General features: G+C 42.3%; 3 protein-coding genes across 8 annotated transcripts; 2 read left to right on the plus strand and 1 right to left on the minus strand.

The window, feature by feature from the left end:
• Positions 1-1517: 1517 nt before the first annotated feature.
• On the minus strand, positions 1518-72156 carry prpf4bb (pre-mRNA processing factor 4Bb). 5 transcript variants are annotated; one of them, XR_007956399.1, is made up of 18 exons: positions 72029-72153; positions 49853-51073; positions 43560-43730; positions 40028-40189; positions 38064-38145; positions 36663-36873; positions 33651-33724; positions 31997-32087; positions 22026-22173; positions 17024-17161; positions 11428-11581; positions 10256-10370; positions 9111-9262; positions 8015-8101; positions 4957-5682; positions 3174-4439; positions 2651-2860; positions 1518-1980 (listed from the first exon to the last, which is right to left on the minus strand). XR_007956399.1 is itself a non-coding variant. In XM_052016663.1 (15 exons), the coding sequence occupies exons 1-15, from the start codon at positions 72103-72105 to the stop codon at positions 5479-5481; spliced, it is 3087 nt and encodes a 1028-aa protein (XP_051872623.1). In that variant the 5' UTR covers positions 72106-72156; the 3' UTR covers positions 4447-5478. The 5 variants fall into 5 exon arrangements, 1 of the variants encoding a protein (XP_051872623.1); XR_007956400.1 differs by having other exon boundaries at positions 1519-1980; positions 2768-2860; XR_007956401.1 differs by having other exon boundaries at positions 1519-1980; positions 2807-2860; positions 71982-72118.
• An 8380-nt stretch (positions 72157-80536) lies between these two features.
• si:dkey-154p10.3 (zinc finger protein ZFP2) lies at positions 80537-111369 on the plus strand. Of its 2 annotated transcripts, none has more exons than XM_052016729.1 (7): positions 80537-80608; positions 84837-86015; positions 90098-90194; positions 92297-92539; positions 105701-105834; positions 106663-106786; positions 110281-111369. In XM_052016729.1, the coding sequence occupies exons 2-7, from the start codon at positions 84839-84841 to the stop codon at positions 110471-110473; spliced, it is 1968 nt and encodes a 655-aa protein (XP_051872689.1). In that variant the 5' UTR covers positions 80537-80608; positions 84837-84838; the 3' UTR covers positions 110474-111369. The 2 variants fall into 2 exon arrangements, with proteins under 2 accessions (XP_051872689.1, XP_051872688.1); XM_052016728.1 differs by lacking the exon at positions 80537-80608 and adding an exon at positions 81192-81240.
• Positions 111370-186113: 74744 nt separating this feature from the next.
• On the plus strand, positions 186114-224955 carry pxdc1b (PX domain containing 1b). Its single transcript, XM_052016388.1, has 5 exons — positions 186114-187064; positions 203361-203452; positions 204339-204456; positions 217077-217188; positions 223998-224955. The coding sequence occupies exons 1-5, from the start codon at positions 186818-186820 to the stop codon at positions 224110-224112; spliced, it is 684 nt and encodes a 227-aa protein (XP_051872348.1). The 5' UTR covers positions 186114-186817; the 3' UTR covers positions 224113-224955.
• The last annotated feature ends 13884 nt before the right edge of the window (positions 224956-238839 follow it).

Below are 238839 nucleotides of genomic sequence, written 5' to 3' on the forward strand. Positions count from 1 at the left end.
GCTTTTGTGGAATGGTCACCAGCTCTGATAAAAAGTTGTAAACCTGAACCTATAACTCTATTTCTCACTCCCCAGATGCTGCCTGACTTGCTGAGTGTTTCCAATATTTTGCTTTACTTCATACAAAGGCCATACTTGCTCTCACTGAGCAGGGAGAGGGTGGGAGTGAACAGGGTTGACTAGGCAGAGGCTTCCTGTGCAATTTAAGGTCAATGGTTTGGTTCAGTGAGAATTTGAAGGGATTTTGTCTAACTGCTAAATTAAGTTGTGAATATCCATTTACTGGTTTATCTGGTACAGTCTACTTCTGCAACTATTTAATGAGGAAACCGGTTTCCTAATTTAACTGCTAGGAAAACTATGCTGTGCAGATGATATTAAATACCCTGTGGTGTGTTAACAGGCAGGATTGTTAGACTTGCCTGTAGTCCACAAAATCTAACCAGACCGACCAACATTGGACCATTGCAGTTTGCAAGAACTTTGTTTCAATTCTAACCCCTGAGAAATGACAGCACCCAGAGTTTGATCCTTAGGGTGTTATTAACTAGATTTGCTGCTCTTCTTCATGGATCTATATCTGTGGATCACTTTGCTCCATTTTGATTACTGGCTTTTATTCCTGATAACAAAATAGCTCACACCTAGCAGATAAGGTGGTGAAGAAGGCATGTGGGATACTTGCCTTCGTTAGCTAGGGCATTGAATCCAAGGGCAGGCAGGTTATGGCACAACTACATAAAACATCAGTGAGACCACAGCTGCAGTAGTGTGTGGGGTTCTGGTCACCACACTTTAGGAAAGGTGTGATAGCAATGGAGAAGATGCAGAAGAGATTCAACTAGTTGGTCAGGATGGAGATGTTTCAGTTTTGAGAACAGAGCTTGTTGCCTTTGGGGGACCCAATAGAGGTGGACAATATTATGAGGAGCATAGATTGGGCAGGCAGCCAGAAACTTTTCCCCAGAGCAGAGGTTTCTAAAGCCAGAAGGCATAGAGAAACAGTTTAGAAGGCGTCTGAGTGACTCCACTGCAGCCATGTGACAAACTTAAAGCCAACCAGGTACAGCAGCCATATGTCACTGAACTCCAAGCTGCAGCCCTGATAAGAGACTTGCTCTCACTTCCAACTCAACCCCTCAACTCTGGTCAGTATTACATCACCTTCACTGGCTGTGGCTCCAAACTGCTGTAGACTGAGGCTGAAGCTATCTGAAAGGTAGGAGGCTTCATTTAATAATTAACATTTTTTGTTTAAGGTGCAGTGGTTTTAATTGCTTGGTGGAATTTTGACTGACATTTCTTTTCAAAAATATTGTCGTCATCTGATAGTTAATAATCAGAGTGGATACAGGAAAGGGGTGTCTAAATAGGAGGTGGGGTGCAGCAACAAAGCTCAGGCACCTCTGAGTTGAACGAAAGCCACAACTGGCTCATGAAGCCCTCTCAACATTCAGAACAATGGAAGAAAACCAAGGCAGTTTTGACAGTGTGATAATGGTTAGGTTTTTAATCAGCAACCAGGAGCTAAATTCGATCTTCATTCAGTTAAAACAGAATCTCCAAAGGAAACAATTAATAACAAATTATTTTAATGGAAGTGATTTAATGAAAGCATACTTTAAATGTTGCAAAGTATTATATTTACATGTTACAACATGATAAAATGCACCCATTAGTGGTTTCAAAACCTGTAAAGAGTAGTCTAGTCCATTGTCACTTTAGTGTTTTATGGGTTTCTTAAAATATTTAATGATTACCAAGGATTAATAATTGGCAAAATCTAGCATATCATTTACAATATTTCAATAAACTGCAATACAAATATACTTTCAGGTATAAATGTATTGAAAAATAATTGTGTGAAACCATCTTCACTTTCATTCAACATTGAAGAACTCTGATGTCAGTAACTTGTGTCGAAGCTAAGATAATGAATCATCACTCGTAGGTGGAGGCAATTTACAAAGTGGTCCCCACCTATGGAACAAAACACAGGATAAGAGCAGTTTAACTTGATTCAAACATGAAAAAAATCTTATGCATGAATTACCTCTCAATTTTTTTTTTACAAATTGTTTAACTAAATCCCCTCAAATAAAACCATAGTATAATACAATATTTAACCAGGGAAATGGGAGTCAGAGCTAGGTAATGACCATAAGATATGGACTATAAGATATAGGAGCAGAATTAGGCCATTTGGCCCATTACTGCCTGCTGTTATGGTACTTGTGACACCCACATGCAGAATAACTGAGTTACAGATTATCAGTCATAGTAATTTCACTGTATATTAAAGCTTTCACATTTAACCTCAATATAGTCTGCCAACTAGAATAAACCAAAATTTACCATTAAAACTGCATTGCAGAGTTTAATTTAGGCATAATTAAAGAGTTTAAAAACCTTACTGCACTTCAAGAAAGTAGCTTCTTTCACTATAAAGACATTATTCAACAAAAGGTGGGATTTTTAGTTTAGTCTAGGAATCACAAAGACTTCATAAAAAAATTAAAATGTTGTGTACTTCAATCTTACAAGGTCACAACGATAGTTGAATCCTACACTATTCAACATTAAATGAACTATCCAAAATTATGAATTAACACACACACAGTGCATTTGAAGCTGTAATCAAGTTATTAACCTTTCACTTAAGAGTAAAATCAAAAGATACTGGTCCCTGCCATGAGATTTAGTAGTGAAGGTTTTAAGGCCACCATTTAATTGAAAAATCCCAAGCAAACAGTGATATTCCAGTTACTTAAAGTCACTGCAAGTGATGTCTTTATGGGACAGAAACCTTAATTCAGTCTTCACGCTCTTGCAATATGCATCGTCTCCCTTCAGGTTGCACCTAAGAGACAGAGAACAAGTAAAGAAACACCTTGATCCCTTAAGTTTTGCTGTGCTTTCTTTAAAAATAAAAGCCTGTGAAAGAATTTGCCATAACAAGGAATTTAAATAATTTTCTTGAGAAAATGCCTCAAGCCTCAAATGCTCAAAACTTAACTTAAAATCTTTACGTACATCACAAATGGAGCAAAGCAAAGAATCCTTAGAAGTGTCAGCTATTCAAAGTGTTTTATTTTCTTAAAAGATAACAGTTGCAAGAAATGCACTTTTCATCTGGTTTGAAATGCTTATCTAGGCATGCTGTCAGGAATGACCTTGTGGAGAGATGAAGGAGAAGGTGTCTCATTCAGAGCAGGCCCATGGACCAGGTGACGTGGCCTGTTGCCCTCCAGCATAGCAACATAACGTGCTTTCCTTTCTCTCTCAGCACCATCGAAGGAAGTAAGAAAACAGTACAAATCATTAGTTATTTTGCAAAACAGAAGAACCGGATCAGACTTCCAAACAGCTTTGTGAATTGTGCTGACCTTTCACTGAAATTATTGAGACATTTCTAACAAGTTACATCACTTTTTAAAAAGGTATTTTTGCAGTTAGCTATATCATTAACTAAACTGATGCTGAGGAGAGACATTAGAAAACTGATCAACTAGTCCTTTGCGCAAATCATTTTTACCAGTTTTTATTTCTTTAGTGAAAGGCTTACAAGCAACTAAAGGCAATTTACGTTGAGTGCACTGATTTATGACTTGATAATCTTACTTTTTTTTGTTTTGCTTTGTACAAAAGATCGTTGGATAAAAATGCCACGCTTACATTAGAAAATGGTGCTCATTAAACATTCCATACCAAGATAACAGGGATAGCAAAATAAAATTTAAAAAAATTAGATCAGCTCAGCAAGTCACCGCTGTAGTTATGTATTTGTACAGAGGCTTGACTGCACGAAGGGCCTTTGTGAAGCAGCTGTATTAACATCTGCTCAAATTAATACTTTATTCACCAATATACATCTAGAGCATTTTCCCAAATTCTCCAGTATTCTGCACAATTAACTTTAGATGGAGGAAGAACTCGCAGCTACCTGACAAAATGCCCCAACTTACCTTCAAATATAAGCAAAGGCATTGTGCAATATAACTTAATTCCTTCTCCAACCAGTTGCGAGTCTGCAGGACATAGTTAAATGCTAAGTTCTGATCAGCTAGTCTTTGATGGTTTTCTTTGTTGATTATTTCAACAAGAGGATATTAAAAATATGCACATTTTATAAAGAGATTGCAACATTGGTGCAACAGTTTGGTAAACCAAAGGATACTTTGCAAATGGAAGCTGGGGGTGAGGGGAGTGGGAGGTGCTGGTGGTGGTTGGGGGCAATTGTTTAAGGATCCTTTCCCATTGTGAAATCAAATGGTAACTTACATTGGTGAAGGGACTTGGTACAGAACTATAATTCAAAATCATCAGAATTTATCTTAAATAAGAGAAAACTAAAATCCAAATGTACAAAAGAAAGGTAAAGAAGCAATTACCGCTTTAAAAAGCAGCTGCTTTGCTCAAGAGTGGAAGGTTATGTTTGCCTGTATTGAGAGACAACATGATCACAAATAATGAAACCAATGCACATAACGCAGCAAAGGATATTCTTACTGTAAAACAATTTCTTAATTTTAATTTTTTTAAAAATTCAAAAAGTGTCATATTTTAGACATCTACAAAGAAATATAAAACCCCAATCTTTTTCCATTTTAATGACTAAATGAAACTGCTTCTGTTTATTAATGGACTATAGGTACAGATTTACTAAGAAACAGAATTTTATGGCATTGACAAATTTCTACCACAATTCTATAACAACTTCAAATGGTAATAAACAGTACACTGAAGGTGCTAGACTCATCAAGCTTCCGCGCTCTGAACTCTATAAATTGGCATAGTTTCAGCAGTACATTAGCAAATTCACAACTACTTAATATCTTATCACAGTCACCAGCGTGCAGGGCATTCTGCCATGATGCTAAAACTTCTCATTCATGAGCTGTGCCTATCTGTGACAATGAATGCTAATATACCAGTAATGTTGATGGTTTAGCTTACCTTCAGTGTACTGAAAGTGGTACACAACCTGCTTTAAATGATGTGACCATCCCTGCGAGCAGGCACAGGTAGGGACAGACCCCTTCGGCACTGAGTACACCAAGGGCATGCTGGCCTGCGTACACACACCTAGGAAAATGTGAATATAAACATCATTTTACCTCGGCCATTGTCACAGAGACAAGGATGGGCTAAGCCTGCACAAAAACAAAAGTGTATCTTGCAGATTTGGAGCCAATAGTCTTCCACAAAATACCACTGTTTACAAGGTTTTAAAATAACTTTGATAAATGGTTTGTGTGCAGTCTTAGCAGTTAAACTACAGTGAAAGAATGGAGAAAACATTTGGAAAAAACAAATCAATATATTTACAGTGACTCATATTCCTGTGAGAAGTAACATTTTTCTTTTAATTTAACTTCATGCATATTTCACGGTAAACATCGTGTTTCACACATACTAAATACTTTCTCTGACTTTTCCAGTCTTTGTTTAATTGCTCAAACCCGTTAAATGCTCCGATTAAATCTTCTCCTGAATGAATGGATGCTGCAGTGCCTGGTTAATGCTGACACGTTTGGCTGGGTCTAGCATGAGAATCTGCTCGAGCAAGTCTTTCAGCTGGTGAACCTTTTTACGCTGATCTTCTGGTAAACGCTGACAACCAATCATATCAGCTAACAGGTCCTTAGTAGAATTAATAGTGCTCATAACAGTGACTTTCTCCTAAATAAAGAAAAAACAACAAAAAAAACTCAGCTTCTGTCCAGATATATCTCAATGTGAAACATTCAGAGCTCAGCCCTATACATCAAATCAGAGTTGCAATCAGAGTGAAGGCAATAACATTGCTGTGTATTCTAACAATCAAGTCTGTAGCTCTGTAAAACGTTTAAATAATTAGAGTTCCAAATTGAAAGTAACCATAAGTTTGTAGTTTTGCAAACCTTGCTGTGCAGTGTCACACAGCAGTCTGCTTAAGACACCATGCACTGGAGCAGAACACGATGAAATTACCAGTATGTCAGCTGCATCTCACTACATCCCTCTCCAGTTGTTGGCACATGCTTAAATTTCTGGGGGTGTGAAAATCAGATTTTAAATGATATTGCAGCTCAGATACCAATCCATGCTCATATACTCTATCGAGCTTGTTTAATAGAACTGTCAGGATGCTCCAATTAAATGGCTTCTGCTGCACTCCACATTCCTAAATCATCTTTTTAGATTATGAAAAAGATGGATCTTTTGCAGCTCCTATTGCTCCATTCTTTGAATCATCTGTACAAGACAGGTTTCCTGTCTGTACAATGTCGACCTGGACAAAAATAATTTCATAATCAGAATGATGTCAATAGGACATTACAGGATCTCCACTATTGGCACTCATTGTGTTTACACCACAAAGGAACAAGCATATTTATGAAGAAAATAGTAAGATATGTTTGTAGTTTATCTTTCATGACCCAGTGTTAATCATATGCTTCATAATTAGATACAATTTTGCAGCAAATCCTTAGGATAAGTTAAAAACCAAGTTTTTATTTATTCATGTTCCAGTATCTGGACATCACTGGCATTCCTAATTGCCTAATTGTAAATAAATTAAATTTCAAACAGTACTGAGGGTAAAATCCACAAGTATGATGGCACTGTTTTAGTATACCTCTGGGGAAAGTAGTATTTTTGGAAGTGCAATTTTTGATGAGATAATGAACGAGAAAAGGTACTTTTCAAAGAATACTTCTGGTAATGTTCACCGTCAACTAACAGCACTGGACAGACCAGACTAACTGGTCACATTACTGTTTTTTATGGGAACACAGTGTTATTGGCTGCTGTATGTGTGTGTAAACAGTGACTATATTTAATTCTAACTCATTATCTGCTATTATGCTGAAATATTGAGGACATAAATGATGTACAATTTGAAAAGCTTCTTTGTACATCCTCTAGGGTTTTGTTAGTGAAATAGTACTGGTGGAATACTAAAACTACATCGCCTTGTGTGCAATTTACAACTTAAGAGTTTGCTTTGTCTATTCATCACGTTCAGCATCTTAAATTGTATCATATTTGAGGGTCCACGTACAACTTAAAGCACACATTACCATAGATATCTAATGTTCACCATTTCAATTTCTGTAAAATACAGTTACTCAGGAAGCATCATGCGATAAAGGAGAATCATTAGTATTTTCATCTCTTTTTAAATCTATTCCTTTCAAGTTTCTGACAATCATGTATTATTTGAAGGCAGTACAAATTGTCATGCAGATCCCCTGGAGTCAACAGGATCTCATATTTATCAAGAGATTAGAATTACTACTCAGTGGCACTTTCAGTACAAGTTATTAGCTCAAGGTAGGAGCAGTGCTAATCCAAATGTGCAGATGATTGAACAAGGAATACAAGAAAACACTGATCTCAACTTCAGAGTTACTCATACCAGCTAGAATTCCAGAAGTTTTGCCTTTGGGTGAGACAACCTAAACTGTTGGCAGAAATGTTTAAGTGGCAGTCACCAATGGACCTTTCTAGAGATTTGGAATGAGTCATTCTCCTAACCCACATGACCAGAGCAAATGTTGGCAAAATATTTCAAAATACAAAGCACCGTCTTATCTTCTCTGGCAGCCACATACTTTGCAGACCTCCTACAGTTATGTAAAATGAAAGAGATACAAAATGGTGGCAAAGGTCAAGTCTCAAGGTTACTCTCCTTCCCTGCAAGAAGGCGTCTGTTGTTTGTCTAATACCTTCATGCATAGCTACTTATGCTGAATTTAGAAACAAAATTCAATCATTCTCTCATTTCAACTAACAAGGTTGCTTGGAGCTATCAACACAATGGGAACACTGATCTGAATGTAAACACTTGTTTTTAAAAAGCAGCAGCAAATAATTTTGTGCTTTTGTCTAAAGACAGGAATAAGAGGGGGTAATCCTAAAACTGATAAAGAAAAACTTAAATTCAAGGTATCTCAACTGTTTGCCAAAGATCAGCCTTTTTTAAAATATAGGAACCACAAAAATACAGAAGCTATAATTTACTGACCCTTTCTGTCACTTTATCCACTTCAATATACATGAAGTTCAGATTCTGATCAAAGTGCTGATCCTTGAAGACACCCTTTCTGATCATCTGAAAGGAAACAAATAAATTTCACACATCTGTAGAGAAACATGAAGCCAGACAGAGATGCCATTTTATCACTTGATGCACCCTTTACAAATCGGAGAAAAATGCAATGGTACTGAACAAGCCAACAGAACAAAGATTCCTGCCCTCTCGACTGTGTACAAACATAGCCATTTCGGCAAGCAAAAGAGAAAATAACAGCAAATAAACATCTTACAATATTTTATATAATACAAAAGATTAACTCATAGCGAAGAATACAAACACTGCACCAAAAAATAGACATGTGCAAAGATGCATTGACAATAAGTTTGTTTCTGTGATGACAAGAGAAGTTTCATTTTTTTGATAAGACTACCTGAACTGTTCAATGACATTACTGAAATGGCAAGGAGCTCAAGAAGCAGGAAGGATAAAACAATTGAGAAAGGCAACTTGAGTATGGAGCTCCCACTCTCAGTGGGTGCAATTACATCTCCAGAAACAGTCCCAAATTCAATGCATCTACACACTTTCCATGAGCATCCAAGTACCCATAACGTTTTTAATGTTAGCGAAAAGCTGGTAGGAACAGTTAGTTGGTTGTTTGACAACAGAAGAAGTTAAACAAAAAGACATAGATGATTCTAGTCTGTGATGTACAACTGTAGTCAATTTCAGTTTTTCAAAGTTCAGCCCGAATCCCTGGGGGCCACGTGGTTGATTCTGTATTGGCTTGACAAACATTGTTACATCCAGCTGACTCACTTAAATTTAGGCAGTTACAGAGAGCATCCATTAACTGAATTCCACAGCATGGCATAACAAAAAGTAAAACTGTTTTATGAAACTTATAACATTCTTTCCAAACATCAATACTCCAAATTTAAAAATTGGCTTTCTTTTGCAATTTGAGATGATAACAAATTAGAACTCATTACCACAGCACCATAGCCAAAGCTGAATGACTGCTGCAAGTAGAAGTTCTCATCATCTAATAAACATAAATCAAATTCCAAGATCATTTTCCTACCTTATTTGGCATTTTGCCCTTTAAGTCCATCATGAGTTTCAGCATGTGATTGTTAGTTTTGCCCGGAAATAGAATTTTTCCTGTGTACAGCTCATAAAGTGTGCAACCAACAGACCACAAGTCTATGGCATAATCATAAATCTTCCCAATAACTGCAAGAGAGAAACAAAACATTTATGCTTGGAATGACAAAGTGTTCATTTTTTTGATATGTGTATATATATGATATACACAAACACACATATATATATATATATAAAAAACCAAAGTCTTTGCTAAACTGAAAATATAAAATGCTGAAAGTTACAGAAATATATATAAACAAGCAGACACATTCAAGCCAGCAAATGAAATATGAACCAAGGTGCTCTATCAAATTATAATAATACATTAGAGATATGATTCTTAAAATGATTCTGATCTGCCTACCCCATTGGGTACATCAAAAAAAAGCACATTTCATAGAGGGAGAGAACAAAGATCCACTCAAACTGCATTGACACACTGGTTACTAACAGCAGAATAACCTGAATTTATGTAGCACTATTAATGTGGTTACATGCACCAAGGCCAAGACTTTAGAAGGAAAATTACTGAAAGCTAAAAAATAATTAGTTTGGTGGAGAGCACAATTCATTAAGAAAAAGAATCCCTGGCTTCTTTCTTATGCTGATCTGTGCAGGAGTTAAATGTCAGTGCTGACTTTTGCTAGACATGAGTGGGCTTAAGGGAGTGTTTGTTACTCCTCCATTGAGGTAGTGCAGCCTACAGTTTGCCTTCTGGTCCAAAGTCTAAGTGTTAAATGTGCACTAACACTAAAATGATCAATGGATGGTGTTAAAAAGCAAAATTACAGCAGCAGAATGGATCTCAACTTTCCCACACCAAACAAGCTTGATTCTACAATGTTGATACATGCCATGGCCATTTGGTGCTACAATAGCTGTTTAAACCGTGTGGACACCTCCTACTGACCAATTACAAAACAGCAAGGGTTTGGAAGTTGTGCACAGCTTAACCTCTTGGTCATACTAAACATAAGTAATCAAGAGACTCAAACGGATAAAAAAAAGGGGAGGAATTCCAATTAAATGATTCTTATTTCATACGTACAATTTTCCCCCCTATAAAGATTTAAAACTTACTGATTTCAGGTGCACGGTAAAATCTGCTGACGAGGTATGGAGTGATATCATTATCAGCCACATGTGAAGCTGAACCGAAGTCACAAAGTTTTAGGATTGTTTTGGATTCATTTACCTGTAATACAGAAAGCAATTGGAACTGGTGTGCACATTTGTAATTACTTGCTAATGCCCGCAGGGTGAATTAACTTACATTTGGTAATAGCAGAAATAATGACTTTGTTAAAAAAAAGTGGTATTTCTAACCCTAAAAAAATGACTGACATACTGATTCCAGTGATGCTAATTTCAAAGAAAACATAATTCTAAAGATCTTGCGTTATGGCATTTATACAATCACAAAGCTTGACACATTGGTCTGAATATAGCAGTCAACAGTGAAGGAGCAGTGTTTGCTAGCCTTGAAGAAAGCTCGTAGATCTGAGGGTTTTGTTACCATTCGTCAAAAATTTCAGGTCAATGAATTACTTTAGATATAAATATCTACACAGATCTCTTAGTGTGCTTTAACTACACAAAAACTAGACTAATCTTTGTCAGTTGTTTATTATTGTTTTAATAACATAAAAACATCTACTTAGCAACTTAAGCTAAAGGCCAGCTGTCTAAAAGACATCTGCTTCCTACATTAAATAAAAGATTTACAACTACCTAATGTTAGTAGTTTGGTGAAGTTTTGATGTTTGCAGCATTGTTATTATCAACCATGTGTCAATCTGAGGCAGCTTTATTTATGAAAATGTTTGCATTTTGGCCAGCACTCATACCTAGTTTAACAGTTTTCTCCAGAACCTTCAACTTTGAAAACAAATACTAGTGTCCAAAATCCCTTAAATTATACTTTTTTCCAAATTTTGCATTTAAGACATTATGCCACATTGAAAAAAAAACATTTAAACAGTCCTAATATCCTTTGTAGAGAATTTTATCTTCCCATAAAATACTGCCTGTACACCATAGGTCTCTTTGCCAGAATGCAAATGATCTAAAAATTCATTTAAAAAGGAATAGCTGTGTATCAAAAGAGAAAGTGCTGTTTTCAAATCTAAATTTACATTCCTTTACCTCTTAACTTGAATTTATCCTCTGACTGTAATAAAGCACCAGGATATCAACATCTATTTTTCCAAGCTATTATTCTATCCTTATTATATATGGAAGATGTAATTTACCAGAATATTGTCAGGTTTGATGTCAGCATGTAGGATGTTGCATCTCTTTAATAGCTTCAGAGCAAGGAACAGCTGCTGACTGTACGACCTTACAGCCTTTATATGAAGGCCAACATCTTTCCCATATTTTTTCAGTACCTCGCGCAAATTCATGCTGTAAGAAAAACCAGTTTTAGTACTCAAATGAGATAAAGGAATAAAGCAGATGGGCTACACATAAACATAGCTTTGGTAGTACACAATGCATTTTATATCAATTAATAAACTTTCTATTTGCTTCAACTTGTATTTGGAGCAAATAATTTTAAATATACCAAATGATACCAAACTAAAACTAAAAATGATACTAAACTAAAAGCTAAAAATAGCCACCTTTCATTTTCTTGGCATCTTTAATGCAGCAAAATATCCTGAGGCACTTCACAGGAGTAAAGCCACGAGACCATTATAGCATACAGTCCCTCAAACATGCTCTGCCATTCTATAGGATCATGGCCAATCCAATATTCCTCGTGACCTTTCCTCATAACCCTTGATTCACTTACCGATTAGGGATCTCTACCTTAAATATTCATAAGGTTTCTACCCCCACAGCTCTCTGTGGCAAGGAGCTCCAAAAACTCAAGCCTCAGGTAATAAATTCTTCCTTATCTCAATTTTTAATGGGCACCCCTCCTCCCCCACCATACTGAGAGATGCCCTCTGGTCCTGGACACTCTCATGAGAGGAAACGTCCTCTCAGCATTTATCCTGACAAGTTATCTAAGAATCGTATGCTTTTCAATTAGATCAGCTCATTCTTTTAAGCTCTAATGACAGACTCACAACTTGTTTAACATCTCCTCATAGGACAATCCCTCCCATACCCAGGATCATCCTAGTGAACCTTCTCTAATGAAGTAACATCTTTCCTTAAACAGGGGAATAAAGCTGTTTGCAGTATTCTAGATGTATTCATACCAGAGCCTTGTACAGTTGCAGTAATACTCCAACTCCCCTGAAATAAGGGCCTTGCATTAGCCTTCCCTGTTACTCGCTACACATGTGTAGCGGCTTACTGCTTTGTGCACAAGGAATCCCAAAGCCGTTTGTGCTGCAGCTTTCTGCAGTTTTTTCTGTCTTTCCATAATATTGTTCTTTTGTTCTTCCTTCCAAAATGAACAACTTCACATTTTCCATGTTATACTCCATTTGCCAACTTTCTGCCCACTCACCTTTCAGTATCTCTACAAACCTTTTGTATCCCCCACACAATGTGCCATCTCACCCAGTTTTGTATTCTCTGTAAATTGGCAACTTCCTTCCTTCAATCCATGAATACATATTGCTAACAGATGCAGTTCCAGCACATATCACAGTGGCACCTCATCAGACCTCCTTATCCTACTTGCCTGTTAGCCAATCCTCTATCCAGGTCAATGCGTCACCTCCAACACAGTGGGCACTTACCTTGTGACTTAAGCTTTTACGAGGCACTTTGCTGAATGGCTTCTGAAGTCCAAATAGATCTACTGGCTCCTGTCTATCCACTCTCGTAGAGACTTCCTCAATAAACCCTAATCAATTTGTCAGATACACAGATATGAAATGATATCTGATCCAGATGGGAACTTGGTTCCACAGATTGGATTATAAAGTAACGAATCCTATCTAGTCTTGCAATAATAGTTTCTTGGACAACGGACCACAAGAAACCACCACGGGTGGGTGAGCACTGATCCATCCAGACAATTGTGGTAGCTCCAGAGTCATGGAACCAGGTCTCAGGAATTCAAGATGTGTCTGGGCTCAGCAAAGGAGCCCAATCAATTCATAGTGCTTACACTGGATCTTTGAAAGAGCAGTTGTGCTTACTCCCATATCACTACCTTTTTTGTTCCTCACTCTGCAAGTTCCTCATTCTCAAGTTTTTGGTCTACTCATTTAAGAGGATTCCTTAAGTCTGTTGTTGACAGTTTAAGGCAGAGGGAAAATATTCTTCTTTTGGTGGGTTAGTTGAGGGAGGAAGTAATTAACCAAGACTTCTTTCTCTAAATGGTGTTAAGGAACTGATTGTGCCATCTAGTAAGAAAAACCCAAACATTTATTAACAATAAACTACAGAATGGTGGCTTGATTTCTGTGGAGAAAAAGTGATTTTAATTAAGCATAAACCCAACATGGATGTTAATCTTCCAACCATGTTACAGGAGTGCCATTTCCTCAATTCAGCTTCCTTAATTCACCCTGAGAATACATGCTGCAAAGGCAGTTGTATTATTATCTACAATCATTTACATTTGGAAGTTTCTATAAATGATAGGGCTTGAGTAATTTATTTGTCTAGGTTCTCGTAGACCACCTTTCTGAACACTGAACATCCACTTCAAAGACTATGTGCATGATAGCCACACAGAGATGAGACTCTTGGATCATTGGAACCTCTTCTGGAGCAGGGGCAACCTGTACAAGAGGGACGGGTTGCACCTTAACTGGAGTGGAACCAATATCCTGGTCAGGAAGTTCACCAGTGTCACTCGGGAGGGTTTAAACTAGTTTGGCAGGGGGATGGGAACCAGAGCTCCAGGTCAGAAAGTGGAGGGATTGAGAGGAAGGTAGATGTCATGACCAGCAAGTCTATAAGGAAGAACAGGCAGGAGCAAGATAATAGACACGATGGGACAGATGGGTTGAAGTTTGTTTATTTTAATGCTAGGAGTATTAGGAGTAAGGGTGACGAACTTAGAGCATGCATCAGTACATGGACCTAAGATGCTGTGGCCATTATAGAGGCTTGGTTGAGAAAGGGACAGGACTGGATGCTTCATGTTCCAGGGTTTCGATATTTTAGAAAAAAATAGAGAAGTAAAAGAGGGGGAGGGGGAGTTGCACTATTAATCAGGGACAATATCACAGCTGCACTCAGAGGGGACATAATGGAAGGCTCATCCACTAAGTCTACATGGGTATAACTAAGAAAGGTGCAATCACTCTGGTGGGATTATACTACAGAAACCTCCCCCTTCAACCCCCGACAGGGACATTGAGGAACAGATATGCAGGCAGATTAGAGAAAGGTGTAAAAACAACATAGCAACATGGTTGTTGTAATGGGTGACACCAACTTCCCTAATATAGACTGGGACCTTCTTAGTGCAAGAGGTTTAGATGGGCCAGAATTGATTGGGTGGATCCAGGAGGGTTTCCTATATCAGTATGTTGATAGTCCAACAAGAGGAGGGGTCATGTTGGGAAATGATCCTGGCTAGTTGACTGACCTTTCAGTGGGAGAACAACTAGAGAACAGTGATCACAACTCCTTAAGTTTTAAGATAGCTATAGGTAAGGATAAGCATGGACTTTGTGGGAGAGTATTAAACTGGGGCAGGTCAAATTACAAGAGTATTAGGAGGGAACTAGGGAGAGTTGATTGGGAGCAGCTGTTTTTGGGCAAGTGCACATCTGACATGTGGAGGGTGTTTAAAGACCAACTGCACAGACTACAGGACAGATATGTTCCAGTAAGGACGGACAAGGGTGGCAAGGTAAGGGAACCTTTTATGTCGAGAGAGATGATGAATTTTGTCAAGAAGAAAAAAGAAGTGCATGTAAGGTTTAGGAAGCTAAAGTCAAATGGAGCCCTTGAGGATTATAAAGAAGCCAGAAAAGAACTCAAGAAGGGAATTAGGAGAGCCAGGAGGGGCCATGAAAAGTCCTTGGCAAGTAGGATTAAAGAGAATCCCAAGGCATTCTATACATACATCAAGAGCAAGAGAATAACTAGAGAGAGAGTAGGACCACTCAAGGATAAAGGAGGGAATATGTGCTTGGAGGCAGAGGATATGGGAGAGGTCCTAAATAAGTACTTTGTATTGGTATTTATCAAGAATGATGTAGAGCGTGCTAATATGCTAGGGCACTTTGAGATAAAGAAGTGTTTGGTCTCTTAAATAACACTACGGTGGATAAGAACCCAGGGTTGGATGGGATATACCCCAGGTTGAGGGAGGCAAGAGATGAGATTTCTGGAGCCTTAACCAAGATCTTCATGTCCTTTTTAGCCACAGGTGAGATCCTGGAGGACTGACGAGTAGCTAATGTTATTTCGTTATTCAAGAAGGGAAACAGGGATAATCCTGGAAACTATAGACTGGTGTGTCTCACGTTATCAGTAGGGAATCTACCGGAGAGGATTCTTATGAGCATTTAGAAAACCATGGCCTAATTAGGGTCAGTCAGCATGGCTTTGTGCAGGGCAACTTGAGTCTTACTAACTTGACTGAGTTTTTCGAGGAGGTGAAGAAGGTGATTGATGAAAGTGGAGCTGTGGATGTTGGCTACATGGATTTTAGTAAGGCGCTTGACAAGGTCCTCCATGGAGGCTCATCCAGAAGATTAAGGTGCATGGTGAATTGGCTTGCCCATAGAAGACAGAGGGTAGTGGTTGATGGGACTTATTCTGGCTGGAAGTCTATGACTAGTGGTGTTCCACAGGGATCTATAATGGGTTGTTCGTGATATATATAAATGACCTGGATGAAAATGTAGATGGGTGGGTTAGTACGTTCGCAAACGAAACAAAGATCGGTGGTGTTGTGGACAGTGTAGAAGATTGCCAAAGGATACAGCGGGATATAGATCAGTTGTAGATATGGGTGAAGAAATGGCAGATGGAGTTTAATCCGGCCAAATGTGAGGTGTTGCACTTTGGGAGATCTAATGTGAAGGAATAGTACATTTATTAATGGCAAGACCCTTAACACTGTTGATGAGCAGAAGGATCTTGGGGTCCAAGTTCATAGCACCCTGAAAGTGGCTGCAGAGGTTGTTAGGATGGTAAAGAAGCGTATGGTATACTTGCCTTTATTAGTCGTGGCATTGAGTTCAAGAGTCAGGAAGTTGTGTTGTAGCTTTATAAAACTCTGGTTAGGCTGCATTTGGAGCATTGCATTCAATTCTGGTCGCCCCGTTATAGGAAGTATGCGGAGGCTTTGGAGAGGGTGCAGGAGAGGTTTACGAAGATGCTGCCTAGATTAGAGGGCACGTGCTATAAGAAGAGGTTAGACAAACTTGTGTCGTTTTCTATGCAGCAGCAAAGACTGAGGGAAGATCTGATTGAGGTTTATAATACCATATCATGAGGGGCATACAGTGTAGACAGTGGTATCTTCTTCCCAGGGTCAAAATGTCTAATACTAGAGGGCATTCATTTAAGGTGAGGTGGGTAGGTTCAAAGATGATGTATGGGGCAAATTTTGTTTTACACAGTGGTGGGTGCCTGGAATGCACTGACAGGGGTGGTGGTGGAGACAGCGCATTCCAGGAGGCATTCAAGATGCTCTTAGATAGATAGATGAATGTGTAGAGAATGGAGGGATATGGATATTGTGTAGGCAGAAAGGATTAGCTTAGTTACGCATTTAATTACTAGTTTGATTAGTTTGGTACAACATTGTAGGCCAAAGGGCCTGTTCCTGCTGTTCTATGTTCATCTTTACTACCAGGCAAACCAGTTTTTATTTTTCCCCTCCCTGTCTCCACTGCATATTAACCAAGTATTGGTCATCTGTGGGATTGGGCAAGAGATTTATGTTTACGGTATTCAACAGCCAGTTACCTGAGAGGTTCAAAGACTAAGCAGAGATGTTGCTTGTGGTAGAAATGCCTGAAGAGTCTCAGGCAGTGGAACTTGTCATCAGGATCTGCATCATTCAATTTCTTCAGGAACTCCAGCTCTTTCAAACCAGTCTTCTGCCTGCATAATCAAACATACCAAACTTATTTTTATTCAAGGGGAGAAAACTGAATGCCAATAAAGTAAAAAAAAATATTGTTTTGATGCTGCCTACTCAGGCAATGGAGTCAGGGATACATGTAGAAGAGCTTTTAGTGTGAGAGGGAGATTCAGACATGGGCAGAAATTGGCCAAGGCATCTACTAAAGGGCACACATGGATGCTGCGATGACCCCAGAACTGAAAGTCTAGTCAACAGAGGTGATTAAATAACCACTTGCACTACTTCTGCACTTTCAAAATCTGTTATCTCATGGTCTTTACTTAGAATTGGTTATTCACAGCAAGAAATATTCACAAAAGTAATTCAGAATCTAATTCATAAATTACCCCATAGAAGTGTTAATAACGCATTAGTCCACTAATAAAACTTTGGAGAAGCTTTAGCGAAACGGGTGAAATTCCATGGATGTAACATCTGCAAGCAGCATTTGACAAACTACATGTTAACTTACCTATAAGCTTGTGGGATAAAAGGGAATGTAAGTGACTTTAGGGATATGCAGAGTATAGCAGTGCTCAAGTGATCTTGTGAACTTCGGTACATGGTATACATGTTCATGTGCTAGCAAATTAACACTCAGCAACATGATAAATAGAGAGAGAGAAAAAAAAGAGGGAAACTGGGCACTTTGAGGCATTTAAGTTAATAATAAGGGAGGCATAATGTTTAAATTTTAAGAGGGGCCCACTCAAGAAGCTTTATTTGCAAAATTGAGACTTATGGAAGTATAGGATCAGTAGCAGCATAGATAGGAAATTGTCTTAAAGACAAAAGGCAGAGTTATGGCAAACTTGTGTTTTTCCATAAGAGAGAATGGTAGAGTAGTATTCTGCAGGGGTCAGTGCTTAGACTACCTTTTCCTTTAATATACATGTATATGATGTAGACATTGACCTGCAAGGCAAAATTTCCAAATCTGTAGATGGCACTAAGCTTGGAAATATGGTAAACAATAATAGGATAGTAAAAGACTGCAAGGCAACACAGAATGGGCAGACAAGCAGATGAAAATTAGTTGAGAAGTCGGATAAACAATTGAATGAAAATAAACTGCAGGCTATGGAGAAAAAGGAGGAATGGTTCTGATGGGATTTTACTATTAGCAGCCAGCACAGAGTCAATGAGTGGAAAGGCCTACTCTTGTCCCATAACAATTCTATTATTCCACTGATAACACCGTAGCCGACTTCAGGAGAATAGACAAGACTGGGGATATGGGATACTCTATAGCAGTTAGAGTTTCATATACGGATGTGCAAAATGATGCACTTTGGGGAAAATAACATGCAGAGTCATTATTAACTAAACAGTACCTTGAGAGACTAAAGGAGCTGGGGCTTTACTCATTGGAGAGAAGGAGGATGAGGGGAGACATGATAGAAGTATACAAGATATTGAGCGGAATAGATGGAGTGGACAGCCAGCGCCTCTTTCCCAGGGCACCAATGCTCAGAACAAGAGGACATGCTTTAAGGTAATGGGTGGGAAGTTCAAGGGAGATATCAGAGGGAGGTTTTTCACCCAGAGAGTGGTTGGTGCATGGAATGCGCTGCCTGGGGGGGGGGGGTGGAGGAGGCTGATACATTGGACAAGTTCAAGAGATTGCTAGATAAGCATATGGAGGAATTTAAGATAGAGGGATATGTGGGAGGAAGGGGTTAGATAGTCTTAGGTGTGGTTTGAAGGGCAGCACAACAATGGTGGGCCGAAGGGCCTGTATTGTTCTATGGTAATAATTTGATCACAATGCAAGAGCAGACAGACCCAAGGTCACATATCCACATTTCAGAAGAAAATTTAGACAATGCAAGGGATATTTCCTCTTGTAGTATGGTGAACACTTGATCACAAGTACAATGGCATCATGGTTATGTAACTGAAGAATCCAGGGGCCTGGATTAACATTCTGGTAGAACAACTTCCAATCCTACCACAGAAGCTGGGAAGTTTAAATACAGTTAACTGAATAAAAGGAGATCCCTCATTACTACCATCAGGGAAGAAGTACAGGAGCCTGAAGACCCACACTCAATGTTTTAGGAACAGCTTCTTCCCTTCTGCCATCAGATTTCTGAACAGTCCATGAACGTTACCTCATTATTCCTCTTTTGCACTATTTTGTTTTTTCTTTGGTAACTTATAGTAATTTTTATGTCTTGCACTGTACTGCTGCCGCAAAGCAACAAATTTCATGACATATATCAGTGATAATAAACCTGATTCTGATTCTGTCCTTCATAGAGGACTTGAAGTTCATAACGAAGTGAATGACTTTTATTTGGCTTCTAAAATGGGCCCAGAAAGGCACTCTGTTGAACAAAATTGCAACACACAAATAAAATGGACACAGAGGGGCACCCACCCAGTTGACCATGCAAAGTCCTTTTTACTACTATCATTTGGGGCAGCTGCTCTGTAGACAAGTAAGGCTAGGGATATAAATACCATTTTAGCCAACATTCCAAATATGTCCATTACTATGCTGTTCCACCAGCAGCCCAGACTTACTAGAGGTGGTGAACAATCCTCAGCGTGGACTCTGAACCCCATGTAGACCTTTGGCTTCAGGTCAAATACTAGCAACCAAGTTTGGCGATTATTACCTACACAGCTAATGAATCATTATTCTTTGAGGTTTAATGTTACTTAGCAGAAACACAAATAGCAAGGGTATTCAATGAGTAGACTTCAATAGTCATTATTAAGAACAGCTCACTAGCACCCTAAATTTCAGAGTTGGCCAAGGTGAAAAAGATACAGCTGCAGGTGGTGAGAGAACCAAGATGAGTGATAAATTTACAAGCTGTTGCAGATGCATTATCCATAAAAGTATTATTAGGATTGAATACCACATAGCCTTGATGAGACTAAGCCCCAAATGCACAACAAAGTCACCAGTGTGGTGTTACATGGCACTACTATTGTGCTAAATAGGACAGATGAGCTGGGTAATGTTATGAAACCCTTTTCATCAATGGGCCTGGTAGAAATAAAGTTAAGGGGAATCAAAGGGAAAACACTCTGCTGGGTGGAGCCAATAGCTGGCATAAAGGAACACAGCTGTGGTTGTTAGACAGTAACCCCTCAGCCTCTGAAGTGGAGTTCTTCAGTGCCCCATTATCTTCAAAAGCTTCATCAGTGACCTTTCCTCCAACATACAGTCAGAAGTGGGCATGTTCATTGATGGCTGCATTTCATACAGATCCATTTGCAACTCCTCAAACATTCCCCACATGGAACAAGACTTCAGTAACATTCAGGCATGTTCTAAATGGAAAGTAATATTCACTAACTGACAGTTATTATCATCTCCGAGACAGAATCCAACCATCCCTCCCTGATATTCAATGGCATTATCTTCACCTAATCCAATAGAGAACACATTGAACACAAACTGAACCAGGCCAGTCATAGAGTCAGACAGCCTGGAAATCAGGCCCTTTGACCTAACTAGTCAATGCTGACAAAGATGTATGTCCTAGCTAGTCCCATTTGCCTGTGTTTGTTTCAGAACTCTCTAAACCTTTTCTATCCACGTATCTGTCTAAATGTCATTTAAACATTGTAAATGTACCCACCTCTACAGCTTCCTCCATATATCCACCACCCTCTGTGTGGAAAAAGTTTCCCCTCAGTTCCCTTTTCAATCTTTCTCCTCTCACCTTAAACCCACGTCCTCTAGTTTTAGACTCCCCTGCACTGGGAAAAAGACTGTGACCATCCACCTTATCTATGTCTCTCACGTTTTTATAAACTTCTATAAGGTCACCCTTCAGCTTCCTACTCCCCAAGGAAAAAGGTCCCAGCCTATCCAGCCTTATTACTCAAGCCACAAAATTACTGTAGCTACGAGAGGTGGGAAACTGGTATCATGGAATAACTCATATCCTTACTCCCCAAAATATTTCCACTAGTTGCAAGGCTCAAGTCAATAGTGTACAGGAATGAAATTCAATTGCCTGTATCCAACATGACTAAAGAGCTCAGGACTCTCCAGAATAAGGCAGGCTATTTCACTACCAACCAATCTACTTTTTCTATCACTGTGGATCCAGTCAATACCATCAACAAGTTACACTGCAGCAATGCACCAAGATTTTTTTAATAACACCCCCAAAACCCAGAAAATCAACTAAAAAAAGACACGGGTAGCAGGTACAGAGAACAGACCCACCTGTAGGTCACACATGACACCCACCTGGAAACACATCCTGGAACTCTATCTAATAAATGGGGATACCTTCATCAAATGGAGTGCAACAGTTGAAAATAGTGGCTCACCATTAACTTCTCAACAAGAATTAGTAACGGGCATTAACTGTTTGTTTTGACAGCAATATTGATATCCTAGTAAATGAACCATTTATCTTCTTTGGCAGCACCAGTTTCTATGAGCCACATGCAAATAATGAATGTGTTTTTTTTTATAAATGAGATTATAGTCAAACTTTAAAAATAGCGATGGAAATAAAGTCTATTAATCCTAGCATAGGCTGTGTCCCAATATTACCCACCATTATAGTCTGCAGGTCTTAATCAGCAATCAGAAAGGTCAGGGTAGTCTCCTCTGGGTAACTGCCACTGGAAGATCCAAGGAACCACCCTGCTCTGCACAGCTGATTGCCACAGGGAGGCAGTGGGACATCGCTTCATAAAATTCCTACTGTCTGTAAAAGGAAGCTTAACACTTTCTACACTGCCTATGGTCCACTATTGATGCCTTTATATTAATTAAACAAGTCACACTTGGCATAGTAGAATGGTATCATTACTCTGATTAGGATCATGGAACAGCCCAGCTTTAGTCTGGAACTGACTTACATGAGCTCGTTGTTCCTGATGATTTTGACTGCCACCTCCTGGCTAGCTCTTGCCATGTCTCTGGCACGTACAACATTACTGAAAACTCCTTGACCAGTGTAACCATATACACTGTAACGCTTATCCAGAACTTCCCCAATATTTACTCCTGAAAAAAAAAGAACATTTACAAATGGTTATCGCTTAAACAGTGATATTGTATGAAAGCAAGGCAAGAGAATCTTTCCTCAGATGACCGAGGATTATTTATAGTTATCAAATTCAGGGATCTACAAATTTACCTATTATCTAACTGTGCAATATTAGAATTACTTGTCCTGTAATTAGTCTACCAATGCCCTCTCTCCCATATTAGGTCCACCAGTGTCATATTTGCCAAGTTATAAATTCCTACATTTTAAATTTTCCTCCTTTTTAGGAAGCAACTCATTAATTGATGTCAGTGTTAGATCCAGGCTGAATCATGTAGTATACCAAGGGAAATAAATACAAATTCCTGTTATTTGTTAGTGTATTCCCAACAAACATACAAAATGCAAACATTTTATCACATTCACATGATATTTCAACATAGGTTGATTAAACCAGATATAGCAGCCATCGATAACATGGCTTACTGAAGTGATTGGTGAGGTCTTAGTTTAATCCAAGACCTATAAATCTGTTCCACATCCTTGATATCATTTGCGGCAGAGACTTTAGAGCTTCAATGCTCATTACCATGCATGGTCAAATTTAGGTTTGTGCCACAGAGAAGTCACCATGGACTTTTATGTGCCTCCTGGAGGCCAGCCTAATAGCAGTTCTGGCAGGTGCCTGAAAGGTCTCTATTTGCCCCCTCAGTTGGAACTGGTGTTCGACTTGGAGAGCTGAATATGGGAAGAGAAAATAATAAGATCAACAACAGCTTGGAGCAATTCCTCTCACTATCCCCACCCTTCCCCCAAGAGAAAGAACATTACTACTGTCTCTTCTCTATTGCATCTATTAAGGCAAATAAATACAGGCAAATGTTCATTTGCTCACATTTCTGCTGCTAAGGATTGGTGCTGAAACACAAGGACAAACCGTATGGAGAATGCAGCAAATGCACATGCTGGTCAGTCAATCGTCCAGCGGATCGATGGCACAAATGTGGCAGTACACGTGTGCACTGGCCAGCCAATCGCTCGGCAGAGCAACAACGCCCTCTGACGTGCGCAACTCCACTTTTGGCATGGGACTTTGGGGAGTTGCACGCTTTTAAGTCTCCACAGACCTTCTCGTGGATCTACAATTGCAAGTTACTCAGTTTCTGTATTTTGATTAATATGAATCAGTAAAGATGTTTATTCTACCACACCTTTGTCATTCTTGTTCCGTGCACACGTAACAATTGGCGATGAGGATCAAAACATGAATGGCCTCTCTCCTTTAAGCACCCAATCCATTCTGGGCCACAACTATGGCAAAATCAACACCAGAAACCTGGCTACAATGGAAGAAAACCTTCCAGGACTACATCAAACCTCTACCACTTTTAACACCAACGGTGGAGCTGGAGGAAGCTACCAAACTCAAGCTGCTTCACATGCACTTGGGAGAACTTGGGCAAAAATACTTTGACGCTCTGCACTTATAGAACAAAGCTGAATTGGCCAGCGCGTTTGAGGCTTTAGACAACGTTTGGGGGACACAGGATAATGTCTTTATGATATGCTTCAGGTTCTCACAGCTGCGACAGACCCCCGATGAGAATGTAGATGATTTCATCACAAGATTAACTCTGGCTGTGCAGGAATGCAAATACAAGGACATTCAACTGAACAAATTTGAAGAAGCAATGCTTATCCAAACGTTGATTATCAGAGTCTATGATGAGATTACACGTGAGAATCTCCTGTCCGAAAAGCACAACTTGTCCTGGGACAAAGCATGCTCCACAGCTCATCACAAGGAGGCAGTCGAGAGAGACCTTACACAGATTCAACTGACCCCAGCACCACTTATTCAGGCAGTACTGGAGCAAGAGCCCCCTCCGGAAAACATCAATGTTTGCCAGCATTTGCAGACATGCAGCTTCCAGTCAAAATCACGTCAGCCTTCACAGCATCGCTGTGGTGAAAGTCATGTACAGGGGTCTTAAATCATCTGCCGGTTCTGTCAGAAGGTAGGGCACCTCGAGAAGGTGTGCTTTGCAAAGCAACGCACCATGGAAAAGCAACAGAATTCGACCATCAACTCCATGCAAGGAGACGGCCACTGTGAAGAAATGGACACCATCTTCCAAACCCATGAACTGGGCAATCAGAACCAGCCTCCGTACCTGGTTATGCTTAGAGTGGACATCCAGCCTGTGAAATTTGAGCCGTCACCTTGGTATGCGAATCACCTTTACACCGGATTCCAAAACTACAACCTCCAAGCTCGGTGTTTGGCAGCTACACAGGAGACAGCGTCAACGTATGTGGTGTATTCACAGCAGAAGTGATCCACCACGAAGACCTGTCCCACTTACCGGTGCATGTTGTCAGGGGAGGCCAGTGGCCTAATTTGCTGGGCAGAAACTGAATTAAAAACATTCCATCAGTGCTATCCTACATCAATCATATCGGGGGAAGCCCTGCATTGAGTACGCTACTACGAAAGCACCAGCGTGTATTCCAAGCTGAGGCTTTGGGTCAATACCACAGTCTGGTGGCCAAGTTCAAATTTAAGGAGAACTGCCAGCCAAAGTTTTACAAGGCCCACCCGATGCCATATGCTGTGGGCCCCAAAGGTAGAAAAAGAACTAGACCACCTACAGAAAGTGGATGTGACAGAGCCAATACAGTTCTCAGAGTGGGCAGCTCTGATTGTACCCATCCTCAAGTCCAATGGATCAGTGCACATCTGTGGCGACTACAAACTGACCGCAAACCCCGCGACGAGATTGAATGCATATCCACTGCCACGGATCGAGGACTTATTTGCATCCCTATCGGGAGGCCAACAGTTCTCAACGCCTACAATCAGGTCATCCTGGTCGAAGATTCTGGATGAAGATTCTAAGGATGTTACAACAATCAATACACAGAGGCCTGTTTCGGTACAAGTGGCTGCCATTTGGAGTTCTGCGCCATTATCTTATTGATAATTTAGTGAAGTATATTCCTCACATCTGTGCTTACCTTGATATTTTAGTAACTGGTACATCAGAGTCCCATCATCTTGAGACACTAGATAGAGTACTTTCTTGTTTAGAGGACGCCAGCTTTACTCTAAAGAAGGAGAAATGCACATTTTTGGCCAACTCAGTCGATTACCTGGGCTTCAAAGTCAACAAAACAGGTCTCCATCTGCAGGAGCACAAAATCAAAGCCTTAAAAGAGGCTCCATGTCATGAAATGTGATGCAGTTATGCTCATTCCTGGGACTAGTTGCGCATTACAACTATTTTTTTAAAATATCAGCTACAGTGTTAAAGCCCTCATATCGACTACTCCAGAAGGACCAACACCGGGAATGGTCAAGAATTGAGCAACAGGCATTTGAACAAATAAAAACTGCCCTCAGTTCTTCATCCGTTGGTGCATCATGATCCTGAAAAGCCAGTAGTCATGAAATGTGGGGTCGGGGCTGCCCTCCTACATCGAATGCCTTGTGGAACAGAGATCCCTATTGCTTTCGCTTCAAGGACAATGTCTCAGGCGGATACGAATTAGTCACTGCTCGGCTGAGAAGCTCCAGCTATTACGTTTGGCATCAAGCACTTCCATTTATACATATTTGGGTGGCCTCTCTAAATCCACACAGAATATAAGCCTCTTCTAGGCTTAATGGGAGAGACAGGAGGTATCCAACAAATGTCATCACTGAGAATGCAACGATGGGCATTGACCTTATCCATGTACTCCTACATAATGAAGTATACCCCCGGAAACAAAAATGCCATTGCTGACGGCTTAAGCAGATTACCAACTGTCGAGGGCACAGTATCCAGCACCTCTCCATTTGAGGTTGTTCACCTGTTACAAAGCCCAGATGAAACACCAATCAAAAGTCACCTCATTAGGCAGTGGACAGCCATGATCCACTCCTATCACAGGTAAAAAGAGCACTACAGGTTGGTTGGCCCACCAGCCCTTCACCTGAATTTCAACCATTTACAAATTGCCAATATGAACTGAGCCTACAGGATGGCTGCATATTATGGAGCAGTCAAGTAGTGCTTCCCCCTCAAGGCTCCAAGCACATACTCCCGTGATCTCCATGACACTCACCCTGGGGTGGTCAGAATGAAGGCACTTGTGGGAAGCTATGTGTGGTGGCTGAAAATTAACACTGATATTGAGAATATGATGCGCATCTGCCCTATTTGTCAGAAGACACAAAAAGCGTCACCAAAGACCCTCCTCAAACCATGGGCCTGGCCTGATTCTCTGTGGAAGCACAACTATTTAGAACCGTTCTGGGGACATGTTTCTGGTTATTGTGGATGCCCATTTGAAGTGGATAGAGGCGTTACCTACTTTTACACTGTGTTCATCAACAGCTATTATAAACTATGGTCTGTCTTTGCTACATTTGATATTCCGGAAATGCTTGTATCCGATAATGGTCTGGCTTTCATGAGTGCAGAATTTAAGGAGTTTGTAGAGAAGAATGGTATTAGGCACCTGACAACGGCTCCATATCATGCAGCATCAATGGCCTGGCTGCACAAGCAGTGCAAACAATGAAACAAACACAGGGTGACTTGATGATGAAATTAAGCCGTTTCCCTTTTCCATTACCAAATCACCCCAAATGAAATAATGGGCGCCTCCCCTGTTGAATTAATGTTCAAAAGCACCGGATTGGATCTCCTGCTGCCGGCCATCCAGGAATGAATTTGTAGCAAACAAGAGGCCATTAAACAAAAGCACGATACCACACTAGGCCACAAACGTTTGGTGCTGATGACAAGGTCTACATTTGACTCAGGCATGAAGAAAATTGGCAACCAGCCGTCGTCCGATATTGTAATAGTCAAATTGTAGAACTTGAACTGCCAGACGGATGAATTGTCAGGCGACATTTGGATCACCTACACCAGCGAGCCGACGGAGGACCTAGCGAAGCCACAGAAGTGCTCCCTGCCAATGAAGCTACCATTCAAGTAGATGAACCAACGGACACTTCATCAAGAGGGAAGGACCTTCACAGCCCACCAACCTCGGCATCAACTAGTCAGGAAGACATTGAGAGAGAAGCCGCCCCGCTGCGGCGGTCTTCAAGGGTGCTTCAACCAGTCGACCGATACCAGGCAGAATAGTAGCAGAAAAATCTTCTCAATGTTCCCCAACGTTCACCTAACCCATTTTCTTCCCCTGCAGTTGCCCCCTATGGGGGAGGGATGAACCATATGGAGAACGCGGCAAATATGGTGAATGTGCATGCCGGTCAGTCAATCGTCCAGCAGATTGATGGCACGAATGTGGCAGCATGCATGCTCGCGCCTAAATGCATGCACACACTGGCTGGCCAATCGCTTGGCGGAACAATGACGCCCTCTGACGCATGCAACTTCACTTCTGGCATGGGACTTCGGGGACTCGTGCACTTTTAGGTCTTCACAGACCTTCTCGTGGATCTACAATTTTAAGTTGCTCACTTTCTGTATTTTGATTAATAGGAATCAGTAAAGACATTTATTCTACCACACCATTGTTGTTCTTGCTCTGTACATACGTAACAGGTACACCCTTGAAATAGAAAGCGTCTTTGCAGATGAGCATTCCCATAAGCTACTGAATTGGACTCCATATCAATTTGCTGCAGAAACAAAACTAGAAAGGGCAAAAATATCTCGGATATAGAGATGTCAAATTCAGCCAGCTGTATATTAACCCTCTTAGTTTAGAAGGACAATTAGAACTTCAGAACCATTTCTGAAAATTCACTGGCAGTTGTAGGAAATGTACATTGAATAGATCTGTTCAGTTCTTGAAGATCAACAACGCCTCTGTGGCTCAAGTCATCAACAAGGACACTATGAGTAACAGAATCTGAGATAACTACAGAATTTAATGTTCTGCTTGGGTACAGAACAAAATAAGCTCATCTTTGCCAAAACAAAGTCCCAGAATGGAGAGATGTTCCTGCTTCACTCTCCTGCTAAATTGGGGGAAGGCTAATTACAATAGTATTAGGCAGGAAATGGCGAAAGTAGATTGGGAGCCCCACATCTGACTTGGGAGTCTTTTGAAGGCCAATTGATTAGAGTTCAGGACCACCATGTTCCTGTGAGGATGAAAGGTGAGGATGAAAGATAAGGATGGCAAGGTTCAGGAACCTTGTATGACAAGAGATATTGTAAGTTCAGTCAAAAAGAAAAAAGAAGCATGCAAGTTTTAGGAAACTGAAATCAGACAAGGCCCTTGAGGAATATAAAACAAGCAGGATAGAACTTAAACAAGGAATTAGGAGGGCTAAAGGGGGCCATGAAATGTTCTTGGCAAGTAGGATTAAGGAGAATCCCAAGATATTTTTTATGCATCTTAAGGGCAAAGGAGAGGCTAGGGAAAGAGTAGGTTCAATCAAGGATAAAGGAGGGGATTTATATGTTACGTCAGAGCAAGTGGGTGATATCCTTAATGAGTATTTTACATTGGTATTCACCAAGAAGGACATGGATGATGGTGAGATCATGGAGGAATATATTGATATTCTAGGTCTTGTTCATATTAAGGTGGTGTTGTGTGTCTTGAAAAGCATTAATGGGTTAAGTCCCCAGGGTCTGATGGGATCTAAGCTAGGATACTGAGAGAAGCAAGGGAGGAGATTGCTGGAGCCTTGACAAGATGCTAGAAGACTGGAGTACAGCCAAAGTTGTTCCTTTGCCCAAGAAGGACAACAGGAACAAATCAGAAAATTATAGGCCGATGAGCCTTACATCAGTGATAGAGAAATTACTGGAGAAGATTCTTAGGGACAGGATTTATTTACATTTGGAAAAGCATGGACTTATTAGGGATAGTCACCATAGCTTTGTGTGGTCAGTTTTTTTTGAGGAAGTGGCGAAGATGACTAATGAGGGTAGGGCAGTGGATGTTGTCTACATGAACTTTAGTAAAGCATCTTCAGTAAAGACCGGCCAAGATCAAGTTACATGGGGTCCACAGTGAGTTGATAAATTGGATCCAAACTGGCCTGGTCATACAACACAGAGGGTAGTGGGAGGGGTGATTTCCTAATTAGAGGTCTGTGACCAGTGGTGTTCCGCAAAGGTCAGTGCTGGAACCTCTGTTGTTTGTGATCTGGATGAAAATGTAAATGGTTCTGATTAGTAAGTTTGCAGATGATACAAAAATTGGTGGAATTGTGGATAGGGAGGAAGGTTGTCAAAGGATGCAGCAGGATATAGATCAGTTGGAAATTTGGGTGGAGAAATGGCAGATGGAATTTAATCCTGACAGGTGTGAAGTGATACATTGTGGGAGGTCAAATGCAAGAGGAAAGAATATAGTAAATGACAGGACCCTTAGGAGCACTGATGTACAGAGGGCTCTTGGAGTACAGTTCATAGCTCCATGAAAGCGGCAGCACAAGTGGATATGGTGATAAAGAAGGCATTCAGCATGCTTGCCTTCACTGGTCAGGGATTTGAGTACAAGAGTTGGCAAATCACGTAGCAGCTGTATGAAACTTTGGTTTGGCCATATTGAGTATTGTGGAACTGGTCACATTACAGGAAGGATGGGTGACTTTGGAGAGGGTGCAGAAGAGGTTCAAGAGGATATTGCCTGGATTGGAGAATATAGATAAAGAGAGATTGGACAAACTTGGATTGTTTTCTCCGGAGTGTCGGGGGCTGAGAGGCGACCTGACAGAAGTTTATAAATTTCTGAGGCATAGATAGGGTAGGTAGTCAGAGTCTTTTCCCCATGGTGGAAATGTCAAAAACTAGAGGGCAGACATTTAAGGTGGAAGGGAGAAAGTTTAAAAGAGATTTGTGAGGCAAAGTTTTTTTTGATTTACACAGAGTGGTAGGTGCCTGGAATGTGCTGCCAGGTGAGGTGGTAGAAGCAGCTACGACAGCAGAGAGGCATTTAGACAGACACACGAACAGGCAGGGAATAGAGACTTACAGACCACGTGCAGGTAGATGGGATTAGTTTAGATTGGCATCATGGTCGGTGCAGACGTGGCGTGCCGAAGGGTCTGTTCCTGTCCTATGTTCACAATTAAATTGGACGTGACACCGGAGGAACAGAGGAGATCAGAAATCGATGAAGAGAAGAAATGCATTGTGATTGGAATAAATATAAAAATAGTCAAGGATAATTTAATTCGAATAAACTCAGATTAGCATCTAATTATTAAAACGAACAGGAAAATAATGGACATGCATTTATCTTCCATGAAATTAGAAATATCAGAACACTAAAAAGGAGCAAACATAAAATCCATAGTCAAAAAAATGGGAATGGGCAAAGTAACTAAACCCTGCAGGTTTAATGTTGGAAGTAGGAAAATTACAATATAGTGCAAGGAACTGATTCAGTGCATCATTTTCATAGTAAAAATCTATTAAGGATAGTAGGAAGAGGGAAAGAACATGGCTTTAAGATAAACAGGTGATACTGAATTAACCCAGGGTTCTTTGAAGGTTACCCTAGATGACAGGACTTCTTAATTAACATCACATACATGGAACAGGTCTGCACGTGAAATTCATTTAAGTAACTTAAGGCAATTGAGCCAGAGGCAACTCATGGAATTGACTGACAGCTGTAGGCCAGCAAGGTCAGGACCCAAATACCATTGCTGAATTGACAGGAAGCAACATGTAGTTTTCTCCAATAATCAGTGCAAATGGCCCCCAGCTCCTCACTAGAATGACAGTGGATGGTTTAATTTAATCAGCATATCTCAATAAAAGAACACCGCATATGGCTGCAATGGTTAATTCCACAAACTTGCATTCCTAATGAGGTAGCCATGATCAAAAGCAGGCTAGAGTGTTAAACACTGACTACTAAGCATGGCAATCTGTTTGGAACATTAAATAAACGCTGTTGGCTGAATAAGGATAGTGAACAGAGAGATCCGTATTCCCACATACAGAAGTTATTAAAACAGATACTATTCCGAGTGAAGAAGGTAAAAGACAATGTTTGAAGAACCCCAATAATCAAGTAAAATTTACAGAAAGAACATAAGAAATAAGAGAAAGTACAACACAAGACCTTTCATGCCTGCCCTTGCATTCAATGATCATGGCTACTGGTCTTGGCATTTGCAAACCCAATCCTCAACCCTCAATTCACCTCTAGTCCAAAATCTCCTTTGCCCTCAAATACACTGTCCTTTGGAGCGGAAAACTCTGACGATTCACAACCCTCTTAGAAAAGAAACTCCTGAACTCATTCTTCAAGTGGCCCACAGCATTCCCAAGATTGGCTCTACCCTGTCAGATCCCATCACACTCTAATTCCTCAATAAGATCACCTCTTACTCTTCTAAATTCAAGAATATAACTCCCTCTGGGCAGAACCACACATAACTCCCTCTGGGCACAACACCCTCATGCCAGAAATCAAGCTATCAATGTTGCATTGCTTCCCAATATGCCTTTCCTTAAATAAGGAGTCCAAAACCGTGCAATATTTTAGGTGTGGTCTCAGCAGATCCCTGTGCAGTTGAAGCAAAACTTCCTGTAAGTCAATTACATGCCTTTGATTGTGACACAAGGAGACATCATTACAATGTGATATTACAGATGATACTTCATTATGTTGTTTACAAGATAAATACTGGTCGAAGCACAAGAATTCTCTTGCAGTTAAAAAGTATTTGAAGAGCTTGGGGACACTCCTCCAACAGTTGAGCAATTCTTCAGAAGAGCAATGGAGTAATATACTTGATTATGGAGCTTGAAGTAGAGGATACACCTTTTTATCAAACCCTCCCATGCCTCTTAGATATTTAAAGGAAATAAGTTTTTAAAAAAAAATTCAAATACTCACTATAATAGCCTTCTGCATCAGTCCAGTTATCCCTGAGATTGGGATTTTCTTTGAAATCTTTTCCAAATCCAGCAGCTCTCAGATGAGCACTCTGGAAACAAATGTACAGACCATAGTTCTAAATATTATTCATCGTGTCTGCTTACGGACAAACAATATTTGGTCATTCTGCAATACCTTTTCAAAAAAGGAAATTATCTTTGACCAACTGCTTAACTTTTTTTGGGAATTGGAGAGGATAAAGAAAATGCAGTAATTTTTTTCCAAAACTATTATAAAATCCCAAATAAAAGGAACAACAGGTAAAATTAAAAGTTATGGGGCTATTTGGGTCATTGCAACCAGAAAGGCTAGAGGTAAAGATAGAAAGATGTGGCTTGTGGGAGATCCGTTTTAGGACCGCTACAAAATCAGAATGATAGAACAGAGGACTCAGGCATTTAACTGAGCCAGTGCTATGTCACACAGCCTAATCTCACTACCCTGCTAGCATCCTCTTTTCAACAGCAGGTGGTTCATGGGTGGCCTGGACAGTAGGGCGAAGGGCCTGTTTCCGTGCTATATGATACTATGACTGTAAGAAGCTATTTTCTTTTCAGCATTTTTTTGAAAAAACAATAATCAACAGCAGATGGTAGAAACTGTGAAATAAATAACAGAAAATGCTGGGAACGGAGCAGGTAGGCAGCATTTGTGCAAAAACAAAGTTAACATTTCAGGTCAAAGACCCTTTGTCAGGTAAAGGGATGCAATCTAAAATGTTATCTATTTCTCTTTGCAAATACTATCTGTCCTACTGAGTGTTTCAAGCATTTTCTTTTTATATTAAAAACATCTGTGCTAGGGAATTTTAACCAGCTGCCAATGTGCAAAACCTTCTGTAATTTGTGATTAAATATATACCCAATTGCAGTCAATCCACCAGTAGTTTTCCTGGTATATATAATAAAGAAGGCTTAAAGCAGAGGAAAAAAAATTATTTGAGACTTGAAGCTGTCAATATTGTTCTGTTTCTTTAGCTGTGGGTGAATATAAAAAGATTTTGCAAGATCTATTGACATATAATCAAATGAATCCCCTTTTGCTATTGTTCAATGGAGTTTTGTTAATTACAAATTAATATTGCCACCCAACAGTTTAATTATTCTTCTGTTATGAAGCAACCATGTTGAACCTTGATGTTATTTACAATTGAACCCACGATCTACAGGCTATACCACCAACTTCAAGAGCAGTAAACATCTTGTCTAAATAGGATTTATAATATGTGCGTCAAAAGTCATAGAGTCAGAGTTGTACAGGACAGAAACAGGCCCTTCAGCTAACTACATCCATGTCGACCTTTTTGCCCATCTACCCACATTAGGACAGAACCTATTTAAGTGTCTGTCTAAATACCCTTAATGCAGCAAATACATCTGATCCCACCACCTTCGCTGGCAGGGTGTTCCAGATATCAATCACTGTAAAAAGTCTGTTGAACAAAATAGTTAATATATATTTGAAGCAATAGGTAGGAATTGATAAACAAATTAAACTAAACACAAAACCGCATTGCTATTTACCATACACATTTTAAGTAAAAACAAGGCAGAGTGAAATCATCCTGAATTGCCTTTAACATGGGACCTTTATAATAGTAGGACATACATACATCAAAATAGGCAGCAAACATGTCATCAGATTCTGTAAACATATCTGGAACAGTTGGCTTCTTCAAAGCAGCTCCTATATGAAAGAATTAACTCATTTCAGTCATCACTGTCCAGAACTTTAAATATAACAAACATTTCAGAAAGGTACAATTCATCACTAAACACAGGAAAAACAGGATTCCACACATTTACAATTAAACCTTCTCCCCACCCACTGATTCTTCCAGCTCCCCACGCCACCACATACATTTTGGAAGTACACATCAAGGAGAATAAAACAAGACACATACTTTCCTGGAAATGCTAAGCTAGTCAGGTAGCATCTGTGGAAAGGGAAACAGTTAACACTTCATGTCAAAGATCCTTTATCAGTAAGTACTTTGTTTTCCTTTCCACAGATGCTGCCTGACCTGCTGAGTGTTTCCAGTGTTTATTTTTATTTCAGATTTTCAGTATCTACAGTTTTTTGATTTTCATTTATTATCCTGTTTGCTGGACAACAAAAACAGTGTTATGTTGCAGACTGCAACTTCCAAATGATTTAAAAAAATGGATACATTTACACTATCACTGGTTTAAAACAATGTCTTTAAACAAAAAAAAAGTTGTCATAATTTTTACTGAAACTTCATTATTGTGCTCTCTTGAATAGTGATTACAGTGTTTAATTCCTAAAGTGCTAAATCAATTCAACTTAATTTCATTTTATGTTAATTTAGTTCAAGCAGTCTGTTTGATGTAAAGTGCAACTTGGACAGGGAGGGAAGACTATCAAAGGCTACATGGTTAGATTCACCCTAAATAACTGCTTTGCTTATGCTTCATGAAAATATCCAACACACAGCTCACCAAGCCACCCAAGAGGATGAACAATGTGGCAGAGGGCAATAGCCTGGACAATCATCTTGGCCCTTCAACAACATCCGTGACTGATGAATCAATGTTGCAGTTTGACTGCTGGTACCTGGTTAACACTTGGTAAACTAGACACTTTGGTGAATCATGTGGACAAACCTGAATGCTAGGTTTTAGAAGAAGTCACATATAGGTGTGCATCTTATTATTAAAGCCTCTTTATTTCCCACTTTATTTCTCAAATTAAACATTACTATTCATTGAATGGCAAACCTCCTGTAGGTAGGATAGGCCGAGAGTAGAGTTTCGTAAAACCATAATCTTTTCAGTGATGGCTTCCTCTTAAGCAGTCCCTTCAATTCAAGGATAACTTGTTTCCACACAGTGCAGGATGCCAATGTGCAATTTCTTTTAATGTGCGTTGGCCATTACAAACCAGCTACATGGTTTTGATCCAATGGCAAGGAAATACAAGATAGTTGGAAACCATGGGCTTAACGTACACATGGACACGGACATGTACGTGCTTATACCCTAACCAGATGTGCACTATCCAATCACGCAAGCAGACACAAATATGTCCTCTTCCCCCACCCCACTGCTCTAATCCCCTGCTTCCCTTAATCTTGTTTGCCCACCAGTCCCCACTATCTCACTACTGGCCCTCTCCTGCTGCCATTTGGTCTCTCCAGGGCTCCTCCCTAATCACCAGGGCAACCAGACTACTTTAACCCAAGGACCAGTGGCAGTGTGAAAGCTGCATTATCCCTAGATACTAGGTCAGAAAGGCCTGTGTTCCTACTGTGCACTTATCCACTGGTTCCTCTCTCAGACTTTATTTGGTGCACACCATCATGAAATCAAATGCAAGTCTCCAGTTCCAGATACTGCAGTCTACATTCCCTGTACAACTGCAGTACAATGTGCATATTAAGACACCTGTATTTAAGAGAACGTTGAAAGGACTGGAAAATATTTAACTGCAAGGGAAGACTGGATAAACCAGGATTTACTGTGGAACAGAAGTAGTTGAGGGGATACTTAAGTGAGGTGTATAAAACTATGAGGGACCCATGTAGAGTAAAGAAGTAGATCCCATTCCCTTTAACGGAGGGTCGATAACGTGAAGCCATTGTTTTAAAGTAACCAGTGGAAGGATTAGACTAGAGGAAGATCTGTTTCACCCAGAACTGGTCAAGGTCTGGAACTACCTGCCTGAAAGAGTGGTGTCTTCCCACAATACAGGGATGTTAACTTGAAGATCTCTAAGATGAGGTCATTGGACCCAATGTTGGAAAGTGGGATTAAGCCAGGTAGTTTTTTTCTCCCCACCAAACGAGGCACAGTGGGCTCCTTCTGTGCCATAAATTTATTTTGATTCTGCAAGATCTTTGCATTCCCTGGGAGATATCTCAGAGATAAGGAGGGATACCATGGAGAGACCTGAACATGAAGATGGGATTTTAAGTTCACCAGACTAAGAGCCAGAGCAAGTCAGAAAGCATGGGGATGATGGATAAATAGGACTCCGAGTTGGGAAAAGGCTTTGGATTGTGTTAAATGGAAGGCTACCAGGAGACCACTGGGATAGTCATCTTAAAGTGACAAGGGCATGGATGAGGGATAGGCAAAATAATATTAACAGATTCATAATGACCAAAAATGTTTATTTGGTACCATCTTTGATTCTAAGTCTGTACATAGTTATTGACCTCAGCTAGGGTTAGGTAATAGAAAAGAGGACTAGAACTTTTGTCTCAATACTCCTAGACTGGGGAGCAGAAAATTAGCTAAGGTTCCACTCTTGACAGCTCACTATCAACCTTTGTTTAAAGTGGTATACAAATTTAAATTCGAGGGGATTTGGGCTTGCAGATACCTCACACTTTAACATTCCCTCACTGTCTCAGCTCATACTTAATGTAATGTACACTTGGTCCCCTTGGAATCAGTGCAAATAGCCAGCATATTTTAGTAATGAAGACAGAGTTAGTTGGAAAAATATAATTCAACTAATAACTATTTAATTTTTGAGAGATAAAGTAAGCAACATAAATTTCAACTTGAAAATGGAGCTGGAAGATCAAACTAAAAGAGGAAACATTCAAATGCCCAAAAGTAATTAGCACTACAATAATTCAATTGCTGAATCACACCTTCTTTTTGCTCAAGTGCCATAAGGTTTCGTTTGGCATTGACAGAAGCCTCAAAAGTGTCAATGTTCTCCCTTTCGTACTCCTTGACATCAGCTGCAGCTCGCTCGAGAATATCATCAGGAGAGGGAGAACGGCTCCGTGTACTACTCTGAGGACTATTTGGTTCAGACAATCCAGACATGTTGCTGTCTTCATTTGGGTTTCTATATTTCTGCAATGCAGATGAAGAATTATTTTCAGATCAATGCACTAATTTTTTTATATAAATGTTATATTCATCCTTAATTCCTGTTCAAGATTAATCACAATCACTTCATTGCTAATGTGTAATGTAAAATTGCCCAGTCTCATCTATATACAAAACATGATTCAACTTACACATTTTACTGCTATACAAGAGAATCAAACTCCACATAAACTTAACATTCCAATAACTTAAAATTGCGAGCAAACTGAAGAGTTTTAAACTGAAGTAACAAATCAATAAGAAAGCAAACTAAGTATTCAGGCTCTTATACATTTTTACAAAGGAATGCAAAATCTGACAGGTAATTTAGGACCCTTTATTTCATGACTAGTATCCAGAGGGCTACACTATTGATCTGGAGACATGAGTACATAAAAGTTGAGCATATCATGTGGAATTCCAATCCATGTACTGCAAGAAGGATATTATAACATCGAGAAGGTGCAGGAAAATTTTTCAAGGATGTCAACCGTTTTGAGAAGATGGAACGAACCAAGAATGAGCAGGCTGGTGCTCTCAGCATAATGGATAATTGGGGACCTGATGCAGCTCTAACATGTTGAAAGGGTTTATGTGCAGATATTGTTTCCAGTGGTCTCCACAGCTACCAAAAGAGATTAATTTACACCAAAACCTATTGGAAGGCCCAAGGAACTCATGCTCGCTTTGTGTAGTTGAAGCAGACATAAACCCGCTAGATTGAATGGCCTGCTCCTGTGCTTGTAGTAACTTTGAAAAAAATGGTATTCAATGGAAAATTTTAGTAATTGCTTCCCCACATACCAATCTGTAGTTCATCCACACCTATAAAGCAAAAGAACAAGATGGAACATGCTGGCATTGAATAGCACCCCACTTTCTTGTGCCCTATGTTTAGAATTGCAGAGTAATTCAATGAATAAAATATCCCAAGGAAAGAGAGCAAAATCCACTGCATGTTGATTTTTCAGGAACTTATTTGAAGGGATTCAGAGGGGTGGACAGTGTGATTGCAAACTGGTGTAACTTGTACACCTGAAGATGCTATATTACTAAAACATGGGTGTTGTTTTAAATGGCTTGCTTTTATGAACTTCATGTACCATTTCTAGCCAAAACTCAGGTAACTGAAGTATTTTCTATTTTAAGTATGAATTTAAAGCCCGAAACCATACCTGAACAATTGCCTGTCTCTCTTTGCGCCTTTGTTCAATAACAGCTTCTTCATCTTCCTCTTCTACATCAAAATCCTCCAGACTAGAGTCAAAAATGTACAAAAATTTAATCAGACATCATAAAATGACTTGGGCTTAAAACTGGGTAAACACATTCTTCATAAATCCATTATTCAATTTATTGGTGATCACCTTTATGACCACTTCTCTAAAACTGGAAATATTTTCTCTGTGTACCATAACAATCCCATTTCACAATATTTCAAAGACACCCGGAGGCATTTTGCCTGAACTGCCCTTACAGGCAGTAAGTTACAGACTTATTATTCTCCGACTGAAAATAAATCTTCCCTAAATTCTTCTCTAATTCTTCAGCTAATTAACTTGGGATCTATAACTCCTAGATATTGACCTCGCTACTGGGCGATATATGTCCTGCTTGTTTACCGTGTCTATGCCTCTCAATTTTAAACATCTTTACTAAATCTTCTCTCGGTCTTTGTTCCAGAGAAAACCCAAACCCAACCAACCTTTCATCATAGTTAAAATTCTCCAGCTCTGGCAACAACCTCATAAATCTCCTTTGTATTCTCTCAAGTCCCATCATGTCCATCCTCTAATGTGGTGACCAGAGCTGTCTGTACATTGTATTTTAGCTGAAATCTCACAGCTGCATCAGAGAACACTCCTCAGTATTTTCTTTTCTAAAGAGCTCCTGATTTTTGAACCTTTCCTGATAAATATAACTTCTCAGTTCTGGTATAACTAACTAATTTTCCAGTGTTTCTCCATTCTCTTCAGAACATGAAGTTTTAAGGAACAACTTGAGGTTTAACTCCTAGTTCTACAAAGTTCAATGTCACATTTTAATTCTATCCATTTACTTGTGTGTTAATGATCTTTTTAAACCTGTGCTTCAACTTTTACTGGTTTGAGTATCAGTAACCACTCAAATGTTCCAAGGATGATGCAGCCTCCAAAGTCTTTCTATTGAAATGTATCACCTCATGCTTGCCTATATTGAAATACATTTGCCAATAAGTTTCCCATTCTTCAAGTTAATTAAGGCAATTTGTTGCAGTCTTCCTTGGAATTGCTGCATCGATTAAAAGTCATTCACAAATTTTGGAACTGTGCTTTTGATTCAGAACCCACAGAGTTTATGCAAATAGTTTATGAACTACAATGTCCCAATCACTGATCCTCATGCAACACCACCCTCCCACCTTCTGAAAAACTCAACAGCTACCCATTACCCTAGTCCATGTTCTATAGGCAGCTTGTAATTTATTCTGCTACTTGTCACTGACTTCAACATAGTCAACTTTAATCATAGTAGCTTTCCTGAAATCTTTTAAAAATCCAATTACATTACTCCTATCTATCTTTCATCCTTCAAAGAATTTGAAAGGATGCTCAAACATGACCCTTTTGATGTCTGCGTCGACTACACTTCATCATATAAACTAAAGAAAGCCATTCATAAAACCAGGCATACATTGCAAGAATAAAAAAGGATGAAATAGTAGACTATAAACAGAAAGAAAATTATCTACAGTGTTAGTTCCCACTGCTTTTAAAAATGCATCATTGCTAATACTAATTTAACAACCCAACAATTCTCACATTTTGCTCTTGCTTGACATGCATATTTGCTTCTTTTATTTAAAATTGGAGACAATATGGTTTACTATTGACCCCCTCTTCAAGTGATGAAATTAGGAGAAATCAAATCGAAAAAATTCATGGCAATACATTTAGTATTCCATAAGTATAAGCTTTGCATACAACTGGTGGTGACCTTTCCTAATGCACCTTTCAGCAATGACCATTGCTCTTAAGGAGCTCCCTGCTGACACGTCTGGTATTTCAACTTACTAATAGATTAAAATAATTCCGTTCTTTTCTTAAATACATGCAGTCCTTTATCTTATCACAGAATACTTTAAAACAAAGTTTCTTACTTTTCATCAGAAGATTCCTGTTCAACTTTCATGCCTTCAGAAAGGCTTCCTTTAAATTTATCTTCTTTGTCTCTACTTCCGCTTCTACGTCTACGCCGACCTCGTGACCTGGATCGCCTTCTACGAGATCTGCTTCTCCGATTCCAGTCTCTATCCAAAGACCTGGGAGAGAAGAGTGGATAAAAAACAAAGGTGTGAGCCAACTTTATCTCTGTGAGCCACTAAAAGAATGAATGAAGTATGGTGTTAACTTTCTCTCTGAGACACCAAATGAATTTAAGACCAATGTTAAGGCAGGCTTTCACTCAATGTGCCAAATGAAGAATGCTGTGTATTAAGTTCTGTGTGAGTCACTAAAAGAACAAAGATCTGTATGATTTAAACTCTTATGAGCCACTAAACATGTAGTATGAAATCTTCAGAGGCCATACATAGTAACAATCAGATCAAGAAAAACTCCATGCTAAACACTTTCTAAATAAACAAATGCAGCATTTCAAAAGATTTTCCGATAGAAATTAAAGTCTCAAGATAAGCAGTACATAGGCTATTAACTTTGTTAGCTTTCTGATCTTTTTGGCCATTATTAATTTACACTTTGTACCACTAAATGAAAATCAGATACTGGAAACACTCAAATCAGGCAGCGTCTATGGAAAGAGCGTTGACGTTTCAGGTCGACGAAATGTGTACCTGCCCTTCATTCCTGTGGAAAGACTTGATCTTGCCACCAATAGTTTTGTTTCTTGAACCTTCTCCTGATATGGTGAACTGGAAAGTATGCTACAATGGTGAAAAGGAGGTGCTGCATCAGTGACAGATTGGATCATACAAGTGAAGAATGCCTTCCATGAAACAGTGCATTAATGGAGGGTAACACGGAGATGAATTAGTGACAATGCTGCTGTGTTCCCTGCCCTCCCTGCTGTTGTGCTGGGAATGTAGTTGAGGGCTCGGACCTCTGCTGGCACTCCAAAAGCAATGAAAGGATTAAAAGAATCTCATCACCACGTGGGTCGGTGTGGAGTAAGCCACCAATGAAAAAGATATCTGGAAGATCTGGTGTTGAGCTGGCCCGGGCTGCATAGCACTGAGATGTGGGACCCAGGGCTATGCCATGGTTGGCAGTAAGTGGGGATCATTGCTGGGAGACCACCCAGATCTGACAGTCTTCCTCATCATCTCCTCTTGGATGGGATGGAAGCTGCTGTCTCCCCTCCCCATTTCTTTGTTTGGCTCTCCCCAGCCTGAAGATTTCTCCCCCTTTTGTTTTAAAAAGTACAGGGGCTTGCTTGCTTTGTGGAGTGCACCAGGGATTGCTTCTTCGAGCAGTATGTTACAGAACCTATGGAGGAACAGGCTATTTTATACTGGTCATGTGTACCAAGAGATCCTGTGGTTAAAAGATCCCTTAGGAGGAAGTGAACATAATATAATAGAATTCCAGATGCATTTTGAGGATGAACACCACAGGACTAAAACTAGTGTCTTCAACTGAAATAAGGGCATGAATTTAATGGTATGAAGGTGGAGTTGTCGTGGGTGGAGTGGGAAAGTAAGCTAAGAGACAGGTCAGTAGATGAACAGTGGCAGATATTCAAACTGCTGGTCCATAATACTCAGCAAGAATTTATCCCAATTGAAAAGAGGGATTCCATGAGAAAGAGGCACAATCTGTGGTTAACAAAGGATGTCAAGGATAATATTAAATTGAAATTCAAAATATATAAAGTGGCATGGACTGGTGGTAGGGCTGAGGACTGGGAAGCTTTTAGGATCCAGCAGTGAAAGTCTATAAAGGTCTTAAGAGAGAAAATTGATTTCAAGAGAAACTTGCATGTAAAATCAAAGTGAACAGTAAGAGAATATATGGTTATATAAACAGGGAGAAGGCAGCAGCTAGGTGTGGGACCTCTAGAGAACAAGGCTGGTGAATTAATAACATGAAACAAGGAAGTGGCAGATATGTTGAATCGATTTTTTGCATCCGTTTTCACCATGGAGGAAACTACAAATATTAAGATAAAAGATGGGCTAATTTGAGGTAACAGGGAAAAACTTGCAACAATCTTAAGTGCAAGGGATAAAGTATTAGAGAAACTCATGGAGCTATAGGTAGATAAATCACCAGGTCCCTTTGGCCTGCACCCAAGGACTGATGCAGGGTTTTGATCCAAAACGTTGGCAATTCCTTTCCTCCTACAGATGCTGCTTGACCTGCTGAGTTCTTCCAGCAGACTATTTGTTGTTCCACAAACAAGGAGACATCGTTACAAGGGGCCAGTCATTTAAAATGAGTGTAGAAATTTCTTGTGTCAGAGGATAGTGACCTCTGAAATTCACTGCCCTAAAGGCCAGATCATTAGATGTATTTAGGGTAGAGATAGATAAATATTTGAAAGGTCAAGGAACTGAAGGGCTATGTGGAACTGGCACAGAAGAAATGAGACCAACACATCAGCCATGATCATATTGAGTACAGGGCAGACTTGAGGGGCCAGGTGGCCTACTCCTGCCCCTATGTTCTTGTATGTTTGAACTACAGGACCAAGTGCATTATAATAAATTGATACCCTGCATGGTAGCAGTAGGCAAGGTACTGGTAGTTTTAAGTACACATAGAAGATATGATCAGGATCCACTGGCTGATTAACCAAGCTTGTGAGCTGTGTTCAATCCAAGGGTCCAAGACTGAATGTACCCCAGATATTGCAGTTGAGATGTAAATATCTCCCCTTGAAGCCTCACATGTAAAGATAGCAATAAGCTTTGTAAAAGAGGCGATCTCAGATTCACTTTCTGAACTATCCAAGATTGATGCTGTCAAATAGGAGACAGCTAAAATACTATAAGCTATCAGTGTGACAGGAGCTGCCAAGGATTTCCACACCCTCACCTTCTGGAATATATTTAGCTTTAGATTGGGACATGAAAGGAAGAAATCCTTTTGCTCACTGAGAAGGAATTTGTTCTTTCATTAGCCTTGCAAGTCTGGATATCACCCAGCAATAGCAACTAGTAAGCTTCCTGGTTGCACCGAGGGGAACATATGGATGTTGTGCATATGACTTTCCAGGAAGCACTTACTACACAGAAAGTGGTGGTCAAATTAAGGAGCAGGCCATTAAGGAGACAAAGTAAAATTAATAATGAAATCAAGGATAAAAAAAATATTGTTAAGGAATTAAAGAACAAAAGTAGTTGTGGTTTATGAAGGAGGATTGTGAAAATGTTTATCCACACCAAAATGACAAATGCAAAATAGAAAGTTATAACAGACTTCAAACAATTTAATATTCAGTTTTTCTGGTCAATGTTTTATTCTGCTTATCCCTCAAACAATTTCCTGATGAAGCATGTCACATTTTTTTTTACAAAATGAAAAAAAAATCAACCTCAAAGTAACCAAGTCAAAACCAATCAAATCAAAATTCTTGTTTTATTGAATATGCTCTCCCAAATTAAACTTTTCCTTAATTGCAATTTAATCTAAAACAGTTAATTATTTTCAGACAAGATGCAAAATATTTACCTCCTCCTAGATCGGCTTCTCCTCCTTGGAGAACGACTTCGCCTGAGGAGTGAACGTGATCGCCTTCGAATGGGGGACCTGCTGGCCCTTCGCCTTGCTGGAGACCGTCGAGATGTGCTGACGTCTCTGGATCGTTCTAGCCTGTTCATTGGATCATCTCGAGACCGTGTTCTAAAGTTCACAAACATACAATGCTTCAGTAACATATTTTGAATAAAAGCATTCAAACAATTTCAACAGTTAATCATGACATATACTTCCAAAATCAGTATTCCAGAAAACCATGGCAGAATTTATGCTAGCTTAACCAGGAGAGAATTGTACGAGGTCCAAGATGATTTGCAGAAATGGCCAGTTCTTATGCAGGCAGAAAGAGCGAGTTAATTAAAGTCGAGGAATTCAATTTGGAGTCCTGCAGGCTGCATCAGATGAGGTTACTTTCCTTCAAGTTTGCTTTGTGCCTCGGTATAACAGTGCAGGAGGCTACAGACAGATAGATTAGAGTGGGAGTGGGGGAGGATTAAAGTGGCTTTAAGGAAGCATGATTTGATTCAAACTGCCACATTAGCACAATTCGCCACCTCTTATCAGAGATATTCCTTTTGTTCAACCCATTCTTACCCCACCTTCACTGCTACTAAAAACTAACTTGTTTTCTCCATTTACCAGTTCTGATGAAGGGTTTTGGACCTGAAACACTAACCATTTTGCTTTCAAGAGATGTTGACTGACCAGCTGACTGTTGTGCGGGCAGATTAGTTAGATTGGCATGGTCGGCAAAGACACCGTGGGCTGAAGGGCTTGTTCCTGTGCTGTACTGTTCTGTTTCCAGCATCTGTAGCTTTCTTTATTTTTAACTTCAATAATGTTACTGTGCTGTTTGGCCCTAAAACAGAATCATTTGCAGAGAATCCAGAAAAAGGTTTGAAAAGAAAAAATACTCCAGGTGCCACTGCTGAAGGCTCATGATTAAAAGGACCAAGTACATTATAATGAAAACTCCCCAACATCAGAATACTCCTCCTCCTTCGTGGTTTAAATGTGTTTCCCTTGTTTTCTTGTTCATGAAATGAGGCGGTGGCTGGATCATAATACAGAATCAATCAATACAAATCAAAGGACATACATGCTGCTTGTCAGATTACATCTGGAGTACAGAGCCCAGTTTTGTTTCCTCTCTTTAGTGGCAAAGAGGCTTTGGAGAAGGTTTGGCAGAGAGCGACAAGAATGGTTCCCAGCTTAATCTTAGGTGCCCATAATTTTTTTTTAAGGCCATAGTCTATTTAATTTAGAGCAATAGGAATTCCTTGGTGATCTGATAAGATTTGTGAAATAATTAATGGCATGCCTATTAATAATTTATTTTAGTTCAACAGACAGGGAGAACAAGGGAAACAAATTTAAACCACAAAACAGTATTCTGATATTAGGGTGTTTCATTCCAGAGATCAGCAAGGCTTAGAATGGGTGCTCAGCTGGACCAGTTAGCACATCATATTGAACTCAGTTTGTTTATGCATAATAATTGTGATCTATTTATACTGGTGTACTACAGGCAGTCCTCAGGTTACAACAGGGGGTTTTGCTCCTGAGAACTGTTCATAACTCAAACTCTTCACAAGTCAGAAATGAACTAAAACAGTGTGTGGGAATGGATCAGAGAGACAGCAGTGACTGGAGAGCGAACAGGCTCGGGAAGAGCTTCATTGACTCAGTGATTCTGATTGGTATTCTCAGCTCTGCTTAGCTCAACTCAACCCAGCCCTCGATTGTTGTGGGTCAGGGGTGGTTTTGAGAAGGCATGTGGAAATGCCTCATTCCCACTCAGCAGAAGATGCCTGCAGCCCCACAGTAGCCAGCAAATCCATCCCCATCTATCCCACTGGTGTCTCAAATGCTCGCTCATATCTATGGGATGTTCATAAATCAGGCATTCATAATCTGAGGAGGACCAGTAATTGTGCGGGTCGTGTGGGAGGTTGCTGGCAGTGTGAAAGTAAAGAGCTCAAGAGCTTTCATGATAGTCCAGGAATTGTGGTGTGGGACAAACCTAGTGGATTGGGCTTTCCTCCTACCATGCAATTTTTTGTGTTTCTGGTGCTGCTTCCTTTGCTAACTGTAATCACCAATTTTACAACCATATATTAACTGAGAATTTTAACAACAAATTGCAACACTGCCCATCAAAACACCTCTGATGATTTTAGGGAACACATTTTGTAGACCAAAACCGTCTCAAGTAATTAACTTCATGTGTTTCATCTCAGCTGGTAGAGCTGCTACCTCACAGCTCTAGCAACCCAGGTTCAATTCTAACCTCTAATACTGTGTGGAGTTTACATGTCCTCCATCTGAGAGCATGGGTTTCCTCTGGATACTCTGATTTCATCCGAAATCTTATGAAAGTGTGGGTTGATTGGTTGATTGATCACTGCAAATAGCCTGTAGAATGTAGGTGGTGGTAGAATCTATTGGAAGGATTGTGGGGAAAATAAAATGGAATTAGTGTATAATGGAATAAAATGGGTGCTGGATGGTTCCAACTTGGTGTGCTGAAGGTACTGTATGATAAAGTCAACAGTATGCATAACAAACTGCTGGAGGAACTCTGCGGGGTAAGGGTATCATTGGTGTTTAGGGCTGAGATTCTGCATCAGGACTGGTAAGCTATGAATGTCAAATGTTCCAATTTTAGGTAACCCTTACTCGTGTTATCTCTCTCTCCTTCCAATCTGCTTCTGGTCCTCTCAGTTTTGTCCCCAATCCCATGCCGCGCTCACCGCCCCCCCCCCCCCCCCCCCCCCACCCAATTGCCCATTTGTGTTCTCCTCCTGGTTCTATCCACCTACCACCCACATATTTCACCAAGCAGATCCCCTCTCCCATCTGGTTCCATCTGCCCTTCATCTCTGCTGTAATGGTTTCCATTATCGTCTTCCTTATCAGATTCCAATACTGGTAGCCTTTGTGCTCCCGCTTATCATCCTCAGCAGCTGTCTCCACCTTCACCCTCCCCTCCCAGCAGTTTTTTTGCTTTAGATTTCAGCATCAGCAGTCTCTTGCACCTCCAGTATGCATGACAAACACTGGCTAGTCTTTAAAATAGAGCTACGCTTCAGAAAGCAGCCTAACAGCATTAGTTTGTTCTAATAATACAAGAACACAAAAAAATAGGAACAGGAGTACACCATTTGGCTGTTCAAGTTTCCCTACCGTTCAATATGATCAAATCTGCCCCAGGCCTCATTTCCTCTTCTGTGCCAGTTCTTCATAGCCCCTAATTTCCTGATCTTTCAGGAAAATGTATTTACCTTCTCTTTAAATACCCCAAATGATCTAGTTACACAAGCAGGGTAAAGAATTCCAGAGATTCCAGACAAAGAATTCCTAAGCACCTCAATTTTAAATGAGTACCTGCTATTCTCCTAACAATGGTCCATTGTTTGAGACACTCCCACTCAAAAACATCTTGACATCTACCTTATTATGCCTCTTCAGGGATCTTATGTTTCAATAAGGTCACCCATCATCCTTCAAAACTCTAAAAGAAAACGTTTTATTTCTTAGCTGCTTGTGATGGGGCAAGCTTCTCATTATAGGAATTAGTCCAGTGAATCTCTTTGATCCATCTCAATGCCAATCTATCCTTTCTTAAATAAGGGGACCAAAACAGTGCACAGTTGTCCAGGTGTGGCCTCACCTGTATCTTGTAACAACTATAACAATATTTCCCTATTTCTAAACTCCAACCCACTCAAAATAGTCCAACATGCATTTGTCTTCCTAACCATTTTCTAAACCTGCCAGCACTCTGCAACCCATGCACAAGATCACCTGGATCCCTCCATGCTTTGCTCATCTGCTATCTTTCTTCATTTAAATAACAGTCTGTTTTCAGATTCCTCTTATTTAAGTGCATGATCTTAAATTTTTTTTTAACACGAAACTCCATTTGCCAAGTTTTTGCCCACTCACTCAACCCACCTATATCCTGTTGCAGAGTCCAAATATCCTCATTGCAACATGCCCCCCCGCCATTTATTTTTGTCTCATCAGCAAATTTGCATACCTTATATTCTGCTCCACTCCTGAATCATTAATATAAATAGTAAATAAATGAGGAGCAAGCACTCCACCAGCTACATCCTTCCAGCCTGAAAAAGATCAATTTATTTCAACTCTCTGCTTTCTATGTGATAACCAATCTTCACTCCACATTAACACTCTTCCCTACTGCCATGGGCTCTTATTTTGTGCATCAACCTTTTATATGGCACCTTGTGAAAAGTATTCTGGAAATCCACACACACATCTACATTTCTAGATTTCTAGAAGACAGGATTAAAGTATACCCTTCCATTGACTTTGCTTGTTACATCCTCAAAGAACCCTTGCAAATTTGGCAAACATAATTTAGCTTTCATAAAATCATGTTGACTTGGTTTGATTACATTCAGCTTCTTAAATGGCGAGCTATTTCTTCCTTAATTACAGATTAAGGCAGTGTGGTAGCGTAGCGGTTAGCACGACGCTATTACAGCGCCAGCAATCGGGGTTTGATTCCTGTCGCTGTCTGTAAGGAGTTTGTACGTTCTCCCGTGTCTGCGTGGGTTTCCACCGGGTGCTCCGGTTTCCTCCCACATTCTAGAGACGTACAGGTAGGTTAAATTGGGGTTTAAAAATGGGCAGCGCGGACTCGTTGGGCCAGAAGGGCCGTTACCAGGCTGTAAATAAATTATAAAATTATAGATGCCAGCATCTCGCCAATAACGGCCGTTAAGCTAAAAGGCCTACAGTCACCCACTTTTTGTCTTCCTCCATTCTTGAACAACGGAGCCATATTTGTGGTTTCCAATCTATTGCAATTTTTCCCAAAATTCAGTGGTTTTGAAAAACTTCAACCCTTCGGTCCACTATCTGTGCAATGACTTCCTTTAAAACTTTTGGGTGCAGGCCATCAGTAAGCTGGCGACTTATCTGCTTTTGGTCCCATTTGTTTTCCCCCATATCTTGTTGCTTGTGATGGCAATTATTGTAAAATATAAAGTCATAGAGAATGATACAGCACGGAAACAGGCCATTCAGCCTAACACATCCATACCAGCCAGTGAGCACCCATCCTATCTTGGTCCATAGTTTTAATGCCTAAGCGATTCAAGTGCTCATTCGACATTTCTTAAATGCTGTCAGTGACTCTCTCAGCACATTCCAGGTACTCACCATTCTGGGTGAGTAAGGCACCCTCAGATCCCCTCAAAATCTCTTGGCCCCTTACCCTTAATCTATGTCCTCTAGTTTTATTCATCCAATAAGAGTAAAAGATTCCTGCAGTCTTCCCTATCTATAGCCCTCATAATTTTATATATCTCAGTCATGTCCTCTCGTAACCACCTCTGCTCCAGGGAAAAGATCTAGTGCTCCTGGGGACTGGGGACTGGGGGGGGGGGGCAGATTGTTGTCCCTGGGAAGAAGACCATTGTCCTAGAGAAGGAGGGAGGCGTTCTTCCATACTATTTTGAAACTAGCTCATCAGATACCTTTGGGATATTTGCAGTGCCCTCCATTATGAAGACTGATGTAAAATATTGATATAATATTTGCCATTTCCTTCTTTCTCATTATTAATTCCCCCACCTCACCCTCTAGAAGTCTCACATTTATCTTGGATACTGTCTTTTTATATATGCATAGAAATCTTTGTTGTTTGTTTTGATATTAATTGCCAGTTTTCTCTCATAATCAAATTTTTCTCTCTAACTTTTTAGTATCTCGCTACTGGTTCTTGTAAGTTTCCCAGTTCTCTTCTTAAAGAACACATTTCTAGAAAGTTGTCCTGTTAGATGTGTGTTAGGAACTCCTAAGGTGCTAATGATATCTCTCATTCTGAATATGCTGTCACATCTATACCTATAACCATGCCTCCTTCATTTGTGCTCAATAAACAAGCACTTAGCATCAATTGGAGGGTCAAAAGCACTAATGTTTGAATGCACTGGGCAAACTGGTTAAGGTTCAATTATTACTACCAAGTGGACTCATGCTGGCTGACCTGGATACAAGTGACTTCAAAATGTATCTGCAATATCAAAAAGTTTGACCACTATCATTTGATGAAATAATCCACCATTGTCTCATTTATTAAATGATGAGGTAATAAAAAAAAATGGCTAGAGCCAATATATTGTGGTGAAAAAAAGGACAAATTAAAAGGTTTGGCAGCTAAAATCATGATAAATTCTAGCACAAACATTAGTGTACTGCAAAATAAGTGTTATATAGGGAGGTCTCATTACCTTGGAGATAAAGCTCTTGCTCGTTCATTTTCTCTCCTCCTTCGTTCTACAGATCTGCTTTTAGCTCTTCTATGTGGGGACATATTCCGTGAGGGAGACTGACTTGGTTTAGGTGGGCGATCATTAATTATTGGTGATCGACTGTGCTTAGATGACTTTTCTCGATGTTTTGGGGTTAGGCTTCTCCTTTTAGGAGAAAGTGCAGGTCTCCTCAAAGGAGATCGATTCTCCTTTCCAGAAGGAGCATCTCTAGTGGGTGACTTTGCAGATTTTTTATCTTTTTCCATTTCAGATTTTCTCGATCTTTTCTCACGTTCTTTGGATTTGGATCTCTGACTTCTATCTCCCGACTTACTTGTTTTCATCACAGGAGACTTAGATTTTTTATTTCGCTCCCTTGTTTTGCTTTCAATTATAGTTTTTCGATCCTTTGACTTGAAGCTATCTTCTGTGGGAGTCGATTTTCTTTTCTTTTCTTGGGACCGTCTTTTAGTCAACGTTGGAGACTTGCTTTTCTCTCCAGTCTTACTGCTTTTGATGGGACTCTTTGAACGCTTCCGTTCATGTGATTTACTTCTTGCCTTCTCTTTCTCCTTTCGGTGTTCTGAGCTCACCCTACTTTTCTTTTTCTCAGATTTAGTATGTTTAGTCCTGTCTTTTGACCTGCTTTTACTTTTCCTCTTTGAAGCAGGCTTAGATTCTATGGGTTCCCTTTTCACTTTGTTGTCTCGAACAGGCAATATTTCAGAAACATCACGGCTGGATGTAACTCTTTCACCATTATGAGCTTTTTCATGAATCTCCCCCTCTTCCTCAGAGTCAGACACATAACCCTGCAAAATTAAGCCCATGCCAGATTGAACCTTTCCTTCCATGAGCTCACTGTCCAATTCAGCTTTTATCATTGCCCTCTGTTTCTCCAAGTCCTCCAGAAGAGCATAATCATCAAATTTAGGTCTTTTTATTAAGTGATCATCATCCTTCTCAAAGCCCTCACTCTCTTTCCTTTTATGCTTTTTATGCTTGTGTTTATGTTTGTGTTTCCGCTCCTTGTCATCTTCTGAAGAATGCTTGTGCTTCTTGTGTTTACTCCGATGCTTGTGCTTCTTTTTCTTGTGTTTAATGGATTTGACGGGTGCAGTGTTTGGGTCTCGATTTTCATCAGACACTTCCCCATTCTCTTCATTGCCACTTTTTCCAGATGACTCTGCGGCTTCTTGACTGCAAATAGTGAAGAGAGAGATAGCAATGAGAAAAATATTTGCGAAGGAAGAAAAAATGGAACTCACTTTCAAAGCAATGTACTTTCTGCAATTATATCATAGCATTTTATTGTTTCTTTTTTGCAAGATGAAAAGAAACTGCAGATATTGACAGCCTGAGGATCTTTGTCCTTTAAGTCACCCAATCGGGATTGAGGGGAAAAAAAGGTGAAAATTCAAAATATTCTGCTTACTGCACTTGCAATGCCTGGCCTAGAAATCCAGAAAGATGATCTTATAGATGCCCTGGGATTCTGGAACTTCAATTTGAAAATCTAAGCAATCAGGAATTTACTCAAAAACAATTTAACTAATACCCTTAACCACATTAGTCACCAGCTGAGAATGAACACCCTTTAATACAATCACGTCATGCTTTGCTCAGTGTGCGCATCAAAATGAAGGACAGCTGTTTAGGTCGAGTGAACATAGAGCTGTGATTATGAGAATCACCAGTACCACCTTTAAGAAAAATTACAGAAGTTAATCCAGATTCATTTGCACTAGAAGTCCAATAAAATAGCAACTATCCATAATGGGCAGCTTCCAAAATTCAGTTATATTGAAATTGCATTTAGTTCAACTGGGCAAAGAAGAATTTCTTCAGCAAAAACCAAGATGCTGGAAGAACTCAGCAGGTCAGGCAGCATCTGTGGAAGGAAATCGACAGTCAACAATTTGGGCCAAGAACCTTCACCTGGACTGAAAGATAGAGGGCAGATAACCATTATAAAAGGGTGAAAAGAAGGGGTGGAGCAAGAGCTAGCAAGTGATAGGTGTATCCAAGCAAGGAGTGGTGATAGACAGATGGAGGAGGGGAGAGAGGAAAATGTGACAACAGTTGATAAGTGATAGGTGGGGGTGACAAAGGGCTGAAGATGGAATCTGGTAGGAGAGTAAGATGGAACATGGATTAAGAAAGATAAATTGGGAGGGCAGATGGAAACAGTACAGGAACCAGTGGAAAGGATGTGTGGGTGAAAGGAGTGGGTGGAGGAGGGGAAAGAAACAGGGTGATGGGGGCTGGGGTGAGTGTAGGAAGAACTGGGTGGAACATTTCTATTGGAACATTCCACTGGAACATTGGAACATTCTATTGGAACATTCCATTCCACCCAATGGAACATTCCACTGGGTGGAACAATATTCTATTGTTTCAAATCTGGTGAACACTCCAGTTTAATTAAAAGGTGGAACCTCGAATTACAAAACTAATTTTTGACATGGAGTACATCACATGGGAAATCACCCTATCAGTAATTATACCTATACTACAGTACTAGGCAGTCTGGTGTATAGTTTAAAACTCTTTTAATCTGGCACGTGCAGGACTTTGCTAGTTCCAGACTAGGTTTTTTTTGACTATTGGATGCAATTAATATTTCAACATACTTTCAATTCACTTTTTAAGAAAATGTTATACAGTGACATTTCAAATAACCTGGCAAGTGGTTGGAGAGCATGGCAAAAATTTCCTGATGAGGTTTCCAAATGGTCAGTTAGTGAATTTTTGGAGTTTCACTGTTTATCAGCTGACCTGCTCTCTGGCACTGGACGTGTATAATAGGCAACAACCAAGAATAAATTCAAACTATATCTACATCACTTACCAGAATTTTGCCACTTTCACTCTAGCACCAACTAGATTATCCATCAAATATTCTTTTCAATGGATGTTTATAATGGGAGGTTGACTTGAGGTTGAGCCTTCAACCAAAAATACCAATTTCTCTTCTATATAGAATGTCAAATTTTACACATGAATTAGTGAGAAAGGTATTGCCAATATTTAGTGATGGGGAACAGGTTAAATAAGAATATAAACAGAAGTAGGCCATATGGCCCCTTGAGCCTGGTCTGCCATTCAATATCAATTTAATCCTGTAACTCATCCACATTCTTCCCAATCTCCACATCCTGATTCCCTGAATGACTAGAAATCTCAGTCTCAATTTAGAATATGCTGAGGAACTGAATCCACCGTTCTCCAAGATAAAGGGTTTTAAAGATCTAATTTATTACCTCAGTCATAAATTACTGACTCCCAATCTCAAAGCTATGCCACCTATTTGGAGACTGTTAAAGGCTGGAAATAATGATCAGGGAGGACTCTGGGCACAACACAGCCTAGCATTGGGTAAGACGTTATCGATGCTATAGCATTGTGTCAGTATTCCATCAGCAATCTACATTTTTACTGTAAATCACAACATCATAGCAAGACAAGTTCACCACTACAATAGCTCAATTTCAAGATGCTGACTCAGAGAATATTATTGTGACAAAATTACAAGGAAGATCACCAGCCACTAACCTCTTACCATACAACATTTTAAAATGAAAGACAGACCTTAAAAAACAAATACTCTTATATTTATAACTGCCATGCAACATGCTGCAATTCATCACCAGCTTGCATTTGTATAATGCACTTCATAGTAAAAATGGTCCAAGGTTGTTTTTTTTTTATTAAAACAGGCACAAAATTAGACACAAACACAAATTTAGAGTCATTAGGACAACTGATCTAAAGCTCAGACCAGGTATTCACTTTCCTTTCTACATACTCTCTTTTCAACTTCAAGGGTAAACTGGTTCCCAGATGAAGACCTTGGTGCCACTCAGATTAGTTGGTGGCCCATTCTTTGCAGCCTGATGTTCACATCTGTTTCTTTCATGCCTTCAGTACAGTTTTGTTGCTGCTTCTTTGACCAGCATGATATCTCTCTCTGCACATGAATTGGGAGCATAAAACTTTGAGGAATCAGAAGTAGTGCATCTCCATAATGTCCATTCCGAGAGTGTACATGACTGAGGATCATTGCCTCAGTGCTGATCAGATTTAATGTGGAGGTCATCCCATTTAATTTGGAAGATTTTCTGGTGCTTTGTTAGTGGTATCATTCCATGCAATTTGGGTGATATTAGTAAATTACCAAAGTTACACAGCCATAAATAAGGGTGGGGCTGTACGAATAGACTTTAGTGTCATTCAGTTGGTTTCCCAAAAGTGGACCTAATGCACTAATATCTGTGCTACTATATACATATAATAGTGAATCGTGCAGGGTCACTTGAAAAAGCTGGTAAAAGACCTTGCAGAGAAGACCAAGAATCCAGTCTACAACAAGCCTTCACAAAGAGATCGAGCACAGACTGGAGTTCATTCTTAATGTATGCAAGGATCATACAATCACTAGTGCACAGCAGATGAATGAGTGGATCCTTCAGAAATCTTGACGTCTCAACAGAGACACTGAAGAACCCTTCAGGTATTACATATTCAATGTCAATTCTTTCAGTTGTTGCTCAGGCTATTACTAGGAAGATGGAAAACAGGCAAAAAATTCAAACGTATGCACAAGGAGCAGGAATTGGGCCAGCTTGCACCCACATTTTATAAGCTCATGGCTCATCTGACTGTACCCTCAACACTCCCAATAACCAGCAATACCTTTTTAACCCCTGCTTGACACCAGATTGGATGATAATGGGTTTGGCTCTAGATCATTGTAAAAATTGCTTGCAGTCATGATGTCATATAGAAGCTGAAGGACATTGATGAATTTTGTAAGGCAACCATATGTGGCCACTACCTTCCACAATGTTGCAAGATTTCTCAAGTCGAAAAAATACATCAGATTGATAAAAGCTGTGTTGGTTCTGACATTTTCCTGTATTTGGTAGTCAAGTTAATAAAGTTCATATCAGTTACTTGCAAGATAGACAGGGTGCACAGTAAGATTCCAGCTTTTTTATCCCAGCAATAGGAAATGGTTTGAAAGATATTGGTGAGAATTTTCATATGGTAGATAGCCTTTGATTTTACCCAGCTCTCCTTTTGCAGCTCATTCCATATACCCACAACCCACTGTGTGAAAAACAACTTCTGGCCATTCCTTTGATATACAACAACCCTTTGTGTGGAAAAACTTGCCTCTCAGGTCATCTTTAAATATTACCACTCTTATCTTCAACCTATACCCTCATGTTTTAGACTCCCTTACCCTGGGAAAAAGACTGTGACCATCCATCTTATTTATGCCCCTTATGATTTTATAAATCTCTAAGGTTGTCCTTCAGCCTCCTTCGTTTCAGGGAAAACAGTCCCCGCCTGTCCAATCTCTCCTTATAACTCAAGCCCCCCCAAGTCCCAGCAACATCCTTGTGAATCTTTTCTGCACCCTCTCTATAGGAAGGATGTGATTAACCTAGTGTGGTGACCAGAACTGCACACAATATTTCAGGTGTGGTCTCACCAACATTCCATACAACTGTAACAGGATGTCCCAACTTTCATCCTCAATGCCCTGTCCAATTAAGACAAGCACCTTCACCACTTTGTCTACCTGTGGTACCACTTTCAGGGAACTATGTATGTGTATTCCTAGATCTCTTGGTTCTACAGCACACCCGAGTACCCTGTCACTTACTGTGCAAGTCTTGCCCTGGTTTAACTTCCCAAAATGAATACCTTGCACTTGTCCAAGTTACTACTACAAGGAGACAATACCAAAGTTTAGCAGGTAGGTGGCTGAAAACAATGCAACCAATGGTGGGGCAAATGAAGTTAGGGATGCACAAATGGGACAGAATTAGAGGAGCGAGTTCTGAGGGCTTCAAGGACAGCATGGTAGCGTAGCAGTTAGCTTAATGCTATTACAGCACCAGTGATTGGGGTTCAATTCCCACCGCTGTCTGTAAGAAGGTTGTATGTTGTCCCTGTGACTGCACGGGTTTCCTCTGGGTGCTCTGCTTTCCTCCCGCATTCCAAAGACGTATGGGTTAGTAGGTTAACATGGGTGTAATTGGGCAGCGCAGGCTCATTGGGCTGGAGAGCCTGTTACCGTGCTGTATAAATAAAGTTTAAAAAAAACTTAAGGCTAGAAAAGATTACAGAGACAGAAGGCGGGAAAAGCCATGGAGGAGAATTTTTGAATTGTGGCATAGGAACACATGCCACAAGCGAGTGAGCAAAGGAATGAGTCAATGAGACTAGATAAAAGGAGAATTTGGGCAGAGAACTTTGACTAGGTTTCACATTTATAAAGGGTGGAAAATAGGAGCCAAAGCAGAAGAAAAGTGAAAACAATGTAGAAAGTCTTTGAAGGTTGCAGGATAAGCTTATGAAGTTGTTAAAGCATATGGAATAAGGCACAGAGCACAAACACAAGGAAATTATGCATAACCTGTATAATCATTGGTTGGAGCCTTAACTATAGTACCAAGTTCATTTTGGAACAGCACATTTTAGGCAGAATGCCAAAGTTTGGAAGTTGCATTGGAAATTTAACAGAATTCTATGAATGCTACAACTAAGGTACCTTACTGCATGGAGAACAGAGAAGCTGGGCTTACTCACCCTAGAACGGAGGCAGTTTTGGGGAGTTTTAAGAGCAGCTCTCAAAGTTATGAGGAGCTCTGATAGGATAAATAGATAGAAACTGTTTCCACCAACAGGTTCCAAGATCATATTGATTTTGACTAATTGATGTAGTACCAGTTGGGAGCCAAGGAACATTATTTTCTGAAATTGCAGTGAATGCTAGAGCACACTGCGTCAAAAGATGGCAAAGGCATATTCAATTACACAACTTCAAAAGGCAACTCAATATGCTTATGAAAAAAAAGTGGAAGGACCCCTCCCATCCTGGTCATTCTTTCTCCTCCCCTATTCCATCAGGCAGAAGGTACAAAAGCTTGAGAGCATGAACCACCAGATTCAAGAACAGCTTCTATCCCACTATTATCAGATTCTCTTACACTAAATGATGTACTCCTCACATTCCAATCTACCTCATCTTGGCCCTTGCACTTTGTCTACCTGCACTGCTGTTTCTCCGTAACTGCAACACTATATTCTGTATTCTGTTACTTCTTGCTACCTTAATATAATTACGTATGGCAGGATGTGTCCAGATCGCACACAAACAAAAGCTTTTCACTGTGTTGTACATGTGAGAATATTAAACCAATACCAAAAAGATGGGGAGTGGGACTAACTGAATACCACTCAATAACTTTCACTTACTCAACACCTATTCAACACACTTAATGTAGCAAAAATCCCCAGATGGTTAAAAGCATTATCAATTGAAGTTTTTTTTTAAAGAGCCATAGAAGGCCCATAGGAGGTGGCAAAAAACTGGGGAAAAAAAAGCAATATGAAAACAGAAGAGAGATGAAGAGGTTTAGGGAGGAAATTCCAAATCTTAGGGCTTTGGCAGCTGAAGGAATGACCACCAGCATGTGTGTGATTAAAGTTGGTAATGCACAAGAGGTCAGAATTGGAAAAGTTTACAGATTGAAGGTTCTGTTTACGTAGCAGTGCTGATCAATAAATAGGAAAGATAAATGATCAAGATTTGGAGAAAATTAAGAAAGGGGCAGCATGGTTTGTGATAACCACGAGTTTATGTAGAGAAACTGATATGCTGGCAGAGGTCCAATAAAACATCTTTGTTTCTCTGATAAGTACTATTAAGTACTCAGTACGGTTGATCCTAATTTCCCTCACCTAATTCGAATATAAATATGCAAAGTCAGAGTTATGAGAAAACGATAATGTCAAGACCAGGATAGTTCTTGACTGCTGTACGACATCACTGGAAAAGGTCTGTTAGTATTTCAGCAATAGAATTTCCAATAATTCTTTCAAATATTGGCAATCCTGGACTTTGTTTCTTTCTTATGCCTGCTGGTAATGCTCAAAATCATTTTCTCTACCAACTCAACATAATGACTCAATGCATCATTTTGGAATACAAAGTAGATCTACAAGTCTATATCTCAGTCATACCTGCAATATGCAAAAGTCTGCTTCAACTGCATTGTTAACTCAAAATAGGTTAAGAAAAACAGAAATAACTTGTACATGAAGCCACCCACAAAAAGGTAGGCTTATCATGCAAAAAATAAACAATAGTTTAGGAATGGAGGGATATGAACCTTGTGCAGGTTGAAGGGATTTAGTTTAATTTGGCATCATGTTTAGCGCAGACATCATGGGCCAAAGCCCTGTTCCTGTGCTGTACTGTTCTATGTTCTATATACAGTGCCATGCAAAAGTTTGGGCACCCCGGTCAAAATTTCTGTTACTGTGAATAGTTAAGTGAGTAGAAGATGAACTGATCTCCAAAAGTCAGAAAGTTAAAGACGAAACATTCTTTTCAACATTTTAAGCAAGATTAGTGTATTATTTTTGTTTTGTACAATTTTAAGAGTGAAAAAAGGAAAGGAGCACCATGCAAAAGTTTGGGCACCCCAAGAGATTTGAGCTCTCAGATAACTTTTACCAAGGTCTCAGACCTTCATTAGCTTGTTAGGGCTATGGTTTGTTCACATTCATTGTTAGGAAAGGCCAGGTGATGCAAATTTCAAAGCTTTATAAATACCCTGACTCCTCAAACCTTGTCACAACAGTCAGCAGCCATGGGCTCCTCTAAGCAGCTGCCTAGCACACTGAAAATTAAAATAAATGATGCCCACAAAGCAGGAGAAGGCTATAAGAAGATAGCAAAGCGTTTTCAGGTAGCCGTTTCCTCAGTTCGTAATGTAATTAAGAAATGGCAGTTAACAGGAACAGTGGTCAAGTTGAGGTCTGGAAGACCAAGAAAACTTTCCAAAAGAACTGCTCATAGGATTGCTAGAAAGGCAAATCAAAACCCCCGTTTGACTGCAAAAGACCTTCAGGAAGACTTAGCAGACTCGGGAGTGCTGGTGCACTGTTCTACTGTGCAGCGACACCTGTACAAATATGACCTTCCTGAAAAAGTCATCAGAAGAAAACCTTTCCTGCATCCTCACCACAAAATTCAGCGTCAGAAGTTTGCAAAGGAACATCTAAACAAGCCTGATGCATTTTGGGAACAAGTCCTGTGGACTGATGAAGTTAAAATAGGACTTTTTGGCCACAATGAGCAAAAGTATGTTTGGACAAAAAAGGGTGCAGAATTTCATGAAAAGAACACCTCTCCAACTGTTAAGCACGGGGGTGGATCGATCATGCTTTGGGCTTGTGTTGCAGCCAGTGGCACAGAGAGCATTTCACTGGTAGAGGGAAGAATGAATTCTATTAAATACCAGCAAATTCTGGAAGCAAACACCACAACGTCTGTAAAAAAGTTGAAGATGAAAAAAGGATTGCTTCTACAACAGGATAACGATCCTAAACACACCTCAAAATCCACAATGGACTACCTCAAGAGGCACAAGCTGAAGGTTTTGCCATGGCCCTCACAGACCCCTGACCTAAACATCATTGAAAATCTGTGGATAGACCTCAAAAGAGCAGTACATGCAAAACAGCCCAAGAATCTCACAGAACTAGATGCCTTTTGCAAGGAAGAATGGGTGAAAATCCCCCAAACAAGAATTGAAAGACTCTTAGCTGGCTACAGAAAGCATTTACAAGCTGTGATACTTGCCAAAGGGGGTGTTACTAAGTACTGACCATGCAGGGTGCCTAAACTTTTGCTTTGGGCCCTTTTCCTTTTCTGTTATTTTGAAACTGTAAAAGATGGAAATAAAAAAGTAATCTTGCTTAAAATATTAAAGAAATGTGTCATCTTTAACTTTATGCCTTTTGGAAATCAGGTCATCTTTTACTCGCTTAGCTATTCACAGTAACAGAAATTTTGACCAGGAGTGCCCAAACTTTTGCATGCCACTGTATAATGTCAGGTTACTTAGCCTACTCTGATGCTTTCTACAAGTTATACTTGGAGAATTTAACTAGAGAAAGTAATTACATTTCATCAAGATTAAATCTGTAGTACTACCCAATTTAAAGTACCCATATTTAAATTGTAAAGTAACAGCAAGCACATTCCAATATCATTAGATTGCAAAATTATTGCTTTCAACATGTCAGCTATCTCTAGCACAAACTGATCAGCAAGCAGTTTGTATCTAAGGTATACTTGAAAATAATTAATGTGACAATGACCCAACTCAGGAATGCAGGCACAGCAAATCCAGCTTTTTTTTTCCCCCACTATTTTTACCTTTGGGAAATAGTCACTATGCACAGGTTCTCAGAGGCCAATGCATATCTTAATTCATGTCAAAACATTTTTTATTATATAAACCATTCCCTTTATGTAAACATCACTATCTCCAACAGGCCTGCTATAAATGGCAGAATTTGCATTTTTAACAGGAAATGGTTCTTCATAATGAATGAAATTACATTAATACAAACATAACTTAAACATAATTTTATTTTGGTATTGCAATTTCCCAGAGCAGAGCTCATAAAAACCCATAATCTCCCAGCATAACTCCTTTTTACTATAGAAAATGCTGTTAATATACTCAGTGGGTTTGGCAGCATCTGTAGAGAGAAGAACAGTTACAGTTTTAGGTAATTAACCTCTCATCATACACATTAACTCTCTCCACAGATTTTGCCTGACCTGATGAGTATTTGCTGCAGCATCTGGTTTTAATTAGATTCTCAGCACCCAAAGTAGTTTGCTTGTGAATGTTAGTTTCTCTTCTCATTTGAGCTCTGTGCTCTAATATCAAGCATCTTGAACACAGGACCAGTGCTCCCCTACTATTACAAACACAATCAATGTAAAAGTTCATAGACATTTGCAAGGCAATGCAACTACCAAGTAACTAGTAAACAAGTATTTTCAATGTCCAGATCATGTGGCAAAGGCACTGGGTGACACAGTGGCATAGCTGCTGCCTCACAGCTTCAGTGATCTGGATTCAATCCTGATCTCTGGGACTGACTGTGTGGAGCTTGCACATTCTCCCTGTGACCACATGGGTTTTCCCCCCACATCCCAAATTTGTGTGGGTTGGTAGGTGAATTGGCAGCTGTAAATTGCTCCTAGTGTGTAGGTGAGTGGTAGAATCTGGGAGGAATTGATGGGGATGTGGGGAAGAATAAAATAGTGTAGGATTAGTTTCAGTATTAGCTGTCCCCAGGTTACAAGTGCCCAACTTATGGGCACCTCTACATACAAATGAACTCCAATATTATTAAGTTCAAAAGTCTGATGTATGTACAAACATTCGTTCCTACGAATAGCAGAACTAATTTCCCCTCTCTCTCCACTTTTAATAATTGTTCTTTTCTTAAAAAAAATCAGTCTTTGACGCCATTCATTACAATACTGTGGAGACATGGTTACCATAATCGAATGATTTTTGTGTATTTTCTGATTTACAGGCATCTGCAAAAAAAAGAACTTGTTCGTTACCTGGGGGTGGCCTGTAGATGCTCAATGGTTGGTGTTTCCTCAGTGGGAGACTTTATTAAAGGAGTGAACAGAATGCACAAATATATATATCTGGAATAGCAAGGTTCAAGCCTATTGAATGCAATATGGGTATAATGATGGCACAGTGATTAAATTATCAAACTAGTAATCCACAGATTTAGATTCACAATTCAAATACTGAAGTTCAAATCCCAGCATTGGTAGTTGTAGAATTTAAATGTAGTTAATAATCAGGTTCATAATCGATAAAGTCATTAGTAATGGTTCACTAATGTCCTTAAGGAGGAAATCTGCCATCCCTACTTCATCTGCTCTACATGCAACTCAAGATCTACCAGGGTGATTGAAAACCAAAAAAAACTGCAGTTGCTGGAAATCTGCAATAAAAACAAGCTCAGGAAATGCACAGCTCCTCAGGTAACATCTGTGGAGGTAAATACAGAGGTTAGGAAACAGATCCATGACCCTTCATCATCAGAACTGGGAAAGTGAGAAAACAAGTGTGTTTTAGAATTAGAGTGACACAACATGGAAACAGGGCCTTCAGCCCACTGAGTTCATACTGGTAATCAACCATCCATCCTGCACTAATCCCATTTTATTCTCCTCATATTCTTACCAACTCCCCCAGATTCTACCACTTAACTACACACTAGGGTCAATTTACAGTAGCCAATTAACCTAACAATCAGCTCATCTTTAGGATGTGGGAGGAAATTGGCACACATGGAGGCAACCCACACAGTCATAGGGATATCGTGCAAGCTCCACATAGATAGTACCCAGGGTCAGGACTGAACACAGGTCACTAGGGCTGTGAGGCAGCAGTTCTAGCAGCTGTGCCACCCATTCTAAGTTGCAAAGGAAGAGGTGAAGGGAACAGAGGAAATGTCCATGGTAGGGTGGAGACCAAGGTTGTCTAACTGACAAAATGCTTTTGGTGCCTTCTAGTTAATGAAGGACAAAGGCAGTTACAGAGAAAAAAGAACCGTTAGGCACAGTACATAAGTTACTGGAAATAAGAGTAAACTGGAGCTTCCAGTTACCTGTCACTTTACTTCTCTGTCCTACTTGCACTCTAACCTCACAACCTATTCATCAAAGCCCAACACAAGCTTGAAGAATGGCACTTCATCTTCCATCTAGGCATACTGCAGCCCTCAGGTCTCAATACTGAATCTAGCAATTTCAGATAACCAGCCTTTCCTCTTGGTATCAGGACCGGCTAACTGAATTAAGTTGAAGGTCATTCAACTTAATTCAGTTTTCCTCTCTCCACAGATTCTGTTCGATTTACTGGGCATTTCCAACATTCTTGCTTCAGGTTTCCAGCAACTGCTGGGTTCGGCATCTCATAGTTGGAGAATGTTCTTTTATTTTTTCCCTCTTCTAACTGCCCTCATTTATTTATTAACTAGACAGCATTGAAAACAACACCAACAACTGTGGTTTCCACCCAATCACCCTTTGTTCTCTTCACCCATCCTCCTCCCCTGCATCTTGAAAACACCTTTTCTCACTTTTCCTGTTGCACCCTGAAACATTAACTCTGTTTCTCTGTCCACAGATGCTGCCTGGCCTGCTAAATGTTTCCAGCTTCTTTTTTTTTACCCAAGCAAGCTGGTCAAGAGAAACTAGCAATACTTAGTTCGATAAATATTCTGATCCTGAAAACTGAATAACTAAAATTAACCACACTGTCATACAAGTTGACTGGAATGTTCATATTAGAAGGAATATTGTGAAGAATGAACATGAAGTGGATAAGAGATGATTTTTTAGATCAGTGTTATAAAACCTATGATAGAACAGGCTACTTTAGAACTGGTATTACAAAATAAAAGGTTAATGACATGATGGTTTATGGGCTTTTAGGAACAGTGATCAGATTGGACTTATTTTTATATAAAACTCAACGGAAAGCTATGAAGACAAAAGCTGTCCATTAGCTACGGCAGATTGGGAAACTAAATTAAAAGCTGATACTAAACAGGCAATGTTTAAAGATCCAATCCCTTTAAGGCAATAAAACAGGAAAAGTGGTTCAGCTATGATTAGGATAGACGGTATCAGATCAAAGGAAAAGGCCTACCATAGTAGCAAAAACAGCAGTAAGCCTGAAGATTGGCGAAGTATCTAGACCATAGAATCTAGAATTCAGTAAAGTATCTAGAACATAGAACAGTACAGCACAGGACAGGCCATTCGGCCCACAATGTTGTGCCAAACTAATTAAACCAATGACTCCTAATTAATCTAATCCCTCTTCCCCACACACTGACTATACCCCTCCCTTCTCTGCATAATCATGTGCCGATCTAAGAGTCTCTTAAACACTCCTATGCTATCTGCTTCTACCACCTCCCCTGGCAGTACATTTTAGGCCCCCTTGCTCATCTCCTTTGTACTTTCCCGCTCTCACCTTAAATACATGGCCTCTAGTACTAGACACTTCAATCCTGGGAAATAGGTATTGGCTATCTATTCCATCCATGTCTCGCATAACTTTATAAATTCTAACAAATCTCCCCTCAGCCTCCACATCTAGGTATCGATATTTGCATTGGGGAATAAAGAAACGGAAAGAAATTAAATAGTTGGTCTTCATGGTTAACATAGAAAATCACCTGGAAGTAGTGGATGACTGCAGATCCAAGTGAATGAGAAGCTCAAAGAAATTACTAGTAAAACAATTAGTATTGGAGAAATTAATGAAACTGAAAGGTGATAAATCCCAACCCTGCATCCTAGGGTTTTTTTAAAAAAAATGGGCAGCTGCAGAAACAGTGGATGCACAGATATAAACAGATTAAGTGAATGGGCCAGGAAATGGCAGATGGAATAGAATGTGGAAAAATGTGGGGCTATCCACTTTGGTAGAAAAAAAGAAAGGTGGAGTTTTTTTTTAAATGGGGAGATTAAAAGGTATTGGTGTTAACAAACTGGTGTCCTTGCACACGAATCATTGAGTTAGCATCCAGGCAGGCAATTAGTAAGGCAAATGGCACATTGGTCTTTATTCCAAGAAGGTTTGAGTACAAAAGTAGATAAGCTTAGTCCAATTATATAGGGCCCTGGTGAGATCACATTTGGAATACTGCATTCAAGTTCTTTTCTCCCTAATGAAGAAAGGATATACTTCTGTTACAGGAAAGGAAGTGAAGTTGAAGGCGTTACCAGACTGATAGTGGGTTTGTCACAAGAGGAGAGGTTAAGTAGACTAGACCTATGCTCTTTTTGGTACAGCTGACTTCATTGAAACACAAAATTCTTACAGATCTTAACTGGGTAGGTGCAAGGTTGATTTTTCCCTGGCTGAGATGTCTTGAACCAGAGGTCTGTCCCAAAGTAAGAAGTCCCATTCAGGACTGAGAAGAGAAATTTTTTCACACAGAAAATAGTGAATCTTTGGAATTCTTCACCCAAGAGGACTGTGGAAGCCCAGTTGCTGAGTATATTCAAGACAGATCAATGGATCCTTAAATATTAAGGGAATCAAGGGATAGGAGTTTTTGTAGGAAAGTGATACTGAGATAAAAGGTTTTCATGATCTTATTGAATAACAGCAGATAGGAGGGGCCAATTCCTAAGACAGAAAATTCTGGAAATACCCAAAATATGAATACGTCTGACCTGTTAACTATTTCCAGCATTTTCTGTTTTTCCAGCACCTGCAGTTTTCTCACTTTTTCAATTTTATGTTTCAATTCTGAAAAAGAGGTTAAGAAGAGCAAGACAGAGGAAATTGTCTTGAGGAAATGACCTTATAAAGAAATACTAGAAGATCAAACCAGAAAGCCTAGAAAAATAATTTTCAATATCACTTAAGTACTAATGCAACAAAAGAACATCATTTCAAAGTAATCCCAGAAGTATGGCAAAGGACTAGTTGGAGAATTTCTTACACACAGAGTAATAAAACTTGCCAGAGTACACTGCTGAAACTTATATGGGAAGATATTTAAATAATTAATTGTTTATTCTTAGAAATTGTTTATGGAAATAAGTTAAAGAATAATTGCACAAAATATTTTTTGGCATTAAACCCTTATTGGATATGAATGTCTTTCTGAGGAAAGAAAAATCTTACTCCACCTTCTGTACCTCCTGAGAGCCTACACTGCTGTATCAATAAGCATAACCAAAAGGAAGGTCTGAGGAGAAAAACTCAAATTTTCCACTTCCAAATTTAACAGATTAATCTTCATGAAAATTGCCCAATGTACTAAGAACTTTTTCTGGCAACCAGCATACGTTTTTAAAATATTTCCATTATGGGAATGCCAAGTTACTTATTTTTCCAAGTGTACTACTAGGTGCTATAGTTAGAAACGAAGATGAGACGATGATTAATTTAATGCTCTTCTAGTTACAATTTTCTACAAGCTTCACAGCCAAATCATTTTTCTCAAATGATCTACAACTCAGCCTATTCCATGATGCAATAAAACTACTCTATTCATTTCTATGTAGAAAATATTGCACGTTTTACAAAATTTTTTCACACTACTGATTAATGAAGACCTATTTCTGTTCTCAACTCATCTCCTGAAAGTAATCTTACAGCAACAACCTCTAAAATGTAATACGTTTTGCCATTTATACAAATAATAACCATATCATGAACTGCAAAGACAAAGATTGCAATGTTATTCACTACCTGGTAATGCAAGTTTCAAGCCCATCACATCACTTTGCATTCACCTGGAGACACAAGAAATGCAGATGCTAGATATCTGCAGTGAAAAAGTAAATAAACTGTTTGAACTCAGTGGATTAAGCATCATTTGCAGAGGCAATGGGATGGTCGACAATTCAGGTCAGCCCATCACCTACATACCCATCTACCTGGGTTTCTTTCCTCTTAGTTCATCTTTCTTATCGAGTCCCCCACCTGGTTCCGTTTGCTCATCATCCCTCCTTTATTTGGTGCTAACTATCATCTTCCAGCCCGTGTCTCTACCCTTCCCCCACCCAGTTCCATCTGCCTAATTTATTTTTTCTTAAGTTTCCACCTACCAGCCTCTGTCTCTGCACTCCCCCCTCCTTCATCTACCCATCATCCCCACCTCATCTGGTCCCACCTATCACCTACCAGCCTGTCTCATCCCTCCCTCTCATTTGTCTATACTAGCTATCTTCCCTTTACATGCTCAGTCCTGATGCAGGGTCTTAATCCAAAATATTGATCATCCCTTTGCCTCCATAGATGCCAAGTTCTTCCAGCAATTTACTTTTTGCTCCACCTTCCATTCATTTTTGGTTCATTTCATCAAATAAGAAAAAGATACAAGTTTCTAAAGTTCCATGGTATAATTTTAGTTCAGCAATGCTGTATCCCTACTGCCAGTAGCATTTGGCTAAAGAAAAAAAAAATCACATTCAAAAACATTTGAAAAGATTGAATTTGACCACCCAATACTTCCAATTAGCTTGTGAAGATGGATAAAACACAAATGAAATAAATGCCTTTATTTGATACTTGTCAATTCATCAAAATTTATGCCATGAATTATAAAGTGCTGAAACCATAAACTGGACTTATAAATACTGATTAAAAATTGAAAAGAACAAACTGCTTTCTAAAACAATGCAAGTTCATTAGCATCTATTTCCACTTGGAAAATGAAGTAAATTGTTTAGAGGGATGAAAGACTCAGTCCGAGGATTACATTTTCAGTTTTTTTTCACAACTGAAACAGCCTCAACTTCATTGCAGTAAGATCAAAGAGCTTGCTAGAGAAGAAATTAGAGTTATAGACAATCCAACTGAATTCAAAAGAAGAAATTGCTTCAGATAAGATGGCAATTATGAGGGCCGAAAATTTTAGGAGCATTGTGAAATCCTGACAAAGTGACACCAGAAGACTGGAAACAGGCCAATGATTTGCCCATAATAAAGAGTGCCAAACAGGTAACTACAGATCCATGAATTCTTACAGACGAAGTAAAATAATAAAAATACCAAATATCGATTTGAGAATCTGTACATACAACCTCAAAAATCAGCAATAAGAATAGATTCAAAAAGAGAGTATTTTTCTGGTCAATGTTATGTGGAAATTTCCACCTTGAATTCCAAATGAATTTGAAGAGTTACACACAATATCCATTAGATAACATAAATCACAGGGATTCAAGGCTTATCCTGGTAATGGATAATGTGGTTCGGGATAGTAAGGTAAATCATTCTTAGAAATTATGCCAGGGTGATGAGAAAAGAAAGGAGGACAAGGCAAAGAGAGAAAATACTAATTTATCTACCTCAGAGCTCAGTCCCATTTAAAAACATCTGGATTTGTATGCATTATACAAAGTGATCATATTTGAGGACAATATTAAACAAGATGTAGGGGAATTGGGGAAGGCAGTTCAAACACAACAGAATTAAATTTTATAAAACATGAAAGTGGTCAGAGCAATGGCAGAAGAATCTCAATACAAATACATATACACCATTACATGTAGGAACAAGAAAAATAATATGCATACACTGTATTCGATGCTGAATTATATATACCAATGGATGCCAATTAGTCCTGGAGTTGTATTAGATGCAATTTCCTAAAATAGTTATTACACTTCAAAAGTACTTCAGCAGCTGCAAAACATTTAGGAACAACTGGAAGCAGCACAGGCAAAGACACTCAATTGCTTATTGTCAAATGCAGGACAGCGTACAGAAGCAATATGTTCCATTTCACTGCAAAAATTGTAAAAGTAGTGATCAAACTTTACAATGTGCCTGTTAGATTGCACCTTGAGAACTGCATTCAGTTCTAGTTGCCAAAAACAAGCATTCAAGTGGTGGATACAGTGCAAGGAAGATGACTGATCTCCAGTATTACGAAGAAATACTTGAATATCTCAGTTAGTCTGGAAAGGAGGTAACCCAACATATTCAATTGAGGGAATAGAACACGCTCAAACTCAGGAAGTACATTCCACAAAGGCCACCTGACAATTCCTTTTAGAGTGACCTACAAGAATAGAAGTCCAGTTAATAATGGAAACCCACCCCTTGACTAATTTAAGATACAAGTTAGGGGGCTGCTGGGATCAATTGGATGGATTATTTCAGATACTCAAGAAGCTCTTCACCATACAGGACACATCACCCTGCTTGATAGGCACCCCATCCACAACCATTCATTCACTCTACCACCGACGTACAGGAGCTGCAGTTTGTACCATTTACAGGATGCACTGCAGAAACTCACTAAGACTCCTCAGGCAGCAGCACCTTCCAAACCCACCATCTCTACCAGCTAGACGGACAAGAGCAGCAAAGGCATGGGAACACCACCACCAGGAAGTTGCCCTCCAAGGCACACACCATCCTGATTTGGAAATATAGCACCATTGCTTCACCATCACTGGGTCAAAAATCCCAGAACTTTCTCCATAACAACACTGTGGGCATACCCACACTTCAAGGACTGTGGTGATTCAAGAAGGCAGCTCACCACCACCTCTTCAAGGGCAATTAGGGATGGGCAATTAAATGTTGGCTCAGCCTGCAAAATTCACATTTCTTGAATGAATAAAAAAAGGATGAAGTTTAGCCCCTTAGTCATTATCTTCCAATTTTCATAAACGGTCTCAAACATGCATAATTGAGAAATATTAACACCAGAGAAATATATGGTCTCAATGGAAATGGCATAATTGCAAGTAAATTATGAAAGCTTCTCCTTGCCATTTCTCACAAATTTGATTTTTTTTTCGGAAGAGGTGACCAAGATGATTAATGATAGCAGGACGGTAGATGTTGGCTACCTGGACTTTAGCAAGGCCTTTGACAAGGTCCCACATGGTAGGCTGGTCCCGAAGGTTAGAACACATTGTTTTCAGGGTGAGCTAGCTAACTGGATTCAAAATTGGCTTGGTGGTTGGAGGCAGAGGGTGATGGAGGGTTATTTTTCAGACTAGAGACCTGTGACCAGTGGTGTGTCACAAGGATCGGCACTGGGTCCCCTGTTGCTTGTCATATATATTAATGATTTGAATGGGAACGTAGGTGGCATGATTAGTAAGTTTGCAGATGGCACCAAAAGTGGTGGTCTAATAAACAGTGAGGAAGGTTGTCCATGGTTACAACAGGATACTGATTAACTGGGGAAGTGGGCAAAGGAATGGCACATGGGATTTAACTCAGGCAAGTGCAGAGTGATGCATTTTCAGAAGTTAAGCCAGGCCATGACGTACACAGCGAATAGCAGGGCCCTGGGGAGTGTTGTTGAACAGGGAGACCATTGGGTAAGAGTAAACATTTCCCTGAAAGTGGCAACACAGCAGGCAGGATGGTGAATAAGGTATATGGATGGAATGACTGTATGACTCCTTCATCAGCCATGGCACTGAGTACAAGAGTTATCATGTTACAGTTGTACAAAACATTGGTTACACTGCATTTGGAGTATTCTGCACTGTTCTGGTTGCCACGCCATAGGAAGGATGTGATTAAGCTAGAGAGGGTACAGAAAAGATTCACAAGGATGTTGCTGGGACTGGAGGGCTTGAGTTTAAAGGAGAGATTGGATAGGCTGGTAATGTTTTCCCTGGAGCGAAGGAAGCTGAGGGGTGACCTGATAGAGATTTATAAAATTATGAGGAGCATTGATGGGGTAGATAGTCAGGATCTTCTTTCCCAGGGTAGGGAGTCTAAAACAAGAGGGCATAGGCTTAAGGTGAGAGGGGAAAAATTTAAAGACTATCTGAGGGGCAAGTGTTTCCACGCAGAGGGTGGTAGGTAAATGGAACAAGCTCCCAGAGGTGATGGTAGAGGCAAGTACAATTACAACACTTAAAAGACATTTGAACAGGTACATGGATTGGAAGGATTTAGAGGGATATGGGCCAAAGGCAGGCAAATAGGATTAGCTTAGATGGGCATCTTGGTCAGCATGGATGGGTTGTGCTGAAGGGCCCGTTTCCGTGCTGTATAAATCTACGAATCTAAAAATCAAATACTGGTGATGTACGACTCGAGCACTATAATATACACTGAATATTTGTGAAACTCACTCGCTCCCACCCCCTCCCCCAACAAATCTTATTCCAAGCATGAATTCTGTTATTTTTCATAAGATCACTCTCCCTCCCAAGAAACAATCATGCACATTCCTAAAACTATAGGTGTCTGGATAAATCATCAAGCTAAAAATTAAAATTTTAGACATGGCAAAACATATTTTACAACAACACATTGAATCTTCCATTTATTGCAATTGTTGCTTCTATCAATTTAGGGATTCAGAATCAGTTTTTAAAATGCAGGATAAAAACAAGAGCCCTCAATTTTGCAGGCTATTCCTGCACACACACTAAAATATCATTATATACTGATGTGGTCACACGAGGAAGAGATCTGAGATGCTTCTAAATTCAAAAATTCTAAAAGCTTTGAAAACTTTGAACTTAAAAATTCAACTTTAAAAATGACATTAAGCTGATTTTTTTTTAAAATAGTGGAATATGATAATTGTTACTTCTGCTTGAGTGAGTATAATACTCTCACTTAGTCAGTGGGTTATGAACTCTAAGAGGCATTCAAAGGGAACACCATACAAGAAGACAAATGTTATTGTGCCTCAAATGATATGTTCATACACAACATTAATTTGTTTGCCTGCTAGCAATAACCATCAATCCATTTTCAGGCTACCAGCCTGAAATATTAACTTTTTCTTTCTTACTACAAATGCTGTCTGACCTGCTGAAGAGTTCCAGAATTTGTTTTTCTACTATCACAAATACAGGTTATTTAATCATTCATTTGCTGCTTGTGCTGAAACTCTCAGATGTGTTTCTGTATCAACACCCTTAATTGCCTGACAATTCATTAGAATATCTTGAGGAAGTACAAAAATATCTAAATAAATACTGCTTTTGCTTACATATGCCCACAATGTCAATATTTCCTACATACTTGGAGAGAATTATGAACTATAATTAGTTCATAATCGACACTGGTCAAGTAGGGAAAAGAAACAGGTCACTTTAAACAAAGGCTTGATGAAGTGTTACTGACCTGAAACATTAACTGTTTTTCTCCACAGAAGCTGTGTGCCCTGCTGAGCATTTCCAGCATTTTGTTTTGTTTCAGATTTCCAACATCTGAGATATTTTATTTTAGAATTAAACAAAAAGTTAACTGTCAAATAGGAAACACACAAGAGGCAGTCACGACCTCAAAATAAAGGGTCATTGCAAAAAGAAATAAAAAAGAACGATAATAAAATAAAGCACAAAAACGCTGAAACCTTCAGCAGGTCAGGCAGCTTCTGTGCAAAGAGAAAGAATAACATCGAAATTGAAGTTAATGGGATAGAGTTGCCTGAGGATTGAGGACAGAGAATTAGCTTTGATCCTCTGTGCTCCAAACACTTATCAATACACGCCAAGCAAGGCCCAAAGGCGCCGGCAGCACAGCGACTGTCAGCGGCAGAGGGCACGTAGTCCGAGCCCGACAGCAGAGGGAGGGCGGTGAGGAGAGGGCTGGGCCGCCTGTTACACCAGGCCACACGTTTTTATTTAAACCACAAACAGCGCGGCGGTCAGGGCCCGGCTCGCTCCCACACGAGGTTTGGTGGCAGGATTTTTTTTTAAATTCTCTATAACGCTCACTCAGCGCTGACTCTCGTCATCAACGAAGAGATCTGGCTTTCTCTTACTCTTCCTGCGCGTCGGCCACCAAGCGCTCATTCCTACTCCAATCCGCCTCCTGTTCCTGGCTCTGAACATCCGCCATTTCACCGGGGCCGTCTCTAACCACCCGCTCTTCTCCTCCGCTATCCCACAAGGCAACGGAACAGTCCTCCTCTATCCCACAATCCCCTCAGCTAACACTGCGCATACCCCGGAGAGACAGTGCACTGTGGAACCTACAGAAAACTGTTTTTGTTGTTCTTTATGTCTCCAGCATTTCCTACCTTTGTGACTGAGGACATAGAGTTAGCTGAACGTTTGCATTAATCTAATTGTCTTACCGAGTTCAGAGAGTGAGCTGCTGAGCTCCAGATGATGAGGCTAAATCAAGCAGCTAAATACATTCTTGGTGCCTAAGAGGTTACAACGTTTGAAGATTCTCATTGGAAGCAGCAATGAGTGAACATGAGGCGAAGATAAACACGGGTTTAGCTACGAAATCTCTTGTTTTTGAATTATTTGTGAACATGCTTAAGTTAATATTTGACTGTTATGTCCTGTAGGAATAGGGAAAAGTTCAGACAGATTCACAAGAAACTGCAGCTGCTGGAATATGCTAGAGGGTTTCAGGTCAAAGCCCAGCACCAGGACTGAGAGGGGAGATAGCCAGTATAAAGAGGAGAGCAGGAAATAATGAGACCGGAGCCTGAGGTGATTGCTAGACTGAGGAAGGGTGAAAGATGAGGGGCAGGCTGTGCCAAGTAGGGGAGAGGAGAACGTATGGAGTTGGGAGACAGTGGCAGGTGGATGGTAGATTGTCGCAGATCAAAGAGGGAATAAAAGGAAAAAGTTAACTCTCTTAGTACAGCAAAATGGGAGAAAAGCTTACAAGAAAAAGATTAGTTGCTAATGGTGCAGATATTTAGGTTTTATTGACCACAGAATTGAGACTTATTTTAATTCATTTTTCAGGTGTGGGTTATGCCAGCAAGGCCAATATATATTTGTCATCCCTAAATGAATCTGGGTAGGTGGCAGTAAGCTACCTTCTTCAAGCTCTTCAGACCTTCTGTTGAGAAAGTACTGGCACAATGCGGTTGGGGAAGGAGATCCAGGGTTTAGACCCAGCAAAGATGAAGCAATGGTGATATATTTCAAGGTCAGGATTGTGTGGAACTTGTAGTAAAGGGTTTCTGTGCACCTGCTGCACTTATCATTCTTGGTAGTACAGGTTGTGGGTTTGGGAGGTGCTGTCAAAATAAACAGGGAAAGTAACTGCAGTGTATTTTGTGAATGACACAAGCTGCAGCAATAGTCCACCAATGATGGACAGTATGAAGTTTTAGGGTGGTGAATGGGGTGTCAGTGGGTTATGTCCTGGGATGTTGTTGGAGCTGCACTCATCTGAGCAAGTGGAGAACATTCAATTACACCCCTGACGTACCTTGCAGATGGTGGAAAGGCTTTAGAGTGTCAGGCAGTGAGGATAGGAAAGGACTATAGGTTACCCAGCCTCTAAGTTGTTATAGCCATGGTATTTATGTAGCTGGTCAAGTTGAGTTTTTAATGAATGGTAACCCCAAGTGTGTTGTTGATGGGTCACCCCTTGATGTTAAAACCATTGAATTAAGGGTGGGTAATTAGATTCTCCCTTGTTAGAGATGGTTGTTACCTGGCTTTTTAGTGATACAAGTGTTACTTGCCATTTATCTGCACGTGTCTGCATGTATCTCAGTGTTGCCTCTCACAGGCATGGACTGCTTCATTTGCTGAGGAATTGTGAATGAAATTGAATATTGTGCAATTTCACCAGATTGCCACCTCCCAGCATGCCCTCATGCATCCGTAAACTCACTACTTCAGACCTTATGATTGAAAAAATGCCATTGATGAAGCAGCAGAAATGGTTGACCTGAGGAATTCCCACAGTGATGTCCTGGGGCTGGGATGATTGGTCACCAACACCCACTACTGACCTCCTTTGTGCAAGGAATAATTTCAGACATCTAAATGTCTGTTGACTTAAGCTTTAACAAGGCTCCTTGATACCACACTTGGTCAAATCTGTCTTGACGTCAACAGTAGTCACTCACACCTCACTTCTAGGATTCAGCTCTTTGGTCTATGTTTGTAACAAGGCTGTGATGAGGTCTGGAACTGAGTGGTCCTGGCAAAATCCAAAATGTGTATCAGTGAGCAGTGCTACTTGATACTAGTAAGTAGTGGTGGTGCACCTTCAAGCACTCAAGTCCTCCTGTTGAGAAAGTACTGACACAATGCTGTTGTGGATGGAGATCCACGATTTAGACCCAGCAATGATGAAGGAACAATGATATATTTCAAGGTCAGGATCTTGAAATTATGGGCTAATTATGGGCAGGGCTAATTATGAAGGCATAAGGCAGGAACTAGGTAGAGTAAACTGGGAAAACCTTTTTACTGGCAAGTCCACGTCGAGCATGTGGAAAGTGTTGAAGGATCAAATACACAGAGTACAGGATAGGTATGTCCCACTTAGGAGGAAGGACATTGAATAGGAAAATAAGGGAACCTTGGATATCCAGAGAAGTAAAGAAGTCAAGAAGAAAAAGAACAAGTATGTTGCGCTTCGGAAGTTAGGATCAGACAGAGCACGTGAGGACTATGGAGAAGCTAGAAATGAACTCAAGAAAGGAATTAGGAAAGCCAGGAGAGGCCATGAAAAGTCCTGAGCAAGTAGGATTAAGGTGAATCCAAGGCATTCTATACCTACATCAGGAATAAGAGGATAATGAGGGAAAGGGAGGACCACTTAAGAATAAAGAATGGAATCTATGTTTGAATGCAGAGGATGTGGGTGAGGTTCTGAATGAATATTTCTCTTCAGTATTTACCCAGGAAAGAGACATGCAGGACACAGAAATTGGAACTGAGGGCAGAAACATGTTAGGGCATTTAGAGGTCAAGGAGGAGGTAGAGTTAGATCTCCTAAACAATATTAAGGTGGATAAGTCCCTGGGGCCCGATGGGATATACCCCAGGTTACTGAGGGAGGCGTGGAAGGAAATTGCTGGGGCCTTGACCAGTATCTTTGTGTCCTCTTTGGCCATGGGTGAGGTCCTGGATGACTGGCAAGTGGCTAATGTTGTTCCTCTATTTAAGAAAGGACCAAGGGAAAATCCAGGGAACTATAGACCAGTGATTCTCACGTCAGTTGTAGGGAAACTGCTGGAGAAAATTCTTAGAGATAGGATATACGAGCATCTGGAATCCAATGGCTTGATTAGGGAAAGCCAGCATGACTTTGTGCGGGGCAAGTCATGTCTTACTAACCTGGTTGAGTTTTTTTGACAGGGTGACGAGAGAGATTGATGAAGGTAGAGCTGTGGATGTCATCTGTATGGACTTCAGTAAGGCATTTGACAAGGTCCCACATAATTGGTTAATCGAGAAAGTTTGGATGCATGGGGTCAGTGGAGAATTGGCTGTGTGGATCCAGAACTGGCTTGCCTGTAGAAGACAAAGGGTGGTGGTTGAAGGGACTTATTCGGGCTGGAGGCCTGTGAGTAGTGGTGTTCTGTAGGGATCTGTGCTGGGACCTCTGCTGTTTGTGATGTACATAAATGACCTGGACCAGTATGTTGATGAATGGGTTAGTAAGTTTGCAGACGGTACCAAGATTGATGGAGTTGTGAATAGTGTAGAAGACTGGCAACAGATACAGCGTGATATAGATCAGCTGCAGATGTGGGCAGAGAAATGGCAGATGGAGTTTAGCCAGGGTAAATGTGAGGTGCTGCACCTTGGTATGACTAAGGTCAAGAGGCAGTACACTCTTAAGGGCAAGACCCTTAACAGTGTTGAAGAGCTTGGGTGCAAGTCCATGACTCATGGAAAGTGGCTACACAGGTAGACAGGGTGGTTAAGAAGGCTTATAGAATGCTTGCATTTATTAATCGGGGTATTTGGTATAGAAGTCAAGAAGTTATGATGCATCTCTATAGAACTCTGGTTAGGCTGCATTTAGAGTATTGTGTGCAATTCTGGTCACCTCACTATAGGTAGGATGTTGAAGCTTTAGGGAGGGTGCTTTAGAGGAGGTTTACCAGGATGCTGCCTGGATTAGAGGGCATGTGCTATCAGGAGAGGCTGGACAAACTTGGGCTCCTTTCTCTAGGGCGGCGGAGACTGAGAGGTGATCTGTTGGAAGTGTATAAAATTATGAGGGGCATAGATAGGGTGGACAAGCAACATCTTTTCCCCATTATTGAGAGATCACGTACCAGAGGGCATGTATTTAAGGTGAGGGGGGTAGGTTCAGAACAGACGCGAGGGGTACATTTTTTACTGAGAGAGTGGTGGATGCCTGGAATGCATTGCCTGATAGGGTGGCGGAGGCAAATTCATTGGAGGCTTTTAAGAGGGGCTTAGATGAGCACATGAACCTATCTGCTTTCTAGAGTGGATGTAAAAGATCCCGTGACGCTATTTTGTTGAGAAAGGCATGTGCACTACGGTTCCCTCAACCAAACTTACCAATTTGTATTATCTGATGGCAATCATGTTGCTGCTTGCTGTGTACAAATTGACTGAAGTTTCCTGCACCAGGTCATTGTCTACTCTTCAAATGGAAGACTGGTACAAAACGTTGGAGCTCTTGGAATTCAGGGCAAGTTGGCAAACTGGATCTAAAATTGGCGCTGTAATACGGGATAGGGTGGATGGTGGAGGGTTGGAAACGTATGACCAGTGGTGTCCAATACTGATCCCCATGTGGTACACTTGCAGTTTGTTTTATGCATTAATGACTTGGGTTTGCGTGTCTGGGGTATGACTAGTAAGTTCGTGGATGACACACAATTGGTGGTGTTGGTAAAGAGGGTAATCTTTGGCCATTGAACATTATTGAAGAATTGGTAAGATGGGTAGAGAAATGGCAGATGGAATTTATTCCTGTAAGTGTGGTGATACATTTTGGGGGAACAAATGAGGTCAAGCAATGAGGTGTGGTTGGAGAGGTTTGGTTTTCTTTGGAGAGGAGAAAGAGGCATAGATCGAGTGGACAGTCAGAGACTTTTCTCCCAGTGTAACAATGGCTAACACAGGGGACATAATTTTAAGATGATTGGAGGAAGGTATAAGGGGGATGTCAGGGGTAAGTTTTTTACATAGAGAGTGGTGGGTGCGTGGAACGCACTGCCTGCAGAGGTTGTAGGGACAGATACATTAGGGACATTTAAGAGACTCATAGAATAAGAAACTAAAGGCAGAAAAGTCAGAGTTTCTCTACTTTGGGAAAACCAAACCTAGATTGAGTGACAGCTTTGCAGAACACCTCCATTCAGTTCACAGTGCTGATCCTGAGCTTCTAGTTGCCTATTACTTTAATTCTCCATCCAACTCCAAATCTGACTCCTCTGTCTTTGCCCTCTACATCCATCAAAGTCCAATGTAACTTCAAGAAACAGCATCTCATCTTCCAACTAGGCACATTTACAGCCCTCTGAAGTCAACATTGATTTCAACAATTAATGATAACTACCCTTTCAGTCACTTTGGAAAAGTTGCTCTTCTTATTTCACATTAATTTTCTGGATTGAATAGGATGGGCCTATAAACTCTGGAGTTTAGTAGAATGGGAAGTAATCTCATGGAATATATGGTTCTGAAAGGGATTGATGGTATAGACAGTGGCTGGTCCTCTTGTTACTAGACTTGAACAAGGCACTCAGCTTTCATAGTAATCATTAGTGTGGAACCTCAGTAAAATCTGTTTTAACTGCATTCATTGGATTTCCCCCATTTACCGTGAAGTCCCTCATTTTTTTAAACAAATCTGAAAACATGATACAATGACCTGATTGTAATCATATATTAGCATTAAACAACTGCATAGTTGCATATGGTAATCAGAAGTGTTAGCTGGCTGATTTTCTTCTTCCAAACCCAGGCATACTGACCTCAACTGAGTCAGAAAATCACAAACCATGATCTGAGACCAACCATTTTCCCTTATTTATGACCCATCGCTGGAAAGATTAATTCAGCAATTAAAGAAATTTCTAAGAAATACAAGCAAAATTGTAATACTGGTTCTGTAATAAATTGCATAAGTGACATGTGTAATATACCTTCAAAGGAAAAGTGCTCCTAGGTAAAGTTAAAATTACTTCTGACTTTCATCCAAACTACATGTGGCTAAATTGCAGTAAAACTAAGAACAAGATGATATGTTGCCATGGATTGTTCCACTCTGTTGGATCGTGCTGTCCAAGTGTCCCTTGTAGAAATGTTTGTACAGAAGAGTGGTCCACAAGACAATCAGGCAGTGGTCCACACAGATATGTCCTGAGGCTCTGCAGGAAAAGATGGTGGATTCTGTTGGATGGTTCCCTGAGCAGACTGGCAGAATGCCTCATCATTTGGTGGAATGCTTCATCACCAAAACTTTCAAAAGAACTTTGTTATTTCAAAACTATACTTTATTCATGTTATAAATTGTAACCATAGTTGGGACATATTTTTATCTACATTCATTGTATCACCAATTCAAGACATTCTCTTACAAAGCATTGATGCCACTCATGTTTTGTCCTTAAACAATGCACCTGTGAAACATTTGAGAGGCTGTTACACAGGGCCTTGCCCCTCAGTGTCCAGTAGCAGCAGACCCTAGACAGTGGTCCTTCCCCCACAGGGCCTTTATGACGGCTGCACCAAGCTTCAATGTGTTCCTCAGCACGTACCCCTGCTTCATGGAAAGTGCCTGTTGGCAGCATTTGCTTATGAACATCTTACGCAGGGAGATCAGCAAGTTTCAGGCAGACTGAGTTGATGATCTTCCAGCAGCAGTTGATGTTTATCTCAGTGTGTGCCCCTGGGAACAGCCTATGGATCACAGCTCTGTTACACAGCAGCTTGACAAGGACCATTGAATCCTTTTCCAGAATTCCTTGGCAAATGCACAGTAACAAGGAGGCAGAAGACTGTCCAATCTCCAATCCGCACTGCAGCCCTCCCATGGGTAGCACATGGTTAGAATGAGACTCTAGCTGTGCAGGGAAAGATCTGACAGGGAGGGTCCCTCTCATTGCCAGCCAAGCAAGGTCTTGGTGCTTGTTTGTGGGTGCTGGTGATGAGGCATTCCATCAAATGACTTTGACAATCTGCTGGGGGAACCATCTGACAAGATCCACCATCTCCAACAGAAAATATCTAGAAGGGTACTGAGAAGGGCCACCCCCATCAGATCTTTCGTGCACAGTTAGAGCTTCAGCACCACTGCACATTGCCTCACAGAGGCTGCATCAGGCATAAAGCCATCATCCATATTCTGGAATGTACATTTGCCAAGAAGGTCAGGAAGGGGATCCAGTGGTCTTTGCTGAGGTTCATCTTGAACAATTGTGTAATACAGAACTGTGCTTAATGGGATGTTGCCAGGACATGCATTGATTCAAGCAGTAACTGCGACTGAAAGATAATTAACTCGGTGAAGGGTGCCTTATGGCCTGCCTGAAACTTGCTGATCTTCCAGGGCAAGGAGCTGCCTGTAATTAAATATTGCCAACTGACACTATCCAGGGTTGACTATGTGCTGAGGGATGTCTTGGAGCTTGGTGCCTCTATAGGGAAAGGCAATCCTAGCATTGCATACTTAAGTGCTGGAAGCAGTGTAAAATCCCCCTGACTGTTGGCTTAAAGAATGTACATAAACAAAAACTTGATGTCATGCTGATGTAAATCTTAAAAATAACTGAATTTATATTGTCTTATACTGTGATGTATACATGTATGTTTTATATATTTGCAAATTTTGTCAATAAAGTATATTTTTGTAAAAAATGTGTGGTGTGACGTCATGCTGTTATGATTCTTCAAAGTGGAACAGTCTTCTACTGTGTTTGGTGATAACCATGAACTATTATAGAGACACAAGAGATTCTGCAGATGCTGGAATCTGGAGCAACACACACATAAAATGCTGGAGGAACTCAGCAAGTCGGGCAGCATCTACGGAGGGAAATAAACAGTCGACGTTTCGGGTCGGGACCCTTCATCAGGTCTTGACCCAAAACGTCGACTATTTCCCTCCAGCATTTTGTGTGTGTTGCATGCACTTTTATGTTTTTGCAAATACTATGAATAACGTATGTATTAAAAAATAAAGATGACGTGATGTAGAAAGATATCTTCTGTAAAGTTACAACCTAGCTAAAAGTAAATTATTAATTTTGCAGTATAACCAACTGGAACACCAATAACCTTCCTGACGGACATGAACAATACAGTTCAGATCCAATGCCGTAAAAATTAAACCCTTAAAATTAATTCGAAAGGTTCAAACTAATTTTTAAATTTAACAACTGATTCCCCGCCGACGTATTGCGTGCAGGATCGTGTGTTCGCTATATTTTGCAAAACTCTCAATTCTTAAAGTAGCTTCTGCAAGCAGAACTTTCTACGTTGGTCTGTGGGACATGTAGTTCCAAGCGCTCCTCTGGTGACATCCGAAAAACTACAACTCCCAGGGTACTGAGCGGGAGGCCGAGCTGTTTCCTGGACTCGCATCGGTCACGTGAACATTGGCCTAGTGACGCAGCCGGATCCAAGGAAGGTTCACTCAGGTGGGTGAGGTAGTGTTGGTGGATGTGGATTGAATCGGGCAGTGGTCCAATAACCGAGGGATTTACCCCTCCTCCTTGGTTATAGAGAGCTTCACCCCGCCTTCCTTGGTCATGAGGGGGTTTTGTCCCCGTTCCTTGGTCAAGAGAGGTTTAACACCTAGTCCTGGATGTGGAGAGGCTTTTACCTCCCCCCCCCCCCCCCCCCGCCTTGGTAACAGAGGGGATTTATTCCTCAACTGCCAATAGAGGGGTTTTATCCACCCTTCCATTTGTGGAGGGGTTGCCACCTTCACCTCAGTTATGGAAGGGACTTACCCCTCTGCTTTCCCCCACAGCCTCCTTTTGGAGGGATTCCCTACCTTTGCCTTGATTGTGGAGAGGTCTCCCCTCCTCTCCTTGGTTAGGAAGGGGTTATATTTGCTTTGTGTGGTCTTGCCTTTGACTGCCTGTGTTAGATTGCTGTTGCAATTTGCACAGTAAACAGTTTTTGAGTGACAAAGGTACTGGTATATGAGGCAGGTTTTTACAGCAAAGGCCGTTGAACATCCAGGAAGCTACTAGAGCTGCTGCTTCAAGACAACTGTTTGGATTACAGCCCAGTCTCTGCAGAATTATTCTATCATGGTTAACAGGTGATAAATTAGGATTTTGGGGAGAAAGATGAAATATTTACTGTAACAAATTACTCAATGAGGAAGGTTTGGTGGCTAACTTTGTTTTCCACCTTTCATATGTTCACTGGAATAACTTGAAATCTGAAAAAGGATTGGGTGGTAAAAGAGATGTGAAGTTCTATAGACAAGTAGGAATCTTAACAATTAATGATGGCCTTTATTTGGTGTTGGTGATTATGGCCAGACTTCACTGCACTTGCTGGGGAGGAGAGACTGATCATGTATTGGCAGGGGAGGAACTACGAATTAGATTAGTGGCCAATGTTCTGTCATATAAGGGAACGGTTGGGTGGTTCTTGGGAAGGGTGCATGTTTACATGCATCCAAATTAGGAACAGGAGTAGGCCTCTTGCCCCTTGAAACTGCTCTAACATTCAACAAGATCATGGCTAATCTGACTGCAGCCTCAACTGTGCATTTTCATCTGACTTTTCATTGCCTTGCTTAATAAAAATCTGTCTTAAAAATACTCAAATACTCTGCTTTCACCACCCTTTTGAAGAAGAGAGTTCCAAAGACTAGTGACTGTCTGAGAGGGGAAAAAAAACTGTCTCCTCTGTCTTAAGTGAGTAGCCCTCTATTTTTAAATATTGACCATCTCGTTCTAGGTTCTCCCACAAGAGGGGATCTGACTGGTAAGTTCTTTTACACAGAGAATGGTTGATATCTGGAACTCACTGACAGAGGAGGGGATGGAATCAGATACAATTAGTGCATTTAAGAGGCAGCTGGGCACTTGAATAGGTAAAGCATAGAAGGATACAGACCTAATACAGGCAAATGGGGTAAGTGAGCAATTGCAATACCTGGTACTAGCCTTTTGTGAATCATGCACTGGGATAACCAGATCCCTCTGCATCTCAGAGCTTTGCAATCTCTTGTCACTTAGATAACATGCTCTTTTACTTTTCCTGCCAAAATAAATGGTGTCACATTTTCCCACATTACACTCCATTTGCCAGATCATTGCCCATTCTTTCCAACCTGCTTTTGTGTTGTCAACAAATTTAGCAATCATACCTTCACCGTCTTCATCCAAGTCATTTATATAAATTGTAAAAAGTTGAGATCCCACCACCAACCTTTGTTTGCGTACCTCTTGTTACAACTTCCAACCAGAACAAGACCCATTTATGCTTCTCCTTGTTTCTTGTTAGCTAGTCAATCTTCTCTCCAGGGCAATATGTTACCACCACACAATGTGTTTTTATTATCTGCAATGACCTTTGATGCACCTTATCAAATGCCTTCTGGAAATCTAACTATTAGTACATCCACCACTTTCCCTTTATCCACAGCACGTTACTTCTTCATATAAAAACAATAAATTGATCAAATGTGATTTACCCTTTGCAAAATCATGTTGACTTTGCCTCATACCTTGAGTTTGTCAAAGTGCTCTGGTATAACTTCTTTCATAATAGCTTCTAACATTCTCCCTTTAACAGATATTAAATTAACTGGCTTGTGGTTTCCTTCTCTCCTTTCTTGAATTAAGGAGTTAGATTCACTGTTTTTCAATCTAATGAAATCTTCATTGAATCCAGGGAATTTTCATAAATTAAAACTATCTTACTAACCATTTTTTTTAAAGTCCTTAAGATGAAATCCATCAGGGCCAGAGACCTGTCAGCTTGTAGCTCCAATAATTTGCTCAGTACTCTTCCCTGGTGACTGTAATTTTTCTGAGTTCTTCCCTCCTTTCTAATCCCTGATTTACAGCTATATCTGGACATTACTTGTGTCCTTTATGATAAAAACTGATGCAAAACTTCCTTGTTTTTCATTATTAATTCCCAGGCTCACTTTCCATTGGATCAACACTCAGTTCGTTAACTCTGTGTTTTTGTTTTAAATATCTATAGTAACCCTTGCTATCTGTTTTCACATTTCTGGCTAGCTCTATCTTGTACTCTAATTTTCCCTTCCTTGTCATTTGTTTATTCATTTTTTGTTTTTATCTGCTGTTTCATCTTCTGGCCCTGCCACCTGCTTTTCTACAGTTATGTGCCTTTTTATGTTTGATACCATCTTTAACTTCTTTAGTTAACTGCAGATTGTGGGTTCTCGCCTTGAAGTTTATCCTTCTTGATTGAATATATCTATTCTGTTTATCTGAAAGATCCCTTTTAGCATCTGCCACTGCATTGAATGATCCCTTAGCCTAAGTTACTAGTTTACTTTGCTTAGTGAATGTCCATATCATTTTCCTTATTTAAGTTCAAGATACTAGTTTTGGACCCATTCACCTTTTGCTGAAACTGAATGTAAAATTCGATCATTTTGTGATTGCAGCTTCTCAGGGGCACCTTCACAAAGAGGTCATTAACTAATCCGAAATCATTGTATCAGATCCAGTATAGCCTGCTCTTTGGTTGACTCCAGAACATGCTTTTCTAAGAAATTATCTCCAAAATAGTGTACATGTAGATAAGGGAAATTCCATTCTGTTTCCATGGGGGAAGCAGGGGAAATGGAATGGGCACAATCAAGCACCTTTTGACTATGACTGAGGAAAAACATTGAGAAACACTGGTATAGAAAGTGGCATTTCAGTCGTGGAACTTGTGGATTTCATGGATTCCTTCCCTCTACATTCTCTCTACTTTCTACTGTGGTTTTCAGAGGCCTTTGCTCATCGTTCTGCTTTATGACTCGCTGAACTGAACTTTGAGAACTGTTCCTAGACTTGGGGGTTTGGGAACTTGACACACACACACACACACACACACACACACACACACACACACACACACACACACACACACACACACACACACACTTCGAGTTTATTTTGGGGTCAATGTTTAATATCTAACATTTTTATTTCTGTTATTATTACAAGTAGTCAATAATAAATAGATTCTAACATTTAAACATGACTCATTGTGTTCCTATTGTTGCTGGTATGTAACATCAGAATAAATGCACTGGGGTGGGAGAAACTCAGAGAATGGAATGGGTGCTGATAAGAAAGCAGGTTGGAAGGAAGTACAGTCATGGTAGCTGTGGGGCTTGTAGTGGATATTGGTTGCTAGCTTATTCTCCGATATGGAAATAAGCAAAACCAAAGACAGCAAGAATTAGCAATGGATCGGGTAAAGGTGAGAGCAGAGTGGAAATTGGCAGTAAAGGTGATTTGGCAATGTGGTGGAAGAGCTAACCTGAGTGAGAACATCAATATATGATTCTACTCAATGGTGGAAAAGGCTGTGTCCTAATCCTGCTCCTACCTCTTCTGTTCATGTGTGTCTTTTTTCCCACAAAGTTATTAATGTCAGTCCTTGGTTTCCTTGTCGTTGTGTTTTATTTAATAGCCTCAAGTTTTGGCTTCCAACAGTGTCCAATGATCTATTTTGCAAAATGAAAATGCAGAGTTAATTCCTCCTCAATCTATGTTGTGGTGAGACTTTCCTCACAAGTATTTTGTACTCTTGTGGATTGGAGTTTGAGAGGTAAATTCTGCTGCTTTTTGCTACTTCAGCAAGGAATGGTGCATACCTTGCAGGGTAATGTAATGTGTTTGACCATTTTCCATTTCAAATTTCTTGCAGGTATGATTATTTTAAAGAAGATGAGTGATGCAGGGTTTGTCTTTCAGAACGTTCACCCAGTGCCATTACATTTGTCAGAAGAGACCACCACATCGAGTTTATGTGCAAGCAATATGGAAGGTATTGAGAGTGAGTTTAAAAACTTTGTGGAAGTATTCCTCGTCGAAGTTTATAGATGTAAGATTTGTGCATTCACCAGCAGCCTAAAACTCAAAATGAACTCTCATATAGAAGGTCTTCACAAACCTAAGGCCAATGATCAGACTTCCAAGAAGATGACTGATGCAAGTCACACAGAAGATGACACCTCATATAACGCTGAGCTGGACATGGACTCTGAGACTAAAGCGGGTGAGGACATTATTGTGGACAACTTAGAGAGGATGTCTTTTCTTCTTCCCATGTACGGGATGCTTCACAACATTAGTCCTGTGTCCTGTGAAATGGGACTAGGTGGGCGCAGTGACCACCTGCATGCTCCTGATACATGCGAAGTCAGCACATTGTTTGAAGGGGAGTCTGAATCTTTTCAATTAGATGGAACCCCCCCCGCTGCATCAGGGCAACAGTCATCCCCGGTTGTGCCCAGTGTATGTGAAGATGATGACGAAGCTCAGTCAGAGCATCTTATGTCATTGGGTCTCTGTCGTATTTCCAATAGCAACAAAGTTCACACAGTTAATTCAGGAAACCATTACCAAAATGTTGACAGTGATCGCGTGATTCGTAAGAAGCTCAAGAAGAAAAAGCGGAGTGAAAACCGACCCTTCAGTGAGGTTGGAAGCTCTCAAACCGAGTTGAAAAATGAACATTATTCTTGCAGGTTGTGCAAACTGGACTTGAAGTCAAAAGACGTTTATAACCTTCATGTGGCCTGTCATGATGGGGTCGCGTCCTTTAAATGCATCCACTGCAGTTCCTGCACAACAGAGTGGAAAATGATGCAGAAACACCTCAAGAGTCACAATGCTGAAAGGTGGAGCTACTGTTGCTCTTTTTGCAACAAAGTATTCACTAGGCAAAACTCTTGGAAATTGCATGAAGTCACCCACCAGCAGCAACCTGGCCTTTTCTACTGCTCCACGTGTCCATCTTTCTATACCTCAGAGACTGTGAGAGATTTGCATTCTGCCTGCCATACTGAGGGAGCTTTTAAGTGCACACAATGTGATTTTACTGGTAGGTGAATTCAATCCTTTCTCACTGCTGGAGAATCAGTAGGAATTCCTTGACCCAATACTTCATATAAAATTTATGATGAATGCTCATCGATCTGAGCCATAACAGCTGTTCTGTCTCCATGGACATTACCTGAACTGCCAAGTATTCCCAGTACTTTCTGGTTTGAATTTTCTGTCTTCCTCCATCTTGGGTTTATATGTTGACCAATGTGAGTAAATTTACCTTCTCCCTTATTTTGGATAAAGCTTGTAAGCATTCTAAAAGTACGAGCTGATAGTTTTGAAAGGGCTAATAACTGAAGGGGTTCCAGGGTGTTGCAAGAAAACCAATGAGATTTGGGTGCTGATTAACTAATCTGTCCCTTATGTGTTAACTGGTTTAACTAATTGGGGCCTGATTCCATTGACTGGATTAATTAACCAGCAATCGATTCATTAACTAGATTATGAGCTGGTTCAGTGGATCTTTAAAATGTGTTTCTGAGCTTAGGTTAGAAATTTGCTGGCTTGATCCCTTAGGCTGTGCCAAGTTCAGTAAGAGTACTGCTTGACTTTTTAACTTCAGCCCAGCAACCTGGGCTATAAAGAACAAAGATCAGTTGGCATTGCTCTCCCAGTGCTTTTCCAGTAGTAAATCACACAAAGATATATGAGCTCAACTTTTGCCTCCACTCCATTTCCATCTAGTCTATTGAATCTTGGGAATGGTATGTCCAAACTACCTCACCCCACTTTTATGATTTCCCTTTGGTTTGAATTTCTGTCTTCCCCCATCTTGGGTTTATATGTTGACATTAATGATCAGATTTCCAAGAAGATGACTGATGATTGTCACACAATGCTACACTATCCTCAATGGTGTGCAGAGGTCACATGACAGCCATTGCATGCACTGATGACATCAGAGTGAAACTATGTATCTGTGTCTGCTGAATCGTTCATGGTTTCCATTTCAATAACTGATTTCAAAGTATAGTTTTTATTTTATAATTAGGGAAGTGTGTACAGTCAAGCCCTTATCTGAGAGCTTTTATCTTGCAGTAGGATGTAACAAAACAATAGCAAAGGGCATTTGTTATTCATTATGGTGCAAACTAAGAAAAAGTGTACTGCTAAGTATCTATCCAAATGCTCGATGCCATTAAACCAGAATACAATCTTCCCAAAATATTTCAATAATATGAACAATTTCTCAAGCAGCAATGCCAGCTAGTTCAGCGCCGATTTAATAGCCTCAGACTGTCCAACTGGTCTAGATAATCCTGGCCAGCTCCACATTATAGTTATCTGGTCCTGTCCTGTCATTACCCATGGCATTACTTATTCCAGTGCTTCAATTGGTGGCTTTACATAGTGAAATTTGAAATTGCCTCTTGATGTTCAGTGCAATAGATGTGAGTAGGAAGAGAAGGTTGTATCCTATCAAAACAAAATGCCAGATATTATTGCCAGTCAGTTATCTTATAGTGAGAAATAAACTCTGCAAAGTGATGCTTGCAGATCAGACAGGGACTGGGTGAAAAGGAAAAACAATACATGAAAATAGGAGCAAGAGTAGGCCATCTGGCCCCTTAAGCCTGTCCTATCATTCCATACAATCATGGTTGATCAGCCTCAGGCCCTTGACTCTTCTTCTGTGCCAGCTGCACAAGGATGGTTGATCTTTGTTGACATGTCTTCTTTTCCTCCTGGATATTGCTTGTAGTTTGGACAGTCTCCAACCCACAGTAGACAAGTGGGACACTTGGAGAAGAGAGGGGAGGGGAGTGAAGCGCAGTGCTTTTACTTAACACTATTCTTACCTTCTTGCCCATCCCTGGTCCATGCAGTCTCCTGAGTAATGGATTTCTGAATCTTACTGATTTCTATTACAGGAACCTTAGAGTAAAATATTAAATTGTAAAGATGTTGCTGTGTCTCCTTGCCTCTGTTCCTCCTGGGACATCACTCAATCTGAGGCCTTATGCCATTCAGCAGTACAGATGCATAAAAATTCTCATGGGAGCCCAGATCACCACCGCCTGAGTCTGCCCCGATGCAGCGGCTGGGGAATTCCTCATTCCCTGCAAGATGAGCTGGCATGTGGGTAATTGGATGGTTACTAATTTGGCATGCGACTCCAGTGGTTCAGCCAGCTTAGCCTGAATGGAAGATGAGTGCTGAATGATGGGTTGGACAATCCATGATCCAGAATTTCACATGAATGGGAGCAGGGAAATAACTTCCAGATATTTGGACTTGGACTCATTCATGCTTGGGCTCACTTATACTTGTGCACGTTTTTGCCTTTCCCATTTAGTTTCAGGTCTAAATTGACCACCAGCAAAACAGTATATGTAAGCACCATACTATTCTGTAGTGTAGTAACACTGAGCGCTTTGTTCTGGGACAGTTGAGGTTAAATACTTTGCAAGTCATGTTCTCAGTATTATCTGTTGTTAAAATAGGCAACATTAAGTAAAGATAGTTGTCAGCTGTTGCTCAGTGACTTGCACTTTCATCTGAGTCCGTAGATAATGGGTGCAAGCTCATTCCAGAGATTTAAATCCAGTCTTAGACTTAAGTCTTCTTACAAATGAGACAATAAACAAAGACCGCCATCTGCTCCCTCACATGAGTGTAAAACCCCATGTCCCCATTTTAAGGAAGAGCAGGAGAATGGTTGTTGTTTGATAAAATATTGCTTAACAGAATTGTGTACAGGGCACAGTTTCCAAGTTTGCACTTAACATGAAACTCTGAGGTATAGTAAACTGTGAGCAGAATAGTAATAGACATTAAGGAGGTATAAACAGTAACCTGTGGTGGCTGGTGAAGTCAACATAGACTGGAGACTATGTACCTTACCCTCTCTTGCCTAACCATAGAGTCATACGTCATGGAAAACAGACCCTTCGGTCCAACTCCATGCCAACTAAGATGTCTATCCAAATTAGTCACATTTGTCTGCATTTGGCCCATATCCCTTTAAACCTTTTCTATCCATGTACCTGTCTAAATGTCTTTAAAACATTGTAATTGTACCCACCTCTACAGCTTCCTCTGCCAGCTTGTTCCATTTACCCACCATTTACCCTCTGTGCGGATCCCTTTTAAATTTTTCCCCTCTCTCTTTAAATCTATGGCCTCTAGTTTTAGACTCCTCTAGCCTGGAAAAAGACCGTGACCATCCACCTTATCTACACAGCTCATGATTTTATAGACCTCCATAATGTCAGCTCTTGGCCTCTTACACTCCAAGGAAAAAAGTCCCAGACTATCAAAACTTTCCTTATAACTAAAGCTCCCCAGTCTCAGTAACATCCTCATGAAGCTTTTCTGCACCTTTTCCAGTTTAATGACACCCTTCCTATAGCTGGGCGATCAGAACTGCACACAATACTTCAAGTGTGGTCTCACCAGTGGCTTGTACAGTTGCAACATGACGACCCAACTTCTATACTCAATGCCCTGACTGATGAAGGCAAGCATGCTAAATGCCGCCTTCTCCACCCTGTCTATCTGTATTGCCCCTTTCGAGGGACTATGTACCTGTACCCCTGGGTCTCTCTGTTCTACAGCACTCTCCAGGGCCCTATCATTTACTGTACAAGTCCTGCTCTGGTTTAACTAACCAAAATGCCATACCTCACAGAAGGGAAATCCAGATTGTCTGACACCCCCATGCTTTTACAGAATGTGTAGTCTTCACCATTAGTGAAATCTGTGAAGCATGCTGATAACACAAGAGGCAATGATGCCTCTGCTCAATTTGAAAATTCATAGTAGTCATCTTATTAGTCCATCAATTGCTTTTGTGCAGCCAGCAACTTCTTTCAAAGCCACTTGGTTTTGGTCACTTTGTTTCTGCCTTCCTCCAAGTCATTTGTGAGCAATGGTCAGGGAATGATGAGCGCTCTGTTCTAACCAAAATTCACAGGGGAAGACTACATTGTGACCAAAACAGAAACCCTAGATAAAGATCTCCCCTTTTGACAGGAACACCAACTGTAGCACCATAAAGTTGTGCTGTCTTCTTCAAGATTTTGATCAAATTTTCAAGCACTGTATTGCATTGAAAGATTGTTATGTTTTCAACAGATGAAGCCTGGAGCGAGGTTTATAAACATCTCTGCAACCACGAAAACAGTATAAAAACACACAAGTGCCTGGAGTGTGACCAGAGCTTCGTCAGAATGTAAGTATCTTATGGTATTCAGTGCCGTGCCTAAGACCAGAATCTACTGTGTAATGGTCATGGAAAAATGTACAGACTAGACTGGGATTGCATCCATGGGTCAGGAGCAGTGGGCACAGATTGTGGAAGAAAACAAGAACAGAAATGCTGGAGGAATTCAGCCAGTCAAGCAGCATCTATGGAAAGATAAACCAGCCAGTGTCTTAGGTCAAAATGTTAACGAGTTTCTTTTTTCATAGGTGCCGCTTGACTGGCTGAGTTCTTCTAGCATCTCTGTTTTTGTTTCAGATTCCAGCATTTGCAGTTTTATTTGTTTTCCACAGATGGTAGAAGAACAGATTTTTAAATTAATATACCCATTTAATAAAATATTAGCTAAGGCTTCCTATTTTCCCAATCATTTTGTATTCTCCAAAAATGTTTATGTAATAAAAATCTGACTTGATTCCTGCGAAAGCAAAATGCCACGTCTTTGGAGAGAGGATCAGATATAATGACTTGGGTTGGCGAGCTTCATCAGATGAAGTTTATTAACCTGAATTGTACATTCTGTTTCTTTCTCCACAGATGCTGCCTGACTAGTTGAATGTTTCCAGTGTGTTTTTTTAATATATTATGCATAGTTCTGTTTGTTTATTGGTACATAAAAACCTGCTTAAACCAAGTTAAGTTTGCAAGTAATCATTTAGAATTTTCTGTTTCCTATTGTTGCCTTCCAGGATTCTTATACGTGAAAGGTACATACTGCCAACTTTTTAATTAGCATTATAAAATATCAGATTCATTTACTGGGCACAGCAAGTAAAGTCACTCCCAGAACACTGAAGGCTTACTGTTGGGTGGACACAAAGTAACTCAGTGCCTATAAATCAGAAGTACACAACAGGAAGGCAACATTTTTCCTAAAGCACCCCCATTACTGATACTATAATGCTTTAGCAATACTAAGTAACTCCAAATACTGACACTAAAAGACCCCCAATACTAACCCAAAAGCATCCCGGTACTAAATCTAAAACACCCTGAAATATCGCTGTTACTGATGCTAAGACTCTCCCAATACTAACCCTAAGACAACGCATGCCAAGCATGACAACCCATTACCAACCCCAAGATATCTGCAAATTTGCACTAAAACAGTCCCTTTATTGACCATACAGTACCCCCAAAACTGACCCTGAACCCCAATACCAACCCTAAATGCACCCAATACAGTATGTTAAACACCTGGGCTCTTGCTGCCAGCCCTTGAATCCCCCAACACTGACCCTAGAACTCCACCCAGCGCTTAGCTTAATACCACCCAGTTCTGATGTGGAAGTACCTTGCCTGTGCAGGCTCTAAAATATCCCCAAATTCTGTCCTTGTTATTCAACCCCAATTCTGTTTTACAAAAATCACCTCTCTAGCTTCACAAGGAATGTGAAGAAAGAGTTCTTTTGATTAGTAACTTTTCATTTCTGGGTGCTGTTTCTGTAACAGCTTGGCTGCTCAGACCCATAGATAGAATGGCAGCCGGATCCTGAAGTTATTGTAGTGGAATCTTCCTGTTCAAAAAAGAGGTTATTAATTTATACTTGGTGACTTTTTGACCTTAGAAGGGGAATATGAACTGGAGGTGGTGTGTTGGGGGGTTATCCCCTGAGAGATTTGAACTGCTTGCTTGCCCAGTGTCTACTGGACTGGCAGTTTCAAAGTAAGCCCCCATAAAGATTGGGCCCAAGGGTGAAGATGGGAAGTTTGTCTCTGAGAAGTCACACCAATGATAAAAATAAACGGAAAAATACAATTTAAAAAAATCCAGTTTAATGAAACATCATTGGATTTTTGGAGACACAGGAAACTACAGGTGCTGGGATCTGGAGTGAAAAAAAACACACAGCTGGAGGAACTCAGCAGGTCAGCCAGCATCTGTGGAGGTAAAGGGATAGTTGATTTTTCAGGTCGTGACCCTGCATCAGGACTCAAGAGTGTAAAGGAGATATGGCCAATATAAAGAGGTGAGGGGAAGGGGTGAGGCAGAATTGGGGTTTTCTTTGATTAAGGCTGCATGAACTACTTTTGTTTGCTGTGTAAGAGGGAGCTATTATCTTCTTTGTCAGAGTTGAACTAAATGAACATCTGGCAAAGCACAAGGAGGCAAGGTCAATTCTCTGCCACCTTTGCGGACGGACATTCAAGTGCAGGCGGCAGAAGAATAAACACTATAGACAAGTCCATCGGAAGACTCAGGAAAAAAGGAGAGTGAATGAAAATGGTCCGTTGAGTAGAAGGCACAAGGAGAAAGAGCCTCGAATTCAGAAAAAGAAAGTAAGCAAAGAATTTGCCTGCAACATTTGTACCAGGTAATAATGCAGCAAATTAGGAAATACTAAATAATGTTGACCCTTTATTATATACATGAGGGTAACATTTATGAATTCCTAGAACTCTTACATGGAGTTTTGGCATTTTGAGACTATATTTCTCTTGTACCTTCTTTGCTGACCTCCCATCCTCTCTTTCCAAGGACTCCCAACTGGCCCAAATCTCAACTATCTATATATAAAACAAAATCTCACTATTTCCAACAATGAAACCTAATGAATTGTAAGATCCTTATTCCAACCCAGTCTGCTTTAACCTTACTCTTTGCAACCTTTTGCCATTGACCCTGCTTTCCTTCCCACAGCCAAAGCTACCATTTTTCCCTACCCCTTCTAAAAACTCGTCTTTCTAACACTGCCCAGATCGTACCAACTGTGGCGTGGCAACCATTCTTTTTGTTTCACTATCCATTGGTGGAATAACTATGGAAATGTTATTTGTTTTTATTCAGTCATGTGCTTTATATTGGGGTATATTTACATTATAGTATCTTAGTTAGATTTTATTGGAAACAAATGATAATCAAGTTTAAAAAAGAACAGAAATACATGTTGAATTGCACTCACAAAATAATAGTTTGTGGAACTATCATTTCAGTAGGTATTTTAAAATGCTCCAAATGCTTCACTTGGTGTTTATTAATGCATTGTCAAATAGGGAAGAGGAGAATATACCCTGCCTATTTCATGCTTCTACCCTTTATTGTTTTACTGTTTTTTATTAATATTTCCATTTAACTTAATTCCATACTAAAATATAGTTTGGTGTAAGGTGACAGTAGTGGGTGCTTTCATCTCACTTGCTTTGATTATCAGTATGTCTTTGAGGTTGTGGCTGAGAAGCTGTTTCAAGATTCTTACTTTTTGGTAAGAATTTGCAATAATTCATCAATGAGAAGCATATTTCAGAGACACAGCATTAATAAATACTGCAGGTTATGGGCAAAATGCTGGAAAGTGGAATTAATACAGCTGGATGCCCACTGGTCAGTGTGGATGTGGTGGGCCGAATGGCCTGTTTCATACTGTATGACTCTATTGCTACTGTGGTAATCCATTATCCAACCATTCAGAAATCCTTATGGTTTAGCATCTGGTTCACCGGATAATATTTGCTACGTTTTATTATCCAGTCACCAGGGGCTGATCAGAATTTCCTGGTTCCCACCCACTCCCCGCACCTACTTCCCACGTTCCCTGCCCGCTCACCAGGGCCCCGTTTCCCACACTCTCTGCCCACCCCCTGCACCTAGTTCCCACGTTCCCTGCCAGCTCACTGGGGCCCCAGTTCCCACATTCTCTTTAAACCCACCTGGCACTGTTGGCCACGCTTCCTTGAAAGTTAACCGGGTTCACAGAAACATTACTGTGTAACATCTTTTTTTAAAGAAGTGAATTGCATGTGTTTTGGAGGATTAATAGAATAACATTGGATAGTCCGGCAAATCTGCTAGTCTAGCATCAGGAAATTCTCGAGCATGCTCTGCTGATTTAGAAATCCTATGCACAAAGCTTGTAAAATATCATGGGCAATGTTTTCTGTTGCTTTACTTTTAAGTTTTTTGCTTTTTTAAAGAACTTGTTATATTTTCGTTGTTCTTAGCTGTTCCTCACAGTATTTATGTATCGTTTGCAGTGTAAAAAAAATGACATTGACCCATTGAGTCTGTTGGCCTTGTGGCAATGTTGGGAGGTACAACAGTTTGGATATATATAACGTATTTAATGCACTAAAACTTTCCAAGGTTTTTCAGAGGACCATTGTCAAGCAACATTTGACACTGAGCTGCAAAAGGCAGTATAAGGGCAGAAGAATGAGATGTTTTAAAGGGTGAGAATTTGGGGAGGCTTCATCATCAAGACCACAATTAAAGTAGTACTGGGATCTCAGATTTGGACCTGGTAGTGTTGAGTTGATCCAATGTTCTCGTATTGGGTTCTGTTTCCTCTTGCAATGTTATGCTATAATATTTTGAACTGTTCTCCTCTAGGCTTTGACAGCTTGCTATTTCTCCATACATGTCATATTCAAACTAAATTACTTACACATTGATATGCATCACATGGGCGTGCATCATTCACCTCACTAACAGTGAGAGGATGGACAGTTGATGCCTGGAGCACACAAGTTAAATCCCACATTCATATAAACTTTACAATGGCAATGTCTGTTGCTGTTATTTGGTTGTAAGGTAAATCCTATGTCCTGTGGAGCAGGGTAACCTAACTCTAGTCAAATTCATCTGAGTCCAGATTCCGACTTTTGGATATTTAATATTATTTTTACCATCAATCTCTTCTAAAATGGCTCTTTTAAAATGGATGGCACAGTGACATCTTCAGCTCACATCTTGCTTCACAGCTCCAGTGACCCAGGTTTCATCCTGACCTCTAGTGCCATAAATGTTTGGTTTGTACATTCTGCCTGTTACTACATGGGTTTCTCCCATGTGCAGTTTCCTCCCACACCACAAAGATGTGCTGGCTGGTAGATTAATTAGCTAGTGTGAATTACCCCTTGTGGGTGGGTGGTAGGAAAATTGGGGGTAGTTGGTGTGAGAGAAAATTGGTGCAGGGAAGTCAGTGAGGGAATGTGACTGATGGGATTGTTCTGAGAACTGGCATAGATTTGGAGACACAGGAAACTGCAGATGCTGGAATCTGGAGCAAAAAAATAAACTGCTGGAGGAACTCAGCTGGTCAAGCAACATCTGTGGATACAGAGGGATGGTCAACGTCTCCACCCAAAAAGTCAATGATCCCTTCAGCTTCACGGATGCTGCCTGACCTACTGAGTACCTCCAGGAGTTTGTTTTTTTGCTGGCTTAGACTTCATGGGCTGAATGGCCTCCTTCTGGCCTTGTAAGAAAAAAATGAAAAATATGAGATCAAAATCTAGAAGGGGACAATCTTGATATTGTACCCGTGTGTTAAAAAGACAGGGTACTTTTCACGAACATTAACAAAACAGGAGTTTGTTTTATACAATTAACAAAATGAGGTTGTTTAACAAAATCATTAATGAATTGGGAGTCTTATTAATGTCCCTTCTGATTCCTGCTTCCATTGAAGATGTAAAACAGGCTGATGATATGCTATTATTATTTTACCCACCCACACATAGATGGCATTCCCCCTGACACTTTTTCAAAATTGAAGTCCATTTTTCCCTCTCCAAAAATTGCTTCCTTTTGAAGGCAGTCACATAGGGAGCCATGCTTGTACATGCACTTGTGATAGAGTTGGATAGTAGGTACATCAAGATCTATAGAACCTTTTAGAGCTAACTTTCTTTTGTCAGAGGTGGGGTTCCTATGAATTTAATAAAGAACTCATTGTTTCAGCTTCCACTGGAACTTGACTAATAGCTTCCATATGCTATGTTTCAAATGAGAAACAGCCCAATCATAGGACTTCTTGCAAAACCTGAACACTTAAAGAGGTTGTTTTGGGGAAATATATGTTCTTGCTACTGTCATTCAATAAAAGACTCTATGCTAATATTAATTTTATGAGTTATGGGAGTGACTTGTTGTCGTGTAGTGGGATCCACCTCAGTCTTTCTGAATTGAACCACTCAGCATTGGAACAGGCTGAACATTGGGCAGATACTTTCCCGTGGTCTGGGCTTCTTAGAACTATCACCTCTGAGGTGCAGTATTCTGTGATGTGGGGTAGCTGTTTACCTTGTCATCTTCCAAATCTCTGTGTGCTTCTCAACCAGCTCTCTTTATATCATAGAAATATTTGTGGCATTACACACAAAAACCTAAAGAGTTGTAAATTGCCTTTATCTTTTTGGGAATGTGATCAAACCCAGCCTCTGTCCATTTCAATGCTAGGAATACAGGTTATGCATGCCTGACTTATGGACATCCTGTACATACGAACAAATGTTTGGGAGACTGGCAGGATGGATGGCAATGGATTTTTTGGCTGAGGCGGGGCTGCAGGCATCTTCTGCCAGGTGGAAACGGTATTTCTGCATGCCAGCTCTCCCCATCCCCGGTCTTCCCAAGCCACATCAACCAGGGACTGGGTTGAGCCGGCCCAAGCTGGGAGTGCTGAGCAGACTCCCTCACTCACACACTGAGTCAGAGAGGCCAGCTGGCAGCCACTCTTCCCAAGCCTGCTCCCTCTCCCATCACTGCTGTTTCTGTGATCCTTTCCCACACACTGTTGTTCATTTCCAACTTATGAACGGTTCAGATTTTCAGCAGTCCTCAGGAACAGAACCCCGAAGTGGCATGGGGACTGCCTGTGTATAGCTGGATCCATCCCGCTGATCTATTTTAAGGGTCTTCCTCATGTATATCCTTTCACTGAGTAACAATTATCTGCTCCTCTTCTGTTGATAGCTCCTGAATCCAGTAGATGAGAGAAAGAGCCTGAGAGACCAATAAAATCCTTGGCACTCATCCTCAAAACACAGTATTCCAATAATTAGAACCAGGTCAGGAGAAATTACATTGTACTTTATATACTCAAAGGGAACAATTCCATTATGATTTACCCATGTTAATTTTGGGTGATCATACCTGTGCAAGATGAATGTTCAGTTTGAAGTCGTGTTGATGGATGGCAGCTGCTTTCTACAGCCAGGCCAGCCTGCTTCTGCTGGGCTTGATCCCAATTCAGCTCTTCCTTCCTTATTTCAGCCACCATGCATAATAAATATAGTACCTTGTTTTCAAATGGAGTTGGTACGATCAGAAATATCATTCAGAACTTTTCTCGTTTTGTGTGCAAATTTGGAGCTGAGTTTAATAGTTTAATGAATGTATAGGAAAATGTGGCCTTCTGAAAATATTACTTCAAAAGTGCATTTATAAAGTATATCCCTGTGCAATTAATGTTAAGCTTTTTTTGCTGTTAGAATACTAGATGTGCTCTCAGATTCATGACCACCAGCTTTATTTATGCAATAAATTAAAAACTACTCATCTAGTCAAGCAGCATCTAATACAGAGAAAAGGTGGGGGGAGGGGGTTGAAATTTGATACAGTAGAGAGAGGAAAGATTGAACAACCCAGTTCGTCCAAAAGAGGATGGTAAAAGCTAGTAAATAATGTAACCTGTTTCTGGGGTGTAAAAGCAATGCGGTAAATCTGAGATGGAAGTCTAAAATCTCGAAATTATCTGAAATTGTTCAATTTGGTGTTGAGTCTGAAGGTATGACATGCCAAGTTGAAAGATGATGTGCTATTCCTTGAGCTGACTGAGCTTTGTTAAAACTGTGTAAGAAGCTAAAGGTAAGGAGATGATGAGCAGCTGGAAGCTCACAGTCACCCTTGTGGACTGAACAGAGGTGTTCTGCAGAGTGGTCACCCAATCTGCCTTTGGTTTCTCCAACATAAGTTAATGGTATAGAGCCCAATTGCGTGGACAGATAGTGTAGTCAGCTGGAGGAGCTTGACTCTCATTATGCCCAAATCACAAAGGATAATGGTTGATGAATAAGACTGTTACCAGTGCGGTTCCACAGGGCTCGTTGCTCAGTCTTTTGCTTTTTGTAATATAGATGAATGATTTAGACTTAAATGCAGAAGACATGAATGTAGAAATTTGTAGATGATACAGAAATTAGCCATGCAGTTGGCAATGAGGAGGAAAGGCTACAGAAGGTGTAATTGGAATGGAATTTAACCCAGAAAAGTATGAAATGATGCATGTGGGAAGGTGCCACAAGACAAGTATACATACAATAAATGAGACGATATTGAGTGGTGTGGAGGAACAGAGGAGCCTTGGAACGTCTGTCCACAAAACCTTAAAGGTAGCATGACAGGTTAATAAGTTGATTAAAGAAGGCAAATGATTTATTTTCCTTTATTAGGCAAGGTATAAAATAAAAGAGCAAGGAAGTTATGCTAGACACAAGAAACTGCAGATGCTGAAATCTGGAGCAACACACAAAGCACTGGAGGAACTCAGCAGGTCAGGCAGCATCTATGGAGGGAAATGGACAGTCAATGTATCAGGTCTAGACTCTTCATCTAGACCAAATGAAGGGTCTCAACCTCAAATGCTAGCTGTACATCTCCCTTCATAGATGCTGCCTGACCTGCTGAGTTCCTCCAGTGCTTTGTGAAGAACTTCATCAACACTTGTTAAGCTACAATTAGATGCAGAGAGGATTTACAGGGATGTTGCCAAGACTGGAAAATTGTAGTTATAACGAATGATGAAATGACTAGGATTGTTTCTTTGGAACTGAGGACAGAGAGTGGTTACAAAATAATGAGGGCCATAAGTAGATTAAATTAGAAGGACCTATTCCTCTTAGTAGAAGGGTCAAAAAGCAGGGCAAAATAGGTTTAAAATAATAGGATTAGAGCGGTGATGAGAGAGAATGTTTCAACCAGAATGTGGAATCTACTGACGGCAAGGGTGGTAGAGGCAGGTATCCTACACACATGTAATCAGTATTTGGATGTGTAATTAATGAGCCATGACCTGCAGGGATATGGACCTAAAGCTGGAAGGTTGTTTTAGACTTTTTTTTCTCAAATGGTACAGACATGATGGCTAAATGGGCTATTGTGCCATAAGTATTTAATGTTCTAATATGGTGAGGAGCATATCGTGAGCACTAAATGCAGTCTACTAAATTGGAGGAAATACAAGTAAACTGCTTCACCAAGAAGGGGTATTTGGGAAATAGGAAAGGGAGAGTGTGAAAAGGCAAGTTTTGCATCTCTTGCATTGGTATATGCCATGAGAAATGGAGTGGGTGTTGGTAGATGTGGAAGAGTGGTCCAGAGTGGAAGAACAGTCCCTTTGGGGAAAGAAGCGAAGTTCATTGACCGAAAATGTTTACTCTGTTTCTCTCTCCTTATATGCTGGCTAATTTCCTGAGTAATTCCATCATTTTCTGTTTTTATTGCAGATTTCCAGCCTCTGCAGTATTTTGCTTTTGTATTAGGGTATTTATGTTGAGGCTTTAATGTATAAAATATCCCACAGGAATGATAATTGAATGAATGATTAGGACTAAAGAAAAGGAATCAATGGAGGTGGATTTTAATGCAATATATTAACAGGTGAGAAATAGCTCACACACACCCAGAAATATTTAAAGATTTTGACAGCTGGCTAAGCCAGGGGTGTAGCTCAATTGACTTTTAGTCTTTGGGCAAGGAATATTCTCTACTCCACTCCTTTCCCCCTCAGCTTCCCCATTCCTTTTCCTTCCCCTTTACCCTCACTGTCCTCCACCCCCACAGTGGAATTTATGTGTCTAAAACGGTGGAGCCATGATGATGAAGGTGGGGGTTTTGCACAAAGTCAGTGGGTGTTGGTTTGCAAATTGATGGTGAGAGCAGAAGGCTCATCTCTAGAAAATCTGTGCCAATAATTTTCAAGGAGCATTTATGATATGTTTTCAAAATGGAGAAAATCACATTCTGATGCACTGTGGTAGTCAGTTGTTATTATGCAGGTACATAGGAAAGAAGCAGTTCTGGCTACCAGCAGGGCATTCCTCAGAACACTTTTCACCAGATAAAACAAGTCACATCCTTTACATGACTTTCCAAAGGGCAAAATGCTACTTGTGTTCTGTGGGTAAAGTTATAACAATGAAGTTATTGTCAAGTTTGAAGTCCTGCTATTGCTATCAAATTAGCAGCTGTGCTTCGTAGCATATCTGTGGGTCAGCATGCTTGCAGGGTTTACTGCAGCCTATAATGGCACGTATGCCACCATTAAAAGATCTATTTGCAACGTGAAGATATTGGTTGTTCAGTAAAAGTGTGAGATTGGGCAAAATTTCCAGAAGATAAATAAGAATCTAATTTTCTTCTGTGGAGGGGAATATAGATGGAAGGAGATACTTCAGTGGTAGCTTAAGGCATTGTTGTGCATACTGCTGTATTGACATTGCCAATATCTTCACCAAAGACATTTTGTCCTGCCTGGCCACTTGTCCTCTGAAGAGGCTGCCCCACTGAGCAAAGCCAGTAATCCTGCACTCTCTCACCTTTTTCTTGGGCACCATTGGGAAAGGGAATGGTACCTCCCATTTCAGACTCAGAATCAGATTTATTATCACTGACATATGACATGAAATTTGTTGCTATGTGGCAGCAGTACAGTACAAAGACTTAAAAATCTATAAATTACAAAAATAAATAATTAGTGCAAAAAAAAAGGAATTCTGGGAGGTTGCAGGTTTTTACCAAGATAAATCAATAACAGCAGGAAATATAGGGGGCTCTTAAAGCTGTTGCTGTTGTTCTCTAAATATTGCCCCTCCCCAGTCACCACACCTCCACAACGTGGCTCAGTCAGCAATGACCAGAGTGTACTGGATGTCCCTCCCTTGATCTGTTGTGTGAGTTACATGTCTCATCCCCATTGTGCCTCCAGTGCAACTGTAAAGGAAAATCCCTTGCATCTTTGAAGAGGTGCAAAGGGTTTGTCCCTTAGAAGTGACTTAATAATGTTGGCTGCAGTGATAGGTTGCTTGTTGCTTTTTCTTTGAATAATGTAACAGGAGGCAATAATCACTGGAACTGTGTTAACCTTTAAAAAGGACACTTGACATCACCAGCTCTTGCCAGTCGCTCCCTCAGTTGTTGTGTGCATTCCAATAGAGGGCAGCAAAGGACAGCTATTTTATCTCATCCCCATTTCTCGCCCTCAGCTTTGCACACACACACACTTTGCCCGAGGCTTTAGTTTACAGTAAAATTAAAAGCTGCTGAAGTGCTAAGCTTTGCCTTCAGATGGAAGATAGCATTAAAATGTGGGGGCACATCTGTAGTGCTCAGTGTCTCAGTGGAATCTCTTTGCCCTTGCTTCTGTTAGCAGCAATCTAGGCAGTGTTGATCTGAGTCAGTTTACCAGGAACGTTAAGACTGTTCAACAAGCATCCCTGCTAATGTATGGTCATCGAAGAAATATTTAAACTGAGTGTGCTTCAGGTAACAAAGTCTGGTATTTAAGCCATATGTAACTGCCTTCGTCCAGCCCACACTTCAAGCACTAAGCCTAAGTTGTATTATCGCTTTGGGAAGCTCTCATGTGGCTAATGTAGTAGCAGCAGAGGCGGATTACTGCAAGTAAATCACCCATGTGCTCTGACAAAACCTTCATATCAAAGACAGGAAGAAGTAATGTTAAACAAAGTTAAATATTTGAAATTTGTTGAAGTGCTTTATAAAATTAAAATCATGGAGGAATAAAACTGTGTTTGTTGATGTGTTACAGTGGATTCCAATAATGCTATTTGTGCATAATTGAATCAACATAGGGCTAGCAACTTATCTTTAAAGAGCTTGTGCAGATCAGTGATGTGCCAGAGCAATTGAGTCCCATTGAAGGCTTATTTGGAAATGATGAATCTTTCTCTTTTTTATGTTATAAGAAACATCAACTGTTGGAATGAGGTATAGTCCCTCTCCATAACTGTTTATGTATGTATCTATTCTATTAGGAATATTAATCTAGATCTAATTTGACTTAGTTTTGTAGCTCCTAAATATCTAACAACTATGTGATATCTGAGACGATAAAGATTTCTTATGATACTACAAAGATTTAATTGTAAATAAAACAAAAGATCTTGTAAGTACAATCCAAAGACAAAATGCAGGTTATTGTTTCAGTTCTACCAATGGGCAGATCTCCTTCCTAAGACTAGATGCAAAACTTCCATAAATGGTTTGTACACCTGACAGCTCTTAAGGAACTATGAGGAAGTATTTAATTCTCATAATCTAACAGAAGTTGACACTTTTCCCACATTGTCTTTCAGGTTCATATTTGCTTTTTACCTCTCAAGGAATTTTCGTCTAAAGAGTGGTTTCTCTCAAGTAGTAGTTACCAAAAGTCTGTAATTTGTTGAGTTAATATGTATGCAGTTTCTATACAGTTGAAAGTGGTTGGGAATGCATATTGGTAAGGAAGTGGCTCAGGCAATCAGTGCAAATGGCTTAAATCTGCTAGGTTAGCAATACAATTCTCTGGAGAGAGATATGGGAATGTGGGGAGAATAAAATGGGATTAGTTAAATGAATGCTTGATGGTTGGCATGGACTCAATGGGCTGAATGTCCTTTTTCTGTGCCATATGATTCTGACACTGCAGTGCAGGACCTCTATGGTCCCCTGTAACCCAGCCTGCAGCTGGAAGATTGCATCCTGGAATGCATTGGTATTAGCAGCAGACTGGTAAGAGCATGCGTCCGGCAAGCTCAGCAACAGTCCAGTCATCAGTCATCAGCCTGTTTCCTTGTGACAATAATTCAATGGTTACAGTCTATGTTTTGTGGAATATTGGTGAAAAAAATCAATGGAAATACACTTTTTTTAAGCCATGAGAAACTAATAAATGCAGGGAGGATCTGGATGTGTTGCTTCATCGGCCACAGAAAACATGCTGGTACAGCAATTGGGATTGCAAGTGCCAGGAGGCCAGAGTACAGTAATGAAGTCTTGCTGAGATGGTGTAGGGTTTGATGCTTTTTTTGCCGAGGAATAATTAATTCTCTAGACTGATTCCTGGAATGAATGGGCTGCTCTTCCAGAGGGGATTAAGTAAGATTGGTAACAGAGTTTAGAATAATGAGAGAAAATCTCATTGAAAGAGCCAAGATTCTGAGAGAGGTTGTTGGTGACTATGCTGAGAGGTTGTTACTTCTTGGAGGTCTGAAAGCAGTGGATGGTGTCTCAGGATAAAGAATCAGAATCAGATTTGTTATCACTGACTGGTATGACATGTTGTTTTGCAGCAGTAGTATAGTACAAAGACATAAAATTACTAAAAATCACAAAATAAATTAATAGTGCAAAAAAAGGAATAACAAGGTAAGTGTTCATGGATTGTTGAGCGTGGGTCTTCAGGCTCCTGTACTTCTTTCCCAAAGTTAGTAACAAGAAGGGGGCAGGTCCCGGATGGTGGGAGTCCTTAATGATGGATGCCGCCTTCTTGAAGTACTGCCTCTTGAAGATCCTCAATGGTGGGGAAGGGTGTGCCTGTGATGGAGCTGGCTGAATTGCCTCTTGCACAGCCTCTTGCAATCCTGTGCATTGGAGCCTCTACCAGGCTGTGATATAACCAGTCAGAATGCTCTTCACCGTATATCTGTAGAAATTTTTGAAGTCTTTGGTGATTTACTGAATCTCCTTAAACTCCTAAAGAATTAGAGCCACTGGCTTGCCTTCTTTGTGATTGCATCAATGTGCTAGGCCCAGGATAAACCCTGACACCCTAAGACCAACATGAACCCTGACTGATGCACTCTTCCCTACCCAGGGGTACTGTGGCCTATTTTTGAATGCAAGCTTAGAGAGCTGTGGACCAAACGTGGGAAGATGGGACTAGTTTGCTGGGCAACACAGTTGGCATGGACGAGTTGGGCCAAACGGCCTGTTTCCATGCTATATCTGTGACTCTAAGCATTGACTGGTGCATTTGCTTTGCACCGTTTTTCTTCACTGCCCTCTCCCCACATTACTCCTTGTACAAGTAGAAGGACAATTGACCATTTCCTAAATTTCTGCCAACAAGTGACAATTAAAGCCAGATCTGTTAGGTTTCAATGATGTATGTTGTTTAACAGCTAAAAGTAAACGTGCCCCCTTTGTGCTGTTCTGTTTATGGATTTATTTTGTGTTTAAAATGGAGGTGGGGACTATTTTAGTCCATACACTGGGTATTTCAAATATATGCCGTGTCAGAACAATATCTTTAACAGAATTAAATAAAACTTCTTCAAGCAGTGATCATTATGTTGATCTTTGAAAAGTCTGTATTTTTGCAATTCTTTATCCTTTCTGCTACTTTGCTTGTGTGTGATGTGTATGAGAAATATTTTCATAATTTTAAGAATATAATTATAACTTTTGATTGTAACTGAATTGCTTTACTCCCTTCTCACTGGTGGACTACTGAGCAATTGCAGGAAGTGATGATTGCACATAGGTCTTTGTCAGACTTCCATGGGTCTGTATTTTTACTCACTGATTTTTATAGAATTGTGGCAAGGCAGTTCAGCCTCTTGAGATTTCTCTCTGTATTGGTTTTGGATCAAACTTGTAGTTTACTCATACCCAGTACATCTGAGGGCTGAGGTCATTTATTTGGAAGTCAGTTTGCAGTTTAATATTAGAACAAAGAACATCAGCCTCGACTCATTTTTGTCTTTGAGTCAGATCTGAGTTTGTGCTGCTCCAGACTTGGGCACATAATGTAGACTTGCACGCAGTGCTCTGCTCATGGGGTGAGGGTGCTGTCTTTCAGGTGAGACGTTAAACTGAGGCTTTCCAGCTCTATCAGGTGAGTGTAATAGATCTCAGGGTACTGATTTGAGGAAGAGCAATAGAGTTCTTTGTGTGTCCTGGAAAATAATTATCCATCAAGTGGATTATCTGGAGATTATCATGTTGCTGTGTGTGAGATGTCAACAATCTCAGTATATGGAATTAGCTGCCAGCAGAAGCTGTAGAGGCAGGTACACATACAATGTTTAAATGACAGTTGGACAGGTACATGGATAGAAAAGGTTTAGAGAGATAAAGGCCAAATGCAGGCAAATGGGACCAGCTCAGATAGACATCTTGGTCAGCATGGATGAATTAGGCTGCCTGTTTCCATGCTGTATAACTTTATGACTTTATAACAAGTTGAATTTATATTGCAGCTTTAACACTAATGTGCTTTACAGGAGCATTGTCAAACAAAATTTGATAAGGATATATTTGGATAGGTCTTGTTAATAATCTAATTCAATCACCTGGAGCTGTGATAGATGGAGAAATTGCATATTCACCCCCATTCTGGCTAAGAATAGAGGTGACACCATGTGCACTCCTAAGAGTTTGGAATCAAGCAGCTTTGGTTGGAGAATTGACCCTCTTAAGATAAAAATTGATTGAAAATATGACTGTGGAAAGATTAGCATGACAAATTCTGCAATATCTGTTATAATGGTTTTTGAATCAACATTTTTCAGTATTAAGTTTCTTGTGATGTGTTGGTATAGAAACTGTGATTGCAAATTGTTGTTGTCGTATCCTATACAGTAAGGGTCTATTAAAAAGTTATTATTAGATAATTACTTATAAACTTGAAACATAAAGGAAACATGAATTGAGATATGTTGTAAAGGTGACAAGTTTGTTTCCTTGTGCACAGGAAATGCTCCTCCAAGTTGGCGCTCCAGAGACACATGGGAACACACACTGGCATCAAACCATTTCATTGTCAGCACTGTGATTACAAAACCAGATTAAAAGCTTCTCTGATCCAGCACATGAGAATTCATACAGGTGAGGATAATGTGGCCCTGATGAAGGGTCTCGAACCGAAATGTCGATTATCCATTTCCCTCCATAGATGCTGCCTGACTCACTGAGTTCCTCCAACTCCTTTGTGTGTTACTCCAGATTTCCAGCATCTACAGTCTCTTGTGTCTCCAATGTAGCATTAAGTGTAGGTTGGGGAGCTTTGGGAAGGAGGTATTCAAGGAGAAGAGATGGCTGAAGATTTCTAAATTATTCAACAAACAATCTGCTGGAAGAACTTAGCAGGTCGAGCAGCATCTGTGAGAGGAAAGGAATTGTCCACGTTTCGGGTCAAAACTCTGCATCAGGACTGTGTCTCCAAATTATACAAAGCTGACCAATATTATTTTCTTTACTTTAGACATGGAAATTGAGAAAATTAAATTTACAGGAATCTTCATTTTGAAATTTAATTCCTTGCATGAGGAGAATGATTGCACTTCATAAACTGCCCTGGCTGGTCACTTTTAATGATTAGCTTTTAGCACTGCCTTTTATATCTCCTATTTTTAAAAGTGTCCAACATAAGTAAACTGAATTTCCATGAACATGATGCTTCTGTTTCAGACAACGAAAGTCAGTGCTTGAGTCACTGCACAGTTATTTTTTGCCCATGTTTGGCACGTCATGGCTGGGTATTCTGGTTTTAAATATTTACTTCTCCAGTTTGATGTGGAGCAGGGAAGTAGGTCTTTACACTTAAAGTTAAGCGCAGACAGCATATCAGTGCTGCAGAGAAGAAACTGGAAGCAATTATACATTCAATGTCTGACTGAGATTGTTTCACATCATATTGTTCTTTCATTTCCGAAGGTGAGAAACCCTTCAAATGTACAATCTGCCAGTATGCCTCCATTGATGCCAGTTCTCTGAGACGGCATTCCCGCACACATTCCACTGAGAAGCCTTATAAATGCCAGTTGTGTTCATATAGTTGGTAAGTTCATCTAATCATATTCCAAATAATCATCTTCCTCAGCTAATTTATCCTTCCCAATCTATGCACTTCTACTGTTGCCGAGCTGGAGCACTTGAAAGGCAACACCCAGAAGGTTCTGTACTGAAATGGCCAGTATGTCTACCTGTGTTTACGTTTTTCTTTTTGCTTTCCTAAAATGTTGTGTCACGTAAGCTTTGCATTTTGAAAAGGAGCCACACATGAGATCTGGGGCTGCCAAAAGTGGAAGAGCTCAACAATCTATCCTGGGAACATGCAGTTTTATAAGCTGCCCTTCTTGTATCCTCGCAGTAACAATTTCCGAAATAGATGATCATTGGGTTATGGCAACCTCTCTTCCCAGCACAAGGGGGCTGTTTTCTCCCCCATATATCAGCTTTTATTTCTTACTTTTCTAGTTGAGAATGACTTGCCTTTTTGAAGAAACTTTAAAGAGAATGAAACTAAGCTCATATTTTTCCTAGTTTCTTACAACAAAGGAGGAGGCCACTCAGTCCGTTGAGTCTATGCCAGCTTCAGAGCATTCCTCTCAATCCCACATATTACTCTGTAACCCACATGTCTTTGGGATGTGGGAGAAAACCGGAGCACCCAGAAGAACCCCAAACTTCACACAGACAGCCCCTGAGGTCAGGATTGAACACAGATCATTGGAGCTGTGAGGTAGCAGCTATGCTGGCTGCACCGCTGTGCCACCAGTATAGGTGGTTGAATGACTCTGCATGATAAATGGTTCCATAATTTTGCTTAAAGGAGATAAAAATGGGAAAAGATGTGTCTAGTGAAATGCAGAACCTGCAATTTCTGTTTTAGTTGGAGTCTTCGGTATCTACAGCATTTCACTTTTGAACTGTTTCTAAAAGTTATCCTACAATATAACTTGCATTTTGCTTCTGTGAGTTTGTGCAATTTGAAGCCAGCAGTTGAATGGCGTGTTATTGATCCATGCAGACGACTGTTTAAATCCTGTATTGTGCCCAGTTAACTAGTCATAGCTAGTGTGTCATTGGTGGTAATATACTTAGTGTTACCATCAGAAAGGAGAATGATTGGCCATTTGATGGCCTATGGAGTTGAGTATGGATAAAAGCAATGAACCCTCCCACAAACACTTTGACACTTAGTTATGCCAGCAGTAAGCTAGCTGAAATTTGTGGGTACTTTCAGCATTATCAGGGTAAAACCAAGCCCTTGCAGTTTGAGGTCACACCAACCCAGAAGTCCAAAATATTACATCTTCCAAATTTCAAATTTCAAAGTTATACCTCAACCAACAGTTTGAGTGCATTTTCAAAGGAACACACCTTAAAGTAATTTAGAACATTGTATTAAAAAATAGTGAAAAAATGCTCCATGTAAGATAGTGTTGGAATTCCAGGGGTCACACTGCCACTGGTTTGAATCTTTAGTTGCCAACAAGATGTTAATTTTCATGCAAATAATTGAACAAAAGCCTGCAAGCTTTCTATTTTAAAATATTTTCAGTAATAAATGAATTAGATTTTCATCTGTCACTGAGGATAAAAGCTTCAAATGGTAACGAAAGTTAATTTGGATTTAAAACTAGGTTTTTAATTTCATACCCTCTCTTGAGCTCTTACAGAATGAACTTCACATTTTCTCTCTTCTGCCATTCCCAGTTCTGTTATCCTGAACTTTATTATCGCTGGTTTTAGCTTTTCACTTGTTTGTGTTCATTCTGCTTATTGCTGAAGAACACAGGCTGCTGATGCAAGAAGGAGGGCTTCACAATGTACATGCCTGTTTCAGGAACCCAAAGGGGACCTGCCTGACCACTTATGAAGCCACGGAGTCCTTCAGGTTTTCTATGGGCTTCCCACAACTGGATGCCTCCCACCAATCACCTTATTGAAAACACACAGCACCAGGCTCAAGAACAGCTTCTATTCCCCTATTATAAGACTCTTGAACAGGCCTCTTGTACATTAAAGGTGAACTCTTGACCTCACAGTCTACCTTGTCTTAGCCCTTGCAACTTATTGTCTACCTGCACTGCACTTTCTCTGTAACTGTAACACTATATTCTGTTATTGCTTTTCCCTTGTATTCCCTCAATGTACTTATGTTTTGAAATGATCTGTATGGATGACTTGCAAAACTAAGTTTTTCACTGTACCTCGGTGCATGTGACAATAATAAACCAATTTCGATTCCAATATTGTAATGTTAATTCCTTACAACAGCCAGTCGCAAGCCATTGTTTGACTTCTCTCCTCCCGCCAGTACATTGACAGGTCTCGGTCCTGAATTTTTCCCCCCTCTTGTCACCAACTGATGCTCCAGCCACCCTATCCTCCAACCCAGACTGCTCTCCACTTTAACCCTCCTTCCTCTCCCATCCCCAACCTGGCATCATAAACTACAATCTACCCAAGTTCCCTAATCCTTTCTACAACAGAGTATCTGCATGTTGTTCAGAAAGCCTTTGTACACTTTAGCATTTGCCATTCTGATGGGGAAGACTTCTATCCATAAATTTAGCCTAAATCTTGTTCTCTTAAAACATTGCTCACATTTTCAACAGAAAATAGTGCATTTGAGGCCTTCTGAGGTTTTCATTTCAGTTTTTTTTTGCCAACTTTGCCTTCAGTTAGATGGAGGCAATGCAAATTATGCAGGGAATTATGTGAACAAAAATGAATAAGAAGCTGCATCAAATAAAGTACAATTATGGGATAGCTGCTGAAAATTGTAACAATAGATGAATGTAAGAATAGATGAGTGTTGTGAATTTCAATGAGTGTTTCATAGATAAATTTTAAGACTTGGAACTGGTTCCAGCATTTGATGTTTGAAACCAGTTTGCTGGATTTTCTTTGAATGTTTTACATAATTGTGCTCTCCAAATGTGCAAAATGGTTATTTATTTTTCCAGGTAGCAAGTTAGTCTCAAGGGAATTTTAGCTACTGAGAATAGATCCAATAGTTTAGATTTTCACATTAGTTAAGTAACTGTTTTACTGTCAGAATATCTGGTAAGGTAAGCAGTAAGACTTTGTTGCACTCTACTGGTATGTCATGAATGAAAGTTGTAGAAACTTCAGATTGTGGCCAGTTTATAAACTGCTTATCTAAAGGAAAGGAATTAACATACAGCCTAATCTTTTTATCTGCAGCTGATATCACAGGTTCCCATTTTCTTTTCATTCAGCTCACCAGCACTGTTCATACAATGTTAGTGTACTGATTTCTTCCTAATAGCATGGAACCTCAGTAGTCAAAGAGTCTCACAATCAGAACTGGTAAAGGATTGACAGGCACAAGCTCACCAAGTGGGCGACTTTTCTCATGCTGCCATGGTGCTTTTAGAATGTATTCCACTCTATCAGCAAAAAGCAGGCAGTGCAGAACTGCTTCGTGCACAAAGTGATTCTGCGTAACAAGTGATCCACACAAAGATACTTAAAAATCACATGTTTACATGTCTTTGATTTTTTTCCTCTATTGTGCAGCATTCAAAAGAAGAGCCTGGATCTTCATGTGCGCAGACATCACACGGGTGAGAGATTTGGGTGTCATTTCTGTGACTACTCCTCTCCTGACAAGCAGCTTTTGCAAAAACATCTGAAGAAACACCAGAAGGAGATGGAAGAATCATTAAGGAGCATACAAACAGCACCTATAGTGGAGTCATTCACAGTGTAGCATTTACTGGCATCTGCTGACATCCTAGATACTAGCAAATCACAAGGATCTGTGAGATCTTACATCTGCAGGCTAGTGCGTGTTTTCGTGTTTTTAAGAAGGTTAGTGAGGCAGTAGCTATTATCTCCACAGTGGAGGAGCTGCCAGCAATTGCTAATCTCGCTGATAGCTGGGAATACCTTCCAAGACTGGAAAAGGACTTCTGGTATGTCTGAGTTAGAGTGTGCCAGTGAACTGTAAGTAAATTAACTGTGCAAAGCCTTGTACTTACAGAAAATAGTATTTCTTGTGTTCTAACTGCTTAGACTAACTGCTCAAGCCCAACAGCCCTGATTATTTATAATTCAAGAGAGTGTGAAGTGGATTATTTAATTTAATAAGAACAGCAAGGTGATGTAGATAAATTAAGAGTACATGCAAATTAGTTAAGTCAAATTAGTTAATTGATTGAATTAAGAACAATTTGCTGCCCGAACTTCTGGTAAGCAGTTCTATAACTGGAACATCTAAAACCAAAATCAAAGCTGGAGAGAAGTGAATATGTTTTTAGCTGCAGCTTTGGGCAGTGTTTATTCTCAGCACAGTCTGACAGTCCAACTGTTGATCCAAGTTTCCATTATTGCATCATTCAGAGCTCTGAAGTGTTTCCATCAGCATCCAGCCCCATAGCTAACAACTGTTTGCTTGCAATACAAAACTAATTGTTTTAGATTTTGATAATTTCACTGTTATTGAAATGCAACGAGGCTTCTTATTAAAGATAAATTAGTCCTGGTATTAAAAACAACTTGCAACAGCAGACAATGCTTTAGGATAAATGCATTTTTTTCCTGAAAGAAACAGTGACGTAGAAATTATATTTTATCAATATTAATGGAGGAATACTTACTATGATGTAACGGCTTGAGTGTTGGCCCTGACTCGGTGATAGCACTTATTCCAGAGGAAGATGACCTTGAATACACCTTGTCCCAGACACTTGTTCATATACTCTACACTGATACTATGGTGCAGCACCATTAGAGGTTCCGTCTTTCAAATGAAACATTGAATCAAAGCTCTGTTTCCTCTGTCTAGTGAATGTAAAAAACCCTACACCACCAGTCAAACAAAAGCAGCTAGATTAATTCTTTTCTTCTATCTGGAACATTGTGGCCTTCTGGACTCGATATTGAATTCTCCAACTTTAGTTAAATCACTTTCTGCCCGTATGAAAACTGGCCATTTCTGCTTCTATTATTTTGGTTCAGTTATTCTCTCTCTAATAGTACTGTCTAAACTGCTGGACACATCCCAAGGCCCTGCTATTAGCAGCACATAACACAGACAAGGATGCATAATCACCTCTGACTGCTCCCATTAACCCATTTCACCTGGCCTCACCCTATCACGGATATTCCCTTTGTCCTATTCATTTTTCCTGCAATTTAAAATTATTTTTATCTCTCTTTCCCATTTCTAATGAAGGGTCTCAGACCTGAAATGTTAGCACTTTCTTTTTCCACAGATGCTGCCTGACCTGCTGAGTGTTTCCAGCATCTGCTGTTTTTTTGGATTTTTTAACTAAATTAACTTGCTGATCAATGTTTGTCTTTCAACCAACATTTGGGTTACTGATTGCATGGTCACTATTTTCGCTGCTTTGTACACACTGGCTGCTGTGTTTGCTGAAGTGACTACATTTTAAGTGGCAGGGAAATATTTTGCAGTGACCTAATGTTACAGAGGCCTTATGTAAATAGGAATTCTTTATTCTTTCTCCTTATCCATTAATTTAATAAAGACATTAACCCTTGCAAGATAAATGCATTAACAGCCTCTTTAAAACAGCAATCTGCAAGAAAAATGTATGAAGATTTAATCATTCCATTGATTAGTATACGCTAACTGTTTAGCCAAACCCTTTTAAATTTCCTGAAATGCCAGACTATACTGACAGATTGCAAGCAGATACAAATTGGCTGTGGAAGTGATGTTGTACTACTTGAGCTAAATACGTGGCCCAAGTAATGTTGCCAAAGAGGAACAACCTGCAGTGCAGTTGATCACGAATAGTTAATATGAAATCTGAGAAGCACACAGTGCTGTGGTAAAACAAGAAATATGGCAATTGAGACCCGTACAGTCCTGAGCTGCTGTTTTGGATTGGTGTTACTGCCTTAGTCTAGGCAGATTGATGGAAGGTGTCATTTCCAAATAAGGTAAAGCTCTCTGGTTTAAATTATTTACTCTCTCTAGATGTGGTCATGAGAACTGCCCTGGTAAAGAAGTACAGATTCCCTTTGTTTTTAAAAAAAAATTTTGGCAGTACATCTGCTGTTTTGTAGGCTGGTTTTGTTGCTGCTTAGTTTTCAGCAGTTCTCTAAAGCTGTATTTGCATACTAATCTGCTGATTCCACTGGTTTTCTCTTAGAGCATTGAAAGTCTCAAACCTCCAAGGGTCCACGGATTTTGAATTGGCTGAGAGGCAGCTTTATTGTTTCTGATTTCTGAAACCACTAGAGCCTCTTGCAGTACTTTCCTTCTCTCTCCTCTCAACAGCAATTGGCAACACTAAGAACATATAGGAACAGTGAGCACGACATCAGTGTTTTCTCAGTCTCCCAAACTACTACCAGGTCCCTCTTGCTGACCTTCTGAACATGCTGAGTTGGCCTTATGTACTCATACTATCAGATAAGCAGTCCTGTGAGATTTTTTTTACCTGATCCCACTGGCCCCTATCACACTATCTCTTTCCTCTCCCCTGCCCACTCAATCTGCCCAACACCCACACATTCCTCCCACTTGTTCCCCTCCCCACCTCCTTCCCTTTATTCCATGGTCCACTGTCCTGTCCTATCAAATTCCACCTTCTGCAGCCCTTTGTCACTTCCACCTATCACCTCCCAATTTCTTACATCACACTCTCCCGCCCGCCCCCCCCTCACCTGCCCATCACCCCCCTCACCTGGATCCACCTATCACATGCCGGTGCTTGCTCCACCCCTTCCTCTCACCTTTTTATACTGGCTATCTCCCCTCTTTCCAGTCCTGATGAAGGGTCTCAACCCAAAACGTCAGCTGTCCATTTCCCTCCATAGATGCTGCCTGACCCGCTGAGTTCCTCCATCGCTTTGTGTGTTGCTCCAGATTTCCAGCATCTGCAGTCTCTCTTGTATCTCTGTGACATTTCTGGCTAGATTTAAAATCATGTGTTGAATTCCCCCTTTGAGATACCTAGGTAGTCTTGTATAATTTATTTTTTGAAACTTCAATTTTCCTGAGTTGACTTCCCGCAGAGCATTGGAACAGAAAATGGAGCTGTTTTGATTTGTTAGGGTTGATATTACTACCTGCATGACATGGGCTATTGTCACACCATAAGAAGATATTTGGCTTTACTTTGAGAGAATGGAAAGACCATTGCTGAACTCCCACTGCGTGAAAATACTACCCACACACCAAGTAAACTTGTCAAGGAAGCATTTACGTTCAGATCTTTCAGTGAGCTGTCTCGATGCTAAGTCATTTTATGCTGAAGGTGGCTAAAATCTGATTATTGAGCTTCCCAATTTCCACCTGAGTCATGTTGGATGGTGTTGAATTGCACAAAGATGGGACACAGGAGGTGTGCCTAGTTATTGAACAAATGGGGGATTACAGACCCAAATAATCAAGTTGCAGACTGTAATCCTGAACTGCGGCACACCATGGAGGGACTGAATGTTATCTGCTTGGCCTGCTGAGATATCATCATTGAGACCACACTTGGAGTATTGTGTCCTGTTCTGGTTGCTTAGCTATAGGGAGAATGTCATTGAGCTGGACAGGATGCAGAAAAGATTCACAAGGATGTTACCGGGACTGGAGGGCTTGAGTTTTAAGAAAAGACTAGATAGGCTGGGACTGTTTTCTCTAGAGCTTAGGAGACTGAAGACTGACCTTATAGAGGTTTATAAAATTATGAGGGGCATAGATAAGGTGGACGGTCAGTCTTTTTCCCAGGGTCGGGGTATCTAAAAGTAGAGGGCATAGGTTTAAGGTGAGGGGAAAAGATTTAAAAAGGACCTGAGGGGCAACTTCTTCACCCAGAGTGTGGTTCGTATATGGAGCGAGCTGTCAGAGGAAGAGGTAGAGGCAGGTACATTAACAACATTGAAAAGGTACTTGAACAGGTTCATGGATAGGAAAGGTTTAGAGGGATATGAGCCAAATGCAGGCAAATGGGACTAGGTCAGATAGGCACCTTGGTCATCATGGACAAAGGCCCTATTTCTGATCTGTATAACTATAACTGGTTTTCAGATATCAACATCATTAATATCCACCTTTTTTGATGTTGCTCTGGCCCCACAAAAGAGGAAGATGACAGTCTGCACATCACGATTTAATGTCATGGCCTACACTTTTTGGTGAAGTAATTGTGAATTGATGTGGTTATTGCGGTATATGTGAATTCCAAAAGGCATTTGATAAGGTGCTACATAACAGACTCATTGTCTGGATGGAAGTCCTTTAGAATAAAAGGGGCAGTAGCATCAAGGATAGAAAATTGGCTCAGTAACAGAAAACAGGATGTATGGTGAAAGGCCTTTCTTAGATTGGAGGGACGTGTACAGTGAGTTCTCCAGGAATGTGTTCTAGGACCATTGACTTTTTTTTAATACACGTTAATGATTTGGATGGGTATACAAATCACAGTTTCCAAATTTGCAAATAGCACAAACTAGGAGGTGTAGTTAGGAATAGTAATGGTCTTCAGAAGGAAATGGACAAGCTAGTGGAATGGTTAGATGTATGAAAGATGAACTTTAACACAGAAAAAGTTGAAGTGTTACATATTTGTAGAAAGAATGAGAATTACAAAAAGAGTACAAGAACAGTAGGATCTAGGGGTATATGTGCATAGGTTGTTGAAAGTGGTTAGTAAAGCAGATGGCACCTTGGGATTTACAAGTACAGATATAAAGCAATGAAGTCTTGATGATTTCATTTGGCCATATTTGGAGTATTGTGTCCAGTTCTGGATGCCACACTTTAGGAAGGTATAAAATGTGTAGAGAAGATGCAGAAGGGATTTACTAAAATGATTACAGGGATGAGGAATTTTAATTCTGTGGATAAACGAGAAGTTGGGGTGGTTCTCCCTGGGACAGAGAAAGATGTGAGTGGATTGGATAAAGGTATTTAAAGACTTGAAGGATATAGGCTAGGTAGAAAGTGTTCTCATTGGCTGAGAGGTCAGGAACTAGGTGAGACTGAAGGAAGGTAATCGGCAAAGGAACCAAAACTAACGTGTGAGTGGTTGGGGTCTGAACTGCACTGTCAGGAGGAGTAGTGGAGGCAGATTCAGTTATAGTGTTCAAAAGGAAGCTGCATGAGTATCTGAAAGGAAAGAAGCTGTGGGACTATGGGGAATAAGGTAGAACTAGCTAGATTGCTTTTGAATAGAGCTGCTACAGATTGTGGAGCTTTTGTGTTGTCACCATTCTATGATTCTGTTCGTTTGCAAGCACGTTCATTTAAGAGCTATTGGTTGGCAGGTCTACGATAGAAATGGTGCTAGGATCTTTTTCTTAAACCCACTTAACTCAAGATTAGTCCCAACTTTGTAATAACGTAACAGGAGTCTAATGGTTGGATTCCAAACTAATTGTCAGGTGTTTTTTTCTCCCCAGTCAGTCAACAAAAGACATCATGTAAGCTGTGACCCAGAGCCATTCTGATCAGTTATCAGGAAGAGGCAGCTGTTGGTTAAGACCAGGCACAGGTCTTGTTCTCTCTGTTTTCTGCCCTCCTTAGCTACTCTCTGTCCTCTTCAGTTTTGGTTGCTTTGTGATTGTCCCAAGAGCCAAGATGTAAACCTGACTTACTTCTGATTGATACTCGTATCATAGTACCTGTGAGCATCAGGCTATGAAGCAGCAGGCTATGGTTTTCAGAATAAAATGGGATAGATTCTGTACCATGACCTCTTAATTACTCCTTAGTAGAGTGTTGGGTATGATGTTAGGAAAACTCATTAGGCTAATTGATCAGTAGTGCACATGACTTCTGGCCATTGTTGCAAATCTAAGCACTGCAGATGCTGGAAGTTTGAAATAAATGTCAGAAATAATCAGCAGGTTGGACAGCATTTGTAAAAGAAAAATAGCTGATGCTTCAAATATTTGAAAATAATTTCTTTTATTTAATTAATAAAAGAACTACAAAGAAATGACTTCTAATTGATATATTTGGGTGCTATAATTGGTAGAACTGTTGCCTTTGAATCAAATGGCTCTGGAGTCACCTCATTCCAGGGACTCGAAGACAAATGTCCAGTCTGATACTCCAGTACATTACCAGGAGTGCTGACCTTCAAATATGCCACCTTTGGATGTGGCATTAAAGGAAAACAGCGTCTTCTTTCAGGTGTGGATATAAGGATACCAGACACTATTTTGAAGAGCTTCAGGGAGTTCTGCCCAGTGTCCTAGGGTAAATATTTATCCCTCAACAAGCATAAACAGATTATTATTATCACATTCTTGTTTGTGGGACCTTGCTCTGTACAAATTGGCTGCTGCATTTCCCATGTCACAACAGTGACTATGCTTAAAAGTACCTCATTGGCTATAAAGCACTTTGGCAAGTCCAGAGGTTATGAAAAGCCATTTGTGAAGGGAAGTCTTCTTTACATAGATTATTGTGCCCTAGCCTATATTTAAAAAATAGTTATTAGCAGTAAGTGAATAATTCCTTACTGTATGAAATGATACCATCAACTGGAGTGAAGCCTGGGAGTTTTCTGATCCTTTTAATCAAGATAATTTTAGTAGAAGAAACAAAGCAGAATATAACTCAGACTGTTTTACTGACTTTTTGTTTAAACAATAATAAGCCTTGATAAATATAGACTGATGTGTGGTGAGGAGCTGTATACAGAAGCAATGTTGTCTCTTGGTGGAATGTAACCTACCAATAAATAATTATCTGTATCTGGAAACATAGGGTCTGGAGCATACAGCAAACAGTGGGAAACAGATGTGCATGGCCTGTGTGAAATGACACTAAAAGCTTGGAGTTGCTGACACAATGAAGATTAAAGAGAGCAGTTTGGGAGGTAGTGTGCTCCTTCCACCATTCACGCAGCCCTTCTGCATGCCACTGACAAAGAGACTGGAAGTTCTCAGTGGCATAATGCAAACCATGGTTTGCTTTAAATATAACATACTTGCAGTAATTTTGTAGGGTGTGTACATATATAATTATATCTTTCCAATAAGTGTGTCATGAATATTTTTTGCATTGTACTGGTTTGTTAACTTCTTCAGGACTTTGTTCTTTCATGAATCATTTTCTACTTAGTTTCATTTTTGCTCACACTCTCAGATGGATATCAAAGATCCCATGGTACTATTTTGATGAGCAAGTGGGTTTATCCCTATTCTCCTGAGGCCAATATTTATTCCTCGATCCACATCATTATAACAGATTATCAGGTCATTAACAGATTGCTGTTTCTTGGAACTGGCTGTGTGAAAATTGGCTGCCTTGCTTCAAACACAACAGCGAGTATGCCAAAAGTATTCATCAATCAGTTTGTCCTGAAAGAAGATGTTGTATAAATGCTCATCATTGTTTTTTTAGTTATGTCACAGAACAATTTTTGCTTCATTTCCATTGTACGAAAACTGTTGCTTCAAAGTACTGCACCCTGGATCATTCCTCACAAATTCTTGGAAAGTATCTCATGCAGAGCAAACAACTGTGAGATAAATGAGGCAAGGGCATCTTCTTGGGCATCCCTTGGTGTTGAGGACGTGAGGTGGCTGATGAGGTCAGGGTGGGATCTATAGCCTCTGCTGCAGCTGGGCAGGCACTGCATGGGTGAGTGGTTTGGAAGGAGATGTGTTGCTTCCATCATTGAGGATCGCCTCCCGGTGAAGAGATTCAATTTTCTCAGTATCTTCCTGATGTTGCTGCTCCATTTTGGTTGGCCATGGACCAGAGATCCCTGCACATTGGTGAGGATGAAGTATTTTTTACAAGTAGCCTTTGAGAAAATTCTTGAAATACTCCCTCTGTCCTCCAGGTAATCCCTTGCTGTGATGGAGCTTGGAGTGAGTGGATGTATTAGCAGTCTGGTGCTTGTCTTGCAAGTAACGTAGCTTGCCATTAGAGTTTAATTAGAGCCCCGTTGCTGAGGATATTAGCTTGCCAGTGGATTTAGAGGACAATGTTGGTACCTCTACATTGCTTGCTGTAAATAGTCCAATTCCCTGAAAAATACAGGAGGGCAAGGATCACTGCTGCCCAGTGAACCATGAGCTTTGTGTTGGATTTCATATCTTGATCTTTGATTGCTCTTTTCCTCAGATGGCTAAAGGCTGTGCTGGCACATTAGAGGCTGTGGTGAACTTCATCAGTGTCTGCCTTGGCTGAAAACTGGCCTTTGAGATATGGAATGTGGTCTATGTTTTCTGATGTTATGCATGGCCCTTTTATCAGCGGAGGACAGGTTTGCAGAGCGCCTTTCATTTGGAGATGTTTAGTGCTAGGCCCATTCCCTCATGCTTCGGTGGCAGTCAGGCTCAGCCTGTGCCCATACGCAAGTACCATCTGCATACTGAAGATTGAGACTTGAGTGGATATAATCTAGGTTAAACAGTTTCCCATTCATCCTGTTAATAATCTTCCTGCTGGAATGTCCCTAGTTGGATGTGAGGTACAATATTACACAAATAATTCATGAAAGAACAGAGGAAATTTGGAGTCTATCCACAGAGCCTTGCTGCTGGATAGAGTATAAAATCGGGGAAGTCATACAAGAACTGGATAAAACTTTTAATTAGGCCCCATGTTCAGTTGTCGACACATTACAAGAAGAATGGTAAAGAGCCTTCAGAGAGAACTGTGAAGATGTCACAATGGATGAGAAGTCTAGTTATGAGGAGTGATTGCCTGTTTCCTATGGAAATCAGAAGGCTGAGAGGTGAGATTTAATTAAGGTGTATATAACAATGAAAGATTTGGGGTGAATAGGAAGGATCTATCTGACACATTAGAGATGGGAAGTAAATGCTAACCTGGGCAATGAGGCCTACATCCTGAAAATATATTTTAAAAATTAAAGTAATTGGTTTAAGAGTAGAGGGAATTGGGGAAATATTTTTTCCTACCAGGGTGGCAGGGTCTGAATGAATGGATGATTGAGGCAAAAACCCTCATCACCTTGAAAATGCAACCAGATAAACTCTACATGCCATAATGTACAAGGCTACAAGACTAATAGCTGAGACAATGGATTAGCCTCAATAGCTCCTTATAAACCAGTGTGGGCACAAACAGACTGACTGACTTTGTGTGTCATAAATTTCTATTCTATGAAATATATCTATTCTATGGCTTAAAAAAACTTATGATACTCCAAAGTTACCAGTCAACAATGTTTGCTTTCCTCCACAGATAGCACATAGAAGTCCTGTGCTTGAGAAATAATCTCAAGTCAGCTGACTGCATATATATTGTCCCAACATAAACTACTGTGCCTTCGCACTTTGCTTATCTCTTATGTCAAAGGTTACTGTACTCAAGGAACTCCTTGGCTGTTCCAACAGTTCAGATTCCATGACAATGGAATAATTTCAGACAACAAGAAAAAGCCAAATGAATAAAGGTTCAGAAGGAAAGAAGAATAAGGAAGTGAAAATGACTCCACTCAAGGTTGGCAATGTTGCTGCTTCAGCTGGCAGCATTGTTCTGTGACAACTTTCAGATCATCCCTGAATGGATGCAGAGGGAATCAAAGACCCCTCCCATCTGGACATCCTCTCTTTCGCTCAGCCCCCCTTCCGTTGGACAGAAGATACAAAAGCTTGAAAGCACGCACCACCAGGCTCAAGGACAGCTTCTGTCTCGCTGTTATAAGACTCTGAACAGACCTCTTGTATGTTACAACCTCTTGACCTCACAATCTACCTCTTTGTGGCCCTTGCACCTTTTTGTCTATCTGCACTGCACTTTCTTTGTAACTGTAACACTATATCCTGCCTTATGTTATTGCTTTTCCCTTGTGTTACCTCAAAGTGCTTATGTTTTGAAATGATCTGTATGGATAGCTTGCAAAACTATCTCGGTACATGTGACACTAATAAACCGATACTACTTCCTGAGATCCAAGGGTCCAGCAGGTCAACTGCCATTAAAGGGCTTAAATGAGAGCTTGGGGGATGCAAAGCAGGAATAACAATTTTAAAATTGTGGCATTGCTCAACTGGGAGCCAGTATAGGTCAGCGAGTTTAGGGAGCAATGGGTGAATGAGACTTGCCATTTATTTTGAAATGAATAGCAGAGTTTTGGATGGTGTCAAGTGTGAAAGTTATTAATGCCTTGATATCCTGCACATAGCCTCCTGGACATTGGAAGGATGTGTGCTAAAGTGGGGAGTTGTGTAAATGAACATAATAGAGAACATACAATAGTACGGCACAGGAACACTCAGCTACAGATGACTGCAATCGATGCCAATCGAAACTAATCCCATCTGCCTGCACAAGATCCATATCCTTCTATTCCCTGTCTGTTCATGTGTCTGTCTAAATGCCGCTTGAATGCTGCTATCATGCCTGCTTCCACCACCTCCCCTGGCAGCACAACCCAGGCACCTCCCGCTCTCTGTGTCAAAAGAAATTGCCTTGTAAATCTCCTTTAAACTTTCCACCTCTCATCTTAATCCATTGCACTCTAGCGTTTGATATTTCCATTGGGAAAAAGACTCTTGACTATCTACTCTATCTATGCCTTTCATAATTTTATATACTTCCATCAGGTTGCCCCTCAACCTCTGACACTCCAGAGAAAACAATCCAAGTTTGTCCAACCTTTCCTATTAGCTAGTACACTCCAATCCAGGCAACATCCTGATGAACCTCACTGCACCCTCTCCAAAGCCTTCACATCACTGAAGCAACCAGAACTGCACACAATACTCCAAATGTGGCTAACCAAAGTTTTATACAGACACAACATGACTTTGTGACTCTTGTACTCAATGCCCCGAATGATGAAGGCAAGCATACCAGACACAAATAGGGTTTGTCTCCTGGACAAAGCCGTATTTCCAGTGACCCCACTCATGCCAGAGAGTGAGCAGTTGCAAACAGCTCTGTAGGCAATGTGTGGACTGGAGTTACAGGACCATTTTATAATCCAACAAAAGGAATGTGAGACCACCAATACACACAAGCCAATGAAGCACCCTTGTAAATCACAGCTAATCAATGCTGCATTGAGCAATGGAGTTGAAAATGCTTTCAGAAGCCATGAAAATGGCTTCTAAATATAATTGACATAAACATGACTGACAGAGGGCAGATATCAGTTGGTTAATGTATATGTGAGTTTTATTGTGTTTTTGAGCATACTGGCACTTGAATGAGAAATGAACAACCCAGAAACTATCTGCATCTTTCATTCACCATATAAATCGGTGCATTGTTACAAAGTTTGCCATCAATCTTCCATTGCTGTTGAAAAGGATTCAGTAGTACTGATGGTGACCTATATGGTTACCTTAAAATGTTGACTGAACCATTTCTACCATGGTCCTTGTCTAGAAGTCTGGCATATTATCAATATGATTGCCTCCCTAGGGCAGGTCTCTTCAGACTCTGGTAGGGCAATGCTTCTTGTTCTGCATCCAGCAGATGGTGAACTAAACCCACCAGATGTGGCAACTTGGAGCAAATATTGTAGCTGTGCTGCTGATGACAAGAAAAATAGCTCAAATGACAACATTCACAGAGGTTATTTATTTTCAGTGAGCACTGACACCAGAATGGCAACAATATAAATATTAAATTAATTTTTGTTTAATGAGGGAGTCACATGAATAAGCCAATGGGTACAGCTCCTGCACTATAGTCTGACTTGGAAACATCAGCCCAGAAATAGGCCTGAGGAGGCTTGCCCAACACTGCTGCTACTTCAGTGGCATTGAAGCAAATTGAGCCATATAAGATAAGATACCATTTCTTTATTAGTCACGTGTACATTGAAACACACAGTGAAATGCATCTTTGCGTAGAGTGTTCTGGGGGCAGCCCGCAGGTGTCGCCACACTTCCGGTGCCAAGATAGCATACCCACAACTTCCTAACCTGTATGTCTTATGGAATGTGGGAGGAAACTGGAGCACCCAGAGGAAACCCACGCAGACACGGGGAGAATGTACAAACTCCTTACAGACAGCAGCCAGAATTGAACCCGGGTCGTTGGCACTGTAATAGTGTTACGCTAACTGTATTGTCCTGATGGATAATGGACTCTGAAATTTCAGCTAGTGGACCATGAAATGGTGTCAGAGATATGTGATCCAGTGTGCTTTCAATAATAGAATTATAGGAGTTTACTGCACAGAAAGAGGCCATCTCATTTGACCATCATGTCCATCTGGCTAAAAATGAAGCTATTTTGGTTACTCCCACTTCCTAGCTCGCTCTGTGGCCTGAAAATAAAAAAAAATACAGATATTGGATATCTGAAACAAAAGCAGAAAATGCTGGAAACACTCATCAGGTCAGGCAGCATCTGTAGGGGGAGAAACAGTTAATGTTTCTGGTTGAAGACTCCTTCAGAACACTCCATAGCCTCGTAGGTTATAGCTCTTCATCTACTGATTCATAAAGTGTTACAGATTTGCAATTTTCACAGTCCTCAGACTTACACACATATATTTACCATGTATTCTGAAAATAAAGCTATCCCTCATCATAGCGACAGGGTTGTGCTGCTGTGTGTTGCTGACATGGCATTTGTGGTTCTCTGGATAATTCCATGTTATTACAGTGACCTTGCCAATCACATGCCTGTTTACTGAAATTTCCATCCAATTCAGTAACACAGAGAAAATGAGTTCACACTTCCTCAAATAGAAACAGTTTGGGTTTGAGGGAGTAAGTTCAACATTTTACTAAATGATGTCTTGGTGAGGGCACAGTGGGGGGTGGGATTTTTTATGACATTATCCTTAATTTGGAATGAAACCCAACCAATTTTCTATTAACCTTATGTTACTCACACAGACTGATATCGAGCTACTTCTACAAACCCTCTCTCTTCATAATAGGACAGCCAGAATGAATGGAGGGATCATCACATATGAGTGTTTCCTGATTCATCATCCATGGCCATGAGTTCCCAGAGGAAAGATGGAGCAGAACTGCAGATTGATACCCCCTCCCCTTCAACTCAAGAGCACTGCTTTCTGCAGAGGTCAAGAAAGGTTCTGTAGAAATGCAAATCCCTTTATTTATCCAGTGTTTCAAAAATTCAGTACAAATGAGAAACTGAGCTTAAAGCTTGTTGCTCTGTGAGAGCACAGTGGCATATTGGTCCATGCACATTGGAGGTTTGGGATAATTAAACCTTGTCTATTGAAGGTAAACCTAAAAGAACTTTGACCTTGTAAATAACTGATCAATCAAAACCCAATCAAGAAATCCATCAAATTATTTTTATATGACTTGTTAGAGTTTGTTTTTTAGTTCCAGGAGCATCCTGATCTGCATTGTTACTTGGTGTCCTAGGATCACTTGTATTAGATAGTTTTATCTAATTCACACTCGTGTTGTCAATACTGAACGTTTTCCAATCACATCCATTATTGCTATTGAGGAATTTCCCTTTATTGCACAAGCTTAAACATTCCTTCAACTACATGAAATGAGAAACACCAGCCCAACAGAAGTTAATCACCAATCTTCAGAAATGGTAAGAGAAATAATTTGGTTTCCTCAGGATTGCTTTTTTTGTTAAATAAGTAAAAGAAGTGTTGCTGACATGTTGCAGTTTCCAAACCCTCAAAGTTCAGTTAAATGAAATATCCTTTTCCTCTTTGGAATAATTGGATCTCAGCAATTTTCCTGTCACAACCTGTTGGAAAAGATGATGGAGTTCTTTTATCATACAGGCTTTGTTTTGATGGTGAGTGGGGTGGTTCCAATTGCATCATATGTTTTAAAGAGCAGCTCATTCATAGTTAGGCTACAATAGCATGTTTTAAACAGGCTGCCACCTCTGTCACTGGGCGCACCATATCCTCCACCATACAGCAGCACCTGGACTCAAGAGGGATTTCCTTAGGATAAGCAAAAGGACCTTGAAAGAGGGAGCTTGTTACAAAGGGTTAGACAGGGGGTTTTAGAGTTTAGGACCTTGGCAACTCATGGTGTGGCTTCCAGTGGAGAACTGATGAAAACTAGAGATGATTAAGACTAAGGCTGCCAGAAATGTACATCTCATTTTAATTAAGACTGTATGAAGCATTCTGCCCAATTTCTTGACTCCAATGGAAAATCCCACAAAAATGTTTTGAATCTGATCTCTGAAAAAGACCAACTTCTGAAATGAAACATCAAAAGTAAATATTTGAAGCTCTTATTAAAAACAGTCACTGAACTGTTCAACTCAGCTTCTGAGCAGACAAGTTTCCAAGAACAATACATTTCCATGGAGAAATCGAGAGGTGCTTGTGCTGTGATGAATTAAACAATATCCTGTTCTGAACTAGATATTATTACATTTCTGCTTGAAAATCTTCCTTCATTTGGTGGAATTAGTTATATACATGTAGTCAAATAACAAAAGAGGCAACAGAGTCCTGCCAAACTGACAGATGCTTAATAGCATGGGATTGTAATATGGTTGTTAAGTTAATGAACCAACAGTCTAGAAACCTGGACTACTTCTCCGAAGGCAATAGTTCAAATCTACAATAACTGGGGAATTTAAAGTGTAGGGTAAATAATCTGGAATCTCAGTAATGATGACTGTGAATATCACATTGTCATTAAAAAAAAATTTGGTTCCCTAGTGTCCTTTGGGGAATGAAATCTGCAGCCCCTTCATGGTTGGGCCTGCATTAGATGCAGGCCAATGTGGTTAACTCAAAACATCCCTGTGAAATGGGCCAACAAGCCATTTGCTTTCAACCAGTAAGTTAATGCACAAAGACTGCACACTGGATTTGGACGGTTGCCCTTGCAAAGCACTCCTCGTTAACCTTTGGGGACTGGTGTTTAAATTGGAAGAGCTGTCCCATAGGCTATGCAAGCAACAGCCTGACATAGTGATATACAGAATTGTACCTTTCAGCTAATGTTCCAATTACACCCCTCTCGTCCACAGGCAAAATGAACTGGCCCTGGGAGGGTGTTCCATTGAGTCCAGACTCCATGACGTCACATGGCTTTAGCTCAAACATGGGCAGGCAAACCTAATGATTACCATTCTCTAAACTATCTCAAGCAGGACTCCTCCATGTTGACCAACATTTGGAAGAATCACTTGGAGTAGCAAGGGTACAGAATGTACTCTGGATGAGGACTTCAATGTCCATTACTGAGAGTGGCTCAGTAGCACCATCAGTGACTGAGCTGCAGAACTCAGTCAATGGCAGGTGGTAAGCAAAACAACATGAGGGATGAATTCACCTCATCTTCACCAGCTGCTGAAGTATCTATCTACAACAACATGGACAAGAGTGGCAATGCACAGTTCTGGTGGAGCTCATCTAAGGAAATCCTCCATTGTCTTGTAGACACAAGACTGCAGATGCTGAGATCTGGAGCAACAAACAATCTGCTGGAGAAACTCAGCGGGTTGAGCAGCATCTGTGGGGGGAAAGGAGTGCAGGATCAGCAGCAGGTGTATCTAAAAATAAGGTGCCAACCTAGTGAAGTTGCAATATGTGGGCTAAACAGCAAAAAGAGAATGCAATAGACAGAGAAAGTGATCCTCCCTACAGCAAATCAGATCAGAGCTCTGCAATCCAGCCACATCCAATTGTAAACAGTGAACAGTGACACAGCAATGCAAGGAGGAGCCTCCAAGAACATTTCTGCCCTCAACGATGGTGGGGCCCAGTATGTGATGATAAAGCTGAAACATTTACAACCATGTTCAGTCAGAAGTACCAAGTGGATTGCCAGTCTGGGCTTCCTCCTGAGATCCTCACCATCGGTCTTCACCCAATTCATTTCACTCCACATTAAATCAAGAAACAGCTCATAGCACAGCATAGGCTACAGAATCAGAACCACAGCTCAGCTGTAGTACTGAAGACCTATGCTCCAGAACTATCTGTGCCTCCAGCCAAGCTGTTCCAGTACAGTTACAACACTGACATCCACCTGTGGATAATTGCCCAGGTATGTCCTGTTTACTACAAACAGGAAAAATCCAATCCAGCTAATTACTGCCCAAACGGTCTCTCAATCATCAGCAAAGTGATGGAAGGTATTGATGACAGTGCTGTCAAGTGTCACTACATCACCAGTGGTCTGCTCAACACCATCCCCTGTTTTTGTTTTGTCAGGACCACTCCACTTCAGACCTTATCACAAACCTGGTCCAAGCATAGACAAAGAGTTCAGCATTAGGAAAACCTGGTAAAACTGAAGTCAATGGACATCCAAGGAAAACAATCCATTGTCATAGAAAAATAAAAAGTAGGAACAGATATAGGCCAGTTGGCCCTTGAACCTACTCCGCCATTCAATATCATGGCAGGTCTTCTATCTCAATATCATGGTCCCACCCTCCCCATACCCCTTGATGCCTTATGTCTGGAAATCTATCCACCTTTTTCCTGAATATATTCAGCCCTCTCTAGTATATTCCACAGGTCCACTGCCCTTTGAATGAAGAAATGTCCAGACATTCTCAGCCACCCCATATCCCGAAGACTCTGATCCCTCACTATAGACCCACCAGCCAGGGGAAATGTCCAGCCTGTCGAGGACTGTTAGGGTTTTGTACATTTCACTGAAATCCCCTCTCATTCTTCTAACTCTGGTGAATCCAGGCCTTATTGAGCCAATTGCTCCTTCAGCAAATTGTCTATTGCTCCATTGTCTTGTGTGGCAATTTGCATCCAAGCCAGTGCATTCTCCCCAATCTCATGTGCTTTAATTCAGCACACACACCTCATATGTGAGGTTTTATCTCATAACTTTGATAACTTTATCAAAGGCCTTCTGAATATACAAACACATCACACCCACTATTTCTCTCTTATCTATTCTATCAGATGCCTCCTCAACAAAAAAACGCCAGTAGGTTTGTCAAACAGGATTTCCCTTTCATAAATTCGTGAGTGGAGTGGTACCTTGCACAAAGGAGGGTAGTTGTTGAAGGTCAGTCATCCCAGCACTAGAACATCACTGCAGGAGTTCCTCAGGGCAGTGTCCTGGGCTCAACCATCTTCAAATACTTCAGTGACCTTTCTTCCAATATAAAATGGCAACTTTCCAATAGAAAGGACAAGCCCAAAGAGATCTGGGAAGATCATGGGAAATCTCATCTGGTGTCTGCATGTGATCCCATAGTTATAGTAGGTTTCCATACCTTAGTTCCCCCAGGCCTTCACAGAATGTATAGAACCCCACCCAACCCCCCACAAGCTCATTCCAAATATTTAAGTTGGGCCAGGGTAGGAGGTGTCCTAGTTGGGCACATGGGAAATCCTACTCTACCTGGAAGAAAAAAAATAAGCTGCCATTATGCACAGAATGAACTAGAACAAGGAGAGGCCAAACCATTGCATTCAAATATAGTCACTGTGTTGTTTAAATATAGATTTAATTGGGAGCTCTTTTTGAGGTTAAGAGAGATTAGTTAATTTTTAAGAAGGAAGTCTGCAAATGTGAACTTTTGATTAATCCAAGGTCAGGAATGAACCCTGTTTACTAAAGCTCTGAGGCAGCAGATCTATAGCTTGCCACTATGCTGTTCTGAACCCTGCCTGTACCAGTCTGAACCCTGCTGCACAAAACTACCCCCAGAAAACACGGATTACATTCCACATCTTGAGAGCTACCTCCCAGTGAAAGCAGAGATTCACTAACAGAACTTCTGGCCGTTTGAGGAAAAGAGTATTTAATGATAAAGATCTCAAACCCAGCAGCTACCTCGTGGACTATCAGGCAGAAGTGATGCCCCCCCTCCAGTACACTTCCAAGTCATGGACTACCCACAGCACCAGAGAGACACCACCAATGCTGTAGCTGCAAAATCTAATTGGCAAAACATTTCCAGGAAGACAAAGAAAAGACTTCAAGGATCAAAAAGCAAATATCTGGAGATATGCAATAGAACAGGAAATGGTGGAAATACTCAAAACTCAGCAGGTCGGGCAACATCTGTGAAGAGAGAAACCAAGGCAAAGTTTCAGGTCAAGGAGCAAAAAATACACTGTTGGAAGATCTCTTAAATCTCGCCAATATAGAGGGGGCCACTACAAGAGCACCAAATGCAATAGAGTAGGTTGGAGGAGGTGCATGTGCCTTAGTGTGAGGATCTTTCGTCAGTAGTGGATAATGCTAAAGATTAACCAGTTTTAAGATACAGATAAAAGGTTAGAGTGGGGGAGGAGGAGTGGGAGGAGGGAGTGAGAGGGAAATCCATGATGGGGTGGAGGGCAGAGGAGAGTAAATAGTAAAAGAGATGATGATACAAGATGAAAGAAGGTGGCAATGCTGCAGGGCAGGAGGTGTAAATGGCAGAACTAAATCGTTACCTTATAGTTGGGTCAGGAAGGCTGTAATGTACTTGAGGTGGGGCCAGGTGCTTGCGTTGAGCTCCAGTGGAGTGATGTAGGAGGCCAAGGACATAGATCAGACTGGTTCAGGATATTAAAGTGACAGGCAACTGGAAACTCAAAGGCACATTCGTGGACTGCATGGAAATGTTCAGAAAAGTGGTCACCCGTCTGTATTTGGTCTGTCCCATGTGGCAGTGAAATGTGAGTTTGTTCACTTCGATACAAAGGAAATAAAACACCATATTTTAAGCTGTGAGAAATTACAAACCTTGGTGTAGTGAGGGATCTGGGTGCGTTGACTCTTGGAATGCAGGAAGTAAACCTACAGGAGACACAAGAGACTGTAGATGCTGGAAGCTGGAGCAACACACAAAACACTGGAGGAACTCGGTGGGTCAGGCAGCATTTATTGGAGGGAAATGGACAGTCAATGTTTTGGTTCAAGACCCTTCATCTGGACTGAAAACTAGAGGGGAGATACTCAGTATAAAAAATTGGAGGGAAGGAGGGAAGGGATGGAGCAAAAGTAGAAAGCAATAGGTGGATCCAGGTGGGGGGGGTGGGGGGGGGGGAGATAGGCAGATGGAGGAGGGGAGTGTGGAAATAGTGACAGAAGCTGGGAGGTGATGGTGACAAAGGGCTGAAGGTGACAGCATCTGATAGGAGAGGAAGGTAGAGTTTGGAATCAAAGGAGGGAGGTGGAAGGGCAGATGGGAACAGCGAGGGAGGGAACCCAGTGGGAGGAGTGTGCAGATAGGTGATGGGCTGATAGAGTGCATGGAGGAGAGGAAGGAAACAAGATGGCAGGGGCTGGGGTGAGTGTAGGAAGAACTGGGTAGATTAGGAGGAGAGAGGAAAGGGACAGAGGGGGAGCAGTTTACTTCAAGTTACTGCCAAAACATACAAGTCCAGTAAGCAATAAAAGAAGGTAAATGTTATGTTCTCCAAGAACATTGAAGAACAAAGGTGTGGAAGTCTTGTTGCAAATATACAAGGCTATGTTCAGAGCTGGCCTGGAGTTTGGTGTTGTGATTTGATCTCCATTTCTAAGGAAGGATATAATTGCCTCAGAATCAGTGTGATGCAGATTCACGAGATGGATTATCAGCATGTGGAGGTGCCCTATAAAAAGAAGCTAACTAGATTTGGCATATACTGGTGTTTAGATGAACTAGAGATGATCTCATTGAGATGTATGAAGTTCTGAGGGGGATTGACAGAGGAGAAGCTGAGAGGCTGTTTCCTCAGGCAGGTCCCAACCATAGTCTAGCATAAGGAATCAGCTACCTTGGACTGATAGGCAAGGAATTTCTTTTCACAGGTTGTAAATCTTTGGAACTCTCCACCTCTTGTGTATGCTCAGGAATCCCTTTAATCATGCTTCCACAATAAAAAGCTTGTTTGAAAAAGCATTAAATGTAAAAATGCCAACACAGTAAAAGCAAACATTTAATTTGATGTTGAAATAGCTGAGAAGTATTCACAATGAAGTCTGCAATTCCCACAGCACAGTCAACATGTGATCATTGGAGTTAGCCGCTTGGCCCTTCAAGCCTATTCCTACTCTTAATTCCTCTCTATGTAAGGTCAAGAATGCAGTTCAAGTGTTGATCCTTTATACTCCAGTAAGTACGTGCCAAATCTAGTGGAGACCAAGAGTCTTGTTGCAGGGTTTTGACCCGAAACGTCAACAATTCCTTTCCTCTCACAGATGCTGCTCGACCCGCTGAGTTCCTCCAGCATCTTGTGTGATGCTTTCAGTGGAAGCAGGGTTAGTGAATCTGGGCTGCTCTGTGAGGAAATACACTCAGTCCAGTTAGGTTATAGGTTTTATGGCAGTCAAATTTTGTTTAAAGGTTCTGTGACATCATCTGGGGAAACTTTATAGTGGAAAGAAAGTGCTAGGGAGAAAAAAGCAACCCAGAGACAGTGCTGGGCCAGCAATATATTTCCTCATCAGCAAGTGTGTGACTTGGAGGGGAACCTGCGGGTAGTGGTGTTGCCATTTACTTACAGCCCTGGTCCTCTGTAGAGATAGAGGTCACAGGTTTGGGAGGCATTGCAGGAGTTGCCTTTGTGAGTAGATGGTACGGACTTCACCAGAGGTGGGAGCAGAGACTGTTCAGGGTTCTGCGCATAGTTAGTCCTGACTCTGTGCTTCCTAACTCTGAATTAATAGGAATGTAATACCATGAGGCAGCAAGATCTTCACCTAAAGAAGGCAACACCTGTCATCAAAGATCTCTACCATCCAAACCATGCCATTTTCTCACAGCTTCAGGTACAGAAACCCGAAGTCCCATACTACCAGGTTCAAGAACAGCTACTTCCCTTCAAACTTTTGGCTCTTGAATCAGCTGGCATAATCCTAATCACTAGAGTTTAGCAAAATTATGACTGCTTTGATCACTTTGCAATAAAATGGACTTTGTTTTCTTTTATTGTGTTCTTTCTTGAAAAATTGTGTATAATTTATGTTTAATTTATGTTTTTTCTAGTGAATGCTGCTTATATGATGCCATCTGCCTGTGATGCTGTTGTAAGTTTTTCATTGCACCTGTGCAGACATGTACCCGTGCATATAACAATAAACCCAACTTTGACTTTGACTGTGGATCTCACTCCAACATCTGCTTTGGCAGAGGGTCTGATAAAGGCTTTTCGACCTGAAACCTTTGTTTCTCTGTTTACTGATGCTGCTTGATCTGCTGAGTGTTTCCAACATTTTCTATTTTAAATGCCATGATAGATTGTGGAGAGAGTCAAAGTGTAGAAAAAAATCAAAGCAAGTGTAGCAGCCCCCTTGTAGTGTTCCTCCTCACACTGTTGAGGCAGCAATAACAAGTAGAGCCTCGATGAGATGCTCAGGTCTAGCTGGGGCATGGGCTGCTTGGTGCAGGTCGAGTCTTGCAAATGATGAGTAAGCCCACCAAGAAAAGTTCCTGATGTTGTACAAAGGAAATGTAGTATGCCTATGCCGGAGGCCAGAGGCATAGGCATAGGGTAAAGGTAAGAGGTGAAGCAGAACACCTAGATGTGGTTGGAATCTGGAGTGCACTGCCTAAGGAGGTGGTGGTGGCAGATTCTCACAAATGTCAAGAAGTATCCAGACAAGCACTTAAATCACCACATCACAGAAGGCTATGGACCAACTGCTGGTAAAAATGATTAGTGTAGATGGCTACTCCATGGTTGATGTGGACACGGTGAGCCAAAGGGCCTGTTTCTGAACTGTAAGAATCTATAATTGGACATGCATCTGCCTATTTAAAGAATCCTTTGATTGCCAACTTTAATTTAAAACTGCTACAACTTCCATCACACACGGCTGATATACACTCCACCTTAAGCTCTCTTGGTTTCTGCCTGGGAGAGGCAGGGCTGGGTTCCTTCTTCCTCATCCATTCTCTTGGCTGTCTGTGTGCAACGTGGCACGTGAACCTTAGCAGTCCATGGTAATGTGTTTTATTTTTGAATTAGTGACACGACAGGGGAGAGGGAAGGAGGCAAAACATTCGGCGTGAGATTGTTCCAAACAGAGTGGCCTGGTTGCACAGCTTCTGAAGTCAGGTCCAGACTCCAAGAGCTATTAGCTGTTTAGAAAAAATGTTTTTTGTTCAAAAGGGAAAAAACTACCAGCAGCAAAGAAAATGAATAAAAGGGTATGAAAAGGGAGAAACAAAAAAGGGAGTGGGTTTAGAAAAATACAGGGAAAACAGAGTGTGGGAGGATAGATAATGAGCTTGGTGTAAGGGATAGGCTAGGGGACAGTATTTGAGCACAAGGTGCCTCAAAGAGCCAGATCCTATGCATGGATTCACAGACACTTTAATTACCTTGTAATCTCCCTGTACATTTCCCCTTGGGCTGTACAACATGGATGCCAGGCCCTTGTATCACAACACAATTTTTTGTGAATAATTTGTTACATGCTTTCCCTTGGCAAGTCACACCTCGATGAATAGACATCTGTTTATGGGAGATTGTGTCAGTTTGATCATCCTCTCAATCCTGCTTCTGTCTTATTCAGTCTTTTGTCAAAGTGCCAGCTGATCAGGAACACAAATAGCTGCCACATGCACGTTCCATCAGATGGATTACATCCACAGACGTCTATTCATCAGTGTCCGAAATATCAAGTCACTTCTCAATGGAGCTCGGCTCAATGCACAATCCGTTAGGAACCAGCCTTACAATGATGAACTGCCACACAGTCCCCTAAAAGATCACATTTCAATTGACTCTAATAATCATGACATCTCTGCTTTTGGATTTTGTTCATTGTTTACTGTTTCACCATTAGCTGTGGGTTTGTACCACTGGTGCTGCTGCTAAGGAATATTCAAATTTTAAAGGGGCTTCATGTCCATGATATCAGTAGGCTCTTTGTGCTACTGTTCTCTAGGGCAACTAACGAGATCAGAGCTACCAACTAAACATCCTTTATTGGAGTCAGTCAATTCTCAATTAACAGTACAGTTCTTAAGGATGCTTCCCCTTCAATCTATATATCAAACAACTATTTGTATATATAGGCTAAGTGTCTGTGTGTGACAATATGATTATTAATTCAACTTATTATAAATTAAATTGTGGTGGAGTGGGATTGGTCCTTTACATAAGCTCAAACAATGCTATTGGGCCTTGTATCCAATAATATTGTTTTCTTTACTGTGCAGACAAATTGTTCACCCTCCCCATTGAATGATGGATGGTATGGCAACACTTTGCTATGCTGGATTCCACGAGAGTGGGAGAATGTGACTGTGCCAACCTGAACTGTCTTTGCCAGTGTCTTTAGCCTGAACACCTATTTGCCAGCTGTTCCCCATGTCCCCTGGATACCCACGTTAAAACTGTAACTCAAGAAAATCTCTGAATGCCCCAGGTTGAAATGTATCTTCATGTTGCACTCATGTGAGCCCTGTAGTTGGTGACACTGGTGGACTCACCAATATCTCAGCACCAGTGACAAGATCACCTTCCTCTTCTCACATAAGGTGGTGTGTCTCAGCTCTGTGCCATCCCACCGGTTCTCAACAATATCCTTCAGCCTCTGGAATACTTCCTACAGCGCAAATGGCTGGGACGTCTTGAGTTAACCAATATATTCACATTTTGTTTCTTGCCGTCACCACTATTTTATCCAAAGAACCCTATCCTCTGACATCTCACACTTGATCACTATTCTGACGCTCCCTCAAATGGCAACACCTCATGGTCAACTGTCTAATTCCTGTAGGCTCTTAGGTGTTATTGTCTACCAGGGCAAATAACAAGGACAAAGCTATCGACAAAACATCCTTTATTGAAGGACGTCAACTCAGTTAACAACAGTGACAGGTACAATAATGTATCAATGCCATCCGACGTGGTATACTCCGTTCTTTAAGGTACCCTTATCTGCACTATAGTGTCCTTTCATACAGAGTTATAAAGTTTAAAATGTCAAGGTGTAGAATCAGAATAGTGGTTTCCACCTCTGTAAATTCCATGCATCCTCTACATTCTCAATAACCCTCTTTTGCATGCATGCATGACAGCTCTGTTGTATCTTTACCTGAGTTGTATAAAATCTTGGGACCTGATTTTACCACAGGGTCAGCTGGAAGTATGCCAGGAAATTGGGAAAACATTTGCAGTGATATAGAACCCATATGGTCTATTGGTAACAAGATTCAGAAGTTATAGCTCTCTGAATTAGGGCTAATAGTGCAAACAGGCCAGAATTTTGGCATAAAATAGTATAATGTCTAATCTCCGTACTCTTCTAGAGAAACCATCCAGTCCTACCAGCTGTCTGGAGCCAAAAGAGTAAATGGATCTTCTGGTCTTGACCTTGATGGGGATTGCATGGTAGGTTGGCCACATGAAGCCTAGCAGCAAGCGATGAACCTGCAGAGCTATTTGGTCATTTACAAAGATAAACCCATGCCAAGCAAGTTTCTGTCTTGCTGAATGAAAGCAGATTTCCACAAAGTATCTTTGAAACTGGTGACTCTGCAAGGAATTGCCAAGAAAATATTTGAATATAAAAAGTACATTGATGAAATGCATCAAAATTTAGACTTTGTTGGCTTAGAGTTGAAAGACTTGGGGCATAAACTAGTGAGCCTACTCCAACATTCAATAAGATCATGACTGATCTTCCATCTCAGCAGCATTTTCCTGCTTGGATCTCTGAATTCCCCATATCCAGGGTAAAAAATTCCAAAGATTCATCAGTCTCTGCAAAGAGATTTCTTCCTATTTTAGTTCCCAGTCAGAGATCTAAGAGCCTTTGTTTACATATAAATATGGTCTTGACATTGGGTACTTAAGAATTAGATGTTCTCTTTGGTAAGGTCACTGGTGAGAGCAGGAATTACTGTGTTCCACTCTGGTATCATGGGGTGAGGGAGCACAGTATATGTGTAATGCAAAGCAGCAGATAGTCTGAAGGTGTAATACAGATTGAGGGGTTGAGGTTGTGTTAGCAAGGTGAGTGGGAGGTTCAATTATTTAGATTTAACATAGAACATAGAACAGTACAGCACAGGAGCAGGCCCTTCGGCCCATGATGCCTGTGTTGAACACGATGCTGAATTAAACTTCTGCCTGTACGTGATCCATATTCCTCCACTCCCTGCATATTTGTGTGTGTTTCTATTAATCTCTTAAACGCCACTATTGTATCTGCTTCCACCACCATCCTGGCAGCCTGTTCCAGGCTCCCACCATTCTCTGTGTAAAAAAAAACTTGCCCCACACATCTCCTTTAAACTTTCCTCCTCTTGCTTTAATTGCATGTCCTCTAGTACTTGATATTGCTGCCCTGGGAAAAAGATTCTGACTGTCTACCCTATTTATGCCTCTCATAATTTTATAAACTTCTATCAGGTCTCCCCTCAGCCTCCAATGCTTCAGAGAAAACAACCCAAGTTTGTTCAACCTCTCCTTGTAGCTCATACTCTCTAATCTAGCCAGCATCCTGGTAAGTCATACTGCACCTTTTCCAAAGCCTCCACATCCTTCCTGTACTGAGACGAACATTAAAATGGTTTGGAATGGTAAGTGACAACCTTCCTCATGTACCCTCCAATCAACATTATTCTTTAGTGTTTGCTAATATTACTTTTTCTGTTGATTAAGCAGGAGACTATACAATGACTAATAAAAGGCAGGGGCCTCTGCAGTAGCAGTGAGACCTTCCTATTGGTTCATCAGCATACTAAAGCCACAGAGTGGTCAGTTCAGGGTTTCAAGTAGATTCCCAGGCTATGACCTGACAGATGTTCTTTGTGCCTGAGCAGATGCGGCCTTTCTTCGTGTTGGCTGCTTTATGGCCTGACACAGAAATAGTGCAACCCCCTCTGAGACAGAGCATCTGGTGTACAACAAGGCTATAAACCTGGGCTCTTTTATAAGAATTATTTCTCCTCAAACAGGAGTGGAACAGTGGTGCTGGACAGCTGGATGTTTCCCCCTCTGCTTTTTGCTTAAGTTTCCCAGATCAGCAGAGACCTGTGATCGATTCACACCTCACAGTGGGAAGGAGGATCTTTCTGTTCTATCTGAAAGAGTGCCCCAGAAAAGCTGAACGAAGAACTGACCACCAGCAGTTTCAAGCTTTCTGTTGTAGGGTACCTGTACTGAAACTGGGAACAACACAGGTTACTGGTAAAACACAGATGTGGAAGCAAAATCAAATGCAGTTCCATTTTGGAAATGGCACTGAAGATTAAATAACAGTTTTCTTTATTCTGCCCCTCCCCATTACAAAGTGGACATACTTGCCGACAACTTATCACTGGTGATAACAGACAATGACAGCCAGTGGGGAGATGGAATGATTCTCTGCCTTAGATTAATGCCAGGAGACTGCCTGTGAATGTCCTTGCCACATAAACAACAGCTTCCTTTCATATCATCTCTTTACTGCAATAAACTGTCTCGAGGCATTTCCTGCTAAACGAGGAATGTGGACAAAGTTTGACCCCAAGCCACATAAGGAGATTATTAAGGTGGTTGACCAAAAGCTTAGTCAAGGAGAGAAAGGTTGAAGGTGGAGGAAGAAGGTAGGAAGTGATGTTCAGGAAGGGAATTCCCGAGCTCAATGCCGCAGTGCTGGAGGCAGGGCAAACAGTGGAGGAGCAAGTAAATTTAGGGATTGTCAGGAAGCCAGAATTAGAGGAGGGTAGAGACCCGAGAGGGTTGAGGAGCTGGAGGATGTTGCAGAGGGAAGGAGGACTGATGCTTGGAGGGATTGGCTTGACCAGGAACTGGTGTAGGTCAGCAAGAGGAGAGACGATGGGTGAATGGAACTTGCTGGCATGGGACATGGGTAGCACCATTTTGGATGACCACAAGATGATGGAGTTAGAATGAGGGAAGATGGGCTGGTAAGTGTAGGTTGGAATAGTCAAGGCCAGACATTCAAAAGGATACGCAAGGGGTCAGCACAAGATGGGATCAGGCAGGGGCAGAGGGGAGTGATGTTGCAATTGTGGAAACAAATCCTTTTTGTGATAGCAGGACATCAGCTCCAAAGTTCAACTTAACGTCAAAAATGACACCTAACGATTCAATTTTAGATGGTTGCCAGGGAGAAGGATGGAGTCACAAGCAGAGGAATTAAGATTGCAGACTAATGTCAGGATTCATGGTTTAAAGTTGTTTTTCCAATATTTATACAGCTCAGTCATGCTAACATTCTGAGTCTCTCTGTAGTCTCTACATTGCTCAGATTATTAACCAAACACAAGTGAGGTATAGCGGAGATATAAGAGACTGCAGATGCTGGAATCTGAAGCAACAGACAATCTGCTGGAGGAACACAGCGGGTCAAGCAGCATCTGTGGGAGGAACGGAGTTGTAGACATTTTGATCAAAACCCTGCATCAGGTCCTTCAGGGTCTTCCAGTAAGATCATGGTTGATCCCCCACCTCATCCAGTTCCCCCACGGTCCTTATGTTTCCTCACTCCACCAATGTCCAAAAATCTCTCAGCCATGGACTTCTTCAGTTTGAGTTCTGAGACAGAGAAAGCCAAACATTTCTAGTCCTCTGAGTGAAGGAACTGTTAAAGGAGTAAGTTCTTGCCTGAGCAGCTTCCATTTGGGCCTGATCTCATATTTATGATTTTTATTTAAATGCTCCATGTAAATCAGCTGTGTATCAATAGCAGGGAGATTGACAGGCATGAATGTATTTTTGTCCGTTACTTTCACTGGACCACTCAACCTCTAGCTTCCATTTCAAGGTTATCACTAAATCTCCTTGACAGGGAGAATCAGATCCATGAGCTGATGCCTCAGCCTTTACCCTGTCAATGGGCTATATTGATGAATTTCTCCATTAAAACCTGCTGGGATATAAGCAGTAGATCATACACACTTCATTCTAGAATTCCTTACTGGCAATGTACAGGAGACGTCACAATAACTCCAAGCCCTAAATTATTTTGACAGCCATCCATGATATAAATCAGATATTCTGTATCTTCTTGTTGCCATAATAGCATCCATTAATAACTATAAAATTATAAACTACCTTAACTGACTCTCCTTTATTTGCTGCATTTTCTGACCTTGTTTTTCCCTTCAGGTTCTCTCCTCCCACAGCACCAAGATCACAAAGTTCCCTGAAGCTCTCTGTTCCAACCTCCAAGGCACTATCTTTCATCTCACAAGCACACCTGAGGATAAAGAATTAACAGGACTATGGAGAAGAAATACCTGTGCTGTTTCTGAGAGGTAGATGGGCTGAATGGCCTTGAGTACTGTGAAGATCCATTGACTGTTTGATGGGGTGATAATGCTGAATGGACAATTGCACTTCCAACAGAGGAGAAGCCACCTTTCCATTGTTAGGTGGGGTCGTGTTTAATTATAATAAACCCACTTTATAGGGAGATATATTTCATTTTACTTTGGAAAGTTTCTAAATCAAGCCTGGGAGCCATGTGTTGTATTCCAAACAAGCAGGTCCATTTCATTGAGAATATTGCATAGGATATTGGGCTATTTGGCATATGCTCCACCTGAGCCTTCCTCATCTAAGTCTCTGCATGTAACCCTTTTCCCTTCTCCCTCATAGGCTTGTCCACCTTTCCATTGACCATACAATTCACTTTAACCACTCCCTACAGGAGCTCATCCCACATCTCACGGCCCCTTGAGTAAAGCAGTTTCCTCTGATTTCCCAATTGGGTTTTAGGTGACTATTTTGTATTGATGGCCTCCAGTTCTGCTCTTCTACACTAATGAATGTATTCTCTCCATGTTCACTCTATCAAAGCCTTTCAGCAGTTTAGACTTCTGTTAGGTCCCCCCACAGCAATTTTTCTCAACATAAATTAGACCCAGTTTGGTTGTCTCAAACTATATCATGTTTGAACTTGGAAAAAATTAGGAGTGGTACTGTTGATCCTTCGCTTAAATTTGAAGATATTTGGAGTCCATTTATTCAATATTTTCAATAACTTTCCAACTTAGAGGAACAGAGTTGACGACATAATATTGCTCTGTTTCTACTGAGAAATTTTAGTCCAGTCTTTTTTTTCTTTTTTTTTGTTTGTTTTTTTTTTGAAATTTTTCTGTTTAGTTTAGTTTGGTTTGATATATTTATAATTTTTCTTATTGATTTGGGGATTATTTTTCCTTTCTTTTATTATATATATAATAAATCTTTTTCTTTCCTTTCTTTTATATTATATTCATTTACTAAGAGATCGTTGGATCTACAGATTTTTTAATATTGTTCTTTATGATTATCTATGCCATGATTGTTATCCTGATCTCTTTGTATTACGTGTACAAACATTGATGTTATATATTAATCTGTATTAATTTGAAAACTAATAAAAAGATAGAAAAAGAAAGAAAGAAATTAGACCCAGTCTGTCAGCCTTCACACATCATTTAAATTTAAATATTTCCTATATCCCCCACTGTCTCTGTATACTTTTTATTATTCGATGACCAGAACTATACACAGGACTCCAAGTGTGGTCTAACCAAGGTTTGATATACGTTTAGCTTAACTTCTGTACTTTTCAATTCTGTCCCTCTGAGAAATGAATCCTAGTGCTTGGCTTGTTTCTTTTCCAAGCCCTGTTAACTTGTAGTGCAACTTTTAGTGATGGGTGTCTTGGCACTTTGAAATCCCTTTATCCACCTAAGCTTGCACCTTCCTAGTAATAAGTGACCTACCGAAATTATGCAGCCATGCATTCATCTATGTTGAACCTCATCTACCAATTATTTGTATTTTCAGTAAATTTAGTGCTGTCCTGTAACTTATTGGGAAGCCTCCCCAGTATTGTCTATTCCCCACAATTTGGAATCACTTGCAAATTTCGAAGTTGTGTTTTTGATTCCATTGTGAATGCAAATTGTGGTCCCAGCATGGATCCTGTGGAACACTACCACTCATCTTCTTCTGCTGTGAATTTACTGCCCCACTCTCTGCTTTCTGTACTGAAGCCAGAGAGGAGATTGCTGGGACCTGATGGAGATATTTGCATCTTTGTTAGCCACAGATGAGGTACCATGTTGTTCCTTTGTTTAAGAAGGGCAGCAGGGATAAGTCAGATAACTATAGGCCAGTGAGACTTACAGCAGTGGTAAGGAAATTATTATAGAAAATCCTAAGGGACAGGAACTATGTACACTTGGAAGGGCAGGTGCTGATCAGAGATAGTCCACATGGCTTTGTGTGGGGGAAATCCTGTCTCACTAATTTAACTGAGTTTTTTGAGGAGGTAACTAAGAAGATTGATGAAGGTAGGGCAGTAGACTATATGGAACAAAAAACAGGAAGCTGGAAACCACACCAGATCAAGAAGCATCTGTGAAAGCAAAAGGTATGAGTCAATGTTTTGGGTCAAGACGCTGCATCAGGACTGGAGGGGAAGAGGAAAGATTGTCAGTATATGGTAGTACAAGGGGGTTGGTGGGATAGAGAGTGGGAGGTGATAGGTGGAACCAGATGGGGAGGGGATGATGGACGGATGGAATCTGGTGGAGGCAGCGGGGTATGGGTGAGGTGAACAACAGGAGAGGAAAACCTGGTGGACGTGTAAGTGTGTGTGGGAGGAAAACGCCGGGGGTGTGGGTTACTTGAAATTGGAAAGTTCAACATTCATACCATTGGGTTGTTCCAATTTGCATTTGGCATCTCTGTAGTAATGGAGAAGACAGAGGATAGACATGTTGTCGGACACTTGGGATGACATGAATATTGGTAATGTTGGGGATGGTGAGGAAGGTTGTCTAAAGCTACAGTAGTATATAGACCAGATGGAAAGTTGGGTGGAGTGTTGGCAGATAGAATTTAATCCCTACAAGTGTGAGATAATGCACTTGTCAGATAGGGTCGGACATAAACAGTAAATGGGAGGGCCTTAAGGAATGTTAATGAATAGAGAGACCTTGGGGTTCAAGTTCCCCGAATGTGACAACACAGGTAGATGAGGTGGTGAAGAAGGTATATGGCATGCTTGCCTTCATGAGTCAGGGTATAAAATACAAGAATTAGGACGTTATGTTGCAACTTTACAAAACACAGGTTAGGCTATATTTTAAGTATTGTATAAGGTTCTGATCGCTACACTACAGGAAGGATGTGATTGTGCTAGAGAGGGTGAAGGGGAGATTCACCAGGATGTTGCCTGGATTGGAGGACTTTAGTTATGGGGAGAGATTGGATACACTGGACTTGTTTTCCCTGGAGTGAAGGTGGCTGAAGGGTGACCTGTTAGAGGTATATAAAATTATAAGAGGCATAGATAGGGGAGACAGTCAAAATATTTTTTTTCATGGTATCGCTGTCAAAAACAAGAGGGTACAGGTTTCAGGTGAGAGGGAAGAATTTTAAAGGGAATCTGAGGGATACATTGTTTTGCATAGAGGATGATTGATATCTGGAACTTGCTGCCAGAGGAGGTGGTGGAATTGAATACAATCACTACGTATAAGAGGCATTTAGACTGGCACTTAAATAGGCAAGGCATAGAAAGATACAGACCTAATGCGGGCAAATGGCATTAGTGTAGATGGGCAAAACAATCAGTATGGGTGTGGTGGGCCGTTTCTGTGCTGTATGACTCTCTGACTCTAGTTACACCCTGCAACATTTACCCTAACTCTGCATTCACTGCCATTCATTAATATGTTGTGGGGGTACATTATTCAAGGTCTTTTGCAATTCTGGATAAATTACGTCTACCACAATACCATCACTGAGTCCCTCTGCTACCTCTTCAAACAATTTGGTAAGGCCAGTCAAACGAGACCTTCCCTTTTGAAATCAATGCTAATTATTCATTATTACACTTTTTCTTTATGGGTGTTCTTCTATTTTCTCCTTTATCGGGTATTCCATTATATTTCCTCTGCTGATGTTAAGCTAATTGGTCCATAATTCCCAGAACATGTTTTTATCTTTTTTCTCCTAGTGTGTAGGTGAATTGTAAATTGCCCCTAGTGTGTAGGTGATTGGTAGAATCTGGAAGGAGCTGGTGGGAATTTGGGGAGAATAATATGGAATTAGTGTAGGGTTAGGGTAAATCAGTGGTTGGCACAGACCTGGTGGACCATAAAGCTGTTTCCATGCCTCATGACTCTATACTTATGTCACTATCTGCCAGTCTTCTAGCACTACACGTTTTGTGTAATGAATTAATAAATCTGTGCAGCAATGCTTCAGCTATCATTTCCCTTGATTCTTTTAAAACACATGGATGTAATCCATCCCAACCAGAGGTTTTGCCTATTTTATATTTCATCTATTTTTTATGTTAAGTGCATTTCTCTCATTACTCAACTCATCATCCAATGTCCACGTGCATTATCTCTCTGATAAACACCGAAGCAAAATGATGATTTAATATTTCTCCCATCTCTCTATTACTACCTTGGTATTGTCTGGTTTATCCATAATGGTTCCATTCCCATTGCAACCATCCTTTTTATTGTTATGTCTGTAAAATATTTCTCTATTTTGTTTTATGTTCCTTGAAAATTTAATCTCATAGCTCCACCTAATTGTTTTCTTGACTTCTTTCCAATTCTTTTTGTACTCTCTCTTTCCTTGGACTCCATGCTGTCCACGTACTTCCCGTACCATCTAGTGTTCTCTTGTGTCTTTACTCATTCACAGAGTCTCCTAAGGGTCTAGTTTATTCTTTTCTTTTAGTGGAATATATTTTTCCTGCACAGTTCAAATATTTCCCAGTGATTCTCTATTACTCCACATGACTTTGATAATGCTGCATAGTATGGATGTCTGACCCCAGCTCATTCAGTGCTGGCTGCACTCGAGAGTGAATAGGAATTGATGAGCCTTCAAGCTGATCTGTATTGATACATTAGATATCAGAGTGAAAGGCTGCACTATAAATCATACCAGGCATCTCTTCCCATCCTCAACAGGTCTGTCACACTCAAGATACTTGTGGCATTGCTCTCCTATTTTCACCTATTTTGCTCTTTCTTAATTCAACTATTCTGTAGCTATGGGAGGTAATATTGTCCTTGTGGAGACATCCAGGAGACCAGGAAACCCAGGATACAAAAAGTCCAGGGAAAAGTTAATTGAACTTTCAGATTATGGGTACGGTAGCAGAGTGGTGTCCAGGTCGTAATATAGAGACATGAGTTCATATTCCATTACAATAGTTAGGGAATGCAAACTCTGTTAAGAAAAGGTTAGCTTCAGTAATGGAGACCATGAACAGATTGATGAAAACCTACCTGGTTTAACGTTGGCCTTCAGGAAATCCCCGCCTTTACCAAGTCTGACCACAATGTGACTCCTGATGCACACCAATGTGTTTGACTCTTAACTAACATCTGAGCAAGCCACAACACAATGATGGGCAGTAAATGCAGGGAAAATAGGTCGCAGCTATATACCTCTATATTTATTGTTGGTGGGAGATGAGCTGAACTGTAATCAGAAAACCCACAGAAATAGTTAATTCAATAAATCCAGTGGGAAAAAAATAAAGCTGTTGCAACTGCTAAAATCTCTTGGCTTGGAAATTCCACTGTGGTGCTACTTAACAGAATGGGATTGGGGATGTGGCTACCAGATAGTTTATAGACTTGGTGACTTTGAGGTCAGTGTTGAACCACACATCTGTACCATTACTAAGACCAACTATTTCCACCTCTATAACATTACCTGACCCTAGCCTTAGCTGAGGTAATCCGCTGCCAAAATGCTCACCCTTGCCTTTGTTATGACCAGACTTGGCTGCTCCATTGAAATCCTGGCTGATCTTCCTTGTTCTCTCCAGAAGCTGGGGTTGTCTAAAACTCTGCTGTCCCTTCCCTAACTTGTACCACCCTGTTCAGCCTGTGCTTTCTGATGTAGACTAACTTCACGTGAAACAATGCCTCCATTTTAATATTGTCATTCCACAACATGCCTATGTTCCTCTCCTTCTGGCCTTCTGCTCATCCTGAGTGTCATCATTCCATTATTGGTGGCCTTGCCTACAGCTGTCAAGGCACTAAGTTCTGGAGTTCTCTCCCTAAACCTCAGTGAATCTTTGCCTTAGTATTGACAGTTTCCAGTGAAAAATTTTCCAATCTTAGAGCTCATAATTTAAAGTTGTCATTCTTAGTGTATAGTATTGGTATTGGTTTATTATTGTTACTTGTACCAAGGTACAGTGAAAAACTTGTCTTGCATACCGATCGTACATGTCACTTCATTACACAGTGCAGTTACATTGAGTTAGTACAGAGTGCATTAAAGTAGTACAGGTAAAAACAATAACAGTACAGAGTAAAGTGTCACAGCTACAGAGAAGGTGCAGTGCAATAAGGTGCAAGGTCACAGCAAGGTAGATTGTGAGGTCATAGTCCATCTCATTGTATAAGGGAACTGTTCAATAGTCTTATCACAGTGGGGTAGAAGCTGTCCTTCAATCTGGTGGTACGTGTCCTCAGGCTCCTGTATCTTCTACCTGATGGAAGAGGAGAGAAGAGAGAATGTCCCAGGTGGGTGGGATCTTTGATTATGCTGGCTGCTTCACTAAGACAATGAGAGGTAAAGACATAGAGTCCAAGGAGGGGAGGCTGGTGTCCATGATGCGCTGGGGGCTGTGTCCACAACTCTCTGCAGTTTCTTGCTGTCCTGGGCAGAGCAGTTGCCATACCAAGCCATGATACATCCAGATAGGATGCTTTCTATGGTGCATCGGTAAAAGTTGGTGAGAGTCAAAGGGGACAAATCAAATTTCTTTAGCCTCTTGATGAAGTAGAGGTGCTGGTGAGCTTTCTTGGCTGTGGCATCTACGTGATTTTACCAGGACAAGCTGTTGGTGATGTTCACTCCCAGGAACTTGAAGCTCTCAACCCTCTAGACCTCAGCACCATTGATGTAGACAGTGCATGTACACCGCCCCCTTTCCTGAAGTCAATGACCAGCTCTTTAGTTTTGTTGACATTGAGGGAAAGGTTGTTGTCATGACGCCATTCCACTTACAAGGATGTAACTACATAGTCCTAGTGTTATAGGCACTGAGGTTGCTGCTTTTGTTCTGGACTTGATCTCACCATAGCCTATTGCTGGTGGGAGTCTCTCAGGCCCTAATCTTAATAGAATCCTTACTGTGACTATGGACTTTAATGGTGGATGTCAATGCACTGAAAAATAGCCCTGAACACTTTAGTGAAAGATGGCACAGAGTTTTTAGTAAATCAACTGGAGAGAAGGTGAACTTATACAGTGCCCTTCAGAACATCTCTAAGGTGTATTAGGGCCAATGAAATATTTTGAAGAGAGGTGGTGCACTCTTCCCATTGTTTACGTTGGGATTCTGTGTGCTCCTAATGCATGAACAGAAGCTTCTCAATCCTATCCTAAATCTGATGCAGGATTTCGACCCAAAACATTGACATTTCCTTTCCTCCCACAGATGCTGCTCAATCTGCTGAGTTCCTCTAGCAGATCATTTGTTGCTCCATCCTGAATGTTTCTTCTCTACTTTAGTCATGGGCCAGAGATTCCCAGGAGTCGGTGGGAGGTTGCATTTTCTCAAGGAAGTTCTGAGAACATCCTTGGATCTTTATCCCTGCCCACCTGATAATCTCTTCCCTGGTGACTGAACTTGGAATAGAGTGTCTGTTCCAGGAGTCAGTTGTTGGGCATGTAATCACATGGTCTTCCCAATGGAGTGAAGTAGGACCTCAATACTGTGGGCATTAGCTCAGGAGAGGACACTGACATTGGTCCAATTGTCCTGCCAGTGGATTTGGTGTATACATCTCCAGTGCCTGCTATAAGTCGTCCGAGTCTCCAAAACATATAGGAGGGCAAGGATCAGTACTGCTTGATAGTCCATGTGTTTTGAGGCAGGTTTCAGACTCAATCCTCAAACGCCCTTTCTTCAGATGACTAAAAGTTGTGCTGGCACCCTGAAGGTGACACTGAAGACATATGTCCTTCCTATTGACTCCACCTATTGTTTTATGCGCCTGTGCTTCTGCCATTAAAGTTGCATCTGAAAATCAAACTGTAGAGATGAATACAATGGGTAGATTAGACTGAAAAGCCAGTCAGTGGAGAAAAGGCAGGCAGGCATGGTAGTGTAGTGGTTAGTGTAACGCTATTACAGCACCAGCGACCCAGGTTCAATTCTGACCGCTGTCTGTAAGGAGTTTGTATGTTCTCCCCATGTCTGCATGGGTTTCCTCTGGATGCTCCAGATTCCCCCCACATTCCAAAAATATGTACGGCTTGGGAAGTTGTGGGCATGCTACGTTGGTGCCAGAAGTGTGGCGACACTTGCCGGCTGCCTCCAGAACACTCTATGCAGAAGATGTATTTCACTGTGTGTTTTGATGTACATGTGACTAATAAAGATATCTTATCTTAAAGAAAAGCAACTACAAAGTGAGAGAATCATGGATACCTATGGGTAAGAAGGAGCCATTCAGCCTGTTTTGTCCGTTCTAGCCAAAGATCTCCCAATCGATAGTCTTGTGGGTTGCAACACATGAAGTGCTAATCCAGACACCTTCTTAAAATTGATGAGGGTTTTACTGCACCCACCTTTCAGTGGTGAGTTTGAGACCCCATCACACATGGTGTGAGAAGTTTTCTCCCATATCCCCACTAATCCTTCCATTAATTAACTTAAATCTATTTCTATTTATGGGAAATAATCTGGCTCGTTCATAATTTTATATACATTATTTAAATCCAGGCAAGACAGTCTCTTCATTACTGTTGTACAGCCCTGACTCCTCATAGTACTCCCACAGCCTTCCTGTGGTGTGTTGACTGGAGCCGCACTCAACACTCTAACTGTGACCCAACTGTTGTGTGGAGTTCTAATTTTAGTTACCTGCTCTTGTACTCCATGGCTCAACCATTAAAGGAAATTAACCTGCAAGCCTTCTTTAGCAGCTTATCTACCTGTCCTGTAACCTTTAAGGATCTGTGGATGTACTCCCCAGGATCCACCTCTTCCTCTATCCTTGGGATTTCACCATATATTATGTATTCCCATACCCCTTTACTTTCTTCGGGTGAATCACTTGCATTCCTCTGGGATGAATTCCATACGCCACTTCTGTTCCCATCTAACCAGGACATTGGAATCTTCCAGCAGCTGAGATCCCTCTTCCTCACTATAAAGCACATACCTGCTTTGGTATCAAAGGCCCCTATATTTATGTTCAGATATTTAATGTAATATCATGACAAGCAAGCAACCTGGTACTGAACAATGCAGAACCCCACTATGTCCATCTATCCAACCACTAAAGCTCTCTCAACCATTTGAGCAACAGAGTAGCACAAGTAGGGGGGCTGCACCCTCACTGCTCCAGGGACCCAAGTTCTATCCTGACCTCCCGTGTGGAGTTTGCATGTTCTTCCTGTGACTGGGTGGGTTTCCTCTGTGTGTTCAAGTTTCCTCCCACATCCCTCACTCCTTTTTAAGCAGTTGTACAATATCAGCAGTGTTCCAGTCGCCCAGCACCATGTCTGTGACCAAAGAAGATTGGAAACTGATAGTCAGAACCTAAACTATTTCCTCCCTTGTTTTCTTTAAGAGCCTTGGACACATTCTATCTAGGCCAGGTGTCTTATCCTTTTTAAAGTATGCTGGACCCCTATGTCCTCAACATTTACTATACCTACTACTTCTCATTGTCCCTCTTTAATGCCAATGTCTGTATAATCCCTCACATCCATGAAGGCAAATGAAAAGTTTTCATAGAGTCTTACAGCATGGAAACAGGCCCTTCGGCCCAACTCGTCCATGCCAACTGTGTTGCCCAGCGAGCTAGTCCCATCTGCCCGTGTTTGACCCATTACCCTCTAAACCTCTCCTATCCATGTACCTGATTTGATGTTTTTTAAACGTTGCTAATATGCCCACCTCAACCACTATTTCTGGCAGCTCATTCAAAATACGCACCACCCTTTGAGTGAAGAAGCTGCCCCTGATGTCCCTTTTAAATCTCTTGCCTCTGATCTTAAATCTATGCCCTCTTGTCTTTAGCGCCCCCTCCCTGGGAGAAAGACTATGTGCTTTCACCCTGTCTATGTCCCCCATGATCTTATATACCTCTATCAGGTCACGTCTCAATCTCCTACATTCCAAGGAATAAAGCCCTAGTCTAGACAACCTCTCCTTGTAACTCAGGCCCCCAAGTCAAGGCAATATCCTGGTAAATTTTTTCTTTACTCTTTCCAGTTTAATAACAGTCAGAGACTTTTTTCCACGGCAACAATGGCTAACACGAGTGGGCATGATTTTAAGGTGATTGGAGGAAGATATAAGGGGGATGTCAGGGTTACGTTTTTTTACAGAGTGGTGAGTGCGTGAAACGCACTGCTGGCAAAGGTTGTGGGGGCAGGTACATTAGGGACATTTAAGAGACTCTTACATAGACACATGAATGATAGAGAAATAGGGGGCTATATGGAAGGAAAGGGTTAGATAGATCTTAGAGCAAGATAAAATGTTGGCACAACATTGTGGGCCGAAGGGCCTGTACTGTGCTGTAGTGTTCTATGTTCTCTGTAACATCTTTCCTATAGCAGGGAGACCAAAACTGTACTCGATACTCCAAGTGAGGCCTCACCAACATCTTATATAATTGCAACCTAACTTCTCAACTCCTATACTCAATGCCCCGATCGATGAAGGCCAGCATGCTAAACTCCTTCTTCACCACCCTATCTACCTGACAGCCACTTACGGTGAACTCTGCACTTGCAATCCTAGGTCCCTCTGTCCATAACATTCCCCAGGGCCCCACCATTCACTGTATAACTCCTACCCTGGTTTGATCTCTCAAAATGCATACCTCAGATTTATCTGGATCAATAGTCATTTGCCAAGCCTCAGCACACATACTGTACCTAGTGATCTAGACCCCCCATAACTTTTTCATAACTTTCTACAATGTCTGCTACATCGGCTATTTTATCATAATGCAGTCCAATTGATCTTAGTTATGGAAAAGGACATGTAAAATTGGAGTAATTGTTCCTGTTTGGGTAAAGATAATTTTTCAAACATAAGAAATTATTCAACAAGTGGACTGGAAACAGATATTTGGCTGTTTTCTTTGTAACAGAATACGCTAAAAGGAGAATTAGATGAAGAGTATGAGGGGCCAATATTGAGAAAATAGAAAGGATCCATTACCTTAGCAGACGGTCAAAAACCAGAGAACACAGATTGGTAGATAGATTAGAGGGGAATTGAGGAAGTATATTTTCACCCTGAGGGTTGTGGAGGTCGAGAACTCACTGCTTGAAAGGCTGTCATCATCATCACACTTAAAAAGAACTTGGATATGTACTTGAAGAGCTGTGAACTGCAGGGCTAGTGACCTAATGCTGGAAGATGGGATTTGGCTGGATAGCTCTTTTGCAACCAGCATGCACCCAAAATGTCAAATAATCTCCTTCTGAGTTGTAAGTTTTCTATGATTCTGTAATAAGTATCGTCTGCACTATCTTCAGTTCAATCACATCTTTCTTGCAATATGACGACCAGAACTGTACCCTGTACTGAAACTTGTGGCCAATTTAATGTTGCATAACGTGTATCCCCTCTGCTCTTATAATTCTATACCTCTGCCAGTATAAGCAAGCATCCCAATGTCTTTTTCAGTAACTAATTAACTGTCCTCCTATCCTGAAGGATTTGTGGACTTTCACTCCAAGGTCTCTGTTCTCCATATCTCTCAGAACCCTTCTATTTATTCCCTTGCTACACCTTCCCAAATGCTTCATCTGACAGTTCTCTGGCTTGAATTCAATATGCCACTTTTCTGCCCAGCTGACCAGATCATTTATATCTGCCTCCACTTTAAAGCTTTCCTCCTCACTGTCGTCATCACAGCTGATTTTTGTACTATCTGTAAATTTCTTCAACATGCCTTCCCATACCACAACATGGGACCTCATAGGTAATAATCTTCCAGACAGAAAACATGATTAAAACAAAAACATAATCATAGGTAATAATCTTCCAGACAGAAAACATGATTAAAACAAAAACATAAACAACTGTTTTCACTTGGAACTATAAACATTGTCCACTTACTCACTCAGATTGCTTTCCAATCTCTAATGGGATCCACACTTTCCTTTGTTGCACTCCTTTCTTTCAGGTATTCATAAAAATTCCTGGGATTTTCCTTGGTTTTATTTGCTGATATTTTTTAAGCACTCTCTTTGCCTTTGTAATTTTTAATTTCGCCCCTGCTCTTACAGGCTCTCTCTTGGTATCTGTAATAAGGTTCCCTTTTAGCCTTATCCCAGCTTGTACATTTTTGATACTCACAGGGATTTAGATTTGGGATTTTCCCCTTTTCTATTATTGGGAATCCTCACTAATTCCTTCCTGAATACTTCCCACTGCTCTGAAACTGTTCACCTTCCAGTAATTGTTCCCAATGCACATTTGTTTAAGCATATCTCAGTCTGGATAAATTGGCCTTTGCTGAGTTTAAAACTGTGAATCCTGGTCTATCTATGTCTCTTTCCATAATTATCTAAGTCTGACTGAATTATGATCACTGTTAAAAATTGTCAAAAGTCAATAAGATTGTCCAGACCCAATCCTGACTACCTGTAAACCTGTGTTTTAGGAATGTTCACAAGATCGTACTCCCATGTGTTTATCTAGGCCCTCAATTCATCATCTGTAATTCCCAAATTCTTTCTATTAAAGAATAAATAGTTAAATCCTACTGAGTCACTTTGTTTCCTTTTCCCCACTCTTTGTCTTCCCGGCCTTCCAAACTTATCGTGTCATGTACTAAGCCCCGACCTTCCACATTTCTGCCTCTCTCCCATCTCAAATAGCTGCCAGGTACCTATTCCCCTCTCAATCGTTACTTCTATTTTTCCTGGAGTTACTGACAGCATTTAATAAGAGTACAGATGAACATTTGGAGGCAAAGAAAACTACTGATAAGGTCATAATCATGGTGTCATAGAGTCATACAACATGGAACTAGTCCAATTGGCCCATCACGTCCACACCGACCAATGGGTATCCATCTGTATTCATCCCATCTTCCAGCACATGGCCCGTAGCCTTCTAGGCAATTCAAGTACTTATCTAGACACCTTTAAATTGCTGTCAGTGACTCTGCTTCCGCCAGTCTCTCAGGCACTGCACTCCAGATACCCACCACTCTCTGGGTGAAAAAGGTCCCCCTCAGTTCCCCTCTAAATCTATTTCTAATTACCCTAAATCTATGTCCTCAAGTTTTATCTATCTCTGCTGCTGCTGCATTCAGTGCTCATATTAATGAAGGCCAGTATCCCATACACTTTGTTAACCATATTATCTACCTATGCTGCCACCTTCAAGGATCTTTAGTGTTGCATACCAAGGTCTCTCTATTCCTCAATACTCCACAGGACCCCACCATTCATAGTGTATATCCTAGCCTCATTGATACTCCCAAAATATATCAACTTGTAGCGGTTGCTACCGCGGAATAAAACAAGACTCACTCGGAGGATTGCTAAACAGAACTGGTTTATTTTCCCGCCTTGTGCGGGCCCTTTAAGGGAGAAAAACTCCCGCCCAAAAAAACCGGCAATGACGTAAGTCCTACGTCATCAGGACTTTCCCGCGCGCGGGTTCTCCCCGTCGCTCGGAAAGACGAGGCCCGCCGCCATCTTGGGCCTCGTCGCTCCGACGCCGCGTGACCCGACTGCCGAGCCGGTTCGCCCGACTAGACGGTGAGTCGCCACAAACTTATATTTATCTGGATTAAAATCCATCTCTGATTAGTTCCTGCCTTTCCAAGTGAACATTAATCCTGTCCCTCAGAATTTTTCCAATAACTTCCCTACCACTGATGTTAGGCTTCCAGGTCTGTAATTACCAGGCTTTTCCTTGAAAAGGGGGCCCACAGTTACTGTTCTCCAATCATCTGGTAACTCATGGCCAGTTAAGATTTAAAAATCTCAGTCAGAGCCCTAGCAATCTCCTTCCTTGTCTCCTACAGCAGCCAGGGATAAATCTCATCCAGCCTGGGGGATTTATCCACTTTTACCTCCTCTTTAGTTATGGAGACGTTCATGGATTGTCCCTGTTGTCCCTAATGGGATCTACTCTTTCCCTGGATATTCCTTTGCCCTTAGTATACATAAAATGCCTTCAGACTTACCATAATCCTGTCCACCAGAGATATTTCATGACCTCTCTTTGCCTTCCTTATTTCTTTTCAAGTGCCTCCCTACACTTTTTAGATTCTAGATGGGCCTTAATGCTTCTTTTCTCCTTATCCAACCTAATATCCCTCAACATCCAGGGTTCCCTGTCCTTGTTACCCTTGACTTTTGCCCTTACAGGAACATGTTGGCCCTGAATTCTTGCTATTTCTCCTTTGAATGCTTCCCACTGTGCAGCTGTAGACATCTGCAAGTAGGTGTCCTGTCTTATTTTAATGAAGTTTGCCTTCCCCAATTTAAGACCATTATTCGTGGTCCATCCCTATCTTTTTCCAAACTATGGAATACTCAGAGTTATGGTCACTATCTCCAGAACATTTCCCTACTGACGCCCTCTCCAATTGACCAGCTACATTCCCCAAGATAAGGTCCAATAATGGTCTATCTACATACTGTGTCAGAAAGCTCTTTTGAACACACCTCAACAATTCTGCCCCTCTGAGCCTTTAATGTGAAGGCAATCCCAATTAATATTTGGGAAATCGAAATGCCCTGGTACTACAACCCAATTTTTATTACATTCCTCTGTCTGCATACATATCTGTTCCTCTATCTCCTGTTGACTATTGGAAGGTCTGTAACACCCCAAGCAAAGTGTCAGTACCCTTTTTTTGTTCCTAATCTCCACCAATATGGCCTCACTTCAGGAACCTTCTTGGATATCCTCCCTCAACAGTGAAGTGATGCAATCCTTGACTAACAATGCAATGCTACCTCCTCTTTTACATCTCCCTGTCTCGCTTGTAAGTTCTATACCCTAGGATACTGAGTTGCCAGTCCTGCCTGTCTTTCAACCATGGCAACAATATCACAGTCCCACGTGTTAATTAAAGCTTTGACTTCATCTCCCTCACTAGTTAGACTCTTTGCATTAAAATAGATACAACTTGTTTTCCCCTGATGTGCATTTACCCACCTGCTCTGCTGACTGGACCTACTAACTTTTTCTCCTCCAGGTGACTGTACCTCTCCGTCTGAAAATCTTTGCTGAGCCCCATTCCCTTGACATCTCAGTTTAAACCTTCGCCAACAGCACTAGCAAACCTCCCAGCAAGGATGTTTGACCTACTCTGGTTAAGGTGCGACCTGGTACCAACATGTACCATGGCCTCTGGCTGTTCACCTTCCCCCTTCAGAATGCCCTGTAGGCACTCCGAGAGATCCCTGACCCTAGCACCAGGGAGGCCGAATATCATCATGGAGCCTCATTTGCAGCCACAGCAACACCTCTCTGCCCCCCCCCCCTTACGATAGAATCCTCTACCACAATCATCTTATTCCTCCTCCCCTTCTGTACAGCAAAGCCTTCTGTGGTGCCACAGACTGGATTGTTGCTGCCTTCTTCCCCTGGGAGTTCATCCCCCTCAACAGTATTCAACACGGTATTCAATACCTATTTGAGAGGGGAATGGCCACAGGGGATACCTGCATTACCTACATGTGACTTCTAGTGCTGGTAAATGGGATTAGTGTAGAGTTGGCATGGACATGATGGACTGAATGGCCTGTTTCTATGCTGTATGACTCTATGACTAAGGCAGAGGGGGATGGTGGGGTTTGTAGTGGTGGTGGTGACAGCAGTGTTGAAGGCAGGTGGTAATATCCGGATGGAATGTAATATTATCCATGGGTATTGGACAGTTGATGAGATCTGAGCTCAGGAATCTAGTTATAAACCTGTGGGCAATATTGCAAGTTCTAACAATGTTTAAAGTGAAAATGCCCACCTCCTCTACCCCATGTACTCAGGACAGGAATGGCCTCGTACTGAGCTCACCTTTGGTCAGGTACACAGCAGGCATCCTCCTCACCTGATTTCCCTCTCTAGATACTTGACTGCAGGCTGAGGACAGAGAGTGGTCCTGCGTCCTGTTGACATTCACAGCGACAGTAGTGGTTGTGTTCCTGGGATCATAATCTGGAGGCCTGGACCAGTGATCCTAGACATTCCTGCAACAACAGCTGGGCATTTAACTGCAGATAAGGCAGAGAGCCGAGTTCAAACCTGACCTCCAGCACTGTCTGTGTGGAGTTTGCATGTTGTCCCTGTGAGCATTTGGGTTTCCTTCCACATTCCAAAGATATGCAGGTTGGTAGGTTAATTGGCCACTGTAAATAGCCCCTAAGGTGTAGGTGAGTGGTAGAATCAAGGGAGAAAGTTGATGGGAATGTGGGGAGAATGAAAAGAGATTAATGTAGGATTAATTTAAGTGAACATTTGATGGTCAGGTAGACTTGCTGGGCCAAAGGCCCTGTTTCCGTACTGTATGATGCTATGGGTCTATGGCTAAATCAATAATTCTGGATTCAAAAGCTAAATTCAGCAGTGGTGACTGTGGAACAATCAGAACAATGTTAAGAATTATCAGATTCACCAACATAAAGCAGTTTCATAAGTTTGGTGATATTTAAATACATCATATTTGCAATTGAATGTTGAAATTAAGGATAAACTTTGTCATGGATTTGAAATTGTAATGCTCCCTAAATACATCCTGGAACTACTATCAAGCATGCAATCTGAGTCCCTCTTCTCTAACAAGTGGGATGTAACATGGGAAAGAAGGAAGAGAGTTGATCTTTGTGAGATAGACTTGGGTTGGACAAGGCAGAATAATTGTTTCCAACCATTCTGGACCAGCATGGTGAAAAATTGGCCAGCGTTCCTTCTGCTCATAACCCAGTAACATCTGCTGCAGAATCCCACACCAGTCTGTTGCTGAGTGGAAACACAATCAGTCTTGCCTGTAAGGTTATGAGGAGGAAACGAGCCTGCTGGTATTTAATGTGATGGCTGACATGTGTGGCAGTAATTAAGTACTTTGGTCTGTGATGGATTATTCATTTCTATTCTTTCTTTCACAACTTTCATCACATTTGTGCTGAGAGTTGTTCCCTGAGGCTGTGCAGAATACAAATGCCAACTGAGTGAAATAGATCCTGGTTATTACTTTTGGATTAGTTTCCATATATTTCTATATTCCTTTACAAGGTAGAAGAAAGCCATTCAGCCCATTGAGTCTGTGCTGGCTCTTAGAGTATTCTCATCAGTTATGGGAGCCAAATGATCAAATGAAAATACATTTCCTGAGAGCACAGGATCTGGGTTAAAATTGCCCCCAGTACGTTTGGCTGGCAGCTGAACTTAGTTGGATAACCCTGTTATTTAATGCTGTTGATGTCCAGAGCTAATGTCAGAAAGAAAATTATCACTTTTAATTCCTTTTGGTTTGGAATTATCTTCAAAGAAATTTAAAGCTATATGATATATTGTATTTAGCTATATTCATATTTGAGTTTGCATATGGTGGCAATCACTTGAGTTTCACAACTAGCAAAATAACTAGATTATCATATTCTGTGGGCAACCAGAATAAACCCTAATGAAGCTTCTGAAAATATACTGTTGGGGTTGGAATGTTCCAACTTCCATTGCCCTGACAGGAGATAGAAGGTGTATTTCAGTAGATTTGGGCTTCAGCATTACACTACCATTTTGATTGCCTACATTCCAGTGGGGCAATATCTGTGATATCTATCCACAGAAATCGACAGGTCTGTTGAGTCTGACTTCCACACCCGATGGTTATAGATACAAGTCCCAGTCCAGATTGACAGAAATCCAGGCTGACGTTAGTGCCATGATGAGGGAGTGCTGCATTGCCAAAAAAGAGTTGAAACAAGGCCCTGTCTATTCTCTCAGGTGGACATCAATACTCCTACAACACTATTTGGAAGAGAACAGGACATTCCTCCCCAGGAACCTCCATCAAGTTAGTAAAGCAAGTGATCGGGTCATTTTTTTTTGCTGTTTGTGGGAGCTTGTGCAGAGCAAGTTGCCCACCTACCTTCATTGCAACAGGACATTTCAAAACTACTCCATTAATTGGTTATGAAGTGCTTTGCCATGTTCTGACATGGATGTGAAATTCACTGCAGAAATGTAACATACCACAGCCTTTTCTCAAGGTTTGCTGTCACTCAGGCACCCTCCCTGTTATCAGGAGGGTCTCTTCATTTCCTCTATATAATATTGTGTTTTGTTTACCATGATTGTGCTGCTGCACACCCTTCCTGCTACCAGAGAATTGTGACCCTCGTTTCTTGTGTCTTTTGGTGACGTGGCTCATTGTCCCTGTGTGTATCTTCATGAGTCATGTTGTTGTGATGTACAGTTGACTGACATCACTGGGAGAAACAAGGTTGCTTCCTGAAAGTTTGACATTCTTTGCCTATTGCTGTGCAGTGGCCACTGGGGAGAGATTTCCCAGCCCAACAACAACTGACACAATCAGAGGTGAGTTTCTGAGGCTGCAGTTTCACCTTAGCAGATTATGGTTCTGCCTCCTGTTTATCAAGCTGGGGAAGGCTTCACTGCATAGCTTCCACATCTGTATGTGACATCCAGCTAGATCGAGAGCAAAGGATAATTTCTAAAACTCATCTTTCTCCGTGGCTCAGTGTTGCAAAGTTTCAGTTAAACGTCCACTAATAATCTGTTTTGATTATGCTTCATCAATGTTTAGGCAAATAATTTCAAATTCTATTCACTAGCTCTATAATAATTTTCTTTGTGATATCTTTCTGGATTCTCCTTAAACTTCAGTGCACCCACCACAAGTCTGCCCAGTGGCACTATGGTGCAGTTAGTGGAGCTGCAGCCTCACACCTCCAGAGACTCGGGTTCAATCCTCACCTCGGGTACTGTCTGTGTGGAGTTTGCATGTTCTCCCTGTGACTGCTTGGGTTTTCATCGGGTGCTCCAGTTTCCTCCAACATCCCAAAAATGCACAGGTTGGTAGGTTAATTGGCCACTGTAAATTGCTCCTAGCATGTAGATGGATGGTAGAATCTAGGCAAAGTTGATGGGAATGTGGGGAGAATAAAATAGGATTGGCATAGGATTAATTTGGGTGGGTACTTGATAACTGGCGCTGACTTGGTGGGCTGAAGGGTCTGTTTCTTTGCCCTATGACTCTCTGTGGACCATATCACAGTTTTTAAATTGGATTTCTGGCCTATGTGGTGCAATCTGTGGTATATCTATACTGTGGAATATCCAGGTGTACAACGATGGTCTTATGTTAATCATATATTTATGCCAAAAATGCATACATATCTCTCCAAAGGGGGAAGAGAAACATCTGGTGGGACAAGGCAAGATACAGATTAGTAAACCACTTGATTTCATAGCATTTAACACACAAAAAAAGCTGGGAATACAGAACAGGGTGGACATCATCGGTAAAGAGGGAAAGAGAGTTAATGTTTCTGCTTCCATCAGACTCATAGCAAGTGAACATACAGACCAATGATCAGACGGTTCAATTATTGCAACTATTTTGTGTGATAATAAAATAAAATTTATGGTTTAACTCCTTCCCATTTCACTTCCTCCATTTTGAGCCAGGTCAAAGCTTGACCTTGGTTTTGATGACTGATGACTCTGCGTCTGTTTTTATTCTCTTATTTCACAGGCAGGAAATAAAACTTGTCAGATCATCTCTGCTCTCGCTCAAGGGCAGGGACTTTCCAAGTTAATAACTATCACATGCTCATCAATTGCCATCACAAGTTGATAAATTAATTATTGCTTACTGCCTTTGGGCTATCAACATCAAAGTTCAACTAATTAACACTTTAGACTTTCTTGTCAGTGCCTTGTTTTTAAACAGGTAAAATTTTCTATAAAATTGCGACAATTAATGAAAACACAGAGTGGAGATGCAAGAGACTGCAAATGCTGGAAATCTGGAGCAATACACAAAGTGCTGGAGGATCTCAGTGTCAGGCAGCATCTGTGGAGGGAAATGGACAGTCAGCAATCAATGAAAATTTTTTCTTCCAGATCCTCTCTGTGAGAAAGTTCCCTTCTAAACAATTTGGAGAATGAATTTACTTATGAGTTTGATTTTATTGGTTTATGTTAGAAAAATAGTGGCCCTTTCAGATGAATGACCTTTGACCTGAAATGTTCATACTGTTTCTCTCTCTACAGATGTCTGACCTGCTGAGTTGTTCCCCAAAATGTTCTGTTTTTTTTCACATGTCCCACAGCAAAACATCCTTCACTTTAGCTTCTCTGTAAAGACACACACAATGTCTGAATGGGTCATTGGACATGATTTTGCTGTATAAGTGAGTATTGCATTGTATAAGTATTGCAACAGGGCAAATATTGCAGCAGCTTCTGTTGTCTACAGATGTACATTTACCTGCAGAAATCCAGAAGTTGGTTTTGCATATTATGCCGTAATAGAATCCATTGTTGTGGTCCTCATTTGATGGTGTGAACACTAGAATTACAGGAAAGGGCTGAAGTTGGGGTTTTTATTCACTGGACTCTCTCCAAACATGACAGATAAAGTTAGATAGAGCTATTGCAAATAGAAGTAAATAAGATTTCAATGTGCATTAAGTGAGAATTACTGTGGAATTCCCTCTCTGACACTGGAAAGTAATTTGCTTAAATTTGCTTTTGAGTTTGATTCTGTTTACTTAGGTTTTGTAAACTGTAGAGACATCATGAACCAGTCTACCTTGCTAACACAAGCGATAGCCTGAAGATGTTTTCACTTGATCAAGCAAGTGCACATTAATGGATGGATGGTCAGGGGTCAGAGATCATGCCAATGATCTCTCACCCCTGCAATTCAATTCAATGCAGTTCTGTCTATCTCGCAGATATAAATGCAAACATTTGATGCCAAACATTAACCTCCTCCCCCAGAAGCACAGCTTCATCTCTCGCAATAATGTGGTTAGAATGGCTCCTCCATTACGTCAAGGTGAAGACTCCCTCTCCAATGTTGCAATGCCATGCTGCACACACCACAGCTCCACCACTAATCTTCGTATGTGGTTTGCAGACCTCTCTGTCAAAACGAACCAGGCACCAAAACCCGTATGTCAGGATACCGAAGGAGTGATCAGTAAGTGAGCATGCAGTGGCATGTGCTTCTTTCTATTAGGGTTTGGTTGGCAGATATAATTAGACATCATTTTGATGGAGTTGGGCATCTTGCCCAACTGTGCCACTCTTGGATGAAAGACTGAGGTTTGACACTCTACAGATGCTTTCTTTACATGGCTTTGCGCACCACCTATGTGTTAAGTCTCCATGGGTCTGCATGGTTGACGTATGCCTTTGGAATGGTTTGTGGCACCAAGTACCACAGGATTTCATTTGGTTGCTATATGTTGCTGAAAGAATATGCTTATAGTTTCGCTGAAACAAATGAACTGAGCAACTCTTCCTGTGGTGCTTTTAGTAATGGTGACACATGGTGACAAGAGAAAATCTTCCACAGGAATATCAGTATCAGAATCAACTGTTTACCAGCTGCATCTGAGGATTCCTGGCAACTGGGATTGAATGGTTGACGCTGTAGCTATTGCCAGCTGAATCACTCCATGGGCGGCTGTGTTATTATCGTCAAATCACTGACATGATGAATTCCACAACTCTGTAAAGAAACAAATACTGAAATCTGAGCCTTAAAGTGGTGGAATGCACAGCTGGCATCTGTGGCAAGGACTAACGGCTAGCATTTGAGCTGCATTATTCCAAACTGAAAGTTAAGATGTAGACAGGGAAGTTAATACAGTCAATATAGGAAGTAGAGGGGTATTAAAAATTGGACACTGGCCAACACAGAGTCCCATGTTATAACAAATTACTTGCCACATTGTGCTTTGCTGCGCCCAATTTCATAGGCATCACATTTGCACTATTCTCTCACTGTGGATTGAACCCAGTTTAGAAAGAAAATTCACAGATGAATAAGGGAAATCACTCCCATCGAGCCCCTCACTCAATGGGCCGACACATTTCAAGTTAGATCCGAGGGTAATGATCTTCTGGTTCAGTCTGGATTGATCCGCACTCTGATCCAGTGAGACTTTGCACTTTTTCTGGTGACACACAAATTCCACTGTTGTGTTAACCTTTAGCCAGCTAAAGAGATCCCATGACCGCAGCAGATTTCACCCACTGCTTTGTGGTCACCTCAGTTGGTGCTCCATATCACAAACTCCAAACCAATGCCCTTGAAATTGAACAAAAACGGAAAATGCTGGAAGTACTCTGCAGGCCAGGCTGCATCTCTGGGAGGAGAAACAGAGTTAACATTTCAGGACGATGACCTTTCCTCAGAACTGAAAAGGGGGCGAAGGAAACTGCAGGGACGGTGGGGGACGGGGATGTCTCTGAAAGGGTAAAACCCAGATGACTAAGGGGATAAATTGTAAACAAAATTATCTGGCCAATGAATGAATGGGAGCAGTTAGAGAGTGAGAACATTCTCAAAGGAATGTGGGAGTTGCGAAATGCAGAGCAGGAAGACATGCCTGTCAGGTCAGGCTGGGCATGTCCTACACCCCCCAGAGAGAAAGAGAAAGAGAGAGAGAGAAAGAAGAGGGGATAAAAACAAGCTGAGCTAATATTACAGATGGATGACCGATCCAGACCGAGGAATTGAGTTACCTGAAATTGTGGCATTCATTATTGAGCAGAAAGTTGCAATGTGCATAGACGGAAGATGAGGTGTTGTTCCTCGGGCTTTGGGCCACATAGTAACAGTGCAGGAGGCCACTGATAGGTCAGTGTGGGAGTGGGATGGAGAATTAAAGTGGCAGGGAACAGGAAGCTCAGGGTCCCCCCTGCAGACTGAGTGCTGGTACTCCACAAAGCAATCACCCAATCTGCATTTGGTTTCTCTGGTGTAGAGGAGATCAGGTTATGAACACTGAATGCAGTACACTAGATTGGAAGATGTGCAAGTGCATTGTTGCTTCACCTGGTTGGGTCCCTGGATGGTGGGAAGGGAAGAGGTGAAAGGACAAGTGTTGCATCACCCTTCCTTGCAAGGGAAAGTGCCATATGAAGAGGGGTGGCTGGTGGGAATAGAAGAGTGGACCAGGGAATTGCTTAAGTGGAAGTAGTGGGGAAGTCGTGTCTTCCAGATGAAGCTTCTCCCCATGGTCACCTTGGTTTTACCCTATCAGAGACATCCCCCTCCATCACCCTCCATCCAGTTTTACGAGCTTCTTTTGTCTCCTTTTCAGTTCTGATGAAGGGTCTCCAACCTAAAGCGTTAACTCTGTTTCTTTTCCCACAGATGAGGCCTGACCTGAGTACTTTTAACATTTTCCGTTTTTGTTTGAGATTTCCAGTACCTGCATTTTTTTTTGCCCTTGACATTGATCAGTGAGATATTAGTACCGAATGCACTGGTGCATTTGTATGAAATTCATACATCCACCTCTTCCCGTAATAAGATAACTTTGTTATACAAATACATTTGCACTTTATAAATATCCCACCTCAACACATCGGTTGGAGATTCCTGTGTGGATGTCAAAAACTGAATGGACATTAATGGTGGGAATACTGGTAGTCTGTTAAACTCCCAACTAATTTCTGATTAAGGGCCCATCATTGGTTAACCAGTGAGGGCAGGAAGGTCCAGCACTTCATTTCACGAGTGTCCCAGCTCGTGGAGAGGGATGGCTGGCGGAGAGAGTTATACACTCCGAGCAGAGTTTGCATGAGTTGGTGAGAAAGCCAACCCAGTAGAGTAGTTGCAGGAGGAAGCCCAGATAGTTAGCATTCATCCCCTGGCTCCTGCAGTCTCAACCATACTTTTGGTAGCAGAGAGGAGCGAACCAAGAGGAAGCTACATGATTAGCTGCATATTAACAATGGCCACCTGGACAAAGGTGCCGAAGTCCCTGTGACATTTCTGGAACTATACTCCATCAGGTGACTGTTCCTCACTACCCAGGACAGATAACAGAACCCAACACTCCACATGTCTCTGTTTAGTCATGAGATCCAATTGCAGTGGGTTTTCTGCTTACCTCAGGACATTGATCACCCACAGGTAGGAAGAATTTATTTTCAGATTAATGAACCTGTTTATTCACTGACTCCACTTGGCTCACACTGAATACTGACAACTCAGTGGGCTAGGTGTACCCTTTACTCCAGCAGGGAAGGGGGAGATCCTGAGCCTTCATCCTTTCTAGAAACAAGTCAGAAACTGGATAGTGCATTATTGGTGTCTGCTTTGAAAAGGAGTGATGAGAGATAAAGACTATTAGAAACCTATTAAGTTGAATCACTGAAATTAAAGTATTCGAAATGTCAAGGCTAATAGATTACTACACAGCACGGGAGGAACCCATTCTAACCCAGGAGGCCTATCCTACCATTTATATTGTAGGTGATCTATACCTCAATACCATTTACTCACTCTTGAAATTCTCACCCAATTAAAGTCTCACATTAGCTTTGAAAATTTCAGTTGACTCAGTAACCTCTGCTGCCTGGGGACAGAGTTGGAGATCTCCACTCCCCTTTGTGGGAAGGACTGTTCAATAATATCAATCCAGCACAGCCTAATTTTAAGATTAATTTTAAGCTTCCTAAGCCTCTGCTCCTCTCCACCATCCCGCCCCCCCATACCAAGGGGAGACAGTTTCTCTCTGAGCTAGAGCTTTACAGAACTGTAACCTCAACCCCTTTGTATTCCAGCCCTTTCCAAGTAAACAGCAACTATTATTCTTGTCATCTAGTGATCTCTGTTGGGGCACAGTCAGAGTGTTCACATCACAAACTGTCATCAATCTGACTGCCAATCCTCCTATCACCCTTCACCAAGTAACCAAGAGTATTGTGCCTGTTAACAGAAAGATTGACCGGGGGGGATTTCTGCTCCAAGCAGCCACTGATTAATTAGAGGGAGAACAAATGTCAATATTTCCATCTTATTAACCATCTGAGGAAGAAGTGATTTCCCTTCATCTTGCTGCTCATACACTGTTCTCATCACTTAGAAAGTACTTTGATCTTTTTTAATGCCCTTTTGAGTCCAAAGCAGATAACTCCCTACCCTGAACTCGATCTGCCACAGTTTTGCCCACTTACCTGGTTTGCTGATGTCCTTCGCAACCTTCTGCTCTCAGTTACGTTAGTTACTATGCCACCTGACTTAGTATTGCCAGAAAACTTCCACCATTAGCTTCATTTGGAAATGAGGTGAAAAATTGAGGCATCAGTTCCAATCCATCGCTCACAACCTGCTAATCAGAGAACATTGTTATCCCAAGTCCTGCCCCCTGACTAATTCCCTACCATTTAAATAGGTTGCCTCCAATTCTGTGCATTATATTTTTGTTCATGGTCTCTTCTGTGGAATCTAATTATCAACTTCCCGTAAGTTTGTGTAAATAAAGCACCTAGAATAAGCTATGAGGAAGAGCAGCAAATTGCATAATAATTCCATGATGTTCTCTCATTGACCACATGACTTACCAACTCACAATCAAGTCTATTAGTCACAACTTAGCCTTTACAAATCCGATAGCTCATGTTGTCCAAGAGTGCAGTCTCACTGTCCCTAAAACAGATTATAAAACTTTGCTCACAATAATTGGTAGACTAATAGGTTTGCAATTTTCCCAATTCTCCCATTAAATAAGAAAATATTTGGCAGATTTTCTAATCCAACAGAAAGAGGGAGATCTTTATCAAAGAACTATAATTTTGTCACCTGTTTTCAATTCTTTACATGAAAACTGCCTGTAATGTTATTATTTTCTACATTATAATTTTTTTACTTAGTTTAGCAAGTTTCTGTAGAATTTATTTTTAACTTTCTCTATGTGCTATTTTATCTTCATCCTATCCTGTAAAGACAAATACAAACAGGATGTTTTGTGCCCCACAGTATTCTTAGTCACCCTCTTTCTCTAAATGTTTGTAATGGCTGTTCTGTTCTCTTTGACATCTCTCAAGCCCTTGTATTTGTTTTATTCAGCCCTTATTGTGTGCAGGAGCTTAACCACTATTTGCAAACCACTTTTTTTAGTTCTTTACAAACATGGAGAATAAGGGCAGGAGCAGGTCACTCAGTCCTCAAGCATGTTCCACCATTCAATGAGATCATAGCTGCTTTAATTGTAGCCTCAACCCCACATTCCTGCCCAGCCCTGATAACCTTTCACCCCTTTCCATATCAAAAATCTAACTTTGTCTTTAAAATATCCAAAGGGAGTCACAGACCTTGGAGGAAGAGAGTTCCAAAGACTCATAATTCATGTCTCTTTGACTTGAGAGTGCATGGGGTTGTGCATTGTATATTGGCATGGATAAGGGATTGGCTCACTAACAGAAAACAGAAAGTCAGGATAAATGGATTATTTTCAGATTGCAAACTGCAACCGGTGGATCCTTGGAACCACAAGGATCAGTGCTGGGGCCTCAACGATTTGCAATCCATATTAATGGCTTAGATGAAAGGACCATTTGTATAATAGCCAAATTTGCTGATGGTACAAAGATAAGTGAGTTAGCAAGTTATGAGGAATACATAAAGGGGTATAGAGAGGCTAAATGAGTGGGCAAGAAATTGTTTCCAATTGGCCAGCAATCATTTTCTTTCCCCACCTATATGTTACCTCCTACACCATGAGCTTTCATTTTCCACAATAGCCTTTGACGTGGCATCTTGTTAAGTGCCTTCCTGCAATCTAACTATCCGACATCCACCAGTTCCCCGTTATCTACAGCACATGTAACTTCTTCCAAGAGCTCAAATAAATTGGTCAGACTTTATTTTCCTATCACAAAATCACATGTTGACTTTGTCTGATATCTTTAATTTTTCTCAGCGTTCTGCTGTAACATCTTTAAGAATAATTTCTCACATTTTCCCTAAGACAGATATTATGCGAACTGGACTGTGGTTTCCTGCTTTGTCTCTTTTCCCTTTTGAATAAAGGAGTTAAATTACCAGTTTTCCAATCTAATAGAATTTTCAATGAGCCAGGGGAATTTTGGAAAATGGAAACCATGTATTTATCTCACTGGTCACTTCCTTTAAGACCCTGTGACAAAGCCCATCAGGACCCAGAGATTTGTCAGTCTGCAGCTCCAATCACTTTCTCAGGACTGCCCCCCTGGTGATTGTAATTCCTCCCTCCCTCCCAATTCCTGATTTACAGCTATATGTCATCACAGAGATATGCTATCTCTTATCTAAAAACAGGAAATGCTTCAAATACACAGCAGGTCAGGACGCATCTGTAGGAAAAGAAACAAGAGTCAAAGTTTCAGGTCAAAGACCTTTTGTCGGAATGGAAAAAAGAGACAAAATAAGATGGAGGGAGGGTGAGGGTGGGGGTGGGGGAGGGGGATGTGTGTCATAGGGTAAAATCAATGTGACCGTGGGAATGAGCAGTAAACAAGTTATCTGGTCAATGAGTGAACGGGAGCATTTAGAGATCTATCTATGTCTCATTTTTTTTAGTAAAACTATTTGATGACGACTATAAGTTTTAGTCCTTTGGGGTTAAGTATAAGTCTTGGATTCTACCAAACACCCTTCTGTTTGCCTGACATTACAGTTTTCATCTGTGATTTTATGCATTGGTAGTTGTACTGTGGATAATTTCTGACATCCGTTTAAGGCCCACTTTTACTGCATTTATTTTTTATATATATAAGCCTTCTTTCTCTCAAACCTGATATTGAATTCAATCACACTGAGATCACTGTTGGCTAGGAGCCATTGAAAAGCATGGATTGAGGGAGGAACTGCCACTAAATCCAGCTTTACCAGCATTCTTTATTTCTGTAGATACATTTCCAAATTTCTACAGATGTACGGTGGAAATTGGTTGCAACACAGCCTGGTATGGAGGCTCCAGTGCACAGGATCAAAAGAGGCTGCAAAAGAGACAACAGCCAGCTCCATCATGGGGTCCCTCCCCACCATTGAGGATCTTCAAGAGGCAGAGCCTCAAGAAGGCGGCATCCATCACTAAGGACACTCACCATCCAGGACATGCCCTCTTCACGTACTATCATTGGGGAGAAGATACAGGAGCCTGAAAGCCCACACTCAGTGATTTAGGAACAGCTTCTCCCCCTTCACCATCAAATTTCTGAACGCTCTGTGAACCCATGAACACTAACTCATTATTCCTTTTTTATGCACTATTTATTTATTTTGTAATTTGTGGTAATTTTATGTCTTCACACTGTACTGCTGCTGCAAAACAGCAAATTTCACGTCGTATAAAAACTGCGATAATAAACCCGATTCTGATTCAAATAAGCACAATCATCAATATTTTGATCTCATTAAACATCCCAATGTTTACTCTGAAGATATTTACCCCTCTGGCTAAAACATAGTCTTACTTATGCCAGCTAAACAATTAAGCTCCTAGCCTGCAAATTATCATAAATTACAAGGCTCTGGCATAAATCACTGGTAATTTTTGGTCTTTGACGCTGTTAACATCAGTCTGACCAGAACTTGCCAAATTGGAAGAACATGCCCCTTGTTTGACTCTACCCTGTCAATGTTCACTTATGTCATTACCTTTAACAAATCCCTGCTTGTATTCACAGATGACAGACACAGAGTACATTGTCACCAGTAATTCAGAAAACAAGAGCTGTACTTGTTAAAGAACATTAACTTTTTTTATTTACTGAATACAGAAATGGACACCAGCTGATATTGTAACAACTGAATTGCTCTAAAATGAGTAAGATTATTTTCTTAAAAATCAGGTTATATTTCATCTCTCATGAGTTTGGTGATCAGTTCTGAAATCAGCAATGCAAAACCATCAGTCTGCAGGATCCAGTTAGAGACTCTGCTGATGGAAATGCCAGTAGCTATATAAAACTTTGGTTTAGTCGCACTTAGAGTATTGTGTGCAATTCTGGTCACCCTATTATAGGAAAGATGTGGAGGCTTTAGAAAGCATGCAGAAGAGGTTTACCAGGAAGCTGCCTGGATTAGAGGGTATGAGCTATAGGGAGAGGTTGGACAAACTTGGGTTGTTTTCTCTGGAGTTTTGGAGGCTGAGAGGAGATCTGGTAGAAATTTATAAAATTATGAGAGGCATAGATCGAGTAGATAGTCAGAATCTTTGCCCCAGGGTAGAAATATCAAATACTAGAGGACTCTGTGCTCAAATGCTCAGTTCTGGTCGCCTCACTACAGGAAAGGTGTGGAAGCCATAGAGAGGGTGCAGAGGAGATTTACAAGGATGCTGCCTGGGATGCGGAGCATGCCTTATGAAAGCAGGTTGAGGGAACTCGGCCTTTCTCCTTGGAGAGACGGAGGATGAGGGGGGACCTGATAGAGGTGTATAAAATGATGAGAGGTATTGATAGGGTAGATAGTCAGAGGCTATTGCCCAGGGCTGAATTGGTGGCCACAAGAGGACATAGGTTTAAGGTGCTGGGGCGTAGATATAGAGGAGATGTCAGGGGTAAGTTTTTTACTCAGAGAGTGGTGAGTGCGTGGAATGGGCTGCCAGAAATGGTGGTGGAGACCGATATGATAGGGTCTTTCTAGAGACTGTTAGATCGGTATATAGAGCTGAGTAAAATAGAGAGCTATGGGTAAACCTAGTAATTTCTAGGGTAGGGACATGTTTGGCACAGCTTTGAGGGCCAAAGGGCCTGAATTGTGCAGTACTTGTTCTATGTTCTATGTGTTTAAGGTGAGGGGGGAAAGCTTAAAAGAGATGTGCAGGGTAAGTACTTTACACACAGAGTGGTAGGTGCCTGGAGCAAGCTGCCAGGGGTAGTGGTGGAAGCGGATACGATAGCAGAATTGAAGAGGCTGTTAAGTAAACACATGAATATGCAGGGAATAGAGGGATATGGATCATGTACAAGCAGAAGAGAGCGAGTTGAATTCGGTATCGTGTCTGGCACAGATATTTTGGGCCAAAGGGCCTGTTCCTGTGCTGTACTGTTCTAAGTTCTATGTTCTCTGCAATGAGTCCCTCTCTTGTGGTAACTCACAGTTTGGCCTGCCACTCAGTTTTAATTTAAATTCATCAAAATCTTTGGCAGTCCGTCAAACAAACTTGGAGCATTCGTCCAGCTGCAGGGAGAATTCTGAGTGAGGCTAAAGGAACTGACAGCCCAACCTCTCATCCATCTCCACTCAACCCCTGTACCCCTCACCCCCTATCCTCCAACCCTGCCCATCTCCCATTCACCTTCACCATCCTTCCACCCACCTCCCATACACCCTCACCATCCCTCCTGCCCCCTCCTCTTTAGTTATTGAACCACAAGGGTATCCGGCTGATCTGTATGACTTTAAACATATGTAAACCTGGATAAGCAGCTTCAACTGGTTCAGGAGTCCTACGTTCCCCACTCTCTGTGGCCTCTGTATGTCCTGTGTTTGGTACTTCATTACAATTTTGCAGTTCAGTATCAGAGATCGACAACTCCGAAATCAGTTCCTGAAAGTTTTAAAGATCACAAATGCTAGAAATTGGAAAGGAAAATGGAAAATGCTGGGAACACTCATCTGGTCAGGCAGCGTCTGTGGTGAGAGCAAAAGAATTCACTTTTCAAGTCAATGATCCTTTGTTTTTCACCCTTACATTGGTTTCCAGGGAAAGGAATAAAGGAAAAGAAACGTGTGGTTGGTGTTGAGGAGGTAAGAGACAAACTGCAGGAAGACATCAATGGACTGGTTGGGGAGCAGAAATGTGGCAAATAGAGCTCGATCTGGAGAAGTGTGCAGTAACGAAAGGGCAAAGAAAATAAAGGAATGTGCACTAAATGACTGGGTACTGAAAGTGTACATGGACAGAGGGACCCTGGAGCAATACTACCAGAGTAAGTAGATAAGAAGGCATTCCAGACCCCTGGGCTTTATTGGCTGAAGCATAGAGTACAAGAGCAAGGAGGCCATGTTTGGAAGTGAATTATACATGAATTAGGCCACATCTGGAACACAGTGTACAGTTCTGGTCACCACACTACAGTGGGAATATGATGGTGGTGGAGAGGGTGTAGGGGAGGTTTACTTAGATGTTACCATGGACAGAGAAGGTTAACTCTGAGGAAAGATTGGCAAGGCTCGGTTTGTTTTGCAAGGGAACTCTGAAGAGAGATTTTACCACATCTGGAATATCAGTATAATTTATAGTACAGAATGTGCTGCTGGTAGAGTGCTCTCTGTAAAACTTCATCTATAAACATGTTTCATAATGAAAAGTGCTGACTTATTATCTTACCAGTGTTTTCTGCCAATGGTTGCTGGCAGATTTAGGTCCCTTTACAGACATAACCCAATCCCCACTGAAATATAATTTGAAACAAATTAAGTATTGAACACAAAAAGGTTCCTTTCATTATGAAGATGTAATATACAGGGCACAAATGAAAAGGCAGTGTTTGTTTTGCTCTGTGTATTGAGCCCAGATCTGCCGCTGACTCTCACTCCCAGAGGTGCCACAATTACAGAGAACCTGCTGCCTTTGTTGCCTCTCATTATCTGACAGGGTTTGAAAAATGAATGTAAGCCAGATCAGTGTTTGTCTCTGGCACGGACTCACTATGGGCTAACCCACCAGCAGTTCTGTAGAATGCTTTCATTGTTTTACACTGGCAAATCAATCTTTTGGTTAAATTGATGTAATGGCAGAAAACCCCCCCCTCCCCCCACCCCTAGCCCCCTCTTCCGCCGGGAAGCTCAGATTCACGCTGGCAGAGTATTTTACAGATGTGGGTGAATTGGTGGGTGCTCATGGAAGGGTGGTCAGTCTGGTAGAGATGCTTCCTGGCTTTGGGCACACTGAATGAGGGTCATGGACAAAACCAACGGCTGTAATGGACTGCCTTCCCCTGACCTGTGTTGCAATGTTGTGGAAGAGATCATTTAGAATGGGGATCCAGGGAGGGAAATTGAAAATATCAAGGTAAGTTGCCTGACACAAGTAGCAGAGGTGGTTGGTGAGTCAGTGCCAAGTGCTTTGGCTAGGACGACCTCTCTGCATTGCTTCTGGATCCCACTGTCAGCCTGAAGTGAGCAACAATTTAACCATTCAACTAACTCTCAACTGGGGATTTTCAGAGACATGAGCAAAGATCCAGTCGGTCTTGGCTATCCCTCGAGGTCGAGGATGATGGTCTTCGTTCCACTGATCTCTCAAGTGGCTTATGAGTCCAATCTTGGAAGTAGCCCACAGAGCGAAGACGCCTGTGCATGTATTTGTTTAACGTGTACTTGATGTTCCACTACAAAAAGCACACGATACTTCACAAATCAACCAACTGATTCCAATGGCATGGAAACCACAACGATTGGAGCTGATCCAATGATGCTAACTGAAGGATCAAGATTAAACTAATCCTGCTACTTTTTGAAATAGTGGACATCTGATCTTTTGTGCCCACTTATTTAAATTCTCATCCAAAACATGGCTTTTCTGACAGTGCAGTTGTCCCTTGGCGCTGCCCTGCCCACAGTGTGGTGCTCCCTCAGTACCGCCCCTCCCACAGTGTTTGTTGATGGAGTCTACAATCATTATTTTACTCACTCTACACCCCTTCTACCTGGGTCTTCATATTGTCCAATGGAATATAAAATGACTTGTTACTGCTACTCCACAGGTTACAGCTCCTCACTCTCACAGGGCAGCTGAAAATTTGACAGCAGGAAATTCGAACCTTATTCCTGGAGATTCACCAGCCTGCTGCCAGGACAGTGAGTCTGAGCTTCCAACAGAGGCAGGTGAGACAGACATTGTGTGAGGTCTCACTCTCTGCTGTAGTTATACTGACCCTTGGTAACAAGGTGTGGTACAAGTTGGAAAGAAATTCCACCAAACACCCAAACATGGCACAGCAACGCACAGCAGAGGAGATTTCTATTAATGTCTCAACCCCTGGTCTCAGCATACCTATCCACTTCAGCAGAGATTTAAGCTGAGCTACCCCCAAACAAGTCATTTCCTCAGCCATTCCATCCAAATGGACCCAGATACTCAGTACATACTGTGTCTTCCAACTCACTCTCTGACCCTGTGGCAATGTCAGTCTCTGAGAGTATGCTGGGAATGTCTTGAATGTGGCTGAGGGCATCTTCTGGAAGATCAGCCTTCTGTTCTCATGTGGTCCAGGTACTGAGAAGCCAAAGCTGATGGAAGACCCTGAATGAGGGGACCTGTTACGATACGTCCAGGTTTGCTAATGATTCAAAGACAGGTAGGAAAGGGAGCTGTGAGGAGGATACAGCACAGAAGCAAGCCCTTCAGCCCAGCTCATCCACACCGACCATGGTGCCCACAAAGCTAGCCCCATTTGCCCACATTTGGTCCATATCCCTCTAAACCCCTCCTATCCATGTACTTATCCAAATGCCTTTAAAATGTTGTTCTTGTATCTGCCACACCCTCAAAGGAATGTGGACAGGGCAGCTGAATGGACAAAAAAATGTGATAGAATACAGTGAGAGGTTATCCATTTCAGTAGGATAAATGGAAATGTAGAATATTGTTTAAATGATGTTTCCTCTACTCCCTTCTAATCCTTCTCCCATTCTTTAAATCTATTCCATCTGATTTTTGACTCCTCTATTTTTTGTCTACTCTGTCCAGGTCCCTCATTATTTTATCCTTCAATTCTCTAAACAACTCAGTTAAATCAATTAGGATCAATTAGGACACTGAACAGCTTGTACTGCTTCTGCTTCTCATGTTAGTACCTTAGAGAGAGAGGGACACAGCACAGAAACAAGCCCTTCAGCCCACTGAGTCTGAACTGACCATCAACCACCTGTTTACACTAATCCTACATGAATCCCATTTTATTATTCTTCCCACATTCAACTTCCCCCAGATCCTATTACTCACCTGCACGCGAGGGGCAACTTAAAGTGGCCAATTAACCTACCAACCTATACATTTTTGGGATGTGAGATGAAACCGGAGCACCAATGTAGTCACAGGGAAAATGCACCAGTCCACACAGACAGCACCAGAGGTCAGAATCGAACTTGGTCTCTATCGCTGTGAGACAGTGGTGCAACTACCTGTGTCACTGTGCTGCCCGATATTCTCACGTAGTCACTCTCAAATGCAGAGCGGGTACCACAGATTGGTAGAATTTTGATCATAATCAACATCGAATATCCCTTCACATCCTTTGTTCTTGATACTTAGATAGAAGTTGCCATTCCAGAATCACCTCATTGGCTGTAACCATACAACCTGAATTTTATTGAGCTGAAATATTAAATAGAAAAATACCTGTTCAGTTCTGAGACCTGATTGTCTAGCTGCAGTAAACCAGACACAACATTGTTCCAACAAAGAAAGAGATTCACTCATGAAATCATTCCAATTCTAACTATAAGATCAGCCAATGTTTCCTCCCCAAGAACTAGAAGCAAACTATGGATTGTAATTATCCTCAGTGACCTGCAACACTCTCCCCATTCCTCAAACAGGCATTTCACAATTCCAATGGAAATAAAGTGATTGGCCAGTTCATTTCTGTTTCTATGCATTGATGTCAACCACTGATTTTTCCGTTGAGAAAATATTCTCCTGGGATGGATGATGTTTATTTTATGGGTGAGGATTATCTACAAAACCAGCAGATGAAAACAAGACAGAATGATCTTTTCTGAAAGTATTGGTCATCTGGTTGACTATTCACCTATAATGTTGCATCTGGATATTTTACCATCAGTTGCTATTATCTGGTGACTTCTATCATGATATTCATTTGCAAAAGGATAAAAACACATATTTTTAGTGAAAATGCCAGAAAATTAAGGCAGCTTCTTAAAAGGTAATTGATGATGCTAATAATCCAATGATGAGATCTTCGATCACTGAGCTTCCTTTATGGAGGGTTTATTCTTCTCCTATTTTTATAGTGTTTGATTGCTTAGTAATAACTTTGAACATATCTTCTCATTGGTGGTATAAAATCAGGGAAAAGGCCTCCCGGTTCTTTAACCTGGGAGTTCCCTTCCCACTGAGTTGCAAACTTTTGAAATTCCTTTGTGAAATCTTGATTAAAACCTATTTGTATAAAACCTAATAATTACCCAGGATGTTGCTAATTAAATAAATATATCCTGAGCTTTGAAAGTTTGATGTTCACACCTTGTCCTTGGAGAGTGGCCAGATGCCTTGCTTTATTGCAGTCCATGAAGATTTTATGAATACCATTTTCCCAAGCTTGTCAGTGACAGTATACTCTGTCATTAATATTTTAAACCTTGTATTTCATGCCATTTCAATAATGACATGCAAAGATTTTGTTCTGAATCAAAAGCTTTTTCACTAATGTTCAATTTTACAGAGCACTTGTGAATGTTTTAAGCACTAGGGGTATGGAGTGGGACAAGTGTTTGATATAACCAATCTGTGAAACTACAACACTGTGTTACTACACATGAACGTGAGTCCATTCTACTTTATTGTCTATGGGTTTCGTCCAGGTAACCACAAGATTCACTCAATATTTTTGTCACTGCACAGAACTCATCAGGAAAACTAGAACAGATTTCGGTTTTTATTTCAGATTTACAACATCTGCTGCTTTTTTTCATTTTTCCATAACAAATCTTCATTGGACTAACATTTCAGACGACATAGTCTTCGGATTTATGAACCCATCTTCGTGCGGCAAAACTGTGGTGTTCAATGGGGTAAAGTGTGAAGTTTGAGACAGATAAATCTGAGTCTTTGTTAATTGTGAAGACAAGCAGGTGTGAGAGAGTGAAGAGTCATTGATATGTGAGTTGGCAGGGAGAAACACGAGTCACAAATCCACACAGTTCCAGGGGAACTCAGAGATACTGAAAGTGCGACCATCTTCAAGAGGGGAAGCAAGTGCAACTGTGATAACTACAGGTCTTCCTGTTGTCTGCCACAGGGTAAGTCACCTTCAGAGTCCTTCTCAAACACCTTCTCCCAGTAGCCAAAGAGCTGCTCCTCAAATCCCAGTGTGGATTCAATCCATCTTGAAGCACAGAGGACAGGGTCTTCACCAGGCAACAACTCCACGAGAAAAGCAGGGAGCGGCATTAATCACCGTACCTGGCCTTAAATGACCTCACTAAAGCTGTGATCTTAATGAATGGGTCCAGTCTGTACAGACACTGCCTCAATACAGACTGGCATAAAACAAAGTTGCTTCATTGCCACAACGCTTTTCTCAATCCTTCTTGCCTCACCTTCAACAAGTTTCCCACCGGAGTGGAAATAATCTACACAACAATTGAGAAACTGGTCAATCAACATTGCCTCTGCTCCAGAACCAAGGTCACCCCAGCCTCAATCATCAAGTTTCTGTATACAGACAGTACTTGTGTGCACATTCAGAGACTGGGCTTCATGAATCGTTCACTGAAGCATACAAGAGAATAGGCCGCGCATTCAACATATGTAAACCAAACGTTCTCCACCAATCTGTCCTTGCTGTGCAAGCCCTTGACAATAAAGGGACAAAACCCTAATCGCTACCTCAGTATAGTAACTCTATGACCACTTTGATCACTTTGCCCTACAACGAACTTCGTTTATTTTTTTAGTTCTAATTGTATTCTTTCTTGTAAAAATTGTCTATAATTTATGTTTATGTTTTTTGTTGTGTATGCTGTTTATATGATGCTATGTGTCTCTGATGCTGCTGTGAGTAAGTTTTTCACTGCAGCTACACATACATGTACTTGTGTATATGCCAATAAACTCGACTTTCACTTCGACTTTGTTCAAATAGCCACTAGGATTTTGCTCCAAAGCATACAGTGGACGCTAATTGGAACCAGTACCACTCCATAGAACCACAGAACCATAGAACAATACGGCACAATACAGGCCCTTTGGCCCACCATGTTGTGCCACTCTTCAAACCACACCTATGACTATCTAACCCCTTCCTCCCACATATCCCTCTAACTTAAATTCCTCCATATGCTTATCTAACAATCTCTTGAACTTGTCCAATGTATCAGCTTCCACCACCACCCCAGACAGCGCATTCCATGCACCAACCACTCTCTGGGTGAAAAACCTCCCTCTGACATCACCCTTGAACTTCCCACCCAATAACTTAAAGCCATGTCCTCTTGTTTTGAGCATTGGCGCCCTGGGAAAGAGGCGCTGGCTGTCCACTCTATCTATTCCTCTCAATATCTTGTATACCTCTTATCATGTCTCCCCTCATCCTCCTTCTCTCCAGTGAGAACAGCCCTAGCTCCTTTAATCTCTCCCCATAATCCATACTCTCCAATCCAGGCAGCATCCTGGTAAATCTCCTCTGCACCCTTTCCAACACCTCCACATCCTTCCTATAATGAGGCGACCAGAACTGGACACAGTACTCCAAGTGTGGCCTAACCAGAGTTTTGTAGAGCTGCATCATCACTTCGCGGCTCTTAAGCTCGATCCCCCGAAAGCTAACATCCCATAAGCTTTCTTAACTACCCTATCTACCTGTGAGGCGACTTTCAGTGATCTGTGGATATGAACCCCCAGATCCCTCTGCTCCTCTACACTGTCCACAATCCTGCCATTTACCTTGTACTCCGCCTTGGAGTTTGTCCTTCCAAGGTGTACCACCTCACACTTCTCTGGATTGAACTCCATCTGCACCTTCTCAGCCCAGCTCTGCATCCTATCAATATCCCTCTGCAAGCTCCTACAGCCCTCCACACTATCCACAACACTACTGATCTTTGTGTCATCTGCAAACTTGCTAACCCACCCTTCCACCCCCTCATCTAAGTTGTTAATAAATATCACAAAAAGCAGAGGTCCCAGAACCAATCCCTGCGGGACACCACTAGTCACAGTCCTCCAATCTGAATGCACTCCCTCCACCACAACCCTCTGCTTTCTACAGGCAAGCCAATTTTGAATCCACACGGCCAAGCTTCCCCGGATCCCTTGGCCTCTGACCTTCTGAAGAAGCCTACTACGCGGAACCTTGTCAAACGCCTTACTAAAATCCATGTAGACCACATCCACTGCACTACCCTCATCAGTCTTCCTGGTCACCTCCTCAAAGAACCCTATCAGGCTTGTGAGGCAAGATCTTCCCTTCACAAAACCATGCTGGCTGTCCCTAATCAGTCCATATTTCTCCAAGTACTTATAGATCCTGTCTCTTAGAATTCTTTCCAACAGCTTACCCACCACAGACGTAAGGCTCACCGGTCTGTAATTCCCTGGACTATCCCTACTACCTTTTTTGAATAAGGGGACAACATTTGCCACCCTCCAATCCTCCGGTACCATCCCCATTGACAACGAGGACTCAAAGATCCTAACCAACTGTTCAGCAATCTCCTCCCTTGCCTCACGAAGCAGCCTGGGGAATATTCCATCAGGCCCCGGGGACTTATCTGTCCTAATATTTTCTAACAACTCCATCACATCCTCTGTCTTAATATCTACATACTCCAGAACATTACCCTCACCTACACTGTTCTCAGCATCATCAAGACCCCTCTCCTTGGTGAATACTGAAGAGAAGTATTCATTGAGAACCTCACCCACTTCCACAGCTTCCAGGCTGTACAAGAAAAAAGCCTTGGGATTCTCCTTAACCCTGCTTGCCAAAGCCTTTTCATGTCCCCTTCTTGCTCTCCTCAGCCCTTTCTTAAGCTCCTTCCTTTCTACTCTATATTCCTCACGAGCCCTGTCCGATCCTTGCTGCCTACACCTTATGTATGCTACCCTCTTCTTCCTAACTAGTTGTTCCACCTCTCTCGTCACCCACAGTTCCTTCACCCTACCATTCCTTCTCTGCCTCACCGGGATAAATTTATCCCTAACATCCTGCAAAAGATCCCTGAACATCGACCACATCTCCATAGTACATTTCCCTTCAAAAATCTCACCCCAATTTACCCTCCCAAGTTCTCGCCTTATAGCCTCATCATTCACCATCCCCCAATTAAATATCTTCCCGTCCTCTTTGCTCCTATCCCTGTCCATGACAATTCTAAAGGTTATGGAGCAATGGTCACTGCCCCCCAAATGCTCACCCACTGATAGATCTGTCACCTGACCCAGTTCATTACCTAAAACTAGATCTAAGATGGCATTCCCTCTAGTCGGCCTATCAACATACTGCGTCAGGAATCCATCCTGGACACACTAAACAAACTGCACCCCGTCTAAACCCTTGGCACTAAGTAGGTGCCAATCAATATTTGGATAGTTGAAGTCTCCCGTTATAATAACCCTGTTATTTTCACATCTCTCCAAAAACTGCCTCCCAATCTGCTCCTCAGTATCCCTACTGCCAACATGGTATCATGTTTACTTTGAAGTGGTGTTTGGATTTATCTTTTTGGGGAATGCACTCAAATTTATGCCACCTTAAGGGTCAAGCCATTTTGTATTTATCTATTTCTTTCTCTGTCTTTATCTGGCAAAGATCTCTCATTCTCTCTGGGGACTCATTGTAACTACCTCTGAGCTCAGTCAAGCCTGTGGTGGGATTCTCACCTGCTTTGTTTGACCCTTGCTGCAGAGCACATTGGTCAAATTAGAACAAGGATGACCTGTTAAATCTATTTAAGTGGAAATTGGTATTGGTATTGGTTTATTATTGTCACTTGTACCGAGGTACAGTGAAAAACTTTCTTACAAACCGATCTTACAGGTCAATTCATTACACAGTGCAGTTACATCAAGTTAGTACAGAGTGCATTGATGTAGTACAGGTAAAAAAAATGACAGTACAGAGTAAAGTGTCACAGCTACAGAGAAAGTGCAGTGCAAATAAGGTGCAAGGTCACAACAAGGTAGATCGTGAGGTCATGAGGTCATAGGTCATAGTCCATCTCATTGTATAGGGGAACTGTTCAATAGTCTTATCACAGTGGGGTAGAAGCTGTCCTTAAGCCTGGTGGTACATGCCTTCAGGCTCCTGTATCTTCTACCCGATCGAAGAGTAGAGAAGAGAGAATGTCCTGGGTGGGTGGGGTCTTTGATTATGCTAGCTGCTTCACCAAGACAACGAGAGGTAAAGACAGAGTCCAAGGAGGGGAGACTGGTGTCCGTGATGCGCTGGGCTGTGTCCACAACCCTCTGCAGCTTCTTGCGGTCTTGGGCAGAGCAGTTGCCATACCAAGCTATGATACATCCTGATAGGATGCTTTCTATGGTGCATCGGTAAAAGTTGGTGAGAGTCAAAGGGGACAAACCAAATTTCTTTAGCCTCCTAAGGAAGTAGAGGCGCTGGTGAGCTTTCTTGGCCATGGCATCCATGTGGTTTGTCCAGAACAGGTTGTTGGTGATGTTCACTCCCAGGAACTTGAAGCTCTCAACCCTCTCAATCTCAGCACCATTGATGTAGACAGGTGTATGTACACTGCCCCCTTTCCTGAAGTCAATGACCAGCTCTTTAGTTTTGTTGACATTGAGGGAAAGGTTGTTGTCATGACACCATTCCACTAAGCTCTCTATCTCCTTACTGTACTCCGATTCATTGCTGTTTGAGATACGGCCTACAACGGTGGTATCATCTGCAAACTTGTAGATGGAGTTAGAGCAGAATCTGGCCACACAGTCATGAGTGTATAAGGAGTAGAGTAGAGGGCTGAGGACACAGCCTTGAGGTGCACCAGTGTTGAGAATAATTGTGCCGGAGGAATTGCTGCCTATCCTCACTGATTGCGGTCTGTTTGTTAGAAAGTCAAGGATCCAGTTACAGAGGGAGGTGTTGAGTCCTAGGTCTCGGAGTTTGGTGACAAGCTTGCTTTGGATTATTGTATTGAAGGCAGAGCTGTAGTCAATAAACAATAGTCTAACGTAAGTGCCCTTACTGTCCAGATGCTCCAGAGCTGAGTGAAGGGCCAGGGAGATGGCATCCGCTGTAGACCTGTTTCGGCGATAGGTGAATTGCAATGGGTCCAGGTTGTCTGGTAGGCTGGAGTTGATGTGTGCCATGACCAACCTCTCAAAGCACTTCATGATGGTGGATGGCAGAGCCACTGGTCGGTAGTCATTGAGGAACGTTACTTTGTTTTTCTTTGGTACCAGGATGATAGTGGTCTTCTTAAAACAGGAGGGAACCTGAGATTGAAGCAGGGAGAGGTTGAATATGTCTGCAAATTCTCCTGCCAGCTGGTCAGCACAAGATCTGAGCACAGGGCCCGGGACACCATCTGGGCCAGGTGCTTTCCTCGTGTTCACTCTCCGGAAGACTGATCTTACATCCTCCACTGGGATCACAGGTTCAGCTGCGTTGGTGGCTTTCAGAGTGGATGGTGACAATCCACTTCCTTTTTATTCAAAACCTGCATAAGAAAGCGTTAAGTTCGTCAGGAAGGGATGCGCTTCCTCAGTGTGGGAAAGGAGATTCAGAATTCAGATAGATGCACATGAAGCAGGCAAATGGATAGAGACCACATTAAAGGAATCAGCTTACAGACTGTCCCAGAAAACAGAATGGTGGATAAAATCCAGATTTATGGCTTCAGTACAAATCTGCACAACACTATCACTTTGTCATTCAATAGTTGATTTGTTCTATGAGGGAATTTGAACAGGAAGTCACACTGTCTCATTCCTTCACGATCAGGAAGTCAAGTTGAGCTTATTGTCATAAGCACAAGTACATATATGTGCAAGTGCAATGAAAAACTGACTTGCAGCAACATCACAGGCACATAGCATTATAGACACAACATTCACAAGAAAAACATAAATTAAGCAAAATTATACATGAAAGAATGCAATTAGAACAAAAAAAAGTCCATTGTAGTGCAATGTGGTCATGACGCTGCTATACTGATGTAGTGATTAGGGTTGAGCAGTTTGGTTCAAGAGCCAAATGGTTGAGGACATAAGATCAGTCTTCCGGAGAGTGAACACGAGGAAAGCACCTGACCCAGGTGGTGTCCCTGGCCGTGTGCTCAGATCTTGTGCTGATCAGCTGGCAGAAGTATTTGCAGACATACTTAACTTCTCCCTGCTTCAATGTCAGGTCCCCACCTGTTTTAAGAAGACCACTATCATCCCGGTACCGAAGAAAAGCAAGGTAACATGCCTCAATGACTACCGACCAGTGGCTCTGACATCCACCACCATGAAGTGCTTTGAGAGGTTGGTCATGACACGCATCAACTCCAGCCTACCAGATAACCTTGACCCACTGCAATTTGCCTATCGCCGAAACAGGTCTACAGTGGACACCACCTCCCTGGCCCTACACTCAGCTCTGGAGCATCTGGACAGTAAAGGCACCTACATTAGACTATTGTTTATTGACTACAGCTTTGCCTTCAATACAATAATCCAAAGCAAGCTTGTCACCAAACTCCGAGACCTAGGGCTCAACACCTCCCTCTGTAATTGGATCCTTGACTTTCTAACCAACAGACCGCAATCAGTGAGGATAGGCAGCAATACCTCTGGCACGATTATTCTCAACATTGGTGCCCCACAAGGTTGCGTCCTCAGCCCTCTACTCCCTATACACTCATGACTGTGTGGCCAGATTCTGCTCTAACTCCATCTACAAGTTTGCAGATGATACCACCACTGTAGGCCGTATCTCAAACAGCGATGAGTTGGAGTACAGGAAGGAGATAGTGGGCTTAGTGGAATGGTGTCATGACAACCTTTCCCTCAATGTCAACAAAAGAGCTGGTCATTGACTTCAGGAAAGGGGGCGGTGTACATGCGCCTGTCTACATCAATGGTGCTGAGGTCGAGAGGGTTGAGAGCTTCAAGTTCCTGGGAGTGGACATCACCAACAGCCTGTCCTGGTCAAATCACGTAGATACCACAGCCAAGAAAGCTCACCAGCACCTCTACTTCCTCAGAAGGCTAAAGAAATTTGGTTTGCACCTTTTGACTCTCACCAACTTTTACCGATGCACCATAGAAAGCATCCTATCTGGATGTATCACGGCTTGGTACGGCAACTGCTCTGCCCAGGACTGCAAGAAACTGCAGAGAGTGGTGGGCACAGCCCAGTGCATCATGGACACCAGCCTCCCCTCCTTGGACTCTGTCTTTACCGCTTGTTGTCTTGGTGAAGCAGCCAGCATAATCAAAGACCCCACCCACCAGGGTCATTGTCTCTTCTCTGCCATCAGGTAGAAGATACAGGAGCCTGAAGACATGTACCACCAGACTTAAGGACAGCTTCTACCCCACTGTGATAAGATAATTGAACGGTTCCCTTATACAATGAGGTGGACTATGACCTCATGATCTACCTTGTTGTGACCTTGCACCTTATTGCACTGCACTTTCTCTGTAGCTGTGACACTTTACTTTGTACTGTTATTGTTTTTACCTATGCTACCTCAATGCACTCTGTACTAACTCAATGTAACTGCACTGTGTAATGAATTGACCTGTACGATCGGTATACAAGACAAGTTTTTCACTGTACCTCGGTACGTGACAATAATAAACCAATATCAAGACCAAGGGAAGTAGCTGTTCTTAACCCTGGTTGTGTGGGACTTCAGGCTTCTGTACCTCCTGCTCAATGCTAGCTGTGAGAAGATGGCATGGTCCGGATGGTTGGGACGTTTGATGATAGATGCTGCTTTTTTGAGGCAGCGCCTCATATAGATACTTTCAATGGTGGGGAGGGATGTGCCCATGATGTATTGGGCTGAGTCGCCTACTCTCTGCAGCTTCGTGTGTTCCTACGCATTCGAATTGCGGTACCAGACCATGATGCAACCAGTCAGGATACTTTCAACAGTACATCTGTAGAAGCTTGGTAGAGTGTTTGGTGATAAGCTGAACCTCTTTATGCCTCTAAGAAAGTAGAGACATTGGCGCTCCTTCCTTGTGATTGTGTCACACTGTCTCATTCCACCATGATCAGGAAGTGATACTGTCTCATTCCTCAATGATCACCTCACTGTTGATGGCAGTTCCCATTGGTGTACAGCGCTAGAGGTGAAAATCTCTAATCCTGCAGAGTGACACAGCATCGCTACATGGCTGGAGTTGAGGGTGGCAGATATCAAGGAGGAGGAGTTCCTTAGTGTTTGGAGGAGAGGGTGTGGGTGATTGGGGGGAAGGGAGTATTTGCAAAGGAGAGACAGTTCAGGGGGCTTTTTGAAAGAAATGAAAAGTTTTACTCTTGATTGATAACCCAATTATTACAGGTCTTTCTTTCCCCGTGGTTATATTTAAAGCTATTAGAACCATAGAACAATACAGCACAATACAGGCCCCTTGGCCCACCATGTTGTGCCGACCTTTAAACCACGCCTAAGCCTACCTAACCCCTTCCTCCCACATATCCCCCTATCCTAAATTCCTCCATATGCTTATCTAACAATCTCTTGAACTTGACCAACGTATCAGCCTCCACCACCACCCCAGGCAGTGCATTCCATGCACCAACCACTCTCTGGGTGAAAAACCTCCCTCTGACATCTCCCTTGAACTTCCCACCCATTACCTTAAAGCCATGCCTATTAATTGTGAAGTAAAACAGGATTAAACTGAGTGAGCTTTCAGTTCTTGGAATTCGCAGATCCACGCACATGTCCACTTGGGAAATTTGTACATCAGTGGGCTTAGGCTTGGAGGATTAGAGGGATGGTACACAGTTCTAAGTTTGGTCTCACTTATGGCCCAAGCCTTTTGCTCAGTTTTGAGTGAAATTTTGACTCTGCTCTTCTTGGTCTGAAGTCCCCCTAGACTCTGCACATTTAGTCAGGAGAATCAGGAGTGATGAGGAAAAGGTTGCAAAGGGTTGCAGGGGAAATGCTGAAACAGCTGCAATTCTAGGACAATACACAGGCCCCACAGCCGCAGTTGGGGGAGGGACCTGCCAACTCAGGCTTCACCAAACTCTGTTATCTTGGCTGATATTGGTAATTGGTTTATTATTGTCACATGTACCAAAGGTACACTGAAAAACTTTGTTTTGCATGTCATCTATACAGATCATTTCACAACATAAACACATCGAGGTAGTACAAGGGAAAAGCAATAACAGAATGCAGCATAAAGTGTTAAAGTTACAGATAAGGTGCAGTGCAGGCAGACAATGAGGTGTAAGGCCATAATGAGGTAGACTTTGAGGTCAAGAGTCCATCTTATCGTACAAGATGTGTTGGCGATGTGTTTCACAGGTTACACTGATTAAATTGCTTACATTGTTCTGGGTCTGACATGTAATGATTGGACTCTGTGGACATTAAACTGCCCTGCTCCACCACTGGTGTCAAGTCAGGTCAAGCTTATTGTCATGTGCACAAGTACAGTGAGGTACAGGTACAATGAAAAACTTGCTTGCAGTAGCATCACAGGCACCTAGGTTCAGATAACATACAAAACATAAATTATAAAAGACAGTGAAGAGAAAAAAAGACTGTGCAAAACAATACATTAGTGCAAAATAAAATACAATCAGAAACAAGACCATGATAGTGCAAGAGGTGATCTGTAGTGTTCTGTTGCTGAGGTAGTGTTAGGGTTGTGCAGGTTGGTTCAATCTGATGGTTGTAGGAAAGTGGCTGTTCCTGAATTTGATGGTGTGAGATTTCAGACTTCTTGACCTCCTGCCTGACGGCAGCAACAAGAAGACGTCATGGCCCGGACAGTGGGGATCCTTGATGACAGATGCCACCTTCTTGAAGCAGCACCTCCTGTAGATGCTGTCAGTGGTGGGGAAAGTGGTGCCCATGATGGACCAGGCTGTGTCCTCAGCCCTCTGCAGCCTCTTGCGTTTCTGTGCTTTGGCATTGCCGTACCCAGCTGTGATGCAACCAGTCAGGATATTACCTCTGATGGTCAGGAGCACTCAGACAGACAGCCAGTTGAGGTGTAGTGCTTATGGACACCCCTGGCCTGTCCATCCCACAGTATCATATCTCTGGGGAAATAATTGTGTAAAACACCCAACAGTTTCAGTGAATCCTGCAAGTTAAAAGAAACCCCTTACTGTAATATTGTACCAGAACCACACTCTGTGTCACCTCTAGGTGTTGTCTGAGGGCACACACTGGGGGTCTAGGATTAGACCAGGACCTGATAGGGTGTAATTTTGCTGACTTCCGCTGTATCAGAGGATGAGAGATGGTTGGGTCAGTTACACCATGCCTACCTCGAGGTGCTATTTGATGCTTCCAGTGAATGGGGTCCCAACTGAAGCTGTTAACTTAAACAGATTTAATCTTCCTGGTCAGGACCAGTTTAAAATGCAGCTTTTATTTTAGGCTGGGAATAATTGTCCTGTGACCCTGCTCGGGGTCACTTCCCTGGGATACTGTGGAAATATCCTGCCATTGGATTACCTTCACACATCTCCCTGCATGAACAACTAAAACAGATCCCAAATGTCACTCAGACCCCTATATCAGCATTGGCTAAGATCTGAAGTCAACTACTGGACACCAACACCCTGATTCACTCCCACCCGCCTCTGTCTCCACAATTCTAATCTCTCTATACTTCTCCCCCCTCCTTGTTAGATTCCAAATATTCCCGCTGTGAAATGTGAATTCTTGCAGTTTGGAATCCAACTTTTTTCAACACACTGGTCTCGCTATTTAAAATGGGTTTTAAACTGAGATATAATAAGAATGTGTGCAGCTCTGGTTGCCCTATTACAGGAAGGATGTAGAGGCTTTGGAAGGGGTGCCGAAGAGGTTTACCAGGATGCTGCCAGGACTAGAGGGTATGTGCTTTAAGGAGAGGTTGGACAGACTTGGGATTGTTTTCTCTAGAGCTGTGGAGGCTGAGGGGAGACCTGGTACAGGTTTACAAAATTATGAGAGGCATAGATAGGGTAGATATTCAGAGTCTTTTTTCCAAGGTAAAAAGATCATATTACTAGAGGACATATCTGTAAGGTGAGGGGGGGGGCAAGTTTAAAGGAGAGTTACAAGGTATGTTTTTTAAACAGAGAGTGGTAGGTGCCTGGAACGCGCTGGCTGGGGAAGTGGTGGAAGTCAACAGCAACATTTAAGAGGCATTTAGACAGACACATGGACAGAGTGGGAATGAAGGGATATAGATCATGTGCAGGCAGATTGGTTTAGTTTAATTTGGTATCATGGTCAGCACAGACATCGTGGGCTGAAGGGTCTGTTCCTGTTCTGTAACAAAGTGAACCCGTGACGGTTTGAATTCAGAATTCACCCACTTCTGGATATTAACTTGTAGCATTTCCCACTGTATAAAATGTGAGTGGGGTTAAAATCAAATCGTTCTCTCGGGACCGTTGTCTGGAATTAAGTGCGAGCTCCCCGAGGAACCACACAAACAAGAGGCAATTCATTCCCAAATCTCGTTGGATTTCCAGTCGGAATGAATAGGGAGCGGAAGGCGGGGGGATGGGAATCACAAGCGAAGGTGGGGGTCAGAAGGGGAGAGGGTGGGGCCACGGGGAACGGGCGGCTTGCAGAAGGATATTCTGGGAGAATGGTGCACCCCTCAGTGTATTGGAGCTGAGGTGACATCACTGTGAGTGGGAGAGACATTCCTGGGAATGATGTCAATGATCCTGCGGAAGGAACCTCACTTCCCTGGAAGTACGTGTTAGAGGAAAAGTTGAAGCGGCTGAGACGGGACGTGGCTGGACGTTAGTAACCCGACGGCAGCGGACTCTGTGCTGCAGTAGGGGAGTGTGAGACGGGGAGAGGGAACGGGAGGGAGAGAGAAAGATTGTGAGGGGGATATAGAGTGAGACAGAGGGGGAACGGGAGAGAGAGAGAGACAGGGAGGGGGTAGAGAGACAGAGCGAGAGGGAGTGTGAGACAGGGAGGGGGAGAAGGAGAAAGAGTGCGAGACGGGGGGGGGGGGTAGGGAGATACGGAGAATGAGAGAGACAGTGTGAGACAGGGGGACAGGGAGAGAGCGATACAGATCTCTGTGTGATACAGAAAGGAAAGGGAGAGGGGGGTAAAGAGACAGGGAAGGAAACAGGGAATGTGAGAGAGGGGAGGGGATAGGGAGATACAGGACGAGAGAGGGGTTATGCTACAGAAAGGGAAGGGAGAGAGGAGGAAAGAGAGAGAAAGTGAGAGATTGTGAGAGGGAAAAGAGGGACTGTGAGACAGACAGAGAGAGAGGGGGCGAGAGAAGCGGAGGGAGAGGGGAAGAGGCAGAGAGGGAGGCAGAGGAAGAGAGAGCACAGCGCGCAGCCGGCTGTTGCCGTGTGTTGGGACGGTTGGCGGCTGCAGGCGGCGGGAGCCGGTGCCCCGGGAGCGGGCTGGATCCTGTGCCGGAGCGGGGCCAGCATGCCGGGTCGCTAGAGCATGGCCTCGGCAGTGTTTGAGGGGACCTCGCTGGTGAATATGTTCGTGAGGGACTGCTGGGTGAACGGGGTGCGGAAGATCATCGTCAACCGGCGGGAGGAAGAGTTTTTCGAGATCAGGACCGAGTGGTCGGACAGGAACGTGCTGTACTTGCACCGCAGTTACCCCCAGCTGGCCCGCGTCTTCCGCAGGCTGACCGACGCCTTCCCCGAGGATCAGGGCGCCCTGTCCCGCTCTCTGCTCCAAGGTTTGGCATTCTTGCAACTTGGCAAACTTGGCGCGTTAAAGGCTGGCTGTGGGTGGTTGAAGGGCAAACACTGCAAACATCTTCCATTGGACAAATACGGTCCCCCCCCCCCCCCGGCCACCTGTCTCCAGAGACCGGGCTCTGTCCACCCGACATAGGGGTCGGGGGGGAGGTGTTGTCCCGGGCCGCGGGAAGGAGTAAGTGTTGTGAAGGTTAAATGTTCCCCTTTGTCTAGTGAGGCTGAGGGGAGGGTCCCTGACCTCTCCCCCTCCCTCTCGCCCATCTCTCTCTCCCCCTCTCCTCCATATCCTCCCTCCCACTCCCCTCCCACTCCCCTCCCCCTCCTCCCCCCTCCGTCCCCATCCTCTCCCCTCCTCTCCCCTCCTCTCCCCATCCTCTCCCCTCCTCCCCATCCTCTCCCCTCCTCCCCCTCCCTCCCCATCCTTTCCCGTCCTCCCCCTCCCTCCCCATCCTTTCCCCTCCTCCCCCTCCCTCCCCTCCTCCTCCCTCCCTCCCCTCCTCCTCCCTCCCTCCCCTCCCTCCCCTCCCTCCCCCTCCCTCCCCTCCCTCCCCCTCCCTCCCCCTCCCTCCCCCCTCCCTCCCCCTCCCTCCCCCCTCCCTCCCCATCCTCTCCCATCCTCTCCCCTCCTCCCTCCCCATCCTCCCCTCCCTCCCCTCCCTCTCCCCCCTCCCCCCTCCCCCTCCCCCCTCCCCCTCCCCCTCCCCCCCCTCCCCCTCCCCCTCCCCATCCTCCCCTCCCCTCCCTCCCCTCCCCATCCCCTCCCTCCCCTCCCCATCCTCCCCTCCCCTCCCTCCCCATCCTCCCCTCCCCTCCCTCCCCATCCTCCCCTCCCCTCCCTCCCCATCCTCCCCTCCCCTCCCCTCCCCTCCCCTCCCTCCCCATCCTCCCCTCCCCTCCCCTCCCTCCCCATCCTCCCCTCCCTCCCCATCCTCCCCTCCCCTCCCCTCCCTCCCCATCCTCCCCTCCCCTCCCCTCCCCTCCGGCGCTGCAGCAAGTTCCGAAGTCGGAGCCCCGCTGCCCAGTGTCCTCCCTCCCTGCACATTCCAGCTGTTCCCCAGCGGTGGGCGTTGTTTGAGCAGAGCCCCGGGGTGGGGGGAGCATCTGCCGCCGGCGGGGTGAGCTCTGGCCGGGAAGGGTTGCCCTTATCTCTCGCCACTGATGTCGGGGGGTCGGGATAGGCGGACATCACCCACCCGATGGCCGGCGGGATCTGCCCTCAGCCCACTCTGAAATCGTTTAAGGAATCTCCTGTCCCCGTTTACTACAACTGCGACCACCTTCCGTCCGACACACGGGTCGCTTGCCTCTCCCTGTGCCTCTCCCCTTCTCTTTGCCTCTCCCTCCCTAACTGCTCTCTCTCTCTCCTTCCCCTCTCCCGCTCTCCCTCCCTGTAAATCTGCCCGCCTTGCTGTCACTATTTAAATCTTTCTTATGAACCCCCCGCCCCCCCCCCCCCTCGCTCTCTGTTCATCAGATCTGAGTATGTCAGTGTTTCTGTCTTGGTCAACTCTTTCTCGCACTCTGCCTGTTTTTGTCTGTACCTTTGATTCTCTGTCAGTCTTCCTTGCTGCCTTTCTGCCTGTATCTCTGCTTCTGCTTCTCTGTGTTGCTGCCTCTTTCTATGTCTTACTTTGCCCCACTGGCCCTGCCTTTTCTATTTTCTCTACCATCCTGTCTCGCTCTCTCCCTTTCTCTCATTCTCTGTGTGTGTGTTTCTCTCTACTTCTCTTACTGCTGATCTCTCCCTCTCTCTCCTGTTATCTCTGCCTGCCTCATTCTGTCTCTGCCTCCTTGTCCCTCTCTGCATGCTCCGGTCTCTACAGCTCCCTCCCTCTCTCTGTCTCTCTCTGTCTCTCTCTGTCTCTCTCTGTCTCTCTCTCTCTCTCTCTCTCTCTGTCTCTCTCTCTCCCTATCTCTATGTTTTTATCTCAAGTATTCGCTTTCTCTTTGCCTGTCTCTCTTTCGTTCTCTCTCTCCCTCGTCTCTCTCTGTACCTCCCTTTCTGTCTCTGTCTCTCTCTACTTTTCTATTTCTACCTCTTGTCTCTCCCTCATTCTGCCTCTCTTTCCCTCTCTCTCTATCTCCCTCTTTGTACTTTGTACCTCCTTTACTGTCTCTCACTCTCCATCTCTCCCTTTTTTTGTGTCTCTCTCCCTCTCATTCCCTCTCTCTGTCCCTCTGCTGCATTTGGAGGGTGACTTTCACTAATCAGATTTTCCCTTCCACTACTCTCTCACTCACCGCTTCTGTAATTTGGGTTAGAATTACATTGGAATCTTTAATGTTTAAAAGCACTGCAGTGTGCTGTAGCATAACACCAGGCAGCATTTTACAAACCTCTGTACGTGGTGTGTGCGCTGGTTGGGTCTAGAACATAGAACAATACAGCTTAGGACAGGCCCTTCGGCCCACCATGTTGTGCTGAACTAATAAAACCAATGACTCCTAATTAATCTAAACCCTCTTCCCCACACGTTGACTATACCCCTCCCTTCTCTGTATATTCATGTGTCTATGGGCTGAAGCTGCTCCAGTGTAATTAAATAATGCTTTCCTATAGCTCTTTTCACTGCCTCAAGATATCTCAAAGCTCTTCACAGCTCATGTCAGAGAGAACAGATTACAGGGAAATAAATAGCAGAATGGCATTTAATGTGCTTGCTGTGAGAACTGGCATAGAATTGATGGGTCGAATGGCTTTCTGCTGTAAGGAAATATGAACAAGGTATTTTTGAAGAGAAAAAGGAAACTGATGGAAAAGTCATGAGCAAACATTTGAAAATCCACAGAGAGGGCAGGGCCATTTTTGTCGGTTCTAAATTTAAGTTCAAGTTTATTGTTGTCATAGGCATATATACACAGGGTATAAATGCCATGAAAATTAGCTTTTTGCAGCAGCAGCACAGTACATTACAAAGATAAGTTAACAAACTTAAATTAACAAATTATACATAACTTACATGTGGGCAAAAATAATGACACCAGTGCAAGATTGACAGAGGGAAAAGAAATATAGTCTGACATTTTTCAGGTCGGTTCAAGAACCTGATGGCAGTGGGGAAGAAGCTGTTGTTGAACCTTGAGGTGTGGGTCTTCAGGCTCTTATACCTCCTGCCTAATGGCAGCCTCGAGAAGAGGGCATGGCCCAGATGGTGGGGGTCAATAATGATGGATGTTGCTTTCCTGAGACATCGCCTCTTCTAGATATCCTCGATATACACAAATCCTGTTACACAACTGATGTGCTTGGTTGTGATTTATGAGACCAGTATGTTTGAGGTTCCTTCTGGAAGAAGCTGAGGCCATTTTGCAGAAAGGCAGGACCTCACACAAAGAGCTGAAGCTGATCTGGCTCCCAACTGTTCTCAGTGACCAGAAACTCTGGGTTCTTTGGCCCCTGTGGTACCTGGAGTGGACTAAATGCCTGGGTGGTTGCTTGATGTCGCCACCATCTCCTACACCATCAGTCCTGAATTAAACACATGAACATGTAATGATGTATCCTAGCAGCATCCCTGCAACATCCTACTTTAACAGCTCTTTCCAGTAAACCAACACCAGCAACCAGCCCCACACCACAACACCCCATCCCAGCACTCCCAAACCCACTCTCCAGCACCCTTCTCATTGCATACCCCAAACTGCATCACACCCTTGCAGTCTTATTATGTTATCCCCAAGTCTTTAACATTGAGCTTTTTGATCACTTTCTGCCCTATTGAAAGGAATCATCCAGGAATTGATGTCTTTTCAAAGTCCAAAGTCGAGTTTATTGTCATATGCACATGTACATGTGTGCACAGGTGCAATGAAAAACTTTCTTGCAGCAGCATCACAGGCACATAGCATCATATAAGTAGCATTCACAAGAAAAACATAAATTATACACAATTTTTACAAGAAAGAACACAATTAGAACAAAAAAAGTCCATTTTAATGCAAAGAGATCAAAGTGGTCATATTGCGCCTAAACTGTAGTGATTAGGATTGCGCAGGTTGGTTCAAGCACTGAATGATTTAAAAGAACTGGCTGTTCTTGAACCTGGTGGTGTGGGACTTCAGGCTTCTGTACCTCCTGCCCAGTGGTAGCTGCAAGAAGATGGCATGGCCCGGATGGTGGAGATCTTTGATGATTCATGTTGCCTTCTTGATGCAGCTCCTCCTATAGATACTAATGGTGGGGAAGGATCCCCATCATCCTACTTGTCATCCATGGGTTTTGACTAAGTTCAATTTGATAATGATCTTGAAACCTGTGAGTCAGATGATAGAAATATTCAGGAGCTGTGTCTAAGCAGGGGAACCTGATAGGGTGGAAACCCAATCAATTCTGGGAGATAATTGATCTAAGTAATTGGTTCAAGGATCCTCGTGCGTCAGTGAGTAGTTTTTAATTTAAGGAAGGTATTCAATGCTAACTTAACACAAGGCAAACTAATAAAAGATTGAGGTAAGCTCGTGGATAATTAATGACGCACAGCTCTTAGAAAAACCCAAAGCATAATGTGCCAGTGGTTGTGACAAACCTGCCTCATAAACTAGCCAAATGCTGTGTTTTTTCTTTCCTCCCTTCCTGAAGACAGAAATGCTTATTAAGGTTTAATTCTCTATCTAAATAAACACACTTCCAGTCAGAGCTTTGGCAATGGGCACTGACTGCTGGAATTAAACTGATCTTATCCTCACCCCTGTTGTTCCACCCTTTCCCACTGTCAGTAGTGGGGTCATCGGCTGTTCTGTTGCCTCCCTTGCTCCTCCTCTCTCCTCCTCTGAGAGTGCCACTAATCTGAATTTTCACCCTGACTTCCTTGAGCTCCATAAACTCTCTGCATAGTTCACTGTCTGCCAAACTGTTTTCATTTGTGACGTCCCTTGGCATTGTTTGGTTGTATTACATGGTGCAGGTCTGCAGCCTGGGGATATTTCTAAATGGGGTCTCTGATAGTATTTAGGATTGAACCACATTATCCTCATCAATCACTGGCGCAGATGCCAACTGACATAGGACTTTGCACAGATCAAACATGAGGTTTCCTAGTTTGAATGACTCAATCACTTAACTGAATGAATTTTATTAAACCTTGCAGGGTAGCAATTCATTCACTCACACTGCATTCCAATTCTTCAGTGACACACAAGTGCTGCCTCTCTATGGAAGCGCCTGCCAAGTGAAAGAGAGGGATTTAGTCAGATTGCACCAAAGCTTAACACAAGAACATGCAACAAACAGTCTTACCCTTCCATCCCCGTTCCAGCCCTACCATCACTCCCCAACACTGCGATCAGCCTCCAACACTGCATTCAATTCCAAAGACACATATGGTTTTGGTTTCATAAATGCACAAGTTGGATACTGAATGAATTAATTTTGTTGGGTAATTCTCTGGTGTTTGAGGACTCTCAGGACAGAATTGTGAGCCTTGGTTACAATTTGGGCAACTCCATTTCATGCTGGTCCCAGCTGAGCAACTTAGAGGCCCAAACGTCAGCTGTTGACTAAATATTAGATGTTTAGAGTTTAGGGACACTAGTGTGTGCACTCTCTGCACATCGAATTAACCAGCCAGCTTGGTAAAGTTTTAGTGAGGGTTGGTTTGGCATGGTATTGCAGAGTAGGAGTATTGACCTCCCTTGTTCCACCCTCAGTAAACTGGAGGTCATGTACAACCTTGGTGCCTATGTCTAAACCCGCATCATCCCTTTCACTGCTTCTGCTTTAAAATCTTTATCCTTTTCTTCAGATCCTACTATGATCTCATCCCTCCCGATATCTGTAATCCCCTCCAACCCTATCGCCCTTTGAAATATCTGTGCTTCTTCCACTCAGTGTCTTCTTAGCATCCTCAATTTTAACAACAGCCTTGCCTTCAGCCATTTGGGCCTTGACCTCTGGAATTCCTCCCTAAACCTCCCGATTTCTCTTCTGTTGTATAAGACTCTTCTTAAAGATAGATTTTTGGCCAAGCTTTTGACCATCTTCCCTAATCATGTGGCATGCTATCAAATCTTGTTTGATGACCTTCCTATGAAGAAGGCTTCGGCCATTTTACTGCATTCATATTAAATGCTGGAAACACTCAGCAGGTCAGGCAGTATCTGTGGAGAAAGAAACAGAAATTAAAGCTGCTCAACTTACAACGTTAACTGTTTCTCTCTCCACAGCTGCTGTCTGTCCTGCTGAGTGTTTCCAGCATTTTCTGCTTTTAGTTCAGATTTCCAGTATCTGCAGCTTTTTGCTTTTCCCTGTGCCAGAGTCTGTGGTTCCCACACTCTCCTTACCAATCAACTCAAAATTTGAGTCAAATTATGCTTGATCCTGAGAGAATGTCTAAGAAGAAGATGTTTTTGATGGAAGTCCCTGTGATGTAGTTTGTTTGAGCTTTATAGAGAGGTTGGACAAACTTGCGTTGTTTTCTCCGGAGCATTGGAGGCTGAAGGGAGACCTGATAGAAGCATATAAAATTAGGAGAGACTTAGATAGGGTGGACAGTTAGAATCTATTTCCCAGGATAGAAATGTCAAGTACTCAAGGACATGCATTTAAGATGAGAGAGGGAAGGTTTAAAGGAGATGTGTAATGTAAGTGTTTTACACAGAGTGGTAAGAGCCTGGAACAGGCTGCCAGGGGTGGTGGTGGAAGTAGATACAATAGTGGTGTTTAAGAGGCTGTTAGATAGACACATGAATATGCAGGAAATGGAGGGATAATGGATCATGTGCAGGCAGAAGAGATTTAGTTTCAATTCAGCATCGTGTTTGGCACAGACATCGTGGGCTGAAGGGCCTGTTCCTGTGCTGTACCGTTCTATGCTCTATGTTAAGGTTTGAAAGCCTTCAACCTGGGTAGACATGAGAAGAAGTTGGATCAGAAGATAAGAAGTACTCCTATTGATTCTTGCTCTGCCTCCGCACGTCCCAAAGCCAAGGACACTAATCTGAAATGTCATCATCACTGTAAGGTAGCAAACAAGCCAGGCAATTTGTCCACATCAAGATCCCAGATGGCTAGTAAACTGTTTTAGTGATGTTGATTAGGTAATAATATTAGCCCAGGTCTCCGAGGAGAGTTTCTCTCTGTCATGGGACTTTATGCCCATCTGATAGAACAGAAGGGACCTCCGTTTGACATCATATCTAAAACACAAACAGGAAACAAAGGTATCATGAGACATTTGGGGGAAGGTGCTTGAATGAAGTATGGAAAGAGCAGTTGTTTCCCTTTCCCATATTATTACCCAGGGATAGGGAATTAAACACTTGTACGTTTAGTGAACACTGTCATAGGGAGAGGGATCACAATCGAGGAAGCAGTGTATGATCTGAGAAGGGACAGAGTTCAATATGTAACAAGACTGACTAATAACACATTACATTTATAAAGCTGGACATAAAACTGAGAGATCTAGAAATAATTAACAGGGTTAGACTTGGCACATAGAGGCGAAGTCTACACCAGTGGTGTGACTCCCAATGCTCGCAGGCGACTGAATGTGAATCCTTTCTTTATGTGTGGGAGCAAGCTCAGTATGGGTGGTTATATTTACATTGAATTCCAATCCGCTAGTTATAATTGAAATGTTTAGAGAGGACAGGGGTCTGTGTCCACATTGTTTGTACATTTAATTTAATTGTGACTGGGTTTAAAATATATTCTGGAAGGATAGTATGACATGGCATTGGAATTAGAGTCCAGGCAAAGATAAACTCAACCTTCTCTTGGCAGTGCTGATTACTTTTCTGCAGTCCATCTTGATCCTGGTTCTGAGCTTACAGAGTGACATGAACTACATTATCAGAGCTGCCCATGAGTGTTGGGAGAATATGGGGAAGAAATTAAAAAGCATGGTTGAGTTAAATAGCTAGGATGGCCTAATGTGTTTCTGCAGAGGTCCTGCAGAATAACTCACACTCAGAGCTCACTTTAAGTGTCTATATTCAGTCACCCTTTTTAGAGGAACACACACAAAATGCTGGAGGAACTCAGCAGGTCAGGCAGTATCTACGAGGGAAATGAACAGTCGACTCCTCAGGCCGAGACCCTTCAGCAGGACTGGAAAGAAAGAGGGATACCCTTCTTCGACTCTTCTTAGAGGTAGAGATGTGACGAGATTGGACCAAGAGCAACAGGATAATTTGGGGTGGAAGCTGAGTGTGCATTGGGAAAAGGGTCCACAAAAAAGAGCCCTGAGTTTCCGCTGCCCACAGTTCCTTCCAGATGCCAGGAGCATCTTGGCTCTACCCAACAGGACTCTCTCTTCAGGACATTGCTCACCTGTCCTGTGAACCTGGGACATGACTCACTCATGTCTGGGAGGGTACCTCTTCCCCAACTGACACCAATCCTAATTTCCCCTGGGCAAGAATGTGATTGTATAGGATGGTACTTGCACCTTGCCAGAGACTGGGGGTATTTGTGGGCTTGTGGTGATTGATACAGCTCACCTTTCCCAGAACAGCAGCCACCAACCATGTCAGGACCATTCAGTAACAGGAGCACCAGTCTGCTCCATGTGAGGAAGGGGCTGGAGTTCAAGGTCAGAGTGGGACCTGGTGGGAAAGTTGCAGAGCTGAAACTTCACCTCATTTCCACAGGGAGCTCTGCTGTAGGGCTGATAGGGAACAGTGGGGCCAACAGTGTGACTGGCAACTGGCACAGCAGGCAGAGAGAGCAGGACACGGTGCACAGGGGAGGTCAAAATGCAGGGGGAAGGAGGGATCAGGTCAAAGTGCACTGGGAACGAACGGTGGTGAGGGAGTGGAAACCTGAGGTGAAGGAGACAAAAACAGGAAATAATAGAAACACTCAGCAGGTCAGGCAGCATCTGTGGGGAGAGAAACAGAGTTAATTTTCAGTGTGATCTTTCATTAGAACTGGGAAAACTTGGAGATACAATTAGAGATGCAAAAGTTTTTAAGATGCAGAGAAGGGTGAGGTGTGTGTTGGTGAGGTGAGAGCACAGTACAATAGGATGGAGGACAGGAGAGATTAAATAACAAAAGTAGCAGAAACTAAAATGTACTTTAGATGAGGCCTCATCAAAGCTTCGTACTATCTCAAGAAGAAACAGTCCTGCTGTGCTCCATCCTTCTTGCAATTCAGACTGACTCACTGTTTGCCTTACTAATTGTCTGCTGTTGCTGTAGGTTTGCTAGGTCTCATGAACCAGCTCACTCAGATCCTCCTGTACACCGACACTCACTAGTGTCTGATCGTTCAGAAAGTTTACTTTTTCCCATATTGTGATCCATCTGCCACCTTCTTACCCTGTCCTGATCCCTTCAGCAGATCCTTTGTGAGCTCACACCTCACATCCCCACCCTCCTGCACTCAGGTATGTAAAAGGGTGAAAGTCGACTGTGGGTGGAATTGTCCTTCCCGCTTCCTTGAATTCAGGAATCAAACGTTGCATTCCTAGCAGCTATGAGTCTGGGAATGCATTAGGGAGGGAGTTTCCCCAAAAAGCCAATTTGAAAATGTAATTAGAGCTTCTCATGGGAAAACAAGGAATAGCAGTGAGCCAAAAGTCATTCAGATAATCACAAGACAATTCTGTTGTGCAGGCTTGATCCTGAGATTACTTAGCTTGAGTTTTCCTTTTTGACAGTTGCCTTCCTGCCAGGAGCCTCCTGAAACAATAGATGGGCTGGAAGGGTAATCCAGGGTTACTGCCAGTTAGCTCAGATACAATGTTTAATTTATTCTGGTTATTATCTTACAAAATTCTATAGATTCTAGTTTGGTTCCTGAAGATTGGAGGGTAGACAATGTTAAGAAAGGAGGGAGAGTAAAAAAGTGGAAATAAAAGTAACTGCTGATGCTTGAAATCTAAAACACAGAAAATGTTGGAAATACTCAGCAGGTCAGGCAGCATCTGTGGGAAGAGAAAGAGTTAATGTTCCAGGATGCAGACCCTTTGTCAGTGAAAAAGTGAAACTGATGCTGTAACCTATAGTAAAAGGATGTGATATCAAGTCACTTAAAATATTAACATGGATTTATGAAAGGGAAATTATGTTTAATATATTGGAGATGTACCTACTAGAGTAGATCAGGGAAACAGTGGATATATGGTGTATTTGCATTTTCAGAAGGTTTTTGATAAGGAGGTTGATAAACAAGGTTAGAGCAAATGGAATTGAGGATAATATACTAACATGGATTGAGAGTTGGTCAACAGATGGAAAACAGTGGGAATAAACCAATCCTTCTCAGTTTAGTAGGTTGAGACTGGTGGGACCCACAGGGACCGGTGCTTGGGCCCCAACTATTCACAATCTAAAGCATTGATTTAGTCCTGGGGACCAAATGGAATTTGTCCATGAAGGGAAAATGGGAATGTGAGTAATGAGGGGGATGCAAAGTAGCTTCAAGGTGATGTAGTCAAGGTCAAAGTCAAAGTTGAGTTTATGGTCATTTGCACAAGTACACGTATGCAGGGGTGCAATGAAAAACTTACTTGAGGCAGCATCACAGGCGCGTGGCATCATATAAGGAGGATTCACAAGAAAAACATAAATTAAACATAAATTATACATAATTATTATGAAAAAGAACATAATTAGAACAAAATAAAGTCCATTTTAGTGCAAAGTGTTCAAAGTGGTCATAGTGTTGCTAAACTGTAGTAACTGTGGTTGTGCCGGTTGGTTCAAGAACTGAATGGTTGAAGGGAAATAGCTGTTCTTGAACCTGGGTAGTGTGGGACTGAAGGCTTCTGTACCTCCTGCCCAATGGTAGCTGTGAGAAGATGGCATGGTCCAGATGGTGGGGACCTTTGATGATGGATGTTGCCTTCTTGAGGTAGCGCCTCATATAGGTACTTTCGATGGTGGGGATGAATGCGCCCGTGATGTATTGGGCTGAGTCCACTACTCTCTGCAGCTTCTTATGTTCCTGCGCATTCGAATTTCCATACCAGACCATGATGCAACCAGTCAGATGTAGACAATCTGAGTGAGGGGCAACAAGATGGCAGATGGAATGTGGAAAAATATGATGTTCCCCACTGCAGTAGAAAAATAGAGTAGTTTTTAAATAGTGAGTTGATGTTCAAAGGAACTTGGTTGTCCTTGTGCACAATTCACTCAAAGCCAACACGCAGGTATAGCAAGCAGTTGGGAAGGTCAATGGTATGTTGACCTTTACTGAGAAAGGATTCGAATGCAAGAGTAAAGATTTCTCAACAAATTTATTTTGGGCCTTGGTGAGACCTCACTTGGAGGACTATGTACAATGTGGTATCTTTACATAAAACAGGATCTGCTTGCAAAGATTCAGTAGAACTGGTTCTTGGGATGGTATATCTGTCATATGTGGAGAGTTTGAGTAAGTAGTCTTTTCTCTAGAGTTTAGAAGAATGAAAGGTGACCTCATTGAAGGCTCAACAGGTCAGATATGGGGAGAAACAAAAGCAAGATATGCAGGAAACACTCAGCAAGTCAGGCAGCGTCTGTGGTTGAATACAGAACATAGAACAGGAACACAGGAACAGGCCCTTCAGCCCACGATGTTGTGTCAGACTAATTCATATAAGGACACCTAATGCCATCTGTGTGACAAAGAGTTTTCAACCTGAAACATTATCTCTGCTTCTTTCTCCCCAGATGCCTCCGAACTTGCTGAGTGTTTGAAGTATTTTCTGTTTTTATTTCAAATTTTCAGCATCTAGTTTCAGATGCAGCCTGAGAAGACTAGAACTAGCAATCAAAGAATCAAAATAAAGGGTTGGTTCTCTGGGACTGAAATGAGGAGAAATTCTCTCACTTTGGAACTCTCTACTGCAGAGAGCTGTGGAGGCCAGTCACTGATGGCATTCAAAGCAGAGATTGATAGATTTCCAGATAGTAGAGGAGTTGAAGGATTTGGGATAGGACTGGAGAATGGTACTGAGGAGGAAGATCAGCCGTGATCTTGTTAAATGGCGGAATAGGTTTGATGGACTGAATGGCCTCCTCCTGCACCTACTTCTTGTATACAAGGGACTGGAACGTAACACAAACTGTCCCATGAAATCTTCTCTGTTGACAGTTTGGAGCAGCGGTGGAAGTAGATATGATAGTGGCATTTAAGGGGCTGTTAGATAGACATGAATATGCTGTGAATGGAGGAATATGGATCATGTGCAGGCAAAAGGGATTTAGTCTAATTTGACATCATGTTCAGTGCAGACATCGTGGGCTGAAGGGCCTGTTCCTGTGCTGTACTGTTCTATGTTCAATGTAAGCATACAGCCGACAAGAAGTGATGGGCATCCCTTGTAAAGGGAACACTTGAAGGGACTGTGTGGGTGCCCAAGATCATGGAAGGGTTCCACAGGGCAGAAAGAAGATGTTTCCCTGTGTAGGGAGACCAGAGTTAGGGATCATAAATAAAAGATAGTTACTAATGAATCAAAAGAAGATTCTAGAGAAACCTCTTTACCCCCCCCCCCACTACTGAAGGGAGGGAACCATTAAAAGTGTAAAGTGCATTCAGCCTAACTTCAAAACTTATTCCATTAATTGGAAATTATACTTAGGGGCATAAAATGATAGGACAAGCTTGGATTGTTTTCTCTGGAGTGTCGAAGGCTAAGGGGAAACCTGATCGAAGTTTATAAAATTATAAGAGGCATAGATGGGGTAGATAGAATCTTCTTTTACCAGGGTAGAAATGTCAAATACTAAAGGGCAGAAATATAAGGTGTGAGGGGGAAAGTTTAAAGGAGAGTTGTGAGGCAAATTTTTACACAGAGTGGTGGGTGCCTGGAATGGGCTGTCAGGGGTAGTGGTGGAGGCAGATACGATAGTAGTGTTTAAGAAGCTTTTAGACAGGCACATGAATATGCAAGGAATGGAGGGATATGGACCACATGCAGGCAGAAGGGTTTTAGTTTAATTTGACATCATATTTGGCACAGACATTGTGGGCTGAAGGGCCTGTTCCTGTGCTGTACTGTTCTGTGTTCTCATCCCACAGATGCTGCCTGACCTGCTGAGTATTTGCAGCATTTTCTGTTTTTGTTTCAGAATTTTAGATCTGCAATTTTTTGTTCTGCATTTAGAAGTAATCTAGATGAGGGGGAAGAAATAGAAGGATAGTCGAGTGGGTGGGAGAGAGCATAAGCATCAGATGACCAAATAGTCACTTCATTACTCTAGCCTTGATGTAAACCTACATAGTTTATGAATCAATAGTTCTGAGCTTTATGTTCCAAGCACCCAATGAAACATTTGCCCATGTCAACTCAGTGAAGCTGAGCTAGTGGAGGATTTGAACAGTAGACTACTTTATTAACCAGTCTCTGAAATCAAACGCACTCCATTAGGAATCCATTAAGCTGCTTGTATCTAACTACACTCATCTAAAATGGTGCAGCAAAAGTGCCTGACAATTGTGTGCTGAAATAAGTGCTCCTTTGGGGAAAGCTTTACCCCTGCAATATTACCCAACTGGTGCCTAAATCTCTACCTATTATAATCTGTCTCTGGAATGGTCAGGCTGAGTGGTCCTCACTAATTAAACAATGTTTTTGTGTCAGCATAGAGAAAACCAAGAAAGACTATAAGCTGGAATAGTATTTGTTGTGAAGCCTGGATTTTACAATTGGAGCATGAGTGTGGCTTGGAGGGGTTTTAATTGTCAGGTTTCAGGTGGGATTTCCACCTGAACCCAGTAGGAATCACTACAGGGGAATGGACAGGAATGGAATCTCTCTCCTGGCCTTTAAGAAAACCACACCAAAAAAATCTGAGGAAGTTTTCCTCCTTGGGTCTCATCTGCCCCTCACCCGAATCCTGTGTCCCACCAGATGGTGCACCGAAATTGCCAAGAGACCCTATTTTCTGAAAGCCGGTGTTTACAATTGGCAGCTGGTGTGAGTGTGGCAGGAATGCTGCCCTCACTTTCACTGCTTGCCTCCCATCCTCTTCTCCGGAGAACTGAGCAGTGAATTAAACTGATGTCAATGATTGGTGTAACTGGGTGGTTGGTGGTCAGTGCGTACCTGGTGAGCCGAAGGACGTGCTTCCATGCTGTATGACTCGAATTGAATGTGCTGATTTCATGGTGAGCCCGTCTTCATGGGAAACTCCTCTAAGCGAAGACTGCAAGTTGACAGGACTGGATGCCACGTGGTGTGTCAGAGCCGCGCTGTTTGTTCGCAATTTTCCCGCAGTGATTCCAGCTGTGACTGGTCCCTCCCGCTGCCAGCTGTGACTGGTCCCTCCCGCTGCCAGCTGTGACTGGTCCCTCCCGCAGCCAGCTGTGACTGGTCCCTCCCGCAGCCAGCTGTGACTGGTCCCTCCCGCAGCCAGCTGTCATTGGTCCCTCCCGCAGCCAGCTGTCATTGGTCCCTCCCGCAGCCAGCTGTGACTGGTCCCTCCCGCAGCCAGCTGTCATTGGTCCCGCCCGCAGCCAGCTGTCATTGGTCCCGCCCGCAGCCAGCTGTCATTGGTCCCGCCCGCAGCCAGCTGTCATTGGTCCCGCCCGCAGCCAGCTGTGACTGGTCCCGCCCGCAGCCAGCTGTCATTGGTCCGTTCTGCAGCCAGCTGCGACTGATCCCTCCCGCAGACAGCTATGATTGGTCTGTCCAGCAGTGAGCTGTGCCTGATCCCGCCCTGAGACAGCTGTGATTGGTCCGTTCAGCAGCCGGCTGTGGGCTGTGGTTTAATTGCACCAAGTGGTTGGCTCTTCATGAACAGAAATAACAGCGATGGATTTTATGACTCACTTGCAAAGAATTCTTGTTACAGGAAGAAATAGTTGGCACCCTGACTAGTGGACTGTGGTGCAATTCAGTTTGACAACTGCGTTCCTAAACCCGAAAATTTCTCAGCAGCAGATTATTTATACTCTTTAAGAAGGAGGGAGAAAAGTGAATTAGCAGGGATTAAGTACCAGGAAGTAGAACACTTTATCACTGTTGCAGCCAAGGTAAAACTGCCAAATATGGAAATAGAAGAGCTGGGACATTAGTCTCCCTCACTCCCACTTCCCCCCACCTCATCTTCCACCAGCCCCTCTTCCCTTGATGACGTTGATTCACTCACGGCCCAAGGGTGGAGTAATGGAGCTCCCTCCCACAGAAGGGGCGAGCCCGGTCTGATCCCACCTCGCATCCCCCAAGCAATGAAAGCGGTGCCGTTGTATGGACAGGGCAGGGCAGCGCGGTCCCGACCCTCAGAGCAGAAGGGCGCGCGGGCTCGTGCACGCGGTCCGGAGCCACTGACGGGCTCGCGCGCGGAGGCCCGGAGCTACAGTTACAGAGCCACGCGCGGGCTCGTGCGCAGGGTTACAGTGACGCGCGGGCTCGTGCGCGGGGTTACAGTGGCACGCGCAGGGTTACAGTGACACGCGCGGGCTCGTGCGCAGGGTTACAGTGACACGCGCGGGCTCGTGCGCGGGGGTTACAGTGACGCGCGCGGGCTCAAGGACGCGGGTTGTCACTCGGGCAACAAGGTTTTGGCGAGCTGAGGTTTGCAGAGGGTGGGAGAGGCGGGTCAGGAGTGCAGGCACCAGAGGCTCCAGCTGCGGGTGAGCTGAGGCAGGGCAGGGGCGGGCGGTGTCAACGTGTCACACCCGCCGCCCGGCTCACATCTCGTCTGGCGGTCAGACGTGACAGTGTCAGTGGGTAATTGGAAGCAATGGATAGACCGGAGGGATCAAGGGAGGTGACGGTGCTGAACCTGGCGCCGTCAGTGGATACGTGAACCTGAGACTGTCACTCCAGGTTGTGCGTTAGACGGGAGAGCCCCAAGTGTTGTCGAGTTTATTGTCATGTGCACAAGTACGGTGAGGTACGGGTACAATGAAAAACTTGCTTTCAGCAGCATCACAGCCACGTAGGTTCAGACAACACACCGAACATAAATTATCCAAGACAGTAAAGAGAGAAAAAAAAGACTGTGCCCCAAGGAGTAGTTGATATGGACTCGATGGGCGCAAGGCCCTGCTTCCCTGCTCTATCACTCTATGGTTCTTCCCACAGCCGGATTGCTAGGAATGGAACCAGTCGAAACAAGTTTTCAAAATTAGCAAAGAGTTTGGAATCAAAGTTCATGGGACGGAACGTAACAGCACGCAATTACAGCAGGGCCCCTTCCCCACCCTCTATGCAACCTTCAACCAGAGGGTAATAAAGTCATGGAAGGGGGCCCCATCATACAGAAAGGATGCGGGAAACAGTTTTTACTGGTGGAATTGTTGCTAACTGGTTGGATGAACCAGAAACTAACCAAGATCTGGCATCTGCTACCAGATGGCTTGATAATCTTTATGTTAATTATTTTTCTAGGATTAGTTGCAGTGAAAGAAGCTCCTGACATAGAAGCAAGATTGAATGAAATTGAGAAGGTCCTGAAGATTATAATTAACCTGCCTTGCAAAGTAAGTATCACTATATGTCACTTGCTAATACTAACTGCAGAGCATCATTAGAGTCCTGAATGCTGACTCTTGTCTTCCAAGCACTCCCACATTTTCCCAGTTGAATGTGTGGCTGAAGGGCTGGTGTGGGAGGGCTTTGGATACCTCGATCATTGTGATCTCTTCCAGGGCAGATGACACCTATTCAAGCCTTGTGCATATCTCATTTAATTCCCATGCCTCTTCTCTCTGCCACTCTTCACCTGGATAGAGCAAGTACAGAGCTCCCCTGCTCCTCACCTTCCACCCCACCACCCTCCACATGAATCACCTTTCAAAATTTCCACCCGCTCCCACAAGATTCCCACCACGCGTATTCCCCTCCCCTTTCAGCAGTTCAGAAAGATTGCTCCCTAGTCCACTCTTCCATCCCAACAACACCACATCAAACTGCACATTCTCATGCAACGACAGGAGATGCAACACTTGTCCTTTCACCTCTTCCCTTCCCACCATCCAGGGACCCAAGCTGTCTTTCCAGGTGAAGCAGTGATTCACTTGCACTTCTTCCAATATAGTGCACTGCATTCAATGTTCACGGTGTGATCTCCTTTACATTGGAGAAACTAAACACAAATTGGGGCTGCTTTGTGGATACTGAGGTATTGAAGCAAAAAACACTTCTGATTGACCAGAGACCATTTGGAAAGGAAATCCTCCATTGTTACCCAGTCTGGCTATCTGTAACTTCAAATGGTGTTACACTTATTAGCTACCCCCCCCCCCCCCCGACACAGTCCAACAAGCTAATTGGTCCAGGCACAATAAGTGTCCTGGCCAGTCCCAGTCACATCCCACAAGTAAATGATTGCAGTGCAGTTTGTCATTTTAACAAACTTGTTTTCAGTATTCCAGGTCAGAGGTTGTCCTCACCTTCTTTGAGAGATCGTCAATAGACCAAGTATTAAAAAATGACAACATCCAGAAGGTTCAGATGACTTTCCAAAGTCCAGTGAAAATATCAGGTGAGTGCACTGACCATTTGGCACATTCATTCATGGGCACAGCACCAGTGGCTGGGAAACCCTCACAAAGCCTTCGGCTTAGTGGGTGGGCTGTGGGGGACTGGCAGCTCAGTCTACGTTGGACTTCCAGTCAACTAATCCATTGTTGATTTTGTGTTGTGAGTTCCTTAGCACCGTCTGAGTTAATACAAAGCTTTGGTACACTCCTGGATATAAAGGCAGGAGAATGACACTGAGGTAAAAGATCAGACATGGTCTTATATTGATTTTTGAAGGGGCTGCAGAGCAATTGGATTGATTTTTTTTCATATATTATTTCCATATTTCCCTATGGTGCAGAGGAGTCCATTTGGCCTATCAAGTCTGTACCTCTCAGACCAATCCAGCTCTGACACCTGTTTTCCCTGTACTCTATTCTTTCTTACATGTCCATGAACTACCCCGATTCTTCCTCACCTGCCTACACCCCAAGGGCAATTTACAGTAACCAGTTAACCTACCAGCCTCCACAAATTTAGGATGTAGGAGGAAAGCAGAGCACCTGGGGGAAACCGCACGGTCACGGGTAGAACGTGCAAACTCCACACACAGACAGCATCCAGGGTCAGGATCGAACCGGGGTCGCTGGAGCTGTGAGGCAGCAGCACTACCTTCAATTTCAATGTGTAGAATGTGCTGAATAGTGGAATAGCTTGTGGCCCAAACACATGTGTGATCACAGACCCACACCAGCATCAGTTCTTGTGCCTTGCGAAGTTATTAACATATCTTTGGCCTTCAATTCATATTCTGACTGCAGCCTCCTTCATTGCTGGAATAACTTAATGCACCACCCCTGTACTCCTTTTTATAATTGTGCTTTTACTTGCTGTGTAGGCTGTGGAATATTGTGCATAGTTTTACTGCACAGTACCTGGAGTACTGCGTACAGTTTTGGTCACCCTTTTACAGGAAAGACGTCATTAAGCTAGAAAGAGTGCAAAGAAGATTTACAAGAATGTTGCCAGGACTCAAGGGCCTGAGTTACAGGGAGAGGCTAGGACTTTATTCCTTGGAGTGTAGGAGACTGAGACGTGGTCTTATTGCGATGTATACAAATCATGAGGGGCATAATAGATAGGGTGAATGCACCAAGTCTTTTTCCCAGGGAAAGGGAACCAAAAACTAGAGGGCATAGGTTTAAGCTGAGAGGGGAAAGGTTTAAAAGGGACCTGAGGGGCAACTTCTTCACGCAGAGGGTGGTCAGTGTATGGAATGAGCTGCCAGAGAAGGTGGTTGAGGCAGGTACAATAATAACATTTAAAAGACATTTGGACAGGTACATGGATAGGAAAGGTTTAGAGGGAAGTGGACCAAGTGCGGGCAAATAGGACTAGTTTAGATGGGCATCTTTGTTGACACGGACAAGTTGGGCCCAAGGGCCTGTTTCTGTGCTGTTTGACTCTGAGTCCCATCATCAAGGGTCATGTTGCAAGAGGCCAATCATAGAGATACAGTCACACAAGATGAATTTAAAGGGAAATGCTACTGTGGTGGGAATTTAACTGTTAGCAGTTAGTGTTCACAACACTGGTCAAAGCCGATATTTATTTATGTATGTATGTATGTGTGTTCATATTCATTGACTTGTCACATTCCAGCCATTGGTTCTTGCTCAGTTATTCTCAGCACCCCTGTCAAAGGAGAAGTAGGAAAAGTTCCCTGCTGGAATGTGGTTTTAGAAAGGGGACAAAAGTTGGGTGGATTGTGATGGCTTACAGTGCCAAATAGCTCACTGGCCCCCATCGGTGGCGATCAGTCAAAAGCAGAGGTCTTAGGAATGGTGGAGAAAAAGGGCCAGAATAGCTGTGGCAATAGATGCAGGCCGTGAAAGTTATAAGAAAATCACCGGCAATTCTTCAGCACAGAGCAGTCACAACCTCACCTGTTGCAAACCAACTTCGATCTTAGTGTGAACTCACCTCTGCTGAGATCTCATCTATTTTTATGCTGTTTGCTGAATTATTTCCTCCTCCCTGTGTTGCCAGTAGTTCCTTAGCCAGACAATTTGGTCCAAACTGGTCCCATGCACTGTGCGGGGAGTGTCTGTCTCTCCCTATACAGGAAGTATCTGTCTCTCCCTGTGCGGGGAGTGTCTGTCTCTGCCAGATAAAATCATAGAATCATACAGCACTTCCTGATGGAAGTTTATAAGATTATGAGACCATAGATAGACACCCAGTATCTTTTTCCCAAGGTTGAAATGTCTAATACTAGAGGGCATGCATTTAAGGTGAGAGGGGGAAAGGGGAGAGCTGGTCCATTTCTTTCAAACAGAACGTGGTGAGTGCCTGGAATGCGCTGCCAGTGGTGGCGATGGAGACAGAATCGATAGAGATGTTTAAGAGGCTCTTAGATAGGCACATGAGTATGCAGAGAATGGAGGGATATGGACCATGTGCGGGCAGAAGGGATTAGGTATCATTAGTTTAATTAGTTTGGCACAGCATCGTGGGCTGTAGGGCCCGTTCCTGTGCAGTACTGTTCTATGTTCTAAATGGGTCCTTTCAGCCCACCTTGTCCATGTGGACCGTGATGCCTATCCATTGCTAATCCCACTTGCCCATATTGGGCCTATAACCCTCTATTTCTTTCCCATCCAAGTACCTGTCCAAATGCCTTTTAAACATTGTAATTGTATCTGCCTGTACCACCTCCTCTGGCAGCTAGCTAGGTCTAAATATTCACCACCCTCTGTATAAAAAAAACTACCCCTCAGATCTCCTTTAAATTTCTCCCCTCTCACCTTAAACCTGTGTCCTCTAGTTCTAGACTCCCCTGCCCTGGGAAAAAGACTCTGACTACCTATCCTATCTATGTCCCTCATAATTTTATAAACCTCCATAACATCATCTCTCAGCCTCCAACTTTCCAGTGAGAATAAACCCAACCTCTCTTTATAACTACAGCCCTCCATTCCAGGCAACACGCTGGTGAATCTCTCCTGAACTCTTTCTATTGCTACTACTTCCTTCCTGTAGTGTGGTGACCAGAACTGTACACAGTACCCTATGTGCAGTCAATCCAATGTTTTGTACCACTCCAACATGACGATCCAACTCTTATACTCAATCCCTCTGCCTCTGAAAGAAAGCATACCAAATGCTTTTTTCATTACCCTATACACTTTTGTTGCCACTTTCAGGAAGCTATGGATTTGCACCCCAAGGTCTCTCTGTACATCAGTACTCTTAAGGTCCCTGCCATTCACTCTCCATGTTGTATTAGAATTTAACCTCTCAAGGCACATTACTTTACAGCTGTCTGAATTAAATTCCATCTGCCACTGCTCCGCCCAACTTTCCAGCTGATCTATGTCCCATCATATCCTCAGACAACCTTCTTCACTATCTACAACTCCATCAATTTTTGTGTCATCTGTGAACTTACTGATCATACCCCCTACGTTCTCATCCAAGTTATTTAGATGTATATTACAAACAACAAGGATTCCAGCACCGATCCCTGTGGTACACCACTGGTTACAGACTTACAGTCAGAAAAACAACCATCCACCACTACCCTCTGCCTCCTATCACCAACCCAATTTTGGATCCAATTGGCAACACACCTTGAATCCCTTGTGCCTTAACTTTCTAGACCAGCCTACTGTATGGGACATTGTCAAGAACCTTGCCAAAGTCTATGTAAATCACGTCTACCACTTCCGTCATCAATTTTCCTAGTTACCTCCTCAAAAAACTCAATCAGATTTGTGCGACGTGATCTCCCCTGAACAGAACCACGCTGATGCCTCCCTATCAGTCCCTGCCTTTCTGAGTGAACAAAAATCCTGTCCCTCAGAATCTTCTCCAATACTGATGTAAGGCTCACTGGCCTGTAGTTTCCAGGCTTATCCCTATTGCCCCTTTTGATCAAGGGGACAACATTGGCTATCTTCCAGTTTTCTGGTACCTTACTTGTGACTAACAAAGAAGGAAAAATCTCCGTTAGAGCCCCAGCAATCTCCTCCCTTGCTTTCCTTAGCATCTTGGGATAGATCCCATCAGGCCCTGGGGATTTATCCACCTGATTGTTCTTCAATATTTCTAGCACTTCCCACTTCCTGATACAGACGTGCTCCAGAATATCAGTGAACCTTCTCCCTTTACTTTCCAGTCTCCACATCCTTCTCCCTCGTGAATACTGATGAGAAGTATTAATTTAGGACCTCACTAATATCCCCTGGCTCCACACATTGATTACTCCTCTGATCCCTGAGGGGATTTATTCCTTCCTTAGCTACCCCCTTGCTTCTAATATATGTTTTAGAATTCTCCCTGATCCTATTTGCCAAGGTCATTTTATGGCCCCTTTTTGCCCTCTCAACTTGTTTCTTAAGCGTACTCCTTTATCCCCTATAAATCTTATGACTTGTTTGATACCAATTTCCAATAACTGACATATGCTTCCTTCTTTTCCTGATCATACCTTCAATATCCTTTGTTAACCCGGGTTCCCTAAACTCATCATCTTTGTTTTTTTTTCCGACAGGGATGTGCTGACTCTGAATTTTTACTATCTCACTTTTAATCACCTCCCACTTACCGGATGTTGTTTTCCCCTCTAGCAGCTGCTCCCAATCTACCTCTCCCAGGTCCTGTCTTCCACTATGGAAATCCCCCTTCCCCCAGTTTAGGGCCCTATCTCAAGCACCAACCTTATCTTTTTTTCCTTTATTTCTCTTATTTTTCTATGACTACCTTGAAGCTTACTCAACTATGGTCACTGTTCCCAAAGGGTTCCTGCACAGACACTTCTATCACTTGCCCATCCTCAATCACTAAGATAAGGTCAAGTACAACCCCCTCCCTGATAGAACTCTCCACATACTGCTTCCGAAAATCCTCTTGAATTTTATGAATTCCTCCACATACAAGGCAATATCAGTCGATACCAGGAACATTGAAATCCCCTTCTGCTAAAACTCTGTTGCTTTTACACCCTTGTGCGACCTGCCTACATATCTGTTCTTCTACTTCTCACTGACAAATGGCAGGCCTATAGTATAACCCCATCAAAGTGACCACCCCTTCCATATTCCTAAATTCTACCTGTACAGTCTCATTGACCAAGATTAACATCCCTAGGTATTGCTGTAATGCTCCCCCTGATCCTCAGTGCAACACCCCCTCTTTCACCTCCCTCTGTCATGCTTAAAACTTCTATATCCCAGAATATCGAGCTGCCAGTCCTGCCCTTCCCTCAACCATGTCTCTATGATTGCAACAATATCATAACCCTATGTGCTGATCCACACTCTCAGCTCACCTGTGAGGTTCCTTGCATTAAATTAACTGCTGTTAAGCCTCCCAGCCCTCTCATGCTTCCCCTCCTGTCTCTGCCTACTCTTCCCACTGGACTTGCCTGTTCTATTTTCTACATCCCCACCTGCTGGACTACTTTTCTTGGTCCCATCCCACTTCTTCACTAGTTTAAAACCTCCCAAGTATCACTAACAAACCTTTCTGCATGGACATCTGTCCCCCTCCAGTTCAGGTGCAACCTGTCCTTGTATGGATCATCCCTACCCCAGAAGAGATCCCAATGATCTTAAAAACCTGAAGCTCTCCCTCCCACACCAGCTCTTTAGTCACACATTCATCTGACCTATACACATGGCACAGGGAGTGATCCTGAGATTACAACCTAGTGTAGGGAGTGTCTGTCTCTCCCTTTGTGGGGGGTTGAGTTTATTATCATATGTACAAGCACATGTATGCATTGGTATAATGAAAAACTTACTTGCAGCAGCATCACAGGCACATAGCATTAGAGACACAACATTCACAAGAAAAACATAAATTAAGCAAAATTATACATGAAAGAATGCAGTTAGAACAAAAAAAACAGAAGTCCATTGTAGTTCAAAGTGGTCAAAGTGCTCCTATTACTGAAGTAGTGATTAGGGTTGTGCAGGTTGGTTCAAGGGCCAAATGGTTGAAGGGAAGTAGCTGTTCTTGAACCTGGAAATGTGGGATTTCAGGCTTCTAAATTTCCTGCCTGATGGTAGCTGAGATAAGATGACATGGTCTGGACGGTGAGGATCCTTGATGATGGATGTCGCCTTCTTGAGGCAGTGCTTCATGTAGATACTTTCGATGGTGGGGAAGGATGTGTCTGTGATGTATTGGGTTGAGTCCACTACTCTCTGTGGCTTCTTACATTCCTGCACATTCGAATTGCTGTACCAATTGATGTAACCAGTCAGGATACTTTAAACAGTACATATGTAGAAGTTTGTGAGAGTGGTGACATGACGAACCTCCTGAACCTTCTAAGAAATTAGATCCTCTCCCTGTGTGAGGAGTGTCTGTCTCTCCCTCCTCATGCCCTGACCCTGAAGCTGAGGTGAGAACCCCTGAACTGAATCCACTCTCCCCCCTTCTGCTGCAGCTCTGCACTATTGTACATCTTCACTTATCTCCAGTGTACTACTTCTACATTTTCCACTGAAGTTTTTGTCATTTGCCATGGGAGGGATTTCTGCTCCTGGGTCCTGATGTCAACCCTGATCCTGCTTCCAATCCTGATCCTAACCCAGAGCACAGTCCTGATTCTGATCCAGATCCCACTCATAACACTCTCCACTTCCCAGGGTGAGGCCAGGGTCACATGCAAAAAGCAAACTGCTGGAGGAACTCAGCGGGTTGAGCAGCATCTATGGAGGCAAAGGGATGGTCGATATTTCGGGCTGAGACCCTGTATCTTGCTGAGTTCCTCCAGCAGTTTTTTTTTGCTCCAGATTCCAGCATCTGCAGTCTCCTGTTGTCTCCAGGGTCATGTGAACTACCTGAGTTTGACTAATGTGCAAACTCCTGTACTCCCTATAAAAATGTAGAAGTGTTTTAGGAACGTAAGGTATTTATTTGTCTGGATAATCTCCAGGCTCATGAAGGTCATAAGTGGACATTATGCTTTCCTGCTCCCAGGACTAAGAACTTAATTTGACTGCTGGCCATAGCTGTTTTCAACACTCTCCCACATCCTGTGCTTCTGCCAGAGTTCTTAAAGGCACACAGCCACCAGATGCACCTTAAACACCACCAGCTGTGAGCATTGGTACCAGAACTTAGTTGGCCTTAAGAGATTTGTCCTCACAAGCCCAGCTGTGTAAATGTCAAATTGTTTCCTCTTAGAATTGGTGTGTGCTGTACAGAATAAAACCCCCCTTGGGGTGTTTGGACACAAGTAGAGAAGAAAGCCTGGACAGGTGTCACATGAAAAGCCTTCCCACACACCACTCCTCTTTAAGGGGCCACAGGAGTGAACTTGGGGATCTATTCAGCCTCTGGTTTTATAGTTAAGGCTGTAGCAAATCATTGCAAATGTGGTTCACAGATGGAGCCAGGGTTTTATTTTTGACAATGAAACATTTGGGGTACTTGTACTTTCGGTGTAGGACAGTTTTTAGTGCACAGTGACGGGCCTTGGTGCTCATAGAAGCCAGGAAGGAAAGAAACCCACTGAGCCCTGTGTCTTTGCTGCAAAGGCACTGGGACTGTCGGGAGACTCTGGCCTGCAGGTAGTGGGAGTTTATTACTGGCTCTTGGCTGCCACCTGCTGGACTGAAAGCATGCATGTCCAACACAGTATCGCTACGGAGAAAAGTGTCAGTCAAAGAGTCATACAGCAGGGAAATGGGCCCTTCAGCCCAACTCGTCCACGTTGCCCAGCGAGCTAATCCCATTTGGTCCATAGCCCTCTAAACCTTTCCTGTCCGCGAACTTATTTAGATGGCTTTTAAATGTTGCTGATGTGCCCACCTCAACCACTATTTTTGGCGGTTCATTGCAAATACACACCACCCTTTGCATGGAGAAGCTGCCCCGATGTCCCTTTTAAATCACTTTCCTCTAATCTTACACCTATGCCCTCTTGTTTATAGCACCTCCTCCCTGGGAAAAAGACTGTGTGCTTTCATCTTGTCTCTGTCCCTCGTGATCTTATAAACCTGTATCATGTCACCCCTCAATCTTCTACATTCCAGGGAATAAAGGCCTAGTCTATATAACCAAGTGGTGGAAAGACTCAACAAAACACCCAGTGTTTCTTTATGGTCTTTCTGTTGTCACTTTGAATAATCTGATTGGAGAATTGGGCTTTCTCCCACCAGGAGATAACAGGACAAGATAGGCCAGGTGTCCCCATCAAAGCATACAGCACTGAAACAGGCCCTTCAGCCCACCATATCCATGCTGGCCATCATGTACCAATTTTAACTAAACCCATTTATCAACACTTAGTCCGAAGCTTACAACACATTGGCATTTTAAGTGCTCTTCTAAATACGTTTTAAATGTTGTGAGAGTACCTTCTGCCACCACCCTCTCAGGCAGTGTGATTTAGATTCCAACCATCCTCCGGGTGAGAAAATTCTTGCTCAAAACCCCTCTATCCCGTATCTTAAACCTATGCCTTCTGGTTACAGACACCTCTGCTATAGGGAAAAGTTTACTACCACCTTCCCTATCTCCGCTCCACATAATTTTGTGTATTCCTCTCTGGTCCTTCTTGTGCTGTAAGGAAAACAAACCAGCCGATCCAGTCTCTCCTCATTCCATCTCAGGCAACATCCAAGTGAATCACGTAATCCTAGAATACTTACAGCACAGAAGGAGGCTATTTGGCCAATCTTATCTGTACCAGCTCTCTACCAGAGCAACCTCCTAGTTCCACTCCGGTCCTTCTCCGTAACCTTGTAAATTTTTCTCTAATATGTATTTATCCAGTTATATTTTTAAGGCCACAGTAGAACCTGTTGCCACCACACCTGCAGGCACTGCATTCCAGATTCCAACCACGATGTAAAAAATCTTTTCCTCATGATCAGGGTATCAAAAACTAATGGGCATAGATTCAAGTGAGAGGGGGAGTTTTAAGTTCAAGTTTATTGCTGTCACAGGCATACATATGCAAGGTAAAAATGCCATGAAACTTAGCTTTTTGCAGTACAGCACAGTACGTTACAAGATGAGGACAAACATAAATTAACATAGATTAACTTAAATTATATATAACTTGCATGTGTGCAAAGTAAACAACAAATTAAACCTAGCAACACTAGTGCAAGATTGAGAGAGATAATAAAAAAAGGGGAACTGAGGGGTAAGTTTTGTTTTACACAGAAAGTGGATGATATCTGGAACTCGCTGCCAGAGGACGTGATGGAATCAGCTACAATCACTATATTTACGAGGCATTTACACAAGCAATAAAGAGGCAAAGCATTGAAGGATATGGTCCTAATGTGGGCAAATGGGATTAGTGTAGGTGGACAAAAAGGTTGGCATGGATGTGGTGGGCTGAAGTGTGTTGTCCAACTATGACGCTATGATATATATCGCTCCTAATTCTTTTCCCTTTTGCTTTATACCTGTGACCTCGACCCCTCCATTAACAGGAACACTTCTCACTGTCCACTCTATCCTGACCCCTCATCATTTATCTACTGCTACCAAATTGCTCCTCAGTCTTCCCTTTTTAAAAAAAAAACAGCCCTAGTTTCCCTCATCTGTCCTTGTAACTGTGGTCCCCTATCCCAGGAACCATTCTTGGAAATATCCTCTGGATTCGTGCCAGTGCTTTCACATCATTCCTGTAATGGGGTGAGTAGAACTGAACACAATACTACATCTGAGACCAAATCAGTGTTTTATAGAGGTTCAGTATGACCTCCTGCTTTTATTCTGTGTGCCTTTGTAGGTAAAGCCCAGAATTGTCAATGCTTTATTAACCACTTTCTCAAACTGCCCTGACGGTCTCAATGATTTGTGCACCCACATCCCCAGGTCCTCTGCTCCTGCACCCTTCCACAACAGTATCCTTTATATTGCCTCTCTTCAATATTAAATACACCACCTCACATTTCTGTGTGTCTAATTTACTCTGATATGCATCTGTGCATTCCACCAGCCTGTTTAAATCCTGCTGCAATCTACCACCATCCATTTTTGCTCCTGGTGACTATCACTCCTCTCCCAGATTACTGTTTCTTAACCACCAGGCTTAAAATAACTGGCCTTTTGTTTATATACATAAAGTTTCCTTTTAGTTTCCTCAATTTGCATTGTGTCGCTTCCATGGTAGATTTTGCGTACTTAGCCGTCACTCTGTTTTGCAGCCAGCCTCTTGTCTCTCTCTTCAGCGATGGTAAGGCGGATACTCTTCCCATGAGGCAGGGAAAACCCATAGCTCGTTGATCTTTCCACTAACAGAAATGCTGGAAAGCCTGGCAGCAGAGCTATTACCTTTTCAAAAGAGCCAGGATGCCTCTTCTGGTGATTCAGTCACAGAGTCATTGAGCATGGAAACAGGCCATTTGGCCCACCACGTCCACACTGACCATTGGGCACCCATCCATATTCATCCCATCTTCCAGCACCTGGCCCATTGCTCTTTATCCCCAGGTGATTCAAGTGCTCATGTGGACATTTCTTGAATGCTGTCAGTGACTCTACTTTCACCACTCTCTCAGACAGTATTATTCCAATGCAATCCACGTTAGCACTTTGGATAACCACACCTGTGCCTGTGTCTGTCCTGCAGTTCCCGGGCTTTTCCTGCTAAGTAATTGGTAATTGGTTTATTATTCTCACATGTACTGATTATACAGTGAAAAACTTATGTTTTGCTAGCCATCCATACAGATCATTTCAAAACTTAAATACATCGAGGTAGTACAAAGGGAAGAGCAATAACAGAATGCAGAATATATTGTTACTGTTAGAGAAAGTGCGGTGCAGGTAAACAATAAGGTGCATGGCCATGATGGGGTAGATTGTGAGGTCAAGAGTCCGTCATATCGTACTAGGGGACCATTCAATAGTCTTATAACAGCGGGATAGAAGCTATCCTTGAGCCTGGTGGTGCGTGTTCTCAGGCTTTTGTATCTCTGCCCAATGGAAGGGGGGGAGAAGAAAGAATGTCCAGGGTGGGAGGGGTCTTTGATTATGTTGGCTGCTTTCCCAAAGCAGCAGGAAGTGTAGATGAAGTTCATGGAGGGGAGGCTGGTTTTTGTGATGGACTTGGGCTGTGTCACAATTCTCCGCAATTTCTTGCGATCTTGGGCAAAGTAGTTGCAATACCAAGCTATGATGCATCCAGATAGGATGCTTTCTATGTTGCCTCTATAAAAATTGGTGAGGGTCATCGGGGACATGCTGGATTTCCTTAGTCTTCTAAGGAAGTTGAGGTGCTGGAGTACTTTCTTGGCCCTCGCTTCAATGTGGTTACAAGAGGAAAGATTTCACAAGAGAAAGTGTCAACTTCATCCGGCAATGGCCTGTTAACACAGTCCAAACCGAGGACTGAAACTGGGAGCATCCTGGCACTGAGGCTGATACCACAAGTGTAGGGGAAGTGGCAAAAGGAGGAATTGAAGAGCCACTGGTTCTGCCTTGGCTGGGATGTGGAGATCCCTACACTGTGATTCACACCGCTATGTAAAGGAATGAGGAAGGTGTTGGGGGAGGGGGCTCAGCAAAGTGTTTAACCCAGAAGTTGGCTGGGATCAGGGGTGATGGGGAGCACGTTAATGGGTGGCTAAAACCCACCAGAAACCATGTGAGGTTCAAGGCTATTTTAACAACAAACTATCTGCTGGAGGAACTCAGTGGGTTGAGCAGCATCTGTGGGAGGAGAGGAATTCTCGATGTTTCGGGTCGAAACCCTGCATCGGGACCCAAAACATCGACGATTCCTTTCCTCCCCACAGATGCTGCTCGACCCACTGAGTTCCTCTGGCAGGTCGTTTGTTGCTCCAGGTTCTAGCATCTGCAGTCTCTTGTGAGGCCATTTTAACTGCAGGCTTCATTTCTCTGAACTGGTGCTCCCTTGTCAGGGGGGAATGAAACAAGAGAGGGCAGGCAGACAGAAGCAGGTGGTGTAGGTGAGAGGTAGGGAGCAGGCAGGGAGAGGGGGCAGAGGGAGTGGGAGAAGGAGTGCGTGAGCAGAGGGAGCAGGTAGGCAGAGAGGGTGGGGCAGGAGAAGAGGAGGGTATCAGAATCAGGTTTATTATCGCTGACTTGTATGTCGTGGAATTTGTTGTTTTGCGGTAGCAAAGGCATAAAATTATAATAAATTACAAATAAATAAATAGTGCAAAAATTAAGGAATAAGGAATAATGAGGTTGTGTTCATGGACTGTTCAGAAATCTGACGAAGGGGAAGAAGCTGTTCCTAAATTGTTGACCACGGGTCTCCAGGCTCCTGTACCACCTCCCCGAAGGTAGTAACAAGAAGAGGGCATGTCCCTGATGATGAGGGTCCTTACTAGAGAGAGTATGTGTAGAAAGGGAATACTTGGGTGTGGGGAGGAGTTGAAGGGATGAGAGGCCAGAGCAATTGGGTGGGAAGGAGCTGCTCGGAACCCAGGAGAACTTTGGGAGGTGCAGATATTCAGCTGAGGCTGGGCAAAGGAATTGGTCTCCCTCTCCTGTTAAAAAGCAAACCATCTATTGAGCCAGGGCATCCTGGCCTGACGCTAGGGACCCTCTGGCACCACGATCCCTGGCATCGAAACCAGCAGTCCGCGCTCCTCTGAAACAACCCAGCACTGTGTGTTCTCACTCTCCCCATAGAAATCATGCGGTCAAATGGATTCTGCTTGGCAAACACAGAAACGGTTGTCTTTGACCACGGGATTCCTAATGGCAAGGAACAGCAGCTGGCTGCAGACCCCGTGGAGAAGCTGTGAGTACAACCTTGGTTCACCATACCCTCCTTTGTGGCTGGTTCTATTGGGCTTATTGTGGGATGCCGGAGAGACAGTCATCTCCTCAAAGGCTGTTATCAAGTGCAGACATGCATCCAGTCTGGATGGCACCACAGGCTGCAGGGGTTGATTATAGTCCTCAGCTCCACACCACATGCTGACATCCCTGTATTTATAGCACAGAAACCGGCCCTTCAGCCCTCTGCATCAATGCTGACCATTGTGCCCATTTACACTAATCCCATTTGCCTGCATTAGTTCTGCACCTTTCTGTGCCTTGCCTTAGATTAGTTTATTGTCATATACACCAGGGTGCAATGAAATTCCTTGCTCATGTGAAGCTCACAGAGTAAACGGTGTACATGGGAACAATAAATACAACAGTAAGTACAGTAACAAGCATAAAACAGCAGAATGGCGCAAAGTTTGTCATGCGATCTGAAGCAGTGCAAACAGAAGAATGCTAAAGTGACAAGAACAGAATAACTGAGAGAGGTAGAATTAAGAGTCTGAGAATGTGGCAGCACCACTGGGAAGGGATGTGGAGAGGTGATTGCTTCAGGCAGCTGATAGCAGTGCAGAAGAAGCTGTTTTTAAGTCTGGACATCTGGACTTTCAAGCTCCAATATCTTCTCACAGAGGGTAGGAGAGAGGAAAAAGAATGGCCAGAGTGTTGGGCATCTTTATAGTTGAATTATTATTCCCGTTTAAAATAGCCCACAACTTAAGCTAAGAGCAAGATGAGTCTTGCAAGTCAAAGTCATTTTCCCAGGGTAGGAGTGTCAAATACTAGAGGACATAGGTTTAAAGAGAAAGGAGTAAAGTTTAAGGAAGATGTGTGAGGCAAGTTTTATACACAGATAATGTTAGGTGCCTGGAATGAACTGGCAGGGGTAGTGGTGGAAACAGACATGATAATACAGTTAAGAGGTGTTTAGACACATGAATATGCAGAGAATGAAGGGATATGGATCATATGCAGGCAGAAAGATTTAGTTTAATTTGGCATCATGGTCGGCACAGTCGTGGAGGGCCGAAGGGCCTGTTCCTGTACTGTACTGTTCGATGTCCTATAATGAGACAGGGTGAACTAGCACCAGAGCAGTGGTTTGGGGCACCTGAGTGGGGATTGACCTGAGTTGTGCATTGTTGAGCTGAATTCGAGGAGGGAGATTTTTTGGCAGGAGCTCTGTAAGTCATGCCTTTCAGTCAGTAGATTATGCATTGAAGTCACGCTGCAGAGACATGAGCACAGTGATGCACTGGTAGAGCTGCTGCCTCACAGCTCCAGAGACATGGGTTCAATCCCCATTTCCGGTGCTGCCTGTGTAGAGGTTGCACGTTCTTCCTGTGACTGTGTGGGCCTCCCCCCCCCCCCCCATCCCAAAGGGTTGGTAGGTTAACTGCCCACTATAAATGACCCCTACTGTAGGTGTAGGTAGGTAGTTAATGGGCAGAGAGAGAGAGTAGGTTACAGGGAAATAAATGGGCAAGTGGGACTGAGGGGATTGCTCAGAGGGCTGACATAGATTAATGGGCCAAGTGGCTTCCTTCTATGATGTAAAAAGGGGCAGTACTGAGGGAGTGCTGAACTGTAGGAGGGGCAGTAGAACATAAAACAGTACAGCACAGAAACAGGCTCTTCAGCCCATGATGTATGCTGAACTACTTAAAACTAGTAATAAATATCTAACTAAACTAATCCCTAATGCAGACACAATGTCCATATCCCTCTATTCTCTGCGTATTCATGCACCTATCCAAGAAGCCTCTTAAACACCTCTATCGTATTTATCTCCACTACCATCCCTGGCAGCGCATTCCAGGCACCCATCACACTCTGTGTAAAAAAAAATCTTGGCCCCACACATTTCCTTTGAACTTTTACCCTCTCATCTTAAGTGCATGCCCTCTAGTATTAGACATATTGACCTAAAATGGACTTTGTTTTTCTTTTGTTCTAATTGTGTTCTTTCCTGTCAAAATTGTGTATAATTTATGTTTTTCTTGTGAATGCTGCTTATATGATGCTATGTGCCTGTGATGCTGTTGCAATTAAGTTTTTCATTGCACCTGTGCATACATGTACTTGTGCATATGACCATAAACTGGACTTTAACTTTGACCCCGGGTAAAAGATATCGGCTGTCTACTCTATCTATGCCTCCAATAATCTTATAAATTTATATCAGGACTCCCCTCAGCCTCTGCCACTCCAGAGAAAACAACCCTAGTTTGTCCAATCTCTCCTTGTGGCACGTCCTCTAATCCAGGCAGCATTCTGGTAAACCTCTTCTGCACCCTCTCCAAAGCCTCCACATCCTTCCTATAATGGGCTGACCAGAATTGAATGCTATACTCCAGATGCAGCCTAACCAGCGTTTTATTGCACCTTGCATTGCTCTGAGGCTCTGGAGAAATCAGCTCCACCACTAACAGCAGCCACTAAAGAGACAGACACAAGAGTCTGTGTTGGTGCTAGAATCTGGAGCAAAGAGCAAGCTACTGGAGGAACTCGGCAGGTCAGGCAGCATCTGTGGAGGTAGAGGGGCGGTCATCATTTCAGGTCGAGACCCTACATCAGAACTGACAGTGTAGCGTATAAAGGGGGGGAGGGGTGAGACAGGGGTTGGCAAGTGGATAGATGAAGCCAGGTGAGGAGGGAGATGATGGGCAGATGGAGCCACGTCGATGGGGCAGAGTAATGGTTGATGCTTTGGATCGAGACCCTGCATCATGGGATTGATGTGTCCAGCTCCACAGAGCTGAGTGTCACTGGGGCCTCAGTACCGGGTTCACTTGCCCTTCCAGTGAATTGGGAGAGTTTTGCAGAGACAGTGTTGCTGGTATTTTCCGGTGCCTCAATGTACCTGCTGTAGGTAGACCAGGTCTCAGATGTAGGAGGGCAGGGATCACTGCTGCCTGGTAGACCATGGTTTTTGTGCCAGGTCTGGGTCATGGCCTGTGTTCTTGATCATATTTCAACTACAAAATGCCTCTGACACCAGGGTGCCTCTCAGTGGTTAACCCACAACACCAGCAGTGCCCAGGGACCAACTGCCTGCCTGATCCATGGGGATTGTTGATAAACTGCAGTAAAAATTCGTGCAGATTAGGACACTGAGTTCTGTGGATGAGGTTTGCAATCTATTCTATCCTTGTCTCAGCTTGGCAGCCCTGGGAGAGGAATGATAACTTCTAAAAGCCTTGGTTGGTCACTGAACTGAAGCTGGTCTCGGTTATTTGATTGCTAACCAGCCCATCCATTCACTTTAAGTATAAAAAGGAAAGTGTGTAACTGCAGAGGAGCCTTTCTCTGTGGAAGGCTGCAATGCCTGCTAATTGCATCTGTCCATCATTTGGCCATTGCTCAGCAAGTATCAGCACCCTATTATCCTCTCCCTTTGAGGTCACTGGGTCACCTTTTCCTCCACAACTATAGTCAGTGTGCTCCCAGACCATTGCTGATCTGAGAATTATCTCTGTTACCAAGGTTCATACGCACCATCAGAGACTCATCATAAAAAAGAAGAGGTGGGTCCCACTCCCATCCACCAACTCAGAGTCAAAGGTCTTGAGTTCAAATTCACACAAAAAGTTCATACTGATACTACAGGGAAGTACTGAGAGAGTGTGGCACTGTGGGAGGGGCCGTACTGAGGGAGTACCACACTGAGGGAGGGGCCATACTGAGGGAGCACCACACTGAGGGAGGGGTGGTACTGAGGGAGCACCACACTGAGGGAGGGGTGGTACTGAGGGAGTGCTGCACTGTGGGAGGGCGGTACTGAGGGAGCACCACACTGTGGGAGGGACGGTATTGAGGGAGTACTGTGCTGTGGGAGGGGAGGTACTGAGGGAGAACCACACTTTGGGGTGGATGGTACTGAGGGAGTGCTGCTGCACTGTGGGAGAGGCAGTACTGAGGGAGCACCACACTGTGGGAGGGGCGGTACTGAGGGAGCACCGCACTGTGGGAGGGGCAGTACTGAGGGAGTGCTGCACTGTGGGAGGGCGGTACTGAGGGAGCACCACACTGGGAGGGACGGTATTGAGGGAGTGCTGCTGCACTGTGGGAGGGGCAGTACTGAGGGAGTGCTGCACTGTGGGAGGGCGGTACTGAGGGAGCACCACACTGGGAGGGACGGTATTGAGGGAGTGCTGCTGCACTGTGGGAGAGGCAGTACTGAGGGAGCACCACTGTGGGAGGGGCGGTACTGAGGGAGTGATGCACTGTAGGAGGGGCAGTACTGAGGGAGTGATGCACTGTAGGAGGGGCAGTACTGAGGGAGTGATGCACTGTAGGAGGGGCGGTACTGAGGGAGTGATGCACTGTAGGAGGGGCGGTACTGAGGGAGTGATGCACTGTAGGAGGGGTGGTACTGAGGGAGTGATGCACTGTAGGAGGGGTGGTACTGAGGGAGTGATGCACTGTAGGAGGGGTGGTACTGAGGGAGTGATGCACTGTAGAAGGGGTGGTACTGGGGGAGTGATGCACTGTGGGAAGGGTGTTACTGAAGGTGTGCTGCTCTGTGCAATGGGCCTGGGCAAATTTTGTGCTCAGTTCTCTGGACTGAAAGTTGAACTCACGGCCTCCTGACTAGATGGCAACAGTGCTGTCCACTGAGGCACTCCAATAGTAGAATCTCTCGATGTTAATTTTTTTTGATTGCAAACACTCAGTGAAATGTTTTGGAGAACTTCACAATGGGAAAGGTGCTGTATAAATGATATCAGAATCAGATTTATTATCGCTGACTTATATGATGTGAAATTTGTTATTTTGAGGCAGAAGTACAGTGCAAAGACAAAATGACTATAAATTACAAAAATTCCGAGGTAGAGTTCATGGACTGTGTAGAAATCTGATGGCAGAGGAGAAGAAGCTGTTCCTGAAACATTGAGTGTGGGTCTTCAGGCCCCTGTACCTCCTCCACGATGGTAGTACCGAGAAGAGGGCATGTCTCAGATGGTGAGGGTCTTGGTGATGGATGCTGCTTTCTTGAGGCACTACATCTGGAAGATGTCCTCGATGGTGGGAAGGGTTGTGCCCATGATGGAGATGGTGATTGTTGGTGTCATTACTAATTCCTGTAGAACTGAACTTGGACAGTTAATATAGCTAAACAGTCACTGTTATTGAATATTATATTGATGGGAGTGGAAGAAAATGAGAAGGATATGTGGATGAGGACAGTACGAAGACACAGTCAAAGGGCAGGGTCCAGGCATGTCCTCACTTGGTGTTGTCTGGACCTGTGAGATGCCAGGGCCAAGCAATATGATTGTCATTGGCACCAACCACTGTTAACATGTTCATTGGTATTGACATTGGTTTATTATTGCCACATGTACCAAGATACACAGATAAAAGCTTTTCATTGTGCCTTCCAAGCAGATCAAGCCATACATAAGTACATCGAGGTAGTAAAAAGGAAAACAGAATGCAGAATATAGTGTTACATTTACAGAGAAAGCGCAGTGCAGGTAGACACGCAAAGTGAGTGGGAGATCAAAAGTTTATTTTTTAGTGTGTAAGAGGAGAAAGGGAAGAAAATAAGCTCAAGAGGAACAAATTAGATATTTTGGAAACAGTTACTTATATGCTAATGTTGTGATATGAAATACCTTCCCCAAGCAGAAAGCACATTGCTCATTTTCATCATATTTGAAATACTTTTTAGATTGTTTAATCAGGGTTGGCAGCAGGTAGCTATTTTTAATCTCTATTGGTATTTTCTCTGAGGTAGTGTTTTGGTGCCACAGCCTCTTTTGGCAAGGTTGTAATCTCACAGTCCGTCCACCATCCACCGTGTCCTGTCTGATATTCCATTAGGTAGAAAGGAAATTGCATGAGTTGTGAATCTCAAAAGCCAAGGTGTGATCCATTCAGGGCATCAGGAAAGTCCCAACCCACCAGGCACCCAGAGCCTTTAGAGATTTGGAGAAACAAACAATCTGCTGGAGGAACTCAGCAGATCGAACAGCATCTGTGGGGGGAAAGGAATTGTCGATGTTTCAGCTCTGCATCAGGACTTCGACTTGCAGGGTTTTGACCCAATACATCGACAACCTGCTGAGTTCCTCCAGCAGACTGTTTGCTGCTCCAGATTCCAGCATCTGCAGTCTCTTGTATCTCATCTTCAGACATTTGTTCAACTCTGACAGGTAGAGGCCAGTTGCATTTCTGCCGTTTGGTGCTAGTTCATTAATTTCACCTCACTTGCTGTTCAATTTAACCTGCAGTTCTGGAAATTCCTGAAGGATTTTATAAATCTCGATTAGTAGATGAGGCTGTGAAAAATTTTGGCGGAGCTACACACAGAACCCTGGGAATGTTAGGCCTCACCCAACACCATACCCCTTTGCTCATCGCACTCCAGGAAGATTTTAAGGGACACTTGGAAGCATGGAAGCAGAGGCAAGGTTCGTCACTGGGTTACTGTGGTAGCTGTTTGTTAGTGGAAGAGGCAGATAGGAGGAGAAGGGGGGAGAGAGAAGGGAGTTTAAAAAGGACAGATAAAGGGAAAGCTGCATTTCTGGTTCACGCAGAGTTTAAATTACTTTAAAGGTCATACAGTGTAATGACATCTGAAAGAGAAAGAAATTGCTCTTTAGTACAATGTGATTCTTTATATGAAATAAGTAACTGCTGTAGCCGTTCATAAGTTGACCTCTGTTGCAGTCTGGAGGTTTTGTTATTTAGCTGACATTGCTGCATTTTGTATTCTCATTGCAGGCATTGAGTCCACATCGACCCCACTGACTAAACTTTGCTCTCTTGCAGATTACAGAATGGAGGCGAGTTTACTGAAGAGATTGATGACAATGATCCCAGTGCCTACGTTACAAACTTATCCTATTATCAGCTTGTTCCTTTTGAAACAGACATCTTGGAGTGATTGCAACACTGGGCACATTTAATAAGAGGCTGACTTTCACCTTGTCTTGTTCATTCTACCCTCTTGTTCCCAACAGCCAGACATTGAGTGGATGATGATATTCAGTTTGCAGGCTGGGCCATTTTGTGAAGGATTCCAAATACATTACACTCCGATTTCAGTTTCTTGCCTAACTGTTCGTGAAAGGATCAGTGACCAGTGAGACTCTGCTCTGACAGAAGGAGACTTCACAATCTGGTTTGCTAATTTCCAGAAAGGACAAAATTCTTCCTTGTTAAAAATAAATAATAATCAGCAGGATAAGCAACTAGCCATAAAACAGGGCACCTTGAAAACGCCGGTGGGATCCAGTCATCTTGAAGAAGAGTGGGTGTGGATTGTTCTGAGTTGTAATGCACCCGGTACTTTGTGCTTGAAAGCACAGGTGAACCCGGGGAGGAATGTACCCCATCCTGTGGTGGGGGCTGTCTGTGAGATCATCCCTATCGCTGATGGGTCCAGCAAGTGGGAGGTATTTGAGGCAATGTTCACCTCAGGAGGTTCCATCTTCACCCCTCCTGTGTGTTTTTAAACATTGAGGGTTCTTATTGCAACATCAAAGACTGGAGCTACTAAAGGCTTTGATAATGCTGTCTAAACCAAGAGTGTTCTTCACTTCATCCCCATCGACTGCACATGGTCCCCTGTTGTAGGACCTTTTAAACAAGTTTCCATTAACTTACTATTTTTGACATGTAAATAGTAAATTATTAAGGTCTAGATTGTTTTATAGAGTGTATCTGCAGATGTATTTTATTGGCAACAGTATTAATCATTAAAATGATATTTTAATCAGTGCAATAACCACATGGTGGCCACTTATTTCAGAATAATGGATGAATGCCTGGTCAGATTTTGATGTGAACTATCAATGGGGCTGCACTTAGTTCTGCAGTCGCCACCACAGTAAACCTCCGATAATCCAGCATGCTCAGGTCTTGGTAGTCCTGAACCAGTAGATTTTCCAGACTATTGAATATTGTTTCTATAAATACCCACCACATTATTAATTCACTCTTTTAAAATGGTACAGAATAAGTTTCCCAGTGAACCAGGTCAGCTTAAAGAAAGTGTGGGAACCAGAGCCTCACAGAGTTGAAGGGAGTGTTGTAAACATAACCCAGTGAGCAGGACACCAAACCATCAGGATTTCTGATAGTAGGTCATCTGAGTTTTACTGTATATTGTAACTGTTGTAGTGTTGTAACAGACACTTCTGTAATTACCTAAATGCTCAAATAGCCAGTGCTGTGAATGTGAATGAGCTGTAATTACTATGGTGCTATAATCAGTGGGGTGTTGGAACTGCTGCTTCATTGTAACTGCTGCAGTACTGTAACTGTCACAGTGCTGTAAGCACACACTGCTGCTACTAACCCCGTTCTGTAACTACCCAAGTTCTGCAGCTGCCCAGCGCTGCAACAGCCCAATGCTGTACTGCTCCAGTGCTACAACTAACTCAGTGTTATAACTGCCCCATTGCTGTAACTGCCCCAATGCTGGGTCACTATGCTGCCCTATGACACTTACCTGCTGTAACAGCCAAAAGCTGTAACTGCCTTTGTGAGGCTTTAACTGCACTGGAACTGCTGTAACACTGTACACAGTGAGTGTTGCACCCAGTGTGATGCTGTAGCTGGTGCAGTGGTGTGACTGGTGCAGTGCAGTCACTGCCAACTGGCTCCCTTGGCTGGAGAAAGAAATCAGCCTTGACTTGAACTTGGTTTTCCGGTGGTGAGAGTTACTGTGACCATCAGCTCTGGTTGTTAGGTGAGTGTACATTGTGGTCAGAGATGTAAACCTTCCCTGCTTCACCCTCACTCTAATGACTATATTCTGTTAACCTTGCTTTTACCCAAGCCTCTTTGTCTGTCAACCTTGCTGGTGCACTGTAAGCTTTTTCTCTGCAAGCTTGGTAATATCCTTTACCAATCACTGGGCTCTCAACAGCCTCAACAAGTATTCTTAGTAACCATCTCTGCAGGGAAATTCTAATATATTCATCCTATCTGTCTTTATGTATTTGTATATTTAAACATAATAGGTTAGCAGAAAACATCATGACTATCTTCACAAAGTAAGTAGCACTAACTGTTTAAATCTTAAGGGGCTCTAATTTGCAATCTGCTTTAAAGCTCATTGCGACTCAGTCTGATTACTCATTGAATCATCCTTCAAGTGATGACAGAATTGTCTCAGTTTAATAGGCTTGCATGATGTTTGGTTCATGGAGCATAGCGAGTTGTAGAATTTTAATTTCCATGGGCACTTGGCATCATACCTCTCTCAGGCGGCTGATGTGATCTTTCAAATGGTTATTATTCTAATCAACATCTATTGGTGCTCCCGAGTTACACAGCCATGAGTCAACAGGTAGCTGGAGTCTCTCCACCTGTCACTGACCCCTGCATTCACTGACTCCACCAAATACTGAGTTCTCTAATGACAAATTCACCAATCAGAGTCTACTCGTCACTGTATTCCACCAATCCCTGACTACAGTGTTCCACCAATCAACAGCACTGGTCTCATCTTCTGCCAAATTGGAGAAATGAATGTGACTGAAGAAGAAAATAAATTTGCTTTATGTACACTTTGGTATCTTTCCTATAATAAAATATGTGAGGGTGGTATTGAGAACAGTTTCTAGTGACCACCAATATTTCATGCCCTGACATAACTTAGAAGAAACACAGAACATACCTGCTCCACTTTACAAAGATATTGCAATCCCTACTGTTGGCATACAGTGTGAAATTATCAATGGAGCAGATTAAAGTCCTGGAAATAAAGGAACAGGTTCTTCCTCCTTGGTTATGAGCAGCTAGTGATAACACTTGCTGTGTGACTTCTCCTGTGAAGGAGGTTTTAGTGGTCTAGGAGTAGGTAAAGCACTCTGCTACTGTGTGTTATTGAATTCTGAGGGACAGAATCGATAGGACTCTGCCACCTAGTGTATGCAGTGGGTTAAATCAAACTCCCTCAGCAACTTCTAACCTTTTATAAGTGTTATATATTTGGATTTCAACATCAAGGTTCACTCAAATCTTCTGCAAGTGGCAATCTATGTTGGGCATTGATTGATAGATTTTTGTTAACCAGGGATACTGAGGGCTGTGGGGAGAAAGTGGATATATAGAGTCTGGTTCTAAATTAGTCACAGTCTCACAGAATGGGAATGCAGGGCTTAATGGTATGCATCTATTCCCATGTTCCTGATGCTCAGTTGATAACTACACTGTTAAAGTGTTAGCTCAATAGGTGGCATAGGAAAGCAGCCAACATAATCTAAGGCTCCTTGTATCTTATATCTTGGATCTTATATCCTACCACCCTTCCATCAAACAGAAGATATATAAACTTGAAAACTTGTACCACCAGACTCAAGGACAGCTTCTATCCTGCTGTTATAAGACTCTTGAACAGACCCCTTGTACGATAAAGAAGAACTCTTGACCTCACAATCTACCTCGTCATGGCCCTTGCACCTTATTTGTCTACCTGCGCTGCACTTTTTCTGTAATTGTAACACTACATTCTCCATTCTGCTTTTGTTTGTCCTTTTGTACTACCTCGCTGTACTTATGTTTGGAATGATCTGTCTGGATGACATGCAAACAAAGCTTTTCACTGTGTCACAGTACATGTGACAATAATAAACCAAGTACCAATTACCAATTAGTTAAGCTGCTGCCTCACAGGTCCAATGACTTGGATTTGATACTGTCCGTTTAGAGCTTGCATGTTCTCCCTGTGACTACGTGGGTTTCCCTTGGGTGCTCCGGTTTTCTCCCACATCCCAAAGATGTGTGAGTTGGTGGGATAATTTCCCCTGCACAAAACTATGCTAACTATCCCTGACCTGTCCCTGCCTTTCCAAATGTACATACTGTAAATTACTTTTCTCTATCTGGGGACTTTTCTCCAATAATTCCCCTACCACCAATGTAGGGCTCATTGGTCAACTACCTTGAAGAGTTCTCCCTATTGTGCAAGCATTGTATATCCATCCTAATCCTATGAGTCACAACTCATAACATCCTCCTCTTCTTCCCTTTCTCAAATACTCATGTTTTGCCATTGGTAGATGAAACCATCAGTGACAGTTTCTGACACTGGACATTGTCCCATCATGGCTTCCTGATCTGTCTCCTTTTCCCTCCTCTTCCTCACCTCCGTGCCATTTGCTACCCTGATCTTTCTAGACTCCTTGTTTAATTTCTTGAAGCAGGAATATTTCCAGTTTCATTCACTCCTTCAGACTGCTTAACACCTGGCAGGTGGCAAAGGACTGCCTGTTGTGAAGGCAAAAACCTTCAAAGGGTGATCACAGCCTATTGTCAATTGTAAGCCAAATTCCATTGACTATATCACGAATAGAATTTCAGAACAAAAGAGCATGAGCAGGAGTAGGCCTTCCTACCCCTCAAGCCTGCCTCACCATTCAATATGATCATGGCAGATCTGCCCCAGGCCTCATCTCCTCTACTATGCCCGTTCCGCCAGCCCTCAGTTTCCTGATCTTTCTGAAATGTACCTATCTCCCCTTTAGTTACCCCAATGATCCAGCCTCTACAAACTTTCAGAGGACAGAATTCAAGAGACTCATCACGCTCTGTGAGAAGAGGTTCCCATGCACCTCAGTTTTAAACAACTGTCCCCTTATCTTGTAACTATGTCCCCTCATTCGAGATTCTGCCACTAGTGGAAACATATCAACATCAATCCTGTCAAGTCCCTTAAAGATCTTGTATGTTTCAATAAGATCTCCCCTTTATTCTATGCTCCTATCTATCACCTCCCAGCTTTTGACATCATTCCCACCCTCATATGCCTATCACCCCCCCCCCCCACCTGGATCTACCTATCACCCGCCAGCTCTTGCTCCAGACTTTCCCTCCACCTTTTTCTACTGGCTATCTCCCCCTTTCTTTCCAGTCCAGATGAAGGGTCTCAACCTGAAACATCCACTGTCCATTTCCCTCCATAATGCTGCCTGACCCACCAAGTTCCTCCAGCGCCTTTTGTGCTGCTCCAGATTCCAGCATCTGCGCTCTTCTATGTCTCAATAAGATCAGTCCTCATTCTTCTAAACTCCAGAGAATACAGATCTAATTTCTTTAGCAATTCATGCTAGGACAACCCTTCCATCCCAAGACTTAGCCCAGTGAACCTCACTTGGACTGCCTCCAATGCCAGTATTGTTTGACCTTCAGCCTCATCACACCTGGCAGCCTTGGCTCAGTTTGACTGCTGATGTCATTTCAACAGCAAAAACCAATTGAGCTCATCTGCATTTACTGTAAAAGAGAATTATTTAGAGCAAAGTCATCCATGCATGTTTTTGGCTCAGAATAGAGACCTGCCTCCCATGCAATATCTTCCTGCACTGCTCACCATGTGTTTGATCTGTTTCCCAGAGGCACATTAAAAATCTGCAAATCAAAGAAGTAGGAGGAATAGGAAAACAGGAAAGAAATCTACCCACACAAGCAAGCCAGAAGTAGCCTTTGAAGCTGAAAGCCCTGATAATATAACTAAGGATGCCAATAATGTTCATGTCAAGCAAGCTATCCTCTTCATAGTTGTTCAGGGAGAGGTCAATCAGGTCATAGACTCATACAGCATGGAAACAGGCCCATTGGCCCACCAAGTCCATGCCAACGCACCAAGCACACATTTGGTAATTGATAATTGGTTTATTATTGTCACATGTACCAAGATACAGTGTAAAACTTTTGTTTGCATGTCATCCAGATAGGTCATTCCATATATAAGTATATTAGGATAGTACAAAAGGGAAAAAAAAACAGAATGCAGATCTTCTACCCAACAGGATGGGAGGGGGGGGATGAGAGAGAATGACTGGGGTGGGAGTGGTCCTAGATTATGTTGGCTGAATTCCCAAGGCAGCAGGAAGTGTAGATCGAGTCAATGGAGGGGAGGCTGGTTTCTGTGATAGACTGGGCTGTGATCACAACTCTCTCAATTTCTTGCAGTCTTAGGCAAAGCAGTTACCATACCAAGCTGTGATGCATCCAAACAGGATGCTTTCTATGGTACATCTGTAAAAATTGGTGAGAGTCATTGGAGACATGCCAAATTTCCTTAGCATTTGGTGTCTACATGGCTGGACCAGGACGAATTGTTGGTGATATTTACACCTAGGAACTTGAAGCTCTCAACCATCTCCATCTCAGCACCATTGATTTACATTGATCCCATATAACCTCCTGACATTCCCATTAACTGCCCCCTCCCCTGATTCTAACATCCACCTACATATTAAGGGCAATTTTACAGTTAACCTATCTGGAGGAAACCCACACATTCGCAGGAAGAATGTGAAATCTCCACACAGGCAGCACCCCGGAGGTCAGAATTGAACCCAGATCGCTGGAGCTGAAAGGCAGCAGCTCCTCCAGATGCACCACTGTGCCGCCTCAATTCAGCATCCACAGAACTTAAAATAGCAAAAGTATCCCTACAAGTTTACCAATGTGACATTAATAGTGTCAGAGAACAAAGGCAGAAATGACCATTATAATGCAAAGTTGCTAAACCAGAAAGGGTGGAGTTTGATGGATAGGAGTAGGAGAATGCTAAAACCATCAGGGAACATTTCAGAGAATTTCATGAGTGTCTTTCACTCTTTCTGAGCCAGCAGTAATCTAATAGTGATGGGATACTGGCAACTAACCAGTGAGACCATTTTGTAGCTGATTGCTGGCATTTTGTGAGGTTGAAGACATTTAGCTGAGACCATGACAAATGGGAATTATTGATGGTCATGAGTTAAAGCAAAGAGACTATTTGCCCACTTATACAGAAGTAATTAAGTGGGATATTAGGAATCCCACTTAATTACTTCTGCATAAGTGGGCAAATAGGAATCAACAAGAGGTCATCAGGATAATAGATTTCAATGTACTGAAATGTGCAGGAGCAGTTTGAAGAATTTGCTATTTGGAAGTCCACTCATTACAGTATCTGCCTTTTACAAAATCTGTTGATTACAGAATACACCCATTACAAATCCCACCAACTACTGAACACAGTTAGTAGGTTCAGCAATGGTTGGGTTATCTGATTCGCCATGTGGCCAGAGTTCATTGTACTCCTCTCAATGACATACCAAGGGCTCTTGCTGAAGCACCGAAAGCCCCTGAACTATTTCACCTATCAGAGTCTCCATGTCTTCACACTATGAGCATAATCTTCATAACCCCAACCTAATTCCAAGAGCAATCACCTGATTGCCAGCAGGAACAGAGTTCCTGGGAATTTTCTCTTCCTCAACCCAGCATTAATAAAGAAAGGCTTGCATTTTTACAAGTGAAAATCTAACAAAACACAGCAGGTGCTGGAGATCTGAAATGAAAGCAGAAGATGCATGAAACACGTAGCAGGTCAGGCAGCATCTGAAGGGTCCTGGACCTGAAATATTATCTGCTTTTCCTTCCACAGATCTGCTGATTACTTCCAGTTTTCTCTGTTGTTATTGCATTTCTGTAATACATTCTTGTCCCTTTCAGAAGTGCCGCAGAAAAAATGCTGGCACAGGCTATAATACACTCACTGATGTTTTCTTCCAGATGAGTCACCAGGTTTCCCACACAGAGTCAAGGTGCTCACTGACCTGCACCAGATCCGTGTCCAACAGAGCCTCAGATATACAATCCTTCTTCCCTCTATTCTTCTCTGTAATCTGCTCCAGCCCTCCAGGATCTCTGCTCTTCTCCAGTTCTGGCCTCTTGATCGTCCTTGAATATAATCATTCCATCACTTTGGAACATCCACCCCTATTCCCCTTCCCCAAATCTTTCCAATTCTTCAGTCTTCTCTCTTTTAAGGAGCTCTTTAAAACCTGTCTCCTTCACCAAGCTGTTGGCCAATAGCAAAACTGTCTTTAATGATTATGTTCATGTTTATTACATTAGAGACTCCATATAAATACTACTTATTACTATACCACTCAACGTCTTGTCCCTTTAAACTATAATCCACCATCTCTCCCAGCACTTGTAATTATAATTCAGACAGCAATAGCCACAGCTACATTTTGGGTCACCAATCCTTTGCTTATGAGGAGATTTTTCATAGAACATAGAACAGAACAGAACAGCACAGGAACAGGCCTTCGACCCATGATGTTGTGCCAAACTAATTAAGCTAATGATGTTTAATTAAACTAATCCTTCCTGCCTGCACATAATCCATATCTCTCTGTTCTCTGCATATTCATGTGCCTATCCAAGAGCCTCTTAAATGCCACTATTGTACCAGTCTCCATCACTACCCCTGGCAGGGCGTTCCAGGCACCCACGACTATCTGTGTAAAAAACTTACCCCGCACATCTCCTTTGAACTTTCCTCCTCTCACCTTAAGTGCATGGCCTCCAGTATTAAACATTTTGACCCTGGGAAAACAATACTGGCTCTTTATCTGTGCCTCTCATAATTTTATAGATTTCTATCTGCTCTCCCCACAGCCTCCACTGCTCCAGGAAAGAACAACTCTAGTTTGCCCAACCTCTTCTTCTAGCACATGCCCTCTAATCCAGGCAGCATCCTGGTAAACTTCTTCTGCGCAGTCTCCAAAGCCTCCACATACTTCCTATAATGGGGTGACCAGAAATGAATATAATACTCCAGATGCGGCCTAACCAGAGTTTTATAAAGCAGCAACATAACTTCCTGACTCTTGAGCTCAATGCCTTGACTAATAAAGGCAAACATACCATATGCCTTCTTTGCCACCCTATCATCCTGTGCAGCCACTTTCAGGGAGCTATGAACCTGGACCCCAAGATCACTCTGAACATCAATGCTGTTTAAGGTCCTGCCATTAAGTATGTATTGTCCCTTTACATTTGATCTCCCAAAGTGCAACACCTCACACTTGCCTGGATTAAACTCCATCTGCCATTTCTCTGCCCATATCTGCAAGTGATCTATAGCTTCTCACAGAACCTGGGCCATGCTGCTTTTCATGATCTGCCTCTGAAGATGCTTCAGATTGTACATTTTCCATATTTTCTTACAACATAGGAAGAGGCCATTCAGCCCATCGAGTTTATGCTGGATCTTAGAGAAATCCCCCTACTACGTGACAACTACTGAAAGGTTAATAGTATGGAAAAGAACAGAGAGGGTTCAGTGTGAAATTAAAATGGAAATTAGGAAGGCAAAGAGGGTGCATGAGAAATTCCTGTCAGGTAAAATCAGAAAACACTCAGAAGTTTTATAAATACATAAGGAAAAACAAAGGGAAGTTTAGTGGAGACACAAGAGACTGCAGATGCTGGAATCTGGAGCAACACACAATCTGCTGGAAAAACTCAGCGGATTGAGCAGCAACTGTGAGGGGAAAGGAACTGTTGATGTTTTGGGTCGAAACCCTGTATCAGGACAAGGAAAGATTAGTGTTCATTAAATACCAAAATGGTAAGCTGTGCATGGATTGTCACGAATACAGGAATGCAATATCATGAAGATGTCTTCAAAAGAGAGGGAGATAGTACAGACATGGATAATAGGGAGGTGTGTAAAACGTTGGATACAATACACTTAGGGAGAGGACTGGCAGTGATCAATCACCAGGAGACAATGTATCCCAGGCTCAAGAGAGGCTAGAGAGGAAATAGCAGATGCTCTACAGACATTTTTCAATCCTCCCTGGCCACTGGAGACCCAGAACTTTGCTAATGTAGGACCGCTGTATAAAAAGGAAGGGATGAAGTGAATTATTACACGTCAGGCAGTGTGAAATTGATGGATTGCAAATGTTAATTCTGCTTTTTCCTCCACAGATGCTACCTGACCTGCTGAGTATTTCCATCACTTTCTGTTTATATTTACCGTGTCAAGGCTTGTTTCCATGACAACAATGCATATATTCCAATCCTGGCACAGTTAGTGTTTGTGATTCACTGGTAGAGAACTATGGAGTTACCGACTGTCAAAAACAGATACCCAATGACTCACTTGGCAACTGTGCTGTTTTCTGTGGATCAGAGTTCTCCAAACACAGGTGGAGGAATACGAATCACTGCTTCGCTCCTCTTGATGTGGAGTGGGACTGGATGGTGTGTGACTCAGGCAGTGGAAGCTCATCCCTGCCTTGCCAGTGGCTTCAGCAGATGATATGAGGTGGGAAGACAGACGTAATCACACAAAGGATGACTTGATGCTGCTTTAAAGAAATGAGGCAAAGAAAACCTTTTAATGTCAGATCAAAAAAGCAATGATAGTTATCGCAACAGGACCAGCAACATTTGAAAGGTTCCACGCCTGGGCATATGACTGGCCAGAACACAATATGGAATGGCTCCAGTTAATTAAAAAAAGGCCCCACTTGGTAAATCCATGTCTGGACCACAAAGGGAAGACATGGCCTGTGTAAATCTGGATAGTCAGCAGACCTGGGTGGGGGGGAGGTGGGGGCAGGAAGGCACATGGGCATCAGAACTGAAGTGCCTATGTGGCCAACCATTAGTTATGGTAGTGACTCAGGTCCCAGACACTCCTTCCTCAGACCCTACAGAGGAGTGAAAGCAGGAGGTAAATCTTCTGCAGTAACAAACAATCTGCTGGAGGAACTCAGCAGGTCGAGCAGCATCCATGGGAGGAAAGGAATTGTCAACATTTCTGGTCGAAATCCTGCATCAGGACACAATGCACAGATAAATCCTCTGCTTGAATTAAGACATTACTGAAGAATTCAGCCTGAAGAGGAGGATTACATACCAGGTCTGTGCCAAACTAAAACAAATATTTGTCACAATAAAATCCCAAGATGTAGAATGTACAAACATGGGATTGACTTAGTAAACACTGCGCAATGATTGAACTGGCCAAGTCCAGACACACAGCACTTTCCAGTGTCAGACCATCAACAGGAAAGAATGTGGATGTTTTTGCATTTGGGTGTGATATGGGAGTGGGCAGGGGGAGGAGGGAAAGGTTGCTGAGGTGGGGCAATGACTGTGGGAGGGATGAGGAACAGGTTGAGAGATTAGTCAGGGACTCGGGTGTGGGTAGGGGCAAGGATAGAGGAGGAGGTGGAATGAGTTGAGAGGGGAACAGAGTGGGGAGGCTTAGGATCTGTGGGTTTCTTTTGGTAATGCTGCACATGCTATCACTCAGACTAGGTAGAGCTAAGGATAGAACAATCATTATCAAAGACAGCCATTTTGAACCGAATGGCAGTGTCTAGTGTGACAGTGTATCACAGTTCTTAAAGGTATACCCACACACAAACACTGCAGTGATGTCCCTTTTAGAAAAATTAATAATCCCATCCAAACCATCAACATTCTCCTTACAGAACATTAAACCATCTATTAACTGTTTACAGATAAGAAATTATACAATTAAATGATTATTTACAGAGGGATAAACATGCACAGTTATAAGTTTCATCAAGTATAAACTCAGGCAGTCCCTTAGTCTTTTCAACTATAATACTTAATGTGTGGACAGAGTCACAGAGTGACCTTGGCCTGCAAGTGCCTGCCTGTTGAAGTCTCCTCCACACTTTCACTTGCCCCTCTGCTCTGCCTGAGTGGGGCCAGTGGACCAGGCAAGTGAGCGCCTTCTGGATCACCTCCCTGCCCCAGGCAGTGACCCTTTCAAATACACAGCCCCACAGTCCAAGTGACTTGATCCAGTCCACTCCTGTCACAGGTGGTCTCACCCATAGCTGAGCTTTGACAGCTAAGTGGACCGAGGAGACTTGGCGGCCATCCAGGATGCTGAGGTGCACACAACACCATCTTGATCCACCTCAGCAGAGGCTGGTGGAAACTTCCTGAATACACATCTTGTCCCATCACAGAACAATTTGCTCCTTCGTGCAAAGTGTTCTGTCCAATAGGACACACAACACAGGGCCATCTGAGGCAGGATGTCTACCATGGAGAGGTCTTCCCCACCCTATGGAACCCACAGCCCTCCTGCCTTTAGCACCAATCACATTCACGTGCAGACCCATGCAACTCAGCCTTGAGGAAGAATGTGATGCCCCCATTATAGACCTGTTCCCTGCCTACATTTTGGGATCCTGGCTGGGAAGAGGGTCCCTCACATTCTCGTGCACCATTCCCCTGCAACTCCCTCCAGTACCAGGGCCACCATATTCACCCACTTCACCTGAGTTCTCGCAACAATTTCCAATGACGTTGGATTGAAATGTCCCTTCACCTCATTGAGTCATGGATCCTTAGAGAGATACAGCATGGAATGGGACCTTGGATGGTTAGTCCGTGCTAACCATCAATCACCCATGGACACTAATTCCCATTTTTTTGTTCTCCCACATTCCCATCAACTCTTCCCAGATTCCACCACTCACTTACTAGAGGCAATCTACAGCGGCAGATTAACTTACTGACCTGCATGTCTTTGGGATGTGGAAGTAAACTGGATTGAACCCAGGTCTCTGGCGCTGGGGGGGGGGGGGGGGGGGGCAGCAGAACTACCTGCTGTGTCACTGTGCCTCTACGTTTGGTCAGTGGTAGTTTATGGTGTCAGTAGGCTCACTGATGTCTCATGCATCGTGTTCCTTTCCACCAGCAGCCAGGGCACTTCCTCTCCTGATGAATCATCTTGCTACTTCATCTGTGACCTCCCCGATACCTGAACTATATCGTTCACCTTGAAAAGCAACTGCACACACTCCAGGTTCAGGGCGAATAGCTGAGTCCATAAGATATAGAAGAAGAACTAGGCTATTCAACCCATTGGGTCTGACCCACCACTCAATCATGGCTGATTTTTATTTCAACTCCATTCTCCTGCCTTCTCCCTGTAACTCTTAACCCCCTTACTAATCAAGAACCTATCAATCTCTGCCTTAAGTACACCCAATAACTTGGCCTCCACAGCCCTCCATAGCAACGAATTCCACAGGTTCACCACCGTCTAGCTGAAGATATTCTTTCTCATCTCAGTTTATTCTGAGGCTGTGCCCTTGGATCCTAAACTTTCTTACTAATGGAAACATCCTCTGTACGTCCACTCTATCCAAGCCCTTTAGTATCCAGTAGGTTTCAATGAGATCCTGCCTCATCCTTCTGAACTACGTTGAGTACAGGCCCAGAGACGTCAAATGCTCCTCATATTTTAAGCCTTTCATTCCTGGGGTCATCCTTGTGAACCTTCTCTGGACCCTCTCCAGGGCCAGCACATCTTTCCTTTGATATGGAGCCCAAAATTGCTCACAACTGTCCACTCACACTGCTCGAGCTCTTGGCCCATCCCAGTTCCTGCCATCCTCACCACACATTGGAAAAACTGCTCCATCACACTGGAGCTCTGTGTCCTGTCGCTGTCACAAGCATCAACTTCCCATCCTCGTCACCAGTGTAGTGTCTGTGGGTTTCTATGGAGTGTTGTCACTCAGACCATGTAGACTAACAAATGAACAACCTGTCTTCTAACTCCACCTCCCCCACCTGGCTCCTTCTGCCCGCCATCCTTCACCATTCTGTTACTGTTTTCCCTTGTACCACCTCAATGTACTAACGTAATGAAATGATCTGCATGGATGGCATGCAAAACAAAGTTTTTCACTGTACTTTGGTATATGTGACAATAATAAACCAATTTACCAATTTACTCCTCCTCGATCCACCTATCACCTACCGACCTGTCTCAGCACTCCTTCTCTCCTCTTTATGCTGGCTATCTTCCCTCTCCACTCTCAGTCCTAATGCAGGGTCTCGACCCAAAAAGTTAATAATCCCTTTGCATCCACAGATGCTGCCTAACTCACTGAGTTCCTCCAGCAGTTTGATGTTGCTCCAGATTCCAGCATCAGCAGTCTCTTATGTCTCCAAAGGAACACCCTTCATTGAAGATAGCTACTTCAAACTAATTGGTGAATAGATTTTTAGAAACTGGAAGTCATTGGTTTATTATTGTCACTTGTACTGAGGTACTGTGATAAACGTGTCTTGTATACCTTTCGTACAGATCAATTCATTACACAGCGCATTGAGGTAGTGGAGGGTAAACACAATAACAGAATACAGAGTAAAGTGTCACAGCTACAGGGAATTGCATTGCATGTAGACAATAAGGTGCAAGGTCATAACAAGGTAGATTGTGAGGTCAAAAGTCTATCTCATCATATAAGGGAACCATTCAGAAGTCTTATGACAGACTAAGGGATATCACAGACAGTACTAAGGGATATGACATTAGTGCAGGAAAGTTGCATTGAGATAAGAGCTGTGATCTTATTGAACGAACAGAATGGACGTGAATGGCCAGCTCCTGCTTGGCTAAATGGCCTCCTCCTACTCCTATTTCTAACACTCTCATGAACTGAATAGCAGTGCCAGGTACAACAATGTATCAGGGTGTTTTCCTGTGACATGCACAGTTCTTAAAGGTATACTACATTAGGTGAGACGGGAATGGGGTGGGGGCATGTTGAAGGACAGAGTGGGCAACACAGGTGGGGTGCTGAGGAGGGGGTTGCCTGGGACCACTGAATTACGAGGAGAAATGAGATGTGGGTGTGCTTCAGCTGAGAAAAAGAATCAAGAAAAGCGTGCTGGCAAATGAATGGCCCCACAGTGGAAGTCAGGGCTGTAAGGAAGGCATTACAGTGTTTGTTGTTATAGTGGAAAATGTTTATGCAAATATACTAGAATTGGTTAATAACTGCTGGAGAAACTC

Source organism: Pristis pectinata, chromosome 5 (genome assembly GCF_009764475.1).
Source record: "Pristis pectinata isolate sPriPec2 chromosome 5, sPriPec2.1.pri, whole genome shotgun sequence".
Taxonomy (NCBI): domain Eukaryota; kingdom Metazoa; phylum Chordata; class Chondrichthyes; order Rhinopristiformes; family Pristidae; genus Pristis; species Pristis pectinata.

Excerpts from the sequence above, each read along its gene's own strand:
- prpf4bb (XM_052016663.1), bottom strand. The coding sequence starts at position 72,105 with ATGGCGGATGTTCAGAGCCAGGAACAGGAGGCGGATTGGAGTAGGAAT. Across the intron at positions 51,074-72,028 it reads GTGGCCGACGCGCAGGAAGA|TCAAGAAGCCGCAGAGTCAT; the intron begins GTAAGAGAAAGC and ends CACTATTTGCAG. Across the intron at positions 10,371-11,427 it reads TCAAACCTGACAATATTCTG|GTAAATGAATCCAAAACAAT; the intron begins GTAAATTACATC and ends TCTGTATTACAG.
- si:dkey-154p10.3 (XM_052016729.1), top strand. The coding sequence starts at position 84,839 with ATGATTATTTTAAAGAAGATGAGTGATGCAGGGTTTGTCTTTCAGAAC. Across the intron at positions 105,835-106,662 it reads GCACATGAGAATTCATACAG|GTGAGAAACCCTTCAAATGT; the intron begins GTGAGGATAATG and ends TCATTTCCGAAG. Across the intron at positions 106,787-110,280 it reads CAGTTGTGTTCATATAGTTG|CATTCAAAAGAAGAGCCTGG; the intron begins GTAAGTTCATCT and ends TCTATTGTGCAG.
- pxdc1b (XM_052016388.1), top strand. The coding sequence starts at position 186,818 with ATGGCCTCGGCAGTGTTTGAGGGGACCTCGCTGGTGAATATGTTCGTG. Across the intron at positions 204,457-217,076 it reads AAGTCCAGTGAAAATATCAG|AAATCATGCGGTCAAATGGA; the intron begins GTGAGTGCACTG and ends CTCTCCCCATAG. Across the intron at positions 217,189-223,997 it reads GCAGACCCCGTGGAGAAGCT|ATTACAGAATGGAGGCGAGT; the intron begins GTGAGTACAACC and ends GCTCTCTTGCAG.